The 288,358-nt window shown below is 44.7% G+C and overlaps 2 protein-coding genes across 2 annotated transcripts; one reads left to right on the top strand and one right to left on the bottom strand.

Annotated features, from left to right (window-relative positions):
* The first annotated feature begins 79,098 nt into the window (after positions 1-79,098).
* On the top strand, positions 79,099-264,340 carry SHROOM3 (shroom family member 3). Its single transcript, XM_054989841.1, has 10 exons — positions 79,099-79,208; positions 206,416-206,547; positions 230,436-230,567; positions 236,939-240,287; positions 247,039-247,115; positions 250,612-251,502; positions 253,078-253,569; positions 257,259-257,409; positions 259,977-260,249; positions 262,486-264,340. The coding sequence occupies exons 3-10, from the start codon at positions 230,509-230,511 to the stop codon at positions 262,831-262,833; spliced, it is 5,640 nt and encodes a 1,879-aa protein (XP_054845816.1). The 5' UTR covers positions 79,099-79,208; positions 206,416-206,547; positions 230,436-230,508; the 3' UTR covers positions 262,834-264,340.
* A 2,533-nt stretch (positions 264,341-266,873) lies between these two features.
* On the bottom strand, positions 266,874-274,374 carry LOC129336617 (16 kDa beta-galactoside-binding lectin-like). Its single transcript, XM_054989842.1, has 4 exons — positions 274,285-274,374; positions 270,123-270,202; positions 268,295-268,466; positions 266,874-267,077 (listed from the first exon to the last, which is right to left on the bottom strand). Exons 1-4 carry the CDS (start codon positions 274,291-274,293, stop codon positions 266,931-266,933), a joined length of 408 nt encoding a protein of 135 aa, XP_054845817.1. The 5' UTR covers positions 274,294-274,374; the 3' UTR covers positions 266,874-266,930.
* Positions 274,375-288,358: the final 13,984 nt, after the last annotated feature.

Genomic DNA, 288,358 nt, shown 5'->3' with positions numbered 1-288,358 from the left:
CTGCTTGAGTCCAGGATAGGGATGCCAGCTCCAAGTTAGGAAATTCCTGGAGATCTGGGGGGTGAAACCTGGAGAAAATGGGGTTTGGGGAGGGAAAGGACCTTGGCATGGCATAATTCCATAGAGTCCACCCCCCAAAGTAGCCATTTTCTCCAGGTGAACTGATCTCTGTGGCCTGGAGACCAGTTGTAATTCCAGGAGATCTCCAGCCACTACCTGGAGGCTGGCAACCCTAGTCCTGGAAAGTTTCTGCCAGTCAGAGTATACACAACTGACAGCATGATGCACTGGGTTGGATCCTACTTGCTTTTTCATTCAGTTTTAACCAGTTCCCTTCCTTACTACACCTGCATCCCACATGGCTTTTGTCCAGTCACATGGCCAAAGGAGACCCTCTCTTCCCCTTTTCACCAGTGGGAAAGCCAACTAGATCCAACCACCTATCTTCTTGCCTTGAAAAACCTTTTAATACAGCCAGTAGTGTATAGAGGAAGATAGCTGGTACCAGCTCAGGCTATTGCTCCATCTAAATCATTGTTGTCTAACTGTACTGAGAGAGCCAATGTGGTGTAGTGGCTAGAGTATTAGACTAGGATCTGGGCAACCCTGGTTCAATTCCCCACTCTGCCTTGGAAGCCTGCTGGGTGTCCTCAGGCCCATCACACACTCTCAGGCTAACCTATCTCACAAACTTGTGAGTAAAAAAATGGTGGAGACGAGAATGATGTAAGCCAATTTGGGTCCTCACTATGAAGAGGACCCAAATTGTTATCTGACCTGAGCCTGCTTGCGGGGAGGGCGGAATATAAATACGATAAAATAAATAAATAAATAAATAAATAAAGGCAAAGAATAAATGAAGTAAAAATAAAATAAATACTGGCAAACAATGTCTCAGGTGTCTTTCCCATCCGTGGAGCCTGAGATTCTTTGACTGGAAATATCAAGAACTGAACCCGGGGCTTTCTGTCTCTGAAGCCTATGCTCTACCCCTGAACTATGGCCTCTTCTTTTATTAATATATATTCTTAGTATAGCATTTGGTAGTTTTTTCAGCCATGGATTCAGCTATTTCTATGAATAACAGTGCAAGCGAGAACAGAGCTCTTGGGTTCCACTTAATCAAGTTTAACCTTCTCATAGATCATTGATGTTTCTCCTGCTGATAATCAGTCCAGGAGCTAGGGTTCACATATTGCTGCATCTAAGTCCTGTACTGCTTAAAAAAATAGGTTTACTTTGCTGGTTGACCATTTTATCGATCAATATTTTAGTCATTAATTAAAGTGATGGTGGTAAAACAGGTCTGTGCCTGTTTTTGAGGGCTCCAGGAGGAAAACCAGTCTTTCCTGTTTCTAGCACCAGCACTGGAAACAGGAAGAACTGGGGTCCAGCTCAGAGCTCACAAAAAGAGGCAGAAATCCAGATATGGCTGCTGAATGGCTCTGAATCATGCTGGGCCCTCAAACTGTTTTAACATTTTGTCAGGAGCATCAGCCTGCTAGCCAATGCTGCAGGCCAGCAACTCCTGACAAATTATTCAGCAGGTGTGTCTAGGTTAATTAGTTAATTTATTTATTTACTTTATTTACATCCCGCCTTTCTCCCCAATGGACACTCAAAGCAGTTTACATCATTCTCCTATCCTCCTTTTATCCTCACAGCAACCCTGTGGGGTAGGTTAGGCTGAGAGTGTATGACTGGACCAAGATCACCTAGCAAGCTTCCCTGGCAGAGCAGGGATTTGAACCTGGGGTCTCCTAGACCCAAGCTGGACATTCCAATCACTATACCAAACTGGTCCTTTATTTGTTTAGAATATGTCTGTGCTGCCTCTTCAGAGACCAGGGGCCAAACTAGACAAGATGTCGTTTCTGGGTTCAACCTGGAGGACACCCAAGTGACGTCACCACGTCAGCCGCATGAGTGCTCCCATGCTCTGCACAGGGCCGTTTGGGCCCGTTTGAGGACCAAATGAAGCGCAGAAACGCTCCCGCGGGCAGTGTGACTTCCAGAAGTGACAGCACTGCACTGGTTGAGAGCGTGCTCCTGAGATGCCTGTCTGTGGCAGGCAACCTCTGGGAGCATGTCCTCTCCCACCGACCGCTAGGCAATTGGCGAATGAGGGGGCAAATCCCCAGGAGTTTGCCCACCTCTGGCAGGCACCTGGGAAGCCTACATGGAGTGTGTCTGCACATATGCTCCTGGTACTGTTTTGGGTTGGAAATATGTCATGGGGAGGGCAGGAGCGCCTTCTTCCTCCGTACCATGGTGGTCCTGAATCGGCCCCCTGTGGTGCTCTTAAACAACTTTCCCTGACATTAGAAGATGGACGTGCATCCTCAGGGCAAACCCATCCTCTCATCTAGTTTGGTCTTTAGCTCGCAAAGTAAAATCAATCCAGTAGGCTTGATTGTCTCCTGGGTTGTAATTTGCCTAAACTCAGTTTTAATTGTTGTTGTTGTCCTTGAATCACTTGTGCAGAAAGTATCAATATTTATTTAAAAAATTAAATAAATAGTATGTTGTGAGAGCAATTAGTCGACTCTTATGAATGGGAAAAAATGCCAAATTTAATGTCAAAAGCCTTACAATTGTGCCTGCCTGTGGCGTGGGACATCATTAACTTGGACTATCTCTGCAACATAAGCAGGGTTTTGTAAACTATATAGACCGTAAGCTGTTGGCTAACCCTTGTCTTGCTTACAGTTACTCCTGGGCCATTGTCACATGGGCATCTGTTCTGTTAAATTTACAGCATATAGCGTCATCGCTGATATCGGCACAGTAACGTTTCTTTGGGTCACCTCACATTTCTTCGCGCTCCCAGCTGTCCACATCTAAGCGCTCTGTTCCGTTCTCTCTAATGGGCGCAGAAGCAGCTCCCCCCCCCACTTTTTAATTTTTTTTGGCGTTTAATTTCGCTATAACGGAATAACATTAGATAAACATGCCGGTAGCCCAACCCAGAACGACACTGATAGGTTGCCCTTTTTTCCCGCCCATGGAGTGGCCAGAACATTGGTTGACCCTTTTCCAATTTTGAAATTATATAAATAGCCCTTTTTCTAATGGCAATTCAGTCATTTTTACTTGTTTTCTTCGGCAGAAAAATTTCATTGTGTGATGTTGTTATAGCGATATAAGGACATTATTACAAAAAAAAAGGGGGAGTTGCGGGAGAAATGGATTCTGGGATTGAGGAGAGAAAAAAAGGATAGGCCTATGGTGTGGCGAGGTGGAAAACATCGATGTGAGGCATTCACACTGAGGCGCAAAATATCGCGACGATCAAGCACAAAGCAGAAGAAAGAAAATCGCATCAGTGTTGGAATAAGGTTTGCCGGGAAATTGCGCCATTTTCGCGCTAAATAGAAGCCCGTGTGACGACGGCCCTGGATAAACCTAATTGAAATCACAAAGAACTGTGGCCTGTCTGGGCTTCAGGGCACCAGAGTTTTCCTCATTAATATTCCTTTAGTAGCTCCTGATGTGAGCCCTCAAACCTGCCTTTCAGGAGTGTCTAGAAAGCATTTTTATGGGAGTCGCTGATAGGAAACTCCTCATAAGTCTTTTGGTACATAACACATAACATTAGTAGTAAGCAGTAATGGCTTGGATTGGGTATGCTGAAGCATTTTAAAGGAATTGCTGACAGAATATATATATATTGACCTTGTTTTTCCTGAAGGCATAACTTCTACAACATTAGTGGACGCTGGAGTCCTTACAAATATGGCCACCTCTCAGTTATAATGGCATCACATAGCTCTGTGGTTGCGGTGCCAAAATGGGTTGCCCTTGTTCTAATTTTTTCTCTCTCTCCCGTTCTCATTTAGCAGCAGCAGGCATGACAACCCGGGGCAGTGCGGTGGGAAAGGGCTGAAAAGAGTTAAGCTATCTTCTTAACATTTTTTCGAGGGATTAATTTCACCTGCCTTTCCTGTCTTCCTGGCAAGCTCTCTTTTCCCTTTTATAAACTCAACTGGGAAACTATTTCAAGTTTCAAGCCCAAGAGAATAAAGTTTTTAAGGGCTGGGCTTTACTCTCTTCTCCCTGCCACTTTTGACAAGTCAGAAAATTGTGAAGTTAGCAGAAAAAAAGAAGGGGGGGGAGAGAAGACGCTTTCATTCTTTAGATGCAATGAACTGAGGAAAAAACGCCCATTGTAATGGTAAACTGCTCGCAGAAGGGGAGAAAGCGCTGATAATCAATCAAAAATGAAGTGCTGGTGCTGCATGTGTGTAGTTTGCTACCTATAGTGGTTAAATCTTTTATTTTTGTCTTGTGAAATAGCCACAGATTGGAAACGTTCAGAGCCAAAAAGAAAATAATAATAATGCTTGAAGAAGTAAGGAACAGTATCTTGCTTGTGCGAGGCTTTTGCAGAGGGAGATATTCAACCCGCTGAAACACCACCCCCCAAATTGAAGATTCTGAATATAGAAATGATGTGCCGAAATGTTGTTTCAAAGAGCGATGAGCGCAGCATTCTGGACTTCAGGTCAGAAGGAAAACATGCTCTCTTGGCAATCGTAGCTGCTTCTGGTATTGCAGACTGCAAGACAATTCATTGTGGATATGGGGGGTTTTAACCTTCCGCTCTCATGTCTCCAGGCTCTTTCAGTGACTATTTTGGCTGCAGGGAGCGCTTAAGAAAATTATGAGGATGTTGGACAATATTAGCAGAGGCATCATTTCTTCTTCAGGCACTAACGTAGCCCATAAAGGAAGATACATTTATTTGGAGGCTTTGCTTCAAGGAGGAGCTCCATGGGGATTTACTTTGAAAGGCGGACTGGAACACGGGGAACGATTAATCATCTCCAAGGTAACCTTGCATATTTGAATTAAAGATGAGTTCAGCGGCAATTTTAGCTAAATCTGCTATTGAAGTATCCACCAGGTAAAGAAAAGCCTTACTTCTAGGTACAAACTTGGGAAGAATCTCTTAACTCCTGATTCATTGAATCGGTAGCTTGGCAGTTTGGGCCATTGTAAGACGAAAACTATGGGGCCCACACTTCCAGGAACTTTTCAAGCTGCAAGCCCTTTCGAAACAATTGAAACCTGTACAAGAGTATGTTTCAAAGGGGCTTGCTCAAGAGAGGACCTATTTCAGTGGCCTGTACCCCTCAAGTCTTCATTTTTATGTATTTAAAAAATACAAAATACCAGGAGGCTCTTGTGCGATTCTATAAACTAACTGGCAACCAAGATAAGCCAGCATACTTGAATTTAAAATGATTAGGGCCAACCTTCATGTGACTGGATTTCTGACTGGAATCCAGACATTATTTGAGTTTAAAAAGCCACTACAGGAGTGGGCAGGAACACAATAGGTAGGGATTGGGGTTGTGGTACTCTAGAAAGGGGGGAATAACTGTCCCCCACATTATTTCCTAAGTCATAAATCCCCTTTAATCGCCAGCGGGGGGAAAGATGGTACAGTGCCTGTCTTTTTTCCTTACCAGGTCCAAATGGGGGAGGGACTTACCAGGTTGCAGGAGGGTTCACCAGCCACGTCATCATGCTGACATAATTCCCCCTGCACCCAGAAGTGACATCAGCATGTCGCCAGGGAATGCCAGGGATGCTTTGGTATTTGGCCAAAATGCTATGGTTTAACTATAGAGTTTTGTCCAAATACCAGAGTGTCCACAGCATCTTCAGACATCACTTCCAGGTGCATGGTGAATGAGGTCAGCACATCAGGATGCTGTCACTATCCCTCTTTTTCCTGCCATTTTCCCCTGGCTGGCCTGCTAAGCAGCAGTGGGAAGTGCCCACTGGTGACAAGGAATCCTCCACCCTGACCAGGGGAATGGTAAGTTTGGGGAAGAGTTAACCTCCAAGACCCAGCATTGCAGCCAAGGTTCATATCAACCTGCCCCCATCTCCTGGCAGCTGCTTTTAGGACCAAATTACACATCTGGAGTTCAAATAATGGAACTCTAGCTTCACGGCCCTATATCAGACCAAAGAGAGGAAACTGGCTTAAATCCATAGTTTTGGTTTCAGAATACAAGAAAAACGAAGTGGACGCACTAATAACCCTATTCACAAATTACAGTAAATGCATGTACAACCCGTGTACAGCATACACTTGATTGTTCTTTGTATGTGTTGAGTAATTCTTATGTCACAGTCAACACATGTAAACTGAACATGTGATGCAAACCCCATATTGGTCCCTGGTTTCATTCCTAAAGTCAATGTTTGTTGGTTCTTTCTTACAAACAAATGTATATGTGTAGAGGTAGGATGTATGTGCTTTCATTGTAATGTGTGACCAGAGCTTGTATTAGGCTTGCTGGTCTCCCTGGCAACTGATGGGAGGGTAGACTTGCCAGACCCTCCCCCCCCCGTGCAGGTGGGAGATTCCCCACCCTTCAGCCTCTGCCCCGTGCCACCTCTCACCTGGTAAGCTGGGGGCGCTTCAGAGCATCCCCATGTCATACCACGAATGATATCATTCCTAGTACAATGCTGAAATAATGGGTCATGCTGGGGGCCAATTGAGTGAAAATCAGCCCCCAATTTAGTGTTTGGGGACGATTTTTACTCAATTGGCCCCTGGCACAACCCATTATTTCCGCGTCGCACCAGGAATGATGTCAGTGAGTGGGGCACTCTAGTGCATGTGAGTGCACATGCAACGTAAGTGCTCTACCACGTGACTCCCCCCCATAGCCCCCCATCCCTTGCTTTCACTTTGCACAGTGCCATCAGCCAAGTCCCTTGTTAAGAAAGTTAACAATCAGCCCTGCTCGATGCACAGGAAAACTCCTGTGACCAGAGCAATGACACTACTTCCGGAAGTGACATCATTGCATGCTGGTCAGGATCACCCATGCCACCCATTTTCCCTGCTTTCAGTGGTCTGTGATGGTAAGACACAGCTCTCATGGAGGGTCAGATGTAAGAGCCTTGGCTGACTCAGCCCTGGCTGTCTCAAAGTGAGTGGGTCATACTTTGGAATGCTCCCTAACGTAAACCATGCTCCCCAACGGAACAACTTCCTGAAAGTAGAAGAAAACTAGCATAGCGGAAGATAGGGCATATAAAACTTAGGCCCTGATATGCTACTTGCAGGGAGGTTTGTTCCTTTTCCATGGGGGAAACATTCAAAAATTGCATCCCAGCATCTGCAGTCTGAAGTGGTACAGTCCACTCTTGTGCAGGGCCTGTGCACCCATTGAGGCAGGTCTGGCCCCTGCCTCAAGTGCTGAGGCACCAAAGGGGGCGCCGGGGGGGGGACGCTGCAGAGATGGTGGTGGCAGCACTGGTGCCTGAGCAGGAGGGATGGGAAGCTGCTTGTGCACCGCCCCAGCCGCCTGCCATGCCTGGCCCGCAGCTGCTGCAGCCTGCCAGCCCTTTCGCCCCGCGCTGCCGCTGCCACCAACACATGCCCCCGGCTGGGCGCAGCAGCCACGGTGTTCTGCGGTGTGCAGAACAATGGAGCGGGAGGGCTGGGAGGACATATGTGTACCAATGGGGCCGGCTTGCTGCGTGATGACATCACACACAGTCTGGAGCGCAGACCTGCAGCTGCCCCCAGCCTCAGGCGCCAGAAACCCTGGCGCTGCCCATGCTCCTGTGCCCCATTCTGCAGCACCTGTAGGACTAAGCCTCAATTTTAAGACTGGTTGACCCAGTTATTTCTACCATATGTCACAATCTTAGGCACTGGTGCCAAAGCTTTACTATACAATGACATTAATTATTTATTAATACCGTCTGATACCAACTGATGGCATGGTCAACAACCACCATATCTCTTGCATAACGTAATTGCAATGTAGCCCTTGGGAGACCTTGCTGGTAGTTGTCGGGAAAATTTTGGGGTGGAGACTCACCGTAAAAACATCCCACAATATAATGGCATCATTTCCAGCCGCATAATTTGAAGTGATGTCACTACGTTGCCAGAAGCTCTAGGATTCACACAAAATTGTATGGTCAGACCATAGTGTTTCAGGTGAATGCTAGTGTCCAGTGATGTGGTGACATCACTTCTAGTTACATGGGTGGAAATGACATCATGCCATTACAAGATGCCATTCTGGCCCATGGCATTCCCCCACACACACTCACCACAGTGAAGGCGGGCAATAGGACAGGGTGGGAGTTCCCTCCTTTGCCTGCTAAATGGCAAGCCTAAGCTTTATAGTTGAATTAGAGCATCTAAGGACCTGATTGGCTCTCCAAACCTCACTCACACAACACACATGCTAAAACAAAACTAATCTCACAGTGTGCCTAGAATTTCTAGTTCTACCTGAAAATGAAATAAATTTCTGGAAAATCACTACGTAAGAGGCATCTAAGCTTTTTTTAAAAAAAAATCCACTAACTTTGCAGTTTTTTAAAAAAGTGAACTCAAGAGACTGAACTTCCAGTGATATCATGCAAACTCCTCACATATTTGACATTAAGGAAGCTGGTTGTTGTAGAAACTAAGTGCCATAGGCACATTAGTTGTTGACAGTAAGAGTAATCTCCCTCTTCTTTTTTAAAAAATGAACCACACATATAGCAGTAATTTTTTTAAATAAATAAATATTAAAATAAATATATAATTTTTTTCCTCCACCATTCTATTTTTTCACTGTTGCAAAACTCTGCTGCGAATTTTAGTCCTTAAAGCTTAGCTTATTATACATCTAAAAGATCACTCCATGATTTAATGTTTTGCTCAGCAAAACATTTTGTGTTTGACAATTTTCTACAGGAGTGAAAGCATCGTTTGCTTATCAATTAAGAAGATGGCTATCAACACAGAACCTCCTTTCCCAGAGCCAATACTTAACTAGGTTTAAATACTGATTAGTTGGTTAGTCTTACCCAGTAGTTAATATCAGAGCCAATGGATCCTTTAGCTGTTCGAATTTGCTCTTAGCCATGAGGCTGAATGGATGTTTTTGGGCTAGTCATTCTTTTTCTCTCATAGCCCACTTTCCAGATTTGTTGTGAGGATCAAATGGTGAAAGGGAGAACCATGTTCAATATCCTGAATTAGTTGTACGAAAGGCAGGATAAACATGTGATAGTTCCTTATATGCTCAATACAGAGAGTTGAGGTCTGTGCTATACATGGGCATGAACTGGGGAAAAAATGAACTGTGCGGTTCATGGTTTGTCACGTTTCACAAACCACAAACTTTCACCAACTTGCCCCAGATCACGAACCAGTTCATTTGGTTCGTGAAAACGTCACTTCTGGGTCAGCAGAAAGTCTACAGAAAGCCCATCTACCCCCGCTGCCTAGGAAACTGATTGATTGGCACCAGGCTGTCTGCAGTGACGAACCGAAAAATGAACTAAATGAAGCGGCCTACAGTTCATGGGGGTTTGTCAGAAATGGGCTCTGATGGACTGCCGGTTTGTGAACCACAAACCGGCTCGATTCATGCCAAACTTTGGTTTGTATTTCAGTTTGTGTCCATCTCTAGTTTGCACCCCTCCCTTCTCCATTTAACAGTCTGGACCAGATACTTTCAGACACTGTATTTTTGGGGAACCTGTTCCATACTGACACATGCCTAGGAACTTCCGTGGGCATGTTTGATGGTATGAACAGTTTGCTTGGAGCTTTGGCCAAGCTTGGTTTGTTTCACTGTTGCCTGCTTGAACTCAAGAGTATGATGTAGCACTAATACTGGCACCCACATTTTGCAAGGGAAGTTCATTCTTGATGGGAAAGCTTCTGCCATGATCAATCATCTTGCGGAGGAACCCCATATAAACTTCCAGAGATTCTGGATTCTCCGTCTGGCCACTTCCCCCTACAGTGCCTCCCACTGACTTTTCACAATTATCTGTACCATCACAGTACTGTTTTCCTCCCACCACCCCCAGGTGTGGGAAAAGAAGTTGTCTGGTAGGCAAAATTAGCATTTCTCAATCATTTTCTTTGAACCTTGGTATAATCAAACAGAGATCCTGTAGGAATTGGCCTTGTGGGGTCCTCTTTTTCAGTAGTTGGTGGCCTATTGCTGTGTTGTGCAGCCAGAGTTATAATCTATCTCTCCCAGTTCTCCACGCTTGTTGCAGCACCGACTTATTGCCAGGGTGATGTGCATTATGTGATTCCCTCCGAGTATTTTGTGACCCTGCAATTGTAAGCGCTGAAGTTTAATGGCCAGATTGTGCCTTAACTCTTTCTCTATCCATCTAGCGTCCTTCAGGAATTTTTAATTTAAAGCTACATCCATAATGTGGTTCAAGGTACAGGGTGTCGTTTGCTCAGTAGGATCCATTTTTCTACTGTTTCAATGGGTACAACTCAGACCATTTGGAAAAGCTTAACATACCACCGGGCTTCTGAAATGCCCTTTTTAATCTTAAATTCAACAGCCGCATAATTAACAAGAGAGCAGATTCTTGTCCTAGGAACTGAGGCCTCAATTGCATTCTTGCCTGCGCGGCAGTGACCTGGGAACTTTATCCCCTGCTGCTATGTTGCTCATTCATCTCCTCAAATTCATAAGCATCAAGCCACGCAGTGTCTGATTGGTGTTGCCCAGAAGCATGAAAAAGAAAAACATCTTAAGGTTTTCTTCCCAGCAGGATCATAGGCAGCCATAAATGTGTGATATTAGCAGTGCTGCTAAAGTTAATGTAGGAGGCAGCCTAAGGTATATTCCTAAGCACATTTGGGGTCATACCATCAGTAGTCTGTTAATCAGAATGAGGTTGAATTTAGGGCATGCCCAGAGCTGTGTGTGCGCTGTATTTTACATAAATACATAATAATCATTTACAAGCAAAGACAAACAGTATGCACACAAAAGATTAAATTTATGTATTGGGTTGGATCCAACCAGCTTTTCCATTGTTGAAAAAAGGAAAGGAATTCCCTTTGACGAGGAATTGTGGTGGAACTTCTTTGGACAAAAGCCATGTGGAATGAGCAGCAGTGGGCAACATGAGCAGGTGGGGTGGGGGATTTCCTGCCCATGCTGCGGAAAATGAGACTCCTATTCATCCTGAATCTTAAAAACTCCAATGTGTCCTAAGTCTTCCATACTGGAATTTAAAATGAAGAGGAGCACGTAAAGAATCTAAACTAGAATGAAAGAAATGCAACAGTTAGGAAAACTGTAATACAATAAGAATTGTTCCAATTTACATCTCTCCAGTCTGGGATGTTAATGTATTCTAAACTAGTTTCTTAAGCCAGAGTCTCTTCTATCAACGTTCTTCATGTCAAAAAGTTTTAAAAGATTCTCACACCTTTTTTGGCTGTACATTCAGATGAGCTCATAGTGCATTAGCGAGACATAAAGAGAATTACTCCATCAACTGTGGCCAAACAAACCCCCAAAGACATCCTAGACTTCCAAGGCCCGCAGACGGATTTGGCCAAGTGTCTTTCTTTCATAGTGTTCCAAGCACTGACATATTTTAATTAAAGGATACAGAGTGTTAGCATTTCTCCCATTAAGTCAGTTTCTTATCATCTGAAGAGGATAATTCTTTACACTAAACAGACATACTTTTCCATAAAGCAAAACTCATTTTATTATATAATAATGGAAATGGGCCAACTATGTTTTTGATTGAAGAGATGGGCCATGCATATGTAGATGTCTAATATGGTCTATTTAAAGTATTGCCAAGGATGGTTCCAAGTTTTTTGGGGGGGGGCTTGGCTGTCCCCCCGCCCACTGAGTCATGAGCCCTTGCACTGTCTGCACTACCTTTTCTTGGTAATGCTGGGAGCATTGCTGCTATACACCATCCCCACATCTTTCCCCAACAATGCTAGACAGCATGCATAGCTGGGAACATGGGTGGCAGAGCAATTGCAAATGATTATGTAGGCAATAGAGAAGGCATGTGAGTGTGTGTGTGTGGGGAATTGGCAGCAGAAATGGGGCAACTACTGTGGCTCCCGGAAGCCCTGGGCCATAGTAGCTGCCCCATTTCAGGTATGCTGGCACTAGCCCTGAGTACTGTTATCATGTGTGGTCAGGGGACCCCTACCTTCAACATGTATCAGTGTGAACACAGCCCACTTTTTAGTTCAGCCCTAAATCATATTGGGGTAGTCAAAACAGAAGGAAGAAAATCTTCCTTTATCCCCTCTTCTTTTTTGGGAGATGCTGGCCTTGTTTGTTTGTTTGCTGGAACAAAACATAAGTATTTGATGTGACGTATTAAACAACATGGAAACTACCCAGTAAGATCATATCTATATCCACAGACAGTATCTAGTAGTATAGTCTACAGTAACTGTCCCTTTACCAAACCATCTCTCTGCACCGTTTCCTAAAGCAGAGCCCTATTGCCTGAGTGAAAAAGCCCTCCTGAATAATACAGTTTTGTATTGTTTGTGGAAAGCCAGGAGAGTGAGAGACTTCTGAACATTTCAGGCAGGGCATTCCGTAAAGGGGGGGCCACTACAGAGAATGTGCACGCAGGGCTCATTTCAAAGGGGAATGCGCAGGAATGCAATTCCGGCAGTTCCCCAAAGAGGTCACATGTCTGGTGGCCCCACCCACCTGACTCTCGGCCATTTTGGGTCAGTTTCAGCCTGGATTGGGGCTGAAACAGCCCAGATCGGGCCTCTGACGGGTGGTGGATCACTCTCCCACTCAGCAGTGGCCCAATCTTGACCATTTTGGGCTCCTTTTCGGCCATTTTCAACCCCTTTTTGCCATTTTGGGCCCAATTTCGGCCCTGAATGGCGAGGATTGGGTCCAAAACAGCCAGGATAGGTGATGTCAGGGGGTGTGGTATATGCAAATCAGTTATGCTAACGACACACTTCTGGTGATGTCACGTGGCATATGCAAATGAGTTATGCTAATGAGTTCCTCCAGCTCTTTTTCTGCGAAATGTGTGCACGTATGGCAGTTGTTGATTTTGCCTGTCTCCAGGATGGCATCTGCAGAAGGCTCTATTCAGATGTGTGAAGCTGCCACAGTAGAGCACAGGGGGAGCAAAGAGGGACAGGCAGTTCCACAGATATAAGGAGGAGCCAAGGCCATGAATATCCAGTGCCAAAGAGCCAAAGCCATGAATGGCTTTGTATGTGATAGTCAAAATCTTGAATTGAATCTCCCACAAGCATGCTCAAGAAAAGCACAGTGGAGGAAATGACAGGAAGATTGAGCATGGCAAGTACACATAAGAACATAAGAAAAGCCCTGCTGGTTGAAACATAGTGCCTCCAACAGTAGCCAAATAGTTACTATGGAGGGCCAACAACAGGGTACACAGGCGGATGCCTTCCCCTAATATTGTCTCCTGACACTGGGATTTGGAAGTTTTCTACATCTGCACATGGATGTTCCCACAGCAGGGAGCACAACATGAGTACACCACAAGCAGAAAATTGTCTGGGAACAGATTCTAGCTGCAGATGTAGGGCCCGAAGCATCAGTGACAACACAAGATTCGCTCCACCCCAGGCTTGGAGAAAAGGAAGGGGAATCCAGGTGAGCTGTGCTTCCTGATTGGCTGGAAGTATAAAGGAAGGAATTCCTAGGGACAGGGAATATTTCTAAATAGGAAAAGAGAGAAGAGGCCCCTGGGTTGGCATGGGGTATGTTGGAAGCAATCTTGGTGACCTCCTTGAACTGGAATTTGTCGCAGGAAATTCCATAGTCCAAATTAGCTCAGTTTGAGAAAAGAACCTTTTAGAATAGACCGCTAATGTGGGATTTAATTCTTTGTAAGGCTTGAGGACTAAGGCAGACAGATCCTTTATTCTGAAGTACTCTTTCATTAATTACTTAGAGGTCCTGATTATTGGCCTCAAGGCTAGGTAAAGAGAGAGGCTTGTTTCTGAGACTGCCATTCTTTCCAGTGAGCATAATGAGATTATGCAGAATTATGCCCAATCTTGCTCCTTCTCTAGGAGCTCTCAGAATTTGTATTATAGATGGTCTCATGTGACTGGCAGAGAACAGCTGGTCTTGGTGCCAAGATGAAGAGAGAGAGAGAGAGAGAGAGAGAGAGAGAGAGAGAGAGAGAGACCAACAAAATGGAAGCTTGATAGAAAGAGGCTAACAGTAGGTTGTTGTGGGTTTTCCGGGCTGTATTGCCGTGGTCTTGGCATTGTAGTTCCTGGAACTACAATGCCAAGACCACGGCAATACAGCCCGGAAAACCCACAACAACCATCGTTCTCCAGCCGTAAAAGCCTTCGAAAATACAGTCTAACAGTAATTCACAGTGGTGGCAGATGAGAAGAATAATTACTAATAATAACTCCATCTTATTAATTGCCATGTGAACATATTAACACAGGATGAGCCAATGACCCTCTAGGTGACAGCTCTTCCTCAGGGAGAAGAAATTCTTTCCCTTCGAGGGATGTTTCTCAATGTAAGAGTCACTGGATCCTACCAAATATAGGCCATTAACTTGGGAACAGGGGCGGGGGGGGGGGAAGCAGAGGAGAAGGTAAGTAAGAGCTTGCTTTTATCATGGGAATGAATACATTCTGTGGCACACCCAATGATCAAATTGCTTTGCTAATGCTAACAGGTCAAAGATTGTATTTATATGGATTTTGAGACCAGGGCCGATTCCAGACGGCCCTCTGCATTCCGAAACGTTGCGCAGAAAACGCGAAATATCGCGTTTTCTCGCGCGAGTTTTGCGTGACCTCGCGCAAAACTTATGCGAGAAAACGCGATATTTCGCGTTTTACACGCGACGACGCGCGACGTTTCGGAATGCAGAGGGCCATCTGGAATCGGCCTAGATCAATCTTTTCTGAGAGTGCTGCTTAGGGTGTTGGGTCCAGTGTTGGAATTTGGAAAGTAAGCAAAAAAGCACAGTTACTGGGGAGTAAGTACATCTGATTTCAGTTAAACTTGCTTCTGAATTTTATGTATTTATATATATCATTTATATCCCACCTTTCTCTCCAATGCGGACTCGAAGCAGCTTACTTTGTTCTCTTCATTTGACCTGTCAACAACCCTGTAAGGTTAGGTTGAGAGTGTGTGACTGGCCCAAGGTCACCCAGGAAGCTTCCACAGTTGAGTGAGGATTTGAACTTGCTTGTCCCAGAGCCTAATCCAACACTTTAACCACTAAGGCCCACTGGTTCACCAATGAATAAAGGCCAGATTGCAAAGATTCCCAGAGTTCTATGAAGGGGTTCTAAAGAGGGCCTCCCCCTTTTAAAAGCAGGCATATGGGGTACCACTTTGGACTACAACATGGGGGGGGCAGTATTTCACCATTTCCATGTTTTTAATGGTTTTTAATGGTTGGGTGATGTTTGTATTTGTTATCCGCCCTGAGCCTGCGAAAGCGGGGAGGGCAAAATATAAATATAATAAATTAAAATTAAATTAAATTAATTGTGCGATGTCGCTCAAATCTCGTACAAGAAAATGCGATCTTCTGCATTTTTTGTGCGATGTTCCGGGTCATTCCGAGGGAATGTAAGCCATGTGGAAATGGCATTTGACTCCTCACTTGTGCCATTTTCCTAAACTGAAATGTCTCCAAAGAGCTGCTATTTATCCTATTGGGAAAATCATTCAGGTCAGGATCAAGGCATGTAGGATTGCTACTTGCAGCTATAGAGTTGCATGTACTAGTGTGACAACTCAGGACAGCACAACTTTACTTGCATAAAATATATATGAGCATAGGAAGGATGTAGAATCGTATCCATAACTACAGTACCAGTGCAACAACCAAAGATGAGTATTAACTCAAAAACTTGAGCAACGACATCAAGTCCTTAGCCCCAACATACCATGGATTTTATGCCTGTGCAAGATATGCCCTTTGGAGGAGCCCATGGGCATTTAGTCAGTTTATTATATGGTAGTTTTCTTTTTTGTGCAACAGCCTACATCAGAAGATTTGTGGTGTACATTTGGAATAATATGCATAGCTCAAGAAGCCGCTAGCTAAGATTCAGTGTGGTATAGTGGTTAGGGTGTCAGACTAAAACCTGGTTTGAATCCCTACTCTGGCGTGGAAATTTATCAGTGATCTTGAACCACTCATGCCATCTCAGCGCTACCTACCTCACAGGATTGTTTTGAGGATAAAATGGAGGAGAAGAGAACTATGGTTCCCCTATGGCTTTGGGTTCCCACTGAGGAGAAAGGAAGGGAATAAATAAGTACATGAAAATAAATAATAAATAATAGCAGGGTGAGAACCATAGTTGACGAAATATACTCTGATTATTGGAGCCCCCATACCTCTGAAAAGCAATACAAACATAATGGTTAGCATATATTGCTTATTAGGCATTGTCGCTGCAGAGACATAATATATCTGGAAGTAGTATTGTCGAAGGCTTTCATGGCCGAAGAACGATGGTTGTTGTGGGTTTTTCGGGCTGTATTGCCGTGGTCTTGGCATTGTAGTTCCTGACGTTTCGCCAGCAGCTGTGGCTGGCATCTGAAGATGCTAGCCACAGCTGCTGGCGAAACGTCAGGAACTACAATGCCAAGACCACGGCAATACAGCCCGAAAAACCCACAACAACCAACTATCTGGAAGTAGGGTTGCCAGCTTCAAGTTGGGAAATTCCTGGAGATCTTGGGGGTGAAACCTGGAGAAAGTGGAGTTTGGGAAGGGAAAAGACCTTAGCATGGCATAATTCCATAGAGTCCACCCCCCAAAGTAGCCGTTTTCTTCAGGGGAACTGATCTCTGTGGCCTGGAGACCAGTTGTAATTCCGGGAGATCTCCAGCCACTACCCGGAGGCTGACAACCTTATATGGAAGTAAGAACCATGTTTTAAAATGTTTCTACTGCAGCACAATTTAAAATGCAGTATAGCCAAATGGGCCGCAAAGTGTACATTTCAAAGCATTGGTTAAGAAGTGAGTTCCAAAATCCCATTAAGAAATAACAGGATTTATGTACATTCCTCTCACCTCTGAGCTTTTCCCCCTGGAAACGTGTAGCCTTGGCTGGTGCCATTGCCTAGTGAGTGCTGCGTCATTTCATTCCTACATTCCCTCCTTGGTAATGAAAGCTGGCCTGAAGTCCACTTCCGACTTCTAATAGGGAAGGTGACGTGGAAAAAAAATGTCCTTAGTTTCTATCCGGACAGGCCGCAGTCAAGCATTCTGTTAACATGCCGCATTTTGCAATGTTCGTCAGATAAAAATAGCACCCTTGCTTCAGACAGCCTACAGACAAGCTTTCTTTCTTGAGCAAGTGCAAGTTTTTGTGCTGTTATGGAGCAGTTCTGCCAGCTCCAACTTCGGTGTGGATTTCCATTCCACCGTGCTTCAAGAAATTACTTCTTTAGAAGTTCCTTTCTCAAGCGCCTGACATGGTTATCTGTTTAACTTTTTATTCAATACTTTCTTTTAAAATTCAATACCTTTGGTTTTATTAAACATATATTTTTTTAAAAAAATTGGGCAAGGGACAGCCTATTCAGCCACCCAGCATGGCCAGATGTGGGAGATGCTTTCATAATTCTCACCAGAACTACTCAGTCAACCAAGTTTGCAGATCTGGCTTCTCCTGGAAATGGGAAGCAATAGTTACTCCCAAGCTCAGTACACTTTGAAAGTTTGAACAGCTGTCTAAAGAGGCATGACTGCTGGACCACTGCAGCCTCACTGTTCAAGGTATGTACATCTATGCCTGACCTAAGCAGAAGTGAATCTCTTCCACCAAGCGCTGGAAGAATGGAGCATAGTGTTTTTCTAGAAATCCCTTGTATGTCATCAACCAGCTCTGTATTATTGACAGCTTATCTATACTACAAAGTACAAAGTAATAATAGCTTTGTATTGTCGAAGGCTTTCACGGCCCACAACAACCATCAATAATAGCTTTATTCCAGTAACTGCCTTCCTTCCTCTAAAGAATCTAGCGGGGGGGGGGGAGGTCCTAGTGCATTAAGTAGACAGAACATAATACACATTATCAGGAGAATAACAAACAGGTGAAGATTCAACCAAACCTTTGCTTAAGGAATTGTACTGACTTGTAAGAATTTAAAGCCACTTTATATATCAGAGCAACCTACATATCCCTGACTAATTTAAGCTTATCAAAGCTTGGAAGCTCATTAGGGTTGGTCTCAGGGCTAGAACTTGGATGGGAGATTAACAAGGGAGATTAGGGTTACTAATACAGAGGAAGGCACTAACAAACCACTTCTGCTCATTTCTTGCCTTGAAAACTCCATGTGGGCTTGCTGTAAATTAGTAGCAACTTGATTACACATTTATTATTATAATTAGTAGTAGGAGTAGGAGTAGTAGTAGTAGTCATATATGCCTGTCTGCATATCTGCCATTAATGTATTCTGTGTTATGTATTAGTCCTCTGAGGGCATGAGAAGTTTCTTATTGATGTTAAGGCAGTAGATTATCTTGCAAGTATTTACTTTCTCTTTCCCCGCTGCCTCCAGCAGGTGTTCTTGAAGGCCGGCTGATGTCAGCACAAAATGTATCCTTCTTGGGAACTGGGATGATTTCATTCTTTGTGCTGTCTAGCCTAAACCAAACTTCTCCTCTTCACCCCCCCCTCCAGCTCCTTTGTGCCGAAACTTCAATGGTCCCTATCCCAATGGCGGGAACCATCCCTATAACTAACACTACCAACCCCATCCACATCACTTCTGCCAATTCAGTTGTCTGAGCACCTTGAACTTGATGGATCTCTAATAAAGTTACTTCAACCAATACACCTGCATGTTTTCTGTGAACTTGGGGAATCTACCTGCCAAGGACTGACAATACTAGTAGTAGTATACATCAGCCAAAAATTGCCAGTGTGCCCTGCAGTAAACATTTATTTATTTGATTAATTTTATTCATAGTCTGCCTTTCTCATTAAGACACAAGACAGATTACAGGATATAAACAATGCAGACAGACAACATAAAACAACCAATGAACAATGCAACCGGATTAAGATTACAGAATCCTAACAACAAACTATCTAAGGCAAGGTATGCTATAAACAATACAGGAAGTAGATTACAAGTTATTGGACAATTCAGCAAAAGAAAAGGGTAATACCTACAGTAAACATTCAAGTGTGAAAGAGAAGACAGGTGTTCCTAAATAGTTAGGAGTCAAATTTTGTTAGAAGTTAAGATAGGCTCAACTTAAAATCATGGCAAATTCATAACAGGTATAAATGATGTCTTAGAAAAATGGGTTAATTTTCTTAATTTATGAAGATACTGCCAGTTATGATGACTTCTGGTTTTCATTTACAAAATGGAAGATTTATTTACATACATACTTCATGTTAATTTGACTTATGTGTGTTCCTGCTGAACTTGTCTACCTTCCCTCAGTTTCCCTTTTTACATTTTGCTGTTTGTTTTCTGTCTCACATAAGCAACTTAGCAACATTTCCATTTTTATTATAGAATTGATTACAATTTAAAATCAAAAGTTAAGGTAAGGATTGTAGTGATCATAGATATTCCATTAACCATAATGTTTCTAATTTTTCTGACCCACTATAATAATTGGTTAAATATGTTTTTCAGGTTTTCTAAAACCTGTTTAAGCACAGATAATGGTGATGGAGAGTGCCCTCAAGTCAGAATTGATTGACTTATGGCGACCGCTGGTGGGGTTTTCATGGCTAGAAACTATCAGAGGTGATTTGCTATTGACTCCTTGGCCGTCGTCACACGGGCTTTTATTTAGCGCTAAAATGGCGCTATTTCCTGGCAAACACCCACCTTATTCCAACACTGAAGCGATTTTCTCTCTTCTCCTTTGAGCTTGATAGTCGCGCTATTTTGTGCCTCAGTGTGAATGCCTCACATCGATGTATTTCGCCTCGCAACGTCCTATGCCCTCCCTTCAATCCCAGAATCCATTTCTTCCTGCGACTCCCCTTTTTTAATTTCATTATGTCCTTATAACGCCATAACGACATAACACAATGCAAACTTTCTGCTGAAGTAAAAATGACTCAATCGCCATGGCAGAGTCTTCAGCAATGGGGATCACGTCAGACAGGGAGTTTTCTGCGGGCAAAGGGCTATTTATATAATTTCAAAGTTGGAAAAACAAAAGGGTCGTAATGTTTTGCTCTAACGGAATGTTTATATGCTGTTATTCCGTTATAGCGGAATTAAACGCCAGAATAATAAAAAAAAGGGGGGGAGGAGCTGCTTCTGCGCGGTTAGAGAGAACAGAACAGAGTGCTTTGGTGTGGACAGCTGGTGGCGCGAAGAGCCGTTAGGTGACCCAAAGAAACGTTACTGTGCCGATAACAGGTAGGACGCTATATGCTGTAAATTTAACGGAAGAGATGCCCGTGTGACGACGGCCCTTCTGTGACCCTGGTCTTTGTTGGAGGTCTCCCATCCAATTACTACCAAGGCCAACCCTGCTTAGCTTCTGAGATCTGATGAGATCAGGCTCACCTGGGCTGTCCAGGTCAGGGTGACCACAGATAATAATTAAACAAAAAATTAGTATGTAACTGCCACAAACCCATGTCCAACTCAGGCTTAGGCTGACCTTCCCCTACCCTGAGGTAAAACTTCTTCTCTTTAAGCCTGTGAAGCTGTATACTGGGCTGGGAAGCCTCTGGTAGCATGGTTGATTTTAAGCTTCAACTTTCCTTCTTGTCCCACCCGTAAGGATTATTAAAAATGGTTATCCAGCCAAGTCTTAGTGGGGAACAGATCAGGAGTTTGCACTTCCCTTTAGCAGAAACTGGCAGGGTCAGATCGATGGGGGGGGGGTAGTCTGCCCCCAGCACTGTCAAAGAGGGGGTGCCAGGCGCTGCCGGGAGCACACAGGGGGCTGAGCAGAGGGCTGGGAGGCTGTCCACACCATTTGCCTGCCCCGCAGGACAGAGGGTGTGCAGCAAGCTGGCCAGCCCCTCAGCGGGGCAAGCAAATGGCTGCTACCGCCAGCTCCATGGTGCGCTGGGGCAGCCGGCTTGCCGTATGGGTGGTGCGGGCCGCCCTGCGTGATGACATGACTGAAGTGACATCATCACGCAGTGCCAAGAGCACGTGCCCGCTCTGGGCACCAGCAACCCTAGATCCGGCCCTGGAAACTGGCACACAAGGCTTGGGGAGGTTCAAAAGGTAACAGAAGGTTTATTTACAGTAGGTTAAAGTCAAAAGGTAGGTAGGCAGATGTTTGAACTTAAGTAACAGAAAAGTTTTTATATAGCAACTTCACTGGTGTGAGGCACAAAACTCTTGGTTTAACACTAGGTTGCTGGCTTCTTTCAGAGGTTGACACTGCTTCACAGATGTTACACTTTATATACTCAAGCACAAACACAGCATGACTTTCCCTCCTTTCCAGACTTAAGGGTGCTCCACTGAGACAAACCCTCGCTAGATACTGGGCAGGCGTTATGAGCTGTAACCCTGTTCCTGGCGCTGAAGGGGAAACTCCTCTCTACCCACTTCCTTGGCCCTCTATAATTCCCAGATCTCTTGAGTCTAAGCAGGAGTTAGTGCTGGTTTTCCCCACTTTAGTCCTAGGACTAAAAGTGTTTCACAAACATTATTTCCGCTCACAGAGGATTCTCTGGCTGACCCTCTCTGGTCAAAAGCCAGGCTCCAACTCCCTTCCACTCTCTTGTTTACTCTCCAACTCTAACTGACAGCTTCCCCAGCATTCCATCCCCAACTGCCATTTCAGGCTAGCCCCATGTGAGGGGGGGGGGAAGGAAACATGTCAATCATACCTCACTGACTGGAAATCTCAGCATCTGAAGCTAAGTCCGTCACATTAACATTTAAAATTGCCTTTTTTACACTCTTAGGCACCAGAGACTGTTTGTTCCAGCAAAAAAAATTCAAAGAAACAAATAGTTTTAAAACATTGTTTTAAAAAGCTGTAAGATATAATTAGGTAAAAGTAAAGGTAGTCCCCTGTGCAAGCACCAAGTCATTACTGACCCATAGGGGGACATTGCATCACGACTTTTTTTGGGCAGACTTTTGTTATGGGGTTGTTTGCCATTGCCTTCTCCAGTCATCTACACTTTACCCCCAAGAATCTGGGTACACATTTTACTGAATTATCCAATAGGAATAGATCCCAGGACTTCTCGGTAATATAGGTGTGGATTTATGATCTGTAGGTATCTATTAATTTTCTATTGAACATTTGATACTGCTCCGTTTATGAGAGTGACCAGAATGGGGAAAAAATACTAATTGGTTGAGTCTGGTCTGAAGCTTTCCCCCCCTGTAGACACTTCACCTCCTTGTGTTTATTGCTTCTGCAAATGGGCTTAACGCTATCAACATTTCTCAAACTGGGTCTCATAGAAACTGAGAAATGAACTGCTGGAATCCAGGACAAACCTTGGCGCTGTTCCAAAAACTTATCCAAGGAAAGATGTTACTCTGATTTCCAAAGAAAAAGTAGAAGGAGAAATAGACACCATTTAAGGAGGCAGGGGAGGAAATTATCTTAATCTTTCACTTGTTTCCCCCTATCCCACTTCACATTTACATAATGCACTTGCCAGTGTCTGCTGAATAGTGTCAGCTCATGAGAGATGCTGTGACTGACCTGAGTATAAGGCAACAAGCAAAAAGGTTAGAAGAATTAGTCATGTAGAGCGGACTGGTATTAATAGGTGTATTGTGGTCCCCTTGGCACACAACCAGTAATTAAGTTGTTGGCACTCATGCCTTGGTTAAATAGCTACCGCAGCTCTCCCCCAGCATGCAAATCAGTGAATACAACACTAAATGCAGGCATTGAGGTAGTTCTGATTCCAAGGCTGAGAAGGGGCTTCCCTCAAGTTTCCTTATGTGGTTCTGTATCCACAATTAGCATTTGGAGACAAATACTAGGGACATTCAGAACAAAACAGAAGGCTGCTTCTATGCCATTAGAGTAGTTCCAGCTTGGTCCAAAACAGGCATATGCCAGTGCCCATTTTGTGTTGTGTGAATTCTATAGATCCTGGTAAAGATGACAGTCAAGTGGTGAGCTTCCCTCTGGAACATTGTGGAATCCATCCAGCCACTTGCCCTTTCAAGTCCGTCTTAAAATACGTAAGCAGCCTAGAAGAGAAGCAGGCTATACATTTCAAATGATCGGTGTCTGTCCTGATTACAGAAATTTATTTACTAATTTTATTTACATTATTAATTATTAGTCTGCCTTTCTCCCTGAGACTCAAGGCGGATTACACAATGTAAGTAAGTGCAATCGATAGAATAAGACATCTGATGAGATGATAAGAAATATGAAAAAGAAAAGCACAGAGGCAGATGGGGTCCCAACTGCTAGATTGAATTTGCATGCCAAACTATTCAAGATAACTGTGAATGGTTCCTCTAGGAGGAGTTCTCTAAACTGATTGACAAAATTGCAGATGAGATTTATGTTGATAAATGTAACACATAAATAATCATTACTGGACATACACACTGTTGGGTGGACCATGGATGTTAGCTATTATTGTTGTTGTTGTTGTTGTTGTTGTTGTTGTTTATAGCCCTCCCTCCCCACAAGTGGGCTCAGGGTAGATTACAGCAATAAATAAGGATACAAAAGATAAAAACACTAAAATCACATGTCTTATGGATATAACATCCTATAATCAGGCTCAACAAGCATAAATTCCAGTATCCCAGATGGGCCCCCCATAGATGGACCGCTCCTCCATGAATTTATCTAATCAAAAGCCAATTAAACTAATAGCCATCATTACATCTGGTAGGCCATCATCTGAAACAAAAAAATTGTGGTTGCTCCTCAGAGTAAAACACTGTGAGATCTGTACAGAGAATCCACAAAAACTTTTGTCAAGATTAGGAATCGCTAAATTATTGCTTTGGTCTTGGATGAAATAAGGAGAGACTAGGGAACTGATCAAATGGAATTTAGAGAGACTTTGTCGCAACCCTAATAGCCCAGACTAGCCCAATCTTGTTAGAGTTTGGAACCTAAGCGTAGTAGTTCCTTGGATGGAAGAAGGGTTGCCAGCCTCCAGGTAGTGGCTGGAGATCTCCCGGAATTACAACTGGTCTCTAGGCCACAGAGATCAGTTCACCTGGAGAAAACGGCTACTTTGGGGGGTGGATTCTATGGAATTATACCAAGCCAAGGTCCTTTCCCTCTCCAAACCCCACTTTCTCCAGGTTTCTCCAGGTTTCACTCCCCAGATCTCCAGGAATTTCCCAACTTGGAGCTGGCAACCCTAGATGGAAGACCACCAGGGCTGTATAGATCCAGAGGAGTTAGCTGTGTTAGTCTGTTGTAGCAAAATAGAAAAGAGTCCAGTAGCACCTTTAAGACTAACCAACTTTACTGTAGCATAAATTGAAATAAATTGAAACTGAAATATAAATAAGCTTTCGAGAATCACAGTTCTCGACTTCCTGTTTGGGATCCATGGAGGTCTAACGCAGCTCCACTTGCGGAGCTGACCGGACTGCCGTTTTAACCGGCCGGCGGGGTGAAAATAGCCCGCGGCCGACTGCTCTCAGGCGGGGAGCAGGCAAAGAACGCTCAAGACCCTAGGGTGAGCTAGATCTCGGACGAGGGGGGGCTCTATACAACGAGTCTCCCCCCTATCCTTGAGGTCCCACCTTGCGACGGGTCGGCTATAATCTCTGCGGCAGTTTTGGGGCCAATTCGGCTGGCATAAGACCTACATACCCAAGCATCGATTGGGGGAAGAAGCTGAGAGGAGAACTTAAAATCGAAACAGCGATTACAACCCGAGAAAAGTGAAGAGAAGGTAAAGATCATTATCTTCTGAGACGGGACAGATTGATAAAAACAGAGAGGAAAAAAAGTAGATTTTTAAACTGCAACAGACTAGTGAAAAGGAGGGGAAGACTCGGCAGGAATCGAATTTAAAAAGAGACTAAGTTTAAAGAAGTTATTAAAGAAATGGGACTATTGTTTTGAATACCTGTGGCTTTGGAGCTGTGAGAAAAAGACACCATCGCGAGATCTGCTGTGGGAAGACGGGAGACAGGAAGTGCGTAATAACAATAGAGTGGCTGGAGAGAAGCGGCCCTTGCTGGAGGGCAGGAAGTAGGGAATCGCCATTTTTGAAAGGGGAAGGGTCGCGGCTTCAGCGGAAGAGGAAGTAGGCCATCTTGGATTACAAAATCATAGAGAAACCATAGAGAAAAGACGCCCGACATTTTGGACTCTTTAAAACTTAATTTCTATAAGAAGACCGGGACATTTAAAATAGAAAAACGTTAAATTTTACGCCACGGAGTTAAGGAAGAGAGCGGATTCGTGGGAGCGAGCTAAAGCAAGCCCCACGATGTCAAAAAAAGAGTGGCAATCGGCAATAGAAAACCTGGATAAAAACCTGGACAAAAAACTTTTAGATATGATTAAAGAACTTAAGGACACGAAATTGGAGCTGATAAAAGAGGTTAAAGAGGTTACACAGACAGTAAAATCGGAGCTGTCAGAAGTGAAAAAAGGTATGGAAACAATACGAAATGAATTACAAGGAACACAGCAGAGAGTTAAAACAGTAGAAGACGCGATGGAGAATTTAGCAGACACGCAACAAACAGAGATGAGATTGGTGAAGGGGAGAATGTCAGTTGCAGAAACTAAACATATGGAGAAGCAGCTACGTTTTCGTGGCTTGCCAGAAGTGGAAGGAAAGTCAGCGCAAGAACAGATGACTGAGGTGTTGGCTGAGTACCTGGGGAAGGAGGAGGAGGAAGTTGTGGCTATCCTAGATGTGGCATACCGTGTGAATTCGAGAATAGCAACCCAGAGGAAACTACCAAGAGATGTGATTGTGCAGTTTACAACACGAAATATGAAAGAGAGGATTGTGACAAAACAGTTTCAAGATCCATTGGAGATTGATGGCAAGACGATTATTATAATGAAGGAACTGCCCAGATCAGTGTTACTGGACCGGAAAAAATATAAAGTGCTAATTCAGATTTTGAAGGACATGAAAATCAGGTACAGATGGGAGTTACCGGAAGGAGTGTCCTTTGAGTTTGGAGGGGCCAAAAAACGCATCAGATCTGAGCGAGAGATGGAGCGATTTATTAAGGACAATGAAAAAGACTTACCAACAAGATCATGAGTATGGAGTGTAAAGTATTATCTTGGAATGTAAATGGACTAAACTCACCGAATAAGAGGAAAAATACTTTTCACTGGCTACTAAAACAAAAATGTGACATTGTTTGTTTGCAAGAGACCCATATCAGAAAGCAGGATGTAAAATATTTAAAATCTGGAAAATTGGGCAAAGAATATGTAGCGGCCTCCAACAAGAAAAAAAGAGGAGTGGTGTTGTACATAAAAGAGGAGCTACAGCCAAAATTTGTTATGAGAGATGTGGAAGCTAGATTTGTAGCAGTGGAATGTATTTGGAATTTAAAGAGAGTGTTGGTAGTCGGACTTTATGCACCTAACGGTGCAAAAGAAAGCTTCTTTGAGGATTTAAGGAAGCATTTAGACGATCTTGCATACGACCAGATAATTCTTGCTGGAGACTTCAATGGAGTGACAGACTTGGAACTAGACAAAAAGACTACAACGGCACAAAAGAAAAGAGGACTATTACCAAAGCTTTTTTTTGAGTTGATTCAACAAGAGACTCTTGAAGATGTATGGAGGAGAGAATATCCTAAAAGCAGACAGTTTACCTTTTATTCTGCAAGGCATTCTACATTATCAAGAATTGATATGATCTGGGCCTCAAAAGACTTAGCATTATGGACTAAGGAGGTAGAAATAATGCCTATGGTAGGCTCAGATCACAACCCAATTATGTGGAAATTTGGAAAAAAGAGAAAAAGGAAAGCATGGAGAATAAATGAGGACTTGTTACAGGAAAGAGAGAATATGGAAATACTGAGAAGAGAGACAAAGTTTTTTATACAATACAACGTGAATAAAGAAGTACCAACCAATAAAGTTTGGGATGCTTACAAGGCGGTTGTAAGGGGCATACTAATGGACTTAAATGGTAGAGCAAGAAAGAAGAAAGAGGAGAAAAGACAAGAGATTGAGGAGAAAATAAAAGCCAAAGAAATACAGCTAAAAAAGAGACCAGGGAAAAAGAAGGTATACCAGGAAATTAAAATACTTCAAGAACAGCTAACAGCAATGAGCAATAAAGAATTGGAGTGGAATCTCAAAAGACTGAATCAAAAAGCGTTTGAGGGTGCTAATAAACCTGGGAAATACTTGGCATGGCAATTGAAGAAGAAAAGGGAAAAGAAGATAATAAATAAAATTTGCGAAGATAACAAAACGTATTTGGAGCAGGCTACCATTAGTAGAGCCTTTTATAAATTTTATGCTAAGCTGTATAATAAAAAAGAAGTAAACAAAGAATCAATAGCGTCATATTTGGAGAAAACCAAACTTCCAGAAATCTCGGAAGCTTGGAGAAATAAGTTGAATAGTGAAGTAACTGACGAGGAAATAAGTAAGGCAATACAATCTGCAAATCTAGGAAAGGCGCCAGGGCCAGATGGACTTACGGCTAAATTCTATAAGACAATGGCTAATGAACTGGCACCATTCCTAAAAGAGGTGATGAATGGGGTTTTAAGGGATCAAAGGATTCCAGAAACTTGGAGTGAAGCGAATATATCATTGATCCCAAAAGAGGGCCAAGACCTGACTAATGTGAAAAATTATAGACCTATATCGCTACTCAACAATGACTACAAAATTTTTGCGAAGATATTGGCGGAGAGATTGAAGGGGTGGCTCTCGGAAGTCATAGAGGAGGAACAAGCAGGCTTTTTGCCAGACAGACAAATAAGAGACAACTTAAGGACAGTGATCAATGCTATTGAATATTATGACAAGCGTTGTGACAAAGAGGTTGGTTTCTTCTTTGTTGACGCTGAAAAAGCGTTTGACAATTTAAACTGGGACTTTATGTTTGCCACTATGGAAAAGCTACAATTGGGAGAAAGATTCATCAGAGCAATTAAGGAAATTTATAGAGACCAGACTGCAGCAATTGTGGTGAATGATGAATTGACCAAGAAATTGACGATAAGTAAAGGAACAAGACAAGGTTGCCCGTTATCTCCATTGTTGTTCATTTTAGTATTGGAGATTCTGATGATACAAATACGTCAAGATGATGAAATTCGTGGAATAAAAATAAAGGACTATTCATACAAGGTCAGAGCATTTGCGGATGACATAATGTTAATTGTAGAGGACCCATTGGAGAACATGCCAAGAGTGATAGATAAGATCAAGGAGTTTGGAGACTTGGCAGGTTTCTTCATTAACAAAAAGAAGTCAAAGATATTATGCAAAAATATGACTAAGCAGAAACAACAATTGTTAATGGAAACAACGGATTGTGAAGTAACAAGTAAAGTGAAATATTTGGGAGTCGAATTAACTGCAAAGAACATAGATCTATTCAAAAACAATTATGAAAAACTATGGACTCAGATAGAGAGAGACTTGATTAAATGGAATAGATTGAATTTGTCATGGTTGGGCAGGATTGCAGCAGTTAAGATGAATGTGTTACCAAGAGTAATGTTTTTGCTACAGACAATACCAATCATCAGAGACTCCAAACAATTTGAAAAATGGCAGAGGAAAATATCAGATTTTGTTTGGGCAGGCAAGAAGCCTCGAGTGAAAGTGAAAGTTTTACAAGATGCAAAGGAAAGAGGCGGAATGCAACTGCCCAATCTGAGACTTTATCATGATGCAATCTGCCTAGTTTGGTTGAAAGAATGGATGACATTAAAGAACAAGAAACTATTAGCCCTAGAGGGATATAAAAAAATATTTGGATGGCACGCATATTTATGGCATGACAAAGTAAAGGTCAACTCGATGTTCCTGCATCACTTTGTTCGGAGAAGTCTATACATAATCTGGAAGAAGTACAGAATTTATCTACAAGAAGGAACCCCTTTGTGGGTGGTTCCATATGAGGTGATAGACCCGAGAGCTGTTGATAATAAACAACAATGTTTAACGTATAAAGAAATAACTAAAACTGAAGCATCCAAACTTAGAATAAAGACACAAGAGGAACTATCACCTAACTACGATTGGTTCCAGTATAGACAGATCAGAGACTTATATAATTCGGACTCTGTAAAGGGAGGTATACGAATAGAGAATTCGGAACTAGAGCAGACCCTTCTTAAAGAAGATAAGAAAAGAATATCCAAGGTATACCAAGTACTGTTGAAGTGGTATACCGAGGATGAGATAGTTAAAACACAAATGGTGAAATGGGCTATAAACTTTAATAAAGAAATAACAATGGAGGCATGGGAATACTTGTGGAAAACTACAATGAAGACAACGACATGTATTAATATCAAAGAGAACATTTATAAAATGATCTATCGTTGGTACATGACACCAAAGAAGATTGCGCTAGGGAATTCGAATACTTCTAATAAATGCTGGAAATGTAAGAAGCATGAGGGCTCCCTCTATCATATGTGGTGGTCGTGTGAGGTAGCCAGGCAGTACTGGGGGGAAATAATAAGAGAAATGAGTGAAATTTTACAATTTCAAATTAATAAGAACCCAGAACTCCTGCTACTGAACTTGGGAATGGAGGGAATTCCAGCCCAACACAGGACGTTGATATTTTATATGACAGCAGCAGCTAGACTTTTGTATGCGCAAAAATGGAAAGTACAAGAAGTGCCAACTATTGAAGATTGGACTTACAAATTGCTGTATATGGCTGAAATGGACAAGATGACAAGAAAATTGAGAGATCTGGACTCAGGGCAGTTCAACACAGACTGGGAGAAGCTGAAACAATACCTGGAGAAGAAATGGGAGGTGGGAGGAAAACTGTGGCAGTTTGAGAACTACTGAAGTATTGAAGTAGAGGGGGGAGACTTTACCGGGGGGAGAAGAGATAAATGTGAATTAATAAGCAGTCAGATTAATAGATTGACATATATATAGATATATATAGGTTAACAAACAGAACATAGAGAAAATAATTAATTATAAGGACTAAATATAAGGAGCGATTAACTAACAATATTTTCTTTTTTTTCTGACAAGTTTTGTACCAAACTGAATGTCTGAAGATATAGATGGGTCAAATTGATTGACTACGTGAGGAGAGATATATAGAACTATTATAAAAAGATAGAATGAGTAATATATATAGAGAATAAGTCAAATTGTTTGATATAAACGAACGTATGATCTATATGGTTTATGATATATAGAAATACCTGAAATTGAAAAATTGGGATAAATTGTTTATCTAAGATGGAAACAAAGGCTTACAGTTTGGGCATATAATGTTAAAAATAGTTAAGGATGTACTGCTTAGAATAATGGAGAATATATATTTGTTTTAGATAGAGGAAGCTAATAAAAGTAAGGGAAAGGGGACAAAGGGTTGGAAAGCTGTTGGAAGTCAACAAAAAGGGGGGGGAAAGGGAGGGGGTTAGAGATGAAAAAATTGGGGAAAATTGAATGTAAATGTGGAAATAATGGATTCTAACCCAATAAAAATTTTTCAAAAAAAAAAAAAGAGAATCACAGTTCTCTTCTTCAGATGCAGGGTCCTATTATTCATAAGGCTGACTAGGCTGAAGTCTAGAGGCCCCACAGGGACTAGAGGCCTGTCTTTTCTTTTCTTTTTTTTGATGAGCCAATGTTACCTGTGCTCAATGGTTAAAGGAACTTTGCCCTCTGTGAATAGAATAGTTCAGGAAACCCTCAAAATGGATATAGGGCTATGGCCTGTGGTCTAGTACCTACCATACCAGGGTCAGGCTGTCAGCTGTAGTGGGTGAAAGATTGAAGTGTCAGAGGGGGCCCGAAATACCGGAAAGCCTAGGGGCCCGGTCATGGGTTAATACAGCCCTGAAGACCACCAAGGAAGATTGGGATTGCTATACAGAGGAAGGCAAGGGCAACCCCCCATCCCCCGCTCATCTATTGCCTTGAAATTTCTATGAGATGGAACTTCATGGCGCCACCATGAGTCGGTTATGACTTGACAGCACACTTTGTTTTTAGTGGACTATAAAATAATAGTGTTGTTTACAATTCTATATGGCCCATATCAAAGAAAGACCCAGTGTGGTATAGAGGTGAGAGCATCAGACTAGGACTAAGAAATGTGGATTCAAATCCCTGCTCAGCTGTCGTGTTCACTGGGTGATATTAGTTTGTTACCTCAGTAAGTCTCAGTAAGTCTCAGACTTACCTCCATCGCAGGGTTGCAATGTGGATAAAACAGAGAAGAGGACCATGTATTCTTCCCCGAGTTCCCTGGAATAAGGGAAAGATTTAAAGGTGCATGTCTTCATTTATGAGATTTTCCTCTATGCATCATTTTTGTAAACCACAGCTTTGATGGCTACCCCTTCAAAGAGCGCTCTGTTTCAGAAATCTCAGAGTGAAGAAGACTGCATGAAATAAAAGTGCCGTATTAATCCCCGAGTTATCAAATGAGAAGCAAATGGTTACCCAAGGAGAAAAGTGTGGGGTTTCCCCTTTTCATTCTGTCCAATTATGCTGTGAAAATGCCTTTGCCTTCCCTGTCCATCACTTGCGAGCACAGGTCAGAGGACCACGGTGACCCAGTCAGCTGGGTGACAGGAACCAAACAATGATGAATCCACTTTTTGGTTGATCTTGCTTGAAGGGTCTTGGACTGGCCTGTCAGATATTCTCAGAATAAGAAGGGTTTTTTTCTCTCTCCGTGTTGGGTGGTGCTTACACACACACACAAAGACCGATCTTCAGAAAATGTAGTCTCTCTTTTCAGATGCAACTCTTTTGTACCTGGATAGTTCCCAGAATATGTCACACGTTCGTTTGTATTTCAGGGTTTTGAAGATTGCTTTGTTTGGAAATATTAAAGTATATTGTCTGTGTAACATCTTTCATAGAACGATAACGGGAGAGTACGTACTGCTATAGTTTTGTTAATTTGATTACTGGCTTAGATCCATCTTTTCCGCTAGTGAAAAGTGGAGAAAGGGGTCTCTTTTGAAAACCAGAAAGGCTATGTTAGAGATCATGGGATTTGCATAGACAAAAACTATGTAGGATGGGAGCTGTAATAAGGAAGGGGAATTGGCTGAGATTGAGTGAAACAGCTGGCTGGATGCAACTCAATATCTGATAAAGGTCCAGATATATAACTGTGAGCCACACTGCAAAGTAGCCCTGTAGCAGAAAGAGAATCTGGGGAGGGGGGAAAGTAAGGCCTGGTCTGTACATACAGTGGAATGATGTGAGAATGAAGTGATAGAACAAACTCTACCATTTCAGATTTCAATTGAGGGAGGATAGCTCTTGAATGAGATTGAGTTCTGTATTTTAAAAAAATGTAGAAATTCTCATTAGTTTGGTCATTGGATCTTTTACTAGTTATGAAATGCAGTTCTCTGCCCAAGCAACCAAAGTGATATCTTGAAATGGTGGGGTTGCCAACACCAGGTTGGGAAAATCCTGGAGATTAGGGGGTGAAGCCAGGGGAGAGCAGCGTTTCCTTTCTTCCTTATACTCATATCATGCCATGTTCACCGAGAGTACAGTGTAAATAACAACATAAATATAAAAACACTGACAGCTTTCCACCTGTGTAAATAGTTGTACGGCAGCATGGGTTAAAGCTGTACTAACATCCTCTTCCCCTATAGCGCTTTAATTTGCCAGAGCTTGGTTTCGGCTATGCTGCAGCTCTTTCGACAAACTGGTGGCCTCATCACGTGTTCCATGTTCCTTCTTGGGTGCAGGGGGCCACTTGCTAGTCTTTTAACTTGTTCCGTCATTTTTTTCTTTTAAAATGAGGGAGCGGCCACAGATCAGTGGCCGAGCGCATGCTTTGCATGCAGAAAGCCCCAGTGTGACAGTACTCATCACAACAGACCAAAGATCTGATTTCATACAAGGCAGTTTCATGTGTGCTCATGCGTGTTCTCTCTCCATGCTACTTCCCCGTAAGTGAACATTCCTTACTTTAGACGTGAACGGGCAAATCAGATGGAATTCTGGGACTGGCGCAACAGTGTGGGGATTTCTAGAATACGGCTTCTTTCTAAGAGCACGACAATGGCTTCCAGTTAGCGTTGCTAAACGCGGAGGCAGACACAGACTGCGAGGATGTGTCACATCTAACCAACATTGACAGCTGGAAGGTTAATTCAGGACAACTGCCTCATGGGTTCATCATTTCCCCTTGTTTCCTTCTGGCTCTTGGGGCTCTTCTCTCTTTCTCATGGGAAACATCAGAATTATCCAAATGTGAAGGAAGTGGGGGGAGGGGGCAATGGAGGAGCATGGCTCCCCTCCCCCAGGATACTTGTGTGTGAGTGTGCTAATGAGGCTCATGCGTGAGGCAAGCCAGCAGTCTCAAACCATTCATTTGCACATGAGTGCACCAAAAATGCACAAGCTATTCAGCAAGTGAGTTTTTTAAAATGTCCAAATCTATTTTTCTGACTTGGTTAAATGATGGTGGCTTTTAAAATGTGAAGGAGAGGGAGGGGGTGCGAAAACAATGACATTGGGGTGGGAGGTGCTGATACAATGAGGAACTTGATTCTGCCTAGATGTATTCTTATTAGAAAGCTAGTATCTATCTCTATCTATCGATGCTCATATGGCTATCGCCTTAAGCAGAAATTAAAATGGGAAGAATCTTATTTAATGCCGTTTCTCTGGTATTGATTATTGCCCCTATATATTTTGCCACAGAAAGAGTAACGGAATAATTTGTACCCGATAGTCACCTGAGCTCTCGTATTAGGTAGTTCCATATTTTTAACCAGAGGGGTGATTAAGCTAGCCCTCAACTAAATATGGGACACTCTAATCATATGTTCAGTGGTTTCAGTTTTATCATATGGGACCTGTATGTTCTGTTAGCATATGGTACTTTCTTGTATCTACCCTCCAAAACCACCAAGGGAAGAGCTTGAATTCTTGCCAGAGTAAAAGCTCTTTTGAGCTTTGATACTGTCAAATGATAAAATTACTTTGGCAGTTGCATCGGGAGGGCAATACCTAAGTAAAGAGTTGAACATACCTTCCGCGCCCTAACATACATACTAGTAATGTCCAACTTCCTGAGACGCATTTTTATTTGCCTAATTATATCTTTGGTCTCTGCAGTCTTTATTATATGTTATTCCTAGGCATTTCATTGTCTTTCCCAATAGTTGATCCCAGGGGTCATTCGTAGAAAAAGAGCTGCAGGAACTCATTAGCATAACTCATTAGCATAACTCATTTGCACATGCCACACCCCTTGACAGCACCAGAAGTGTGTCATTAGCATAACTGATTTGCATATGCCACACCCCCTGACATCACCTATCCTGGCTGTTTTGGACCCAATCCTGGCCATTCAGGGCCGAAATTGGGCCCAAAATGGCAAAAGGGGCTGAAAATGGCTGAAAAGAGGCCCAAAATGGTCAGGATCGGGCTGCTGCTGAGTGGGAGAGTAATCCACCACCTGTCAGAGGCCCGATCCTGGCCGTTTTGGGACCAATCCTGGCTGTTTTGGGCCCAAAATGGCCAAAAATCAGGCGGGTGGGGCCACTTGACATGTGACCTCTTTGGAGAACTCCCAGAACTGCATTCCTGCACGTTCCCCCTCAAAATGAGCTCTGGTTGATCCTATTGACTATTTATCTGCCTAGATGAGTCCAAGTAGAGTGAGCCCTTCCTCAGATTTTAAAATCTTTTCTTTAAAAAGAAATGCTTTTATCCATGCCCTAGCTTCCATTGATATTTCACCTAATTCAGCTCTCAGAGTTATTCCCAAAACAAATCTGGGAGTAGTCAATAAGCGTAGGAAAAAATCATACTGAATGTAATCCATTCTCTCTGAAGCAGCCTGAATCCAGATTTCCTCACCATACAAAAATTGATTTAAAACCTTGGCATTATATATCTTTAAGGCCAAGGGGACAAATTCACCTCCCGCTGTATAAAAGTATTTTACAATTGTCCTCCCTACTCTCAAGGCAGTATTCCTTGCCAAGTCCAAATGTGTTTTCCATGCAAGGGATGCTTCAGAATGAATCGGCCTGCTAGATACCATCTGAAGATTTTCCCCCTTTTCCTTTTACTAAATATCATGACAGTGGCCATTTTCACACTGCTTACCAGCCACAGAACATCACACCGAGCTCCCAGAACGGCAGCGTCTTCCTGGTGTGATTTTGCGCGAGAACGGCAGTTCTCATGCAAAATCGTGCCAGGAAGACGCTGTTGTTCCAGGAGCTCGGCACAATGTTCCATGGCCAGTAAGCAGTGTGAAAACAGCTCTTGTGATTTTACTACATTAATAGACAAGCCTTCACAATTACAGCAATACTCAAAGTTTTTAATCAATTAGTGGAGTCCCACAAGTGATCTGGACATTATCACTGCATCATTAGCATATAAAAGGATCTGAATTTCACACTTAGCTATATATGGAAAATGGCAAGCATTTCTCAGGAGACAGGATCATTTATATATAAATTAAACAGCAAACCAGCAGGGGCACAAGGATACCCCCCTGCTTGATGCCTTTATCTAGGGTAAATGGCTCAGATAACTGTCCTGAATCTCCACTTCTAACCTGGGTAGCAGGACAGCTGTATAGTCGTATTAGGTAAAGGAGATGCTGTTCAATGCCATATTTCTTCAGCTTTCCCCATAAGTGGGGCCTGGAGATTGTGTCAAACGCTGATTTAAGATCCATGAAGGCTCTTGCCAGCATGCCTTCTCCAGAGCTTGTATATTTGTCTACCAAGTACAGAAGTATGTGGCAGTGATCAATGGCACTTGCTCCTTTCCTAAAACCAGCCTGTTCATTCTCCAGAATATTATTTCCCTCGACCCAGGATTTAAACTTTTTGAAAAGCATTGTGGCATAATCGAAGGCTTTCACGGCCGGAGAACAATGGTTGTTGTGGGTTTTCTGGGCTGTATTGCTGTGGTCTTGGCATTGTAGTTCCTGATGTTTCGCCAGCAGCTGTGGCTGGCATCTTCAGAGGTGTAGCACCAAAAGACAGAGATCTCTCAGTGTCACAGTGTGGAGAAGATGTTGGCAGGTAATTTATATCAACTCAGGAAAGTGGGTTTGGGCTGAGTCATCCTGTAGGAGTTGATATAAATTACCTGCCAACATCTTCTCCACACTGTGACACTGAAAGATCTCTGTCTTTTGGTGCTACACCTCTGAAGATGCCAGCCACAGCTGCTGGCGAAACGTCAGGAACTACAATGCCAAACCACGGCAATACAGCCCGGAAAACCCACAACAACCATTGTGGCATAACATTTTCATGTGATGAATAGCAAACTTACTGGACGATAATTCGCTGAGTCCATCGGATCGCCCTTTTTATAGATATCAGGACGATTATCACACTGCACCAGACTTCAGGTATATTTCCCATCTTATTTATGTCAGTAAAAACTGAAGCCAGAATCTTTGCCCACCAATCTGGGTCAATTTTAAATAATTCCACTGGTATTAGGTCAGGGCCAGGTGCTATTCCATTTTTTTTTTGGTGCTTAATTAAGATCCTGACCTCACTGGCCATTATCGGGGGTCATTCCTTCATGCCCAATGGCAGCTTTGGTCTACCGTCCAGTATATCTCTATTTCTATTCGCAAAGACAGAAGTAAAAAAAAGCTTCCCCAAAGCTGCAGAAATGTGGCAAGGTACTGGGAACCTCGTGTTTAATCTTTTTGTTATTAGAGTCCAGAAATTTTTTTCATTTTTTGTTTTTACGGCCCAGAATAAACATTTCCATTCACTTTTCTGGGCCTCAAACTTCTTAAATTTCAAAGTTTTTATATTCAACTTCAAAATACCTCTGTTCTGTTCAAACTTTTAAACTGTCTATAATGACTCCTAATTGATCTTTTTTAGTGCCTTACAGTCAGAATCATACCAGTTGCTTTTGTTGGGTATATCCTGCCCTATAGGCTTTGCTGTTGCCAAGGAAGGCTTAAAAAGGTCAATTAGTTCAGTAAAAAATTCTGTATTTCCCATATTCTTCTTGGGAACCTGTGTATATAGTTTTTATAAAATCTGTTTGCGCTTTAACTTTCTCTTCCATGATTTCGCACCAGCTCAATAATCTTAAGGTGTTATATGTCTGGGCTAAGTTCATTACATGAGGGGAAAGGTGACAGATACCTAGGTGTAATAATATGTGTGTGTTACATGTGTCTTTTTACTAAAAATTATGCCATTCGTTGGTCCTGGATGCAGGATTTTGTTTCAGGGATTAATTTCTCAAAAATTCTGGTGGAGAATATGGGTGGTAAAACCTATGAACCTATTATGAAGGTGCAAAGACTTGCTTGCTGCAATTTGAGGCACAGATTCTGAATCACATATAAGAGTTGCTAACCTTGTAACATGCGGTCTAGGGACAGTGGATATCAAGTGCCTTGGGAAGGTTTGTACAGACCACACAATGGTGATATCCCGCCGTTACTAATCTCCAGCATCTGGCAACCAGGGCTCATTTCGAGGGGGAACGCACAGGAATGCAGTTCCGGCAGTTCCTCCAAGAGGTCACATGTCAGGTTGCCCCGCCCACCAGACTCTCGGCCATTTTGGGCCCGTTTCAGCCTGGTTTGAGGCCAAAATGGCCCGGATCAGGCCTCTGACGGGTGGTGGATCACTCTCCCGCTCATCAGCCGCCCGATCCTGATTATTTGAGGGCTCTTTTTGGCCATTTTCAGCCCCTTTTGGCCATTTTGGGCCCAATTTCTGCTCTGAATGGCCAGGATGGGGTCCAAAACAGCCAGGATAAGTGATGTCAGGGGTGTGTGGCATATGCAAATCAGTTATGCTAACAACACACTTCCGGTGATGGCAATGGGTGTGGCTTATGCTAATGAGTTATGCTAATGAGTTCCTCCAGCTCTTTTTCTACGAAATGACCCCTACTTCCAAGTACATGTGTAAGGCCCGAGCATAGAGGAATGGTGGATAGGTTTGCCAACTGCCTGGAGAAAAAAAAAGTTGTGCCCCTTTTGATAGAGGCTTAATGGAGTGTCATTTACCTGGTGATGTCAGGGGGTAGGGCATATGCAAATCAGTTATGCTAATGAACCACTGCATGTGCTGTCAAGGGGCATGGCATATGCTAATGAGTTATGCTAATGAGTTCCTCCAGCTCTTTTTCTACGAAATGACCCCTGCTGGTAACCAATGATAGGGATATACTGTCTCTGAAACTCCACCTCCTTCTGGGGTATCAGGAACTGCCATGATTAGAGATAAGGTACTGACTAACACATAGTTGCACCCAGGATAAAATTATCTTGGGAATTTGTGATGGAAAGGTTTTTCTCACACTTGGGATGCAACCAATCCCGTTATCTGATAGCTGGGAAGGAAGTTCCCTCCCAACTGGCTAGTGAGTCTAGGTTTTGTTCTACTTCGATGCTCTTTCCCTGTGTAGCATGGCTCAGTGGCTTGAGTCATTCTACACCTTTAAGCTGTAACATCTGCCAGGATTACAAAGTGAAGGAGAGCAGCAATGTTACCATGCTGAAAGCACCTGTCATCTGCATCTTATTGAGACTGGTTTTGGCTCAGTTCCTTTGGTACGGGGGTTTTTTTTGCATTCAGTCCAGAGATATTTCAAAATGATAGAGTTGCCCATAGAGTAATTAGAACTGGTGAACTGTTTCAATGATCTCAGCGGCTACAACTCAGCTTGGGCCAGTTGGAGAGAATGATTTGCTCAGCAGGAACCTTTCGGTTCCTGTCACTCTGCATCTAGGAAAAAAGATTTTTCTGCATTGCTATCTGATTTATATATTATAGTTTATAAATGTATGGAAGGCAGTAGGAAAAGAGGAAGACCTAAAACGAGATGGCTTGACTCAATAAAAGAAGCCACACATTGTAGACAGACACATTGGCTGCTTCCACACACGTTGGATAATCCACTTTCAATACTCTTTAGTGAACATTTGAAACTGATTTTCCATGTGTGGAACAAAAAATCCACTTCAAAAGGATTGCGAAAGTGCATTGAAAGGGCATTATTCAACGTGTGTGGAAATGGCCGTTGTATCTAGCGCAAGTCATTTCTACTTCTTTCTCAAGCCAGCCTGGAAAATACCCTCATACCTGCTAGGGGACAGAATGAGGGGAAAGGACCCCTCCCTTCGTGTGTGGACAACTGTCTAGCAGCTATTTGACCCTGCTGGGTTTTCTGCAAGCGGAATGTGAGAACATAGGAAACGTCTAGTCTGAAGATGATGTGCTGATACCAGATCCTTCTTGTTTCTTGCCACAGGAAACCAGAAAAATCAGCCATGTGCCTTGATGTGGGGATTGCAAACATGAGGCTGTTGCATTAGCCAGGAGCACGGTGGGGGGAAGCTGGAGCTGACATACTAGGCAGTCCTTAGTGGATCTGGTTGGGTCAAAAGCGGGTTTGTTGCCAAGCACCGGAATGAGCCCTTTTGGATTAAGTTTACGGGAAGGAGTGATGCTGGGTACCAGGTCGGCCAAAGGAACAGCTGTCTTTGTTCCAAGCTTACCCTTGCTGTTCCCAAGTTCTGAAACATTTTTGCCCATGTTCTACAAATGGCCTTCATCTGTACGGGCACGCAGCCCACCAAGCTCTTTGGCAACCAAATAAAAGATCTGCGTCATGGTAATTAGCTAAAGAGCAGATGCTATTTTCCTGCCTCCTTTCTAACAATCCATCAGTGCCGTAAGTAATAAAGTGCGTTATTTTTGAGGCACCGGAGCCGAGGAGAAAGCTGGATGCCTTTAGTCCAGGGTTATTGTTACAAACTTCTGAGTGTTGCTGAAATCCTTCTGAATGCCATGTCTAAAATACTGTTTACTTCTGTATAAGATCTAGCCATGTTCAATGCCAGACCTAGTCTAGGAACAGTTCACAGATCATCCATACTCTCTCTCTCTCTCTCTCTCTCTCTCTCTCTCTCTCTCTCTCTCTCTCAGAGCCAAGCTACAAGTGACGCATGACACAGGTTGGACACTTGTCAGCTTCCCTCAAGTTTTGATGGGAAATGTAGGCATCCTGGTCTTGCAGCTTGACTCTCTGACTTTTCAACTGTCACTTGTCCAACATTCTGCCAAGCTGCCTACATTTCCCATCAAAACTTGAGGGAAGCTGACAAGTGTCCAACCAGTGTCAGGCGTCACTTGTAGTTTGGCTCTCATTCTCTCTCCAAGGAGTTGAAAGTGACATTAGAGCGAGGCATCTTTGCTCACGAGGTATACATTCATCCAGCTAGCATCTCTGAGGCAGAACGTCAAAGGTTCACAGGATTCATTTTTGAAGTGGCATGTATGGTACTCAGGCAGTGAGTATATTTGTTGGGATTTAGCAAGTGTTTTAAGTCATGAAGGAGTTAAACTGTTTGTGTTACCTCCTTAATTAGTAAACTTATGTTGAATGTAACCATTAGAGCTTTGAAAAAGATAGAAAAGGGGTAAGGGTTGGAAAGCTGTTGGAAGTCGATAGAGAGGGGGGAGGAAAAGGGTGGGGGATAGGGTTAATTAGATATTGAGGGAATGTATGTATGGAAATTGAAAAGTATACTCACCAATAAAATTTAAAAAAAAAGATAGAAAGAGGAGTCACTAAGCATAATGAAGTAGGATTAGGATTTTCTATTGGGCAGTTTGTTTATTGGGGGCAATTAATTGATGCTACGTACTGAAGTGTTATTACTCTTTGTTCACTTTGTCTTCTAGTCTTCTCTAAGTTACTTCTCTAGCAAGATGTAGTCAGCTTAGCAGTTTATCGGTTTCTCCAAATGTAACCCTATTTTTATCCTTTAGTAATTTTACAGAGCTTACACTGGAGTGTGTGTGAGTCTATTCTCATTACTTCCAATGCGCAATCTTTGCACAAACTCTGGTATATTTTCCTACAATATTTGAGTGAACATCTTCTCACACTGCCTTTTTTAAAAAAAAATGTTGCCAGACATCTGCAAGGTCTTTTTTAAAAATAAAAACTTTATTTTTCACTTGCTCGGCTTGACTGTGGCGTTCTATTCATCGCTACAAATACATATCATGGGGCCGCCCGTACACTATGGTGATTAATCCACCAAACAATTAAGTTCTTTTACGGCAGCATTATGTCACCATCTGAAATCTTCTCAGTGGTTTCCTGCCCATTATTGACAGGAGTAATGTTTTCTAGATCCTGAAACTTCAGTGACAAAAGCTAGAACATCATACTAGTCTGTGAGAAGCAGGTGAAAATGCCTTCCTTAGGAAGGTGGGTGTCAGTACATGAAAGGAAATATTATAAACTAGCAACAAAGCCCATTGTGGGAAAAAAATATAACAGGCTCTAGAAAGGGTAGAGCAGGTGGGCGGGCATTCCCTCCTCCTCCGCTCCTGATCCCAGCTGGGTGAAGGTGGGGAATGGGAATTGCCACCTGCTCCGCTCCTGATCCCAGCTGGATGAAGGTGGGGAATGGGAATTGCCACCTACTCCGCTCCTGATCCCAGCTGGGTGAAGGTGGGGAATGGGAATTGCCACCTACTCCGCTCCTGATCCCAGCTGGGTGAAGGGCACTCGGGCATTGCCACTTGCTCTGCTCCTGATCCCAGCTGAGTGAAAGTGGGGGATGGGCATTGCCACCTGCTCCACTCCTGATCCCAGCTGGGTGAAGGGCACTCGGGCATTGCCACTTGCTCTGCTCCTGATCCCAGCTAAGTGAAAGTGGGGGATGGGCATTTCCACCTGCTCCACGCCTGATCTCGGCCTATGCTTTCTACCGTGGCACACTCTCTGGAGGTCTGGCTGCCTCATCTGGGCTTCCCTCCTCATCAGCGCCCTCTGGTGGCACACAAGGGTATAAAGTGAATTGTCTTGAATACGCTTAGCCTTTTATATAGTAGGATGCTATCAGGAGATACAAGTTAATTGGTGTAAAATAGGGCTTCTTCTGTACTTCATATGCATGTATAGAATGTGTGTGCACATTTGTGTTGTGTATCTATATCATCAGCCCTAAAAAAAACCCCGTTAAAAACACCTGGTAAAGACAGAAAACACTTCAGAAGAGATGACAGCAACTAGTAAGTGGTTAAAAAGGAATGTGAGATCAGTTTGCTCCACTCTCTGAGAGAATCTTAGAGGTGGAGATTTTTGAAGGGCGTGGAAGGATTTCCAAATTGTTCTTCACAGGTCTCACTATGTGTGTATATGGATGTGTGTGTTTGTATCTATAGCATCAGTTTTCCCATGCTGTGATATACGAAAGCTGTGATCATACATCTCATAAAAGTAACCAGATACCCGGCAAGGCTTCACAGACGGCAGGCATCGTTGTTCCATCATTTGCATGATAGGATCTGACCTGGTTCTAACTTCGGACCACTCCCACATTCCATATATTATTGACATGAGAAAATCCACACCAAAGGAATAGATCTATGCACGTGAACAACTCTGGCTACACACACATGCACAAAAAGAAGTTTGTGAAAATTAACATGTAACCCACACTGCAAATATCAAGCCAGTCAGGCCTAAGTTGGTTGTCGTGACACTCTTTGTAGGGAAAAGCAGCTCGTGAAATTTGCCGGTTCACAAAACAGGAGCTGCAGTCTCAGCTCTGAAGTGACACTTTTCACCCGAGCAGACCTCTGGCACGGTGCTTTTTCTCCCACACTGCGAGCTGTTCTTGTCATCAGAATAAATTGTTTTGCAGGCTTTGTGTAGGGGGTCATGCAATGCGTCACAAACCTGTTTGACTGGAGAGAAGAGAGGGACAAATCAAACAATTACATATCAGTCTGAACTTGAAAAAAAAAACCTGGCATCAACCTATGTTTTGTTGCACTGATGGAAAAGAACAAGATAAAGCAGAAGTCAGTGGCACCTGAAAGACAACATTTATTCCATCATGAGCTTTCGGGTGAGTCAGAGCTCACTCTTCAGATGCTTTAAAGAGGAAATCATATTTCACATTTTTAAAGGGAAAGTTACCCAGGTGGGGTGTGGGTATGCAGAACAGAGGCAGAAGTTGATGTGAATCTTATTATACAGGGGTCATTTCGTAGAAAAAGAGCTGGAGGAACTCATTAGCATAACTCATTAGCATATGCCACACCCCTTGACATTACCAGAAGTGTGTCATTGGCATAACTGATTTGCATATGCCACACACCCTGACATCACCTATCCTGGCTGTTTTGGACCCAATCCTGGCCATTCAGGGCCAAAATTGGGCACAAAATGGCAAAAAGGGACTGAAAAGGGCCAAAAAGGGGCCCGAAAAGGTCAGGATCAGACCGCTGCCGAGCGGGAGAGTGATCCACCACCCATCAGAGGCCCGATCCGGGTCATTTCGGCTCCAATCCAGGCCAAAATGGGCCCAAAATGGCTGAGAGTTGGGTGGGTGGAGCCACCTGACACGTGACCTCTTTGGGGAACTACCGGAACTGCGTTCCTGCGCGTTCCCCCTCAAAATGAGCCCTGCCATTATAAATCTTTCAGGTGTGATTCTCTGGGTAAGGGACTGGAACAGATTGTGTCGTTACACATAATGGGTGATGAGCGAGGCCAGAGTTTGAAGGCTCTGTCTTATGAGGTACAGATAAATAAAAATATAATTAAGTAGGATAAACAATCATAAATTGAGGAACAAGCAGTCTGAACCATGGGAAAATCAACTGACATTTATTACTTGTTTATTTAAAGCATTTATTGGACGCCTTTCCTCCAAAGACTCTTGAGGTGGTTTACAATATAAACACAAATATAACCAAAAAACCCCAGCAGTTAAAGGGTTATAGTATTTTGCAACATGTCCTAATCTGGATAGGCCAAGGAGAGCCTGATCTCATCAGATCTCAGAAGCTAAGCAGGGTCGGCCTTGGTTAGTAATTGGATGGGAGACCTCCAACAAAGACCAGAGTTGCAGAGACCAGCAATGGCAAGCCACCTCTGTTGGTCTCCTGTCATGAAAAGCCCACCCGGGGTCACCATAAGTCAACTCTGACTTGAGGGCCAGGTTTCATTTCATTCATTTTACAACATGTTAAGAAGAACAAATGAAAATTTGTAAAAAGAAGGTCCTGTCAAGCCATTGGAAATGATATTCAAATGAGTAGATCCAGAGGAGTTAGCCGTGTTAGTCTGTAGTTGCAAAATAGTAAAGAGTCCAGAAGCACCTTTAAGACTAACCAATTTTATTGTAGCATAAAGCTATCGAGAACAACATCTCTCTTCGTCAGATGCATCATGAAGAGAGCTGTTGTTCTCGAAAGCTTATGCAACAATAAAGTTGGTTAGTCTTAAAGGTGCTACTGGACTCAATTAAGTAGGTACTTCTTTAAACGCTACTGCCCTCTTCGAGCAATTAAAACAAAATCCCAAGTAAACTTAAGCCCATTGCATGACCATGAAGTGTGTTTTGTTAGCTATGGGTGGGGGGCCCTCTCTTCCATACCAGGTAAATTGAGAGGGGGGAATAGCTTTTACATGGAATGCAACATTTGCCTTTACTTAACTTCTTGCTGCCAAGCAGTTATTTTGTTTTTGTTTGTTTGTTTGTTTGTTTGTTTGTTTGTTTGTTTGTTTGTTTGTTTGTATTCCGCCCTCCCTGTGAGCAGGCTCAGGGCGGATAACATATTAAAATACAAAATACAATAAAAATAATAAAATAAATAAAAGTTAATAAAATGTTAGAAAAATTTATTTAAGTATTTTTACTTCTCCCCAGAGGGAACCCAAAGCAGCTCAGACAAATACAGTTTAAACAATCAGACAGAAAAGAAACCAAAAATTATCTCCTAAGGTTCTGTATGCTCCACATCCCCGCCCTCCCTCGAGCTTGACGTAATTCTCCTGCTTTTAGATGTTTAGCAGATAGGTGTCAAAAGCACTGTCGCCAACTGCAGGTGCAGCCCAGTGCTTATCCCCTAGCAGCATGACCCTGACATTGCTTTCTCAGAAGCAAACCTTAGGGCTTTCAACTTTTAAGTCACTCCCTCTAGCTATACCTGCAGCATCATCTGCAGCAAATACAAGGTAATGTTACTTACCTCCAGGGCTTTTTTTCTGGGGAAAGAGGTGGCAGAACTCTCACCCGGGGCAACTCGCGGGAGGAGGTGGTGCGCCTTGCAATACATGTGCATGTGTGCTCCCAGGACTGCATGATGACATCACTTCCGGGAAGTGATGTCATCACGCAGGCCATGGCCACCCCAGGAGTGTTCCTGTGCTCCATGGGGGGAGGGGGTTCCGATTCAGCTCAGATAAGGCTAGATTTGGCCCAAACGGGCCCAAAATAGCCAAAACATGGGTATTTTAAAGAGTTGCCAGAATGCCATTCCGGGGCATTTCGGCTCAAAAAAAGCCCTGCTTACCTCCATGCCATGCAAAGCTTCAGCTGCCCTTTTATTCACATAAAGCATTTATTAAAGAAACAGGACATTCTTCTCCTGATCAGCTGACAATCTTCATGCTGGGGAAGGGATGGGGGCTTATATCCTTGTAAGTGTGCATAGAATTGTAACCTTAGCTTAGAAACTCTTTACTTGTGCTTATTTCATTTGGACTTCTGCAGCACCCACATGCAAGGCATCCAAATAATAAGGGGGGGGACAGCATATATACATGACGCAGCACATGCTAATGATGCATACCCAATTAAAAGTATAGCCCAGGCGACAAGACTGTTTCTTAAAAATTGTCCAGGGGAAGGAAGCTCCAAGACAACCATAGAGGTACATTTTACATGATACTGAAAGAACTTGCTTGAATGAAGTTGAAAGAGGACCCACAGCACCCACAGCAGATGCATCTCAGGGGCGGGGGGAAGAGATCCATGATTTCCCCCTTTTTGCATTAGACTAAGAAGCAACCGTCTCCTAGGACTCTGAGCATGCCTTTCTAGGTGACCAGATGCTGGCTGATTCCGCACAGGCTGGATAATGCACTTTCAATGCACTTTATCAATCGTTTGAGGTGGATTTTTTGGTCTGCACAAAAAAAAAATCCATTCCAAATGATCTCTAAAGAAGATTGGAAGTGCATTATCCAACGTGTGCGGAATTACTCCTTGATAGAATAAAGAGGTCATGACAACCTCATAACAACTCTGACACAGTGGTTGTAAATGGGGGAAGAAGTGTGTCAAGGATGTGAAAGAGACATACAGAATCAGATGTCAAAAGGGAGATATAAACAGATTCTAGTCTGCAGGGGAGGTCCTAGTCTAAAGATGCAGCACGTATTCTTTAATTTTTGCTGGGCCCCTCCTCCAAGGCACTCGGGGCATGGTTTCTCCCCCCTCCCCATTTCCTGCCTCTGCAACCTTGGTCTTCATTGGCGGTCCCCCATCCAATTACTAACCAAGGCCAACCCTGCTTAGCTTCTCAGATCTAACGAAATCAGGCTCTCCTGGGCTATCTGGGTCAGAGCTTCCATATGTTAAGCCTCTATTAAAAGGACTAGACGTTTTTCTCAAGGCCTGTTGATCTACCCTAGTTAGGAGCGTGTGTGCTGGCACCAGAGAGCATTCAACATCCTTTGCCGATCTGAGGGTCATTAAAACCAGGCACGCACTGGTTTTAACGTGCTCTCTGCAGTCACAGGTCAGTTAAAGGGAACTGTTTCTTTTTTAAAAAGAGAGCTCAAACAAGCTCGGAATGGCACCCCAAGGGGAGGAAGTGCTCCTTCAGCATTCTGATGGTGCTCTCTGATCAAGTTTCAGGTGGGTAGCCATGTTGGTCTGTGGTAGAAGAGCAAGATTTGGGTCCAGTAGCACCTTAAAGACCAACTAGATTTCCAGGGTACTGGAATCTGAATCTTCCAGGCTACTGGATCAATCTGAATTGAGTTGGTTTTTAAGGTGCTACTGGTTCTGAATCTTGCTCTGAAACCAAGTTGTGCATTAGGACAGCAGGTGGCAGCAGAGGGCAAAGCTGCAGCAGGGCGGGAAGCAACGCCAAGACAAGTTCTAATAATATCTCTGGTCCTCCTGTGATGTGAATTCTGGCAGGCTGAGGGCTACCTTCTGGCGGTTTAAGTCCACACACGTGCTTGTTATCAAGAAGCCCTTCAGATCCATCCCTGGCTTCACTCAGAGGAATTCACACCTTCCTTTGCAGAGATCAACCCCTGAACTTGTCCTGGGAATAATAGGCAAGGCTTTATTTGCAAAATAAACCTATGTGGGGATTCCTTCATCCTTTGTAAAGAAGTTCTGAGGTACCGTGGCTTAATGGTAGAGCGTCTGCTTTGAGTGCCCAAGTTCGATGCCCAGCATCCCTACTTAAGATCTCAGGTGGCAGGGCTTAAGGAAAGACTTTCCCCTGCCTGAGAACCCTGGAGATCTGCTCTCAGTTAGAAAATGTGCCACAAGTTTTATGAGGGGATTAAACAAATTCATGGAGGAAAGGCCCATCAATGGCTGGTAGCCATAATGCCTCAATGGAGCCTCCATGTTCAGTGGCAGTACTCTACTGAATATCAGTTGCTGAGGCAAGCTTGGGGGGGGCGTTCTGGGGACAGCTGGTTGGCCAGTGGGGAAAACAGGGTGATGGATCTTAGGTCTGAGCCTGCAGAATGGGCCCGTGGTTTCACTTGGTGGAAGACGTACTCGTATGTTCAGTCTGAAGGGGTGGCTCTGAAACTTGTTTAGACAACTCCATCCTAGTTCATGACAAGCTCCCCCCCCCAAAGGCCTACACAATTCAGGACAATTTTCCAAGCTTGGGGAGAGGGGTCCTCAGCAGAGAACATTCAGTGAGCCCTCTTCTTCACTGAAGAATGTGTCAGCTTGTGGCTAGATAAGGCTCTTCCTACAGGTTCCCTTTCAAAAGCAAACAAGAGTCCATTGATTGAATAAGGAAACTTTACTGCAGAAAAGGTCCATTATAGTCCACTGTCCATGGGGATAGCCTTCTCGGTGTGAGTTGGATCACTACCCCAGTTTTGGTTCCAGCGATGGTTTTTACAGTTGGAGTGACTGAAGGTGATGCACCCTTCTGCCCAATTTATGTAGGGATTGTGATCACATAGCCACTTGCTGCCTAAAATTAACGGGTATTTGCAATTCACGAGTTGGTAGAACTAGTCCATTGACTAGGGCCGGGGCGATAATATCTCTTGAGCAACCCGAGTCGATGAGGGCTTGCACTCGGATGTGCATGTTCCTCTCCGGGTTAAGTAAAGTCACTGGCATGAATAAGATGGACCCAGGTGGCCGGTTCCGTGCAGGGACGGGCTTGGGGTGGATCTGTCGTTTGGGCCCTTTTACGACAGATCCATCTCGTTTCCCGACTGGGGGCTTTCTGGATTTACCTCTGTAGAGGTAAATCCAGAAAGCCCCCAGTCGGGAAACGAGATGGATCTGTCGTAAAACACTGCCCTCGGTGGTGTTTCTAGTGTCAGCTTGCCACAAGCTGACGGACGGGAACACATGGAGTCAGTACAGTTTAAATACACATTGGACCTGACATTCTGCCCCCCTTAAAATAGATACCCCCCTGGCTTATATGGGTAACGAGTATGAAAAGCTTTGGTTAATCTAGGAGCATGAACATGTACAGAGTTCACCCATTCATCGTATCCAGAATCAAAGTCCTTCCACCTAATGAGGTAAAAAAGCTGATTCCGTTTGATCTTAGAGTCCAAAATTTGTTGCACTTCGTAGTGTATTTGATCGTCTATTAAAGTTGGAATGGGTGGAGCTTTGAGGTGCCACTTGTCGTCGGTGGGAGCTCTCTTAAGGAGACTGACATGAAATGTATCATGAACATGGCGCAAGTTCTTGGGTAAATTTATAGCAACAGTCACTTTATTAATTACTTTGCGCACAGGGAAAGGCCCAAGGAACTTTAATGCTAGTTTGCGGCTTGTCTGAGCTAATTTCAGGTTCTTGGTGGAAATATAAACATGATCTCCAGGTTGTAAATTCCATTTGGCCACACGATGGCGATCTGCGTACTTTTTGTAATCCAGTTTGGCTTTCTCGAGGTGTTTTTTAATAAGAGTCCATTGCTGCTTGGCCTCCCCCCACCAGGAAGATACATCAGGCGAATTAGAGGAACTGTGGGGGGGAGTGTCCAACGGGAAGGGATTGAAGTGAGTTCCGTATACAATTTTGAAAGGGGCCTCCCCAGTGGAAGCATGTACACTGTTGTTGTATGAAAACTCGGCTAAAGGAAGAAGGTCCACCCAATTATCTTGTTGGAAATTAATGTAGCAACGAAGGAACTGTTCTAAAATCTGATTAGTTTTTTCGGATTGTCCGTCGGTTTGTGGGTGGTGGCTTGAACTGATTCCAGTTCAGTTCAAGAGTCCATTGATTGAATAAGGAAACTTTACTGCAGAAAAGGTCCATTATAGTCCACTGTCCTGAATAGGAGACTCAGGATGGTACACAGTCATTGTTACCAATGAAGGGCAAAGCATGAGGTACAGAGTAACAGTTCCCATTTGCATCAGCCTCCCCCCACAGTTCTCAAAACAACATCTTTCAGTCTTGGGAAGCTGCTCTCCTTCAAGGCCAATGCCTGGTGGAACGGTGTTAGACAAAACAGTCTCCTCCGGTGGGAAAGCTGCCTGGGAACTGGTGCACCTGCGGGGAAAGCACTTAGACACTAGAAACATTAGAAAATGGAGTCAGTACAGTTTAAATACACATTGGACCTGACAGAATGGGGGGCACACAAATAAACACCTGTACACCCATATACCATTAACTATGAGCTGAACTACAAGAGACAAATTGCACAGGGATGTGCACATAAAAGGAATTGCAATGTTAGCCAGGAAGCCAAGCTTGATCGGAAGGCTTTGTCAATTTCCTCTCTATACAGAGCAAGCAAAGATTGCCCCTCAGAGAGTTTGTTAATTTCCTCTTTTCCTCTGGAAGGCTCTGTCAGTTTCACCTCCCCTTCTAGGAGGCAAAGAGGAAATAAACAAATCCTCTGAGGAGTTATCTTGGCTGCTTTGTAGAGAGGGGAAACTGATAGAGCCTTCCGATCTGTCTTTTAAAACTCGGCTTCCTGGCCCACATTGTGACTCCCTTCACGTGAGCGTCCTTGTGTAATTCATCTCTTGTAGTTTAGCCCTCTGCTGGTCCAGTACTGACCCAGTCTTTTCTCTCCCTTCCCCCAAATCTTGCATGGAGAGGCAGTTTTAAGTCTAGCAGAGAAAGAGAGAGAAGCAGACAGACACTGTTGTGAATTGGCTGCGGCCCTCTCTCTTTCTGGGTGTCTCATGACCTGCAAGAATGCCTCTTGGCCTGCACCTGAGCTCTTCATCCATTTTTTGTAAATAAGGCAAATATTATAAAAACTCTAGTGATCTTTGCTCCCAAGGGAACCAACCAAATGAGTGCTACCCCTGCAGCTTCTCTCAGCTCAGATAACTTGAAGTACATAACAATATATTTGTTTAGTGCATTTCTGCTCCTAGGGTCTGAGTTTCCATACACCTTCCAATAAACAGGAATACAAATTGTTACAATCATTAACAAATAATCAAATCAGCAGGAGAAGCAGCTACCTAGGGCTACAATGCCCACCGAGCAGCCACAGGCCTTTCAGGAAAAGTAAGTTTTGCACTCAAGGCATTTCTAGTCCTGGTCACATGTGCATGTATATGCCTGCAACTGTTTTTAAGAAAGACCCAACACGTATTTACATTACAGATGAAATCAAGGACCACATAAATGTAGGGCTTAAATCACACGCTCGACTGTATGTGCGTTGAATGTAACATGAGAATTATTCAATGCGTGTACAAAGAAAAATCAAGCGTACACTGTCCGTGGATTGTACATGTGTTCCCTGACACGTATGGACAAGGCTTCTCTCTGTGGGCCCTCTAAGGTTCCGTGGCCTCAGCATTTACTTGCCCCGCGGTACTGCTGTGCTTGTCGAGCCTGCTGCTCTGTTCGGCAAACACTTTTTTTTTTGGTAATAATTATGCCGCAGAGCAAATGTTAACACTTCGATAAGTGTTGTCGGCAGATTTGTATGCTCTGGAGAATGAGGTTGCTGGGGAAAAGGCGACAGAGAATAGCTGCCACCGAGTCCTGTAAATCCCTTGACTACACATCACCATGATCACAATCAGAGGCCAAACAGTATCACGTCTGCATCCCCTAGTGATAGATCCAGTCGGAATTTGCGGAATGAGCAGTGTGCCAAGCTGAGAACTCTGCAACTAAAGAGGGTCAAGCAATCTCTGGTTCCGGCATGGAAATTATCTATGAATTCACATCGTGCGTGAATAGGGGCCTTTCACAGAGTCTTTTTCTTACGCCTGAAAATGCTTGCTGCCTCTTGGAATAATAATAATAACATTTGATTTATATCAAGATGGGTAGCCACGTTAGTCTGTCCGTAACAGTAGAAAAGAGCAAGAGTCCAGTAGCACCTATAAGACTAACAAAATTTGTGGTAGGGTGTGAGCTTTCGTGAGTCACAACTCACTTCTTCAGAAGAAGGGCATCGTAGCTCTGGGTAGCTGCTTCTGCTGCTGCTTTGACTGTTTATTAATGATCATATTCCTGTCCATTGGAAGGTGTGTGGAGCCTCAGACCCTAGGAGTAGAAGTGCACTAAACAAATACATTTGTTATGTACTTCAAGTTATCTGAGCTGAGAGAAGCTGCAGGGGTAGCACTCATCTGGTTGGTTCCCTTTGGAGCAGAGAGCACCTGAGTTGTTATAATAGTTGCCTTATTCTTCAGAAGAGAGCTGTGACTCACAAAAGCTCATACTCTACCACAAATTTTGTTAGTCTTATAGGTGCTACTGGACTCTTATTTAGTTTATATACCGCCCTTCAGGACAACTTAACACCCACTCAGAGCGGTTTGCAAAGCGTGTTATTATTATCCTCACTACAATCACCCTGTGAGGTGGGTGTGAGGCTGAGAGAGTTCTGAAAGAGCTGTGACTGACTCAAGGTCACCCAGCTGGCTTCAAGTGGAGGAACGGGGAATCAAACCTGGTTCTTCAGATTAGAGTCCTTGGTTGGAAGATAACACTGCGGTGGCATGTCAAGGGAAGAGCAAACAAGAAGAAACCATCTCTAGGGTGGTCCAATTCTTCTTTAAATCAAAAGGGCCATGTGACAAGGGATTTGGATGTCCAAGTATGTACCTGGAAAATGGTTACTTTACTCCGATCCAGTGGATATGCATCACCAAGGCTTTTTTTCGGGGAGAAGAGGCGGTGGAACTCAGTGGGTGGCCCTTGGAGAAAATGGTCACATGGCCGGTGCCCCGCCACCCCGATCTCCAGACAGAGGGGAGTTGAGATTGAGCAGCGCAGAGGGCAATCTCGACTCCCCTCTGTCTGGAGGTCAGGGGGCGGGGCCACCAGCCATGTGACCATTTTCAAGAGGTTCCAGGACTCTGTTACAACGCGTTCCAGCTGAAAAAAAGCCCTGTGCATCACCAAGGCATTAACACAGCCTTAGATTTCTGCTGTATGATCTCACTGCCGGTCTGAGTGGGTTCGTGTGGTCCTGTCCAGCATGTGCGACTGCTGCCATATAAAAATACCTGCAAGGCGTTTTGTCTCCTGGCTTTATTTGACCCATTTTACAAAGCAAAAGCTCCTGTTTCAAATCATTCGGCTGCCTCATTTCTTGCCTGCGAGGCGAAAGAACCACGTGCCTCATAAAAAGCAACGAAGGATGGCGTAGGTGATGGTGAACACGGCCATTAAAGCACCACAGCCGGGCAGAAAGGGCTGGTGGGAATGACCTTTGCCCCCGGCTGGCATTTATGAGAGCGCTGCTTTCCATTCTGCATGTGCAGCGTGTATATTATCTCCTCTTTACGTGCCTTCCATCGCTTCTGGCTTTGCCAAAGCCTCAGTGTAGTCCAATCTTACATGTGTTAATGCAGTAGTTATTCATGCTGAGAAGAATGGAGCTCACTCTATTAAGCCTGCGACATCTGCGGCTTTTTTGTCCTAAATATATGTTCTTGCGCCTGCAGACTTTGGAGGCATACCATCGCTTCAGTCTCAGGGAGTAAATCCTTTTTGCACTGTAGGTCCCCGACAAGGGTGGGTCTGATCATGCCACAGCCCATTCTCTGTGTTCTCTTCTTGGACACAGAAATGTTTATTTTCTGGAACAAGGGTTGCCAGCTCCAGGTTGGGAAATTCCTGGAGATTTTTGAGGTGGAGCCTGGAGAAGGCAGGGTTCGGAGAAGGGAGGGACCTCAGCGGGGTATATTGCCGTAGAGTCCAGCCTCCAAATTTTATTTATTATTTGTTAGGCTTCTAGCCTGTCCTCCCCACAAGCGGGCTTAGAGCAGGTTACAGCAAGTAAAATGTACATTTTAAAATCACAATAAAACCACATTTTCATAAAACACACTCCCAGTCAGCAATTAATACAACCTATCCCTGCCAATAGAACACAGGGGGATGAGAGGAAAGGGAAGAAACAGTTGTTACAGTCCACACTGTGACTTGTATGGGGGCTGAGATGATTATACAGGCCCCCTGAGAAGATACCTGTTGGAAGGCTCACCAGATGAATACAGGACTGGCCTCAACCATATGCCTGGAGGAACATCTCGGTCTTACAGGAACTGAGCTCTGTGGCCTGGAGATCAGTTGTAATTCTGGGAGATCTCTAGCCACTACCTGGAGGTTGGCAACCCTACTTGGGACTGGGTTCAAATTCCCCAGTCTGCCAGTCACACATTCTCAGCCAAACCCACCTCACAGGGTTGTTATGAGGATAATACGGAGGAGAGGAGAATGAGGTAAGCTGCTTTGCAGAGAATCAGAACCCAGGTCTCTCAGATTCTAGACCAGTTCTCTAACTGAATGAAGGACCTGCCTGCAGGGCGGGACCAAATATGCATATTGTGTAAAGTTGCGTGGGAATTACTAGGTGGAATCCAAAGAGCTGTTTTAAGCATGTCAAGGGCTTGCTGATTTTCTTCTGATCACCATGACAAATCACAATTTGTTTCTGAAATGGATCAAAGACAATTTGTCATGTGGTGTAAGAAGTATGGTTGATGTGGTATTTCCCTGGCCCTGCTCCCATGCTCTTTGACAGAAGCCTGGTAACATAAGCAAGCGAAACTTTTGTTTTAATCCTGCCCTTAACAGTCCGGCATACCTCCTGAAGAGTAGGAGATTTACTCTTAGGCAGGGCTTTTTTTCTGGGAAAAGAGGTGGCGGAACTCAGTGGGTTGCCCTAGGAGAAAATGGTCACATGGCTGGTGGCCCCGCCCTCTGATTTCCAGACAGAGGGGAGTTTAGATCGCCCTCCACGCCGCTCAGCGGCGTGGAGGGCGATCTAAACTCCCCTCTGCCTGGAGATCAGGGGGCGGGGCCACCGGCCATGTGACCATTTTCAAGAGGTGCCGGAACTCCGTTCCCCCACGTTCCTGCTGAAAAAAAGCCCTGCTCTTAGGTTACCACAGGGGCCTGACTCAGGTTAAGGCAGCTTTCTGTGTTCAACGTGGTGGGAGAATCTTCACATCACTTAATTTCTTTTTTTAGCACGCTGCTGTAAGGGCAGGACCAGGAAAAAAAAATATAAGGCAACATTACATAGGTGGAGGGAAAAGAGGGAGGTAGTTGCTGAGAAACACGGGCCCAAATACTCCTTGCTTTTGCAGGTTCTTTGGATGATAAAGTGAGGTCTGACTCACGAAATCTCATTCTGAGATAAATGTTGTTAGTCTTTAAGGTGCCACTGGACCTTTATTTTATATTGCTACAAAGGTCGCACATGGCCACACCTCTGAAATTTGGATGACAGTTTATTTGGGGAAGGGGCATGAACCCCCCCCCCCCCAAGCCAAAAAAAAGTGTCAGAAACTGGTCTTGCACGGATGTCTGGCAACATTTACAAGGAACAGTCTGCGTCTCAGAAAGCCAGAGTGGTGTAATGGTCAGAGTCAGCCTAGGAGCTGGGAGACCCTGGTTTGAATCCTGACTCTGCCATGGAAGCTTGCTGAGTGACCTTGGGCCAGTCACACACCCTCACGTAACCTACCTCACAGGGTTGATGTGAGAATAGATTGGAATGATGTCAGCTGTTCGATGTTCCCCATTGGGGAGAAAGGTGGGATACAAATGCAGGGCTTTTTTTCATCTGGAACACGGTGGAACAGAGTTCCGGAACCTCTTGAAAATGGTCACATGGCTGGTGGCCCCGCCCCCTGATCTCCAGAGGGGAGTTTAGATTGCCCTCCACGCCGCAGCGGCATGGAGGGCAAATTAACTCCCCTCTGTGTGGAGATCGGGGGGCGGGGTCACCGGCCATGTGACCCTTTTCTCTGAGGGCAACCCCCTGAGTTCCACCACCTCTTTTCCCAGAAAAAAAAGCCCTGTACAAATGTAGTTAACAAACAAACAATAAATGTTCTCATCTTTGTCCTTCTAGCCCTATTGTGCTTTTGGAAGAGATTTGTGGGGATGCCTTTTTGAAATGTGGGGCGTGGTCTCTAGCAGCCCCCCATGACTAGCAGAAGCAGAACATAAGCAAATGTACTTAATTTGCATAATATATGCAGATTGTGGAATTTCGATTTTTCATGGTGCAGAATTGGGTCACACTGGAGAGGGAGCAATGCTTTGGTTATCTTGGTACAGATAAGTGGCACCTTCACATACCGCTCGTGTCAAACAAGAAATCTATTTTCCTTAGTTTGCGTTTTTGCCATTCCAGCTTTATAAAGTAAGGAGTTGAAGCAAAGAAGGCTCTCTAAACAGAAATGTGCGATGAAGCCAGAAATTCGTCTGCTCAGGCAGGTGGAAAATCAACTTAGAGGCTAAACCTTCTTTCTGCTATTGGATTATAAATTCAGAGTGTTGGATTAAGAATTCAGAGTCGCCACAAGGAGTCCGATAAATAAGCACGATCCCTTTTATGTCTTTGATGCCCTCCGCACATTTGGCAAGAGCTGACTTCTTGCCAAGTTCAGTCGGGTTGCCAGAAGTGACAATAAGCAAGGAAGAAATGAAAGAACTAAGGGAAGCTGCCATTTTGCATGTAAGAATACTGGATCCTGCAACAAGTAATTCCACAGTCTGGTTCCAGAAAAGCTAATTCTGTAATTAGCTTATGTAAAATACGGCTTTCTCTCAAAATATGCAAAAATAATTGTGTTCACGTAACTCTATGAATTTGGATTTGGCTGCAATACTTATTTTGCCGTCTTTCTCCAATGCAGAATGCATACGCTCCATTTTTCTTTAAAGGGAAAGAGGCTTAAGATGAGTTGTATCAAAGATCATACCTTTAAATTCAGTTCTTTGCAACAAATTGGATTTGCTTGCATCAGTCTTACTGGTTTCCTCCCAAGAACTGCTGGTGTATTGTGTTGACTTTGTCTTTATGGTACCATGTAATTCCACTCATCTGTTAGATTAGAAAATTATTCAAAAAAGGGCATTTTAAAAAGCAAGTTTCTAGTGCTTATGATCACAGGGGAGAAATGTGAATATGGCAGTATGCCATGCAGCTACCCCCCCTCTTACACACAGACACACACTTTTCATGCATTAGTAAAGCTATTTTCTGCCTAAAGATGAAAAAGTTTTAGAGTAGATTATACAACTTTGAGTGTGCTCTGAGCACCCACCCCCCGTGCAACAACATCACCACCTTAACTGCACCATAATCTCACACTATGTAATCCACCTTGAGTCTCAGTGAGAAAGGCTATAAACTATAGACTATAAATGACATTAACAACAACAATATGCATATATAACAGCCTCTTCCACAGCCTACTTTGGATTCCACAGCCTACTTTGGAGTTTAGGTGGAACAGAATGTATTCATTCCTAGGTTGCTAAATCTTTCCCAAGTGTAAGCACTTAGGGGGGGGCCAGCCTCCAGGTGGTGGCTGGAGATCTCCTGGAATTTCAGCTGATCTCCAGGCCGTAGAAATCAGTTCCCCTGGAGAAAATGGCAGCTTTGGAGGGTGGGCTCTATGGCATTATACTCCGCTGAGGTCCCTCCCTTCTCCAGGCTCCACCCTCAAATCTCCAGGAATTTCCCAACCTGGAGCTGGGGAAACCCTTGTGGATATCATAACATCCAGGGCTTTTTTCTGGGAAAAGAGGTGGGGGAACTCAGTGGGTTGCCCTTAGAGAAAATGGTCACATGGCTGGTGGCCCCACCCCCTGATCACCATCAGAGGGGAGTTTAGATTGCCCTCCATGCCACCGGAGGGCAATCTAAACTCCCCTCTGTCTGGAGATCTGGAGGCGGGGCCACCAGCCATGTGACCATTTTCAAGAGGTTCCGGAACTCCGTTCCACCACATTCCAGCTGAAAAAAAGCCCAGGTAACATCTCTCTATTTTTTTCCTCTTTTTGTGTTGCTGATTTTTAAAAGGTGTTTGTTTGAGATATGTTATCGTCGCCCCCTTGAACGTTTTAGATAGCAAAGTGATTAATAACTTTTAAAATCAGTCGCGATTGGGCCAAGACAAAGATGGCCAGCCATCTTGGCAAGCATGCTGTAAGCCCAGCCCAAAGCTAGCACTGTTCAGGTGCATTTGCAGATGCCTCTATGCCATGATGAGATTTCGGCTGTAGCCTATGAGCAGGTAATAGAGCTGCACTGGAGAGGCAAGCAGGTGTTCGAGCCAGCCCCGCAAGCTCTCCCGTCCTTATACAGGAATGCCATAAGATCCTGCTGGTTGTGCCATTTGAAACCCACCCCCTCCACGTTGCTGGTTGTGTGAGCCAGTGTGGCTTATTGGCTAGAGTGCAGGATTTTACCGGAGAGAGCCTAGTTCAATCCCTGTTCACCCATGAAATTTCAGTGAGCCTGTCAATCACTTTTAGCCTAACCCACCTTACAGAATGGTGGTGAGGATAAAAAAGGGGAGAGGTAACACTATACATATCACCTTGGAATAGGTTGCTGGCCAGTGGCAGAAGTATGGGGGACAGGGACATGAGGGCCACCATAAGTTGATGGTGTGATGTTACATGCAGCTGTAGAACTCCCACACTGCTGTAGGAATCCCAGAAGCTCAGTTTGGTGTAGTGGTTAAGAGTGCGGGACTCTAATCTGGAGAGCCGGGTTCAATTCCTCACTCCTCTGCTTGAAGCCAGCTGGGTGATCTTGCGTCAGTCACATCTCTCAGCGCTCTCTCACCTCCACCCACCTCACAGGGTGGTTGTTGTGGGGATAATAATGACATACTTTGTAAACCGCTCTGAGTGGGCATTAAGTTGTCCTGAAGGGCAGTATGTAAATTGAATGTTGTTGTTGTTTGTTGTTGTTGTTTTGCTGGCTAGAATCTGGGGGTGTGGGGATATAGGGAGCATCGTCGGGCAATGCAATGCTGTCACTTTCAGAGGATACCCCAATATGATGTCATGCTCTTCTAGGAGCAGCATGACTTTGCCTGAAGGCAATTCATTAATTTTTTCAGCCTCTATTGGCTTCCAGAGTACCAGTAGGCAACAAGAACTGGGAGTGCGAAATCTCCTGCCTCCCCATAGGCAAATGGCAAGGCTATCTTGGAGGAAGGGCAGGTTAACCATTTCACGGACTCGTTAACTTTATTTATATATTTACATCATTTTTAGTCCACTTTTCTTGCTGAGATTCCAGGGGTATTACAAATCTTAGACATGCAATAGGAGCAGGATAAGATATGTAATAAACACTATAATAAGACTGGATTACAAAGTTAGAAAACAATGCCTTAGAACAGCATAAGACATGACATAAGAAACTGAACTTCAGAACTGAGCAGGAATTTAAAGTTCATCTCCCACTTTCAGAAACTGATTCTACCCACTTCACCCCTTAGGTCTGAGAATGTTTTTTCCTACAGTGCCCAAACTTCTATACGCTGCACTCCGTCCTGATCTCAGTTCCTAAGTCTAAAACGGAAGGTCTCTGCCTCCTTCCATTTACCCACTTGGCCAGCTTCGGTGGCACACCCAGATCTCGACACGGCTGCAATTAAAAGTCCAGCCCTGCCCTTTTACCTCTCTTTTCCCGCAAGGCCTTCTGAGGTTGCCATTGGCCATTGAAGCTGTGTTTGGTGTTTCCTGGTGTCGCTGTTTTCCAGGCTGTCTGTTGAAACAGGTGCTCAGTTCAATAGGTGATGTTTCCCATCAGACTTTTGTTTGCCTTTACAATCATTGTGATGTTGGCTGAAGGCAGAGCTGTGTATCGCACGGTGCTGCTTGCTGGAATCGCTGTCTTTCCCAGAGGTTACCATGCCACTCCCTAAGTGCAAACATTCCCTCCAGATGCATTTTCACAAGATTGTTTTGAGTGCAGTACGTTGGGGACTCATTTCGGACTGATCTATACACATCTTCGGCTTGGATCCAGATGGTCCAGGGTGACATTCAGCACAAATGAAGGGGAAGAGGTAAACTGTCTTTGACAAAGTAGCTGCAATTTTGCAACGTATTTATATCCAGGTGGATAAAGATTGCCGTTGATGCAGGCTGAAGTCAAACAGATATGGTATCTATGTACAGCAGTCCGGTTTAACATATGGAACTTTCAAAGCTCCATTATTCACCATCCTAAAATCATCCAGTAATTAAGTACGTTGAGGTTTAGGCAAATCGTGGACAGCACTTTTGAATAAACCAGGACAAAACGAGCAATCAGTCACAGGATTGCATTGGCCAAGTTACTCAGGCTGTGGTGCAGTTTTTATCAGAGCACACTATTTTAAACTGCACAGGGGTACATTTTGATAGACCCCCCCATATAAAAAAGCCTTCTTGCACCTACAAAAGCAGTTATCCAGTTTGCTGCATATATCAGGGAGAAGGATATACATCTTCCACCTGAGGCCACTTATTTCTGAATGCAGAGGTATTTTAAAAATGTTGGGCAGAATTCAATCATGCGATTCCCCCACCCACAATATAAAGTGGTACAATCCAGGAAAAGATGCCCGTCGTGAGTCTTACGTTTGTATAGGTTAGTTCTAAAATAATCAGATGCAGGGGACAGGTTGCAGATGTTTCAAGAAGTTGTGTTCTACTTCATACTTAAAGCAAAAAGCCTCTGAGTCCTTGAGGATAATTGGCGCATTCTCTGATGTCTATGACTTTTTGATTTAGTTTCAAGGTTCAAGGTGTTTTCATAGTGCCAAATAAGGCGCATATAACACTGTTCTTACGCGAGCTGCATTGGTTGCCAGTGGAGTACCGGATAAGACCTGGTGGAACGCTCTGTGTGCTGAAATCAGGGCCCGGCTGGACCTACTATCTTTTCGCCGGGCTTACAAGACAGAGTTGTTCTGCCAGGCATATGGCTGAGGCTGGACCTCGTCTAGCCTGGAAAAAAAGGGTGTATAAATCTTAACCCTCCCTGTGAAGGCTGTCCACCATCCTGTTTTAAATGTGTTGTTTTTAATGAACATGATTTTTGATTGTATTTTTAATATGTTGTTATCTGCCCTGAGCCCGCTTGTGGGGAGGGCGGAATACACATTTTAAATAAATAAATGGTTCCCATTTTTAAAAAGGAGGCTTCGTCATCCAAAGAGAACAAGTCAGCTTGACAGATATGGTTATGTATATCACTTAATATCTTAAAACTTTCCACAGATGTCAGCCAATTGTTTCTCCAAGCAAAGCTGTGAGATGCATATGTACCCATTCATCCTCGACCTGTATGATGCCAGTGCTAGGAACGTTTAATAATTTAGAGGAACAACTCTCTTAAGCATTAGTATCATATTGTGTGACTAGTCAAGGGTAAAGGGCTACTTAAAGAGACAGGGTATCACAGCATTAGACATGGTAGAGAGGCAGTATATATGTTGAACAAATAAATATCTATTTATTTATTTATGTCATATATAGTCCACCTTTCTCACTGAGGCAGATTACATACACAAGACAAAATACACTTGAATTACATGTAATTTGAGTGTTCTGCCAGGCATATGGTTGATGCCGGGTGGTGCCCCCTAGCTGGGGGAGCACAGTACATGCCCTCCCTACTAGTGACACCTCCATCTCTCATACATCCCTGGCAAAATACTCTGGAGATGGCTAAAAAGGTGGTCGCCTAGATTGTGTGCCACTGTGTTTACACACACACACACACATATATATATATATAATCCATGTATGGATTATATCCATATATCCATATATATATAATCCACGTATTTAAGATGTTTTATGGTTTTAAACTGTATATACTATAAAATATGATTTTAAACTTGGTTGTAATCCACCCTGAGCCTGCTGATGTGGTGAGGGTGGAAAATAAATTGAATATAAATAAATAAATAAATAAATAAATAAATAAGTAATTTGAGTGTAATTCAAGTGTATTTTGTCTCATGTGGTTTGCCCCATAGTGTGAGATTAGTACAATCAATATCAAGGACATTTCCAAAAACAATGCCATAGGGTAAATAAATACAAGTTTACAAAGGGCAAATCCACACACCCTTGGCGCATCCCGGCGTTGCGCTAACTCCTTCCTTTGATTCGTGTAGAGTCAGGGGTGACATAAGGATTATGCATCCTGGCCCTGCTCATTCTGTACACCCAGTACTCAAATATAAAGAAGAGCATTTGCATGAGGGCCAATGTACATAGGCATGAACTACATAATCATTATGCCATTTCAAGTCTTTCACGCCAAAACATTGGCATTCTCTATCCTCCAGGAGACATCTATCTTGTACTCTCATAGAAGTCCCTCAAATCTGAAGCAATTTCTTCAGGAATCACCTAGACCAAAAGCTTTAAGCTGCGTAGCTAGCTTTAAAAACACAAAACCCATGATGCAGTGTGATTTAGAGTTATAATACACTTATCCATGCTTCTCTATTCATGCAGCATTAAGGCTGCTGAAGTGCAGTGTGATTTGCAAAAATGCATGCAGGCATCTCAAATGAAAGCAAATATCCAAATATACTGAAAAAAATAGAAGTATAACAGGATCTTGCGGGGAGGGGGGAGGATTACATTCCACCTGGAAGGCTTGTGCATGGTCCCTTCCTAACAGTAAGAGTAACTTAGCACTAGGATAAAGCACCTAGGGGTGTTGTGGAACCTCCTTCCTGGGCTAAACAAAGCAGTGGTATGGTCACCACTCGTGCAGCAAAGTGAAAGCAACATGAATTTGGTTTCATTTTTTAATTTCTCCAGTTTGTGATAAAAAAGGAAGTCAACGTTCTCCCTACATATTCTGTTGTTTCTTCTATCCCCTAGATTGAAGAAGGAGGGAAGGCAGCTTTATTGAATGCTAAGCTACAACCTGGCGATGAAGTGGTGAGCATCAATGAAGTGGAGCTCAGTAGTTCCCGGCGGGAAGCCATCTCCTTGGTGAAAGGCTCGTACAAGACACTGAAACTGGTTGTCCGCAGGTAAGCCAATGGCCTTTTTTTTCCTGATGCAATTATAGCTGTGCTTCCCCAAGAAGACAGCTATCACATATCGAGATGGTGGTGATCGTTCCTCCAGCTCTTTTTCTACGAAATGACCCCTGGTAGTAGGCGATATAAAATACTTCTGCCTGAAACTCTGGAGGGCAACTGTCCATCCCAGTAGACAGTACTGAGCTACACAGACCAACAGTCTGACTCAGTCTTAAGGTGGTTCACATGTTAATGGCGATTTCAGAAGCTTTCTTCTCGTACTGCAATTGCTTTTCTTCTTGGCTTGTTTGTTAGGTTGAGCAGGCAGCATGTTCTATATGGTGGGTGAGCATTCTTTCCCATGGGGTTGAGCATCACCCAACCTATCTATTCTTTCGGTCTGATCTAGGCGAAGGCAATAATGAATTGATTAGTCCTGGCAACCTCAGACTGGTAACGTGCTTTTTATGTTAATCATTCCTATAACAATGAGTGGCTGTGTTTTACGACAAAAGACTGGGCAATCAACACTCTGAGCGAAACAATTGATTGTCCTTTGATGATTTTAAGGACGGGGTTGCACGTATTGATTTTCAGTGGGCCATTTACTCGAAGCTGGAGATAAGCAATGTTTATGCAAATGACAAAATCGAGTTCTTCCTTTTTTCATTTTGCCACTTTTGGACAATAGTCCTTTTGTTGTTTGTTTCATTACGGAAGTTAAGAATGCAACTTAAAATATGTACAGTAGGAAAAAAACCAACCTATTACAGACTGCATTATTACTAAGTATTTCTATTACTATCAGGAATCAGTTTTTTGCCATCCCTGTTCTATTCCTCTTTTAACAAACCTTTGGGCTATTCAATTTTGCAGCCTGATGCTTGGAGGCTATGACTTAACATAGGGCCATAGTTGACATGACAGCATCCTTGTATCTGCCATATCAACACAATTTTAAAGTGATTTTAAAATGCTGCGAGGCCCCAGCCCTGATCAAACCCACGATATAGTGGGCTGAGATGCTCTTGTTTCCCTCCCTCCCTCTGTACCTTTTGAAAAGCTGAGACAGCTATGGAGTTGGGCCATTTCGGCACAGGCACCACTGCCCGTGTGATCAGCATTGGACCCTCACTGAATTTTTAAATCACTTTAAAATGGCAGTGGTGCCCCCATTGCAGACATAAGGGCAACATCAAGTCCAGTTTGGCCCAAAGATGCCTTGCCTCGTTGTCCCGTTTGACGCACACGTGGATGAAATCTAGTATTTAACGACACGTGCCACGCCAATGTGCACCAAATGGGATAAGGTGGCTAATGTGTGGACGCCCCCTGGCATCAGAAGCCTGTCCAGTGTGCTGACTGGTAAGGAAACTCAAGTGTGTTCCTTCCTCCTCCTCCTCCACGGAACATGTCAAGCTGGTGTATTGTCTGAATCGGGCATTAAGGCTGTGGGAGAGAATTCTCTCTCCGCATTCTTCATTCTTCAGGTTTCTCCACCTACCGCAAACAGATCTTGCTTTCCTTATGACCCCACCAGTGGAGGCGGATGCCCTTTCGTTCCTTTCCAAGTCTATTTTTAGAGCCAGCTTTTCCCACCCTCCCCCTGCGCTCCAGGACAGGAATTCTGCCTGTGGAGGTAGAGCAGTTCACCTTGCCGAGTACACTGTGCTTCCTGAAGGTCTTATCTGAGTTAGCATCAGGGCAAAAACAAACCCAAACGCCATGGAACTGCAGCATCAAGGCTAGCCAAACCAGAGTGGTTGGCTGGCTCCTTTCAGCAGGAACAATCAGCTCACATTCCATTAGCATCACCTGAGCCGCATGGCCAGCAACGGAGAAGGCTTGCCTTCCCGTTTCTAGCTGACGCTATTAAAGCCATGTTAACCCAGACTGGCCTTTTTCTTAAAGGCAGAGGTCCATTGCTATTCTGTTTTACTCACATCTACACTTAGGACACCCCCCCCCCTTTTTTTTTTTGCCAAAGAAGAAGTGATGCAATTTATAATTTATTGCATGATTTAAAAAAAACAAAACCCTAGGTCCTTGGTTTTCATGGCACTAGAATAAGATTACCTTGATGCACAATTTTAAAGTTTCCATTGCTTGAGCACTGACAGACAGCCCTGATAGATTATTGTTGTTGTTGTTGTTTAATTGGATTTCTATTCCACCCTCCCTGCAAGATCCGTTCCCTATTGTATTGTTTATGGAATGTCCTGGCTGTTGATTATATTAACCTGTACTACTACTACTACTACTACTACTACTACTACTACTACTACTAACATTTCATTTATATACTGCCCTTCAGGATGATTTAACACCCACTCAGGGCAGTTTACAAAGTATGTTATTATTATCCCCACAACGACAAACACCCTGTGAGGTGGCTGGGGCTGAGAGAGCTCTGAAAGAGCTGCAACTGACCCAAGGTCACCCAACTGGCTTCAAGTGGAGGAGTGGGGAATCAAACCCAGCTCTCCAGATTAGAGTCCTGCTGCTCTTACTGTGTAATCCACTTTGTGTCTCAGTAATAATAATAATAATAATATTCGATTTATATACCAACTTTCAGGATGACTTAACACCCACTCAGAGTGGTTTACAAAGTATGTTATTATTATCCCCACAACAAAAGGTGGTCTATAAATAGACAAACAAACAAACAAATAAAATATCCTTGTAATGTCACCTTACTGCTAAATGGTGTAAACCCCAATCCTGTGCAATGTTTAAATTTGGGGATTAAATGTTTAAAGGAATCGTATCAGCCCCTTCATATGGAAATGCTACATAGAAGATCAGCCACCAGGATCTATATAAAATTAAGGACTTCAAAGTTTTCAGATCCAGGATATGTTACAACCTCCTCTCCTATTACATTTCTACTTACATTTCTGTTCATGTAATGTAATCCCTTTATAAAGCCAGTTCACGAATGCCAAAATATTGCATCAGGCTTACTCATATCAAATGGTTTCCAGATATTTTGCTCTTATTTGTTTCCTGTAACTTGCAATAATGTTATCTGCGAGGGGGTATCAGCCTGCCGGAGGAACCGCCCAAACTAAATTGAGATTTACATTGCACTTTGTGGTACAATTGACACACAGCTCCAGTTTATAAGTTGGACATAGAATGTACCTAGGTAATTATGTGCCAGTATGTATTGGAAAACATGTTTTCCAGAAAAATGTGTAGTTCTACATTCTGTTGTATTCTTTGTATGTGGTCTCCATTGGAAACTCCTTGGGGCAGGGATCTGTTTTCTGTGTCTTTTATGACAGTTTCAGGTGGGAAGCAGCCATGTTGGCCTGCAGTAAAAGAGCAAGATGTGAGTCCAGTAGAACTTTAAAATAGCAAGATTTTCAGAGTATCAGCTGAGAGTCAAATCTCCCTGATGAAAGTATCTGATGAAGGGTGCTTCGGCTCTTGGAAATTTATCCCCTGGGAATCTTGTTGATCTTTAAGGTGCTACTGGACTCAAATCTTGCTGTTTTATTATACAGCAAGGCACAGTATAAACCAGAAAAATAATACATGGCCTCTCCAATAAAAAGTGTCTGACTGACGCACACATTTATACGGCTACATTCAAAACATTTTGGCCCTGAACTTGCCAACAATCTTTGCTTTAACAAGCTCTAAACTTTCTTGAACTTCTGCTGTTGCAGCAGATCTTTTGCAGGGATGCACAGAGATTCATTCCTCCCCTCAATGGAACTGACTGTTTAAGTTGAAGAAATAAAACAGATGTGCCTACCGCAGGCTTAAGAGTTAGCCGTTTCTGCCTAGATAAACCTCTGTGTGTAAACAGAAAGGCCTGTGACATAATCACTGGGCTGGGTGATAAATGAGCAGCAGAAGTTGGACCGATCTGTGAACGCGAACGTAGCCTGGAAATCACTAAGCGGCAATCTGCAAGGCTGCCAACTCTGTGCTGGGAAATTCCTGGAGATTTGGGGGTGGGGGTTGGAGACGGAGCTCAGCGGGGTATAATGCTATAGAGTCCACCCTCTAAAGGAGCCGTTTTCTCCAGGGGGACTGATCTCCGTAGTCTGGAAATCAGTTGTAATTCTAGGAGATTTCCAGGCACCACCAGGAGGTTCAAACAAACAACAATTCCGGGAATATGCAATTAATAACAGTTCATATTCTTCCCAACTTCAATACATCACGGACATGAATAATGACATGGACCGTGATGTATTGAAGTTGGGAAGAATATTATGAGTAGTCACATCGGTGTATCTATTTAAATGGTGACCATCCAGAATTAACTGTGCCCAGGAAGAAGTATGACCTATATGAAACGGGAATTGTATAAGATGCTCGCATAATCCCGTCGGCACATTTGGATTTTACTTCAATTTGGACTGGGGTCACCGCCCATCCAGTACTGTGACTCTCTGCTTAGTCCCCATTGTGGGTTTTCATGCTATTCCCCTTTGGACATTGTTATTATTCTGTGACCATTTGGACATAGGAAACAAAAGATCTTATTGTATTTACTATATTTATTGTACATTATCTTTGCACTTTGCACATTTGCACCTTTGCACCATAAAGGAAAATGAACTGTTATTAATTGCATATTCCCGGAATTGTTGTTTGTTTGTGTCTTTACTATCCGGGCGTTTCCCTTGTTTTGCTTACCACCAGGAGGTTGGCAACCTTTTCTCCCTGCCGTGGTTAGGCTATCAGGAATGTGCCCTGGGCTGATGGGCTCTCTCCCCTCCCTCCTTTCCTCTTTTGTGTGAATCCCCCCCCCCGGCTCCTTTCACTCCTCAGAAACCCCCATGTTGCAGCATTGCCTTGGCTCCTTCTGTCCAAAATGTTAAAAAAACAAGCTAAGAAAAAAGGGGCCGATAGAAAATGTATAAATCTGTACTGCTGAGTCAAATAAAAGAAACACCAAAAATCTGAACACTGCATCTGAACAACTGCATATAGCACCGACAATCGTGACGCTGCTGTTAATTGCCCAGACTCCAGATGGTGACCTCGTTCTGCAACTTCTTCCACGTGTTTGAGTCTGATGTTCGCGGACATTTTGTCCAAATAGAGTACTTGCAGTGTGTGAATTGCTATGGAAGGCAGCTGAGGCCTGATCCATTTCAAAATCTGGATTTGAATGTAAAACTGATGGGAGAAAGTAACTCCCAATGGCCGAGCAATGAAGACCGCCATCCCTCCTTTCTTTTCGTACGTGAATCCCTCCCCCACTCCATTTTCAGGCCGCGCTAGGATGCAATGTTATCATGGTTAATTTTAAACAAGCTTTTAAACCCTGGCCTCAAGCTCTGATTTAAAGCTAACCCTTGGTTAGTATTAATCTTGGTACATGCCTAACATTACACCATAGTTACCTCCAGGGGTCATTTCGTAGAAAAAGAGCTGGAGGAACTCATTAGTATAACTCATTAGCATAACTGATTTGTGTATGCCACGCCCCCTGACATCACCTATCCTGGCTGTTTTGGGCCCAATCCTGGCCATTCAGGGTTGAAATTGGGCTCAAAATGGCAAAAAGGGGCTGAAAATGGCCCAAAAGGGGCCCAAAAGGGTCAGGTTTGGGCTGCTGATGAGTGGGAGGATAATCTACCACCCGTCAGAGGCCCGATCCAGGCTGTTTTGGCCCCAATCCAGGCCGAAACGGGCCCAAAATGGCCGAGAGTCAGGTGGGTGGGGCCACCTGCCATGTGACCTCTTTGGGGAACTGCCAGAACTGCGTTCCACACGTTCCCCCTCAAAATGAGCCCTGGTTACCTCCAAAATTGAAAGGGAGGAGAGAATCCATGCATGAGAGTTGAGGAAAGAGGGACAAACACAGGATATATTTTTTATTTCCCTCCTAACAATATGAAACGTTGTGTCTGGCAGTGGGTATTAGCTTCAGCCTCTCTTCTGTAATCTATGGACAAGAATTGAGAGCAACAATGCATGTCTTACATTATAGAAGTCTATGCATTTCTGAAATAATCTATTTGAGGTGCTACATAAATGTTGTTTATTGTAGGGTGACAATTAATATTGTCTCTCAGTTTTTAAGAGCTTCTTTTGTTGTATAGTTTCAGCTTTCTTGACATCAATTGTTCTAGCAGATGTGATGACTTGAGCAATTTCCCCACATCCTAAAAATAGTGTCCCACTCACCGAACGTGGGCGGCTTTTCTGTGCGATTTCTGATGTCATCATTTCCAAAACGGATGGAGGCAGTTATGAAAACAGCTTCTGAAGGGCCACATTGCGGCCCTGCTGCAGTGGCTTCCTCGGGGCTGCGCTGCCACACTGGGCCTTCATGAGCCTCCAGAGGGCCTTGCCACCACATTGGGCTTTCTAGCTGCAGCGGCTTCTGGAGAGCCGCACCTCCGCGCTGGGCCTTCCCAGGCCTCTGGAGGGCTGCATCATTGTACCAGGCCTTCCTGCTGCCGCCACGGCCTCCTCAGGGCCACTAGAGGGCCGTGCCGCTGCGCCAGGCCTTCCTGGTCCTCCAGAGGCCCTGAGGAGGCTGCCATGGTGACGGGAAGGCAAGCTGTGTTGTCAATGACTCACTTCTTATCCCCATGGAGTGTAATTGCACAGGGATAAAATGTGAGTCATCGCCAATACGGCTTGCCTTTTATATAGTAGGATGGGGGTAAAATGAAAAGTGACACATTAACACACCTAAAGATATATGTAATCTGGATGAAACCTTTTTATCACTTGCTCAAATACCTGAATCTGCCTTTCTGTTGTCTTCGTCCTAATGCAGCAAGGCCTTCAGTTTCTGACATGGGAAGCAAGCATATTGGAGCGAAGAGTTAGCAAATACAAGTTTTAGGTCCTGCATACTTGTCAGAAACAAGGAAGTGAGGCATATTCACAATGGGGCTGCGTTGCCTGTTCATATGATCTTGAAAGAGGAAGAAAACATGACTCTTCTCAATGTGATCGTGTGTCATTAAGACTTCTTAAAATAACCATTGCAAGTGCTTGTTATCCACGTACTGAGACCAGAGGTTACCAGAAAATGTTTCCCCCCACACTTTGTTAGCTTATTCGCATAAAGTTCAGTTGACAGAGAAGAGCTTATTCAACAGAGGTAAAAAGTACCTGCCAACAATAAATAATTAATAAAATTTTAAAATGTTTAAGATTTAATAAAGCGGTAACCATAGCATTGTTAATATGAGAACTGGGGTGCCTGTCCTTCCCCCCGTGCCACAGTCATAAGAAGAGCTGTGCTGGATCTTAGGCCTTTTGTCCATCTAATCTAGCATGTTACACAATGGCCAACTAGTTGTCAATGGAGGGCCAGCAACAGGGCATAGGGGCCGAGGCCTTCCCCTGATGTTGCCTGCTGGCCCTGGTATTCAGAGATTTATTGCCTCTGAATGCAGAGGGTACATTTTAGTCACTATGTAGGGTTGCCAGTCTCCAGGTGGTGTCTGGTGTTCTGCAATTACAACTAATCACCAGACCATAGAGATCAGTTATCTTGTTTTGGAGGGTGGACTCTATGGCATTATACCCTGCTGAGGTTCCTCCCCAAACACTGCTCTCTCCAGGCTCCACCTCCCAAACCTCTGGGAGTTTCCCCATTTCGAGCAGGTAACCCTGTCACCATGGCAAGTAATCCCTAATAGGCCAGTCCTCCAAGAATCTATCTCAGTCCAAACTGGGGCCCTCATACTTGGATAACAAATTCCCCTGCTCGTAACATCTGACTGACAGGGAGTCTCTCTACACAAGACATCTGACATGTGAAGAACATGTGCAATGTTAGCCGGGAAGGGTAGTTTAAAAAGACAGAGCTGGCAGCAGGGCAAAGGCTTTGCTATACACTGGAGTTGTGTGAAGTGGCTGTGAAATACCAGGAGAGAAACTTCAGCCCATTATAACCTCTCCAGGTCCGACCCTGGCTCTGGAAGGCTGTTCCAGCTCATTTCCATTCCTCGCTGCCCTCTGGTTGCAACCCCACACAGTTTCAGACTGGAGAGGTGAAATTGACAGAGCCTTTGGAGAGGCAAAGATGAAATTAACAATACCTCTGAAGAGCAATCTTCTTTGGCTCTGTCTTTTTAAACTACCCTTCCAGCTAACATTGACGAACTGCATTCCCTGCATGCTCCCTACACTTGATGAACACACGCCGAGGCGTCTCGTGTAGAGATAAATTAATAACTAGGTTGCAGTTTTGGTGTTAGGCTCACAACAGTTCTGTGGTTTGGCTGTGAAAGAGTGAATGGTCTAAGGTCACCCAGCAAACTTCATGACAGAGTGGTACTTTGGACGTGGGTTATAGTTAATCACTCTCACCACTCTTCCAAAATGCTCTGTTATAAATTAAAGCCACGGTTCCAAGTTATGTCTCTTGTGTTTATTTACCAAATACTGCAGCATCTTTTGGTACCGAGCGCTGAGGAGATGGAACTAGATGGTAGGAAGCATGGTTGGGGGAGTATCCCAAATGTTATTCTTCCACCCTCACACCTGTCTTTCAGTGGTTTGTGGCTTATGACAGAAAGCTGACCCTGTGATGTCCCAGCTGGGTCATAAAGGTTGGAGAGAACAGATGACCGGACAGAACACTTGATTACTCATCACTTACACAGCTTATTTTGCTTATCTAAATGGCCCACTGGCACTATTTACTAACATTTTATAGCAATTTCTTTGAAACTGGTTAGACCAAAAGCCAAGTATTAGGAAACAGCAATAGTATAAAGCTTTAAGGTGGTAGATTTAGGGATCCTTTATCCTCAAAGGAGATCTGGTAGATTTGCCTGTGACCTCCAGGTCCTTTACCTCCATGGATTTCCTTTCCTTTAACCCACTCACCCCTTCCTCATGCTGTCTGTCCTCAGTACATTTTTCCGTTCTTCTGGCAGTTTAGTTTATTGCCTTGCAGTTCATCTGGCCTCAGTCATTAGGTTATGATTTGATAGAAGAAATGAACTTTATACTGCGCAGAGTTGACAAAGCAGCTTCAACTCTCTGCGATCTCCTTCCTGCAAAGGGATAATTTTAAAAGCTGTCTTGATAGTCTGTTTAGATTTGTCAGTGTGTAACTGTTACTGGAACGCACGCCAACAAAACTAGAAGAAAGAATCCAAACTGTTGAGGGCAAAGCCTGTAAAGTTTATCTGTGACCAGACGTAGGTCCAAGCCAAGTAATTTCATAAGTCAGGACGTGCATCCAGCTACCAGAAACCTCTGCTATCTTTCTGCTCCCTTTCCCAGCTGTATTACCATCATAAAACTGTATCATCGCTAACTGTGACTCTGAAATTTGTACTCACCTTCTTTGGCTTTCATATTTCTCCGGATACTAATGCCTGGCTATATTATGAATCGAGCACCACTTCTTTCAGAAACTCTTCTGGGGCTTGGAATTGTAAATTAGATTCTGTGCCAACATGGTCAGTAGAGGAGGCACTCGAAGGCAGCTGCTTTATAGGAGTTCTTGACCAAAGCCTTTAATGCCAAACCACTCCCTTTAGAACTCACAAAAAAAATCAGCTGCTTTATTAGACGGACAGATGTAATAGAATGCACAGAAGTTCTTTCATGTTAACTCCTTAATCTCAGTGAAGTTCATGTTGATTGCAGAGAGCTACGTGACTAGTCGTTCAGTCTTATGTAGAGTTGCACCCTTCTAGGTCCATTGAAGCCACTGGACTTAGAAAACGGTGACTAAGTTTAAGATTGCACAGCAAATTGTTGGGTTTGATTTAATCTATTTAATCTATTTAATTGTTCCTTCCCCCCCCTCTTTCACTGTATATAGCTATTGTATTGTTACTGTGCTGTTTTGTTATGTAATTTTAATAAAATTTATTTTAAAAAAGGTTGCACAGTCAGTTAGCTATTTTGTTAAGCACCTCTACTTGAGCTGCTTCTCTTGATTGCTTTGTGCCAATATTTTATGTGGATGGTGTCCTTGAGTCTCTCTACCTGAGACATCTGACACAGGAAGAACACGTGTCGGGAGATGCAACGTTAGCTGGGAAAGGGAGTTTGAAAAGACAGAGCCGGCAGCAGGGCAAAGGCTTTGCTATACACTGGAGCTGTGTGAAGGGGCTGTGAAATGCCAGAAGGGAAACTTCAGCCCATTATAACCTCTCCCGGTCCAAGCCTGGCTCTGGAAGACAGCCCCAGCCCATTTCCATTCCTCATTGCCCTCTGGTTGCCATCCCACATAGTTTCATACTGGAGAGGTGCAATTGACAGAGCCTTCGGGGAGATGAACATGAAATTAGCAAACCCTATGAGGAGCGATCTCTGCCAGCTCTGTCTTTTTAAACTACAGTTCCCAGTTAACACTGCGTCTCTCTACACTTGATGAACATGTGCCAAGGCATTTTGTGTAGAGAGACTCTTTGATACCGATTCTAAAACCCTCTCTTGTTCCCAGTTGTGTTCAGGGTTTTTTGGAGGGAGGATGAATGTCCAAGCAGCTCACCTCTGTGACTGGTATTATGGTGGGGGCAGTGCCAAAACAAACTATGTAATGTTCCCAACAGGGCACTGCAATGATGCCTATGCATCCATGCACCAACACAAACGGATACAGTTATAGCAAGAAGGGCAGGCCATAATGAAATAATAAATAAAAAACTCTAATGGAATAGGCAAGCTTTCAAGCTTTTCCTTAATTCTCACAAAGAAAGCCTATAAATAGTGAGCCAGTTCCTAGCCTTCCTTTAAATGGCTACTGTAAGCCCAAGAGGGAAGAAGAACAGGTACTCATCCTGTGCCAGGCTTTTGTCTCCCTATCAGGCCTTAAATCAACTAAAGAGAGAGCATGTTCAGTTAAGGATGCTTCTTCCCTTTCTCCCACTATTAAAGCCTAAGAGCCAAGCTACAAGTGACGCCTGACACAGGTCGGACACTTGTCAGCTTCCCTCAAGTGTTGATGGGAAATGTAGGCGTCCTGGTCTTGCAGCTGTAATGGAGAGCCAAGCTGTAAAACCAGGACTCCTACATTTCCCATCAAAATGTGAGGGAAGCTGACAAGTGTCCAACCTGTGTCAGGCGTCACTTGTAGCTTGGCTCTCAGTCCACATTGAGTCCTACAGCTGCTCTGAGCAGCTAAATCACATATCTAGGGCTTCAGTCACGGGCCCAGCATTGTGCGTAGCTTAGTTTTCATGTCCACCTGTAAAGTGTCCTGCCAAACTGTGGACACTTTTGCCCCATATTAGAAATCAAGGGAAAAGAAAATGCAAGGTTGCTATGCACTTTGAATAAATATGATGACCGTTTACAAAGTATGTACATAAACACTTGGTAATACAGTTATCTAAGCCCCGGTTCTTCCTGGCTGGGAAAGTGGCAAGGTGTAGCCTGATCTCTTCAGATCTTGGAAGCTGTGAAGGGTTAGTACTGGGATGAGGGACCACCAAGAAAGACTTTGCAGAGGAAGGCAGTGGCAAAGGCCTCTGCTCCTCATTTGCCTTTGTTGGGGTTGCCATAATTCAGTTGCGACTAGACAGCACACACATACATAGTTCCCTCTGAGGAAGCGAAAGTTGAGCTCTACCACAGTTATGCTAATAAGGACTCCCTGGACAGAACACAAAAATTCTCTCCTCCATAGAATGCTTCCATGCCAGGGAGAAAGTTAGAATTCTTCTCCCTGATATCTAGCTTTCTGAGCAAAAGGAATCTTCTTGTCTGGAAGAGCATTATCACTTGCAGACTGAAGTGCTACTAGGCTTGCTGACTTCCCACTTGTGCCCAGGGACCCCCCCCCCCAATCAGTTGGGCAGCAAGTGGAAAATGGGGGGAAATGAGGGACACAGTGGGCAGCTTTCCAATGTGCTGATCCCACTCCTCGTACTCCATAAAGTGATGTCAGCGCATCACCATAGAGTTTTGCCCAAACGCTAGAATGTCCCTGGCAACACATTGATGTCACTGCTGGGTGCTCAGAGAGTGATGTCAGCATGTTGTCAGAGACATCATTACATCACTGGTGCAGCTCCCCTCCTCTGGGTTAGTCTCCTGCTGGTTGCCAGCTTTGAGGACGGTATTGTAGGAAAGGGGTCCCAGAAGTTTCGCTAATGAGTTAGGAACCATCGATTTCACCATTGTGTTGACTTACATATTATCTGTTGCTTTAAATACGTACCCCTATATACTACCTGTGCTTCATGTTGTCTGATGTCAGTCCTAGAATTATGTTCTGTTTCAGCAATTCTTCAACCTCATATTGGATCCTTGCTAATGCTATGTCTTTGTAAACTTTTATTCATTTATCCCATGACATTGTTTATGGAAATGTTCTTGACACTGTATGGAAATACCTGCCCTTGTCCTTGCCAATGATCGTACTACTCTCAGACTGTGTAATCCGCCTTGAGTCTCAGTGAGAAAGGCGGACTATAAAGGACAAATAAATAAACAAATAAATAAAATAAACTGATGGTCTAGAGCAAAGCTTAACTTCTTGGTGAGGAAGGAGAGCTTCAAGAACAGAATCTTCCCATCCAAGAGATTTCTCCAGCTTTTTTACATTCCTCAGTCACGTTACAAAGTTTTTCTCCCTCCATTACCAGGGGCTAATGGATTATGCCTAGAAATTCATACAGCCTCTGGCATTTTTACAAAAAAAGGAAGGGGATATCAGTATAATAATTCACGAACCATTTTGGCCTAATCTCCACCTCATTCCCTGAGGCATTAATGCCATTTCATGTGAGCTTTGGCACAATTAAAGCAAGTAAATCCTATTTTTTCTTGTGAATGAAATCAATTAGCAGATGGATTTGGTTCCAGCGATTATGAATCAAATCACGGCTTGCCAAAAAGGCAAGCATTAATGTTCTGCTCAAGTTAGTATTGTGCGAGATTACAATTTTTTTCTTCTCCTCCTCCCCCTTTTAATTGTGCTGCAGGTGAAATGTACCAGTCTGGGAGCTCTAAATTGTAGATTGTGGAATCAGACCTTATCGCGTCTGGTTTGATCCATTATTTCTACCACAAAAGGCTATATTGTTATGTGTGCTCCACTTCTCACAGTGACAAGAAGCTCCAGGGAAAGAGCACGCCCAGTTGGTTCCCTTTGGAGGAGAGAGTGCCAGAGGCTTACGGTGTTATTTTCTAGTCTCTGCTTTATTTACAAATGTGCAGGCAGAGTATAGGTAGAGGCAAAGCTATAGAGGCAAAGTATAGGTAGAGGCAAAGCCAGGAGTTCTGCTAATCCTCATCAAATCCCCAGAGAGAAAGGTCTAGGACTGCCTGGATGCTTCAGCCAGTTCCCTGCAGTATCCGTCCGCTTCTCCATATCTTTTCCAGCATCGATGCTTTCTTTTCACGGACACAGACATGCATTCTTGCCCATTTGCTGCCAGCGGGGTGTGGGAGAGTTACCTTCAGTCCCTGATGGACTGATTGGCCTGAGTCGTTAAGGCTGACTGAGGGGATAACCACAATTGTTAAGAAAATTTACCATTGTTTTTGTCACATAGGATAAACCGAACTTCAGTGCTCAACATCCAAGTGTGTTACAATATAGGGCCAAGGCCGTTTCCAGATGGCTTACCTGCCTCCGGAACGTCGCGCCATCTTGCGGGGAAAACGCGAAATATCGCGTTTTCTCACGTGAGTTTTGCGCGACATTGCGCAAAACTCATGCGAGAAAACGCGATATTTCGCGTTTTCCCCGCAAGATGGTGCGACGTTCCGGAGGCAGGTAAGCCGTCTGGAAACGGCCCAAGCTACAAGTGACGAGCGACACTTGAACGGCAAGTGAACAGACTCACGTGTATTCCTCCCTGTTCACTTGTGCTCCACTTGCCCTCCACTTGATCACTACATGTGAGAGCCAAGCTACAAGTGACGCCTTACACAGGTTGGACACTTGTCAGCTTCCCTCAAGTTTTGATGGGAAATGTAGGCGTCCTGGTTTTACATCTTGGCTCTCCATTACAGCTGCAAGACCAGGATGCCTACATTTCCCATCAAAACTTGAGGGAAGCTGACAAGTGTCCAACCTGTGTCAGGTGTCACTAGTAGCTTGGCCCTGAGTCTGTTCACTTGTCGTTCAAGTGTCCTTCGTCACTTGTAGCTTGGCCCATAGATTGGAGAAGAGCTTGGGTCTGGATTGTTCGGCAGATCCTCAGACCTACATAGACTGGATGTGTAGGTTTCATCTTCTACTGATTTTTTGAGCTCCCAGATCTGGTGTCTTCCTGGGTCCATTCTTGCACTTGGATGCCAATCTATGGTCCTGGTAGCCCCATATGTCAACACCGACAGGCAGTGGTTCTCCACAAAGATCTTTTTTTTTTTAAGTTAAGGTTTTATTTAAAAAGAAAAGATAGGAATGACAATAAAAAGTGCATAGAAACTTATACAAGCACTACATTTGAATTAGATTTAAACTACAACAGAAAAATGTATTCAAAGTCTGTAACAGCTTGACTAAATTATATAATACCTCTCTTCCCCTCTCCTTAGTTGCTTATACCCAAACTATTATGTCAATGATCTTACAGGTTTATTGTTACGACCAGCATAAGCAGAACATTAAAAAGGTTTAAAAGTTCAAATGGAATGTGTCAATAATCTTGAGTGAGGCTAGTTCCAGGTTTTGGGAGGCCCTGGGCAGAGAGTGTTCAGGGACCCCCTATGCCCACTGTTTGGCTTCCCTTCTTGCTTCCCACCAACACGCTCCCCCTTGCCCATGTGTCCTTCCCTTACCCACTTCTTTTGTCTACCACCTGCAGTCCCAGCTGCATGCCCCTTCCCTGATGGTGCTGTGTGGTGTGTGCAGCTAGGAGTGCCACTTCCATGGCCACCTGGAATGTGGATGCTTTGTGCACCATTCACACACCCTTCTCCAGCAGCACTAGGCAGACCCTGCAGCTAGGAGCAGAGGCGACAAACCACTCACAAGCAGGCAGCTGAAGGGTGTGAGTGCAGGGAGCAGAGGAGATCTGTGAGTAGGGAGGCAGCAACAGCGGGACCCCACCAGAAGCCACGAACCTGGGCAATTGCCCCACCGTGCTTTGTGCTGATGCCAGCCCTGGTCTCAACGAAGCAAGGGAGGGGCTACCCCTGTTACAACATAATCGCTAAAGAGAGGCACAACTGCCCAGGGGTAAAGAGACTATATACACAATTGTTATAATGCAATATATATTTATTCCTGTGGTGCAAAAGTGTTCAAAGTGTAAACTACAAATATAGTCATATAGTCCTATGTCCTTCATACGTCAGAGATACATTCCATTACAATCTCTATTCCTTGCTTCCATCTGGGGACTGGTAACCCTAATCTAAAATCTTTTTATTGAAATTTTAAAATGAAGTGAATTTTTTAATTTTCTAAATACTACTATTGTTTTCTGTTAGTACAAGTAAAAGTAATGAGAACCTAACACAAATTAAAGGTTAAATGAGACTCCAAAATAATGACTCAGAACGGGACCACAAGTGACGCCTGACACAGGTTGGACACTTGCCAGCTTCCCTCAAGTTTTGATGGGAAATGTAGGCAGCTTGGCGGAATGTTGGACAAGTGACAGTTGAAAAGTCCATTGGACAGCAGTCGGAGAGCCAAGCTGCAAGACCAGGATGCCTACATTTCCCATCAAAACTTGAGGGAAGCTGACTAGTGTCCAACCTGTGTCAGGCGTCACTTGTGGTCCCGCTCTCAGTAGGCTGGGCCTGCTTTTTAAAAATAACTACCTAGGCCAGGCTACAGTTGCAGCTCTGGGCCGGGAAATTCCTGGAGATTTGGGGGGTGGAGCCTGGAGAGGGTGGGGTTTGGGGAGGGGAGGGACTTTAGTAGGGTATAATACCATAGAGTCCATCCTCTAAAGCAGTCCTTTCCTCCAGGGGAACTAATGTCTGTACTCTGGAAATCAGTTGGAATTGTGGGAGCTCTCCATGGCCCACTTGGAGGTTGGTAACCATAGCCCCCACCGAAGTCCACCCCTGCCTCCCCACTTTTCCATCCTGTGGAGTACAAAACTCGCTCATTCCTACAATCTATCTTACATTTTAGTAGGCTTTCTTGGGTTTTGTGTTTTGCTTGTATTCTAAGATAACTTTCATGCCCAGACAATTAAATACAGAAGATCACATGTTAAAACCTTTGTGACTGGTGCCTTCAACTACAATCACATAAAATTTCATCTTTCTAGCTGGAGTGGAAGTATCTTCATTGGTTAGAAGATACTTGATATCCTCCATTTCAAGACAGAATATACAAATACCACGATCCCAGTAATCAGGGAATACTTGTAGACAGTTTCGGGTGACTAGCCATGTTGATCTGTAGTAAAAGAGCAAGATTTAGATCCAATGGCACCTTAAAGACTAATTAGTTTTGCAGGGTATGAGCTTTCGAGAGTCAAAGCTCCCATATCTGAACTTTCTAGCTACTGGGAAAACACTCTGATCGTTTCAGAACTGCCTGTGAGTGAGTGATTTAGCCCCGAGTTATCCTTATACACAGATAACGTTATAGATTTCTTTTTAAATGTAGATTGTGGTAAATTAGTGCTGAATTTTTCACGAGGGGTGGCTTCTGCTTTGTGTGTGTGTTTGTGTTACAACTGTATTGGTCATAAACTCCTCACAGAAACTGACTCACACTTTTTTGCTCCGTCAGTTTCCCCTTACATCACTACCACTTCACCTCTTGTCAGCTAGGCGTGTTGGCAATTGGCAGGTAAGAGAACAGTAATCTGATCTGTTTCTAGCAGTCGGCTCGGCTGTTCTAGTCTCCTGTCTGGCTGCTGGCTCGGTGCAGGAGTGCCTCAAGAGACTCTACCGGCTTGTTATTGCAGCCGGTGAACTCTGGAGTTTCTTTTCTCCATGAGACAGCATGTTCAATCCAGCTTCCTCGCTTTCCCATAAAACGTACTGGCGATTACCACAACAGCTGTACACTGGCTTCTTTTTTGTTAACGACGTCGATCGAGACAAGCAGTGACAGAAACATGATTTCGCTTGGGATTTTGTGAGGTAAGCAATCTTTGGCTTCACTTGACTCCAGCAAAGATAAAAACGCAGAGATAGAAGGAGTTGGCTTGCTAAAGTGCATCGAGTTCTTGGCGGAGGTTTTGGAGAAGGGAGGAGAAGAGGGAGGTGAAAATCGCAGGCATCCAGGTGGCTAGTAACTCCACAGGGCGCACGAAGTAGGCAAACAAGTTTCCAGGTGATCCTGCTGCAAATAAGAGTGAGGCTAGTCTTTGCCGAAGCTTTGCCTGCGAGTTGAAACCCTGGCAAAGGTAAGAACGTTCTGTATCCGCGGTAAAATGGAGACATTAAGATGAAAACGTGAAAGATATAGCCTAGAGTCTGGAATGCGTTTCCTGATGTACACAAGGGGGCGAAAGTGTTAATTCTTGCAATATGTGCTGTATCAGTAGCAAATTTACCTGCGTGTACCGGCAGTTTCTGGGCCTTTCTGGCTTTTCCAATGAAGCTGGAAAATTCTCTTGGCATCCTTGTGCTTAACAGGTTGAATTTGTCCGGAGTGTTGCCAGCGGTTTATTCTGACAGGGCTTCCATCTCTTCCATAGCAACGTAACAGGGAGAAACTCAGTAGGTAAATCCTTTCCTCACTTGGAGAGGCAGGGATGGGAAATCTTCTATTAACTTTTACTTATGACAGAAGCAGGGCTTTTTTTCAGCTGGAACGCGGTGGAATGGAGTTCCGGAACCTCTTGAAAATGGTCACATGGCTGGTGGCCCCGCCCCCGATCTCCAGACAGAGGGGAGTTTAGATTTCCCTCTGCGCCATGCGGCATGGAGGGCAATCTAAACTCCCCTGTCTGGAGATCAGGGGGCGGGGCCACCAGCCATGTGACCATTTTCTCCGAGGGCAACCCACCGAGTTCCACCACCTCTTTTCCCAGAAAAAAAGCCCTGGACTGAAGTGTTTAAGTATGTGTCATGTATCAAGTGGTGGTGTACTACCGAGAGTTGAAGGAAGCTGTGCCCTTCCATATTCCCTACCTGACCATGTAGTTGGTCATCTAAACTTCTTTAGAAAAGAGCAAGAGTCCAGTAGCACCTATAAGACTAACAAAATTTGTGGTAGGCTATGAGCTTCTTCAGATGTGAGCAGTGACTCACGAAAGCTCATACCCTCATACTAATTTTGTTAATCTTATAGGTGCTACTGGACTCTTGCTCTTTTCTACTGCTACAGACCGACTAACACGGCTACCCATCTTGATCTAAACTTCTTTGACCATCAGCCCAACTCCAGTATCAGAAGTGATTTGGCTGGGGGGAGATACCTGGAGGGATGGACCGCAGGAAAGAGGAGGACAGTTCAGCTCCCCTCACCTGTGTGGCCCTTTTACTATGAAACTCCGATTACCTGCCCTTCCATTTTATGCATGAACGGGCAGGCAAATGATCCAACAAATTTGGCTACCACCTCCATGTCTTCTTTGACCCTTACATTTTCTGTTTCCAGCTGGTGCCCTTAGAAATATGTTGTGTGTTATGTTGTGTGAGTAAACAAATGTGGCCGCCTCCATCACACATCTAGGGTGACCCCTGTATTCTTCATTTCAGCTGATGGCCATAGAAGTAGTTGTCCTGTGTACTGTTTTTAATAGTAGTTGATGAAGGAAGATTATGTAAATATATTTTATTTCATTTCTGTTCTTGGCTTTCTGAAAACTGAAGCCAGCCACATAGGTAGTTGTAGGGGTCTTGTTAGGGCTTGTTTTGGTAAAACAACAGCAGAACATGTATTTGCTTAGAAGTTATACTAAAAAACCTGGAAGTTTAGTTCCCAGTTCCTAAAATTGTGAGTGAATGTTGTGGTAACTCTGTAAGGAAAGTGAAAGTATTCTGTGCTTACTTCGAGGCAGTCTTCACTTCTGTTTATTGCTTCCCAGTTTCCCGGTAGGGTTGTTAACATCTAAGTGGCCTGGAGATCTCCCAGAACTACAACTGATCTCCAGATTAAAGAGACCTTATTCCCTTGGAGAAAACGTCAGCTTCAGAAAGCAGACTCTATGGTAAACCACAGATTCTAGGTGGAATCCCTCTCCAAATTCCCCCTTTCACAGGTACCAAATCTCCAGGAATTTCCCAGGCCAGAACTGGCAGCCCTGGTTCCCGGTGATCAGAGCTTATTTCGAGGGGGAACGCACAGGAACACAGATCCGGCAGTTCCCCAAAGAGGTCACATGTCAGGTGGCCCCACCCACCTGACTCTCAGCCATTTTGGGCCCGTTTCGGCCGGGATTGGGGCCGAAATGGCCCGGATTGGGCCTCTGATGGGTGGTGGATCACTCTCCTGCTCAGCAGCGGCCCAATCCTGACAATTTTGGGCCCCTTTTCGGCCCACTTTTTGCCATTTTGGGCCCAATTTTGGCCCTGAATGGCCAGGATTGGGTCCAAAACAGCCAGGATAGGTGATGTCATGGGGTGTGGCCTATGCAAATCAGTTATGTTAATGACACACTTCCGGCGATGTCAAGGGGCATGACATAGCTAATGAGTTATGCTAATGAGTGATGCTAATGAGTTCCCCCAGCTCTTTTTCTATGAAATGACCGGCCAGTGATGATTCTTTGTCCTGAGAACTGACTAAACTTTGTTACAAATACAACCCTGATTGCAAATAACATTGCTGAACCTGGGATATGGAATGCCTATATAGTTACCCACTAGGGTTGCCAGGCGCCCATCCATGGCAAGTAAATCCCCGGAGGTTTGTCCATCTGCCTGCCAACTGCTGGCGATCGGTGGGAGGGGGCGTCTGGTGATTGATTGCCACCAGCAAGCATCCTGAGCAAACAGGCGAATGCATGCCTCTGCATTCTGCTGCAATTACATCACTTCCAGAAGTGACATCGTTGCAGGGGGGAACAGCAGTGCATGTGTTTTGGTATGGAAGGAAAATGTGGTAAGTGCTACAACTCCCACCCATACGTACCCCACCCTCCCAATGGTTGCCAGGGCAAACTGGCAACCCTTTTACTAAACTCCTGGTGGGGACTTCTCTCAGAATTACAACTGATCTCCAAACTACAGAGATAACTCCCCTGGGGAAAAAATGGCGGCTTCAGCGGAGACTCCATGATACCACATCCCTGCTGAGCTTTTCCTCCCCAACCCCCGCCTTCTCTAGGCACCACCTTCAAATTTCCAGGAAATTCCCACATCAAAGCTTTGTTAAACCCTAATTTAACAAAGGAGCCATAAGAACAATTTCTTGGGAGTAAAGCCATTGAATTGGCCTGCATGAGATTCTGTGTAGAACTATTGCCTTTTCTCATTTTATTCTGACCAGCTTGAAAGTGGCCTCAGAGAAGCAATCGGGCAAGTGTTTATTACGCTGCTTAACACGGAGGAAATAGAATAGTTTTAAGAACAATGCAGTAAATGTGACAGAATTTGAGGAAAGTATGCTTAGGTTATAGGGAAATCTGTAAAGGTGGTGGAGTTCAGTAAAGTTCATGTGTGACGGAAGTGAGGTGCTCAGATGTCTGAAAAGGCAATCTAAAAGACTATACACAATAGAAAGATGAATGTAACTGAATGTTGAGGTTTTGAAGTTAACCTGAATTGAACATGGTGGTTTGTGGAGCGCATGTCTGTAGGTATTGGGTAAGCATGATTGTGATCTCACGATTTTATCAGTTATCTACTATCTATCAGTAATATTTGTTTGTTTAAAATGTTTACATAGCTTGCCTTTTCTATTTGGCCTAAGAAAACTTATAAACACAACCATGAGGCCAAGCAATACAACTATTACATGATACAAGATTGCAGTGTAGAATGGTACATTTCCAGACATACCCCACAACCGAGGCAGTGTATTAATTGCCCACCAGAGGACGTCAGTATAGACTAGAAGACTCAGTCCTATGGTCATTGTGGAAGACCATCTGTTTTAGTGCCTTCTGGAACCCCTCCAAATACCATTTCAGCCACTCAGAGGCCTGGGGGTGCTTTGAGGGAAGGAGGAACTGAATGGAAGAACTGCCACAAGGGCTGTAATTGACACATGGACTGGTACAGGGAGAGGTCATGGCGGTCCTTCAGATATGTACGTCCAGAAGATCATGAAGGGTTTAAAGGTCAATACCTGCATCTTGAATTGAACCCAGAAGCAAATAAGTAACCAGTACAGCTACTTTAAAATTGGTCTAACCTGTTCAGAATGTCTAAGCCCCATCAGATTGTACTCCACCACATTATATGCTAGCTGAAGTTTCCACACTGTCTTCAAGGGTAGCCGCATGTAGTGCACATTGCAGTAGTCTAATCTAGAGGTCACAGGGAAGCATGGATCAGCAGAGTCTAGAAGGGAATGCAGTTGAAGAATTAAGTATCATCCTTCCTAGCAACAATAACAGCTAGTTTTTCTATTAATGAGGTCTAGTCAAATAGCAGCCCTAATATCTTCACATGATCTGCTAATGTCAGTATCTACATCTGGAATTTCAGTCCCTTCCAGAAAACTTCCTCATCCAGCATTGTTATTATAGACATTACTATTAAGCCAAATATACTGTTCATTTTGATGAGCCACATAAATGAAGATTATCGAACTTCTGTTAAATTGTTCCAGGTAGTTCTTTTTGTTGACACCAAGAGCTTTTTGTTTCGGCATTGAGGAAAGACTGCAGTCTCTAAAATTAAAGAATCGCTGCATAAAACTGTGGAATTGGTAGAAATGGATAAACTTATGGACAAAGCTTGTTGTTGTTGACATAAACTTGTTTCTCCAGCAGAACTTGGACAGAAGTACATTTTGGAGTTGCTTATTAGAATAGACATGCAGATCTCATAAGGACTGAATGGAGTATTTTCTTGCTGTAATATCTAGTATTGTATCTAACCTATTACTTGATTTGTCAGAGCTACGCTTTTATTATGATAAAAGTGCCAATATATATTTCTTTTGACAACTTAAAAATGCATGAAATGCACTGGTGAATTATCAGCTAATATCTGCAGGCCATAGTTATCATAATAACAGCAAAAATGGTTATTTGACCTCTTTTAAATAATCACATGAATTCTTTCAAATGGCATTTCAAAATTATTTAAAGCATTAATGCTTTACTGTTCATTTGTTTGTGTTGCCATTTTTATTTTATAATCACTAACAATTAAGGGACTGAAAGTTTTATGTAAGGTAACATGAATTATTACGGGCCATATAATTTTGCAATCCTGTTTCCTTCTTCAGTTTACAACCTTACTCTCTAAGGCAAATAGACTCACTCACAAACAGAAAAAACGGGCACAGAAGCTACTATAAAGCACTGTTTATATTTGAATAATGAAATGTAGAAACCAATAAGTTTGTATGAGTTAGTTTTTGTTTTAAATCAGTGGACTCAGACATGTGTGGTCACTGTCATTAATATAACTTTTTAGAATGACCGTAATGCCTGCAATTTCCTTACAAGATGGTGGAAGAGAATGAATTTGTTCACGTTCCTTACAATTCTAAGCTTGAGACGGAGAGATACATACCTTGGATACCTTTTGCTCTCCATATTAAATTTTATACTCCTTATTGCACAAGTCAAATTCTCCATCTTTTCAACTCATGAACAGGGACTCCAACCTTATTAACCACATGTGAATCCCACCTTTCATCAAAGATCAAGGATGAAATAGCTCTCTTCATGGTTTGGTGATAGTTATACTAGATTAATTACTATGAATTAATTGTTATGGATAATAATGACTGTGATCTTGGTGATAGTTATAGAGAAAATGACTGTGCTCTTCAGATGTGACAAGGGAGAAGTAGTAACTTCATGTTTGTCTTCTCCCATAGTTCTTCCATAATTAAATTTTTGAGGAGCCTTAATCTTGCTCTGAGTACACATCCAAAATAGTGACACTCTAGTTGACACTGGTTGAGTTTGTCTCTCGTATCGTACACGTCTTTTTCCCCCAGGTTGCTTTTTTGAATTAAGTAGCTGTGTACCTTGAACCATGAGTTAATGTACTGGCTAGGATTTCAGTTCCTGTAATGAAAGTATTAAACTGGATTGGGGTACAATACACTTTTATCAATATGGACACCTGTTGTTTTTTCCAGGAATTGGGTTGTTTTATGGTGCAGGCTGAGATTTTCAAGCATGCTGCACCTGATAACTTTAGACCTAGATAAAGTAACCTGGTGGGAGTTACTGGTGAAATTTGAACGCTTTTTGTAGGTAGGAAATGTTGAACTGATTTATTTATTTACTTCATTTATACACCACTTTTGTCCCCAATGGGGCTCCAAAGTGGCTTATAACGTCTCCATTTTCTCCTGACATCAACCCTCTAAGGTAGGTTAGGCCAAGAGTGTGTAATTGACCCACGATCATCCAGTGAGCTCCCATGGAAGAGTGGGGATTCAAAACCCAGTTCTCCCAGATTCTAGTACAACATTCTAGCTATTGCTCCATGCTGGCTCTTTCTTCTTTAAACAGCTACCACTTTTCAAAATTCTCAGGGGTGCCGTTCTCCTGCTCGGGGCGGGGGGCACACTCCCTAGGTTGCTCCCCCCAGGTGGTGTGGCATGCCCTTGGGCGATGTGGTGCGCTCCCACACCCACAGTGGCCTGATTCCAGCCGAAATGCACCCCGCAGTGGGCCCATTGTGGGCTGAATCATGCCCCATAGCGGGCCTTGGTGAGCGTAGGAGTGCTCTCAGGCCGCCCTTTGACCCGCGCAATGATGTCACTTCCCAGAAGTGCAAGCCAGGAGCACACGCACATGCCAAGACCCTCAGGGCAGTGAGGTAGGTGCCAGGCTCCCAGTCTTCTGCCAGGGGAGTCGAGGGACCTGGCAACCCTAGAAGCAACTTGCCAGTATGGCCAATCTTGGTGGAGTAAGCTGAGATGAATTACTTCCCTGGTCATAGAAGTCATGCCCGTCGCCTCTTCCCACCCCACCACTGGCCAAGTCCAAGTCCAGCAGCCCCTGAAGAGCTGCTCAGCTCTGACCCGGCCGATGGAGGCAAACCTACGCCTGGCATTGACAGCACTATCTCGGGCGAAACCAAACAACACCTGTAAATGATGCAGCATCACAGCTAGGGCTTGGCTTGCCCAGTGCTCCACTGGAAACTTCCCCTGATAAGTTAAAGCCCTCCAAGTTGATCCTGGGAGGCAGGGATTGTTTGCTTGTTCTATTTATGTCCTGTTTCTTTACTCTCCCCTCACCCCTCGCTTTTTGAAGATTTTGCTGATTTTGTCATCCCTTTTGTTCCACTGTTTATATTTTATTGCTAATTATTGTATGATTGTTGACTGTAGCTGCCACGAGCTCAGTCTGCTAAGAGTCAGCATGTAAATATTTAAAATAAAATAAGGCATAATAAATATTTATACTCTCCTCTATGCTGAGAACTCAGGGCCAAGCTACAAGTGACGAATGACACTTGCCTGGCAAGTGAACAGACTCACGTGTTTTCCTCCCTGTTCACTTGCGCTCCACTTCATCAAGTGGAGCGCAAGTGAATGGCAAGTGAACAGGGAGGAATACACGTGAGTCTGTTCACTTGCCAGGCAAGTGTCATTCGTCACTTGTAGCTTGGCCCTCAGAGAGCTTTCCAGCGCTTTTGTCAATCTCTTTTAGACAAGACAATATATGGGCTGGGTTCAGGCTTGGAGTGAAGTGAGAAGGGTATACTCTACCAAAGAGCCCAGGACGCACTAGGCAAGGGGAAGATTTCTGTGGGCCAGGCTGCAAACCCATTTCCATCATATCGTTCTTGTAATTTCAGAAATAAAATGGAATAGGGTGGAATTATAGGGCGTTTCCACACGCGTTGGATAATACACTTTCAGTGCTCTTTAGCAATCCTTTGGAAGTGGATTTTTTTGTTTCACACACGAAAACCTAGTTCCAAATGATCACTGGAGAGCATTGAAAGTGCATTATCCAATGTGTGTGGAAGCAGCCATAGTGGAGACAGGGAAGCCCATTGTATGCTCTCTCTAGGCCCAGAGAAATGCTGATGGAGCCTTATCTATGAGATTAGGTCCCCAAAGGCTTTCTGTTTAAGCTTGCGTAACCCTAACATTGAGCTTGGATAATGTAGTGCTTTGGTGACGAGACTGAGCTATGAACTGAAACAAGTCCTGGTTAATATATCATCTCCACAATGAACCTTAGGCAAGTTTCTCTGTCTCTCTCTCTCTCTCATCCTACCTATCTCTAATATGGGGATAATAACACTTCTTAGATGACATGTTATGCAACAGTAGGTCTGAAGTGCTTTGAGGAAGAGCTGCACAAATGCAGTGTGCCATTATAATTTTCGTAGCGTCAAAAAGATGATGGTCCCTAAGGCATCAGTGACAGGGTAAGCACCGTTTATTAAGGTTATCTTCAGCCGCAAAGTCCTGTCATTTCTTTTGCTCCCCCCACAAACTGCAGCCTTCAGGGACCTCTTAAAGGTAACTTGCTTTTATGAGAGCAGCCTAGGAGCACAGCCCCTCCAAGCAACGCCTGCCCTCCTTTCTTCAATAGAAATAGCAGCGGGGATTTGATTAAACACTACTTTTTAAAGGGGGGGAAGGGAAACTAGATAGAGGAGATGAAAGAATGAGAGAGCCACCTGGAACCTTCATTCTTCCTTTATGTCCAAGTTAAGCTCATAAATACCAAATCGCAAGTATTGTGGCTAAAAATTTCCTGCATGCCTGCACAGACCCATTTAGAAACCGGGCTTGTGCAATCCCCCCAGAGCCATCGTCTAATATTACAAAGCTATAAATATTCCAGGCTCAAAGGAAATATTCTTTATTTATTAATACAGAAGAGGAAAAAGATAAAAGAGATTTTTTTGTCACTCTGTAAGAAAACTATTTAAAGGAGTGACGTTTTACTTGCACGGTGTGTTTTCATGCCGTGCCGATCCCCCCCCCTTCCCCCATTTTCAATTATGATGTATTTCCTGAATGTGTTGGGGGATTTCCATCCAGAACCACTCGAGAAAAAAATGATCAGAGCTTTAATGTATGCCAGGCCTCTGTTTTCAATTCCAGGACTAAATAATGGAACATGTGAATAGATGGAAGTACCCCTGAGTAGGTGCAGAGTGTATTTCTCTTGTCTCTGAGTAACTAGAGAAAGGTTTAGGGGGGTTCTTAAATCAGAAATGGGTATTTCCAGACAGACTGGAGCCCTTGTATTTCTTTCTCTAGAAATTTAAGTGCTCGTGAATTGTGGGTAATTATTGACATATCATTTCCAGGGACTTCTGTCTTCACAAAGTCATATAATTGGTTCCATTCCATTGCACAGCTGAGTTGCAAGTTTGCACCATATTACAGGTTGGTTGGGCAGCAGCTACAAGCTGGCCTGCAAGTCAGTCTGAGGATCAGACTGATGGGCACATTGGGCTAGTATAGAATAACAGTGTAAGGTTCCGTGTTGGAGGTTAACCATCTCCCCGAATTTCATTTCTGTCGCTGTGACAGGTATCTATGTGTTACTTCACTTCTCCTCCTCACAGACTCGTGCTACCTGTAAGCAGCAACAATAAAAAGAGGTGCAGACTACGAGGTTTGGAGTTGCCACTTGCCCGCTGGGGGCAGACCTCTCACTGTCACTGCCTACCACTGCTCTGCTTGGTGGTGGAAAGAAAATGGTGATCAAAATGGGGGGGTCACATTTCAAACCATTAGAGTTTGGGGCAAATGCTAATGCCCACTGGTGTAATGATGCCACTTCTGGGTTGTCCTGGAAGCGGTATTGCCATGCACCAGAGATGCTAACTGCCCCGCCATAAGCCCCAGCCTCCTCAATCTCCCACCACTTGCCAGGTCTCATGTCACGCTTGGCCTTCCTAATGGGACTGGATCCCACAGAATATATCTGTGCGCATAACAGTTCTTGCACAAGTTGAAGCACGAAATTTACTCCTCGCTCTCTGCTTGCACTAAAAGAAAGTGATTGTATCCCCACTATCTTTTCCACCTGTACAAGACATCGCACATGGACTTCCTTCTGACACATTTTCAAAAGCAAAATAAATAAAAGCATGCAGGCTGTTGTACATTTTATCGCTCCATCTACATGTTTTTATTTAGACCGTTTCCACATGCCCTTATAGGGACGGCCCACTCATGGAACGCTGGAAGCTTCCCCCCCAGAATCCAGATGTCTCCGTTTGCAAAACGGTTGCGGGCTGTTTGGCTTCCATTTTTTCAGTGCTTTTTTGGGAATGCAGGCTAGGGCAGCAATCCTACAAACCTTTACATGGGTGTAAACCCTAGAGAATAAAATGTGATTCAGAAATGAGCAGGGCTTTTTTTTCAGCAAGAACGCGGTGGAATGGAGTTCTGGAACCTCTTGAAAATGGTCACATGGCTGGTGGCCCCGCCCCCTGATCTCCAGACAGAGGGGAGTTTACATTGCCCTCCGCGCCACTCAGCGGCATGGAGGGCAAACTAAACTCCCCCCTGTCTGGAGATCAGGGGGCGGGGCCACCAGCCATGTGACCATTTTCTCCGAGGGCAACCCACTGAGTTCCACCACTTCTTTTCCCAGAAAAAAAGCCCTGGAAATGAGTAAACATACATAGGTGCATAAGGGTGAGGAAAAGAGAGCCACGGGCGCTGATCTGAGCTCTTTGGGGAAGGGTGGGCTGAGGATCAATAAAAGTGCTAGGTAGGTAGGAACAATCCTATTTTGACCGGGGGGGGGGTGTTTCTCACACAACGCCCCCCCCCCACACACTCCACTGAAACATTTGTTCATAACTGCCTCCTCAACCCTGTAAGCATTTTGCTAAGTTCACAATCATAGCAACTAAAGGAGGAGTTGGGCGGGGGGGGGGGATAACAAGAAAAGGCATGTTCCTATTCTAAAAACGGGGTCCTGGTTTTTAAAATGGGAAAGGTTATGTTACAAATTAAAAGACCATTTTGGCAAAGGAAGTGGTCCCAGCGAAAGTGCTTCCTACTCCGGCCTGGGTCGGGTTTTGTGCCTGTTCAAATACGGTCGAATGGATCCAGTTCATCAGTTAACTGGCTAATAAGTAGATGAGTGCTCAACTTAAAACGATTTAATCCATTTACAGCAACAGCAACAACAGTAATAATAAATGCATTCGCTGAGCTCTCAAGTTCACGAGACGCTTTGACGGTGTCCTTTTCTGTTGAATGCCCTGTCTGCCCCCTGCCAATCCCCCCCCACCCCCACCTGATGTGTAAATCTGAAGGAGACAATGGCTTTGCCTTCTGCAACATCCCCAGATTAATCCACGAGAACGCCTTCTCTGGAGACGGGAACAACGGCCTGGCTTGGGTTTGTCTAGAGGGCAATGGAAACTGCCCTGAGCTGAAGCTGCCAAGCCCGGAGGAATTTGGAGAATGTTAATGGCATGCTTGAGTGGACAGCTTTAGAGCAGGACCCAAAGAAGAACAGCCCTCGATGCCATCTGTCTGGACAGAACGGTGGCTAGGAGTTCCATAGCAACAGCTTCTCAAGAATGATTTTTTATTAAGAATCCCCTCTCTTCCCCTCCCTGAAATACCCACACAAAATCTGGGAGAAACGAGACAGGGCAAGCTATACAATTGTCAGGAGCAAAGTAGAAAAGCATGGTTTGTATTGTCTTCCTGGATCGCAGGTGCAAGTTGCATAATCGACCCCCTGCCCCCCCCCCCAGCAAACAAAATTACTCTTTGCATTTGGAAAACCAGCTTGACAGGGAGAAGTGTGCAACTGAGCCATGTTCTTGATATGCTGTCTTTCCACATGCAGGGCACTCTTTCCTCTTGAAGAGCTCCCTATTCTGTTCTACTCAGCTATTCGGGAAGGTTTCTGCTGCCTAGATCAGGGTGCCGTTTTTGCAGATATGAAATGATTCCTAGGCCAGAATGCAGATGACGTGGGCAATGTGTGATTGTGGGTGCTTGTTTATACTCTGCAACATGCATGGGTGTTCCAGTTTTGATCAAGGCAATGGCACGGCAGGAGAGGATACCCAGCTGTTTTCATCCATGCCTTTTTCAACCTCAGTCATTCCTAAAATCGCTATTACCTGCTTAATAGTGGTGTGGTGGAAGGGATAAACCAGTGAGGTAGAGTGTGTTGCAATAGGGTTTGAGAGATGCAAGCTCAAATCTCTGTCCAGCTGTGAGGATTCTTGGTCACCCTCAGAACAGCATCATGGTGGGGCAGCCTCCAAGATGCATGGCCATCACCAACCACAAAAATGCAAAATAGTAAAGAGTCCAGTAACACCTTTAAGTCTAGCCAACTTTATTGTATCATAAGCTTTCGAGAACCACGATGATGATGCATCTGATGAAGAGAGCTGTGGTTCTCGAAAGCTTATGCTACAGATGCATCTGACGAAGAGAGCTGTGGTTCTCGAAAGCTTATGCTACAGATGCATCTGACGAAGAGAGCTGTGGTTCTCGAAAGCTTATGCTACAGATGCATCTGATGAAGAGAGCAGTGGTTCTCGAAAGCTTATGCTACAGATGCATCTGATGAAGAAAGCTGTGGTTCTCGAAAGCTTATGCTACAGATGCATCTGATGAAGAGAGCTGTGGTTCTCGAAAGCTTATGCTACAATAAAGCTGGTTAGTCTTAAAAGTGCTACTGGACTCTTTACCATTTTGCAACTACAGACTAATTCCTCTGGATCTATGACCAGAAAAATGCAGCCACCGTGAGAGATGACCCCAGAGGTCTCCACAATGCCAGGACAGTCTCCCTTCTCATACGGGAAGAGTCCTCTGGAGAGATCACAGCCCACCCTTTTCATGCTGCTTCGAGTCATACTGGTGCCAGCTGTGCTTAAAAGAGCATGAAAAGTTGTACTCCTGAGTCTAGGAATGTGTGTGTGCAATGTTTGTGCACGTGTACATGTGTGCTTGCTGTGGACACCACTAATGGGCATCATGCCCAGGGCTGCCCAGAACCTTGAGCTGACCCTAGCCTTCCTACCAGGGTTGTTGTGAGTTGAAAATGGAAGGAAGAATCTGTGTGTGTGTGGGCGGGGTGCCTCACTGCAGAAGTTTCTCTGCAAATCTTGGAGTCTCTCTACACAAGACATCTTACACAGGGATGCTCAAGTGAAAGATCTTACGCTTGTTCTCCCATTTTGGATACACGTGCATTGCTAGGGAGATTCTTGAATATAAAACCACACAGGAAGTAAGTCACTTGAGCGTCCCCGTGTAAGATGTCTTGTGCAGAGAGACTCTTGATATCTTCAGTTAAAAGGGTCAAGTAGGTGATATAAAAGACATTTGCCAGAGGCATGTTCAGTCTCTACCAGTCAAAGTGGACAAGATAGACCTTGAAAGCTGAAGGGTCTGAATCGGTATGTCTGCTTCACGTACGCAAATGTATATTTGCTACCTTGAGCTCTGTGGTAGAGGAGCAGGATAGAAACATGGCCATTTTCACACATCTTTCAAATAGCGCAAGACTCACCAAACGCTGGCGGCTTTGAAGCGCGATTTCTCACGTCACCCCGGATGCAGGCAGTTATGAGGGTGCCATGAAAACGGCATCATGACAGGGTGAGGTCAGAAATCGCACAACGAAGCCGCCAGCATTTGGTGAGTCTTGCGCTATTTTAGAGACGTGTGAAAATGGCCTGTGATTGGTTGGTTTAGGTGGGAAAACACTGGGAGTAGAAGGGGTTAAACATCTCCTTCTCCAGCACCTCTAGGCTGATCAACATCAAGACCAGTTGTGGATGCAGGAAAGGAAAACCCCAAAGCCTCAGGCGACGCAAACGTGGGTCTTTCTCTCCCATGTAACTTTTAACTGGGCCCTTAAATGTGTTTTAGATAGCTCCTTGTGAACACTTGTTTTATTGTATGTATCCCATCATTTCAAACATTGGCCATTTCCACACACGTTGAATAATGCACTTTCAATGCACTTTCGTAATCCTTTGGAAGTGGATTTTTTGTTTCACACATGGAAAATCAGTTTCAAATCTTCACTAAAGAGTATTGAAAGTGGATTATCCAACGTGTGTGGAAGCAGCCATTCTCGGATTATAAAGCAGAATAGAAATTTTAGAATATTTCAGTAACGATTTGACTAATGAAAGCTGATGGACAGAGCATCGTAGAGATAGCAATTAATAGTATTCTGTTAGCAGGGCGTAACTTTACCTCTGATATTGACAAATTAGTTTTTTTTGTTATCTGATACTGATTCATTTGTCATCAGCAGAGTATCTCTGTTTGCCTTAGCTGCAAAAAAAATTAGGGCTGAGATTGTTTCCTCAGGAAACTAACTTTCCCCCCTAGCGATCTGGTATTTATTAAGGTTCTGTTTTAATTGTATTTTATTTTTATTATTTTAATAACTGTATTTTATGCTTGTATGATAAATTTCTATTTTTACTGTTCTTAACTCTGTATTGAGATGGCCTTTGGCCATATACAAGTAAACCTACTACTAGTACTCTGTTGTTTAATCTTGATACTTGGAGCACAAAAATGGACTCCTCTGACATGCCTTTCTGCTTGAAACTTTGCAACTTTCGGGACCAATGCATGCCAAAGGTCTATTATAGGCACCCACTGAAAATGTAATTTCTGATCCCTTCACCATCCCATTCCGAAGTGACCTGGGCCGTTTCCAGACGGCCCCCTGCCTCGCGAAACGTCGCGCGTCGTCGCGCGTCGTTGCGCAGAAAACGCGAAATATCGCGTTTTCTCGCGCGAGTTTTGCGCGACGTCGCGCAAAACTCGCGCGAGAAAACGCGATATTTCGCGTTTTCTGCGCGACGACGCGCGACGACGCGCGACGTTTCGCGAGGCGGGGGGCCGTCTGGAAACGGCCCTGCTCAGCCTTATGATAATCTCCCTCTGAATTGGCCATGAATACCCAACAATAATCTCTAAACATGTTAGGAGGCCTAGTTGACTGCTTCAGATCAACTGCTTAGATTTCTGCTTGAACTGGTTGCCCTTGGGCACACAAGAATCTGCTGAGTAATCGCCTATCAATAGGGCTGGGTCAAGAAAACAGAGATAAATACATGTATTTCAATATACCTACCATTTAGCCTACTAAGAATTTCAAACAGGTCTCTTGTGTTACTCCTTAGAAAATGTGTGTTTGATAGGAGAGTGGTGGAAAGCCCTCTCCAGATAATGTTTCGCTGCAGTTGCTCCTTGTTAAGGACCACTTCAAATATGAGTTTCAAAGTCAAATGTCAACATTTTATAACTTAACCGGTGTGGAACTCTTCTGGTAGTTGCCTGTTAGAGTAGTCTTGTTGTTCACATGTTCTCTGTAGCCACCTGATGAATTCCTGGCTGGGTTTAGTTTTTAATCAGGGGGTTTCATTCTTCCTAGCTCATGCTCTTTCCTCATATTCTACATATCTTCAGGATGCACCACTAGGGTTGCCAGCTCCAACTTGGGAAATTCCTGGAGACCTGGAGGGTGAAACCTGGAGAAAGTGGGGTTTGGGGAAGAAAATAACCTTAGCATGGCATAATTCCATAGAGTCCACCCCCCAAAATAGCCATTTTCTCCAGGTGAACTGATCTTTGTGGCCTGGAGACCAATTATAATTCTGGGGGATCTCCAGCCACTACCTGGAGGGTGGCAACCCTATGCATCACTAGGATGTAGGGGTTAATGTGCTAGGTAGGACATGAGAGAACTGGGTTCAAATTCCTGCTGTACTTCTGCCGTACTTCTCTGTACTTCTCTGGGCAGTCTAGGGCCAGTTACTTTCTCTCAGCTTATCCTACTTCAAAAGGCTGTTATAAAGATAAAATAGAGGCGCTGAGAACAACGTACCCCACTCCAAGCTCCTTAGATAAAATGTGGGATAAATCTGTAAAGAGAAAGTCAAAAGGAGATTCTAAATTGACTTTGAGGACCAGTAAGGAAGGTATTCTGAATCTGTTTGAGAACACAGAGAAGGATTGTTGATTTGTCTTTCTTTAGATCCAGTGCAAGGTTGAGATTATTTCATTAAAATATTTACATATCACCTTTCCCACGAACACTGGAAGTGGTTAGAGTGGTAGACCAGGAGGACTGGGTTCTTGTAAAGACGAAGTAGAGGAGATAAGTGCTTCTTGGATCTTCGTGAAGGAAAGGTGAGATAAAAATGTGGTATAAAATACATCTGGAAATAACCTGTATCCCAGACTGGAGCGCTGAACCAGTTTTTGCATGGCCAAATCAAGCCTAGAAAATGACTAAACTGAGGCTATCCTGATTTGGTCAGATCATGAGAAGACAAGACTCACTGGATAAGAGAATCATGCTAGAAAAGTTGGAGGCAGTAGGAAAAAAGGAAGACCCATCATGAGACGGATTGACAAAATAAAGGAAGCCACAGCCTTTAGTCTGCAAGACCTGGGCCGTTTCCAGATGGCTTACCTGAAGCCGCTCCATGCTGCAAGTCGCGCGAGAAAACGCGATATTTCACGTTTTCCCCGGTATGATCCACAACATTGCGGCATGGCTTCAGGTAAGCCATCTGGAAATGGCCCTGAGCAAGGCTGTCAATGATAGGATGTTTTGGAGATCGTTAATTCATAGGGTCACCATAAGTCAGAAGCAACTTGCTAGCACATAAGGCACAGAAAAGGCTAAGAATGTTTGAGAAGTTCTTCTGGTGCTTTGGGATCAGCAGGGCATGTGTGCTCAGCCTCTCCATTGTAAATTACAACTACAACGATGTCGTCCCCTTCCAAAGAAATCTTATCCTATCTGAAGGCTATACGAAACTTCCCACCATTCAAGGAAGCTTGCCTGAAACGGAACGTTTTGTACACCTGACAAAGTGTCCGCAGCAACAATTTAAGAAGCTCACTCTGTTGGAATTCTGCACAATACTCCCTTAAAAAGAAAATCACATCAAACCCAGTTCTTCCATCGGTCTAAGATCTGGTGAGAATGGTGATTCCAGCGATGCCCTGTCCATATGCATAAATGTCAATAGTTCTTCGAGCAATGAGAAGGGAAACCAGAAAGCCACGTAATAAGATCAACCAGTGCTCATGGAAAGACACAAACGATTCTCCATTCATTCATTGACCTCCGAAATCTCTCTTGCATTTTAGGGGCTTGGAAGCCCATCCAACAACCTCCAGGCATCGGAAGAATGTTTGAAATTAGGCACCTAGAACAAAAATGTGCCTTGATCATAGGAAAGCACAGATAATTTTAGTGGAAGATGATAGTGCTATAAAGAAGATATCGGAGATACTCCCTCTAATCAACAGGTAATCATTATCACCCCATGGTTGTCAGTTTCCAGAAGGCAAATTGCTTCCCTCTCAGGTTTCTGAGAACCAGAATGATTTGCCCCACGGCCAGCTCGAAAGATAGAGAAAATCAGTCGGGGCTTTCAACCTGCAGGTATCATTTACCTGTCATGAGTAGAAAGCTAAAGAATTTCATCGTTACAGCTTGGGGGTACGGGAGATGGTGGGACGGACATTGAATCCTGCTCCTCTGGACAAAGAATTGCATTTTGGTAACTTCCTTCCTGAAAGAAAAGATCTTTTAAAGAAAGGGACAACCTGTCCAAAGACCCCCACAGTATAAAAGGGCGTCTTTCTTCCACAAGCAAAAAGAAAAAAAAAAGAAAATCAGACTTCAAACACTTTTTCTCCATTGGGTCTTGGAGGAGAGGGGGACAGGTTTGCGTCTCTCATAGATGTGAGATAGAAAAGAGTCCAGTAGCACTTTTAAGACCAACTTTACTGTGGCATAAGCTTTCGAGAATCACAATCCTCTTCGTCAGATGTATGGAGGGTAAGAAGAAACTGGTCAGATATATAGGGGAGGGGGGAGTAGATGCAAGCAGTAGCTTCTGATAATGGGATCAGTTTGCTTCTGCAGTTACTTCTGATAATGAGATAACCATTCTTAGTCTCTATTCAATCCAAGCCTGACTGAGTCAAATTTACATATGAATTCCCATTCAGCAGCTTCCCGTTGGATTCTGTTTTTGAAAGGCTTCTGTTGAACTACAGAAGTTCAACTTGATGGAATGTCCTGGTAGACTGAAGTGTTCTCCCACTAGTTTCTGGATGTTGCCATTTTTAATGTCAGATTTCTGTCCATTTATTCTTTTGCGCAGAGGTTGGCTGGTTTGTCCAATGTACAGAGCAGATGGACATTGTTGGGACATGAGGGCATATATCACGTTGGAAGATGAGCAGCTGTAAGAGCCAGAGATAGTGTAGTTGATGCCATTGGGTCCTGTAATTGTATTTCCTGGGTAGATATGAGGGCAGAGCTGGCATCTGAATTTGTTGCAGGGTCTGGTACCTGCGTTGGTGACTGCTAGCTGGTTCGTGGTTGTTAGTGAGAAGGCGTTTAAGGTTGGGAGGCTGTCTGTAGGCAAGGAGAGGTCTTCCACCCAGGGCTTGTGAAAGACCGGCATCATTTTCCAGGATGGGTTGTAGGTCACTGATGATATGTTGGATGAGTTTGAGCTGGGAACTGTAGATGACAACCAGTGGTGTTCTGTTATTAGTTCCTTTAGGTTTGTCCTGGAGCAGGCTGTTTCTGGATACTAGTCTGGCCCTGTCGATTTGTTTCCTCACTTCATTAAGTGGGTACTGTAGCCCCCCCAAATGCTTGTTGTAAATCTCTTAGGTGACTTAAGAGACTAACATGACTAACTCCTCTGGATCTAATGGATGTGTTCGCTTTTTCTTCTTCACTTACTCTTTTCCCTCCCATTTAATGAAGAAACTTGCATAAGTGAGAAAGACAGCTGCCTCCATTGTAGGAGGAAGATTGGTTTGCAGTGCTGAGACTGGCCCTAGTACCTATAGTTGCTAGACATGACTTGACAAACAGCAGGGCACCAGTGGGCAGCCATTGGCTACAGTGTGACATCACTTCTGGGCAATCCTGGAAGTGACATCACACCTCTCTAGGAATAGGCGGAAATTCTATAGTAAAACCACACGGTTGACAAGATTGAGGATCCCTGTCTTAAGTGAACAGACAATAGGTGAATAGAATAGGTCTAACTCCTCTCCTGCCCTCCACTTGGGATCTTCCTCCAGACTTTCTCTTTGGACTCAGCTTCCAGACCTACAGGCCTCAACCTTCAGACTCTCCCTGGGTATCTGGATTTTTTATTTTACCATTTGGCAACCCTCTGAGGAGCATGGGGGCATGTCCACCAGCATCTCAAGCACGCATCTGCATTAACATAGTAGGAACAACACAGAGAAAAGAAATGCTTTCAGTGCCATGTAAACTGATGCACGCAGTTAAGCATTTAATTCCCGTGGCTGCTGATGGAATGTAGGCATGCCTGACTTATTCTAGATTAATTTGTATTTGGTGTTTTGCATTGCATTGGTTCAGTACTGCAGTCGTTGTACTTTGTAGGGTTTTGCAACCATATGCACAAGTTTCAGATTGAACATGACATCTTGTAGAGGAATTCGTGGCAGTTGTGATGTACCCTAATGAGCGGCAAATTAAACTGCTATGGCTCCATTTAATTGGTTTGATAGATTTTTCATTAGAAGGAAGCTGTGTTTTGTAGTGTGTGTGTTTGGTGGGGGGGGCACGTTATTTGTATTTTTTTTCTTAATCTGAGCAGGGAGGGAGATAGCGAAAGGGCCACAATTGAATACAAATAGTTTTCACCTTTGGCCTACTGCTCCAAACGCTGAAGCCTGTCAACATTTTAACTCTCTTTTGACATGACATCACCTCATTCAAACACCTCGCCTTCACCGATAGGATAAACCTCTGTATGGACTGTACAAAGTTCACAGTGCAGAAGGGGGATCCAGGCACGGGGGCAGGGGGATTTAATGCATGTAGAAAACGAGAGCCCTGATCCGTTGTTCTGATTTTGGCTCTCTAACCACTTATAACGGGGCAGAGTGCTACCCACAATCTTCGCAATAGCAATACATGGGGTAACCGTTTTGTGTGGACAGGTTTGGTACGTGAAAATACATACCGGGTTTCTGACTGCATGTGCCAAAGCTGATAAATGTGCACGCTGCCCTATTTACCCCAAATGGCAACCGCATATTTCAAAGGACTAAGTGAAACGCAATTTCTCTTTATGCACAGTTGGATGAACAAAATCATAACATTTAAATTGTGTAGCCTTACAAGGTTGACCAGTGGCCACCACAGCAGAGTAGAGCAAAGGGAGGGGGAACCTAGCAAAACTGTGTGGTGCAGCAATATAATTTCTGACTGCGTACTCAGAAGCAGGATTGCCAAATATACCTGGCCAACTGGCACATTGCCTGATTGAAGGCATAGGCAGGGCTCATTGTGAGGGGGAACATGCAGGAATGCAGTTTCGATAGGTGCCCAAAGAGGTCACATGTCAGGTGGCCCCGCCCACCAGACTCTCGGCCATTTGGGGCCCATTTCGGCCTGGATTTGGCCCCAAATGTCCAGGATCGGGCCTCTGATGGGTAGTGGATCACTCTCCTGCTCAGCAGCGGCCCAATTCTGACCATTTTGAGCTCCTTTTTGGCCATTTACAGTCCCTTTTTGCCATTTTGGGCCCAATTTTGGCCCTGAATGGCCAGGATTGGGTCCAAAACAGCCAGGATAGATGATGTCAGGGGGTGTGGCATATGCAAATCAGTCATGCTAATGACACACTTCTGGTGATGTCAAGGGGTGTGACATATGCTAATAAGTTGTGCTAATGAGTTATGCTAATGAGTTCCTGCAGCTCTTTTTCTACGAAATGACCCCTGGGCATAGGTATATTGTACCAATATAAATTAGAGTTGCCAGCTCCAGGTTGGGAAATCCATGGAGATTGTGGGGCTGGGGCATGGAGAAGACAGGGTTTGGGGAGGGAACTCAGTAGGGTATAATGCCATAGATTTCACCCTCCTAAGCACCCGTTTTCTCCAGGGGAACTGATCTCTATGGCCTGGAGATCAGTTGTAATTCTGGGAGATCAACCAGTAGCCGGAGGCTGCCCATCCTAATCAATATGGGGCCGTGGCTCAGTGGTAACGCATCTGCTTTGCATGCAGAAAGTCCCAAGTTCAATTCCCAGCATTTCCAGTTAAAAAGGATTAGGTTGTAAATGATATGAAAGACCTTTACCAGAGACCTTGGAGAGGTGCTGCCAGACGGACCGCTGGTCTGACTGCAAGGAAGGCAGCTTCATGCCCACCCCGCGGCTTATGTATGCATCCTCCCCTGTGCACCCCCAAATCATCCTGTTTCTGTGAGCACATTTGCCCCTTGAAAAGGTTGTCTTGGCAGCAGTGCCCATTTGATGGACTTCAGTCTCTTGACTTTGGGGTTGCTTACCCCCTCCTCCTTCCTGTGCCGGGTGAACGCTGACCCTTTGAAAGGGCTTTATTGCTGTGTTATGAATTAGCCAGGGTGGAATCCAAACCATGTTGTTTTCTTAAAGGCATTCTTATCTGATAAGCTGCATTCCTGTCCATTTCTCTCTCCTGCTGTAAGGCTGACGAGGCAGGGGGAGAAACGGTCAGCAGAAGAAATAATGTCTGTGTTGTACAGCCAAGGGAGGCCTTCTGCGCCTTAAAAAAGACCCAGGCTTGGCATTTCGAGCTATCAAACTTTCAGACATGTCTTATTGAGCATTTTTTTTAAAATATATCCCTCTGGCTGAGAAGAGCATCTTCTAAGGTCATAGTCTTTGTGCTGTATTGAGGGCAAAGGTGAAGAGGTTGTCAACCTCAGGTAGGGTCTGGAGATCTGGAATTACAACTGATCTCCAGGCTCCCCAAATTCTGCTTTCCCCAGGGTCTACTTCCAAATGTCAAGGAATTTCCCAAGCCAGAGTTGGCAACTCTAAGAAAGGAACAAGATCCCTGGGAACCGCAGAGTCTATGACCTTCAGATACTTATACCAATGACTTCACCTTTCCCCTCTTTTCTCAGATGCAAATATAAAACAGGATGAGTTGATGATTTCTGTATCAATTTTCACAAAATGCAAGGTGAAGATACATCCTAAATAAGCGTACAAGCACACTGGGGAACAAAGGAAAGAGCTACATTCTGCAGGTCAAATCTTCGTTGGGTGTGCAAAGAATGGTCTTGTGATAAGCGGCAACTGTACCACTCCCCCCTTTCCTAACTGATCACTTTGTCATAATTTTTTTGTGTGCGGTATAGAAACCTTATTTAAAAAGAAAGAGTATAACAATAGAAAGTACATAAAAGAAACTTATACAGCACTACATTTGGAATTAATTTGAGGCTTATGCAAACTTATACAAACAGTACATTTGAAATTAGTTTTAAAACTTTAAAACTAATAGAAAGATACGGGGCTTTTTTCAGCTAGAACGCAGTGGAACAGAGTTCCGGCACCTCTTGAAAATGGTCACATGGCCGGTCGCCCCGCCCCCTGATCTCCAGGCAGAGGGGAGTTTAGATTGCCCTCCACGATGCTCCAGCGGGGTGGGGCCACCAGCCATGTGACCATTTTTGCCAAGGGCGATTTAAACTTTAAAAATCTCCCCCCTTGTTCCAGCTGACCCAAAGTTATGTCATTGTGTGGTCCTGAGTTCCACCACCTCTTTTCCCAGAAAAAAAGCCCTGGAAAGATACAGTCGAAATTTATAATTACAAAGCTTAATTACATAATAGCTCTCCTTCCCTCTCCTTGGTTACTTGCTTTGGTTAGTCATCGCCTTGTGTTTTACCTTCTTATCTTTGTGCTACCTTATCATTCGTCTCAGTTTTTGCCTTAGTCAAAAAAGTCCTTCCATTTCCCCCAGAATTCAGCTATTGATTTATTATGTACATAAGTAGTCAGTTTGGCCATTGATGCATATTCATAAATCTTATCTATCCACTCTGACACATCAGGGGACAGATCTACTTTCAATTTCACTTTGTCATCATTTTTGAGATGCTTTGTAGTTTGGAAGCTCTATGTACAGAAGTTGGAAAACTTGGTACAAGGTCTAGCTTGTGTACCTGGATAGTTGTGCAGGAAGAATTAAGGGCTGGGGACATAGAAAAGTGCAAGTTTCTGTTGGGAGCCTATAAGAAGGTTTTGAATTAGGGTTGCCAACCTCCAGACGGGGCCTGGAGTTCTCCTGGAATTACAACTTATCTCCAGACTACAGAGACCTGTTCCTCTGGAAGAAATAACGAGACCAGGGAATCACAAAGATATATGAGGTTAATATTAATAGTTCAAAGTGCAAACGTGCAAAATTGTGTCAAATTTGAATAAATACAGTACAAAATTACAGAGTCCAACAATAACCAATTCATACAGTACAAGATAAATATCCACAGTCCATAACATTCATTAGACAATTGTAAAGTGCAAAATGCTATCAATGAAAAGCCGCCAGTAGGTGGATGACGGTGCAAGATGTTATCTCTTGGCAGTCCATAGAATAAATATATAAATGCGTAGAAAATCGCCGACGGGAATATGCAGGCAATTTTTCAATAACCCGTTTCGTGAGTACAAACTCACTTCATCTTGGGCGTACAACAATTAGGACTGGGCACAAAGTGCAACGTATTATTCAGAAGCACCCTCTCCTACGGCTCACAAGACGGTGGTGTGGACGGACCAATGTCTAATTGAAAAAGGACGCTGTCAATTAGACATTGGTCCGTCCACACCACCGTCTTGTGAGCCGTAGGAGAGGGTGCTTCTGAATAATACGTTGCACTTTGTGCCCAGTCCTAATTGTTGTACGCCCAAGATGAAGTGAGTTTGTACTCACGAAACGGGTTATTGAAAAATTGCCTGCATATTCCCGTCGGCGATTTTCTACGCATTTATATATTTATTCTATGGACTGCCAAGAGATAACATCTTGCACCGTCATCCACCTACTGGCGGCTTTTCATTGATAGCATTTTGCACTTTACAATTATCTAATGAATGTTATGGACTGTGGATATTTATCTTGTACTGTATGAATTGGTTATTGTTGGACTCTGTAATTTTGTACTGTATTTATTCAAATTTGACACAATTTTGCACGTTTGCACTTTGAACTATTAATATTAACCTCATATATCTTTGTGATTCCCTGGTCTCGTTGTTTTCCTGTCTGTGGTTACCGGGGTTGCCCGTTGTTTTTCTCCCTCTGGAAGAAATGGCTGCTTTGGAGGGTGAACTCAACAGCCTCATTTTCCTGCTGAACTCCCTACCCTCTGTAAACACTGTCCTCCTCAAGCTCCACCCTCAAATCTCCCGGAATTTCCCATTCTGGAGTTGGCAACCCTAATTTGGAGTGAGCATCATAGGGTTGGACCCAGCCAGTATTTTCCACTCAGTCTCACCCAATTCCTCTTCATACTACAGCCTCTATCCTGTGTGTGTTTTGTACATATTCCACAAACCTCAATGTAGCCTTTTTTGGTGGTCAAAGGGAGCCCCTCCTTCCTTTCCCCTAGTAGGAAATGCTGGTTGGATCATCCAACCCACTTAGCTGAAACGGGTCTTGTAGCCCAGGTAGTGAAACCGCCTGTGCAGGAAGCCTGAAGCTACAGCTTTCCCCTCAAGTGCTTGAAAAGCTCCAGTGCAAGAGAGCTCATCCCACCCTACTGTAATTGGCTCCATTGCTCAAACGGTTCTTACTGTTAGTATTTTTCCTAATGTTCAGCTGAAATCTCCCCTCTTGTAACTTAAGCCCATGAGGTCTAGTCTTGCTCTCTGGGACCTTTACCCTCTTCTCCCTGTGACAATCCTTCGAGTATCTGTCTCCACCTTAGTCTTCTCGTCTCTAGGCTAAACATACTCCGTGACTTTAACCATTCCTCTGAGGACTTGTTTTCCAGGCCTCTGGCCATCATTGCTGCCCTCCTCTGAACTGGTCCAATTTGTTTACGTTTTAAATACGGCCGTGTCCAGAACTGAACACACATCAGACTTGACTATTGGAATGCTCTATACATTGGTCTCCCATCTAAATTAACTAGGAGGCCCCAATTGGTGCAAAATGCTGCAGCTCGACTTGCCAGGAGCAAGCAAGAGCATGAACATCACTCCCATCCTGCAATCACTCACTGGCTACCTGTTAGTTACCATGCAAAATTCAAGGTATTGGTTTTCACAGGGGTCATTTCGTTGAAAAAGAGCTGGAGGAACTCATGAGCACAACTCATTGGCATATGCCACACCCCTTGACATCACCCATCCTGGCTGTTTTGGACCCAATCCTGGCCATTCAGGGCAGAAATTGGGCCCAAAATGGCAAAAAGGGGCTGAAAATGGCCAAAAAGGGCCCCAAAATGGCCAGGATTGGGCCGCTGCTGAGCAAGAGAGTGATCCACCACCCATCAGAGGCCTGATCCGGGCCATTTCAGCCCCAATCTAGGCTGAAACGGGCCCAAAATGGCCGAGAGTCAGGTGGGCGGGGCCACCTGACGTGATCTCTTTGGGGAACTGCCAGAACTGCATTCCTGCGCGTTCCCTCTCAAAATGAGCCCTGGGTTTTCACTTTCAAAGCTCTTCATGGCCTTGGCTTGACATACCTACGGGACCACCCTATGTTCCTCCACAGCAGCTTCGCTCTTCCGAACAGGGTCACCTGCAAATGCTACCCTGCACATAATGCTATGTCTTTCTGAACTTGTATCTATTTACCCTATGGAAATGTTCCTGATATTGACTGTACTAATCTCACACTGCGTAATCCACCTTGAGTCTCAGTGAGAAAGGCGGACTATAAATGACATAAAAAATAAATAATTTACTTTATTTGTATCCTGCCTTTCTCCCCAATTGGGATTCAAAGGGGCTTACATCGTTCTCTTCTCCTCCACTTTATCCTCACGACAGCCCTGTGAGGTAGGTCTGGCTGAGCAAGGGTCACTGGCCCCAGGGTACCATGCAAGCTTTCGTGGCAGAGTTGGGATTCTAGCCCATCTCTCACAGAACCTAACGCAACATTGCATCCTTCATACCACACAGGACTTCTAACATAGCACTGGTTAGGGGTCATTTCGTAGAAAAAGAGCTGCAGGAACTCATTAGCATAACTCATTAGCATATGCCATGCCCCTTGACATCACTGGAAATGTGTCATTAGCATAACTGATTTGCATATGCCACACCCCCTGGCATCACCTATCCTGGCTGTTTTGGACCCAATCCTGGCCATTCAGGACCGAAATTGGGCTCAAAATGTCACAAAGGGGCCGAAAAGGGGCCCAAAATGGTCAGGATCGGGCCACTGCTGAACAGGAGAGTGATCCACCACCCGTTCAAAGGCCCAATTCGGGCCATTTCGGCCCCAATCCAGGACGAAACAGGCCCCAAATGGCCGAGTCAGGTGAGCAGGATCACCTGACATGACTTCTTTGGGGAACTGCCAGAACTGCATTCCTGCGCGTTCCCCCTCGAAATGAGCCCTGGCACTGGTCAACAGATTATTTTGAGCTCAAGGTCTGTGTGTGGGGGGGGGGAGGGTTTAAGGTATTACACCAGGTGTAGAAATCTGACATTCTGGTTTCATAATCCTAGGCTGATTCTGTTGTAACCTAATACATTCCTTTAAAAAGAGCCCCTGTAGAGGGTGGCTTTGAGCTCCCGTTCTCTCTGCATTGTGTTTACAATCCTGTTTGAAGTTGCAAGTAAATCACAATTGGCAAGGTCAGAGACCAGTTTTTCAGCCTAGATTGGTGGCTGGATTGTTATAAAGTAAGCCAAGGGGGTGGAATCTTGTTTATTCTTTATGCTAACAGGAGAGATTTGTGTCTTCTACTGGGCGTAGACCCAGAGAAGAGCAAAAAAAGGAGTTGACTTAGGAGGGAATGCTTTGATCTTTCCTAGATTTATGCTACTAATTTTTCTAAGACGGCAGAACGTTATTTGTAAGTGGGCTGGAAAGTGCAAAGTAGAAGTTGATTAAAGAAAGGCACTTATCTCTTTTAGGGTCCCCCCCTTTTATATGTCTGCTCATCGTTAAGGGGGCATGGCTGGCTGATTAACTGAAGATAAACATTCCACGGTTTGAACAAGATTTTATGCATTTTCCTGAGTTCATTAAATTGGATGCTTAAATAGGCCCATAGAAAAATGTGTTTGCATGTGAGAATCATTTTTGGTCCTAATAGACTTTTATGGCAAAGGGCTCTATGTATTCTTCAGTTTAATGATCACAATGTACAAGGGAGCAGCAAAATTTGACTCCAGTAGTACCTTAAGGACGTTTGAATAAGCTTTCAAGAGTCAAGCTCCCTTATGCCCTGGAAATCTTCTTGGGCTTTAAGGTGCTACTGGACTCAAATCATGTGTTCCACTGCAGACTAACAAGGCTACCCACGTGAAACTAACATACAAGTGAAGAATCGGATACTGAATTCAGGGATTCAACTTCCTGACAATTTCAGCTTTTAAAAAAAGTTAAGTTTCTAGTCCTTGTGAATGTGAAAGCAGGCTTTGCAAGTGTGAGAGCAATGCATAGAGACATGAGTCTCTGCAGTGGTGGTAGATTTGAGTAGAACTGACAAGGTCAGGGTTTCGGTGCCTTGTAGGACATTTGGCTCCTCACCTTGACTGACAGACAAAGAATAAATGAAGCAAAATAATATGTAAAAATCTGTTTGCAGGAATCCTAGAAATAGACTACAGAGCTCAAGTTTTCTGGATGCAGATTTTTTGTTATGTTGGTAGGGGGGAGAAGTCAGAAGTCCTTGGCCGAACATCCTACTTCTCATGAAGTAGTAAAGAGTCTGACGAAGAGAGCTGTGATTCTCGAAAGCTTATGCTACAGTAAAGTTGGTTAATCTTAAAGGTGCTACTGGACTCTTTACTATTTTGCTAGTATAGACTAACATGGCTAACTCCTCTGGATCTACTTCTGATGAAGGAAGTTACAGGCTCAGAGCGGAACTACACGATACGAAATTCACTTGAAGGACACGCGAAAGAACTTGGTCTGTCTGGTCTTACCGTCCCATGTATCTTGCTAACTCGTGTCTGTTCTTCTGCTCCCTGCACGTTTATGTATATCACGGCACAAGTAGTCAATACCATAGAGTCGCCAGTAAGGAGTGGTGATCCTGTTGTGAAGCGGCAGTTGGCTTCCGGCTCTGTGTCCTAAAGCCAACTGCCACTTCACAACAGGATTACCACTCCTTACTGGCGACTCTATGGTATTGACTACTTGTGCCGTGATATACGTAAACGTGCAGGGAGCAGAAGATCGGACACGAGTTAGCAAGATACATGGGACGGTAAGAATAGACAGACCGAGTTCTTTCGCGTGTCCTTCATGTGAATTTCGAATCGTGTAGTTCCGCTCTCAATCTCCAATATCCCATTGTTTTAAAAATATTGTTATAAAGCATGCAGTATAATGCTTGCCCAAGAAGCAGCCTAGGACAGTGCCTACTGGAGAATAAACATTACCTTGTGTAAGGAACGTGGATGGGTCCCATGAAATAATCCATTCACTCATTCTTGGGAATTGGGAAGAATTTGTTCCAGTTTCCTTGCAATAGTCTATGCTATAGTTATTTAAGAAATCACAGAGGAAAGCCAGAACACATCAAAGAGACAGGAAACCACGTTTTTATCCCAGAGCTCACAGTAGCCTACATTGTCCACCCCTTCTATTTTATCTTCACAACAACCCTGTAAGGAAGGTTAGGCTGAGAGATAATATGTGGCTCCATGTCTTCAAGAGACTTCCATGGCAGAAGGGGGATTTGAATCTGAATTTCTCAGATCCTATTTTCTCTTTCTTTCTTTCTTTCTTTCGTTCGTTCGTTCGTTCATTCGTTGGTTCGTACTTTCGTTCTTTCTTTCATTCTTTCATTGGACTTACAGCCCACTCTCCTCGCAAGTGGGCTCAGAGCGGGTAACGAGAAGTAATCAAAATCGTATTAAAACATATTAAAAACATAAAATTCAGCGCAAGAAGATGGCTACATAGTGGCCTGTATATCAAACCCAAGCCAATACATCCATGGGGCGGGAGATGGTATACATATGAAGAGAGTCGGCAGACCATCACGGGAAGAGGTTACATTCCCCCTCCCCTTTGCAGGAGACCACCAGAGGAGCTTTCCAGTGCCCCAGCTTCAGCCATATGCCTGGCAGGACATCTCTATCTAACAGGCCTGGTGGAAAGACAGTAAATCCTGTGGGGCCCTAGCTTCCGCAGATAGAGAGTTCCACCAAGTAAGTGTCAGGTGTCAGACCGAAAAGGCCCTGGCCCTGATCGAGGCCAAGCGAGCATCCTTGGCCCAGGGACCACCAACAGTTGTTTATCAGCTGACCTAAGTACCCTCCAGGGAACATATGGTGAGGTACATATCCTAGTCTGACACACCTAAGCTATAAACCACACCAGCTCAACTGTAACTCACGTATAACCAAAATAATTATCTCCCATGGTATTAGAAGTTCTACACTGCCTGTGGGCACAATTCAAAGTGTGGTCTATACCTTACAACAACCTGAAGGGGATGTACCAGAAGGACTTTCTCCTATCAAATCCTGCTCACTGAACAGAAGCGGGCAACAATGGGACTTTTTTGGGGGGGGGGGTATTCTACTTATGGAATGCCCTCCCCAAAGGAAGCTATTTCTTGAGCGGGTAGAATCTGGGTCAAAACGTGTTCATTTGCTCAGGCTTTTCACTGGTTTCTTTCTCACCTTTTACATGGCCCTTTTAACATGATACTATGGACTTTATGATTTAATATTTTCTGCCTGGCCTGTATATGCCCATTTGGACTGCGAGTTCATATTCTATCGCTCTGCAGGCGAGTCTTTCTGTCATCTTCCAGATAGTGGCACTGATTCGGCTTTTTTCTCACCTCCAGGGTGCCTCCAATCACAGCGCGTTTGTGATGGTCCTTCAACCCTGCGGGGGTTTTATGTGGGCCTTTGCCGTGTGTGTGTCCTGCCTTCCTTTACAGACTATTCAGTTCGCAACATTTCCCCCTCTCTCCTTTTTTTTTGCGATTGTGCTGTTGTGATGGAGCAATTTATCAAACACAGTTGATTTGTGCATGCAGCATATCATTGTGTTCCTTAATTAGTTACTGCCCCTAAAGTCCACCCATGAATCATACCTTGCGTACACATCTGGCCTTTGATTGGTTAGCTACTTTCCCACGTATAACTCGCTGTTTTCTTTGGCTGTGCTGTCCTTCCTTCCTTTTTGAATTATGAACAGTAGCAAAAGAATTCAGCATAGCTATAATCATGGCTAACTGGAGGGTTAAACGGGTGTTGGTTTGGAAGATTATTGACGTTCTTCCAAGCAGGTCTTTTTTTCTGGGAAAAAAGGTGATGGAAATCATCTCCCAGGACTGCACAATGAAGTCACTTTGGGTCAGCTGGAACAAGGGGGAGTTTTTTAAAGTTTAAATCGCTGTCAGTGAAAATGGTCACATGGCCGGTGGTCCTGCCCCCTGATCTCCAGACAGAGGGGAGTTTAGATTGCCCTCCACGCTGCTGGAGCAACACGGAGGGCAATCTAAACTCTGCTCTGTCTGAAGATCAGGGTGCGGGGCCACCGGCCATGTGACCATTTTCAAGAGGTGCCGGAACTCCATTCTACCACGTTCCAGCTGAAAAAAATCCCTGCTTCTAAGCATTGTTACAAGGTTTAGTTGCCCCGTTCTGTTCATCAATAATGAATTTTGTTTATACTTCATATATCAAAATCGAATTCATTATTACTGTGCACAGATTTCGCTCATAGAAAGTGAGTGAGTGTGCATGTGTGGGAGGGAATGGTTAATATTGAAGCAAAGTATGCTTCAGAATCGCCAAAATACCAGTATTTTATTTTTTATTTTATGTCATTCATAGTCTGCCTTTCTCACTGAGACTCAAGGTGGAATTGCATCGTGTGAGATTAATACAGTTAATATCAAGGACATTTCAATAAACCATGCCATAGGATAAATAAATGCAAGTTTACAAAGACATAACATTAGCAAAAATCCAATAGAGAGCTGAAGTTATGTTGAAACAGAGCATAAGCAATTCTAGGCCTGACATTAGACAACATAGAACTACCCAGTAGGGTCATACTTAAAGCAACAGATAAGGCAACGTAGTGGTGAAGTGTAAGGTCCCTACCTCGTTAGTGAAGCTTCTCTTTGAGATAATCTCCCCTACTATACAGCCCTCTTATCTGTGCAAAAAAGCCCTTTTGAATAGTTCAGTTTTGCATCATTTGCAAAAGGCCAGGAGAGTGGGGGCTCTCCTGACCTCCTTAGGCAGGCCATTTTATAGAGCGGGGGCCACCCCAGAGAATGCGCGTGTATGGGCAGCTGTTGATTTCGCCCATGTGCAGGATGGCACCTACAGGAGACCCTATTCAGCTGAGTGAAGCTGCCATGATGGGGACATATTTACTTCCTTTATACCCCTTCTTTCTTTGGAGGAGTCTAAGCAACTTACATGGTTCTCCTCTCCTCCGTTTTACAACCATGTGAGATAAGTTAGGCTAAAAGTGTGTGACTGGCCCAAGGTCTCCGGAGGACACTCTGATCAGGGGATAAACAGTTGTTGTTGGTCCCTGGCCCCAAGGAGGCCCGCCTAGCCTCAACTAGAGCCAGGACCTTTTTGGTCCTGGCTCCCACCTGGTGGAACACTCTGGCTGCTGAAATCAGGGCCCGGCAGGACTTACTATCCTTCCGCCAGGCCTGCAAGACAGAGTTGTTCCACCAGGCATATGGCTGAGGCTGGGCCTCCGCCAGCCTGAAAAAAGGGGTGTATAAAATCTTAACCCTCCCTGTGAAGGCTGTCCACTATCCTATTTTAAATGTGTATGGATTTTATTGTATTTTAATATGTTTTTATTGTATTTTGTATTTTAATATGTTGTTATCCACCCTGAGCCCACTCGTGGGGAGGGTGGAATAAAAATTTGAAACAAACAAACAAATAAACAAATAAATAAATAAAATAAGGTCACCCATGGCAGAGTGCGGATTCAAACTGGGCTCTCCCTGATCCTAGTCCAATGCTCTAACTACTACATCACACTGGCTCTCAACAACTCCAATGGGATTGCAGGAGGTGTCTTCTACCTTTTTTCATGATGTTTTTTCGCCAACATGAGGGCTAGGAGCTTGGTCTTTTTATCTGACAAAAATTGAGTAATTCTCAGGCAGCTCGACCAGGCGCTTCAAAAGAGAATAGCTGTGAACATCTACTTGGCTCATGATCCGAGAGTTACAGGGACATTGCAGCTGAGACATTGAGGCGGTTGCGTCTCCGATAGTGCAGCAAAAGAGCTTCTGCCCACGAGGGAGCAGGTTTTATGTCATTAGTGCCAAGAAATGCTTTTGTAGCTGCGTTCTGATTTGTGAATCATTAATTGTGAACTTTTGAATAAAGCAGTTACTATGCTCAGCAATTGCTGGCAGATATCCCTTTAGTTGGTTTCTGGGGTTTCTCTAGAGGACATGCTGGGCAGGATGAGGGGGAGTCACCGGTGATGAGAAGCACCCGGGAGCTTCTCCTCAACCAAGAGACTGATAGCAAGCCAGATTAAAAAAGGTAAGGGCAGTTCCTTGGACAAGCACCGAGTCATTACTGACCCATGTGGGGATGCATGTCACATCACAACGTTTTCTTGGCAGGCTTTTTGTTACGGGGTGGTTTGCCGTTGCCTTCCCCAGTCATCTACACTTTACCCCCAGAAAACTGGGTACTCATTTTACTGACCTCAGAAGGATGGAAGGCTGAGTCAACCTTGAGCTGGCTACCTGAACCCAGCTACTGCCAGGATTGAACTCAGGCCGTGACGAGCTTGGGCTGCAGTACTGCAGCTTAACCACTCTGTGCCACGGGGCTCTTGATAACAAGCCAATTGTCTCCCATTTTCTCCAAGAGACCTCAGATACTGGCACCAGCTTACTTTTCTCTTTAGATGGCATATTGAAAAGGAAAAACCTTTCAATAAGACTCTTACTTTATTTAAAAAAAAAGGGGGGAAATGACGGAAAAAAAGCAAATGGTGCAAGGGAAGAGTCTTTCATGTTTATATAACCCGTACGCATTTTGCAGCAGCTTCATCAAAGGGATCTATCAAGAATACAAAATATAAAGTCATAATAAATACACCATCTTAAAAAATTGCGTACATCTTAAAAAGTGTGTACATGGTAATGATACTAAAAGGAATTTGGAAGGTCAGTAAAGTTTTGTAATGTTTATTCATACACAATTTAAAGCAATAATCTTTTTTGTAATTAGGAAACGTGGAGTGTATATTGTTAGTTCAGCTACTGTGTATTTAGCATTTATGATGAATTGCACTCTGCACATGCTCTGTGAAATAGTCCTGTAATTTAATTACGTGTTTGAATATGATTTATTAATTTTTAAGACGTTGTATTTATTATGACTTTATATTTTGTATTCTTGATAGATCCCCCTGATGAAGCTGTTGCGAAACTTCTCTTGCACCATTTGCCTTTTTTTCCTCATTTTGCCTTGGTATACCCTCCTTTCTTTTCTCTGTTGAAAAGGAACTCAGCATGCAGTGCACACAGAGGTTGAAAATGGCACGCAAGCACGGTGCTCAGGTGTGGTTTAGAAGGAATGTTCCAAGCGGCAGTGAGGAATCAACTGGTTCCTTGTTTCCAACATTCTGATTGGCTGTTGTTGTTTTGTTCAGCACATGCGTGTAGGGTTGCCCGGCTCCAAGTTGGGAAATTCCTGGAGATCTGGGGGGTGAAACCTGGGCCGATTCCAGACGACTAACCTGAAGGCGCTGCATGCCGCCATGTTCCGGATCGCGACGGGGAAAACGCGAAATATCGCGCAACGTCGTGCCAAACTTGCGCAAGAAAACGCGATATTTCGCGTTTTCCCCGTCGCAATCCGGAACATGGCGGCATGCAGCGCCTTCAGGTTAGTCGTCTGGAATCGGCCCTGGAGAAAGTGGGGTTTGGGGAGGGAAAGGACCTTGGCGTGGCATAATTCCATAGAGTCCACCCCCCCCCCAAAGTGGCCATTTTCTCCGGGTGAACTGATCTCTGTGGCCTGGAGACTAGTTGTAATCCCGGGAGATCTCCAGCCACTACCTGGAGGCTGGCAACCCTACATGTGTGGTATACCATTATTTTGATATATTGCTTTTTTAAAAAAGCAACAACTGTGCGCTGCCCACCACACACCAAAAGAAAATGGTGAGGTAGGTGGAGCTACGAGAAACACAGCGGGCATTACACACCAGCAAAAGAACAAAATCAAACCGTTTCAGGGAAAAAAATATAGGAGGAAAACAGGTTTCAGAAAGAGCAGAGAAAAGCTGGGAAAGCAAGGAAAGCGCAACAAAGCTGTGAGGAAATGATGAATAACGCGGATAATGAAGGGGACTGAACCCGAAACATTAAGGCTGTCCGGAAGATGCCTCTGTTGGTTTTAGTATATTGCTGCCTTTTGTTGCCTTTACCCCATTCCAATATTGCTGGATTTTTGTATTATTGGTGGAATCACTTTTATGATTGGTTATTGTGATTGTTCTGAACTGGAGAGGTTTTGCTGTGAGAAGCTCACCTGCTGAGGTGGAATATAAAGGCTCTGAATAAATGAATGAATGAATGAATAATAGCCCTTTGTCTTGGAATGAAGTTTGCCTTGTCCATTCAAGTTCTGCCTGCAACTCTAATGTTTTGGGGTTCCTTAGTATCATTTTTTTTTGCCATGCTGTTCTGTTGTTAATCATTGGCATTTGACCTTTTTGACCCTAAAGGCGCTCTGAGGTGAAAGGTGTTCTATTCTTCATCCTTCTTTTGTTCTAGGAGAAGTTATAGCAAAATAAGGCCTGTAACTTGGCTTGCGTCCTGTTTGTTTGCTATTGAGGAGGCAATTAAGTACTGAATGGCAAAGCTAATTCCAATGGAGGCTGTCTGTGGGTGAATGGCAGCACACGTAGGATATCTAACGAAGCACGCCACTTTCAAGGGATTTTCTTCTTCTTCCAGCATTACGTCAATGTAACCCCCAGAGTCCCAAGGACCAGGTTCAATATGTTTACCAATTCAAATATAAATGCAATTTATTTAAACACAACTATGAAAACATTCCCAAAGTTATTAATACTGGATCAGTAACCAGTGACCCCAGAGTATAGTCCTACTCACAACCCCCTGGTAAAGTGTGCAGGCAGTTCTGTAGATTTGGCCAGAGGCTTTGCCTGGAACAGCGTCCCAAATATCTAGCAGGCCTTGCCACAGCAGGACTCTTCTTGGGAAGATGCGGCCTGACTCCCGGGGCTTGCTTGTTGCCCTAGGAGCAGTTCCCCTTATTCTCCTAGCAAGATGGAGTGGGGCAGCTCTGTGCCAGGGTGCTGGTCTCAGGCAGTCCATGAGTTCAGCTGCCAGCAATTCCTGCTCTTGCTTCTTCAGCTCTTCCCAGCTACTGCAGTTCTTGCAGGGAGAAGAGTTCAGCTCTTCCAGCCAGTAGTTTCAGCTCTGTGATGATCTTAGCTCCAAAGCTTGGAAACAAGTTTTGCCTTCCCAGCAGCAGCAGCAGCAGCAGCAGCTCTTCTCTCTTTAGTATTTCCAGCTAGCTTAGTCCTGTATAACACCATTCCTCTTAGTCATGGTGACCTCTTTTTTTATATACATGCCCCATGGGCCTTTGCTAAACATCCAAATTAAACAACCCTAGATACAGCTCAGTTATCTGTTAGTCTGGTCTATGTATCTGCAGTCTATTACTCAGGCCTAGGTCCTAGGCCCCAAACCCTTTTTCCAGTACAGGCTTACATCAATGTAAAAAGGGTCAGTGGTTTACTGAAAATTTATTTTCAGACTTTAATAGCCAATTATTTTGTGTGTAGAGGCTGTAATAGGGTGTGGATGACCCAGGTTTCCACTCTGCCATTAGTGGGTGAACTCGGGCCAGTCACACACCCTCACCAAGTCACAGGGCAGTTGTGAGGACAAAATGGAGGCCAGAGGAACAATGTAAGCCACATTGGGGCTCTACTGAAAAGAAAGATGGGTTATAAATTAAGAGAGCTAGTTTGGTGTAGCGGTTAAGAGAGGCAGGACTCTAATCTGGAGAACCGGGTTTGATTCCCCACTCCTCCGCTTGAAGCCAGCTGGGGGACCTTGAGTCAGAGCCTCGCTACAAGTGACATTTTACACGTGAAGGACACTTGATCATTTTTGCAAGTCTTTCTGGGAACTGAAGTCCCTCTCCCCCACCCCTTTTCCTTCTGTTCCTTCCCCTCTCTGTTAGAATGGCTGCCTGAAGAGACAGAGAAAGCCTACGGCAACAGCAGCTTTTGCAAATCGTCTTGCTGGGTGGTGGGGGATGCTCTGGAGAAAGCTGACATGTCGGTGAAGTGTCCTTCCCCTCTCTGTTAGAACTGTTAGAATGGCTGCCTGAAAAGTCAGAGAAAGCCTGCGGCAACAGCAGCTTTTGCAAATTGTTCCTCCAGTCACAAGCCTGCTCTCAACAATCTTTGGGGGCGGGCAGCTGCAACTTTCTCAGCTTTCTCCAGAGCATTCCCCACCCCCTCCTTGAGCAAGACGATTTGCAAAAGCTGCTGTCCCGTAGGCTTTCTCTGTCTCTTCAGGCAGCCATTCTAACAGAGAGGGGAAGGAACAGAAGGAAAAGGGGTGGGGGAGAGGGACTTCATTTCCCAGAAAGACTTGCGAAAATGATCAAGTGTCCTTCACATGTAAAATGTCACTTGTAGCGAGGCTTTCAATCACAGCTCTCTCAGAGCTCTCTCAGCCCCATCCACCTCACAGGGTGATTGTTGTGAGGATAATAATAACACACTTTGTAAACCACTCTGAGTGGGCATTAAGTTGTCCTGAAGGGCAGAATATAAATAACTATGCTTATGTGTCATTTTTTAAAAATCACTTTGCTGGAGCAGAATCAGATCTGTCTAGTCGAGCCTTATGGAAGTATAGCTACCAGTTGCCTCTGGAAACCTACAAGTAGAACATAAAGTGAACAGCCCACCCCTGTAGAACATTTCTGGCATTGGATACTTAAAGGGTATGCTGCCCCGAACATGAAAGTTTGATGCAGCTATGATAGCTAATGGCCACTGATAGATAAATATGTGTAATTCCTTTAAGCAGGATTCGCAGGTCCTTGGGGTCCAATAGACAAAGAAAAGGGGTGGGACCCACAACTCAACCCAAAATATACTGTAGATGCTACAAGGGTGAAGCTATAACCATTAAAACATATTCAAAATAATTATTTATTATACAGTGTACACAGTAATAATATTTAAAAATGCCCACCTGTCAACCCAGAAAAGGATGTCATTTCTGGCACGACATGGAAATGACGGTTTGAACTAGTAGTGGATACTTTAAAAATTGGTCCGAAACGTAATGTTTGGAGCTGATTTGTAGAGAATTGGCCTGCAGTGCAACTTGTTGCTTCAGCATCACACCAGAAATGATGTCATTATCTGGCGGCATTTGGAAGTGATGTCATTTCTCTGGGTCAGATGCAACCCTCTCCAGACCCCACCCCAGAAATCTCTGAGGGATTGTGGGCAGAGGCCTGGTAACCCAGTTTGGAGGATAGACTGTGCTGAACTCCCTCCCGTCCCCAAACTCCACCTTCCCCAGGCACCTCCATATTCAGGAATTTCCCAGCCCACAGTTGGCAACTTGAGGTCCACCTCCCCCCCTGCCCTGGGCCACCTTGCATGCAACTACTGATATTGGCATGAAAAAAATACATACAAAATCTGGACTATTCATGTGCTCACAATATCCGTATATTTGTGGTATGAGAATCAGTCATGTGAGAATGGCTTTACAGCAGTAGCTGAGCCATCCAAACAACGTGGAAATGAGGCAGCTACTCTAGTTGGAATAATCAGAGGAGTTCAAAATAGTTCAAGTTATGCTTTTTTATGGGAGTGCTGATTGCAAACTGCACTTCCTTTGTCTTATCTTATCTAGAAAAAAGGTATCACTTGGCTCCTTCCTGTGTCTTGTACGGTAATTGTGGACCTGTTTATGATGAAGTCAACATAATCTTTTCCAGCAGATATAGCATACTGAGATCTTGTGAATGCTCTAACTAGTGTTCCACTTTGATATAACCCGCTTCTTTCAGGCTGTTCAATTGCATGGTGGAGTTGTCATCCAGACACCCATTTATTGAGACCACTTCAGTGTAGAGATGGCCTAACAATCCAACCGTTGTTGAATTGGTCACTTGTGAGAACCATGGCCGTTTTCACACTACTAACCTCCTTCCGTAACGTTGCAAAACGTCACACAAAAAACACAGAAGATAGCGTCTTCTCGCAAGACTTTTGCGCGATGTCGCGCAAAACTCTCGCGATGTTGCACAAAACTCTCACGAGAAGACGCTGTCTTCTGCGGTTTTTGCGCGATGTTTCGCAACGTTACGGAAGCAAGTTAGTAGTGTGAAAACGGCCCATCTTTCTTTCTTTCTTTCTTTCTTTCTTTCTTTCTTTCTTTCTTTCTTTCTTTCTTTCTTTCTTTCTTTCTTTCTTTCTTTCTTTCTTTCTTTCTTTCTTTCTTTCTTTCTTTCTTTCTTTCTTTCTCTGGCTTGTGAGGCATGACCCTCTGCATTCTCTGAACTTCATGTTATCTCCTCCCATCTTTCGTCAATTCAGATTCATGTTTGTTCTTAGGGGCAGGAACGGGCTCTTAGTATATGTATGTACACAATCAAATTTTTGCCATTATAGACTTCCAGACACTGTCACAGCCTCTCTGTACAATTGTGCTAGATCTGGCACTCCTTGAAAGATAGGAGGGGGAAAGGATAAGTTCCCAGAAAGTCAAAGAGGAGTTGTTTGGACATGCAAAGGTCAATTCCTATAGATCTGAACGGAATGAAGGGTTTACCAATGCAAGAGCTCGGGATCTAAAGAAGGAGTTAGCAAAGCAGAGAACAGATTAGACCACTGAATGGGTCAACCCCCAACTGCCCCCTCCTAGGACTGCCAATTTCTAGCTGGAGCCTGGAGATATCCTGGAATTACAACTGACCTCCAAATTTCAATGATCAGTTCCCCTGGAAGACAGGGTGAAATCTATGGCTTTACACCCTGCTGAAGTGTCAGTGCAAGAGATACTCGGTTGGAGCTTATGGATCTGTTCTTCCAACCACGGCACCCTCCTCCAGAGCATGGTGGCTTCCCTAAATGCAAGATGCTCTTCTGCTACCAGGAAGGCACCCTGCTCCGGAGAAAGGTGCCGCCATTAGTGGAACAGATGCATGGAATTCAACCGATACATTTGCCAACCTCCAGGTGATCTGGAATTTCAAGGGGAACTGGAGATCAGTTTCCCTGGAGAAAATGGCAGCTTCCCCCGCTGACGTCTTTCCCCTCTCAAAATCTACCCTCCTCAAGATCCACCCCCAGATCTCCAGGTATTTCCAGCCTGGAGTTGGCAACCCTACGAGCTGTGTTTCTGTGGTTGCTGTATTGGGAAATGGGAGAAGAGGGCCATCGGCTGCAGCTTCACTCTGTGCATATCAGCTCCATCTCTAGGGAAGAATCTGACACCTATATAGTAACACCAATGTGTATTAATACATATTTATTATTTAATAACTGAGATCATCATTGTTACAGTCTTGCACTTTAGAAACAACAAAGTAGGAGGTGTACACGGTAGGAGGTGTATTGTTATTATGATTTAATTATTGGCATTGCTTTCTACAATGTGTGCTATAAACAAAGTAGGAGGTGTACAGACTGCACAACTCTTCTACCTGGAGCTTGGTCACAGGGGAAGGGTGGGATACATGCATGCTGCCTTGCACTCATGTGCCATAGATATTGTAGGTCTTGTGCGCATGCGATCCCCTTGCATTAATGCTGTCTGGATGAAAGCGCCGGGGAGCTGTTCCCATATATCTCCCTGAATGTGTACCTTGTAATGAGTGTAAAAGTAGCCCTGAGATAATGCTGATAAGCATTTCAGATTTCCTTTACCGGACAGCCATCAGTCACCTTACGGAAAATTATCAGTTAGGTGTCCTTAAAGACACAACAAGGGCTCTCATTTTTTTCCTCTGTGCAGGTCATTAACTTTTCTTTTTTACTTGTAATGTAACTGAAAGGTATGCGGGTCTGCATTTTGGATGCTTTTCCTATGTGTGTATGTGATTATCAAAGAAAACAATACATGGTTTGAGAGGGACTGAGGGATTTTAGCTGCTATAAGCTACCTAAGTATCCTGAACGATCTTATCTTTTTAATGAAAATTATTCTCCTCCAGCCCCTTTGCAGGCCTAGTAAGCAGCCTGTCTACGTTTTTATTTTCCTTCTCTGGTATTTGCTCTCAGTGATTAACTTTGAGTCTAGATTTCAACCTTCCCTCCCACTTCAGGTCCAAATTTTGTCGGACTCACAGTTAACAATGTTTCTGCATTTCTTTTAAACAAGGGAACAGAATAAAGGGTTTGTGTGTGTGTGTGTGTGTGATTAAAGCAGTATTTATGTAAAAGTTTTACCCCAAAAATGAGCAAAAGATTTTAACGTATTTTCATTTGAAGCCTTGTTAAGCAAACCCTAACACTTTTAAATCCCAGAAGGGTAGAAACAGGGCATGGCTGCAATGCTGACAAATTCTGTTTATGGGCTACCAGTTGGGTGGGGAAAAAGTTATGTGGATATCCCATTTTTTTGTGCACTCACAGAAGAATCACCTCAAAAGCCATGAGAACTGGATAGGGCAGCAAGCAATACACTCTCAGTCTCACCTGCCTCATAGGGTTGTTGTGAAGATGAAGTAGGGAAGGGAGAATAATGTATGCCTCCTTGAGTTCCTTGGAGGAAGCATGGAAATTAAAATGTAATAGATCAATAGGTAGCTCTCATGGATCCCAATCCTATGCATGTTTATGCGGAAATAAGCCCCATTTAGCTATTTCCAAGTACATGTGTAAGGCCCGAGCATGGAGGAATGGTGGATAGGTTTGCCAACTGCCTGGAGAAAAAAAAGTTGTGTCCCTTTTAACAGAGGCTTAATGGAGTGTCATTTACCAGGTGATGTTATTTACAGGGATCCCATTCCCCCAATGGTGGTGGAGGATCCTCCGCTCCTGCCTTTTGCCCCCTGCTACCACTTATCTGGCCGGCAGGGGGAAGGCAGGGAATGGGCCTCCCAGGTGTCATTGCGCCGCCCCCGAGAGTGCTCCCGTGCTTTGCAGCGAGCCAATTTGGGTCCCAAACGGGGCAAATCAGGCCTATTTGGGGCTCATATCAACCCGCTGTGAAGTGCACACACGTGATCCCCAGCCTTGTGCAATGACGTCACTTCTGGGAAGTGATGTCATCGCACCAGCACAGGGCTGTGTGCACACAAGGAGCATCTAGGGAGCACCAGGAAGGTAAGCATTGGGTCCCACCCTCCTGCTGGAAGAGTAAGGGGACACAGCAACCCTATGTTATTAACCTCCATGCCATGAAACTCTTCAGCTACCCATTTCCACACATTAAGCCTCTATTAAGAGGATGTGACTTTTTCTCCAGGCCTGTTGGCATTGCTAGGAATGGATCAGTTACCACAATTTGGACAATTTTATGATCTTTCAGAAACAAAACAGATTAATTTTTTTCTAATGAGATTGTATGTATGTGCTAGAATCACAGGACAGAGGTGACTGTCTACAAGTTTAAATCGGGTCCAGAGACAAAATGCTTGGATCTAAGACTGTGGCCTTAATTCCTGAGGTTCCCTGTTGGGGAAGCATTTTAAAAAAGAGAGAGAGATTCCACGTCAGCCTGCCTTATGTCTGGCTGCTCGTCTCCTGTGTCTCTCATTCTTTGCGCGGCCACCTGCTTGTAAGCAGCGTTTAGTTGGTTCTTAATAGCGAGTCTTTCTTTTGGGAGCATCTGTATCTGTGTGTGTTTGTACGTGTGTGCCCTTGGTCTTGTGGCTTTGACACTGGGGCCTTGTTGTCTAAAAGGAGACTGTACGATACAGCTCCTTCCCTGCTCCCAGCTTTGGTCCCACAAATTCATTCTTAGAAAGTTTCCGAGTTTCCCAGGAGATAAAACACGAGCAACATTTGCTCTGGCCTGAATAATTTCTGAAGGCATTCAGGCAGGTTTTGTTACGAAGGTTACCAAGGGACAGGAGTGGAGCATGAGAATTGTCTGGGGCTGTTGTTATTCCTGAAAACTAGCATCCAAAAAATAAAAAAAAATCCACTGCAAGGATATAACAATAAATATATCGGCTGTTTCAGATACAGGATTCACCGAAACAAATGAAGAAGGAACAGTGCAAATTATTATCAAATTATTCTGCCCAGGAATGTGGTTTTTAAGCTGCAGCTTGACAGAAAATAAAGAAAATATAACAGCAGGATAGCTATCGGGGAGCAACAAAAGTTAGACGCAAACTATATCAGCAGAGTTTTCGCCATGCTTGGAAATGCTCCCCTCGGGCTAGCTGGGGACCTAGAAGCAAAGAAATGAACACAAGAACAGTCTCTTGCGGGGGTGGAAAAAAACAGGCAACTGTTTCCAAATCCTTTTATTGTGCATCTTGTCAGCGGCATGGACCGACGGAATTAAAACATTTTTACATGCGCTGTTCAAGGTGGCTCATTTTTAAAATTATTCCTGTCCTCTCTTAAAAGCACCTGAGCTGGTGTACTTCAAAATGAATGGAGAGCCGGGTTTGATTCCCCACTCCTCCACTTGAAGCCAGCTGGGTGACCTTGGGCTAGTCACAGCTCTTCCAGAGCTCTCTCAGCCGCACCCACCTCACAGGGTGATTATTGTTGTGGGGATAATAATGGCATACTTTGTAAACTGCTCTGAGTGGGCATTAAGTTGTCCCAAAGGGCGGTATATAAGTTGAATGTTATTATATTATTATTATTATTATTATTATTATTATTATTATTATCTGTCCCCTCTTCACCGTTCCCCCTCCTCCCCCAGCAGCCTCTCCCCTATGGCCCAGATGTATTGTGCCAACTGAGCAGGTCCCCATGGCATGGTGGGAGTATCCCCTGTATCCCCTTCCCCACACTGCTTCCTCTTTCCCTCCTCATTTATATGCTGCCTTTCTCCACAGTGGGGAACAAAACAGCTTACATCATTCCCTTTGCCTCCATATTATCTTTGCAACATCCCTGAGAAGTAGTTTAGGCTGAGACTGTGTAACTGGCTCAAAGTCACTCAGTGAGCTTCCACACCACAGTGGTAATTTGAACACTCTGTTCTGAAACTTTAACCACTACACTTTGGCTTTTGTCCAAAGTGGGGCTGCTGTTGAACGGCTGCTGTTGAACAGAAAAAAGCGGCTGAGCCTGAGTGAGTCTTGCAGATTGTGTAGTATCAGAGTTGCCCAGTGGTTGCTTTTGGACATGACCCCAATGAGTCCTCTCTCAAAGACCCAAACAACCCTGGAAAAGATCCTGCCCCCTCCCCCTGTATTTTACTGGCAGAAGCCAAGCCTAGAATACTGGCTAAACTGCTATGGTTGCCTAGCAACAGCCACTGAGGACATCTGGTTAAAACTACAGGTGCTCCTTTTATCTTTTTGGATTTTTTCAAAAGATGAGGATATTTTTAGATTTCTTATTTTTTTCTGCAAACCAGGAACATTTTTCAGGTCTGTAGGAAGATCTGTCTTGTCCATTCATGGTTCAAATTTCCAGCTTTAAGTGCCCACAGATCAGGGTCGCTTGGCTACTGGTATATAAGACATCATGTGGACATTCCAAACAACTGCTCTCCAGTAAGGGAGCAAAGACAGAGCAAAATGTTCTTTCAGAAGCAACCCACAGACCAGCCAAGAAAAGCCGAAGGAGGCTAAAAGCATTAATAAATACAATACAGCTTAGTGATTGGAATGCCGGAGCAGGTTCGACAAGATTTAGGTTCAAATCCCCCAGAGCTCATGTGACGACCTTGGGCCAATCACTGCCTCTCAACCTAACCTGTGAAAAATAACTATGGGGCTTCTATTTTTTTTCTTTTACGAAAAGGTCACAGGAGGACCGATGAACCCCATCAAACTTAGCATTCGAGGCTATTATGAACTGGAGGCTCTTTCCAGCCCCAGCTATCTGAACAAGTATTTAAAAGGCAAGCAAACAGCAAAGAGGATCTACTTTTGCTCTGAGAGCTCATGAAGGGCTAATTCAATGCATCTTTTCCACAGCTCACACCCTGCTTAGTTTTATTTGTCTGAACTCGGGTCGCCATAGGTCGGAGGTGACTTGACGGCACATAACAGACACCCCCCCTCCCTCTATTCCTCCCCCAAAGGTGCTTCAGCTTTAGTTCTCCATCTGCTCTGTCACATCACCTACTACTAGGCTTGCCAGTCTCCCATTGGGGGCGACCCTCTGCCACCCTGCTGCCACTCAGCTGACTGGTGGGGGAAGAAAGGTGTGGGAATTGGAAGGGGGAGGTTAGAAGTGTGCTCCCATGTGCTCCAGAGCACCCTTTTGCGCCCGTGTCACTCTAGGAATGACGTCATTTCTGGCACAATGTGGTAGTAATGGGTTGTGCCAGGGGCCAACTAAGTGAAAATCGGCCCCCTCAATTTAGTGTTCGGGAGCAATTTTCACTCCGTCAGCCCCCATTACTTTTGCATTACGCCAGGAATACCATCATTCCTGGTGCAATGCTCCAGAGGTAAATTCCCCCCTGTGCAACTCCCCCGTGCCCCCCATCCCCTGGTGTGGCCTCCAGGGACCTGGCGACCCTACCTACTACTTGATCCTCTGCTCTGCCAGTGAGCCACATCCCCTCCCATGTGTGGGTTTGCTCTAATCACGGGCCACTCCATACATTTTTCAATTGTGTTATGATACTTATTGCTTTATTGACAATTAGTCCAATTCCTAATAATTCCTGCCACAGTGACCATGAAAAGTTCCGTTAGCTTCCCACACTGGGACCAAGGCATTTGCATGGTGTGCCTCGAGCCAGATGAGAAGGGATGCTATCAGGGGTCATTTCGTAGAAAAAGAGCTGGAGGAACTCATTAGCATAACTCATTAGCATATGCCATGGCTCTTGCCATCAGTGGAAGTGTGTCATTGGCATAACTGATTTGCATATGACACCCCCCCCCCCTGACGTCACCTATCCTGGCCGAAATTGGGCCCAAAATGGCAAAAAAGGGCTGAAAATGGCCGGAAAGGGGCCCAAAATGTTCAGGATTGAGCCGTTGCTGAGTGGGAGAGTGATCCACCACCTGTCAGAAGCCCGATCTGGGCTGTTTCAGCCCCAATCCAGGCTGAAAGGGGCCCAAAATGGCCGAGTCAGGTGGGCGGGGCCATCTGACATGTGACCTCTTTGGGGAACTGCCGGGACTGCGTTCCTGCACGTTCCCCCTGAAAATGAGCCCTGGATGCTATGATTTATGCACCTGTACTTGCCCAGGTTATTGACCAGTTCTGACCTCCCTTTTTTAAAAAGAATATGTTTTCTATTCATCATTTACTAAATAAGCTATTTGGAGCAGGGTGAAAATGGCTGTATAAGTATGTATCTCTGTATACATCCATGCAGATTGTGGGGAGTAGTGGTTAGAACGTTAGACTGGATGCAGCGAGGCCTGAGTTCAAATCTTACTGCGAAACTTATTTTGTGACTTTGAGCACATTTTTTATCTCAGTCTATCTCAGATAACATTGAGGAGAAGAGAACTATATGTATGATACCCTGAAGTATTTTGAAAGAGGGTAGAATAAGAATGTACAGGACTTTTTTTCTGGGAAAAGAGGTGGTGGAACTCAGGACCACACAATGATGTCACTTTGGGTCAGCTGGAACAAGGGGGGAGTTTTTAAAAGTTTAAATCGCCCTTGCTGAAAATGGTTCCCGGCCATGTAACCGTTTTCAAGAGGTGCCGGAACTCCGTTCCACCGCGTTCTTGCTGAAAAAAAGCCCTGAGAATGTACTAAATAAATAAATAATAAATACATGCTCCAAGTTGAAACACACATACCTGGCTGCTGTTAGATACCCCCTATGCCTCCCTGAGGCCGAATGGAGTGTGCCGAAGGACCCCTACCCTTCCATTCCCTACCTGTTTTTGCTTTCTTTGTGTTGCATACTACCCCATTATGATAGTATTATGATTTCATCATGTCCTGGGAAGTATATGTTAGGGGTATAAATTCCCCCTCCTCAGAACATTCTAGAAATCTTGGGCTTTTCTCATTAATATGGAATTAATTGAAACATTGTTTATGCAGGGGCACCTGTCACGCCCCCATTTTGAGAGAGAGGTAAAGACATGTCCCATTTTCAGATTTTTCACATAATTAGGTTTTCCTGGATGACAGGTGCCCAAATTAAAGCAGATGTAACTGGCATAGGTGGACCGGTAGGCCTGGCTCAGTATAAGTCAGCTTCCTATTTGGATCACAGGATGTGCTCATAAAATTTTACTCAAAGGAGGAACCGGTGTTGGAGAGGCTGTTGTGCAAGCCATACGGCTTATGGAGAAGAGCCGTTCCTTTTATGAATCAGCAGGAAATCTACTGGACGCAGCTTCTAAATACCAGCGTTTTATTATCACTATCATTAATCCTGGCGACCTGTTCTTTCTCTCGCTGGTTATGAAAATTCTGCTTTACGTTCTGAGCGAATAAATGACTTTCTCTTTTACTCTTGGGGAGGTTTTGTGGGATGCAGGAAAGGTGAGGCCTGGAGATCTCCTGGAATTACAGCTGATCTCCAGATGACAGAGATCGTTTCCCCTGGAGAAACGAGGGTGGATTCGAGGGTGCATTCGTTTCCCCTGGAGAAACGAGGGTGGATTCAAGGGTGCATTCGAGGGTGGATTCTATGGCATTATACCCAACGGAGGTCCCTCCAATCTTACCCTCCTTAGGATCCACCCCCAAATCTCCAAGAATTTTCCAATCCAGAGTTGGCAATCCTAAATACAGGAATGTGGGCAGATTGGGGGAATAGTGTATTTTCACACCCTGGATTTACTAAGGGGAGAACCTGGAAATTAGGAACTCCTAGTGGAACAAACTCATCTTTGAATCCTTTTGGGATGTTCCATCACCAACCATTAGATGAAGAAACACATTTTTTCTCTATGTTATGTACTGTCAAGTTGCTTGCTGCAGGTTGACTTATTGCTACTGGCCCAAATGTCCTATCATTGACAGACTTGCTCAGATCCTGCAAGAAACAGGCAAATCAAGAAAAACAACCTAGAACTTACCTCTTTCAATAGGCATGGATTTCTGTGTATCTTACAATTCTATGTCAGCTCAGAAAAACTGTAGGATACGAATGACAGAATTCAGCATTCTGGGAATCAAAGATTTCACTTTTTAAAAGTTCTTTTAAAGAAAGGCTTTAAAATTTCTAATGGCCAAGGTGTGAGGCTTTAACATCATTCCCCCTAAGTAGCAGAAGGATATAAATAAGAATAAATTATGAAAACATAGGCAACATATTATTTGAATAATATCTAAAGGTCACAGACTTTTCTCAGACCAAAATTTTTGCACAGAGCAATGAGTTTAATCTGTGCAGACCAGACTATACACTCATCATTCATCCAAGCTGACATCCACAAACCACAAAACTATTTTAGGTATGCCCTAGAATTTGCACACACTCAGAGGAATTATCTGGATCTTTCGGAACACCACACAGCTCCCCACACCGGAGTATTTCTGAAGCTTCCTTGAACCATGAGGAGAGCTGACTCAGCATCTTAGAACAGAACTGGCAAGTGTTTCTATGGGATGTACACAGACCTATTTGATTTTGTGGTATGTTGATCAGCAAGTATGCTTAGAAACTGCTTATGCTAAACTGTCCGTGAGATGACAGAGGAGTTGCTTTATGTAATTTCCAAAGTCCCATGGCGTCTCTGAATGGAAAAGTTCCCAATGTCTGCTAGACAGGGTTGCCAGCCTCCCGGTGGTGGCTGGAGTGGAGATCTCTTGGAATTACAACTGATTTCCAGGCCATAGAGATCTGTTCCCCTGGAGAAAATGGCTGCTTTGGAAGGAAGACTCTATGGGATTATCTTAAACTGAGGTCCTTTCCTTCCCCAAATCTGCCAGGATTAATCCCTCAAATCTCCAGGAATTTCCCAACCTGGAGCTGGCAACTCTACTGCTAGACATAGCAATATCTCTTTGCCTACATCTTTTTAATTATGAGTAAAGCCTGCAGATGAACCTTAAATAAAAGAACTCCATCAAAACTTCACCTGTGAGCATTTAAACATAGGTTATATGATGACTACTCCAGCAGGATTTTATTCTTTACAATATATCCTAAACAAAGTTGTGTGCATGCTTCATTTTTTTTAAAAAAAAAACCAAGTGTATTCATTTAAATGTATAAGCCCATCTAGGGTTGCCAACTCAGTGTTGGGGAAGTCCTGGAGATTTGGGGGTGGAGCGGGGGACAGTGGGGTTTGAAAGGGGGAATGTGCTTTGCAGAGATCTAATGCCATAGAGTCCACCCTCTGAAGCAGCCATTGTCTCCAAGAGTTTCCCAGTTTCTCCAGATCTGTGTAGTCTGAAAATCCCTTGTAATTCTGGGAGATCTGCAGACCCCACCCTAAAGAACCTGAATATTTACAATTCCAAAAGCAAATTGTGCCTCAAAGTTTTAGACTTCTAGATAGAGCCCCTATTTAGCTGGGTAAGTGGCATAGAAAAGTCTTAAATAAATTTTAACAAACCCTCTATACCTTTGAAACCAGGTGGTATTTGGGGTGTGACTTTCACAAATCTTCATGCTCAAGCTAGAAAGCATTTGAGGGCAGATTAACAGCCTTCTGAGTGAGAGGAGATGATGGCCAAAGATATATTAAACCCAACTGGTTTACTAATCCTTTGGGAATCCTTTGCCATGTGGCGAGACATTATTGCTTTAATAAGTAGAAGAGAGATGAAAACGAGTTCAGTGACAAGATATTTCTAGAGAATTAATGGCCCTTAACTTCAGCAGCTTGGGATCGCTTTGATCACGTCCACACATTCCAATCAATATTGAAGGTATAATGCCTTCCTAAGCTCTTACCTTAGGCATACGGCAGAGCTTAAGAGGAATTTAAAGTATGTGCGATACAGGAAAACGTCTGACAGTATAGGATTTAATAGGCCCCCAAAGTCCAAATTCTATAAACCTGTCGATGGAGCCAATATTGTCAAATATCAGAACGAGGCAGAGTAATTATTGTTGGCCATGACTAGTGAGAACAGGGCAAGAAGCAATTTTTTTAAAAATTGCAAGGTGGTAGACACTATAAAGAAAAATATTGGAATAAGCTGCCTCGGAAGGGTGTGGAATTGTCTATATTTGAAGTTTCAAAAGGAAAAACAGACAGGCATCTGGAAAAGTGAGCAAAAGTCCTGTGCCAGATTCATGTATTTTATCTATAAGGTGCATGTTGCATATTCACAACATGCTTGCAAGGTAGGCTTGGTTGAGAGAGCAAGGGTCACATTTTATGCTGCTCTTCCTTCAAGGCACATTGCTCTCCCCTTCTCTATGTTATCATCACAACAACCTTGCAAGGTAGGTTACATCAAAAGAGCAAGTCTGGCCTATGGCTGCGGAAGTATTTGAATATGGGTTTCCCCATTCCTAATCTGACATTGTAGCCCCTATACCACACAGGCTCTCAATATGAAGTTGATCCAGTTCTACAGTTCTATGATTCAATTTATTTTGAGTCACAGAGCTTTGCCAAGGGTATTTTCCCACTCCTTACACAATTGACAGTGGGTTTTCATCTCTTTTTTGCTTTCTCTTCCTTGTCAGAAAAAGGAAGAAGAAATGTCTCCTGTGTAAAGGTGAGAAAATACCCTTAATAGTGGCGGCTTGCAACATGTCAGGTGAATTTATGAGAGAAATGGATTTTCACCCACACCTTTTGATATTGTTTGTCTTTTCTGTGGACTGGTACAGCTCTCTGTATAAGGCGGGGTGGCAGGCTGAGGGCCTGTGGGCTGCCTGCAGTAGTGGTTAAGAGCAGCAGGACGCTAATCTGGAGAACCGGGTTTGATTCCCCACTCCTCCACTTGAAGCCAGCTGAGTGGCCTTGGGTCAGTCACAGCTCTTCCAGAGCTCTCTCAGCCCCACCCACCTCACAGGGTGATTGTTGTGGGGATAATAATAACATACTTTGTAAACTACTCTGAGTGGGTGTTAAGTTGTCCTGAAGAGTGGTATATAAATCGAATGTTGTTGTTGTTGTTGTTATCCAATCACTGCACTAATTTTACCAGCAATCCTACTAAATTTTAACCAACCAATGCCTTTATAATAGGGAATATAGATTGCTCATTGCTTTGGCCAAGAGGAAAAAAAATACTTTCAGGTTGTGAGAGATAGAGATAGTCCATGCTTTACATGCCTTTTGGGGATTTAGTATGTAACATTTTGTGTCATGCAGTTGTTCATATTTGTGTACAATAAGCACACAATCAATGACCGGGGGATAGAATGGGAGCCATGATATGAGTTTACAGGGCTTTTTTTTTCTGGGAAAAGAGGTGGTGGAACTCAGTGGGTTGCCCTCGGAGAAAATGGTCACATGGCTGGTGGCCCCGCCCCCTGATCTCCAGACAGGGGGGAGTTGAGATTGCCCTCCGTGCCACTCAGCGGTGCGGAGGGCAATCTAAACTCCCCTCTGTCTGGAGATTAGGGGGCGGGGCCACTAGCCACGTGACCGTTTTCAAGAGGTTCCGGAACTCCGTTCTACCGCGTTCCAGCTGAAAAAAAGCCCTGGGAGTTTATAAAATTATGCATGGTACTGAAAAAAAAACTTCATAGAGAAAATAAAATTCTACCTGTCTCAAAATACCAGATCTTGGAAGCATCCAATAAAGATGATCAGGACAGAGAAATTGCTTCTTTATGTGATCCATAATTAACTGCCATAGTACATATTGATGGCCAGGAACTTAGACCACTTTAAAGTGGATTAGACAAATTCATGGTGGATGGGTACACCAATAGCTATTATCCGGGACAGCTAAGTAGAAGGTCAATGATCAGATGCAGTATATCTCTGAAGGTCAGTTGCTAGTCTGAGAGAGGGCATGGTGGTAAAAATAAGGGGGGGTGGACTCTATGATCCATTTGTGAGCTTTCCAGGGCATTTAGTTGGTCACTATGGGAAGCAGCAGGGCTTTTTTTCAGCTGGAACGCGGTGGAACGGAGTTCCGGAACCTCTTGAAAATGGTCACATAACTGGTGGCCCCGCCCCCTGATCTCCAGGCAGAGGGGAATTTAGATTGTCCTTCAAGTGGCGCAGAGGGCAATTTCAACTTCCCTCTGTCTGGAGATCAGGGGGCGGGGCCACTGGCCATGTGACCATTTTCTCTGAGGGCAACCCACTGAGTTCCACCACCTCTTTCCCCAGAAAAAAAGCCCTGGGAAGCAGGATGCTGGAACTGATGGACCATTCATCGGTGCTATATCCCATATGTTCCATTTACTATAATGTCACTAATGATGCCAATTTGATAATTGAGCCTGGTCACTTCTGATGAGGCCACAATACTCTCCCAGTTTGTAGACCCCCCTATAGAGATAGGGTTGCCGGCTCCTCCCCTGGAAAATTCCCAGGGGTTACCAGAGGTGCACTGGTTATCCTGTATGGAGAACAGAGTGACTCCCAAGATATAGAAGTATCTTTATCCCTGATTGAAAGTGGCCTTGCCTCAAAGAACGAGGCATGGATTAAATAATAAAATCTAGCATTTATATAGTGCTTTAGAGCATTCAAAGAATTTCACATACATTTTTATATTCCTTCAGATAGCCTTGAAAAGTTGGTTGGTACAATTTCTAAAATTGTAAAGGAGCGTGAAACAAAGGGAAGCCTTTGGGTCAGTAACTAACAGTGAAATCCTAAGCAGAGTTACTTTGAAATCCTAAATAGAATTACATTGATTTCAATGGGCTTAGACTGGAGTAACTCTTCTTAGGATTTCACTGTAAATTTACAGCACTTGAGGAAATTATCTGGGGTTGCCAACTCAGCTGGAAAATTTCTGGAGATTTGGGGGTGGAGCCTGGGAAACGTTGGGTGTGGAGAGGGGACAGACCCTCAGCTGGGGTATAATGCCATAGACTCCATTTTTCAAAGCAGCAATTTTCTCCAAGGTAACCGATTTCTGATGGGCACAAACCGGAAAAAAATGAACCATGTGGTTCGTGGTTCGTCAAATTTCATGAACCACGAACTTTCAAGAACCTGCCCTGGTTCGCGAACCGGTTCATTTGGTTCGTGAAAACGTCACCTCCAGGTCAGAAAATCATCACTTCTGGGTCAGCAGAAGGTCACTTCCGGGCCAGCAGAAGTTCACTTCTGGGTCAGCAGAAGGTCTGCAGGAAGTCCATCTCCTGTTGCCTAGGAAACTGATTCATTGGCACCAGGATGTCTGCAGTGACAAACCAAAAAACGAACCAAATGAACCAGCCTAAAAGTTTGTGGTGGTTCGTCAGAAATGGGATCTGACGAACCGTGGTTCGCAAACCACGAACCGGCCTGGTTCGTGCTTAATTTTGGTTCGTATTTTGGTTCGTGCCCATCTCTAGTCTGGAGATTAGTAATTCTGGAAGTTCTACAGGCTTCGTCTGCAGGTTGGCAATCATAAATATTGCTGTGCTATCAGAGGCTTCTCTGGACAGCTAGTTTCAAAACTGAGGCCACCACTTTAAAAAATACCTTGCCACGTGTTTTGCAAGATTTTAGAGCATGCAATGAACAGACAAGGAGCAAAGACTTTGCAACAGATCTTGAGGAAAGGGAACTGCTGTGGGTGGAGACATTCCCACAGATGTATACATAGGAATGTGTAGCAGAGTCTTGTGAGAGGAAGAGAGGATTAAGGAATAAAAATTGGGAATCATACTACTAATAATAATAATATTTGATTTATCTACTGCCCTTCAGGACAACTTAATGCCACACTCAGAGCAGTTTAAAAAGTGTGTTGTTATTATCCTTACAACAATCGCCCTGTAAGGTGAGTGGGACTGAGACAGCTCCAAGAAGCTGTGACTAACCCAAAGTCACCCAGCTGGCTTTATGCAGAGGGCTGGGGAATCAAACCCGGTTCTCCAGATTAGAGTCCTGCCGCTCTTAACCACCACACCAAACTGCCCCCCTGCCGAAGTCACCACTGCCAGTTTTCTGATTAAAAGAGGTGGCCAGTATTTGCAACTGTTTATCCCACAGTGTGATTCTTTTTCATTTTTCATATGATCCCATGATGAAAAAACCTGCCTATTGGAGATTAATCCCTTTTATTGCATCATTCAACAAGACTTGATGACAAGCTGTTCTATAAAGAGAACACAACATGGAATGCAATTATATGCTTGTTTTATTGCCATGTGGACATTCCTCTGAGGCTCACCAGTTACAAAACCATTGTTTGATCAACCTGCTCGCCCCTTGTTTCGCCCAGTTTTTATACGGCAATAAATTTGAATCTCCATTGCCTTCTGTTTGATTACTCCGTGCCATGATCCTGCAGTCCCATTTATTGGAAGGCTTTATTTGCTCCTGGGAGCATGTCCTTCCCCGCACATGGTGTGGACAGCGCTTGCACACAGTTCTGCCAGATTGGTGAGATGCAAAAATTCTATTTCAGACATGACGGAGCTGCCGAGGAGCAGGAAATGCAAGGAACTTGTGCTTTCTGCTCTCTTTGTGCATTTCCATCGCTTACTAACTTGCACTGAGTTCATGTTGAGTCATACCAGTATGGAAGTGGGTTCTCTGAATGTTTGGGAGACGGTTGTTATGATTAATACAACCACCATCAGTGTCCGTGGGACGTAAAGACTAAGGGATTAAGTCTTTACTGAAAAGGTGGTGTTATGACCTTTACTTTTGGGGGGTAGATTTTTCTTTTAATCTTCCCCTTACACCCTCTGGGTAGTTAGCTGCCACCAGGAATATTGTATACCAATATGTTTTAATTAAGTTTTCCCTTTGGTAACGTTCCTAAGCGTCAGGCTTCTTCGTGTTTCTATGTGGCCCTGAGGATAGGAATGGGATATAACACTGACAGCTACTCTGGGATATAACAAAACAAAATAAATGTTTATTTTTCAAGAAGCGTATTGGTTTCATAAAAGTAGTTCTTAATGTTACTTCCTTTACTCTCATTCACACAGATCTCTTGTAAGGCTTCACACACAGTTAGCCTCTTTCTCTAGGCTCTATATTTCTCTCACAGAAAACTCCTCAGGCAGCACACAGCTAGCCTCTCTTTCCCTGACTAAGTGTCCTTTCACAAACATGCTCAGTTCAGGTTCCACACAGGTTATATTTCTGTCATAAAACACTTCAACATATTCAGGCAGCACACAGCTAGCCTGCTTTCTTCTGACTGAAACTTTTCTCCCTTCACTCTCTGAGCAGAACCACAAGTGACAAAAGGCACAGATTGGACACTTGTCAGCTTCCCTCAAGTTTTGATGGGAAATGTAGGCAGCTTGGCGGAATGTTGGACAAGTGACAGTTGAAAAGTCCACTGGACAGCAGTCGGAGGGCCAAGCTGCAAGACTAGGACGCCTACATTTCCCATCAAAACTTGAGGGAAGCTGACAAGTGTCCAACCTGTGCCTTTTGTCACTTATGGTTCTGCTCTCAGTCTCAAACTGCATTCACTCCGCCCACTCTCAGTCATCAACCAATCACATCCCTCTCTTTCACCCCCACTCTTCACTTATCTCACACCAAGCATTTAAAGATACATGCACACATTTACTTGAAATCATTACAGGTGGGTTTTCAGGATAGACAAAGTAGAGTAAAACAGCAGTATGTCAAAGTTGTCGGGAAGAGTTCCAGGTGTAAGGGATCAGCAAGGGAGAATGGGAACAGTCACTTTTTGGATAGTGGAAGGCGGGAGAGTTGAAACACTGATGCTCACAGGTAGGGACACGGTAATAATTAAGTGCCGTCAACTTGCAACTAACTCATGGGCGACCCCAGGACCACGAGGTCATCCAAGGTAAGAGACGAACAGAGGTAGTTTGCCATCGCCTTCCTCCGCATAGCAACTGCAGCTTCCTTAGTTGTCTCCCATCCATATACTAACCATAGTCAACCCTGCTTGGCTTCCAAGATTTGAATAACTTAGGCTATTCTGGGCGATTGAGATTGCTGGGATCAAGGTGGGAAATGGAGAACTCTTGTGTTGGATGCAGAAGGTGGTAAGAATTGACACAAGTATGTGATGTTACAGGGTAACATTCCTGGAATGATGCTCACAAAATTTGTATATTCAGACAGGTACATAATATCACCTGGGGACGGGAGCAGTAAAAGACAATGTTATGGGAAACTATAATTGGCCTGATTGACATTGGACTTGAAATGCTTATCTTCAAGGTTCTGCTGCGGAAGAAATAGATTAAAGCAGCAATTTGTGTGATCTCTGTTTTGGAACACCAGGTAACGTTTGATATCTGCAGTGTTTTGTAGGAAAGGATGTAGCCGTGGTTTCATGAGCAGCAGCCTCAGTGATGCCCGCCTAGCGTGCCGAAAGTAGAACAAGTTTGGCAGAGTGGCATCAACCATGTAATTAAAATCGTCCTTTGCTTCGAGACCTGTGATTCCTTTGGAGGTTCTAATTATAGCAGCTACGTAACAAATTATTTCTGGATTTGACAAGTAGAGTAGCACTTCACAGGCTGTCTCCTCATGACTTCTTTGGTGGTGGCATAGATAATCCGGCAGTATCCAAGGAAGATAACGAATTGCAAAAAGAACTGGGGAAGGGTGGCAGTAGAAAGTAGAAATTAATGGGCTTAAACTGAAGTAAGTCTGTTAAGGATTGCACTGTAAAAGAAGGTGTCCAAAGAAGGTAATGTATGTTCCACCGTGTTTGCGGGCGGGCTGGAGAGAAAAACATTTCTCAGTTGTTAGAACAAGCTTCTTCTAGAAGACCAAGAGAGCCCCTCTTGGTTGTCTTTTGGAAAGGCTGTGAAAACTTTTCTATTTCAGAATGTATTTGTGTGGCTATGATTTTTGGGAATGGGGAGACAACTGATGTCAGAGGATGTTGCTATTGTCGTTTTATCACTTGAATGTGATGTGTTAGGTTTTAGTAGATTCTTGTTAGTTACCTTGGGGATTATGAGGAACAGTGGGTAAGAAATTGTTTAAAATAAATAAAACTATTTGGATTTTAGGAGATGTGACCATTCTGTTGGCGATTTGGAAGAGACAAAACCACGTGGAACCTTGCCCCTTAAGGGCTGATATTGTGGCATGAGCTTTTTTGTGCAATGGGCAACTTTGCCTGATGCAACTTCTAGCAAAGATCATCCAAACCTAGGCAGATCGGGAGAGGGAGGGCAGGAAGGGTTACATCAGTGCTCAGTTCTTGTGGCCCCTTCTTACATGCCCAGGGTAATGTCGATTGCCACCTTGGGGTCAGGTAGCAATTTTCCCTAGGCCAGTTTGGCTAGAGATCCTGATGGTGTTTTGCCATCTTCTGGGCATAGAACAGGGGTCACTGAGGATGTGGGGAGGGGAGGTAGTTGTGAATTTCCTGCATTGTGCAGCAGGGTGGACTAGATGACCTTAGAAGTCCCTTCCAACCCTGTGAGTCCATGATTTTGCAAATGCATGCCCTTCACACAAGTCAGACCAACTTTCCAGCTCAGACTTCTCTGTACTGACTGGCAGTGGCTTTCAAGTGAGAAAGGTCTCTCCCAACAGAGATCCTTTCTTTGGGCATGCTGCTCTCGTTTGCACAAGATGAATGGTTTCTTGACTTGCACATGTTAACCGTTATGTCATAAAACCACTGTCTAGACTTCAGGTGGTCACTTTTATTAATTGGTTTATCTCTCTATATAAAGACACATGTCCTGACTAACTCATCAACACCCAACACAAACCCCTGGACCTAAAAACATGAAATTTGGGGAGAACATTCCTTTCATGATGTAAACACCCGCTAAGAAGGGATTTTAAGAAATTTGCCCCCTAAGGGGGTATAAAGTGGTAAAATGTGTTTTCCCAAAGGGATACAGCTTCCCTGTGTGGCTGGCAGGCCTTTCAAGGTCATTTGCATATGCGGGCTGATTGGGGCTCACAACATTCCATACCTCATCCCACCCACCCCCGCCCCGAGACAGTTGGAACACAGAGGTCATTTGCATTTGCGACCTGCTTGGTCCTCACTCCCCACATTCTAAACAGTATGCAGTTGCTATTGGGAGTCATTGAATGTGCCCTGAGGTCAAATGCACCTCCCAGTCTTCCCATAAAAGTTCACTAGGGTTGCCAACTCAAAACACACACACACACACAAACTAAAAAATGTTACATACCCATAAGTATTATAACTGGATTTAAAGTAGTTAAATATAATAATGAAGCACGAATATCAAGCTAGTTTTTAATATTTGTATGCCACCTTTAAACATTTTACTTCCAAGCTGATTTGCCGAGAATATTCATAACATGTTTGAACATAAGAAGAGCCCTTCTGGATCAGCAGCATACTATTTCACTTAGCAGACAACCCGTTACTCTGGAGGCCAAACAGGGCATCAAGACCACGGCGCTCCCCTGCTGCTGCCTCCCAGAACTAGGATTAAGATTGCCAGCCTCCAGGTGGTGGCTGGAGATCTCCTGGAATTACAACTGATCTCCAGGTGACAGAGATCAGTTCCCCTGGAGAAAATGGCTGCTTTGGAGGGGGTGCTTTATGGCAATATACCCTGCTGAGGTCCCTCCCCTCCCCAAACCCTGCTCTCTGTAGGCTCCACCCCCAAATCTCCAGGAATTTTCCAACCTGGAGGTGGCAACCCTAACTGGGATTCAGAATTGGTAGACAGACCCTCCCTTCAGTCAGCACAGCTAGAGGTCATCAAAGACCTCTCCTTCATGAATCCCTTTTAATTAGTCGTTGAGTAAAGCAGTCTTTCCTTATGTCTGCCCTCGGCCTATTTCCTAACATTCTAGCCTGGAAGATGGCTTCTTATCTCGACACAGCCGACCTGGCCACCTGGATCCATGCTATGGTAACATCAAAACTTGGCTATTGTAATGCTCTAAACATTGGTCTCCCATCTAAGTTAACTATTGGTGCAAAATGCTGCAGCTTAACTATTAGCAGCAGGAGCAGGAGCATCACTACCATCCTGCAGTCACTCCATTGGCTACCTATCAGTTACTGTGCTCAATTCAAGGTATTGGCTATTACATACAAAGCTCATCACAGCCTTGGCCCGACATACCTACAGAACCGGTCCCTCCCTATGTCCCTCCACGGCAGCTTCGCTCACCTGAACTGGGTCTCTTGCGGGTGCCAGCCTGCACATGGGCAAAATCAACAGCATTCCGTACACGGTTTTTCTCTGTGGTGGCTCCTACCCTGTGGAGCGGCCTGCCTGAGGAGGTCATGACTTGGAGAGCAGGCTTTCCTCAAACAATGCAAAACTGAATTATTCAAAAAGGCTTTTTTCTCAGATAGGAGGGTGGTATTGTAGGTAGGGGGATCTCAGATGTTTTGCTAATGAGTTAGGAACCATAGACTTCACGATTATGTTGCCTTACATATTATCTGTTGCTTAAAATATGTACTCCTATATACTACCTGTGCTTCATGTTGTTTAATGTCAGTCCTAGAACTTATTATGTTCTGTTTCAGCAATTTTCCAACCCCATATTGGATCCTTGCTAATGCTATGTCTTTGTAAACTTGTATTCATTTACCCTATGACATTGTTTATGGAAATGTCCTTGACACTGTATGGAAATGCCTGCCCTTGTCCTTGCTACTGATTGAACTAATCTCATACTATGTAATCCGCCTTGAGTCTCATGAGAAAGGCGGACTATGGGCCATCGTCACACGGCCATAAATTTAGCGCCAAACTAGTGCCATCTCCCGCTGAATGCTCACCTTATTCTGGCTCTCTTGCGACTTTGCCATTCTTCCCAATTCACGCTTTGTGTCTCTTTATGTTGTCTTTATCCACTTCCATGTGAATGCCCTGGATCGATTATGAACGCTTTGCAACACCAAAACGCTCACTCTCCCCGATCATCTGCCTCACCTAACACTGATTCTCCTGCCCTACACTCCCACAAGCCCCAGCGCGACCTGCAATTAAGTCTCAAAGTAATTTTTTTTCTTAATTTTTTCAGCCTTATAGTGCTATAGCGCTATTCTGCCATGGGCGGGAAACCTCTGCAACCTATCACAGTTGGATTTTGGGTTGGCCCAGCACAACATTGGTATAATAGAAAGGTGATATAGCGCAAATATGCGGAAAAAATAATTTTTAAAAAGGGGCGGGATTTTTAGGGCCCCGTTTCCGGAGGCACTTTGACAGACCGTCGAATTGCGCTTTCCCCTTTTAATGTGACTGACTGGAAGCACAAGCAGTCGTCAAAAGATGGGAGAATCCGTTCTAGTAACGATAACAGAAGAAACGATTTCTAGTGCAAAACTGACGAAATAAGGGCCCGTGTGACGATGGCCTATAAATGACATAAATAAACAAATAAAAACAAAATGCTCTTTGAATGCTAGTATTCTGGGACAGGGGGGGAAAGGTGCCCTCTGTCCACTTTCTCCATCTATCCACTTTAGGAATTAATGGATTCTTTTTCCTGTTGTCCTTATTGCTGCTCAACAGAAGAGGGTCAGAGAGGGAGAATTCCCAATAAAGAGGAATAGGATTCATTAAATAGGTTATGGATGGCAAGTTCAAGAAGATCGAGATGGGAAAATATAGAGGGTCTAAATTCACAGAGCTGGTTAAATGTCCCAGTTCCCCAGTGCTGAATACCCAGAGGTTCCTGCTCAGCTCGTAAGAACACCCAATCATCTTAGAGTTCTTCAACTGCTTTCTTGCTCTCTCTTAGTCACTTTAATTCGTTCTTGGCCTCCACTCTGCCCGAGCAGCCTAGAGCAATGCTGAGACTGCAACTATGGGGCAGCTCGGCTAGTCAGAACTGCCTCACCATCACTTTGGAAAAGGCAGCTCAACGCACCACCTGGATTCTTTCTCTTCTTTGAGCCAGAACTTCTTCCTGACCAGAATTTCACCTCCCTGGTAATAAGCAACAGCGCTGATGTTAGTACCACAAAGGATTGCCGTTTGGAGATCTGGTAAAACTCATCATGCCTTCCGATCTGCCCTGTCTTCTGACGTTTCTGGCTTGCTGGAGGTCAAAGCCGAGGTCTGTAAGTTATCTGGGAAAGGGCAGTACAAATGTCTGTGTTTGGCTTAAGAACTGCCCACTCTCCTAGCTTTCCACAAAAGATGCAAAACCAAATTATTCAACAAGGCTTTTATATTGTAGAGAGGGGGTCTCAGATTCTCTGCTAATGAGTTAGGGACCATAGACTTCATCCATAGACTTCACCACTATGTCGCCTTACGTACTCTCTGTTGCTTTAAATATGTGCTCCTATGTCAGCCCTAGAATTGCTTGTTTTGTTTTAGCATTTCTTCAACTCTGTATTAGATTCTTGCTGATGTTATGTCATTGTAAATTTGTGTTTATTTACCCTATGGCATTGTTTATGGAAATGTCCTTGGATCCTGACTGTACTAATCTCACACCGTGTAATCCGCCTTGAGTCTCAGTGAGAAAGGTGGATCATAAACGACATAAATAAAATAAATAATCAATGGGATTCCTTCCCATTGCAACTACTGAAATTATTGGAATTCTCTTTCAAGTATACAGGCATAGTATCAGATTATTAGAATGGAAATAGATACAAGACACATCCACAATCTCTCCCTCCCATCTTTGTATAATTCCTAGAGGAACGATGAGTCACTAAGGCAAGAAATTAATGAATGTGAATTAATGAAATGTTTTCTATGGAGTTGTCCTCTTGCAGTCCACTAACTCAGACTGTAACAGAAATTGATGACAGATTTGCATTCTGGCTCCACCCTGAGCCTTATTTGTTGGCCATGAGCAAGATCCTAACTATGGTTGCCAACTCCAGGTTGGGAGATTGCTGGAGATTTGGGAATTGAGTCTGGAGAGAGAAAGGTTTGGGGAGGGGTGGGACCTGAGCAGGGCATAATACCATAGAGCCCACCCTCCAAAGCAGCCATTTTCTCCAGGGGATCTTATTTCTGTGGCCTGGAGATTAGTTGTAATCCCCAGAGATTTCCAGGCCTCACCTGGAGGTTGGTAATCGTAATTCATAACACTCATCTTAAGTGTCCATTGACCCTTAACGTTCAGTGGCCGTACCAATATATGCTGGACAATGTTATTCAAAATTATTCATTTACTTATTCATTAATTAGATTATTTGTGTTTTAATGTATGTCTGCTTTTTTACCAAAATGGCACAAAAGGGCAAGCAGCTTACTATGGAAACTGAACACCAAAAACATCACACTGAAATGAAAAGCTATTAACAATTAAAACTGCAGATTTAAGGTATCATGGACGGCAAGCCATCCCAGTTATGAGTGAACTAGAGATGACTCATTAGGGAGAAGTGGAAATATAATCAATTAATATATTACAGTTAATGGGAAATCAATGCGCTGAGTTTCACGGAGAATCTGATAAGGAAGTCTGATTTTCAGACAACCACAAATTATATTGTGTGTTATATGAGAGAGAGAGAGAGAGAGAGAGAGAGAGAGAGAGAGGCACCCATTGTTACAGTACACAGATAGGTGGGCTGTATTGTAAGGAAATTATCTCAAAGAAATGCTTCTCTAATGTGTTAGGGACCATAGACTTCACCATTATGTTGCCTTACATCCTATCTGTCGCTTTAACTATGTGCTCATATGTACTACCTGTTGCTTTAAATATGTATCTACTGGGTAGTTCTATGTTGTCAAATATCAGTCTTAATATTGCTTATGTGCTGTTCCAGCATTTCTTCAACTTTGTACTGAATTTGTGCTAACGTTAGCTAAGCAGGGTCAGCCTAGGCTAGTAATTGGATGGGAGACCTCCAATGAAGACAAGGGTTGCAGAGGCAGGCAATGGCAAACCACCTGTTAGTCTCCTGCCCTGAAAACCCCGCCAGGCATCGCCATCTGTCAACTATGACTCAAGGGCAGGATTTCATTTTCCTATCTTTGTAAACTTGCATTTATTTATCCTATGGCATTGTTTATTGAAATGTCCTTGATACTGACTGTGCTGATTTCACACTATGTAATCCACCTTGAGTCTCAGTGAGAAAGGCAGACTATAAACGATAAAAATAATACATAATAAAATAACTAAGGCCCTTGTGTTGCTAAGCTGTACCTCACATTTGAAGCATTTTTAGTTGGAAAGGACACCCTGGTTTTATTCTGTTCTGTCTACTGGGGAGGGACCCTAAGTCCCATTCAATGAGGACTGCAAGTCAATGGGAATTACTCCAAAATCTTAATTGCCCATCTACAAACCTGTTAATCCAGGGTGTTGCTGATGACCTGGTTCCTAAACACAATTCTGTGGGCGCCCAAGCCAATCCAGTTGCTTCCAGACAATAAATAAGATTCAGTAGAAGTCATTCAGAATCATCAATGTCCTAACAGGACTGCTTGATAACTTGTGAGTGATTAGCAGGAGGAAAATGAGAAGGAAGATGGAGCAGAAGAAAATAGTGGGAAGACAGCGTGTTCAGTGAGGTGTTCTCTGCTGTCCAATTAGTGTTGTTTTCACTGTTCCGCCTTGGCCATGCGTAGGAATCCATGAAACCTGGTATACCATGGAGGTGGGGAGGGAAATCAGGAAGAAGTGTCAAGGAACGCTTCCCACAAAACATACATCCACCGGGCAAGAAACGGCTGACCGTGGAAGCAGGAGGAAGCACGAACCCTTCAAGAGGGCAGCATAAACTTCCTTTAATAAATAACCCATAAATCATTCTTTGGTTCAGAGGTAACCCAATCTCCTCCTGGAAGAGAGCCAGTTCTTATTGAGATGGTGTTTTCGTGGCTGGGTTAGTTCAACATGGTGAAGATTTCCATCTTTAACAATGCCGATTATGGAGCATTAGGTGAACAAACAAACAAACAATTCTTCCCACCCACCGTCATATTGGCCGGATCACTTCTCTCCCTACATGTTGATCTTCTGAGCAAGGCCTTCGACAAGTACCACCTTGAAAATGGGCAAAATCATGAACTTCTTGGAAATGTTATGCAGGGCCGATTAACTGCCTTGCCCTTCGTTTCCCCCTCCCCGCTGCTTAAATATGAAGTTTAAGGGCTTTTTCTTTTCCAGCAAGGCACTCAGCCAAAGCAGTTAAATAAAGGGCATATCAGAAAGATGAGTGATGCTTTAATTAGGTCATTGAAAGATGCTTAGCAATATCCGTCAAGAAACTTCATACATTGTTTTTAAAAGATGAGTCCTTTGTGATTGTGACTCCATCCCTTGGATCAACAAGACTCTTCTGACCATTTAAGGACTAGCTAATTAATCTTCGTAAAGTGCCACAAGATTCCTATTTATTTTTTGTTGTGACAGAATAACACACGGCTACTCCCCGGAACGCCTCTATCCTCACACCAAAGATCTCTTCTCAAGCCTCACCCCTTCTGTAACTACAGGCTCTTTACTGAGTGGTTGGGCTGTGAATCAGCACTCTAGTGGTTTGAATCTCACTCCTGCCATGAGCTCAGTAGGTGGCCTTGGGTCAGCCGCTCCGCTCAGCCCCAGCTCCCCAGCTGTATTGTGGGGATAATAATAACAACACTGACTTTGTTTACCACTCTGAGTGGGGAACTAATCATTCTAGAAGAGTGATTTTGTTCACTGATTTTGTTCACCACTCTGAATGGGGCACTAATCTATCTAGAAGAGCAGTATATAAATGCTGTTGTTGTTGTTATTGTACATTGTATTCCATTATTCTGTGGTAGTCTGCCCTGCATTGACTGAAGGCAAACAGGGTTTTTCTTCTTTTGGTTAAAGACATGCCAGAATGGTATAGTGGTTAGAGTGTCTGACAAGGATCTGGGAGAACCAGGTTCAAATCCCCACGCTGCCATGGAAGTTGGCTGGGTGTCGTTGGGCCAGTCACACTCTCTCAGCCTAATCTACCTCACAGGGTTTGTTGTGAGGATAAAACTGAAGAGAGAAGAATGATGTAAGCTGCCTTGAGTCTCCATGGGGGAGAAAGGTGGGGTATAAATCTAGTAGATAATGATGCTAGAAAAGCAGAACCCATCCTACCATATGTACTAATTACATGTTACTAAGTTGTCATATCCCCCACATATCTGCTGTGGGTTCCAGAGCCAACATTTGTTCAGAGAGTTTCGGGCTCAGAACTTAATTCCCAGGTGCACAGGGGCATGGTTTGGATTGCAACTGGGAGGAGGAGGTTAAGCTTTCCCACCTACACTGTTTTCTTATCCTGAAATGGCTCAGGGGCACTAAGTTGTGAGGATGCCTTTTTCACAACTGCGTTTACTTGCTTCTCTAGCAGCAGTGCTGGATCCAATATAACCCCTGAGCTCTTAATCCAGTCTGCAAGGGTCAGCTGAATCCCATGGAAAGCGGGAAACACAATGTCCTTCAAGGTCTCCACCTTCCCAACCAGCATAATTTCCGTCTTGTCTGGATTGAGTTTCAGTTTGTTCACTTTCAGATATTTGACAGCAGTGACTTAAGACCCTTACTGAATCACCAGGGGTTTTTGCTAGATAGATATAGAGCTGGGTATCATTCACATATTTTTGATGTTCAGTTCCATAGCTACAACTTATTTCTCCTAAAGGCTTTACTTAAAGGTTGAATAACATGGGGAATAAGATTCCATCCTGTGGAACCCCGCAAGATAACTCCCACCCTGAAGATAACTATTCTCCAACAGTAATCTTTTGAGCGACCATTAAATTGCTTCCATGCCAGGTGTTTGGTCTGGCTTGGCTATGACTGTGAAGTGAGTTGTTTCCTTCATCCACATAGCATCGTGGTGCATTTGTTCACCTTCTGGCTTTTCTACAAGCTTTCCAAAATCTGTTTCACTATGATGATTTTGGAAAGATTGCAAGAAATAATAACAACATTTGATTTATATGCCGTCATTCAGGACAACTCAATGCCCACTCAAGAGTAGTTTACAAAGTGTGTTATTATTTTTATCCTCACAACCATCAACCTGTGAGGAGGGTGAGGCTGAGAGAGCTCTGAGAAACTGTGACTGACCCAAGGCTTTAAGCGAAGGAGTGGGGAATCAAACCTGGCTCTCAAGATTAGAGTCCTGCCGCTCTTAACCACTACATCAAACTGGGTCTCAGATGGATGCCGTGTGGACAGGACATTGTTTCTGCCCCAGTTCCTCTGGATGACCATTAGCAATATGACAATTACTAATTAACATCTTTTCCCCCAAAAGCCCTCCAGCACAGGGGAAAGAGAACTACATCAATGGAAGTTGGGAAACCCACCAAGTGGAAGCTCCATTGTTACTGTTAATGCATCTGATGAGAGCCTCATCACCATGTGGAAGCGGCCTTGGAGTGCGTGACTTGGGTTAGGAACCCTGTGTGGCTTCACTGCCTCTAATTCTTACCAGGCTGGCAAGCTGAAAAGAGTGCCAACCGGTGGCTTTTGCAGTGCGCCTGATGCATAGTAAACAAGCCAATTACCCAAGGAGGGTAATGCCTGTGCTGCTCCCCACGAGAGATGCAGACCCAGGGACTGCGCGCCTGCTTCAGCTCCAAGACAAGCTAATCCGGATGCAAATTGCAACTTGATAAAAATCTGCTTTCCCCTATGTAGACTTGTTTATAAGAGGTGGAGACTGGAAAAATACCCTGAAGGGAAATACTCATTAAACAAAACAAGCAGTGGCCAGGGACCAGGCCCAAAATTCATCATGCACGTGGAGTTTATTCACATGCATTTGTGTGGTTAGTATTTATTTGTATTGCTGTCATTCATACGGCAGAGTCTATGGCAGGGCCTACCCCTCTCTGGTGCCTGTCAATTAGGGTTGCCAGGTCCAGGTTGGGAAATTCCTGGAGATTTGCGGGGTGGAGCCTGGAAAGGGCAGGGTTTGGGGAGGTGAGGGGCCTCAGTGGGGTATAATGCCATAGAACCCTCTCTCCAAAGCAGCCATTTTCTCCAAGGGAACTGATCTTTGCCATAGGGTTGCCAGCTCCAATTTGGGGAATTCCTGGAGATCTAGAGGGTGAAACCTAGAGAAAGTGGAGTTTGGGGACGGAAAGGACCTTGGCATGGCATAATTCCATAGAGTCCGCCCCCCCCCAGTAGCCATTTTCTCCAGGTCAATTGATCTCTGTGGCCTGGAGACCAATTGTAATTCCAGGAGATCTCCAGCCACTACCTGGAGGCTGGCAACTTTGCCACCTGGAGATCACTAATAATTCTGGGTGATCTCCAGCCACCACCTGGAGGCTGACAACCTTACTGTCAATCATGCAGATTTGGGGGGGGGCACGTACAGAAAGTGCAAGCCCTGCTCCTTGTGCACTTCCAAAATCCCTGCCAAGTAGGGTTACCAACCTTCAGGCGGGGCCTGGAAATCTCCCAGAATTACAACTGATTTCCAGAATTCAGCAATCAGTTCCTCTGAAGAAAATGGTGGCTTTGGAGAGCAAATTCTACAGTATAACATGGATTCTAGGTGAAATCTCCCCCTGAATTCCTCCTTCCACAAGCGCCACCTCCAGATCTCTGGGAATTTCCCAGCCTGGCGCTGGAACCCCTGCTGCCAGCTGAAATCACAATTCTGCAGCCATCACATCCTGAAGCTGCTTCACTTGCACTATATATTAATAAAGCATGTTTAATGTTCACAATATATTGTCGGGTTATTCTATTTCAAGACTGACTCAATCTGGAAATGAATGAGTTTTAACACCACGCGTTCATTCTAAAACATCTGTTTTCTTGGTTTTTCTTAAACGTCCAGATTTCAGAAGAATTCTGTGTAACTCAAAAGCTGTGAGGTTCCTCATACATGATATTTGCTTACAGTCCCTGTGAATGTTCATCTTTTTTGTTTTCTTTTCGAGAGCAACTCCACAACAATATGGTGGGGAACTATGATAAATACAACCTAGCATTTATGTGAATGTTTGGTACATTTTACATAGAGCATCTATATATGGCACTCTTGAGCTTCATAATGAACGAAAGGCTGGATATAAATCAATAAATTATCTTACTAATGTTTACAACAGCTCTGTAAAGTAGCTCATAGTGGTTAAGTGGTAGGGTTGGGAATCAGCACTCTGCTAGTTTGACTCCCACTACTGCCATGAACTCAGCAGGTGGCCTTGCGCAAGCCACTCTTCTCAGCCCCAGTTTTGAGCTGTTGTAGCATAGTAGTGAAGTGGCTGGGTTGCGAATCAACACTCTGCTAGTTCGACTCCCACTACTGCCATGAACCCTGCAGGTTACCTTGGGCAAGCCACTCCTCTCAGCCCCAGTTTTGAGCTGTTGTAGCATAGTAGTGAAGTGGCTGGGTTGCGAATCAACACTCTGCTAGTTCGACTCCCACTACTGCCATGAACCCTGCAGGTTACCTTGGGCAAGCCACTCCTCTCAGCCCCAGTTTTGAGCTGTTGTAGCATAGTAGTGAAGTGGTTGGGCTGCGAATCAACACTCTGCTGGTTCGACTCCCACTACTGCCATGAACCCTGCAGGTTACCTTGGGTAAGCCACTCCTCTCAGCTGCAGTTCCCCAGTTGTTTCGTGGGGATAATAACACTCACCTTCTTCACCACTCTGAGCAGGCACTAATCTATCTAGAAGATTGGTATATGTCAGTTGTTGTTGTTGTTATTATACCTACTTTATTTCAGCCATAGAAGACTGAGAGCTATTAAGGGAGCAAGCCTAATCAGGTCTACTTTGAAGTATGTCCCATTTTATTTATTAAGGCTTACTCCCAGGAAAGTATTTTTAGGATTGCAGCCTAAATCTATAATGTCTTATTTAGTGTGTGTGCTGTGGTTGGATTTAGGTGAGGCCCAGATTCAAATCTCCACTCTGCCATGGAAGGTCACTGAGTGATAGGGGTTGCTGGTTCACTGGTGGGGGTGGGGGAAGCCCTGCTCCCACCCTCTGCCTCCCACCACCACTCCCCTGGCCAGCAGGGGGGAAATGTGGGGGAATGGGCCTCCCGGGGCTTGCTCCTGATGTGGCGTGACGACATCACTCCCAGGAGTGACCTTATTGCAGAGGCCCCAGGAGCGCTCTTGTGCTTCACACCAGGCCAATTCGGGCCCCGAGTGGGCCAATTCTTTAAGAACTGACCCAATGCAAAGCACGGGAGCACTTCCGGGGCGTGTGCAATAACATCACTGCCAGAAGTGACGTCATCACACTGCCATTGGGAGCACGTGAAGATCTACTCGAGGTGATTGTCGGGTCCCTCCCCCCCTTACCAGGAGGGTAAGGGGACCTGGGTGACTTTGGGCCAGTCATTCATGCTTAGCCGAGCCTTCCTTACAGGGTTGTTGTGAGGATAAAATGGAGGACATGAGAATGACGCAAGCTGCTTTTGGTCCTCATTGGGGAGAAAGGTGGGGTATTAATGAAGTAAAATTTTAAAAATTAAGACTGGCCAGAGTAGGGCCAAGAAGTGCATGCCCCCCTTCTGAAAACGGATGTCCCTCATTCATGAATTTTTAAAGGAATGGGCTCCCCCTGCCTTGTATTATACTAACTTCCATTTAAAAAAATTAGAGTTCTGCTTAACAGAGGAATACCTGTGGTTTTTCTAAAAAAGTGGTTGGTGCCTTGCCCAAGTGGTGGTATTATAACACCACATCAGTGGTTCATAGGGTTGCCACCAACCAGCCAGGAGAAAAATGACCTGTCCCTTTAACAGAAGCTTAATGGGCTGTTAATTACCAGGTAATACATAGGGGATAGAGCTGCAAAACTCTTGGTTATGAGGAGCCTATTCACCTTTGAATTGCTGTCTGTAACCCTGGGGGCTTCGGTCCCTGCTGCTCCCACCCCTTCCTCTACCTGTGAGCACATGGCTAGCAATGTATCCATGCACCTAACCTTTTGATAAACAGCAACACTGCAAAAATAGCATCGCCAGTACAGAGGTGTCTACTATCTCTGGGTGATTTGCACAACAAGTAAGCTTCATTTGGAAGTAAAAGAATCTTTCTAACTGCAGAGCCGTAAAACTCCACCCTTCAGTTTGACTGCCAAGCAGTCTTTTATTTCATCATAATAAAAATTGTGTTCTATATCCTGGTATCCATAAAGACTGCACTGTTAAAAACACACACACACACACACCTTTACTCTCATCCCGTTCCCCTTTTGGTTTCCAGGGTGCCACAGTGAAACCAAGCACCATCAGTATCTCAGGTCATGTCTGCATCACCCTGCTTCCGTGGCTGTAGGAAGTGATGTGCCTGGTGGTGGAAGCCAATAGAACTAGAGTACTGGAAAGCTTTTGTTGATGATGGACGGTGGATTCACCAGTTAGCAAAGATGCAGACAGAGCCTTTGGTTTTGTTCTAGAAGGAGCTGGAAAGGACTAGCAAGTCATTGAGAGTGTGCGTGACTTTGGGCTATCAGGGATTGCTAAAACCAGGTTCTAGATATTAGCTTATGAAGTGGTTTATGAAACAAGCGCACAGCTAGCTCCTTGTCGGGTCATGGGGTTCCTTGTTCCTCTTTGTGGTCTCCACCTATAGGGAAGAAGAGAGAAGAGTTAACGAGAGATGTATTGTCGAAGGCTTTCACGGCCGGAGAACGATGGTTGTTGTGGGTTTTCTGGGCTGTATTGCTGTGGTCTTGGCATTGTAGTTCCTGACGTTTTGCCAGCAGCTGTGGCTGGCATCTTCAGAGGTGTAGCACCAAAAGACAGAGATCTCTCAGTGTCACAGTGTCACAGTTAACGAGAGACTTTGTGAACTTTCATTGAGACAAGTTACGTCTTACTATACTCTGCCCGCACCTGCGAAACAAGTATAATTATTCATGGACTGAGCTGCTAATTTCAAGTTGTACTTTATGGCCGATTAATGTTTTTTGTCCTATAAGGGATTAGCATAGGATACCAATCTTTGGACTTCTGTATATATTATATATTTTGTATATTTTGTATGTCTGGTGGTATATTACTGTATATGAGAAAATTAATTCGGTTTATTTGCACTTTGCACTTTCAATATACCAAAATATTTTCATAATAAGTCTTTTTGTAATTTCTTGTATCTTAGCCCTCGGTCAGTGGTTACCTTTTTGTGTCCTAGCTGAACTGGCCTTGGCCACTGGGATATTTCTCTTTTGGAGACTCAGGGCCCTTTCATTCTCCAGCAGCAGCCAAAAAAGGGATTGTGAGGAATTCACGCGTCCTCTCTCTATGCTCCAAGGTCTTGTGTTCGATGTGTGTTGCCCCAATGTAGGGGGCCAAATGAGCATCTTCTTGCAGGGGCTACAAGCCTCTCCCTTTCAGATGTGATTCAGAAGCACTATAGGGAGGGAAAGCCTACAGTTTCTCCAGATCTTGCTGACTGCTACATTTCGAGTCAGGACAAAACCTGTTGAGATGTCAACCTCAAGGTGGTAGCTGGACATCTCCCAGAATTATAACTGATCTCCAGACGACAGAGATCAGCTCCCCTGGAGAAAATGGTGGCCTTGGAAGGTGGAGTCTATGGTAATATACTAGGGTTGCCACCTCCAGGTTGGGAAATTCCTGGAGATCTGGAGAGTGAAGCCTGGAGAAAGTAGGGTTTCGGGAGGGAAAGGACCTCAGCATGGTAGAATACCATAGAGTCCACCCCGCAAAGCAGCCATTTTCTCCAGGTGAACTGTTCTCTGTGGCTTGGAGATCAGTTGTAATACTGGGAGATCTCTAGCCACCACCTGGAGGCTAGCATCCCTATAATATACTCAGCTGAGGTCCCTCCCCTCCCCAAACTCCACCCCAAAAATCTCCAGGAATTTCCCAGTCTGGAACTGGCAATGCTAAAATTTCCTGGTCTCTAATACAGGCCGTGATCCTTCCTTATGGGCTGACACATAATCTAAAATTCTCTGGTCTCAGCATGCAGGTTCATGGCCTTTGTGCTCTTTCCGATCAACTCATTTTGTTCTCTTCTGAGTTCAATGATTTCTCCACCAAGAGCCAGTTCCTTAACATTATGACCCCATCTAGTTTCTGACACTGCTCTGCTGCCTTTGTTGGTTTCTTTCTATTGTTACCATTAGACTCACATTGGCCTTTTATTGCAAGAAAGGGAGTCACTTTCTTTTTATTTCTCTCTCTCTCCCATATTATGTTATCATATTGTTTTGCAAATCAGCTATTCAGACTTTTATTGATATGCAGGATTGTAGCACTGTAATCAACCGTCATTAACGGCAGGAATTTCCGCAAGCTGTTTACTCACCCAAAGTCGAAGTCAGTTGGGTTCCTTTTTTCTCATTCTTGTTGTATTTGGTTTCCCAGGGAGTGGCCGTTTGTTGGTTGCAACTTCCTCGTTGATGGCTTTGGTAGTTTGATAAATACAGAGAGTTAGTGCATTAGCTCCTAGGAACAAAAGCGCCGAAGCAGATACAATATTCATCTTTACTGGAACTTCTGTTAGTATTTCTGTCAGGTTTTAGGTGGAATGGAAGTGTAACAAAGTGGAATTGTAACAAAGGACAAAACACAATTTGTTGATTTGTCCTTTTCAGAAATTGCAATAAACTGCGGTTTGCTGCAAACCCAGAAGTCTAAACCCCTCACAACAGGAAGATAGCAGAGGGAGGCAAAGGGGGAGCACATGTGCTCTGGGAGATTCAAGGTTCATTCTATAGTTTGCAGTGACATCTGAATGAAGCCGACACATAATCTTGACAGTTAGGGTTGCCAACCTCCAGGTGGTGGCTGGTGATCTCCGGGAATTACAACTTATCTCCAGCCAACAGAGATCAGTTCCCATGGAGAAAACGTCTGCTTTTAAGAAAGGAAATGGTGAGTCCAACTAAATGGTTAACTTATCATGACCTGTTGGAATTTTCTCAAAGTCAAGTTAAAATTAAATCAAGAGAGGATTTAGCAGCAGAAGGGCATGTTTGCCAATGGTTTTCTTATATGCAAATCTCAGAGAGATTTAAACTAGACAAGAGACATTATGACTTTGAGCAATCTAAAACTGAATTTGAAATTGCCCTCTGTATGAACGATGAACATGTTATTTTTAAAATGTACAAACTTTTGTTGGGGCTTGAGATGGAAGAAGAATAAGTAAAAGAATGTATGATTAAATGGGCAAACAATTGTGGATATGACATATTAATGGAGTAATGGGAAAATATATGGACAAGGGGGTTGAAAATTACATTAAGCTTTAGTATTAAGGAACATTTTTATAAGATGATTTATCATTGGTATATGACTCCTAAAAAATTGGCTAGAATGTACAAGGATGCTTCAAATCTATGCTGAAAATGTGGTAAACAAGAAGGGATATTTTATCATATGTGGTCGACATGTAAGAAAGCAAAGAGTTTCTGGGTGCAGATACAATCATCGATCCAGAAGATTTTGAAGAATAAAATTCAGTTGAAACCAGAGACATTTTTTGGTGGGAATGATGGCCTACCAGTTGGAAAGAAATTTTGGAACTTTGTTTTTATATTTGATCATGGCAGCAAGAGTACTCTATGTACAAAAATGAAAAACTCCAACATTGCCAACAATGGGGGAATGGTGGCTAAAAGTTTTGGAGTTTGCATCAATGGCAAAACTTCACTGATTAGAGAAAAGACATTCATTACATTTTTATCTGAATGGAAATAGTTTATAGACTTTTTACGTGAAATAGATAATAATGACTTGAAGACATCTGGATTTATGGATTAAGAATCGTGATGAACAATAGAAAAAAGAGGGCTTTTATGTTTAACATAGACTAAGTACGACTTTGAAAAGGATGTATATTTGTTGTAGAAAAAATCAGAACTCAATTTGTAGTTTAGTTTTTCTTTTTTTCATTTTTGTTTTGTTATTTTATGTTTATATGTATTGTTAGTGTGTGGGGGGGGGTTAGAATGTTGTGTTTCTTTATCTTTCATGTTTATTGTATATAGCTTTTATGTTACTGTTTATAGCTTAAATAAAGAAAAATTCTTCTCCCCCCCACAAAAGAAAATGTCTGCTTTGGAGGGTGGACTGTATGATATTATACTCTTCAGAAGCCCCTCCCATCCCCAAACTCCACCTTCTCCAGGCTCCGCCCCCAAAATCTTCAGGAATTTCCCGACCTGGATCTGGCAACCCTATAGACTTGTCAGCAATTGTCTCCCGTTTTTTCTTAAAGCTATTTTCTAGATCCATTAAAATTTAGTCATTCTTTGGTAACATTTGTATTGTTCTAAATAGTTATTTTGAATTTTGTCATAGGTCCCATTCAAGGTCCCATTTCTTAAGTAAATTCCAATATATTTCTTTAACTGTAACTATAGGAACTGCTGCAAATCAACCTTCCCCATTCAGGATCAGAATTTCTTTGCCTGGCCCCAGTTACTTGGTTTATATTTATTTATTTAATTTCTTAATTTATACCTTGCCTTTCACACCAATGAGCACACAACGCGGTTTTTATTCTTCTCCTCAATTTTATCCTTGCAACAACCCTGCGAAGTAGGTTAGGCTGAGAGTGTGTGACTGGCCCAAGCCTCCATTGGCAGAGTGGGGATTCGAATCGAGATCCTAGTCTGACACTCTAACCGCTGCCCAACACGAGCTGCTGTTGGGTCTGCTCTTATTCTCTGATCCAGCAGGAAAAGGGTCTGGGGGCAGAAATGACGTTGTGCAAAATGTGATATCGTATCCGCCCGAGAAGCCAGGTGTGATGTGAGCACGTTGGGTGATCTTCTGTCCTTCCCTGAAAACTCCATGAAGTTTTGGGGGACAGACAGAGCATCACCTGATGCACTTATGTCCCATCCGAGTCTTTGGGTGGATGCAACATCTCACGTCCCACAATGCCATTTCTGCTCATTGCCCTGCCTCTAAAGCTTCCAGGCATGCCAACACAGGCCTAGCATACCTACTGAAATACATTTGACATCCTCTTCCCTTCTGCTCTTGTCAAAATGTTGACTGGAAACCCCTCAAAGCAGTGATCTGTATTTTTTCATATATTCTCTGCAAAGTGTGATACACGGTAATGCTGTTGAGTAAGGAATTAAACAACCACATTCAGGGATTTGGGGGGGGCATATATTACTGTATTTCCTCATGTCCATCTTTGCTGTCTTCGTACTGTACCATCTTTGTCATGTCACAGTCAGCTGTGAATGCCGTTGCCTTCATACTTAGACTGGAGTAACTCTGCATAGGTTTTCTCTGATGGAAAGACAGCTCAGTTTCAGATACTACAGAGCTACACCTTGACCCTTCTGAGTCCATTGAAGACAGTGGGCTTATAAGGGTATAATTGCACTGAAACAAAACAGTGTAGGGGAGCAAGTGTGGATCTTTTAAGATTTGGGTAAGCAGGGGGACTTGGTACCTAATTTTCTTGGATCCAGCAAGGTATCCTCTGCTATATCTTCGGTACAGTTCTTACTGAAGCATAAACCCATGCCTGGACTGTACCACTTCAGAGTGAAGGCAGGGAGCATCACACAATTGAATATTCCTCCATTTAAAAAAATCCACACAGAAAACTAGAATGTCAAAGAGTCTCTCTACACAAGACATCTTTACATAGGATGCTCAAGTGACTTACTTTCTGTGTGGTCTTATATTCAAGTGTACTGTCTCTCTAGCGGCACATGTTTATCTACAAACTGTAAGATCTTTCACTTGAGCATCCCTACGTAAGAGTCTCTCTACACGAGACCTTTTACACCAGGATTCTGAAGTGAAGGGAGACACAATGTTAGCTGGGAAGTCAAGTTTTAAAAGACAGATGGGAAGGCTTTGTAAATTTCACCTCTCTAGAGCTGTCAAAGATCGCTCCTCAGAGGATTAATTTATTTCCTCTTTGCATCCCAGAAGGCTCTGTCAGTTTCACCTCCCCTTCTGGGAGGTGGAGATGAAATAAATAAACCCTCTGAGGAGCTATCTCTGCCCCTCTAGAGAGGTGAAATTGACAAAGTCTTCTGATCTGTCTTTTAAAACTCGGCTTCCCGGATAACTTCATGTCTCCCTTCACTTGAGCGTCCTTGTGTAAGAGATCTTGTGTAGAGAGACTCTAAGTTATCTTGTGAAGAGATTCTCAGAGTGCAAGATCTATCCTTATTGTTATTTTTTGATGTGAATTTTTCTTTAATGGACAGGAGGAGCATTCATTCATGTGATCCCCCATCTTCAGTCTGAACTGGTATACCCCAGACACAGGTTAACTGCTCATCAACACTCTGATGAGCCCTTTGAAGCATTGCAAGGTTAAAAGATTTGTGTGTGGGTTAGGAAGCTGCATAACTCATGCCGCATTCTGTGCACAACCCACTGCAGTGGAAATGGTTCGCTCTGGCCCCAAGCATTAAACATCGAGCTGTTCCCATGCGCAACGCTGCGCCAGTTATGCTGCAGTTCAACATGGTACAATTTCCCCGCTTCCCACCACCGTGGCTATTTACAACTCACTATATGAGTGTGCTTCTGTTTGGACAGCTCCCAGTTCTTTTTACAGGGCTTGCCTCTTTCTCAGCAGATGGACCTCGTTATGTTTTTGCCCAGTTAGAACAACTGGCATTTTTGTGATCAGACAGCGAGTTGCACTTCAGTTTTAACGTGTATCCTGCCCTCTCCCCGCCCCAAGCAAAAAGCAGCTTTATTGCGGTATCAGGCAAGCACGGCTATTAAAGCCAATAAAAAAAAACAGACAATCCGATGAACTTGCTGTTCTCAGATCCTGGCGATAAGGCCAGTTCCAAGTGTGTAAGAAGTCTCTTCCTTTAAAAAACCAAAAATTAAAAGCCACATTCATCTTATGCCCTCAATGCAGCGTTTTTGGCACGAGTTTTAATTTGGTGAGAAAATATCTTTCCCATCAAGAGAAGCTATTCTGCTTCATTAACTCTTATAAAAAGCCCTGCACCTCTCTGGCACCCCACTCCAGACCCCTAACCTTGAAACTTTAAAAGGGAGCATAAATTGAAGAGAAAACTTGGTCGTCGGCTGCTTGAATTAAGAGAAAATGTTGTTGTTTAAAAGGCCACAACAACCAGTTCCATACATTAAATTTATGGAAATCTCAGCCTCCCAACCACAAACACTTCTGCCCCTCTCTTATGTTGTTTTGTAGGAAAAACAGATTTTCATAACCACTGGTCTTGTTTGCAATTTTCATCCTTTTCCAAAATCCCACGTTCCCATTACAATACGATTTAAACTTCTCTGATGATGTATGTGGTTTGTTAATTAGGACATCAAAAGCTGCCGTACACAAATACAAGGCATGATCCAGCCAGTGTTAAGCACTTTGAAGTCTCATTAAGTTTAGCCAGAGAGATAAACGTGTGCATAAATCTTGCCTAGATCGTACCTATAGGAAACCACAGAGATTTAAAAACCACCTTCTTTTCCTAGATTGAAAGAGGGGAAAAAATCTGACTCTTGTATATACAGAGCAGTTTTGCTCCCGTGTGAAAGGATTTATAGAGTGGCATTAGTTATTTATCACATTTTTAATTTCACACTGGCATTACAGCAGGGCATCTGTGATCCCCCCCCTTATAATGCCACACACAGGAAGCGGTCATCAGAACAAAGCAACCTAACCATCTTTTCCTCCAAATCATATGAACTATTTAATCCAAGAGTACAGTCATAGCCCAGAGACCTAGTGCGGACTGATGAGAGCCTTGGCTGGGGTAATTATTTGTTTATTTGTAGTCCGCCTTTCTCACTGAGATACAAGGCGGATTACAACAGCGCAAGTGAAAATACAATATAACCGACAGCTAAGACATTCGCTGAACAAAGTACAACAATGAAGAGCAGTTTGGACATTCAGGGAAACAGATAGCAGAAAAATTTTAAACGCGCAATTTTGCATAGTTTGCGGAAAGCCAGGCGAGTGGGAGCTTCGCTGACCTCTGTAGGCAGGCCATTCCATAAGGTGGGGGCTACCACAGAGAAAGCACACGTGTGCCAGCTGTTGATTTTGTGCAACTGCAGGGTGGTTATCTGCAGAAGGACCTGAACAGATGAGCAAAAGCGAAGCTGCTGTGGCGGAACATGGGAGGACAGGCAGTCGCACAGATATGGGGGGCTGATGCCATGAAGGGCTTTGAACGTGATAGTCATCTCACCAAGAGGTTGGCTGGGGGTGGGAAGAGGAGAAGTCACCACCCTGGGATTGTGTCCCTCCCAGGAACCTCACTACCCCACTCGAGGCCCCCTAGACACCACTTAAAAGTCCCCAACTATGCTTAGAGAGAGGCTATTCGGGGGCAGTGTGGAACAACAGGTGTTAAATTAAGTTTGGATGCAAAGATACTCTGGGAAGCAAGAATTTGAACAATTGCGTTGAATGGCCCTTTGCTTTAAAAACCCGGACAAATAAAAGCTTGGCTCCCAAACCGGAGCCTGCTTTGACTTCTACCAGCCTTGGATTTCAATCCTTGGCATCCTACCGCCCACCCCCTTTCCCCCCTTCTTGCTTCGTGTGCCTAGGCCAATGGAAGAGTTAGACACAACCCTCCCCGAAGGAAATCACCCTTATTAAAGCAACTTCTATCTTATTCCAAAAGTAATTTCCTCTTTTCCGTCACAAGCCTGGCCATTTCTGCTGACTGCCAGGCCTTGTTTTTTGCATCAGCTGCCAAGAGCCCTTGGACGGATCGGTCCAAATTTATGGTACCCAGGCAGCTTTACCAGTGAGGAAGCCAACGGTGATATAAATAACCACAGCAAAGCAGTTCTTCTTTCACAAGGACCTGACACCATCCTTTGTAATACAGATCAAATCTCTGTGTCCTTTTTTCTCTTGCTGTTCTTGCCTTCATCACTGTGAACTGAGAATAACCCGACTCCCTCTGTACAGTGGCTGGTGATAAACGACACAGCTGAAAGGCAAAATATTCCCCCTGGATTGTCCGTTCCTGTTGCCAGGTCGGTCCATTCCAGTCGATGATTTGCACGCCTTGGCAGCAGTCCGCCAAGCGAGGATGCTTTTGCACAGCTCCCTTGATTTATTTCCGTGCAGCACATGCGGGGACAGGAGGAGAATTGCACGTCGTCCTACGTACTTTCAATTTATTTTTGTTGAATTTATACCTAACACTAGGGGAGGGGGGACATAGTTTAGTGGAGGAAGACTTGCCTTGCATACAAAAAAATCTCTGGTCCAATGCCCCAGCATCTCCAGTTGAAACAATCTTAGTTTAGATAGGCTGAGATCTCTCATCATCTGAAGCTTCGGGGAGAGGACTTGCCAATCAGAGGACTCGGCAGTAGACTAGGCGGACCAAAGTTCTAGCTCAGTGATCCCCAACGGGATGCCCACGGGCACTATGGTGCCTGCTGATATATTCTCTGGCACCCCCTTCCTTCTTCTCCAAAGTATCTTTCCCCCAAGCAAAGAGCCAGTCTCAGCTTTCCTCCATCTCACCAGAGCAGGACATGCTTCAGAAGAATCCAGGAAGAGGCACCAGCTTTGTGTCGGCAGGAAGACCCATTTTAGAAACGGCTTCCTCCATGGTAGGAGGATGCTTGGTTTGCAACTTGTTGAGATTGGCCCTAATACCCGGGCATCCACTTTGTGATTTCCCCCTCTGGCAGCCTTCTTATGGTAGTGCTCCCGTCCTCCAAATTCCAAACACGATCGCAAGGTTAGTAAGATTGAGTCTCCTGGCTTAAAGGAATAGACCCCAGTCTATCTCACCTGCCCAAACTTGGGTTCTTCCTCCAAACTTTCTCCTTGGGCTCAGCTTCCAGACCCCCAGGGATCCACCTTCAGACACCTCTTAGGTTCCTGAGCCTCATTCTTCTTGGAGGATGCTTGGCTTGGAATCTCTCCGCATTTTGTGATTGGACGGAGCTCCCATGGCAGTCATCCCATGGTGCCCCCTGCCTGTTCTCAGAATTCCAGAAGTGCCCACAGGCTCAACAAAGTCTGTTCTGCTTAGAAGAGATTTCCATATAATCCATTGTTATTGGGGGGGCGTAGCTCAGTGGGATGGACTGCATGCCTTGCATTCACAAGGTGGCAGGTTCAATTCTTGGTCATACCAGTTAAAAAGCTGTACTGTAAATATCTCTGCTTGTGAAAAGCTGTTAGCAGTCAAATCTGATAATACCAGACCGGATGGGCATCCAAGACTAAACTCTCCATATGTTTTGGCAGAGCTCTGGGTTGGTTGGTTGGTTCCTTCCCTTCCTATATACCTCAGTTTACTCTCCAACAGGTACTCATAGTAGCTAACAACATTCTCCCCTTCTCCATTTTATCCTCACAACAACCCTCTGAGGTAGGTTAGGCTGAGAGAGTGTGATTGGCCCAAGGGCACCCAGCAAGCTTCCACGGCAGAATGGGGATTCGAACTTAGGTCTTCCGGATCCTTGTTCGACACTCTAACCACTACACCACAGGTGACTCTCACTTGTCAGACCACTGCTCCATCTAGCCCCCCCCCAAATCTTCTGCATACCTTTTTCTACTAGCCTCACCTTTATTCCCTTACCAAGAATGCCCTATTCCCACTATTCATTGCTGTAGGCGCTTTTCTGCCTGCTTTATACTGTCATTCAGTGCGATAACCAATCCTTCTGAAGCAGCGTGTGGTTGTGTTTGTGAACTGACTACAGCAGTTCCTTTCTTTAAAAAAAATTAATATAAGCTTAGTTGAATGTTTAATCTTAGAATGCATTTGATAGTACTTAGTAGCTGCAACTCAGACATATTCCCCCGTGCTTAATATTTGAATGGAGAAGCAATAGTAGACTGCATTTTGTGTTGTCTAAATCTGGAGAGCATAAAGGTAGCCATAGCCTGGATTTGCTCACTTCATTTCAAGAGCCTCGTGGCGCAGAGTGGTAAGCTGCAGTACTGCAGCCCAAGCTCTGCTCATGACCTGAGTTCGATCCTGGCGGAAGCTGGGTTCAGATAACCAGCTGAAGGTTGACTCAGCCTTCCATCCTTCCGAGGTCGGTAAAATGAGTACCCAGTTTCCTGGGGGTAAGGTGTAGATGACTGGGGAAGGCAGTGGCAAACCACCCTGTAACAAAAGTCTGCCAAGAAAACGTCAGGATGTGACATCCCTCCATGGGTCAGTAATGACCTTTACCTTTACCAGCAGTCCAGAGAAGTCGCCAGGACTCTCTGCTTTCCAAAGCCTGAGAGAAAAGACGAGTCCTGGTTTAATTTCTAAGACTAAGCCATTAAGAACATGACTGTGCCCTTACTGGACTTGATTCCAAATCCTTGGGGCTACCACATAAAAGGCCTAGGAGTTGAAACCAGAGGAGTACAGCCGGAACATCTGGCGACAGTATCAATGTAAGGAGCAGGTTTCTAGTGAAGATGCGTTTAGGTCACCCATCAGCCACAACAGCAGGAGGCACCTCCAGTGAGTTATTTCCGTAATAAGGAGCTTTCCCCTCCGAGCGGCAAATAAATACTTCTTTCTAATATTTCACCCAGACAGCTTCTAATTTGACTTCAAGCAAACATACCAGAAGTCTGCTGAGATAGAGGAAAGCCCAGATCCAATTGCCTTGTCTTATGTTTTTCAAGTTACATCAAGGCGCGTTTTCAAAGGCGTGACCGAGGGAAATTTGTGGCAAAGTACTAATTACTACAAAGGAGAGGTCATTTGATTACTTCTGACGTGGCAAATGGGACCCGTGCTTTAAATCAGAGCGACTGAAACGTCTAATGGAGACTTCGTTTCTTTGTAAAAGAGGAAACAACGGAGTGTAGAAAAGTTGTCCATCCTGACCAACGCCAAAAGTCATGTGAGATATGTTTGTAAGACTAAAGATCTTACAGCCCGATTTTGGTACCGTTCTATTTATTTACAAGCTGGGCTTTTTTCTGGGAAAAGAGGCGGTGGAGCTCAATGGTGGAACTCAGGTCTGCACAATGATGTCACTTTGGGTCAGCTGGAACAAGGGGGGGAGTTTTTAAAAGTTTAAATTGCCCTAGGAGAAAATGGTCACATGGCTGGTGGCCCTGCCCCCTGATCTCCAGATAGCGGGGAGTTTAGATTGCCCTCCACGCTGCCAAGTGGCGCGGAGGGCAATCTAAACTCCCCTTTGTCTGGAGATCAGGGGGCGGGGCCACTGGCCATGTGACCATTTTTAAGAGGTGCCGGAACTCCGTTCCACCGCATTCCCGCTGGAAAAAAGCCCTGTTTGCAAGTAAGTTTTGACATTTTGAAGAGTCTGCAAGGGAGATAGTTTTGAACTAGCAAACTTTATATAGGTCTTGAGCCACTTACATGACTTGGTGATAATTAGGAAGCCCTAAGAAAGGGGAAAGTAATTAGAAGAAAGGCAGGTGTCTTCTGCACCTGTTGAATTTCTGTTTCTGGTGCTGTCAACAGACACAAGCATCCTGCCAGGGGGAAAAAACCTCTATATCTAACGTCTTTTGCATTTTCCAAATCCAGGGCTTTTTTCTGGGGAAAGAAGTGGTGGAACTCAGTGGGTTGCCTTCGGAGAAAATGGTCACATGGCTGGTGGCCCCGCCCCCTGATCTCCAGACAGAGGGGAATTTAGATTGCCCTCCACACCACTCTCTCTCAACATTCTATTCAGGACCTGTCACTCAAACAGGGCCTGTCCATCACAGTAACATCATATCTAGCCTCCTGCCTCACAGGGCCAAATCGATAGAACCTCGGTTAACTCGATTGGGTTTGGAACGTTTGGAAAAGAGTTCCTCAGAGAACACGCAGAGTGCTTTCCCCTGAGTAACTCCTGTGGGCCTCCTCTTGGTAATTGGGCAGAATTTCATGAATCAGCCCCTGTATTTTAGAAATTAGGTATTAGTGTGGACTGTACATTCGTCATGCATCTGACGAAGAGAACTGTGATTCTCGAAAGCTTATGCTACAGTAAAATTGGTTAGTCTTAAAGGTGCTACTGAACTCTTTTTGATTTAGGGAGGTTGGACATTCCTGGAGATAGGGGGAAGGAACCTAGGGAGGGTGGTTTGGGGGAAGGGAGGGGATATGTTGCCTTAAAGCCCAACCGCCAAAGCAGCCATTTTCTCCAGGGGAACTGATCTCTACAGTCTGGAGATCAGTCGGAATCCTGAGAGATCTCTAGGCTCCCCTCCCCCTGGGGGGCCTCGGCAGCCCTATGTACATGGCAACAGGGACCGTGTCTTCTCAATGAGCCGCTGCTCTTGGCCTCTTTGTCAAGAAGACCTGTTTGCAGTCATCTTCGCCACATACTCCCAGGCGGGAAGGGCCACGCTTGTTCCTAACTGGAGGTTTTGTGGCCCTTTCGTCACCACCAGAAAATGCTTAAACAAATACTCACTGGTTGAAGCCAGTTTTACAGAGTATGTGGCATTTGTTTATTGCCCAAGGACAGTTCTACCTGCTGTTTGCTTCTGCACCAGGCAGGGACTTTGTTCCGAGAGCTCTGGGTAATCAATCTGCAATCCCCTTGTTTGTGAGGAGCCACAAAGGAGAAGCCATTGGGCAGCTGCGTTTTTAGACAACAGAATTACTATTGTTATTACTGATTACATTTCTGACCGACGCTTCCTTCAAGAGGTCGGGGCGGTTCTCCCCTTTCCCCACATTATCCACCCAACGGCCCTGCTTTGACCCAGGTTTGAATGCCCACTGTACTGTGGAAACTTGCTGGGCGACCTTGGGCCAGTCACACTTTCTCAGCCTAACCTACCTCGCAGGGTTGTTGTGAGGATAAAATAGAGGAGGGAGAACAATGTAAACCACTTTGGGCCTCCACTGGGGAGAAAGGCAGGGTACCAATGAAGTAAAATAAATACATTAATAGATGTTAGTAGGGTTGAGGTAAAAGGATGCATTTTTGGATTAAAAACAAACACGCACTCTTTTCACTGATGGGGGGGGCATTCCCTCAGAGCTTGCTGTATAAGACGAGGAGGAGGCCTTTTACAGGCGGTCTTGCTCAAGTGACGAACAGCTCCCTTGGCCTGAAGCTGTACATCTGTTTTTCTGTCCTTTTAGTCCTTGCTCACCGGCTGCAAAGGCTTAAAAAAAGTTGAGGTTTCCTTGGAGGTGGGAAACTTGCATTATCAATGCAACGAAAGCTGCTACTTTGATCAGAAATGTGTATTTCAGTGCATCCAGAGGAGTTAGCTGTGTTAGTCTATAGTTGCAAAACAGTAAAGAGTCCAGTAGCACCTTTAAGACTAGCCAACTTTATCGTAGCATAAGCTTCCGATAGCCACTGCTCTGTTCGTCAGATGCATCTGCAGCATAAGCTTTCAATAGCCACAGCTCTCTTCATCAGATGCATCTGTAGAATAAGCTTTCAATAGCCACTGCTCTCTTCATCAGATGCATCTGTAGCATAAGCTTTTGCTTGCCACTGCTCTCTTCATCAGATGCATCTGTAGAATAAGCTTTCGATAGCCACAGCTCTATTCATCAGATGCATCTGTAGCATAAGCTTTCGATAGCCACAGCTCTCTTCATCAGATGCATCTGTAGAATAAGCTTTTGATAGCCACAGCTTTCTTCGTCAGATGCATCTGTAGCATAAGCTTTCGAGAACCACAGCTCTCTTCGTCAGATGCATCTGATGAAGAGAGCTGCAGTTCTCGAAAGCTTATGCTACGATAAAGTTGGTTAGTCTTAAAGGTGCTACTGGACTCTTTACTATTTCAACGCAAAAGGCAAAAGCCACAAAAATCTACCTTTGTGCTTTAAGTACCTCCCCCAAAGTTGCACCTGCAGATTACCTCTCCTGCTGTTCTTTCAGTCAGGTTGTTGACTGTGAGTAAAGAGGAGTAAGAGCATTGTGGGGCCTCCCCCACCTCCTACGGGGCCAGAATCCCAAATGATCTCATTCACCCTGTTCTCTATTTACAAGACCTTTCTTTCTAGAAACATCTTGAGGGAAGAGAGAACTCTGTTGTTCTCTGCCTTCTCTCCCGAGCGAGTTCCTGGAGCCAAGCTCTTACCGTGAAACGAGATAAGGGAAGCAAATCGATAGAGGACGGCATCAGCAAGTACAACAGCGATAAATTCAGCCCCGTCGAAACAAATGGAAGCAGCTCTCTGAGAATTCCAGCGCAGCCTGAACTGCGTGACCCCGGCCTTGTGATTAATCACAACTCTACGGGTTAAAATACTGGCGGCAGGGCTGGAAACTCACTTGGGCAGCTAATGAACACAATGGGAAACCTGTAGATTGAGTTCAGAGGGGTAGGAAGCCCTGACCTTTTCCTTGGGGACAATCCTGCATTTACTCAAGACGTCGCTTCAGCCTCCAACTTGACCTATCTAAATACAGACCAGCTGTCTGTTCAATCTCAGTAGCAGGATGTGTCCACTCTCACCTCTTCCATTGCTTTATGCAGTCCCAGAACTCACCTTGACATGTTGCTTGTAGACGTGGGATTCCTTATTCTGGAATTACATGTTCCCCTTAATAAACACAGAATAACCTGATCTGGATAGCCCAGGCAAGGTCTCAGAAGCTAAGCAGGGTCAACCCTGGTTAGCAATTGGATGGGAGACCTCCAATGAAGACGAGGGTTGCACAGGCTGGCAATGGCAAACCACCTATTAACCCCACCAGGGGTCGCCATAAGTCAGCTATGGCTTGATGGAACTCTCCACATTCAGTGCTGATAGTACAATTTCTCATCATACTTATTGAAGGTTGAATACCAATGCAGTGGGGAGGAGGAAGTGTGGGGAGGACAATCTTGCTTTGCTCTTAAATAAGGGCAACCTTATTTGTGATTAAAAGAGGTAATATATTCAGCTCAATAAGGCTGGCCCCGGTTAGTACTCGGACGGAAAACCAGCAAGGAAGTCATTGGAAAACCACTTTTGAAAGTTTCTTGAAAGCTCTACGGGGCTTGCCATAAGTAACCTGTGTCTTGATAGCACTTTCCACCACCAGCAGTGCTTAACTTCGTCTTTCATTTTCAGCTGGTCAGGCAATTGGCACCTATCTCTCGTCCCAGGACCCAGCTTCAGTAATCCATGCAACGGTCACCTCTAGACTAGACTATTGCAACTCGCTCTACACTGGTCTGCCTGTCGGCTTGAACCGGAAGTTACAACTGGTCCAGCACGTGTCCTCACGGGTACGCCATTTAGGGTGCACATCCACCCTGTGTTATGTCAGTTGCACTGGTTCCAGTTGAATTCCGGATCCAGTTCAAGGTATTGGTTCTAGTACTCAAAGCCTTTTAAGGACTGGGACCTGCATACCTGTGGGAACCCCTCTTCCTTTATGTCCGCAGGGCCTTGCGCTCTGCAGATAAGCAGCTCCTGGTGATTCCCGGCCCAAGGGACATTTGGCTGGCTTCAACTAGGGCCAGGGCCTTTTCTGTCCTGGCCTCGGCCTGGTGGAACGCTCTCCCACTGGAGATCTGGGCCCTGCAGGACCTGTTACAGTTCCGCAGGGCCTGCATGTTCCGCCGGGACTTTGATGAGGGGCCAGCTTTGTGTCCCCCTTTCTGACGGCCTTGCTCTTCTTTTGCAGCCACCCGGATTTACACCACGGTGGTGCCCGGGGCTTGTACTGATTTTATAGTAGCCTGGTTTGATCAGTAGTGCCTGAATCTTTTTATCTGGATTAAGTGGTTTTAATGTTTTCATTGTATTTATTGAAATATCGTTGGAAGCCACCCTGAGCCCACTTGCAGGAGGGGCGGGGTATAAGTCAAATAAGTAAATAAAATATTGGGTGAACTACCCACCAAGCGTTTTATGGCGCATTACGGCTAACAAATGCATTGTGGCAAGAGCTTTTGTAACCAGCAGCCGAGCGCATGGGGTTTAGTGGCTTGTATACCGGGAAACCTCTGGTTTGAGTTTAAACAAACCTCCTCCTCGTGCAATGCAGTCCCTAAGCAGAGTTAGGGCTTAGAAATGCATAACTCTGTTTGGGACCCTGTTGTCAGTGCTCACATACCGCACATCAATTTCCCAGATGAGGCAAAGAGTAGCTCCCTGGGCTCCAGAGTAGGGTTGCCAGCTCCAGGTTAGGAGATTCCTGGAGATCTGGGGATAGTACCTGGCACGGCTTTTTTCTGGGAAAAGAGGTGGTGGAACTCAGGACTGCACAATGCCGTCACTTTGGGTCAGCTGGGACAAGGGGGGAGTTTTTAAAAGTTTAAATCGCCCTTGGTGAAAATGGTCACATGGCTGGTGGCCCCGCCCCCTGATCTCCAGACAGAGGGGAGTTTAGATTGCCCTCCGTGCCGTGCGGCACGGAGGACAATCTAAACTCCCCTCTGTCTGGAGATCAGGGGGCGGGGCCACCAGCCATGTGACCATTTTCAAGAGGTGCCGGAACTCCCTTCCACTGCGTTCCTGCTGGGAAAAAAGCCCTGGTACCTGGGGAGAGTGGGATTTGGGGTAGGGAGGGACCTCAGTGGGGTATAACGCCATAGAGCCCATCTTCCAAAGCAGCCATTTTCCCCAGGGGAACTGATCTGTGTCACCTAGAGAACGGTTGTAATGCTGGGATATTTCCAGCCACCACCTGAGGGTTGGTAACCAGAGTCTGCAGTGAAACTTAAGGAGAGAGGCAGTTTGGGTTGCCAACTCCATTTTCTGCAGAGGAACTGACCTCTGTGGCCTGGAGATTAATTGAAATTCTGGAAGACTCCAACCACCACCTGGATGGGTGCACGGGTCCAGGGCCCCAGCTCACAGGCTCACTGCCCCCCACCAATGAAGCCATACTTTCTCATATGAAATCAAGGTTGCCATCCAAAGCGGGGGCTTTGGGGGGGGGTCTACAATAATCTACTGCCACTGTTGTGAGTGGAAAAAACAGGGTTGCCGCAAAATGCTTTTCCACATTGGCCCGTGGTGCACACCCACCACAATCACTGGGAACACACCCATTTTTTAACCTGCAAAGATTGTTTCCAGTGAGAAGCCGTGTTGATCTGCAGTAGAAGAGCAAGATTCGGGTCCAGGAGCACCTTAGAGACCAACCAGATTTCCAGGATATGAATTTTCCAGTGAGACCTCCCTTCGCCAGAAACCCCACACTGTGTAATCCGCCTTGAGTCTCAGTGAGAAAGGTGGACTATAAATGACATAATAATAATACCCAGGGCTTTTTTCTGGGAAAAGAGGTAGTGGAACTCAAGACCTCACAATGTCGTCACTTTGGGTCAGCTGGAACAAGGAGGGAGTTTTTTAAAGTTTAAATTGCCCTCGGCGAAAACGGTCACATGGCCGGTGGCCCGCCCCCTGATCTCCAGACAGAGGGGAGTTTAGATTGCCCTCCACGCTGTTCAGCCGCATGGAGGGCAATCTAAACTCCCCTCTGTCTTGAGATCAGGGGGCGGGGCCACTGGCCATGTGACCATTTTTAAGAGGTGCTGGAACTCCATTCCACCATGTTCCTGATGAAAAAAAAGCCCTAATACCAATGAATGCAACAGCAGAATTGGAGTCCAGAGGCACCTTTCTTCAGATATTCAGAGGAGTTAGCCATGTTAGTCTGCAGTAGCAAAATAGAAAAGAATCCAGTAGAACCTTTAAGACTAACCAACTTTACTGTAGCATAAGCTTTCGAGAACCACAGCTCTCTTCGTCAGATGCATCCTGCATCTAAGAGAACTGTGGTTCTCGAAAGCTTAGGCTACAGTAAAGTTGGTTAGTTTTAAAGGTGCTACTGGACTCTTTTCTAAGTTTCTTCAGATACCTTTAGAAGTGGAAGTATGTAGAATACTAGAAGTATATGTGGTATGTAGGGCATCTGAAGAAAGTTTGGGCTATTGAAAGCCCATACCCTGAAAATCTGGTCGGTCTTTAAAGTGCTCCTGGGCTGGACCCGAACTTTGCGTTCTCCCCCTGGCTTCTGGTTCTTCGAGGGCGCCATTGGACTGCAGCCTCCAAATCCCCACGTGGCTTCCGCAGGACGATCCCTTTGCAAAGTTGCATGGCGGAGCGGCGGAGCGGAGCAGGGGTGCGCGGCCGCCGCCGGACGATCCCTTTGCAAAGTTGCATGGGGTGGGCAGCCATTGAGATGCAAATTGCGCCTCCGGGAGCCAATCCGTGCCGCCCGGCCGAGGAGGGATTACCTGGGAGGGCCGGGCTGCGGCGGCGGTGGGCGGAGCGCGCCCGGAGGAGGAGGAGGGGACTGCGGCGGGAGCGGGCGGCGGCGCCCGGGGGCAGCTCCCGATCCCCCGCCCCGCCCCGCGCGCAGAGGCGATGCCGCTGCGCCCGGCCGGCACTGCAAGCGCTGAGCGATCGTGGCAGGGACGCGGCGCCCGGCCTGGCCGCAGGCGGGATGGCGACGGAGGCGGCGTTGAACTTGGGCTGCCGCTGACAGGAGGCTGCCCATGTGCCTGCGGGAAGGGTGAGTGCCGCGCCGGGCGCCTCCCCATCACGCGCCCCCGGAGGGGACGCGGCTCGCCAACGGGGAAGCCTGGCGACGCGTCCTGCCGTGGCGGGGCTCTGCGGCTTCCCCTTCGCCGCCTGCGCGCTCGCCCGGCCGGCCGGCCTCCCTTTTCGCCCTCGCTCTGCCTCGCCTTTGTCTCGCTTCTTTCCCCCCTTTCGTTTTGCGCGGCTGCAGGGCTGGAGTCCAGCGGCACCTGGGAGACCGGCGAGCTGGGCAGCGGACGAGCTGGGGAGCGCCAGAGCTCCTCTCCGCTGGGCTGCGCTACAGGTTCCCTTCTTTCGCCAGCCTCCCCAAGTTTCCTTTTTCTTTTCCCCATCCTTTCTGAGCCTGGATTCATTCTCTCTCTCTCTCTCCCCCCCTCCCATCTATCTATCTATCTATCTATCTATCTATCTATCTATCTATCTATCTATCTATCTATCTATCTATCTATCTATCTATCTATCTATCTATCTATCTATCTTTGTGAGAACCAGCTTTCTTCTTTCCTTCTTCTCTCTCTTTCCCTTCCCCCCTCTCTCACTCTCTCTCTTTCCCTTCTATCTGTCTATCCTCATTATCTTTCCTTGTGAGAACCACCATTCTTTTCTTCTTTCCTTCTTCTCTCTCTCTCTTCCCTCTCTTGCTCTCTTTCCCTTCTATTTATCTGTCTGTCTATCTCATTATCTTTCCTTGTGAGAACCAGCTTTCTTTCCTTTCCTCCTTCTCTCTCTCTTTCACACTCTCTTTCCCTTCTATCTGTCTATCCTCATTATCTTTCCTTGTGAGAACCACCATTCTTTCCTTCTTTCCTTCTTCTCTCTCTCTCCCTTCTGTCTGTCTATCTGTTTGTCTATCCTCATCTTTCCTCTTTCTTTCTTTCTTTCTCCCCCCCCCACTATCTTTCCTTCCTTTTCTCTCCAGAAGGAAGCGAGCCCCCCTCTTACGTAGGTTTGCAATGCCTGAGTTACAAAGGGCTGCTGCAGAGATACGGGTTTTTTTTCACAGAGAATGCCTTTCTCCGTTCCTTTTAACCCCCCCCCCTTACACACCTTTGCACTTTGAAGAAGGGAGCAGCTGCAGTTTTGATCCCCGGCATAAATATTTGCTGAGGCGCTAATTTTGCTACCGCAAGCCAGCAAGAAATGTGCACCAATCTGCTGAGTGATTCATCATACCAAAAAAGCGTCTCGGGGGCATGACTTTTTCTCCCCCTTTCATGTACAGTGATCATAAATCAAGAATAAGCCCATAAAAGTCATTGAGGATGGTGGGGGGGGGCAGGGATCAGAGAGAATCTCCTTCTTCCTATATGGCTTATCTTGGAGAATGTGCAAAACACAGTTTTTTGGAAACCAAAGCAAACTCTTTGTCTTACCAATAGAAGTATAGGTCAAGTTGACAAATTCCCTATTTCTAAAATACCTTTTAAAAATGTCTGTTTAAAGAGAGGAGGAATATGTGTGTGTATATCTCCTAGACCCTCTATTTTAGCAGTGCAAATACAACTTTGAAATTCCAGCCAAGTGTAACAATGACTGCAGGACAAAAAGGAGTTAGCAGGAATGCTTTGCATTAACTACAGGAGTGAATGGCAGGCGGTGAAAGCCTTGTGGAGAAAATGCAGGGAGTGAGGGATTTTGTCAGTAGCATTTGTTGAGATGTCTGGTGTGGTGGTGAGAACATAGACAAGCCCACCTCAGGTGGCCCAAGAAACCCTAGTTTGTGACATACCTGGATCCAGGTAGGATGGAGAGCAGGTTAACTAATACAGGCTCGATCCATATACTGTTGAATGTCATTCATAATTTATCTCCTGGATTTTCCTGGCAGCCAAATCCAGGGGAATCATTAGAGCTGCACGCTCTCTGCTGATTTGTGGCTCCTACCATAGATAGAAAGATTAGACTGACACTGTTGCCATTGGTCGAGATCCTCAGTGGGTGCAGAATGCTTGCACTCTTATCGCGTGGCATCTCTATGGAGAAAACTAAGCAAGAACTGTAATGCCGAAGAGGACATTTTTGAAAAAGAGATTAGAACTGCAGTAGACTGAGCAACCCGGGAGGGCACCTTTATCATGGAAATAGTCCATTGCAGTGACTGCTGTGGGTATTAACCTGGCTTTATCGCATTGTCTTATACCTTGTAATCCACTTTCTGCATTATTTATAGTTTACCTGCCTTAGATAAGTTGTTGTTCACATTGTTCTCTAATTCGGTAATCCTAGCCCAATTGCACTGTTCATTGGTTGTCTTATGATGTCTGATTGTACTGTATATAGCCGGTATATAGCCTGTAATTGGCCTTGAGTCTCAGCGAGATGCAGGAGGACTATAAATAGAGTAAAAAAAAATTGGATTGGAGAACCAGTGTGTAGTTTTAGGTAGGAAGTAGTGCTGGTCTACAGTAGAACAGCAAGATTTGAGTCCAGTGGAACCTTAGAGACCGACAAGATTTGCGTTGTGTAAGCTTTTGAGAGACAAAGCTCCGTTTTCCTGATCTGCATGGTTTGAGTCTAGTGGCACTTTAGAGACCGACAAGATTTGCGTTGTGTAAGCTTTTGAGAGACAAAGCTCCCTTTTTTCTGATCTGCATGTTTTGAGTGCAGTGGAACCTTAGAGACTGACAAGATTTTCAGGGTATGAACTTTCGAGAGTCAGAGCTTCCTTCTTCAGACAGTGTGGTGTAGTCTTTGGAAGACCCACTCTCGTCATGGGGCATAGAATCATAGAGTTGGAAGGGGCCATACAGACCATCTAGTCCAACCCCCTGCCCAGTGCAGGATCAGCCTAAAGCATGTTTGGGCCAGTCTCATTCAGTCTTGCCTACCTCACAGGGTTGTTGTGATAAGATGGAGGTGGGGAGAACCATACATTTCCGCTTGAGCTCCTTGGAGGAAGATGGAGAGAAATATGTACTAAATACTTGTTAGAGTGAGAAATATATTCCGCTTCCAACAATTAATGCCCCAAAGGACTGCCGTGGTGGAGATCTCTTTGTGCTGGCAACAGCAGAGAGGGAAGGTAACGTGGTGTTTCTGGGTTGCTATCTGAACACACCCAAATCTGCCTAACACCAAATCAGACTACCGGTCCATCACTGACAATACTGTCTTCTCAGACTGGCAGCAGCTTACCAGGGTCTCTGTTTAGTAGACAGGAGGAAAAAATCACTTCCCTCCAACGTGGCCATATATGAGACTTCCTGATACTGTGGACTGGGTTTGTGGCACGCTTGCGGAAAAGCATGGTTGCTGGAGGACAGGATACTGAGCTTGGCATGGCGGATGCTTTGCAGTCTCTGTTCAGCAGATCTGTTGGGCAAATCTATCAGCCTCACCTCCTTCACAAGAGACGAGAGAACCACGGAAGAAGCCACACGAGAAAGCAGCAACATTCAGCAATGAAGGTCACAAATTTTGGAATATTTCCTCCTTTGAACTTGATGGACATTTCCCTGGGAAATTTGCATAGTTAATATCTTTACATTGCGTACATTACTTGTAACTCGGGGCACTGTCACTTATATTTATAAGCAGGGCTTTTTTTCTAGGAAAAGAGGTGGTGGAACTCAAGACCGCACAGTGATGTCACTTTGGGTCAGCCGGAAGAAGGGGGAGTTTTTTAAAGTTTGAATTGCCCTTGGCAAAAATGGTCACATGGCCGGTGGCCACGCCCCCTGATCTCCAGACAGAGGGAAGTTTAGATTGTCCTCCGCACCGCCAAGCGGCGCGGAGGGCAATCTAAACTCCCCTCTGTCTGGAGATCAGGGGGCGGGGCCACCGGCCATGTGACCATTTTTAAGAGGTGCCAGAACTCCGTTCCACTGCATTCCTGCTGAAAAAAAGCCCTGTTTATAAGCATTGGTCACTTTCTTACCTATATTTATTGATATTTATTGACATACGAGCATATTGCACTTTATTATGGTACTTGATTATTGCAGAATCATTGCAAGTTTGTGATCTTTACGGCTGAATGTTTGACTAATTGTCTAGCCTCTGAGTTTTTTCATGGCAGTTATGTTATATGGTTCAATGAATGTATGAGACTGAAGACATCGTTTAATATTGTTTATTTCTTTATTCAGATACATTTTTCTCCTTGTTTAGTTAGTTGTTCATGGTGCCTGTGCTGCTTTTTCTTGTAACCACCTTCACAAGGCTGTGGTGAGGACCGTAATCTTTATCTGTGCTCCTTGAATTACAGGTGTACAGAGCCATCCAGCCACACTTAAGCACTTTTGTACCCCATTGGTTTATATAGAAAAGCTGTAATATTCCTGTTGAAATCAGTGAGCTTAAAAAGTGCTGATGTTTGTTTAAAAAAAGTTGACCTTGGTTGTTACACATCAAAGATTGTAATTAATTGGAAGGCGCCATGGGAAATGATAGCAACAAGCTTCAGTTTATAACAACAAATTGTCTAATTATCATTAACCTGTGTCCTGTATCCTATCTGTAGCCAGATTTAAAGCGGTTTGGATTCCTATTTGGATAGTTAGAGGTGGGCAGCTGTGTTGACCTGCAGTAGAACAGCCAGATTTGGGTCTGGTGGCACTTTAGAGATCATATAAAGGCTAATTTACTTATGTCTGATGATGGGAGCTCTGACTCTCAAAAGCTTACACCCTGAAAATATTGTTGGTCTTTAAGATGCCACGAGGCTCAAATGCTGCTGATATCCTACTGATTTTCTGAGAACCTCAGACATAAAACTACATAAGAATCTTTACAATCTTAAAGATTTGTTGGAACATTCTTATCAGTAGGTGTTCCCTTAGTATTTTTCTGTGCAAAGGGGTTCTCTGTTTCCCTTTTTTTTCATCCATTCACAGCATATTTTTTAGAGTTGTTGTTAGCATTTTATAGCTGGGAAACTGTGCCTGTGTGTTGCTGGCTTGGCCCAAACTATCTTGTGAATTCCTGGCTGGGTAGATAATCTGAACTCCGATCCAAATTCAGCTTTCTGGCTGTTGATGATAGGATTTTATCAAATGACAGTGATGTGGGCTGTGAGAGATTTATTCCAGGTGTGAGCCAATGTCTCATTATTGTCTGCCCAGACAGGGCCAATCCTATTCGTAGGCTTTCGTGGGCTTTGAAGAATGTAACTCTTCTCAGGATTGCACTGTAAAAGCACCAAGGAAAATGGATTTCCTGGCTCACGTTTAGTAACTCAGTTTTGGAAACAGCTGTTCACTTGGGCAGCCATGGGAAGGATCACCTCCAGGCACTTCATTTCGAAAAAAATTATTCTGCCTGTCCAGGAAACTGCCCAAGGCAGCTTATCAAATAAAAATAATAAAAACAAAACATTAAAAGATACTGGTTAAAACCCAGCATGAAAAACCCCACCCGGCATAAAAACATAGACTGTACAAACGGACCACTGACAGTTTAAAATGACTGTTTCCAGACTAAAATAGGGTTAAAAGATCAATCGGTAATTAAAAGTTTGGGGGAACAAAAACATTTGTGCCTGGCACCAGAAAGAAAGCAATGTAGGCAGCCAGGCAAGTCTCAACGGTTAGGGCATTTGTTAAGCGAGGTGCCACTACCGAAAAATCCCTTTCTCAGAGTTTCTCTGCATGAGACATCTGACATGTGAAGAACACATGCAGTGTTAGCCGGGAAGGGTAGTTTAAAAAGATAGAGCCGTCGGTAGGGCAAAGGCATTGCTATACACTGGAGCTGTGAGAAGGGATTGTGAAATGCCAGAAAAGAAACTTCAGCCCATTAGAAGCTCTCCAGGTCCAAGCCCAGCTCTGGAAGGCAGCTCCAGCCCATTTTCATTTCTCGCTGCCCTCTGGTTGCAGTCCCACACGGTTTTAGATTGGAGAGGTGAAATTAACAGAGACTTCGGAGAGGCAAAGATGAAATTAAGAAACCCTCTGAGGAACGGTCTTCGCTCTGTCTTTTTAAACTACGCTTCCTGGCTAACATTGCATCTCCCTACACTTGACAAACACGCTCCAAGGTGTCTCGTGTAGAGACACTCTCAGGTGGCCACCCACCTAACCTCTGAAGGCAGGGTCAAAGAGATCAGATCTTAACTGACTGGCTGGACAGTATGTGAGGCCCTTCAAGTACCCTAGCCCCAGAATCTTTGGCGTGCTCTCTCTTTCAGGCTGTTCAGTTACCACTAAGCTTGGGTATGAGTGAGCTGGCAGAACTTTAGGGCTGGCAACTTCTGAACAGCTGCCATTGCCTTTGTGTTAGTCCCAGGAGACGGTACCCAGACGGGTGTCAGCTCCGTTGCGTCTGTCAGTGTATTGGGCTGGCCCTGACTCAGAAACAGGCTTGGCCGTGCAGTACTGCCTTTCCCTCCTTACCCTTCAGAGATAGCGTATGGCTAGAAGATAGTGCCAAACCGAGAACAGAAGAGGCAAACTAAGCGGGTGGTTATGATGTTGAACGTAGCCATGAGGACTGGACAAGTCCCACTGTTACTGTGTCCTGCTTTGTGAACGGAGTCTGGTAGAAGAGGAGGGAAACACAACTGCGAATGAATGTACAGCTGTCCCCTTCAAAGCTGCCATTCCCCAAGTGCCTTTGGATCCACCCGTCTGCCAAGTGTAAGTCTCCTTCAGCTGTGATAGCATAAGCTGCCATTTGGTCAGGCCGTAAAACTTTGTGGGCCATTTGCGTTTTGTAATGGGGAAAGTAACTTAATTTGCGTTTGTTCCAAAAACGCTGGATAAGCAATTCAAATCTCTTACCTTTTTTTAAAATAGGAAAGTGAAAGGGATAATCTGTGGTGTTGCAAAATAGCAGAGTCCAGTAGCACTTTTAAGACTAACCAACTTTATTGTAGCATAAACTTTCGATAGCTACAGCTCTCTCCGTCAGATGCATCTGTAGCATAAGCTTTCGATAGCCACAGCTCTCTTCGTCAGGTGCATCTGTAGCATAAGCTTTCACTAGCCACAGCTCTCTTCATCAGATGCATCTGTAGCATAACCTTTCGATAGCCACAGCTTTCTCCGTCAGATGCATCTGTAGCATAAGCTTTCGCTAGCCACAGCTCTCTTCATCAAATGCATCTGTAGCATAAGCTTTCGATAGCCACAGCTATCTTCGTCAGGTGCATCTGTAGCATAAGCTTTCGAGAACCACAACTCTCTTCGTCAGATGCATGTGACGAAGAGAGCTGTGGTTCTCGAAAGCTTATGCTACAATAAAGTTGGTTAGTCTTAAAAGGTGCTACTGGACTCTGCTATTTTGCCACTATTTTCCCAGAGGCTAACTCCTCTGGATCTGTGGTGTTGTGTTCTTAGCTTTTGTTGGAGCATTTTTAATGGTCAAGTCATTTCCTTTAGACAAAATTCTGCAAATTCTAGGTAAAAATCTATTCCACCTCCCCATTTCTCAAGGTTTCGTTATGGAGCCTTCTCCATATTCTCTTCCTCCACATGTTTTCCCTCTTTCATTGTTCTTACTGTGCCCGTCCTTGCCAAAGAGTCCAGATTTTGCACAAACCCAGGATCTTGGCTAGCAGTGCAAATGAATGCAATTTAGGCAAATTAGTTTAATTTGAATAAACGTAAACACAGGTTTTGGATTTCCTCGGCATGCATTGTGTGCGCAAAGAGCATATACACAACTTGTCGCAATGTTTAAAAAAAAAACTGTGTAAGGGAAGACCCGTCCAAGATTAGGCTTTTAATTAAAATACTTTCCCGTGGATTTACATATGAAAGCATACTTAATGAGATACAGTCTTCTCAGATGTGATTGAGTACCTTTCCTTTTGTTTCCCTGACACTTCCGTTTTTTGGTTAGTTTAGATGATTTGGTTAGCTGTAAATGCGTCACAAATGGCAGTAAAGCCTGCCATAATCTATTCATGTTCTAATGTTTTGCTCAGCCTGTAGAATGTGAACGAAGGGTGCGTCCCATCTCTTGGATGGATGGGACCTTTTTTTCCAGGCACCAGTTCCTGCCAAGGGGGCCCAAAAGCTGGCCACTAGATAAGGAATGGTTGGGGAGGAGAGGCTGGGGTGTTGCTAGGGAAATTCCTGGAGATTTGGGGGCAGAGTTTGGGAAGGGGAGGGAGCTCAGCAGCAGGGACGTGATGTCGTAGAGTTCGCCCTCAGAAGCTGCCATTTCCTCCGGGGGAACTGATCTCTGTAGTCTGGAGATTTCCAGGAGAACTCCAGGCTCCATCTGGAGGTTGGTAACCCGAGGTGCAGCGTGTCTTTTTTGGATCCCAAAAAGAAGAACGAAGGTGATAAGGGGGACCAAATAGGTCCCAGAAAGTTAGTGTGATGGTACTAGAGGGAGAATGGAGGCTGGTCCTAAAACTTTCATGGAAAAGGTGACAGGAGAAAGAAAAGAGATTCACGGCGCCCAAATGGTGAGTGTTTCCCTATCGGTTTTGCTCTTGTGCATGCGTTTGTAAGTTAGCTCCCTTCTCTTCATTCATTAAGCTTGATGCAATTTGGACGTAAGGGTTTTCCAATTCTTAAACCCATAGAATTTGTTTGTGCGCCTGTTTTCTGAACCAGCTGCTAGGTGATAGATCGGGAGGGGCTGTGGCTTTGTTTTAGGGTTTCTGCTTTGCATGCAGAATGTCTCAGGTTGAATCTCTGGCATCTCCTGCTAAACCGATCAGGTAGCAGGTGATGTGGAAGATCTCTGCCCGAGACCCTGGAGATCAGCTGCCGGAGTATTTCATGTACTTTTTACTTACAGTGCAATCCTAAGCAGAGTTACTCCAGTCTAAGACCATTGATTGCACTGTTAATATATTTATTTTATCCCCAATGGGGATTCAAAATGGCTTGCATCATTCTCCACCCCCCTGTTTTATCATCATAACCACCTTGTGAGGCAGGTTGGGGTGTGTGACCAAACATCTTACACAGCAGAGTGGGGATTTGAACTCGGGTCTCCCAGAACCTAGTCTGACATTCTGACCTGGATAGACCGGTGGTCTGACTTATTGTGAGGGAGATTCATGAGTTCACAAGCCTCTTCCATAAAGTGGGTGATTATCATTTTTGTTCAACTTTATTGTAGCATAAGCTTTTGAGAACCACAGGTCTCTTTGTCAGATGCATGAGAGAGCTGTGTTTCTCAAAAGCTTATGCTACAATAAAGTTGGTTCGTCTTAAAGGTGCTGCTGGACTCTTTACTATTTTACTGCTACAGACTAACAGGGCTTGTTCCTTTCTCATGATTTTACCCGAAAGAGCATTATGTCTGCCTCTTTCCTTGCTGTCTTTTGGGCTGCTGACTGGTGAAGTCATTTAGGTGGATTAATCACGTGCCTTATCCATTATCACTAATGGACTGCATCCATTTATTTTGCATATTGTCAGAAGCCAGACTAAAGTGCCTTTTCAAGAGATTGGGAAACCATTTAATACAAACGAAACGACCACCCAGTCTTCTAAGGAAAGTCCGTCTCTGTTGCTTCTTTTCTCATGTCTTGCTGTGTTAAGACATGTGCTGGAAGGTCTGTAGGAGTAGTCAGCAGCTTTCCGTCTTGCTTGGCTTTCATTTGTCAGGAGGAGGAGGAGGAGGAGGAGGAGGAGGAAGAGGAGAGACTCCTGGCAGAAGTGGATTTGAGATACGTGGTGCTGTTTGTTTCTGCACCAGTGATGTGCTTGCTGTGGGCTGCATTGACCCATTACGGACACAAACATGGCTTGTTGCCATGTTCAAACTCCCTTCCTTCTCCTCTTGTGTGTGAAGCATGACTGAAGGCTCCCTTGATTTAGGAAGTCTCTGATTTACCATCATTTCTGGAGCAAACTGGGATTTGCTTCCTCCGTACCAAGCTGGGTCCTAAACCACCATTTAATCTTGGTTTAAAATCCAAGTTGATGGTGCCTGATCAAATACCGGTTTGTCCAGCTGTCTGCATTTTCTCATTCCAGCAAACTTGCGCTTGGGTTGGGATTTCCAAAACTAAGAAGTGTTCAGTCGGGCCCCATACACTGAGGGGCGGGGGGCTGTGTGAAGATATCTGAAGGCAGATATGGGTTTCTATTCAATTGTCCACTCAGCAGCTGAAATAAATAGTAGAGTTGATAACAGCTAATACTCTGTGCACTGTAAAAACTGGTCCATAGCCAGCGATGATGGCCAGTTCAGTTTCTTGATATTTATTTATTTGGTCAATTTATAGCCCACCCCACACTGAGACTCAAAGCAGATTACTGAATTAAAGAAGCAATGCAATTATACAATATAATACATCCAATTAAAACACCCATAGAACTGGGATTACAAATTTAGAAAACAGTGTGAACAACAAACTCTATAAGGCAAGGAATACTATAAATACTGCAGAAGTGAAATCACAAAGGTAGAAGACAAAGCAGTAAAAGCAAGATGAACCTACAATAATCCTTGCTAGACTTGCCACCACTGCCCCGCCTAGGATGGGAGAAACCCCACCCCCACCTGCCACCCTCTGGCCCCACTCACCTGGCTGGCAGGAGGGGGAAGGCACTGAGGGAGAGAAGCATGCACACACACTGATGCACTCCCCGTTGCACCAGAAAATGATGTCATTTCCCAGAACAACAGGGGACTTGTGGGTTGTACTGAAGCCCAGTTCATTAAAAACTACCTGTTTGCAGGTAAGTACTAGAGATGGGCATGAACTGAAATACGAACCAAAGTTCGTCATGAACTGGGCTGTTTTTTGGTTCGTGAACCAGTGGTTCGTTGGGGCACATTTCTGACGAACCATGATGAACTGCTATGATTTTTAGGCCAGTTCGTTTTTCGGTTCATCACTGCAGACTGCCTGGCGCCGAACAATCAGTTTCCTAGGTAGTGGGGGAGGGGCTTTCTGCAGACCTTTTGCTGCCCAGGAAGTGACGTATTCATGAACCAAACGAATCAGTTTCCGAACTGGGCAATTTCATGCCAGTTCGTGGTTCATGAAACATGACGAACTGCAACGAACCACCAATTTCCCAGTTCATGCCCGCCTCTAATAAGTACCCTGCTGTTCCTCCACCTCGAAGCCTCCAGCCCCCACTTTGGCCCTTGGGGCCCCTGGTGACCTTACTCCTTGCAGGAGAAGAGAGTCCTGTTCCATTATAAAGTCATGCTCCTGGACTGTTCTAATCCCTTTATAAAACTCTCCTCTGGAACATTTCAGTTTTGCACATTCTACAAAACAGAAGAAGTGAAGGGGCCTTCCTGACCTCTTCAGGTAGCCCATTCCAAAAGGTGGGGGGCAGCACAGAGACTCTACGTGAATGGGCAGTCGTCAATATTAGGATGTATTTCCGGTATTAACATATAAAAACTACTGAGAGCTTAGAGGAAACAGATGTGTTTTATTTGCTTGAATATGGCACGAATAAATACAGAATGACAGATCTTAGTACACAAACTTATCATCTTGTATAACATGAGTAAATCTTACTTACTTTATTTATAGTCCTCCTTTCTCACTGAGAATCAAGGCGGCAAGATCAACAGGGGTACCAGCTCCATATAGGGAGGGTATGAGGTGTGGAACCTGTGGAGGGCGGGATTTAGGGAGGGGAGGAGACTCAGCTGGGTATAATGCCATAGAGTCCACCTTCCAACTAGGGTTGCTGGGTCCCTTTACCCTCCCAGTGGGAGGAGCGGACCTAACACTCACCTTTCCCCCCCCCTCTTAATGTGTTTGCACTATTGGGCTGATTTGGGCCCCAAATGAGCCCGAGTCAGCATGTTTGGGGCCCAAATTGGCCCCATGTGAAGCACAGGAGCACTTCCAGTATGGTACGATGACATTACTCCCAGGAGTGAGGTTGTTCACTGCCTCAGGAGCGCGCCCTGAAGGCTTGTTCCCCACCTCCCCCCCGCCAGACGGGTGAGTGGTGGGGGTGGAGAGTGGGAACAGGGGATCCCCCACCCCAACCAGTGGAATGGCAACCCTACTTCCAAGGTGGCCATTTTCTCCAGTGGAACTGGTCCCTGTGGCCTGGAGATCAGTTTGTAATTCCAGGAGCTCTCCAGCCACCACCTGGAGGTTGGCACCCCTAATCACGTGTGCAAAATGTGCCTCAAAGTCATCAGCTGGGTTATAAAGGCTATGAAAAACAAAAAAGGCAGGAGTTTCCAGGGTTGTTGAACCCGTGGTCACATTGAGCCAGTTTGGTGTAGTGGTTAAGAGCGCGGGACTCTAATCTGGAGAGCTGGGTTTGATTCCCCACTCCTCCACTTGAAGCCAGCTGGGTGACCTTGGGCTAGTCACAGCTCTCTCTCGAGCTCTCTCAGCCCCACCCACCTCACAGGGTGATTATTGTTGTGGGGATAATAATGGCATACTTTGTAAACCGCTCTGAGTGGGCATTAAGTTGTCCTGAAGGGCGGTATATAAATCAAATGTTGTTGTTATTATCGGGAATTTTGAAAACGTGGTGCTATCAGAAATGTCTGCCATAGCCCAGGGGGCGGAGCCAACCTAAAATGGCTGCCATGGGAGCTGAAGCCAATCGCAAAATGTTGGGAGGTTCAAGCATCTTCCTATTGATGGAAGCAGCTGTTTCCAAGTTGGTGCTGTCGGCAGACACAAAGGTGATACCTCCTGGAATCTTCAGAAGTACGTCTTACTCAAATCAGGCAGGGGATGACCAGGATTGGCTCTTTGCTTTGGGCAAGACAGAAAGGAACACAGGACACACATTGATGAGGCACATGGTGCCCAAGGGCACCAGGTTGGGGATCACTAAAATATTTGCCTTCAAACGTTGAACAGTTGGTGGATGAGGATGCTGAAGATGGTCTTCTTCAGGGAGAACACCTGGTCTAGCGCCGTTTTTGAAGTTTGGATCATGTTTTCTGAGTTTGCTGAACTGAACTTGTATATTGGCTTCTCCATTATTCCTTCCTGTTAGATGTTTCGGACTTTAACCTCGGCTGGAGCCCATCTCCTCTTCTGGTTATCTGAATTCTGTGTGGATTGATCTTATTGAGGCTCTAGTCTTGCCAAAAATGAGAGGAGAAATCCCCAGATCCCACCTCATGTCTAACAGAGCAGACCAGGCCTGGACAAAAACCCTCTGAAGTTCCCAGAGCTTTAGCATCTAAGTGGTTAAGGGGCTTAGGATCTTATTCCTGTGGGTTTTCTTTTTTTTGCAGGCATGGAGCTAATTAATGAGTCGTGCCCTTTCCCTCCTGCCTGTCTTGCTGCTCTTCTGTTTCTCCAAGCTCTCACTGTTTATTAAGAAACTGGCCTTCCTTCTTTGCTAGAAATAAATATTGACAGTGATGGGTACTTAATAGGATTTGGCTGGAAGGTTTTATGGAGGAAGAAGTGGGGAGAGAGGAGGGGTGTTGGTGCTCCTGGCCCGGATGGTTTGAAGACAAAAAAAAAATGACTCTAAGCCAATCACATGAGTTATATTTATCTCCCCTTGTCTCCAACCACATCTGCACCAAAGTTACTAGCTCCAGAAACAACCAGTCCGCTTAGAGAAATAGATATATGTTTTTGGGTTGCAGTCTGAAAACTGAGCCTCAGCATTTTTGGCGTTGCAGGGGATCTTTGGAGCGTACCTCCTGGATTGCAAGGCTGTTTGTTAGCGTGCTTACAATTATTGCCATGCTGAATGACAACTGTTTAAAGCGATTCCCATCTCGGCAACTATTATTTTGGGAATTGGGAGGGTTGTCTTTTATTTATTTCAATGAGAACAGTTACACCCAGAGACTTTTAGCCATAGCTTCCTCCATCAGGTATTTATGACATTTTTGTTCCACCTTTCCGGCAGGGCACTCCGGATGTTCTAATGATGGCTTACCATCTTACATCCTCACAACAACCCTGCGTGGTAGATCAGGCTGAGATAGAGTGACTGGCTCAAATTAATACAACGTGTTTCATAGCATAATAGTAAAGCGTCCAGTAGCACTTTTAAAACTAACCAACTTTATTGTAGCATAAGCTTTCGAGAACCACAGCTCCCTTCATCAGATGCGTCTGACAAAGAGAGCTGTGGTTCTCGAAAGCTTATGCTACAGTAAAGTTGGTTAATCTTAAAGGTACAACTGCAGACTAATATGGCAAACTCATCTGGATCTACTTTCATAGCAGAATGAGGATTTGAACCTGGGTCTCCCTGATCTCTCACTCTCTGACCCATCCGATGCTTTCTGCCAATTTCCACTCCTTTGAGTATTTAGAGAGATCCATGCTTCCAAAATCATTGCAGTCTAAAACAAGCAATGGGAGAAACTGGGCCATGGGAATTGAGGGAATAAGGAATGAGTGCATTTACCACTTACTCGACAATCATGTTCTGATAACTGGGAATCAAAGCCACGTTTTGGGGAAGGGGAGGAGGTGTCAGCTTTGGGTGCTGTGATGCCTGTGACTTTACACCTTTATATTTTTTCTGCAATCCTCTTGCCAAGTTTTCAGCCCACTTCCTTCCTTATCATCTTGCTGGAGTGGAGTACAAGCTGGAACCAACAAGACCTGCCTGTTCTTCATCACCCCCTCCTACATCCCCCCACTTAAAATTAGCTCCTTTATGTCAGTTCCTATAGTTACAATCACCTTACCGGTAGTAGTGGGAGCATGGAGGGTCTGAAACGGTGCTTAACAAAGCAGTGTCTGGCTAGGCCATTCATTCCTGGCTAGATTCACACCAGAAGCCTAAATTGTAATCCATTCATTCATCCTTTTTTTCAGGGGGGGGGGAGGGAAATAAAGGGAAATTGGTGGTGTATTTTAGTTTTCCTTTTATCCTAGCCAAGCAAGATGGGAGGAGCTCAGGCCCCTTCTTAAGTCCAGAATGATGATCACCTCCATTTCAGTATTAGATGGGAAATACCAAACACTTCCTTTTCTGCAGTTGATTTATTTACAGTGCACTCCTTCTAAGCCAATTTACTGGAAGCGACTTAGGAGGGTGTAACTTGGGCTGCTCATGTTTTCCTCTCTTCAGTAATTCACAAGCATTTCATTTGAATAGGAGAACCGGCTAAAAATGTGAGACCAAAGGAATTGGGGTGGGATGCGCTAATCTGCTAAAGCTGCATTCAGATACCTTGGCATAAGTTGTGGTTTGATCAGCACTCGTTAGTGGGTGCAGATGGTCCATTTAATCAGGATTTGTCAATTGGCATTTCAGACTAGGGCATGTTATCCAGCTGTGATTAAATTATGTTTTGTTATAATGTCTAAATTCACCAACCTGAGCTGCTTGAGTAGCATGGACCTTTGAGGCTACCTGGCCACAGAGACGGTGGTATAACGAAGTTGTCCTTCGTACTGGGAGGACGTCTGGTAGAGTGACCAGAGCCTGTTCTACAAGCCATGGTTTAAACAAAGCACAGTCCTTCATGATGCCTGAATGCAGCCTGTAATAACAACAACAACAAACAACATTCAATTTATATACCGCCCTTCAGGACAACTTAATGCCCACTCAGAGCAGTTTACAAAGTATGTCATTATTATCCCCACAACAATAATCGCCCTGTGAGGTGGGTGGGGCTGAGAGAGCTCCTAGAAGCTGTGACTGACCCAAGGTCACCCAGCTGGCTTCAAGTGGAGGAGTGGGGAATCAAACCCAGCTCTCCAGATTAGAGTCCCGCACTCTTAACCACTGCACCAAACTGTACAAAACATGTTCCACTTCTTACATCATGCACAGCATCTAGAGCAGGAAGGCATAGAGGTATAGCTTTAGACTAGCGGTCACGGGACTAGATCCTACGTTGAACGAGGAAGTACGAGTCGGCAGTACACGCAGATTAAGCAATTGCACGGGGCATTGGAGGGATGGGGAAAGAGGAAGTTGGAACAGGCTGGTTTGCTGCATGGTCAGTAGAGTAGATTACTTCTAAAACTGGACTAGTTGCTGAAATTTGGAGGTAGAATCTGAGTGAAATATTGTGTTCCAGACTCTTCCAAACTTTAATCCAGATCTGTCGTACTTCTGCCAAATCTAAGAGTTGGACCCACCCAGGTTTTCCAACCAATCTCATCTAATTCTCTGCATTGCTCCACTTCCCGTCTCACGTGGCAATTAACCACACAGGTTCCATTAGTCTCAGCATAGCCTCTGTTGTCTTGTGACTCTTTTGTATGGAAGCAGTTTCATTTCTGTAAACAAATCAGACACGTGAAAAATGTTTATGCAACCTGAAGACTACAAACCCCATGATGAAATGTGAGTGTGACTGAAATATACACAAAAATATAGATCCTTTGAAGTAATGCAGTGACAGCATTGAAGAAAATGGCAATGCAAACAATAGTCAAACAAGCAGGTGGATTTCTGTGTAACTCCTCCACTGGAGTTGGGAAAATAGCATTCTGCACTTGAGTTTTGTTCCTGGAGTTCAGTGGATGCTCGGGGACAACGTAGCGGGAGTCTGCCGTAGGAGGGGAGATTTGAAAGAAGTCTCCACCTCCTCTTAAGAAAGCTTAAGTGCCCTTAAGTATTTGGAATGTGCTGTTGGATATCGGCATTGGTTCAGTAGCGCTGCAAGATGGGTTCGTAGTATTATCCCAATTCTATCGACGAGGAGTCTGAGAGAATAATATCTTTCTTACGGCTACCTACTGAGTTTGTGGCTGAGGTGAAGATTTGAACAGGGAATTCATAGTTCTCTGCCAACACACAGTCAAGGTTCTTTGATTTCTCTTGTATATATCTGAATCCTAGATCCACAATTCGTATATACACCAAAACCTTTGCTTCCTATATAGTTCCAGCCTCCCTCTACCACCACGCTGTGCTTTTAACACTCCCTCAGTGATTTGGTGGGGGCTGCTGAGTTGGGCTGCAAATGAAATCCATCTTCATTTAAAGGATCCGGCAGGAGGTGATGTGAAAGATCTCTGCCGAAGACCCTGGAGCTCCTAGGGTTGCCATCTCCAAGTAGGAAAATTCCTGGAGATTTGGGAGGAGGGGTGAATTATATACCTCCACATGGTATAATTCCATAGATTCCACTCTCCGAAGCAGCCATGTTCTCTAGGTGAACTGATCTCTGTGGCTTGGAGATCAGTTGTAATTCCAGGAGATCTCCAGCCATCACCTGGAGGATGGCAACCCTAACTGCCAGTCTGAGTAGCGTGTATTGACTAGGATGGGACTAGTTCCATCCACATACTAGTTCCATCCCCATACGGCAGCTTTATATGTTAATCATATAGTTGTATGTGTAAACCTACTTGCACGAAAACTTAAGGGTCTCCGTTGGATTCTGCCAGCATCTTTTGCGTTAAAAGATTTTAAAAAATCATTGAACATTAAACATTCCCATAGATGTTGATACACTGAATGATATTGAGATTGCTGTATTATATAATTTACATCACGGTTAAATTGTTTTAAAAGCAAGCCTTTCTCCCCCCCACTCATATAAAGTTGCAAATTTGGAGATCAGGACAGGTGTGGATTAATTAAAAGTGCTTCAGCAATTGAGGGGCTTCTCCTTTTGTCCCTGTTCTGTTTGCTGTACTACAAATCTCCCTGGCTTCTGGGACCAGTACTTGAAAAGAAGATTCTGTGAGAATGGCAGATAATAATAGCATTATACAGAGGCAGGCAGGACACAGGCAAGTTTGTTAGGAGCTTTTAAAATGTGTGTGGCAATTAGCTAAAGACTTTGGAAATGCTGAGGATCACTTTCGTAAACTGCTTGGGCTATGGGCCTTACATTTTTAGCGAGCTTGTGTCAACACAAAACTGTATGTTGTGAAGCCACTGCAGGAAAAAGCAGCCGCTGAAGTTAAACATGATGGCTGAGTCTTTCTTGTAGGAGTCCAGGATTTGGCCGGGAGAAATATACGAGTGGGTGGGATTAAAATTAGCATAACTGAGGTCCAATTTGCATCCCAAGGATTAGTGATGTGTGTGGGAGGAGATGCGTTAGGCCATTTAACTCCAGGCAGTTGATAAGTCTCTTTCCTCCCCTCCCCTTTTAACCCCGCATCAATAAAACACTCATCGCTTCCCCTTGTATAGCAATTAGAGATTATGCATAGGTTAAAAAAAACTGTTGAGGAACAGTTAAGGAAGGAACTGGGCTACATCAAAGTGCTCAGTGCAAACAACATTGGGGTTTGATATGTTGGTCATCTTGCTGACATGAAGGTTCAGGATTTGAAAAGAGGGAGGTTGTCTTGCAGCCACTAGAACTTCAAAAGTGCTCAGTGACGAGGCACTGAATCACGGTGTTTCTGGCTTATTTGAAAGACTTCAGCACTTGGACCTTTCCCCAATCACTTTCTAGACTAAAACTTTTCTTTAAATTATTTTAACTTGGTGTAAACTTTTGGCACCGGATTTCATTTTTATTTGTTTGGTTAAAAAGTGATGGTAACTAACAATCCCTTTCCTGATTATTTTTACTGCAGTCCTAAGAAGAGTTACTCCACTCTAAGACGATTGAAGTCAGTAAGCTTAGACTGGAGTAGCTCTGTTTAGGATTGCACTGTTAAACTCTTGGTTTGGATTCGGAATACTTGTTTAACTTTTTCCCCTATGAGTTCGTGCACTTATGTTGGCCTCCCTAGCAGGGGTTGCTCTGATTATCTTCCTTGGGAGTTTGGGACCGTATCTGTCTGAACAAGAGAACGTTTTCTGGGGTGGAATGGGCTGCCAGGGAGGTAGGGACATCACCGTCACCGGTAGGAGTTGAAGAAAGTACATAAAGCAGAGCTGTTTAAGAGAGCCTTTTGTAGAATCGGTGATTTGAATCTGGGCCCTCTGAAATCTGTGTGATGGTTGTGCTCATTTGAAAATATGAATGAATACTGTGACTTGAGTTGATCTCTAAACCTCTTTGAGTGTTTTAAGGAAAAGCGGTATGCAAGTATCTGAAATAAAATGTATCAGCAATTAGCAGTGAACGTGGCCAGTGTTTCAGATGTCCAAGATTCGGGTCCAGTAGGACCTTAAAGAGTGCTGATTTGGATAGGCCAGGAGGGCCAGATCTTGTCACATCTCAAAAGCTAAGCAGGGCCAACCTTGGTTAATAATTGGATGGGGGACCTCCAACAAAGACCAGGGTTGCAGAGGCAGGCAATAGCAAACTACCTCTGTTAGTCGCCATAAGTCAACTATGACTTGAGAGCAGGATTTCATTCATTCAGCACCTTAAAGACTAGCTAAATTTCCAAGGTATGACTCATGAGCTTTCGAGAGTCAGAGCTTCCTTCTGAATCTTGCTCTTCTACTACTGACCAACACAGCTGTCCACCTGAAACTACGTTCCAGATGTATTACCAATGTGAGAGCCAACCTCCCTGTCTCAGTGCCTTTAAAAAAATACCTCCAAATAGGTAAGATAATTGCAGGTGGGTAGCCATGTTGGTCTGCTGTAGAAGAGCAAGATTTGTGTCCAGTAGCATCTTAAAGACCAACAAGGTTTCCTGGGTATTTCTGGGGTCAGATACCTGATGAAGAGAGTTTTGATTCTCAAAGGTTTATACACCAGAAATCTTGTGGGTACTACTGGACTCGAATCTTGCTACTCTAAATGGGTAAGAGTATCTCTAAAGGCGCAGGTAGCATTGCCTTTAGGGGCACCTCTGCATTTCTCCTTTATTGATACAGTGGTCTATCTAATACATGGAAAGGCCATTGGGATAAAACTTAATTTAATAACTGATGCTGAAGAATAAATTTTACAACAACATATATATAGATGCTTCACTAAAGAGATAGGGACCATAGACTTCACGACTGTGTACTATCTGTTACTTTAAATATGATCCTACTGGGTAGTTCTAATGTCCATCTTAGAATTACTTATGCTCTTTCAGCATTTCTTCAACTCTGTATTGGATTTTTGCTGATGTTATATCTTCGTAAATTTGCATTTATATACCTTTTGGGATTTTTAATTGAAATGTCCTAGATATTAACTGTACTAGTCACACACCTTGACTCACAGAGCGGGACCACAAGTGACGCCTGACACAGGTTGGACACTAGTCAGCTTCCCTCAAGTTTTGGCGGGAAATGTAGGCATCCTGGTCTTGCAGCTTGGCTCTCCGACTGCTGTCCAATGGACTTTTCAACTGTCACTTGTCCAACATTCCGCCAAGCGGCCTACATTTCCCGCCAAAACTTGAGGGAAGCTGGCAAGTGTCCAACTAGTGTCAGGCGTCACTTGTGGTCCCGCTCACAGTGAGAAAGGTGGACTGTAAATGACATAAATAAAATACATCTCCCTCTCTTTCTCCCTGTCTACAAGACACATGGTTAGGTAGTCTGTACCCTTCCCGCAACAACAAACGGAGAAAGAAGAAATAGACAAAAGTTTGACGTAGCAAGCTCCCAGCTCCTGCATACCGATAATTCTCAGACCTTTTGTCCCCCTCTCACAGTTCTCAGTTTTGTTTTATTTTCTGTCTTCTTTCCTCAACCAAACATCTGTTTGATGAGCGACCATTTGGAGATCAGTCACACACACTGCTCCGTCTGTGCAGCGGTGTGCAAGAATTGGCCGAATAGTTATTAAGGTTAATTGTTTTGGTTTTTTTAAAAAAATGTTTTCTTTTGAGGTTTTTAACAATATAACAACAACATAACAAATATTCAGAATGATGTAAACATATACTCAGAACAGCGTAGATAGAACATTTAACATGAACAATTATGCAACCACCGAAGAGAAAAGATTGTATATATTGGGGAAGTCTTAATAGGTGGCGATAACTTTGAGATGGTCTAGGACCAGTTTTAGATACTCATTTTGATAATCCATGAAGTCCAAAAAAGGCCACTATTTCTCATAGAAATTGGATTGGAAATTCTGCTTCTCAGCGAGTGAGATGCGGTCTGTGGTTTTTTTCCCATTGTAAGGGTTAATTGTTTTTTAAACGAAGGAACATGCTCCTCTTCCATCTTTTCTTGTCTAACAATCTGTCTTTAGTTCCAGTCGTTCTCCCAAGATGTGCAGTTTATGAGGGAAGGGAGGCTGCTGCTGGGGAGAGGTAGTTGACACTGCAGAATAACCTGGGCCGTTTCCACACTACTTACCTTCATCCGGAATGCCGCAGAATGTCGCAAAAAAACCATGGAAGATAGCGTCTTCTCACTTGAGTTTTGCACAACATCGCGCAAAACTCGCACGAGAGGACGCTACCTTCCACATTTTTTTTGTGACATTCCGCAGCATTCTGGATGAAGGTAAGTAGTGTGGAAACGGCCCTGGAGTGTCTAAAACGTGGTCTTCAGAATATAAGAAGAGTCCTGCAGGGTCAGGCTAGCAGTCCATCCAGGCCAGCGTCCTATTTCACACAGTGGCCAACCAGTTGCTATGGAGGGCCATAGAGGCCAAGGCCTTCTCCTGATGTTGGGGGTTTGCTGCCTCTGCAGAAAGAGTTCCCTTTACTCAACGTGGCCAGTAGCCACTGATGGACCTTCCTTTTGTCCATCTTGAATCTATTGTCCAGCAACTTCATTGGGTGTCCCCGCCCTCAAGTTCTAGTATGTTCCTTCTGTAGTTCTCATTACTCTTTGTCCTCTCTTCTCCTTTCCTTTAATTCCTGTTTGCCTCTCAATCTGAGAAAGTGGACATAAGATATGCCATCCAATTCCTTTAAAACACACACACACACACACACACACAAGCAGTTACAAACATCTCAAATAGTATTAAATGCACCATAAATGTAGCAAAATAGAAAAGAATCCAGTAGCACCTTTAAGACTAACCAACTTTACTGTAGCATAAGCTTTTGAGAATCACAGTTCTCTTCATCAGATGCATGGAGGGTAAGAAGAAACTGGTCAGATATATAGGTGGAGAGGGACTATAAATGTGCAAATTCAGCTTATACCTTTTTGACATAAAGTCAATAAAAGGTTTCCAGGATATTAACAAAAGCCTCTCTTGATTCCTCCCGCTCCCCAAATGTCTTAGCTGAATGTACCCATTGCAGTGTTGCCATTTCTATCATATTCCAGGTCTTAAATGATGGACTTTTTAGTTGGTACTATATAATTGCCCTGCTCTGGATAGCCTAGACAAGCCTGATCTCATCAGATCTCAGAAGCTAAGCAGGGTCAGCCTTGGTTAGTAATTGGATGGGAGACCTCCAAGGAAGACCAGGGTTGCAGAGGCAGGCAATGGCAAACCGCTTCTGTTAGTCTCATGCCTTGAAAACTCCAGCAGGGGTCACCATAAGTCAGCTATGACTTAACAGCACTTTCTACCACCACCACTATATAGTCACTGTAAGAATTTTGGCTGACGTAAGAGTATTCTTGGACAAAAGTGTTACAAAATTACATATATTTATTATAGAGTGTACACATGTACATCAATTAAAAATTTTAAAAAGTCTGAGGATCAGACTGCACAACAGTTACATACAATATTAAAATATTTCATACAATGATGGATTGCCCAATGACCAATACAAGCACATTCAAATTTAAAATATCCCATAGACAGTGGATGGACTACCAAAACCAAATAGACCAAACACGTTTCAGCCCCCAAAAAGGCCTTCTTCAGTGGTCAATATAATGTTGTGTAAACACACATCCAGGAATATAATATACCAATAATAATTATAAAAATTAAGAACCAGGTGTTGCTGTCTACAACTGTGAAAGAGGGGAAGAAAAAAATAAAATTATTATATGTTCTAAATTTGTTTTAAAATTTTAAATATATTTTTAATTAAATTTTTAAACCAAAATTATAACTATTTTTACCTTTAATGATGTGTAGTTACTTAAGGTTTATACATAAAACCATGGATAAACGCTCATGGTAACTTCCCACACATTAGAATCTAAAGCATCCAAATTAGCAAACTACCTGGTGTAAAATATCTATTGTCACAGGATGTGTGAAGACTCCATCAAAAGTTGCAATCAAATGGCACATTACTCATATCCCATTAATAAATGGAGGAGCTGCGGGATGATGCTATTCCTTACAAACTAACAACGGTTACTCCAATGCACCATGTCCAGTAATAGCACCACCAATGGAAGCAGGAGGAAGAGAGAACACGGAAGAGTGGCTCAATGAACCCTTAAGGTGTTGCTTAAAATCTCAGTGTGTGTGTGTGCGTGTGCGTGCGTGCACGCGCGTGCGTGCACGCGTGCTCAGCACTGACGTATTGATGACTGGATAATTTCAGGTCTGGTCCTCACACACCTGGCAACTAAAGATGAGCCTGAAATTCTGTTTGTTTTATTTATTACGTTTCTCACTTGCCTTCCATCCTGTACGGACCGTATGGCCGTGTAGGAAAGATTCCCAGGAAGTCTCTGCTCCAGGTACTGACCACATTCTAGCCTGCTTAGCTACCGACAACAGGAGCACTGTGTCCTTCCAACCGTGGCCTGCATGGTCTAAATAAAGGTGCAGGTTGCCAGCAGAACAGTGCAAAAGAAAAGAGAAAAATCTGAAAACAGCAAGGAAATGGAGAGTCTCACAGCAGCCCCCCCAAACAAACACACACACAGCCTCAGCAATTAAGGGGACTTTAAATGGGTGAAAAGCTTGGGTTGGAAGGTCTGTGGCTGCATTTAAATGCATTGGAATTCCTATTCTCTCAGACTAAAGAGCTGAGCGAAGCCTGGCTCCTGGGGGCACAAAACATGCTTGGCACAAGCTAAAAATGTGCATGTGAGTGTCTCTCTAAGTACCCGATAATCCTCCAGCGCAGAGGGAGGATTATTAGGTCTCCCGCAAAAACAGAGAGTTCATTTTCTCAAAGATCTCTGTTGGCTGGTGCCAACTTTGTAAAGACCCCATCCCCTCCCACACGCGTCCTTCCCCAACCCATTAACAAAGGTTTCCTGCTTTGCTTGGTTCTCTTTCTGCAATCCAGTGCAGAGGCAAAGCATCTCTTCTAGCATGCAGGACTACCCCAAAGATAGCCTTGTGTGTGTTTGCAGGTGAGAGATTGTGGCCAGATCTATTCCAACAGAATCCGCGTAAAGCCACATTCAAAACTAGAAGTGTTCAGGGTCTGTTGACAAGGTGAGATGGACACACGTTGTCTTCTACCCATCTTCGTTTCCCATGAAGCAGAAAGGTATTCCATTCCCAATGTTCTGAAGGGTCAATTCTTTAGCCCTTGCTTTATAGTTATTAAAAAGACAAAATGCTACATGAAGTATTCTACCCGAACAACCCTTTCCCTCTCCTGACTCCAAAAGCCCATCTGGAATATTTTGGAATCGATAATAAAGAGCTGTATGTATTGTCCCTGTGGAATTTCTGTGCAACTATGGGATCTGGCATGGAATTTAGCATCCTAGAATCCTTTTCCCTTCCCAATGGCAAGTTTCTAGTCCTTACGTACTTATAGAAAGGTTTGGAAAACTGTGTGGGAAGCGGACGGCCGAAACCTCAGCGGTGGTATTTGTTAATTCCCTTGCAGTATCAAAATATGTACATATCAATTTTCTAAGTGTCTCTGCTAGAGGTATCAACAAGAGACCCCACACTTGTACACTCTAAAAGTCTGTGCATCATTTCTCAGGGGAGCTTACTTAATGCGCTTAGCAGTGGGGATTATGCGCTCATCTCATTTCTTACTCCGTTTTAAGCTTTTTTCTCATTTCCTTGGCATTCCCTTCCCTCGATTAATTCACATTACTTCCTCTTTCGAGACCTTTTTTCTTTCAGGTTTCCCAGATTAAATTTTCGTTGCTGGGCACGTTTCCCTTTCCAGCCTCTTTTCCTTCTTCCTTTGTATCACGTTTCTCTGCAGAGGAGGGGGGGGAGAGAATGTGATACTTGCTTAATACATTCCAGATATGGTAAAAGTCTGTTCTTGTGAGCGTTTTTTGAGACGGGCATAAGCTTCCCACAGGGACTGTATTCGCGTCAGCTTCACGTGAGGAAGACATTGATATGTGAAACTGAGCCAGCATTTGAAGATGTCGATTTTAAAAACGTCATGTCGGAGGAATTGGCTTAAAATAATGGTTGGAACCTCAGCTGGAAATGGACATGGTAAATTTAGGAAGTTTCAGGATTCCCAGCTGTTAAAAAACTTTCTCTGCTCCTCTGCCTTTAAACAGTAGTCAGACATGTAGCGATGTGGCAACTGTGGAGCTTTTCCAGAATGGGGAACAACAACTTCATGCTTGCTGAAAGCCTGCGTCCTCAGTCATAGATCGAAAGGAGTTAGCCCTGTTAGTCTGTAGTTGCAAAATAGTAACGAGTCCAGTAGCACCTTTAAGACTAACCAACTTTATTGTAGCATAAGCTTTCGAGAACCACAGCTCTCTTCGTCAGATGCTTACGCTCAGGGCTCATTTCGAGGGGGAACACACAGGAACGCTGTTCCGGCAGTTCTCCAAAGAGGTCACATGCCAGGTGGCCTCACCCACCTGACTTTCAGCCATTTGGAGCCCGTTTCGCCCTGGATTGGGGCTGAAACAGCCTGGATTGGATTGGTGCCAGGCAGGGGAACCCTCCGCTGTCCAGCACTGACCCAATCTGGGCCACTTTGGCCCCAAATCAAGCCCAAAGGGCCCAAAATGGCTACTTTTGGTCATTTAGGGCCCCTTTTTGCCATTTTGAGCCCAATTTTGGCCCTGAATGGCCAGGATTGGGTCCAAAACAGCCAGGATAGGTGATGTCAGGGGGTGTGGTGCTAATAACACACTTCTGGCGATGTCAAGGGGCATGGCATATGCTGATGAGTTATGCTAATGAGCCCCTCTAGCTCTTTTTCTACGAAATGACCCCTGCTTATGCTACAATCAAGTTGGTTATTCTTAAAGGTGCTACTGGACTCTTTACTATTTTGCATCCTCAGTGTTTGCCAGGGCAGTGTGGCCTAAGAGCAGGAACAGTTTTTGGTCTCTCTGAGACCAGAAATAAATTCCATTAACAAAGTTAATACCTAGTTTTAGTTGGGATGCCATGTTAGACTACAGTAGAACAGCAAAAGATTCGAGTCTGATGATGGAAGGTTTGACTCTCAGAAGCTTATACCCTAAAAATCTTGTTGGTCTTTAAGGTTAGTCTTTAAGGTTACCTATATTGCTGTTCCGAATGATGACCTTGTATATTTTGTATACATCTGAATTTTATGCAGAAATTTTATCACCTGTGCCCTGACTTGGATAGCCCAGGTGAGCCTGATCTCATCAGGTCTCAGAAGCTAAGCAGTGTTGGTTGTGGTTAGTAATTTGGATGGGAGACCCCCAAAGAAGACCAGGATTGCTGAGGCAGGCAATGACAAACCACCTCTGTTAGTCTCTTGCCATGAAAACCCCACCAGGGGCTGCCATAAGTCAGCTATGACTTGAGGGCACTCTCCACTACCACTTACCACCTGTACCTCTTGCATGCCATATAACTGTGTATATATCATTCTGCCAACACTTCATGGACCTGATGCAGTGGACTGTAGTCCACAAAAGCAGATGCTGCAGTCGATCTGTTTACTCTTTAAGGTGCCCCAAGACTCCTTTCTTGAGAAATATTTCCTGAAGCTAGCACAGTTCTGACCTGCCACGTAGCCAAGGTCATACGCAGTAATCCCATGGGAATTATCATGCTCTTCCCTGCTGTGTCAAGGAAGTCCCTTAAAAACTGGAGCAGAGAAAGCAGCCCGTTGCCATCTGGTGCATCGTCCCTTTAAGAGCTTGCCTTAACCTTGACGCGTGAGGATATGGAGTGTTAAGCCCAAAGAGCTGTCCTTATCTCACTTGCTTGAGCCCAGACCTAATTGGGTAGGGGTTTTAGGACAGTGCCTGACATTGTGTAACACAAACTCATGGAAGACAGGAGTAAGATAAGGAGTGGGTGGAAGGCTTAACTCTTTCACATCTTTCCAAGTACAAAATGCTTGCATTTGACTAGTACTGTTTTTTTTAAATAAAAAGTAGCTGGTTTGTCTGATGAAATGTGTAGAAAATCCTAGGCAAGACTTTGCCGGATCAGATTCTGTTGTCAGAAATGCACAAGCCCTTGAGCTACACAGAGAACTTCAGCACCTCAAACATGCATTCTCAGCTGTAATAGCTTGCTTCTTGCCCCATGTGTCTGAATGCTACGGATTTTGAAATTGTACCTTTCTCATCCGAAGTACTTTCTCAGTGGCAGCTACTGAGGGAGGGTTGTAGCCATATTTATGCACATTTATACCCTGCTTTTCTCCTCAAAGCAATTTGGAACATAATTCTGTTCTTTCTCCTCCATTTTATCCTCACATCAACCTTGTGAGGTATGGTAGGCTGAAGTGGGGTAGACAGAGCAGAGATTTGAACACAGGTCTCCCAGAACCTAGTCTAACTCTGTAACATTTACAATTCCTTTTCTTGCTTTGAGATGGCATTTTTTTAAAAAAAAAACCTGGATGTCCCAGTCATCAGCAGAATAAATTTTAAATTTATTTCCTTCATTTATATCCCACCTTTCTCCCCAATGGAGACTGAAACTAGCTTGCATCACTCTCCTCAATTTTATCCTCACAACAATTCTGTGAGGTAGGTTAAGCTGACAGACTGTGACTGTCCCAAGGATGCTTTTATGGCAGAGTGGGGATTCAAACCTGGGTCTCCCAGATCTTAGAGCTAAGCTACAAGAGACGAATTACATGAGGAGAAGCACCTGAAGGGAGTCACAGACTTGTTAGCTGGGAAGCTGAGTTTTACAAGAGATCGGAAGGCTTTGTCAATTCCCCTCCCTACAGAGCCAGGGAGATGCCGCTCAGAAGGTTTATTTCCTCTTCGCCTCTTAGAAGGGGAGGTGAAACTGGCAGAGCCTTCAGGAGGCAAGGAGGAAATGAACAAACCTTCTGAGCAGCATCTCCCTGGCTTTGTAGAGAGGGGAAATTGACAAAGCCTTCCGATCTCCTGTAAAATTCAGCCCCCCTGCTAACATTGCAACTCCCTTCACATGCTCCTCCTCGTGTAATTTGTCTCTTGTAGCTCGGCTCTGAGTCTTGACGTTTTATCCGCCATACCACACTGTACATTCTTTACCCCATTCATTCTCTCACTTGATCAAGATGGTCTTTCTTTCGATCGAGTGATAAAGCAGAACAGAGGAAGCCAGCTGGGTTGAAGTGGTGGCTTTCCTCTGAATCCCTTGCTCAAATCTAAGTTGTCCCATGTATCACCATCTGGAAGGAACTAGTGGGGAATCCTCTCCAAGCAATGATAAACCCCTTTTGGAGCTGTCTGTGCCATTCAAACCTCCCAAAACCAAGCTGTTAATTAGCCCAGAAAACAAATACTCTTTATCCAACTGCCTCCTGCTAGGTCTGGAAGGCCACCTGCTTTTTAATAGAAAACAAGCTCCTTATTTAATCTTATTAATAGAAACAAAAATTTAATTAGCTTCCTATTAGTGACCATGTAAGATAGGATACTGACGGGTGGCATATTAATCCTGGGTAGAATTTTAATTTTAATCACGTAGGGAGAAAAAGAGAATGCATCCCAGATCTGATCTTTATTTATTTACATTTATAGTCCACCTTTCTCCTTGGGACTCAAGGTGGATTACATTTACAATAAAACTACTTGGTCACTCAAAATGTGATGGCATTTGAATGCTAGTAATAATAATTGAGCTTATATACCACACTTCTGGACAGATTAGTGCGCCACTCAGAGCACTGAATACGGTCAGTGTTATTATTATCCCTACAAATACAGCTGGGGAGCTGGGGCTGAGAGGAGTGGCTTGCCCAAGGCCACCTGCAGAGTTCATGGCAGGAGTCAAACCAGCAGAATGCTGATTCAGAACCCAACCACTTAGTGACTCACTCAGAGCAGTGAACAAAATCAGTTATCATTATCCCCCGCCACTCAGAGCACTGAATATGGTCAGTGTTATTATTATACCCACAAATACAGCTGGGGCTGAGAAGAATGGCTCACCCAAGGCCACCTGCTGAGCTCAAGGCAGTAGTGGGATTTGAACCAACAGAATGTTGATTTACAGCCCAACCACTTAACCACTGCACTACAGCAACATAACAATTTTTGGATATCACAGCAAAGATTCCTAGTAAAATCAAAATATCCAGTCAATCAGCAAGCAGGTTGCAGAATATGCTACTAAAGATCAACAGAGATTCCCAGTGGAACAAAATAATTCCGTGGGGCTTAGATTGAAGAACTGTAAGAAAAAAAATATTATCCCTAACAGAGGTCACCTCCCAATCTAATTTATTACATCACAACTCTACTCCTCTACAAGAATATCTAATTGAAATACTGCTTATTTGGATATAAAATCAACAAATGAAAAGCAGCAGATGCAAATAGGAAAGCTGGCAGTTGGCTTTGCATTTAACTTCAGTTAGTTTTTTTTCTTACAGTGGCCTTTACATCCATCTCACACCATACAAACAAATTTGGTTTAAGGGCTGTTTTATTTTGTGCTATTTGAGGAATCTCTCAAACACACAATGGCAGCAGTAGGACAACATTTTATATCTTTCATTATCCCCTTCTGCTCTTGCGATAGCTCTCTCCTGCCAAATGCTGTTGGAATTAAAAGTGTTTGATGCGTGGAAGGACAGAGACTACAAATGATGATACATTGTTTAAAGGCAATGTGAAAGGAAATGGGCTTAAAAGCACGTGGGTGAGCTGGACAGAGGGGGGAAATCCTTCAAGGGAGGGCTAAAGTAATTTGCGGGGGAAAGGCCTGGTGGATGCCACTGAAATGTGAAATGAATACTCCCTAAGCAACGGTGCGGGAAATTCTGGGGTCACGAGGGGAGGATGAGAGATTTCAGATACCTGGAGGATCTCAGGAAGGCTCTGGGTAGTCGCTCGTTCATCCATTCATCTCCAGTTAAAAACTGGGAAAGGCCGCTAGATAGCTGCTACCCGACAGAATAATCTCTGCAGATGGACTAATGAACTGACGCAGTATCAGGCAGTTTTGTATCTGTGGCGATCAGTAGCGTTTGGCGCTTTTCACTTAGAAGAAGATGCTGCAATTCCCATGTCATATTCCATGTGATCAAGATTTGGGTCCAGTAGTATCTTAAAGACCAACTAGATTTCCAGGGTATGAGCTTACGAGAGTCAGAGCTCCGAGATCTGCAGCCCATTTCAGTGGTGCGTTCATGTACCAAGTTCTAATGCTCTCTTAATAAGTGGTTTAAAGGTTTTAATTATATTTTGTGTATGTTATGTTTTTAATTAGTAAAAATTACTGTGTGAGTGTGGGTAAACATGTTAGTCTTTTGCTGCAAAATGTGTTCCCAGTATACTTCCCAGTAGTAATCGAAAACCTTGCAATTATCTTTTGTTTGTTTGTCAGCCTTTGACTTTCTCTGCATATGTTGTTGTGTGCACACACAAACACATACACAAGAATACACTTTAGGCCTCTCTTGTGTTTTCTTATTTGCCCCAGACCAGTGGTACTCACTCTGTAGCTCACAGAAAGCCACATTTGCAGTTACTATCAGCCAAAAGTTCTACGTTTACTTCCATGTCTGGTGTGAAGCCTGCACTTCAGGGAAGCTCACAGCTTACCCCTTTCCACTGGCAGCAGCTCTTTGAAGGTGGAAACCACCTACTAACCACAAGCTGCAATGGACAAGGGCCTTGCCCATTTTTTGGATTCGAAACTCACTGGGGGACCTTGGCACAACCTACCATACAAGATTTTTGTGAGGATAAATTAGAACGGGTAAGGAGAACTCTGTATGATGCTGTGAAGTCCTCGGAGGAAGGGCAGGATAAAAATAAATGAACAGAACAGAAAGGTGATACATAGGTGCAGCCCAAAGAAAGGGAGCTGTATCTGTGGTTAAAACTCTGTAGAAACCAAGGACTGTCCAATACAAGCAAAAGAATGGACTGCTGAGTGGAGGTTTTTCTTTTCAATGCTGTTCTTTGCAAAAACTCCCTGCAAGCTGAACACTAGCACATCTAGCATCACCCTTTCTGCAGTGATAATTCTCTCCTTAACGTGGGTTTTTTTTTTACTTAGGGAGCATTCAGTCATATAATTTCTCACCCACAGTATGAAATAAAACATCCTACTGCCTCCTCCTTCTGCTGCATGTGTAGTCTCAGCCTCACTTGGAGCATCTTTAAGCCCTATATGGCCAGGGCGTGCGTACCTGAAGGACTGCCTACTCCCTTCTGCCTGACCGCTATGGCCATCATCCCAGGCCCTACTTCAGGTGCCTCCACCTTCTGAAATTAGGCAGGTGGCAACCCGGGTAAGGGCCTTCTTGGTGTTGGCACCAAAACTCTGGAACTGTCTCTGCAGGTTGACTTGCCTGTTGCCTTCTGTTGCTGTTTTCTGCCAGTGGGGGAAGACTTTTTTTCTTCCATCTTCCCTCAATGATCCCTCCCTTCTGCCCTGTGTTTTAATTGCTGTTTTTATGTTTGTGAATTTTAGCTTTTGTTTTGTTTTGATGATGTGTTTTTGTTTGGTTTTAATGGTTTTTAAGATGTGCTTTTATTGTAGACGTTTTTAATCCGTTAGCCACCTTGGTGCCCTGATGAGGGCAGAGTGCCAGGGTATAAATTTTGTAAATAAATTAACGTGGTTGAACTTGCAAAGGCATAGTTCTGAGTAAACATTCATTGCATAACTGTGCCTTAAAATCCCATTGATTTCGGTAGGATTCAGCATAACTTTTTCATACACTACTATACAGTTGACCTCAAGAAAATATCCACAGTATGGACTTGGTATAGCATGTGGAGAATGTGTGTGGCATGAAATTCCAAAGACACAATGGGAGCAGCCAGTATAAATAACAGCGAACAACCTTCAGTGATCCTTTTAGGGGGGTGGGAGGAGAAAACATTTCAGATGCTGTTGCTAGCAACAGGGAGGGGGGTGAGATATGTCAGTAGGCTGTGGCTCCGACTGAAATAATTCCTGAAAGTCTTTATGTATGTGTTAAAAGGATGGACAAATGTGAGTCGGTTCTTTTCAGGGATGAACATTTGCGATCGCGGCTATGAATAGGGCTGTGCGTATTTGGCTCTGTGCCATGCATGCTTGGAATCTGGTGCAAAATTTGTAATCCCGAGAAGCTCGCTTTCTGTTTATTTTTAATAAAGGCACATTTTAAGCCTTAATTGGCTCACTAAAAAATATTTATGGCATTGAGCCCAATCCATTGGAAACGCTCCTGAGCAGGCTCAGCTGGACATGGATCCAGATAATGTGGGAATAGGATTGCTAGCCTTTTAGGGGGTGGGGGCAGGTGGAAGCAAAGTATGATGCTCTAGGAATTCCTCTAAACTCTGTGGGTTTTACGATAGAGTTTTGGGGGGATTCCTAAAGCATTGCACTTTTCCATTGTTCACCTACAAATGTTCTTGCTGCTCCATTGAGCTAGAGGGGGACAGAGCAGCAGGTGGTGATGATTAGGTGTGCAGCCCGAAAAGATTTGGGTTTCTCACTTCGGGTTTACCCGAAGCTGGGGGGGAAATTCAAAAATATCATAATTATGGTATTTTACTCACTTCGGTATGCTCCGTAAATATTCAGAGCATACTGAAGTGAGGGGGAGCAACTCCCCCACCCCCACCTCCCACCCCCCAGGGCAACCCCACCACCCCCCACCCACTTGCCTGGCCGGAGAGGGGGAGGGTGATCAGCTGGGCGGTGGCAGCCATGGCAGCACGAGGCTGCGATGGCCTGGAGCCAGCCAGCTCCTCTGCCGCTGCACCATCTCCTGAGCCTGTTGTTTATCATTTTCTTTTTATCATGCCTCGCTGCCTAAAGCTTCTGAGGCAAATAGCAACACCATAAAGCATTAAAAATCAAAACAGTGATGAATGATTATCACCAAGATAAGCAGCAACCTACGATAGGAAAACCTGTGGTGAATAACAATGTTTTAACCTGGTGTCTGCATCTAAGCAGGCCAAGCATGAGATGGATGTAGTTCCATAGTCAAGGTGCCACTGAAGAAAAGGACTTGGTCTGTTTTAATTACCCACTTTTGCCATCTGGGGATGAGTTTGAAGGAAGGGTGAAGGGAGGTATCTCATAAAGGGAGCTTTGCCTGTCAAAAGCTTAGACTGAAAATCTTATTCGTTTTTAAGGTCCTGCTGGACTTGAATCTTGGAATTTGAGGAGAGGAGGGATCTCTGCAAGATATAATGGCAGAAGCAGTTATAGCCATAGCAGGGTTACCAATTTTGGGTTGGAAAATTCCTGGAGACTTGGGGCTGGAGCCTGGGGGAAGTGGGGTTGGGGAGGGATCCCATGTGCCCACTGGTGATGGCCAATCTCCAATCCACGTGCGATTTTCGACCACCTGAAGTAGGCATCCTGGGAACACACTCTCAGTAGATACGACATCACTGCAGGAAGTGACGCCATTGGCGCTGGCTGTGGGAGTGCTGCTGTGCTTCATTTGGGGCTGAAATGGGCCACAAGCAGGCCAGTTCTCCAAGAATCAGCCCCACGTGGAGCAGCCGTCATTATGACATGACAGACACAGAAGGCACGAGGTAGAGTCCAAGCCTCCATTTTGTGCAGGGGAACTGATCTCTGTCACCTGGGGATCACTTGTAATTCTGGGAGATTTCCAGGTCCCACAACCCTGGGACTTCCTTGGAGAACAGTTTATATGGGAACAAGGAGTCCTTTAAGCTAGCTCTTCATTAAAGATATGATGGCTGTTAAAAAAAAAACCCTCTCTTCATGAAGATTATGATATTTTCACGCCCTGTCCCAGGTTGTCTCTGTAGTGTCTAAAATGCAGTGGAATAATGCAGATTTTTGAAGAAGTCTCAGAGTTGCTTTTGAAAAGCCACATAGGAGCAAGCATGGTGCTGGCCCGTTTGCTGTTTTCCAGAAAATGGTACATGCCTCAGCATTGTCCAGAATCCCTAGGATGTCATATACTATTCCAGGGAGTTTTTAAAAAGCATTTACGGTACATTCCAGAGGCTCCGGTGTTGCTTTGAAGTCCTTCCTCCATCTTTTAGCTACTCCGTGCTAAGAATGCGAAGACTAATTAACCTCTTCCCTAATCACACTTAATATTGGTCTAATTGCTTGTAATCTTGGCTTGCAGAATGCATATTATTATTCTTCAGCGTTCCACCCAGTTTCTAATGGTAGGCAGAGAACAAAACATTTAAATAAGCTATGCTGCGGCAATTCTAGCGCTTCTTATCGAGAATATCAGCAGTCCTAAATCTTGCTCAAGATCTCAGTGATGATTTCTTGGCTCTGAGTTAAAGAAAGGAATTGTTGTCTGTAGCATGGATAATGGCTTTGTCTCAGTGGCATGTTTTATTCTTTCCCCACTCAAGTGCGGATTGAGCCTTGGCCTAAGTGAAGCAGTTGATTGCCAGTACCGTTCTTACAAGCCCAAGGAGAGCTGATGTGGTTGCAGAGAAATCGTATGAAGCTGTCATATACTGAGTTGGAACAGTGGCCCATTTAGCTCAGTGTTACTTCCAGGGACTGAGAGCCAAGCTACAAGTGACGCCTGACACAGGTTGGACACTTGTCAGCTTACCTCAAGTTTTGATGGGAAATGTAGGCGTCCTGGTTTTACAGCTTGGCTCTCCATTACAGCTGCAAGACCAGGATGCCTACATTTCCCATCAGAACTTGAGGGAAGCTGACAAGTGTCCAACCTGTGTCAGGCGTCACTTGTAGCTTGGCTCTGATACAACGCAAGGATCAACTGAACCCCATTGAAACTGGAGAGCACAACATCCCTCAACATCTCTGCCTTCCCAACAAGCATTCCTTCCTTGTCTGGATTCAGTTTGTTCACTTTGAACCATTTGATCGCAGCTGTCAGGCAGCTACTACTGCATCCAGGGAATTTGTCTAGAGATAGATAGAGGCGGGTGAGTTTGAAAGGAAATTGCAATATATGCAATACTTTCCAAACGAGCATAAATTTATTTTACTGCTTTAACAACATAAAATGCATAATTTATAGCAGCAAATAAAATGACCCCACTTAGCATATTCATATAAAATTTAAAATTATATCAGTGCCGTCCTAAGCAGAGTTAACCCTCTTAAGCCGATTGGCCTGAAGGGACCTAGAGAGATGTAACTTTGCTTAGGACAGCACTGCAAGTGCCGTAGTCACAAGCTGCTACACATCTTAGTTCTGCCATCTTGGAGGCAGGCAAAAATAAAAGTTGAAAACACAAATTTTGTCGTAAAGAAAAGAAAGTGTTATTTGATTAGGAGCAGTCTTGCACGTTCTTAACAAAGCTAGCAGCGTATTTGGGCTGGGAGCCTATGTATGAGTTTTGTGTACACTAGATGGTTTCTTTGGTGGAACGCGCTTCCGCTTCTGCTAAAACTTCTGTTTGTGCAAGTTCAGTGATTTTCAATGTGTTCTTGTGCCAACAGAATTTGTAGGGAAGAGAAAGCATGCTCCATAGCGGAGACTATCTAACATACACAGAACTTGTCTGTAGGATCCAAGCCTTGAATATTGAGTTAATCCCTCTGAGATCAAACTTCGTATCATTGTCATAAACATTGTGGTATATTTATTGTTGACAAAAATAGTCACATTTAAAAGATAAATACATACTTGAAAACTATATTGCATATATCTACAGAAATGATACCTATATTGGATATACCCACAGGAATTTCTTTTTCTAAGTAAAAAAAATTAAAACAAACAAACAAAAAAAGGAATGATGATTATCTAATAGAGCTGATCAGGTGGCTGGCAACCGGCAAAGGGAGTGTGATGCTGCACCATCACTTTTCTCATAGAGTTTTACCCAAATCCTAGAGTGTCATGTCAGCATCATGCCAGCGACCTGACGTCACTTCCTGGTCTTCATGGGAAGTGACATCATGCTGCCAATGTAGCACCATTTTAAAAACATTTTTCTTTCTACTGGCCTTCAGCAGGCTGGTGGGCAACAGATAGGAAGACTTGGTTTCCCTACGCCAAAAGTCGGTGCAAACTGATGTGTGTCATACTTTTAATGTATTTTTTGAATGTTGTTAGCCGCCCTGAGCCCATCTGTGGGGAGGGCAGGGTATAAATCTAAATAAATAAATAAATACTTCTCCTGGAAGAGTAACGGACATCAGCACAAATGAGCACTTCCAGAAGGCTCTTGGGTCCACAACTGAAAAGGCCCTTCTTCTTCTAGAAACAGCCCCCCCACCCCAAAAAACCCTGGGAGACTGTTATTTTAATATTTTAATAGAATCAAGGCTTCATGCAGGGGAAGCCAGCCTCTAAGATATGCCTGCTTCACATAATATTATTGCATTGAAGAAAAATTGTCTCACAATTACAATATCCTTGTAAGGTGGTCCGGGATTAATTAATCCCTTATTACACATAGTGAGAGATGTATTGATCACATTTTAAAGCCAGCCTTCCTCCTTGGAGCTAAGGAGAGTGTAGGGGATTATCCCATTTTATCCTGATGACAATCTTGTGAGGTAGGTTAGGCTGAAAGGAAGTGGATTTCTTTCAAGGCCATCTGTGCCACGTCACAGCATGGCTGTACAGCCATAGTCCAAATCCAACACTTCAGCAACTGCATTTCAGCAGCTGCAGGCTCTCCTCCTGGCTTGCCACTGTGTGAGTTCAGGGCCAAAGTTGGGTCAATCAGTAGGTACTTTCCTGCCTGCACTAAGAAGTGACGCAAATAGCACAAATAGCCAAATTGGATGGGATTTGGAGGAAGGGGCAAGCCAGTGAACAAGGGCTCAAGGGGCAAGGGTGACAGGCTAAAGCAGTCTCTTGTGCAGGAATGCCATTCAGGCCCTGGAATTCCCTGCTCTACTGGGAGGAATGCTGCAGTTGGTTACGTCTCAGCTGCAATGCAGAGGTTTAAAATTCTTGCCTGGCATGTGCAGGGGGAGGGGGCGGGTTTGACAGGGAGGAGCGTTAAGGGGAGGGTTTTGATGCCCGCAAAATAGTCTGCCCTTTCTTTCCCTCACCACAGTGGAATCTCAGCTATCTGAAATATCCCAAAGCTTTGCAGGTTGGCTTGTGGTCTGAGCCCTAATCCCAGGATGGAGAACAATTGCACCCAGACTTAGACGGTGGCACCCTTTTCTCCTCTGGGATTCACAGAGTTGAAGGGACGGAATGTTTCCCGTGCGCAGATGTATATGCCGTCTTTTACCTCTGCTGTCGCATTCTAATGATGGGAACTTGGGCTGTTCAGCATAATTTCCCTGCACTGTGGAAACACCCATTATAGTTGTTATCAGAGGGATTCCAGAATGAGGTCCAAGGAACTCTGGTGTTCCTTACAAGACCACAAATGCTAATTGGATAAGGATTCCCCAAACTACTAGACTTCAGTTTGGTATAAGGGTTTCCTATAGGTTTACTGATGCCCCTAAGCAAAGAGAGAGATGGATACGCCCAGGGCTTTTTTTCTGGGAAAAGAGGTGGTGGAACTCAGTAGGTTGCCCTTGGAGAAAATGGTCACATGGCTGGGGGGGCCGCCCCCTGATCTCCAGACAGAGGGGAGTTTAGCAGTGCTGGAGCGGCACGGAAGGCAATCTCAACTCCCCTCTGTCTGGAGATCAGGGGGCGGGGCCACCAGCCATGTGACCATTTTCAAGAGGTTCCAGAACTCTATTCCACCACGTTCCTGCTGAAAAAAAGCCCTGGATATGCTTTTCTTCGTTAATTTATTGCATTTTTATTCTGCCTATTATCTAGAAAGCTTGGGGCAAGTAGTCCTTTATTCCTTTAGCCCCTTTATCCCGTCTTGATAGCTCAAATGGACAGAAAAAGGATTATCCCAAGGCCACCTCAGCGCCAGGTCCAGAAAGGAGGGGTGTTGAACCAAGTTCTTCTCTATTTGACCATTACATTGCCGAGACAAGCGAGATAAATTAAAGAGAGAACGTGGACGTGCCCTTTACTCCTTGTTTGCTCCATGGAACACATCCAGGAGCAATGGAATTTGGGGAGCCAGACGCTGGGAGGTGACCCGGCAATAAATGCTTACTGTTGCTGAGTAAAATTCCTGTGTGTGAAGATATGCAGGGTGGGAGCTGAAATATGAAGCAGTAAATATTAGCATGTAATTATTTACACTGCTTACTTTAAATAACATCGGCCTCCTACGTTTTATACCACACATAGTTGTTCTGGATTGTTTTCTTTCTCTCTTCCTCGTTGCTGCCGTGTTGCTTAAATGCTCTGATATCTTTTCTGAGGGGTTCTCTTTTTACTGTCAAAGCTTGGCCTCTTGAGGCAGATTTTCATTTGGTGTTACTCAGTCGTATTCCATTTTCCTGAACAGAGGATAGAAGCGTAACGATGTTCAGTCAGTAAGCTAGCACGAGCCCTCGCTTCGGTGTAGATGTTGTGTTAGCCAGACATGTACATTTGTGAGAAAGTCTCCATACTGAAGATCCAAAGATACAACACTACGAGATACTTATAGTACAAACTAGGTATTGTGTGTACTGACAGAACAGATACTACAGGTACGGGGGAGCAAGTGCTGGAATATGTATCCTTCAGTGAGCAAACAACAAAGGCATGAGAGAGTTTCGTTTTCCGTTCATATTGATATTAAGTCCATGGTAAAGAAAAGGCCCTTGTCTTCTCATCAGCAGATAAACCATACAACAAGAAATGGAGAAGTTAATTTTTCGTTGTCAAAGCAACGGGCCTAATTTATGTAAGCGTGACCCTGCTTTCTTGGGTTTTTAAAAAATTGTGAGCTTGATGGACCTTCTGGTTATACAGTGAAAAGCAATGTGATAAATAAAGCAGTGAGAATGTTAGTCTTTAAAACAGCAACTCGGTTCACCACAAATGATAAAGAACTAGAAAACCAAAAGAATTTGGTGAGGTGGAAATTAACCATTAAAGTGAGCGGGGAGAATTAATCACGGCTAACTCCTCTGGATCTATTAAAAATCAGAGGTTTTTTTTTAAAAGCCTTGTTAACTTTATCCTGTTTGCTCCTAAAGATGTATAAATGTACCCTCAGCAATGTTAATGTTGGTTTATTTCTTTTCACAGAGATATCTTTGCAGCAGACGGACATACTGCCATTGCAACTTCCCGTTCCCTCAATTCAGTGTGTCTTGGGTCTGACTCGCAATATACTAAGACAGCATGGCCAAGCGGATTTAAGCTGCGACTGAAGAACAGGTGAGGAGGCAGACGTTTCTACTGGATTCCATGTTTCTTTCTTGCATGCTTTATACAAGATGTGTTTTAAAAATGCTTTTGGCTTCAGAGGAACTTCAGAGTTGCTTGTATAACATTCGGCGGGGGTGGGGAAGGTGTTCTATGAGGCTAATTTAGGAACCAAACTTGCAATACACATATAAAGCAAATATTTAAACAATCAGAACAATGGCCGTTTTCACACTACTTGCATGCCCCCGGAACGTTGTGAAACATCATGCAAAAACCGCGGAAAAACCGCAACATCGTGCAAAACTCTCACGAGAAGATGCTATATTCCGCGGGTTTTGCGCGATGTTTCACAACATTCCAGGAGCAGGCAACTAGTGTGAAAACAGCCAATATTACTACTTTTTAAAGCAAACTCATAGGTGCAACAAGAACAGAAACTTGCAGCCAATAACCAGGTAACTGGTTTTCTATGAAACCGCTCAGGGTAAGGAAGGCCCAACTTTTTGGATCCCACCAAGTCCTGGAGTCCTTTGCCACAGCCCTCCCGCCCCGATTATGAAGCAGCTGGAACCCAGGCTTCTGTCCTCATCTTGGGAATTACAGCCCTGCAGGAAGAATACAATTCCAGTAATAACACCAAACTAAACATAACACACAAACACCGCTTTGATCTAGTGAGTACTAGATCAAATCAAGCCTGAATTCTCCCTAGAAGCTAAAATAACATAACTGAGGCTATCGTACTTTGGTCACATTATGAGAAGACAAGATTCTCTGGAAAAGTCCACAATGCTAGGAAAAGTAGAAAGCAGTAGGAAAAGAGGAAGACCTAAAACGAGATGGCTGAAAATAAAAGAAGCCACGTCCTCTGGTTTGCAGGATCTGAGCAAGTCTGTTAACGATAGGACGTTTTGGAGGTCTTTCCTTCATAGGGTTGCCATAGGTCGGAGGCGGCTTGACGGCACATAACACACACATGCACCCTTTTAGTCACTATTATTCACATACAATATGTTTCTGATTACCGTATTCAAGGTGATAAGAACATATAAAATGTTATCATTCTCCCCAGCAACCAGCCTCTTCCTCAGCTGCCTGGCTCCAGATACTGACTCCGCCCTACTGGGCTAAACCAGTTAGCTTATGGGGGGGTTACACTTGCAAGTCTTGCTCTTGTGTAGTCCTCAAGACAAATACATTTCAAGAAATTTGAGTTTCCACTTAGTAAATGTTACGTATCTTTTCAGACATTAAGCAGGGTTTTCACAATTTTCCAAATAGCAACTTGCTTTACTATATCTGATAGTGCTGGTATTTTTATATGTCAGTATGCTTTCTGCGTTGGCAGAAATGTCACGTAACCAGGGTCCCCACTGTTCATGCCTCGTACAGGAGTGATAATGCTGATCTCTTAACTGCGGGACCCTTCCTTCATCCAATTGATTCAGCTGGCTGGATCTAATTCCTGGTTATTTATTTAATTGATTCAATTTATATTATGGAAGTAACTGCAATAGTGTCCTAAGTTCATTCATCCCAGTAGTTCAGAGTGTTCCCATTAGAGTTGCAAACCTCCAGCTGAGGCCTGGAGTTCTCCTGGAGTTACAACTGATCTGTTCCACGGTTCCCCTGGAGGGGAGGGAGCTTCAGAGGGAAGACTCTATGGACATCCCTGCCAGGTTCCCTCCCCTCTCCAAACATTGCCTTCTCCAGCACTGCACCCAAATCCTCAGGAATTTCCTAAGCTGGAGTTGGCAGCCCTAGTCCCCTTCCTGAATGCCTGTGTGGTAGATTATATATAAAGTTCTGTATGAAACTCTGAATGGCTTTGCCCTCTATACCGCCTCTCACACAGGACTGCCCTGCCCAGCAAAAGAGGAGGCTGCTCTGCTATGTGCCTGGCCAGCTTCCTCTTAGTATAAATTACTAGCTGTCCCATTACCTCCCATGTCTTCTGGAGGAGGAAATTATAATCAGCAAGACAGAGATGGCATCAGGGTTCCAGTTCCTGTAAGACCTGCCCCAGCCACTTTGCCTCCTCCAGTACCACACCAGAGAGGTAAAGGAGCTGGAGTTCAGTGTGATGCCCTGGGCAAAGCACATCTTTTCTGGATATCGGCAATGGTTCTGTGGAGCTGCCTCGGTGGAGCAACCGACAAGAAGGGAGACACCAAGGTCCACAATACAGCTGCTCCCAAAAGATGGCGAGCTGATGGATGCAAAAGAAGGTGTGGCCTCATTTCCACCCCTCCTTTTTGATTCTTTTCCTTTCCTCTTTTCCTCTTCTCTTTTTTCCCTTTGGGGAAAAGAATTTGGGCAGTATAATCTGTTTGATATGATAAAGCAATAGGAGGGTTGGAAAGACAAGGTTTCCTATTTGTGAGGGATTTAACCAGAAGGCCCTCAAGTAATTCCCTTACATTGCCACAGGACGCAAATCGATTTTATTTATTTTACTTTATTTATGCCTTGCTTTTCTCCCCAGTGGGAAACCATAGTTTCTTACATCATTCTCACTCTTCAGGGAGATTCATCCATCCCCTTCTCTTGCTATCTTTTACCAGTGGGTGAAGACTTTTTTTGTTTCATTTGCCATTTTCTCTGTGATCTCTCCTTCTTGCCTAATGTTTGTAATTGTTGTTTTTGTTTTGTATGTATGTTAGATTGGTTTTGTTTTAAGGGCAGTTTTGGGGGGTGGTCTCGTAAAATGTGATTTTATTGTGTGTGTTTCAATATGTTAGCCATCTTGATGGCCCTTTGAGGGCAGAAAAGCGGGATTTAACCTTTGTAAAATAAAATAAAATAATTCCTCTACTCCATTTTATCCTCACAACAACCCTGTGAGGTAGGTTAGGCTGGGAGTATGACTGACTCCAGGTCACCCAGCAAGCTTCCATGGCAGAGTGGGGATTTAAACCAGGGTTTCTTAGATCCGAAGTCAACACTTTAACCACTATGCTATGCTGGATTTGTGCACGAATAAGGATACTACGTGTACTTCCCAAGTTTTCACTCACATTTTCTTTTCGGCCATTCCACCTGTTGAAAAGGCAAACAGTTTTTTTAAACTGAGCTGTATTTTGTCTCTTCAGTATTAGGAATTGCTGCAGAGAAAAATTCTAAAGAACCTCCAGATGCTCAAGTGGTGTCCTTAAACATACATGATTGACATCCTGAAATCACAGAAATACACTGTTTTCCTCTCTTACGTAAGCATTAGAGGAGGGCACAGACCAGGAAAAACCCACATGCCAAGGATCCCCCTTGCTCCAGCTGACTTGTGGGCCCGCCAGTCAGCTGGAGCAAGTGGGGATTTAAATGTTAAAGTGCTCCCGGAGCCGCTTGCCAGCAGGGCAGGAAAGCTTTAACAGAACACAAACCAACGGACCGGCGAAAAGTCCATGGGGTCCATGGAAAACAGGTGTCCCATGACCCGCCAGTTCACAAATGCCAAACCGGCCCAGTCCATGTTAAATTTTTGTCCGTTTTCCGGTCCATGCCCCCCTCTAGCATTCATTTATCCATCTGGCTTTCTGTTGCATGTAGAGTGTGTTGTAGGGTTTTTTTGTAATGCAGTTCTGAGCAGAGTTATACCCTTCTAATCCCATGGACGTCAAACAGACTTAGAAGGTTATAACTCTGCTTTAGATAGCTCTGTTGTTCTCTTGGTCATAGAGAATAAGGAAGATGAAGGAAGAAAAATTAGACCTTTAAACAGCATATGCTGATAAACCATGAAAGCAGAAGGTAAACAAAAGGAATCGCCTGTTTTGTCTCCACACCTTCTCTTCCCTGAAGGATATCCTGTTTCTGTCTTTGTGGGTGTGTTTTCTTTCTTCTACTCCTACTCAGTTTCTTTTCCCCATGTCTAATCCTAAACAGAGTTGCACCCTTCTAAGCCCATTAACTTCACTAGATTTAGAAGGGTGTAATTGTGCATAGGACTGCACTCTCAGTGTGTTGGTAGATGCTGGCAGGTCTCAGAAGATGTAGACTTTTTCTCTCTGGTGTGCTCCTAGATCTACCTTTGTGATTATTGTTTTTTAAATCTCTCAAAGCAGTTGTATGGTTTCAGGTTTACGGAGCAAAAGAGTGGAAAATTGAGGGGGAAGGAGATAGAAAAACAAAGCTAAAGAGTTTCCCAGTATGGATGGCAGGAAAATCCATGACTTTTTGTTCCTCGTATAGAAACAAAATATTTGCTGATGCAGTGACGTTTCTTGAAAAGATGGCAAGTTTGTGAATATTGCTATTTGCTTTGAAGGAGGTGGTGGTGGGAGTAAAGCACGGACTGCCAGCGCACAGCGGAGCACAATTGAGCCAATTCGGTGTGCTATGAACAACGATTATTCAGGTCATCATTAAAGAGATGTCTGAGCTTTTGAATAAAAATCAGGAGTCGAAGCGTCAGGAGTTATGCAACCAGTGGCTCAAGCTATACTTCCTCCATGCCGTGTGGTGTCCCACTTTGGAAACGGAGAGGACTTTCAAAAGACATTTGTGATATTGCATGGGGGGGGGTGTTCAGAGCACCCCCCCTCCAGCAAGTATTTGGATCCCAGCCACGATGCACAGTTAAGCCTGTTTTGGACAATATACATATGCAGCGCATACAGGGCCGGTGCCAGAGTTTCAGGCGCCCGCAGCCAGGAGCGCGCGCGCTGTGCGTGCGCACACCTCTGACTGCGTGATGATGTCACGTCATCACACAGCGCGAGATGGATGGGGCAGTGCACGGAAGCTTCTCCGTGCTCTTTATGCCGCCCCAGCAGCTGCTCGCAGCTTCTGCGCCCAGCTGGGGTGTGTGGGGGTGGAGGAGCGCACAGCAGAGCTGGCATGGCTGGCTACAGCAGTAGCAGCAGCCAGCCAGCCCCATGCTGCTGCCACTGCCACATGCCCCAGCCGGGCACAGAAGCCCCGAGCTGCTGCTGGGGTGGTGCACAGAGGCTGTGCCCAGCTGGGGCGTGCGGCGGCAGTGGCGGCGGCAGCACGGGGCTGGCTGGCTGGCTGGCTACAGCAGTAGCTGCAGCCCAGTCATGCCAGCATCGCTGCATTTGCCTCAGCCCCCAACACCCCCTCCAGCGCCCCTCCAGTTCCCTCGCGCCCGAGGCCACCGCCTACCTGGCCTCCATGGGCGCGCCGGCCCTGAGCGCATAACAAATACTTAATTCTGCGTCAGAAGAACAGCATATCCAGTTTTGCAAATGATCATATTGAATATGTGATTTTTATGGTAGGGAAGGTATTGATATCAGCAGAAATAAAAGACCAGGTTTTGCACCTTCTTGGCCCCCTGATGATTTTGTTTATTAAGGTATTTATACTCCAGTTTTGTCCCCAATGGGGACCCAAAGCGGCTTACAACAGTGTTCTCGTCTCCTCCTCTTTATGTTCACAGCTACAACCCAGGGAGGTAGTTTAGGCTGAGAGAGTATAACCGGCCCAAGGTTTCCCAGTTCACTTCCATGGCAGGGTGGGGATTCAAACTCAGGTCTCGCAGATCCTAGTCTTCCACTCTAATTACTAGACTACAATGGCTCATCTTGCATTTTTACAGTGCTAGCTGGTAACAGGTCAGATGTGGACCGAAATATGATAAGCAGTTACTGTAGCCATGGTTCATAACACTATGTAAGTCTTAGGGGCAAACAGAAATTTGCTCCTTTCTGTGCCAGCTTTTGTTTATGCGAGGGAGAAGGCATGCACATATATTGTCAACCTTGACGATGTAAAGTTTCATCCATCTGATGACAGAAAGTCTCTTTAGCCTTAAATTTTGCTTTTGTTTTGTATGTAGGCATCAGTTCCTTACTTACAGCATTTCTAAGCTGCTTTTCTGTGTGCAAAATGATGCAAAAATATATATATTAAAACTTAACATCTTTTTTTAAAAAGCCCAACATTAAAAACGAAACAGCCTTGTTGGATACATGAAGTGGAATCGTTGTGACTGTGAATACATATATATGTGTGCATGCACACACACGCACTCACAAGAGGGGGGGAGTTACAAGGACTTGTGGGGAAAGGTAAATCCCTTCTTCCTATCCCCTTGCTTGCTTCGCTTGTCCCTCTTGCTACCTCCCCGCATGGCTGCCACTGCTTTCTCCCCTCCCTTGACTGCTCTTTTTTAATGTCTGGTTGTTTGAGGTTGCTAGGTTTGTGGGAGCTCATTTCTCACGAACCATGACAAATTTTTGCCCAGTTCATTTGGTTCATATTTTGGTTCATCACTGCAGACAGCCTGGCACCAATCAATCAGTTTCCTAGGCAATGGGGGGGATGGGCCCTCTGCAGACCTTCTGCTAACCTGGAAGTGACATTTTCATGAACCAAACAAGCTGGTTCACGAACCGGGACAAGTTTATGAAAGTTCATGGTTCATGAACTGCGATGAACCTAATGAACCACCATTTTTTCAGTCCGTGCCCTCCTCTACTCATGAGATCTCAGTTGCCATTTTTTAAAACACTGGGTAAGATGGAAGTCTTGCCAACAAGAAAGAAAATATATCTAAAGGTGCATCTGATGAAGAGAACTGTGGTTCTAGAAAGCTTATGCTACTATAAAGTTAGTTAGTCTTAAAGGTGCTACTGGACTCTTTACTAGAGGTGAGCATGGACTGGAAAACGGACCAAAATTTAACACTGACCAGGCCAGTTCAGCTTTCACGTGGGACACCAGTTTTCCACAGACCCCACAGACTTTTTGTTGTTTGGCCTGCCAGTCAGCTGGAGCAAGGGAGGTTAAAGCACTGCCGGTGCCTGCCCAGAATGACGAACCGGTCGGTTCGCGAATCGGTACTGGACTGTGAAAAGTTTGTGGTCCGTGAAACACCATGGACCCACAGCCCATGGGTTTTTCCCAGTCCATGCCCACCTCTATTCTTTACTATTTAAAAATAGTTATTTGAAAAGTAAGAGGTAGATAGCTGGGAAGACAATCCTCTGAGTTGTATGGCAAATGTTTTTATTAAACTTGAGGGGGTATGGTTCAAATGCAGTTTACAGTATGAGTGTATAGTTGCCAACCTCCAGTTGAGGCCTGGAGATTTCTCAGAATTGCAGCTGATCTCTGGACTACAGAGATCAGTTCCCCTGGAGAAAATGGCTACTTTGGAGGGTGGACTGTATGGCATTATACCCTTGTGAGGTCCCTCTCCTTCCCAAATCCTGCTCTTCCCCAGCTGTACCCCCAAATCTCCAGAAATTTCCCAACCCAGAGTTGTCAGATTTAGATGTGTGTGTGCGAGAGTCTGATGTTCCAAGAAAAAAATCTTCCACATCATGTGTTTATGTGTGTAAGAAAAAAATTGACATATCTGAAACAACTCTTGTAAATACTTGTCTGAAATCCTCCCCCTTGTCTGCAGTGTGGATGGAGATTATACAATTGCTTGGAACTGACTTTACAAACAGGAAGTAGCTTTACTACAGAAGAACATTTGAGTAGGAGTGAATTCCAGGCTCTGCCATGTCACCTACGGCAGGCACACTTCTCATTTACTTGAGTAAACACAGAAAGATTAATGGTGTAACATAGCATTATGTGAAAGTCATGGGGGAGCCGGAACAATTATTTCCAGTTGTCTGGGAACTTGAGGAGCTTATGGTCAGACTTGAGCTGTTGAAATCCAATGCGGTTCTGTTCATCTTCACATTGGCCCTGGAAGTAGATCATTAAAGTAGATTTTCAGTCCAGAGAAGGGTGAGCGAAACCAGTAAGGGATATAACCAATATGATTCATTGAATAGCCACAATGAAAGTGTCAACTCAGTGTGCTGCAGCAGTGAAAAAGGCAAACTCTGTGCTGGGAATTATTGGGAAAGGGATTGAAAATAAAACAGCCAGTATTATCATGCCCCTGTATAGATCTATGGTGTGGCCTTATTTGTGTGCAGTTCTGGGCACCGTATCTCCGAAGGACATTGCAGAACTGGAAGAAGTACAGAAAAGGGCAACCGAGATAATTTGGGGGGTTGGAACCCCTTTCTTATCTGGCACCTTTCCGTTTAGAAAAGAGGCAACTAAAGGGGGACATGATAGAAGTTTATAAAATTATACACGGGGTAGAGAGGGTGGGCAGAGTCAACTTTTTTAACCCTCTCCCGTAATACTAGAACTCGGCATTCATTGAAGCTGATGGGCAGTAGATTCAGGAAAGACAAAGGGAAATACTTGACACAATGGGTGGTTAAGATGTGGAATTTGCTGCCAGTGGTTGTAGTGATGGCCACAGGCATAGACAGCTTTAAAAGGGGATTAGATTCATGGAGGTCTATCAGTGGCTGCTAGCCATGGTGACTAAAGAGAACCTCCACTTACAGAGGCAGTAAACCTCTGAATACCAGTGCCAGGAGGCAATGTAAGGGGATGGCCATGGCCTTTATGCCCTGTTGTTGGCCCTCCAGGTTGGCCACTGAGTGAGACAGGAAGCTGGACTAGATGTGGACCACTGGTCTGATCCAGCAGGGCTCTTCTTGTGTTCTTGCGAATAATAGGTTGGGTTTGGATTTAGGAGAGGGTTGCCAGGTTCCCTTACCCTCCTGGTGTGAGGAGGGGACCTGGTACTTACCTTTTAACTTGCACATCTCTCTCTTTGCACATGCATGAAGCATGGTTGTGCACCCTGCATTTGCTTGATGATGTCACTTCCGAGAACTGATGTAATCACACGGCCATGCTCACATGCTTCAGGAAGTGACATCATCATCCCCCCCGCCCCCAGGAGTGTGCATGCTGTGCATGTTCCTGGAGGGAATGCCAGTGGCTGGTGACCTCTGGAAAGCTTGCCACCTCCTGCCAATTGCTGGCCACCAGCAGGCACCTGGGAACCTAATTTAGGAGATAATAACATAAGAGTATCTATGCTGAATGAGACCCCTGGACCATCAAGTTCAACCTCCTATTTCACTCAAGAGCTGACGAGATGTCCTCAGAAGCCCACCCCTGTCATGGCTAATAGTTATTGATGAACCAATCCTCCACTCTGAATCCCCTGTTAAAATAAACTAGTTGCCATCAGCACTCTGTCCTGCGGCTGTCAATTCCACAGGTTAACTGCACTTTAAGTGAAGAAGTATTTCAACCTGGTAGCCTTCTTCATGAGGGCCCCTCTCAGGCACATGCACAGCAGGGAATAGTGTAGACTAACTAGGTGGAGATGTCCTGAGCACAGTACAAATACCACTTTCCATATTTTATATTTCACAGATTGTGGTCATTATTGTGGTAATTGTGGTAATTATTCCTTAGGAGGGAGTACTTGTCTCTCTAGCAAGCAAACTGGTTCTGCATACTGAGCGATCATTTTTAGAAACTACACAGGCCCAAGTACTATGTTCTGCTTAAAAGAACATAAGAGCAGCCGAGCATACAAAAAAACAGCAAATCCGTTTGCTTCAGATAAAAGGGTGCATAAGCTTTTGTCAATAATACTTTAGTTCGCACTGCTTTTTTTTGCAATCTGATCCTGCATATAAACCACAGCCAGCCTTTGAACCTTGCTAGGTGTGCCCCCCTTCCCTTCCCAAATCTCTTACCCGCAGCCCTGTAAACCACTTGTATCAGAGACAGTATTGTATAGTGGTTAGAATGTCAGGCTAGGATCTGGGAAACTCAGGTTCAAGTCTCTACTCGGTCACGGAAACTTGCTGGGTGACCCCTTGGGCCAGTCACATACTCTGAGGGCCAAGCTACAGTGATGAATGACACAGGTTGAACACTTGTCAGCTTCCCCCAAGTTTTGATGGGAAATGTAGGCGTCCTGGTCTTGCAGCTTGGCTCTCTGACTGCTGTCCAATGGACTTTTCAACTGTCACTTGTCCAACATTCCGCCAAGCTGCCTACATTTCCCATCAAAACTTGAGGGAAGCTGACAAGTGTCCAACCTGTGTCATTCGTCACTTGTAGTTTGGCCCTGAGCCTAACCTACTTCCCAGGTTGGGTTGCCAGGTCCCCTTACCCTCCCGGTGGAAGAGAGGACCCAGCAGTCACCTTTTTGCTTGCACGTGCTTCCAGAGCGGTGCAATGATGTCACTTCTGGGAAATGATGTCATCATGCAGGCCCGGAAGCACACATGCTTCACAGTTGGCCAATTTGGGCCCCAAACAAACTGGTTTAGGGCCCAAATTAGCCCACTGCAAAGCACAGGAATGCTCTGGGAGGGGGCACGATGACATCACTCCTGGGAATAACATTGTGGCGCCACCCGGGGAGAGCACCCAGGAGGCCTGTTCCCCCGCCTTCTCCCCCTCCCCCGGCCAAGTGAGTGGGGGAGGAGAGAGCAGGGGATCTCCTGCCCCCATCAGGGGACCTGGGATCCCTATTCCCAGGGTTATTTTGAGTATAAAATGGATAGAGTACAATTTAAGCCACTTTTTATCATCATAAAACCTTTTATTGGCATAAAATACAGTAAAATAAAACAAAACAGGAAAAAAACCCCAAAAGGTAGGTGTCAAAAAGGTAATATGAAATCTCAACCGGTCAAAAACCGTGGTAAGATAAAAAACATAATAAAAAGGTACACAGTAAATTATAAGTATTATAAACTCCTGCCTTTAATTTACATACATGTGAAAGGAACTCACCAACAGATGCAGTAATTTCGGGGGACTTATCGGATAACAACAAAATAATTTTGTTACCAATTGTGGATTTTGCAGAAGACAGAAGAGGGCAAATCAGATGGTGACGTAAAGAGGAGTAATGGGGACAATGAAGATGGATATGTTGAATAGAATCAGGTTCATTGTATGAGCAAGAACCAACTCTTTCCTTATAAGGGGTACCCTTATATCTGCCTGTTAAGACAGCTGAGGGAAAGAGATTGAACCTGGCCAACATGAAGGCTCTACGTTGGATTACCAGATTAGAAAAATACTGGGCCATAGAGTCATATAAAAAGGGAAGGCCAAAAGTGGGGAAATTTAAGCCACTTTAGGTCTCCACTGGGGAGAAAGTTGGAATATAAATTAAGATAAATAAATAAATAAATCTGAGCACCCCTGAAAGTGGTGCCATTTTGACAGCTGCGTTTTGTTATGTTCCTTCCCACCAAACTTTGGCACATGACAGCGGTGTTGTCTTGCAAATAAAATACACAGATTTGGGAAGTGGGGGAATGTGGCTGCATCTGTATGGCCCATTTCACGGTGTTTATTATTAGTATTGCGGTTTATCTTAATTGCAAACAATGTTCTTTATCCTACCATCTGTGCATAGAACACAGTTTTCCTGTGTTCCTCCATGTTCCTAACGGTCCTTCTGACCTCTGGAAAGATTGTTCCTGGGGTTGTAGGACCTGTCCGGAGGAATAGCCGGGGGTGGTGGAGGAATAGCCAGGGGGGGGGGCGTCTATCGCTTCTCCTATCACTTCTGCAAGCACAACTCCTCAGAGAGGAGAGGAAAATTTTGTCTGTTTGTCTCTTTTGACCCTATTCCCAAGTTTGCATGGCTGTTCCTCCATTAAGGGAATAAGCTTTCAGGGCAAGATATGTGCATATGAAGCTGCCTTACACCAAGGCCGTTTCCACACTCGTTGAATAATGCACTTTCAATGCACTTTAGTTATCCTTTAGAAGTGGATTTTGTGTTCCACACACGAAAACCCAGTTCCAAATGATCACTAAAGAGCATTGAAAGTGCATTATCCAACGTGTGCGGAAGCAGCCTAAGAGTATCTCTAGATAAGATGCCTGGGCATGTGTTCGTCAAGTGTCGGGAGATGCAATGTTAGCCGGGATGCGTCGTTTTGAAAGACAGCCGGCAGAGATTGCTCCGGAGGGAATGGATTCTCTCACAGGTCTCCACTGCCTCTGGTGTCTCCCCTTCCGGAGCCTTTGCCCTGCCGAGGCTAAGTTAATTCAAAGTTTTAAGCAGCAAGGGTGGCAGGGTAAAAACTCCAGAAGGGTCTGGCACACCCGAGGTGGCAGAGGGCTGTGAGAGAATCCATCCCCTCCGGAGCGATCTCCACTGACTCTGTCTTTCAAAACTACATTTCTCGACTAACATTGCTTCTCCCAATACAGGAAGAACACATTCCAAAAGCATTGTGTAGAGAGACTCTGCATCAGACCATCGGCTTATCAAGGACAATATTGTTTACTCAGACGGGTAGCAGCTCTCTAGGGTCCTACCTGATCCTTTTTACCTAGAGATACCTGGGGCTGAACCTGCAACGCTTCTGTAAACCAAGAAGATTCCCTACCGCTGAGCTGCAGCCTCCTCCCAAAGGGGGTTGTAAGGGGTTGTAGGAAGGGAGAGGGGAAACAGGAAAACTTGTGCCTCCCCTGCAGGGATGCTGGGATAAAAGCAATTTTCTTAGGCTTTGTGTGCTGAAATCCTAGTAGGCTTCTGAGTGCACTAGTTTTTCATTCCCCTCTAGTTTTCTGGCACAGGACAAAAAACCGCGTGTGTGCATCTGCTCCACTTGGCTGCGGCGTTGGGAGAAATATGCACAGTCGGAGTAAAATATGGGAGACGCGGTCCAGGCTGTTCCTTTATATTAACCCATCACCACTGAGAAAGGCAAGGGGAACCATCACACAGCAGGACATGGGCAGCCAATCTGATCATTTCCATATCAAGCCAATTGTGTAGAAAGACAATGCTTAGCCTAACTTCTGCTCTGCCCATTTACAACTGAAAGCAACAACTTGTGCCTTAAAGCAGCTAACAATGTACTCAAAAGTTATTTGGAACTAGCTTGATACCTGTGCTTCACAACGGTATTTAACTACTTCAAGTCCAGTTATAATACTTATGGGTATGTAACTTTTTTTTTTGAGTTGGCAACCCTAGTGAACTTTGAGGGGAAGACTGAGATGTGCATTTTACCTCAGGACACATTCAATGACTCCCAATAGCAACTGCAGACTATTTAGAATGTCAGAGGTGAGGACCAATCAGGCTGCATATGCAAATGACCTCTGTGTTCCAACTATCTCTGGGGGGGAGAGGGGATGAGGTGTAGAATGTTGTGAGGCTCAATCAGCTGGCATATGCCTTGAAAAGCTGGCCCAATCAGGGAAGAGTGGGTGAGCTGGTAGTGGGCAGAGTTGGAAGCAGGCAGTAGCCTGCCAGCCTCACAGGGAAGCTGTATCCCCTTGGGAAAACACATTTTACCCTTTTTTTACCCTCCTTGGGGGGCAAATTCCTTAAAATCCCTTCTTAGTGGGTGCTTACATCATAGAAGGATTGTTCTCCTCAAATTTCATGTTTCTAGGTCCAGGGGTTTGGGCTGGCCGTTAATGAGTCAGTCAGGGCACTTGTCTTTATACATGTAGATAGTATGGCTAATGTCTATTGTATGGCTAATTTCTACCACTCCCACCCCTACTCTAAGAAGAAACTCCTGATCTGGATAGCTCTAGCTAGCCTGATCTTATCAGAGCTCTGAAGCTAAACAAAGTTGGCCCTGGTTAGTAGGATGCATTTTCTAATGCATTTCCAAGGCATTTTCTAGGGCTGGCAAAGGCAGGCAAGGGCAAATCACCTCTGGATGTCTCTTGTTTTGAAAACTCGTATGGGGTCACCCAAATTGGCTGCAGCGTGAGGGGGGAAAAATAAAAAGAAGAAGCAGCAAGTCTGACATCATTTCATCAAATGATTAATAACAACAGGAACATTTGATTATTATTATGTGTGATGGGTGGGCTGGGAGAGCTCCTAGAAGCCGTGACTGACCCAAGGTCACCCAGCTGGCTTCAAGTGGAAGAGTGGAGAATTAAACCTGGCTCTCCAGATTAGAGTCCTGCCTCTCTCTTAACCACTACACTACACAGGATCCCTTTTGTCTTTGCCTGTTTTGCCTTTGCTTGTTTTGTTTACTGGAGATGAAGAAGCTTGTTCGTTTGAAGAATGAGCCATTTGGGTGTTTTTGTGAGCAAAGAGAATTTGCTAGTGTTGATATATTCGTTGAAGGGAAATTGTTGTTAAGTACACTATTTTGCAGTAACTCCTAGGGCTAGAACCGTGGATTTAGAAGGTGTAACTGTTTAGGGTTGCACTGAATATAGGTTAATCTCTTATTCTTTGGATGGACTAAAAAAGTGCTCCTGTTTGACCCAGCAACATCTTTAAAAAAAAAAATGTGTTTTTTAAAAAATTGTGCGTATTTGTAGAAATTGTAGCTGGTAAGTGCAGTTTTAATGGAAGTATTCTCCTTTCTTTCTCGCATAAGAGAGAATGCCTCTTCTAAGTGATACACATTGTTGATCAACATCAAGTTAAAACAAAGTAGCCTTTTTTTCTTCTTAAACTGCTGTTTTATTGTTATGCAGAGTTATTCAAAAATTCAATGAGAATGCCTACAATTAATCAGTTAGGATTTCTTATCATACAAATGTTCCCCATGTTATAAAATTGCATTCGACCAAGACAGATTTAGACAATATCCAAGTTAATATTATAGTGTTTTTACAAACAACAGACTGAGCTCATGTATGCCCTGTCTCCTAATAGCATACCAGTTGCTTTTTTTCACACTTGACCATCCACAAAACATTTGTAGTTGCTGAAGTGTTGGACTCTTGTCCAATTCACTTTGGGCCATCCATTATCCGCTCCCCCCCCCCCGCCTCCCCCCAAGCTGGCTTTCACCATTTAAGCACATTAATGTGTAGGGTTTTTCTTTCCCACCAAAACACATCCCCCCCTCCTCCTTTATACAAAGAAATAGTGCCAACTCATCTTGGGCAGTGTTCAGCCAAAGTTAAACATTTTAAGTTACATTTATTTCAGTAGGGACAGGTCACCACCTTGTCCCACAGCAGGATCGAAAAACAAAAGCCATATTGTAGTACCTTTTATGAAGACCAGCCGAAATAACACTTGCACATTATTCTTGTGTTATTTTGTCTAGTCTTAATAATAAAGGGAATTGCATGGCTTTTTGTTTTGCATTTGCTTCAATAAATTGTGCTTTTAACATTCTTCCTCTGGAATCAGTAGGATTTTGGCTGGTATCTGCTCTTTCCCCCCCCCCCCTTTTCCTAATCTTTTGTGCTGTTTGCTTGCATACAAAAGCCTGCACAAAGACACATTCGGACCTTTGCAGCTGATTATCATTGCTATGTGCATAGAAGGCTGCGGTAGTAATCTACTAGCTCGTACTGAAAGTCGACTTGTGAGTTAATCAATGGATTCTTTCCTGTTGCTTTCCTTTCCTTTTATGTTTTCCCCTACTGTCCCCCCCCCCCGAAAGCAACTAGCAGATCTTCTTTCCTGCCCCCACCCCGTTTCCTTCATTTGCAAGCTGAGTGAGGCTCGATGGGCAGACAATTCCTTGCAGGTGTGCAATTGTGTATCCCTGGTCATTGAATGCCTGCTGTTTCGAGGCCTCCGATGTGGTTCAGTTACTGCAACTGAGGTTTGACCAGAATCTCTGAGCAAAGCAACAAAAAACAAAAACAAAAACAAGACAGTGTTTCTAGAAAGGGTTTCTGTTGGGTACACTAATTCACAAAGAGCTCCCAGAGATTTTTAAAAATGTAACTTTCAAGCATAGGACCCCCATTTAGATTGGGACAACATACAGATCTGAATGCGGACTCCGAGGCATGAAAAGGAACCTCTAAAAAAATCCCTGGGTGTTGCAAGCATGGAACTCTCAGAGCCTGTCTAGTTCGGCCCTCAAAGAAATAAGGAACTGAAGAAATAGCCCTGGGGCCAAATGCCAAGCCCATTTGATATTCCTTTGGCCAGAGGTTTGCTGTCAAAAGATGCTGATGAATGCCATAAGGCAGTGTTTTGATTGCCAACTCCTGAAAGGCCAGGGATGAGGTGTAGGCGGCAGTCACTGTGCAGCTGATCTGGCAACCTGGCTCTAGGCAGGTATACTCAGAAGTAAGCCTACTGAGCTAGCCTCAGTAGCTCCCCCGTTTAGAATCAAGCATTTTCTGCTGCTTTAAGCCTGGGTAGCTCTTCTTCCTGAGTGCACAGAAACAAAGCGGGCCACATTATAACTTGTACCCTCTCATCATTTTGCAGATGAAAACAAAAGACATTGAGAGATCACCCCTGTCCCCGTACCCAAGATCACTCTGCAGGCCCCTCAGCTTCTGATACCCCGCACTGGCACAGACGCCACTCTACCTGTTACAGAGCAGGGGGTTGGACTCAAGGTCCTTTTCAGCTCTAGGTCCAGCGTTGCCAGCCTCCCGGTGGGTCTGGAGGTCTCCCAGAATCACAGCTGATATCCAGACGACAGAGATCCATTCCCCAGGAGAAAATGGCTGCTTTGGAGGGTGGACTCAGTGGCATTATGCCCTGCTGGAAAAGAGGTCCCTCCCTCTCCACCAAAATCATTGCCCTCTTATGCTTTTTATCTAACAACCCCAAATTATTTTAGAGCTTTTTTATTAGCTCGTTTGAATGCACAGGCCCCTCCTGTGATGAAGGAAAAGTTAAGAAAGAGGCTGATTCCGCACACGTTAAGTAATGCACTTTCAATGCACTTTATCAATCGTTTGAGGTGGATTTTTTTTTCCGCTCATGAAAAAATCCATTCCAAATGATCTATAGAGAGGATTGGAAGTGCACTATCCAACGTGTGCGGAATCAGCCAGATTCCTTATCCAGACCGCCTTTGTGGTTGTTATCACGGGCAAATCAGTACTTTAATACATATTTTGCTGGAGTGTCCTCTTTTTATTAGCCTTAGAAATAGGTTTTTAACGCAGTATCTAGATAATTTTTAATCCTTGTCTCATCGTCATCTAGTTTTACTACTTTTATCTGACAGATCTCCAAATTTTACACTTGCTGTTGCAAGATTCTTTCCCTGGTTTAGTGTTGTGTCTAGATGAGGCTTCTCAAGAGATGGGTTTTGACTGCTCAAGACTTTTAGTCAAAGAGCTTTAATCAAAGGAAAGGAAAGGAGGTCCTTCTCCTCTCCAAGCCCTGCCCTTCGCAGGCTCCACCCCCAAATGTCCCGACCTGGAGCTGGCAACCCTATCTACAGGGCTTTTTTTCAGCAGGAACGCGGTGGAACGGAGTTCCAGAACCTCTTGAAAATGGTCACATGGCTGGTGGCCCCGCCCCCTGATCTCCAGACAGAGGGGAGTTCAGATTGCCCTCCGCACCATGGCACAGAGGGCAATCTAAACTCCCCTCTGTCTGGAGATCAGGGGGCGGGGCCACCAGCCATGTGACCATTTTCGCCAAGGGCAACCCACTGAGTTCCACCACCTGCCTATCGAGCACTATCCACCCTACCTTTTTGAAGTCAATGAATGCCTTTCTGTGGAAATGTTGGATCAGGATGTGAATGGCACATGCCTGGATGCTTCCCCGATAACCTCCCCCATCCACCCACGCCAACTCAGAAAAGCACAATGCCAACCTTTCCTGAAGGAGGAAGCTGTTGGTGGTTTTAAATCCCTGCTGTAATTCCATTACCTTTAATCCGCATTTTCTGAGCAGAGGTAGGTTATGGGCACACACGCACCTTCCCCCGCACGCTATTTGTGCTTGTCTTTTGGATCAGATGCTCAGCTTTCTTGTTTACTCAGTTCTCTGTTCCGGGGCTGAAGTGCTTTTAAAATATTACTGGCTTTACAAACTTGGCACCAGCAATTCTCTGCGCAGTCACTTGCTGGAGGCTTTTACAGACAGCATGCTTTACTTCTGTCAAACAATGTGGTTTCTCATGCAAGAAATGAGAATGTCCTCGGATTTGATTCGACCGGTACGACAAAGAAATCCTGTAAATCCCTCAGGCCCCTGTGCTCTGTGAGGTGATGTCTTGAGGGACGCTCAGACTACGAGGCTGGGAATTTGGGGTTAAATCCCGTTCTGTTGCCTCGTAACCTACCGCACGCTATTTCCCTGCTTTCTCTGCAAAAAGAAGCCACACAACAGTCCTTTTAAAGGACAATCTACGTGTGATGTTTGATTTTCTCTACTCCTCTTTACAAGTCTTCACTGCCTACTCATAAAATTCGGTCCACAGACTGAGGTGAATCTAGTTGTTTCGATGGCATTCGTAGAGGCAAAGGAAACCAGAAGAAACTGAGCTTCCTTTCTCAAAATTCGGATAGCCAAAGTTCCATTTTTTCCTGATTTAAAATGGAAGGCGCACTTCACTCATACATCCCAAGAGGCTGAATTTTAGAATATGCAAGAAAAAGAAGCGCCCGCCCTTGAAGGAGCCTGCTCAATGTATTTCTTTGTGAGTTACTGTTCTCATGAGTTCCTTTATCAAGAATTATAGAATCACAGGGTTGGAAGGGATTGATTTTTTTGACTGTGCCTGGCGCTGAGACATGGCAGAGTTACTTGTTCCATAGTGGAGGCCCATTGGAAGAAAGCAAAGCCAGCCCAATAGATGCAGCAGCCAGACTCCTCTGTTGACGGGTAATTTGGAGCTCCTGTGAGCCTTTAATGTATTTCTCTTGGCATGGTAGCAGGTCTTTCGAGGCATTTTAGTGTGCCTGAATTATTGAAATACTGTGCCCTTCAGGAATCTTAGAAAAAGCAAACAAAGAAGAACTTATTTATTTTGAAAGGGTTATGCCACCTTTCCTGCTTTTTCTCCTGTATAGCTCTTTACAGCAGCAGCCCTCAGTTTGTTTTCAGTCACACCTTTCTCCCCGGACTAGAAAATTTGAATTTTTAAAACATGTGTCTGCCGTGCTCCTTTTTTCTTTCTAGGGGGTTCGGATGGAAAGACAGACAGTGTAGACTATTGCTTGTCATGCAATAATAAGAGAAGCTACATCTGCCAGCCTTTCAGGGCGGATTGTTGTGAAATGCATAGCCAGAAATTAGCAAAGAGTCCAGTCGGACCTTTAAGACTAACCAACTTTATTGTAGCATAAGCTTTCGAAAACCACAGCTCTATTTGTCAGATCCGTGTCTGCATCTGACGAAGAGAGCTGTGGTTCTCGAAAGCTTATGCTACAATAACATTGGTTAGTCTTAAAGGTGCGCCTGGACTCTTTACTCTTTTGCGACTACAGACTAACACAGCTAACTCCTCTGGATCTATAGCCAGAAACTATATGCTTCTGATTTAATTTTCCTTCCACACGTGAAGTGGGCTTAAAGAACCAGATTCCTGTCAAGTTCCGAAATCCCACAGTATAACTCTGGCGCTGTGTTGATGTCATAGGCATGAATGAACTTAACTTTTTGCTGTGCTCACCTCATTCATTCTCCCTACCCCCACCATTGCATTCGAAGTGCCACAGAAAGCATCCTGGTTTAGGAAGCCTTGGATCAATTTCCATTTTGCTGTGATGCCTAGATTCATTGGAGTTTATTTCTCAACCTGTGGTGGAAAGTGCTGTCACATCATAGCTGACTTATGGCAGCCCCCTGGTGGGGTTTTCAATGCAAGGGACAAGCAGAGGTGGTTTGCCATTGCCTGCCTCTGCAACCCAGGTCTTCTTTGGAGATCTCCCATCCAATTACCAACCAAGGCCTACCCTGCTTAGCTTCCAAGATCTGATGAGATCGTGCTTGCCTGGGCTATCCAGTTCAGGACATTTCCCTCTCTAAAGACTTGGAATCCAAACCGAAATTAAACCAAAGGTTAGAATCCCAGTGATGCTTGGGGATAAATTCATCCCGCTGCTGCATTCGGACGTTACAGAAGAGTGGAAGTTGATACCGGGCTTTCCAATCGTGGAAGCATTCAGTTGCGATTCGCAGAGCGAAGTGCGCATAGGAACAAGCGGGATTTGGCCTATCGCAGATGAACCGCTCTTTATCTTAATGTTTGAATGAAGTTTATAGTTACTGGTCACAGAGTGCTTTGCTTTACAAAAAGAGTCCAGTAGCACCTTTAAGACTAACCAATTTTATTGTAGCATAAGCTTTCGAGAATCAAGTTCTCTTCGTCAGATGCATCTGACGAAGAGAACTTGATTCTCGAAAGCTTATGCTACAATAAAATTGGTTAGTCTTAAAGGTGCTACTGGACTCTTTTTTATTTTGCTACTACAGACTAACACGGCTAACTCCTCTGGATCTTTGCTTTACTGTTTCCCAGCTGGTGTCCATTACATTGTTTTTCTCATATGCTTCATTGCACATCCGTATATGAACACTGAGAAGTCTGTCTGCGGGAGCTTTCGTTTAATCCTACCCAGTTGTTACCTGCAGTTTGAGGCCCATACTCGTCCTATGCGTTCTTAATGGCCTGCAGCCTGTCCTGGAAAATATTTCACTCTCTCCGCCCTTGGGTAATAGGGCTTTCCCTGGTTGGCGGCAGCCCTGTAACATAAAACAGCTGCTCACCATGAGAGCTGGACCTTGGATGCTAAGTCTATCCTCACATACACTCAAGCAGCATAATTACAGGATCTGATAAGATTGCCTGTGCCCTCTCTGTACCATCTCTACCAACCACTTGCTGGATACTCCAATGTAATCTGTACCGTTGTGAGCCACAATGCCCTTTTGCTCTAATCAGTCATTCCCTACACACGTGCTGACAAATGGGCACACACCTGGCATTAGATGAGATGATTGTGTTTTTTAAGGTGTTTTTAATGATGTGTATATTTGTATTCTGTTATCCGCCCTGAGCCTGCGAAAGCGGGGAGGGCAGAATATAAATACAATAAATTAAATTAAAATTAAATTAAATACCAACACATTCAGAAACCAATAGGTGAACATTTTAATTTCACAGAGTATCCAGTTTCTGATTTAAAACTTACTGTTCTCTTATGAAGAGGAAGAGCCCCGTGGTGCAGAGTGGTAAGCAGCAGTACTGCAGCCCAAGCTCTGCTCCCAACCTGAGTTCAATCCTGGCGGAGGCCAGGTTCAAGTAGCTGGCTCAAGGTTGACTCAGCCTTCCATCCTTCCGAGGCCGGTAAAATGAGTACCCAGTTTCCTGGGGGTAAAGTGTAGATGACCGAGGAAGGCAATGGCAAACCACCCCGTAACAAAAAGTGTGCCAAGAAAATGTCGTGATGCGACATCCACGTCCCGCCCCCCATGGGTCAGTAATGACTCGGTGCTTGCACTGGGGGCTACTTTTACATTATGAAGGGACGTCAAAAGGAGAATCCAACACAAAATTAGAATTGATTAGTAAGTTCAGGGGGAGGGAAGGTGGCTTGGTATAGCCTGATCTCGTCAGATCTCGAACACTAAGCAGGGTCAGTACTTGGATGGGCGACCACCAAGGAAGACTGCAGAGGAAGGCACTGGCAAACCACCTCTGCCTCTTGCTGGCTTTGACAGCCCCGTACTGGGGTAGCCCTAAGTCGGTTGTAACTTGACGGCATATACACACACAGTAAGTTCAAGACTGTGCCCCACTCCCTTAACAAGGACTCTAGATTTCTCACTCACCGTAGGTACATAGTAACCTGAAGAGCCAAGACTAGCCCCAGCTTTGTCAGAGTTCAGAAGCTAAGCAGAGTTGACCATAGTTAGTAGTTGGATGGGAGACCACCAAAGAAGACGAAGGCTGCTGTGCGTAGGAAGGCAGTGGCAAACCACCTCTGCTCATATCATTCCTTGAAAAGCCCATGAGGGGTTGCCATGAGCCAGTTGCAACTTGATGGTGCTTATTTATTACTATAGGCACATCGCCCACCCCTTACAGAAGTTAAATAGTTCCTACCTCTGTTATTTCCTATTGTATCTGCTTAACCTTTTTTTATTCTGCATTAGATTCTATATTAACTCCTGCTTTGTTTGTCTAACAATATGTGGGACAAGGGGGGGCCCACATCCACTCTGAGTGAACTGATGAGTGTCTGGATTGGATCTAGTTTTAAACAGACCTCTTAATTGTAACATCTCTCTCCGTCCACCTTTGGGTGTCTGTTTCAGCCTGATGGATGCATACTTCAGCTCTGTCTCATGAAACCTTACACTGGAATAAATTTTTTCAATCTCCAAGGTGCTGTTGGAAAAGGTTTATTTTGCTGCTACAGATAACTCAGCTTCCCAGCCAGAATTCAAATCCATCGATCGATCGATCGATCAATCAGTCAATCAATCAATCAATCAATCAATCAATCAATCAATCAAAGGGTTTATTACGGTCACAAGACCAGCCAAGTAAAATACAGATAAAAAGAACAGCCAGAATTTTGATTTTATCTGTAGCCCCCTCTGCACCGGGGACACAACTCCTCATTAGCCCAGAAGTCGAGCTGAAAGGCACGGAATCGGCTTGTCTGGACCCTTTTGCACCTATCATGTTTGGTCAGTGTGGGGCCATTCTTTTTAGTCTGCACTGTGTCAAAATGTGTCAGGATTGATGAGTGCTGGCACTTTCGTCTCTGATGCCCTCATTCGTAACGTCACAGTGCCAGCCATTTTTGGCACATGTGATAAATTGATGCACCACTGGAAAGCTGGATCAACTTATTTCCTGGATTTCTCCCCCTCAACCCATTGGTGCATTGATCCTATGCTAGTTTTTTTTTAAAAAAAAATTAAAAATGAGTGGAAAGGAAAATGGAGAGGAAAGAGGGGAGGGGGAGCAATGGAAAGGAAGGGGAGGGAGCAGCTGCATAGACAACAGCGGCCAATCACAATGAAGTGGACTGGCGGGGTGGGAGGGTTTTTTTAAAAAGTGCTATCAGGATTTTTAAAAAAACGTCGGGGTATAAGTGCTCCCAGGAAAGCTGCAGAAAAGCTGCATAGTAGCCGGAGTGACCACTCAGGGCGGCAAAGAATGCTACAGTATGAGAACTGAACCAGTGAAACTGGCTGGAGTTTGTGTCTAGTCACCCTCAGCTTTTCCTGAAAAGCAAACACTCTTTAAGACAGAATTTAAAAAATGATAACAATGAATGCCAGTGGTATGGTCCAGTTTAGGTCGTGGTACGTCTCTCTTGCGGGTCTTGATCCACCGATTAAAACTGTATTGTCTTTAAGGCTGCCAAAGTTATAATAAGAATAAGTCTAATGGCATTCTGGGTGTTTGGGATTCAAATTGCCAAGATGTTCTCATGCATCAGCTCCAGGAAAATCGGTCACTGGTGGGACCGGGTTCAAGAGACTGTCCTGCCGAACTGTGCTTGTGAATAGAATCATAGAATCATAGAGTTGGAAGGCGCCATACTGACCATCTAGTCCAACCCCCTGCACAGTGCAGGATCAGCCTAAAGCATCCCTGACAAAGCAGACTAAAATGTATTAAGCAACAGGAAAGAAACTACGACATGTTTTTTAAAAATATATATATTATTTTAAAGAATTTTTAACAAATACAACAATAACTAGTACAATACTTACAGAAAGCCCGCAGTGAACTTTAACAGTTAGGATTAAATGCAGAATACTTTAACAATTAAGATAAAAAAGGTGCGAAGCTCATAAAAGTTTGGAGTAATGTAGAAGTAAATTTAATAACTAATATATTGCTATAACTCTAAGATTATCAGGAACGGAACTTAATACACCATCGTTATATTCCATAAATTTCCAGAAAGGGAAGCCATTTCTCAAATAACTCTGAATGAAAAGCAGGGTTTTCTGAAGAAGAGATACCATCTGTTATTTTGTTTATCATAAAATATTCCTGTATCTTATTGTACCCATGCTGAATAGGAAGTAGAGCCTTTGTTTTCCAGAATTTTGCAATGATAGCTTTAGCGGCTACCAACATAATAGAGTAATTCTTTGCGTATTGCTGGGATTTCTGAGTCTTCCCATAGATAAGGAAAATACCTTTAGAGCAAGCAAGGACCCTGTATCCTGTGATTTTCATTATCATTTCACATATCTTGTTCCAATATTGGGGAATTAAGGGGCATTCCCACCAGCAGTGAAAGTATGTTTATATTCTAGACAGCACCCACCACATTCTTGCACAATAGTAACATTAAATAATAGTCACACATGTATTGTTTCATCTGCCAACGTATCTAGGAAGGAGTCCACCTCTAACTATTTTATCCCTTTGTTTCCTTTCCAGGCGAAGCGATCCCTGGGGGCGACCACATTCTTGGCATTCAGCCAAAATCACAGAGAACCCGCCCGATCTCAGTATGATGCAAGTATCTCAGGGCATGATTGGCACTCCTTGGCACCAAGCCTACCATTCCAGGTATGCCTCACAACACCCTGGCCACAAGTTTTTTTGCCTGGGGTCGGGGGGGCTATCCTCGAATTTACCAGGGCTGAGGGGAACTCCTCGGTGGGTGATGTAGGTTCTGCCAACAGCTATCCCTGGTATCCTCTGGACTCAGGCCCCACCCAGAAAGAGCTGGGTGAGCCACGGCCCAGAAAAGTGTGCCTGGGACATTTCCTGAGCCAGCCACACCCACCACATGACACAGCAGGGAAACAGAGCCGCACTTGCTGGCAGTCCTACAGCTGAGGCCAGCAGTATCCTTGCCCTTCTTGGGCCCACAGGTGGTGGGGTGGGCAGGGCATGGGAAAAGGAGGAGGCCCACACTGGGAACCGGGCCTATTGGCCAGGTTGCACAGGGCCTCATCCCATGTCACAGAGCATGGGATGAGCCTCAGGCTATCCGCCCCCCCCCTTTAAAAGGCAGGGCCCAGGGCAGCTAAGGAGGATGGGCCAGACCTTGCTTGCAGAGAAGACGTGTAGACAAGGGAGAGAGGGGCCTGGGTGAATCGAACCCTCCCTAGCAACTGACGCACCTCCTGTGCCTTCCTTGAAAGGACACTGGAGGGTGGGGCAGCCCCCTACTGTGGCTCTAGAGAGTCAAACCCTGACATGTCCCTTTGAAAACCAATGCAAGGTGTTCTTCCCATTCCAAAGAATCGCAGTGCTTCCTTTCTCTGCCCTCAAAGGCTCTTTTTCAATTACTGAGCAAAAATCTGCTATACTCATCTACAACCTTGACGCTGCCAGATGCCGGACTTCCCATTAAGGATGTAAATGGGCGCCACGGGCATTTGCTTGCCAAGGGGTGAGCTTTGCCTAAACTTCTTCGCAGGCTGAAGGATCTTGCAGACCCTGGTTGGTTCTCAGGAAGGAGTCCACCTCTAACTATTTTATCCCTTTCTTTCCTTTCCATACTTGTCTTGTTGGCTTGTCATTGTATAAGCAGGGCTGTTTATATTCTGCACCAAGGATTCTGTAGTCCTGACGCTGTTATTAAAACATCTTCTTTTTGCTTGATGCATTCTGCTTCTGCCAGTCATTTCAGACGTGCACTCATTAGAATTAATTGTATAGAGACACACAACTCTGTCGTTCCTGCCTGTTCGCTACACTGGGTTTCCAATTTTTAGACAAATACATAGACACTCAGGAGACAGAACATAATACAGCTGGAAAGAGTTAAAAATGTTTCTTTGACTTCTTTTGTAAGAGCAGACAGATCCCAGCACAAGGCGTATAGCCCTCCCCCCTCCCCAGTGTAGCCACTGGAATTTCAAGCCCCCTGTGAAACCTAAATACTGGCACTGCTAGTAATTTATCGACATTAAAAGAGTAATTTATTGAGATCAAAAGAGCCATGGGATGGGAAAGCAGGAAGAGACTCTAGGGTTACAAAAAAAGAAAAACCTTTGCGGCAGAGAGAGACGTGTGTTCTCTTTCCCTGACACCCAGCACAAATCATCTGGCAAAAGCATTCGTTTCATCCCAGGGAGCTTTGCCACAGAGGCAACGCTGCTGGCCTGGCAGAGAGCTACAACCCCCCAGATGGTGCCGTGTCTGTCCCGTCTCTTCTGGCAAAGATGCTGTTGCTCCAGGTGTTTTTTCATGGAGGCACACCAGTGGCACCTAGTGGACATGTTGCCAGCCTCGTAAACAAAAAGGCTGATATCGGCGTATGTCAGTAACAGACAAGGTCTGGAACCTGTCAAAGGGGTCAGAGTGTCAAAGATTAAAATTATTCATCTGCTTCTCGCTTACAAAGACAACAAACGGCAAAAAAAAAGGCTGAGAAAGTGAAAAAAAAATTGACAGGAAAAGTGGCTGATTCTGCTGAAGTAGACAAAAATTGTTAGCAGCCGTCCAAAAAAAACCCACACACACACAATCCGCACAACACTTTTTATAAAAGGTATTGCATGGATTGTGGCTAACTGCTACAGCTGTTACTCCTTCCTTCTTCTCTGTATTTCTTCTTCTGCATCATCTGACAAGGATTTGTCCGTGGATAATTAGCTTGCTATCTTTCAGCCTTCACCTGGGAGCCATCTATGAAGAGATCGGAGAAGCAGGAAGGCAGGATAGCCTTGGACAAAAGACACAAAGAGCGCAAAAGACTTTAGTACAACTGCCTAGGCTTATCAGGTGCCTTCTGATGGTGGGCAGCTTCCCGGTGATTCCTGCCGCTGTAGGCAAGCTTGGGAGATGGGCCCCCGTTGGAGCAGGCATGTGGTGAAATGGGTGCACGTGCACCCGTTGCCCCAGCAGATGATGTCATTTCCAACACTGTCACTTCCGTTGTGCCACGGCCGATTCTTTAAAAAGCACCCATACCTCCCCCACTCCTGGTTGCCACTGTATGTCTACCTCACAATAATCAAACCTATAATATCCTACAATAATTAAACTAAGGAGTGTGGATCAAGTTGGGATAGGGTCCCAAGGAAATTTCTTGGTGGGCAAGTCAGGATGAGCATGGTCAACGCTGCTTGGCTTGAGAACAACCAGTGTGATGCTGCCGTGAGAGGAAAATGTCTGTATCAAGGCCAGGCCCGAGTCATGGAGCGGCCATATTTGTATCCAGGCCTGGAAAGTGTTCTGGAGTCTGGGACTAGAGCCAGCAGTTTAACTGAAGTTTTGAGGGAGGGCTTAACTTGGAGTCTTTACTCAAGTAGAACAGCCAACGGGGCAGAAGGCCAATCCAGAGGCTATATATTGCCTTCCTGTCACAGATGTTCCATATACTTTCCGTTCCATTCTTTTCTGTCCCTGAAGAGGTTTCTGAGCAGAAACAGTCCCCAGAAGCTCGCTAGAATAGTTCCCAAATTCAGACCATGAGTTTCTGCTCTGGAATGTATGATGGTTTCCTTGGAATGAGTCGTTGTGACCCCTTCATCCAACCATCAAAAAGAAAAGGCTTTACCAACCGATAATTCTTAAAGAACTGGGCAAGGGGAAAGGAGAACCAAAGATACTAAAAAAGTTTATTGGTGTCATTGAACACATTTTAAGTGTCATTCTCATACCTTCTTGAGCAGTATTGCATAAGAACAGAAGAAGAGCTCTGCTTTATCAGACTAAAGGCTTATCTTGCCCAGCTTCCTATTTTATGTCTTTCTGTGTATTTTTGTACACCCAAGAGTTGTATTAATCTAATATTCCTAAGAATGCTGGTAGACTAAAAACTGAACTTTTTTCTGAAGTAAAAAAATGTTTCCCTGAAATTGGCAGATAGAAAAAATATGATTTTTTTTTTTTAAAAAAAAGAAGAATCGCAAATTTTTCTCCCCAGTCCCTGGAATTGGCTAAGACAAAACAGTAGATGTGAATACTAGAGATGGGCACGAACCGGGAAAATGGCAGTTCGTTGCAGTTCGTGGTTCATCACGTTTCACAAACCACAAACTGACATGAAATCGCCTGCTTCACGAACTGGTTCGTTTGGTTCCTGAATACATCACTTCTGGGGCAGCAGAAAGTCTCCAGAAAGTCCATCCCCCCGTTGCCTAGGAAACTGATTGATTGGTGCCAGGCTGTCTGCAGCGACAAACCAAAAATGAACTGGCCTAAAAATTGTCATGGTTCGTCACGGTTCATCAGACGAGCTGCCAGTTCGCGAACTGAAAAACGGCCTAGTTCATGATGAACCATTGGTTCGTATTTTAGTTCATGCCCACCTCTAGCGAATACTCATGATGGCCCTCCGACGAGCCACCAGTTCGTGAACCAAAAAACGGCCCAATTCGTGATGAACTGCTGGTTCATATTTCAGTTCGTGCCCACCTCTAGTGAATACTCATGATTGTGCCCAGGGCTTTTTTTCTGGGAAAAGAGGTGGTGGAACTCAATGGGTTGCCAGCACAGGGGGCAACTCTTGGCGGGAGGTGGTGCCCCTGGTACCACATGTGCGCGGGCGAAGTGCGTGCATGCTCCCAGGGCCAATGATGTCACTTTGGGTCAGCTAGAACAAGGGGGGAGTTTTTAAAAGTTTAAATCACCCTCGGCAAAAATGGTCACATGGCTGGTGGCCCCACCCCCTGATCTCCAGACAGAGGGGAGTTTAGATTGCCCTCCGTGCCACTCCAGTGGCACGGACGGCAATCTAAAGTCCTCTCTGTCTGGAGATCAGGTGGCAGGGCCACCAGCCATGTGACCATTTTCAAGAGGTTCCAGAACTCCGTTCCACCGTGTTCCAGCTGAAAAAAAGCCCTGATTGTGCCACAGTTTGATTTCAAGAGCTTCTGGATCTACACTTCATAGGTCTTCTCCCTTCTTGGCTCTGTTATGAAACAGACACTTCTGGCATTTTGGCACAGTTCAGAATGGGTCCATTTTTGTGCCCCAACAGTGTGCCCTTCATGCTAACCCCTTTCCTCAATTTATTTGAGAGGAAGAGCAGCAGGCAGAGCTAAGCAGCCCGCTGTAACATGGTTCCTTCTGCCAGGGTTCACTGCTCCCGCTGCTGCTTGGTGGAGCAGAACTGAACAGGGAGAATTGGCATTGCACCAATGCCACAATATCAGGGCACAAACCCTGAAGTGACATCACCGCCTTGGGGTGATGCTCTAGAGTTCACTTAAAGCTCTATGGTAAAAACACGAATCATCAGGACTCCACCTCCCCTCTGCATCTCCGGGGAGTTTCCAGTACTGGGCTGGAAACTGTAGGCAGGGCTTGTTGCAACTGTAGGCCTCAGGCTTAAAGCCTAGTCACTGCCGCACACGATTGTAACAACATTAGGGTAGCCAGGTCCAGGTTGGGAAATTCCTGGAGTTTGGGGAGGTGGAGCCTAGGGAGAGTGGGTTTTGGGGAGGGAGTCCACCCTCCAAAGCAGCCGTTTTCTCCAGGGGAACTGACCTCTGTGACCTGGAGATCAGTTGTAATTCCAGGAGATATCCAGCCTTCACTTGGAGGCTGGCAACCCTAAGACATTCAGGCACACCAGGAAGTAGGTCTGCCAACCCCCTGGTTGTAAACTCCCATTGCCTGCTGTAATTCCAAGTTGCAGGGGGGATTTTAAAAAAAGGGACTGGCCTTGTGAGCATGATGACATTGCTTCCAGGGGAAATCCAGAAGTGATGGCGGTAGCTCTGATAATTGTCAGAAACCACAGAGTTTCTGACAATTCCTAGAGCTACCTCCAACACTCTGTTTTCCTCTGGAAGTGTTGTCGTTACGCTCGTGATGGTGATAAGTTCCCCCACCATAGCTTGGCTGACTCCTCTACCATGTTCCTTTCCCAAACCCTCCTACCGGTTGCCAAGCTCAGCCTATCAGGAAGCATGGTAATTTCTCTGGCTTCCTGGAATCAGTAAGAAGTGGACTTGTGAAGCAAATTATTATTATTACCATTTTACCAGTGGTGAATTCTTCTTACTGATTCCAGGAAGCCAGAGAAATTACCATGCTTCCTGATAGGCTGAGCTAAGTTAAGCAGTAGTCATTCAAACACTTAGTGAATATAGTGAACTAAACCTTGAAGAGAACTGACAACTTCTTTAGCTTTGAACCATGCTAATTTTCACCCATCTTCAGCAGCTTGTAAGTATGAGGAAAAAGAGTACCAAAGTGCCCAAGAAGCCAACCTCCTTCCATCCATACGGCAACTAGAAAGACAAATGGAAAGTTACTGCTATTTTGCCAACACCAGAGTTTCTTTTACAGATACAGCTGTCCTGTTCTTTATGTAGCAATCTTTGAGCCCCTTGAAATTATAACTTTACCCACTAAAAGGTCTTAGTGTCTTACTGAAACTGGTGAGCTTTCTGTGTTTTCTGCCTCTATCCCTCCCTCCCTCTTCCTCTGTCATGTCTGTTTAGTTTTCTCACAGCAAACAAAATGTCTCCTATCCAGTTTGTTTCCAGGAACACTGCCAGGGTATAGCCTTCACCTCCATAAAAAGAAAAGAAATGAAAAAGAGGAAAAAAGAAAAGAGGCAGAGAGGAAGCAAATTCCTTCTCCCTCCACCAGCTTCTCTTTCTCTCTCTCTCTCATGATGGTCTGGACCTTTTATTTTGCACTATTTAGATGCTTTAGATGGATCTCATGGGTGAAGTTGCTTGGACTTCCGTGCAAAGCCTCTGTTGCTTGAGCCCCCCTCCATCTATTTTTTCCTTCCCTTCACAGTGATAAATAAGAGACATGTGTTGCAATGTGAAGCAATTCTTCCTAGCAAACCAGGATGACTGCAGTCTAAGAACAGAACGAGGCCCAAATATGGATCTTCGTCTGTTCCTCTAAAAACTAAACATATCCCTTGGAGTCCCTTTATAAGCCAGTCCAGATCTGTCTCGCTCATATGTTAACACTAACGAGTTTTCCCTTCTCTCTCTGAATCCCGTCTGCAGTTCCTCCACAAGTGACCTCTCCAGCTATGACCATGGCTATCTGAGAAGAAGCCCTGACCAGTACAGCTCCAGAGGAAGCATGGAGAGTCTGGACCACACCCCTACGGGATACTCCCATCAACCCTGCCACCTCTCACCAGCCAAATCCACCAATAGTATCGACCAGCTTCCCCATCTGCACAGCAAGAGGGATTCTGCATACAGCTCTTTCTCTACTAGCTCCAGCATCCCCGAATATCCAGCACCTACATTCTGCAAGGAACGGTCATACTCCATGGAGAATGTGCATTCCCGGATCAGGCCGCAGGAAGGGGGAATGCGACAGGCTGATATTAGGTACATTAAAACTGTCTACAATGCCCAGCGAGGGGTTTCAGAGGAATACGAGGTGAAGTCTTCTTCTCTTTTGCCTAGCAGGGAGGCCCAGGCCAAAGGCTACAACACCAGCAGGTTGTATGGCTACAACAAAGGCCCACAAACCCGGAGTTCATCTGACAGCGAGAGCCAGTATGTGAAAGGGCCTCCCATGCCACCAACCCGTAGCGATAGTTATGCAGCAACAAGGCACCATGAGAGGCCCAGCTCTTGGTCTAGTGTTGATCGTGTTGATCACAGAAAGCCATGTAGGACTCATTCCAAAGGTGTTTGGTCCCACCTGGGCCCAGGGACTCCTTCTCCTCTGGGGCAGCTCCAGAAATCTCCATTCCTTGACGGACCACTCCACACAGTGATGGAGAAGAGCCCAGAGAGCAGTCCCACAATGAAGCCCAAGCAGGTGTATTCCCAAGCAACTCAACCGGGGCAGCCTTTGCTTCCAACCGGTGTTTACCCTGTACCTTCTCCTGAACCACATTTTGCCCAAGTCCCTCACCCTTCTGCAAGTAATACTGGGATGCTTTATCCAGCGCTTGCCAAAGAGCGTGGGTACGCACCAGCCCCTGCTTCTCCAGATTCCTATGAAAAGGCTGCAGCCTGCGGTCAGCATTCTAGCTTGGATGAGAACGGAAACCAAAGCATTCCTAACAAGACGGTTATCTTCTATCATCCTGAATGTGTGCCGTTGACAGCAGGGAAAAAGAAAGATGCGGGTGATCCGGATGCAAAGTTTATCTTGTACAGAACTCATCCTCAAGCCTACCCAATTTCTTCAAGACAGGATGAGTTGGGACCCTTGCATATGGCAACACCTGTTGTCCAGGAAATCACAAGAAATGCACAGCCTTTGAGCCACAACTCTCAGCCCTGGCTGTCTCATCTAAGGGATGGGGGCGACAGCAAAAGTGTCTGCCAGTCTAAGGGCTACGGGGCAGGAGAGCACCAGGAGGAGAAGAACGCTAAGCCGCAGAAAAGTGAGAGAGCTTCCACAGCACAAAACCAATGGAACTCCAGCAAGGCCAAGCAGTATAGCTTTTTTTCTTTGCAAAATATCCCAGAAAGTACTAAATTGCAAAATAACTTAAATCTAAAGGAGATGGAACAATTCCGGAGCTACTCGGATGCCAAATGGCATTTTGTGAATAGCGGCAGCCAAGCAGAGAGAGACTACCGTGGGCAGATCCCTGAGTGCTGGCAGGACAGAGAATGGCAGGCCTTGGAAAGACACCATGATGGATTTACTGGCACGGAGCATGTTCGGGAACGGATCCATAGTGCAGAGCCAAAGTATGATGAGCCTTCTTCTCCATTGCACCCAAAGACATCAGATTTCAGCTTTCGCCGGCTTAGTTCTAGCAGCACCCAAAGCTTCCAGAGCTCTCAGAATGGGAAAATGGACTCTAGAAAGGCCCACTGTTCCGTTTTGGAGAAGGTCAACAAGATAGAGCAGCGTGAACAAGGCAACCAGAGGCCTCAGAGTCTGAGTGTAAGCAATTTTAGCCAGAATTATGGGTCAAACAAGCCCAGCCTTAACAACATTGAAGACATCCGAAACAGGCGTAACTCTCAAGAGCATGGCCAGTTACTGGGTGAACACTGCAAGCCAGCCAATATTCCCATCTCTGAACCTGTCTCATATGCACAATATCCAACTGAGAAAGGGGTCATCAAACCAGAGAGGGCTAGCTGGCATTCTGCAGAGCAGCAGACAGGAGCAACAACTGCAGTAGTAGCAGTGCCAGCAAGGCAGAGTGTTTACCATGGTGGTTTCTCTGAAAACGAGCCTCAGAAACATGTGCCGCAACTGCAGCGGAGTAGAAGCACATTCCAGTTGATAGATGAGCCCGGGAGGGAAATCTTATGGAAAGGTAATGTCCAGGACTTGAATGGATTACAGTTGGATACACCCTTTAACAGGGCTTACCGGAACAGCATAAAAGATGCCCAGTCAAGGGTCTTGAGAGCTACATCCTTCAGGCGCAAGGACCTCAACATCAGCCCTCCATTTGGAAACGAGCCTAGGAGGAGTGTCCATCGTCCAGCTTCAGCCCATGTCGGGATGAGGAGCACGGCAGCATCTCCACATACCCCAAAGGAGAGACACAGCATAACTCCAACGGAGACCAAGCAGGGCTATACCAACAATGAGAGTCTTCCTGGATCGCTGCACGTACCCCGTATCGGAGGCAGAAAGCGTCTGACAGCAGAGCAGAAAAAAAGGTCCTACTCCGAGCCAGAGAAAATGAACGAAGTGGGTGTGTCTGACAGTGAGCTCTCGCCCTTCTCTCTCCAGAAGAAAGCCCCCCATTTTGTTTTTCCAGAGAACACAGTGGCTGACCGACGCAAGATCTTTGAGAGGGAGAACAAGGCTTGCTCCACCATTAATCTTTCAAAACCGGAGTTGAAGCAGCTACAGCAAAACGCCCTGGCAGATTACATTGAACGCAAAACAGGGAAACGGCCTTCCTCCGCATCCCAGGACACCAGCTCCCAAACCCCGTGCCAGCAAACAGGAGCTCCGGATGGCCAGTCTCTCTCATCTTCTTCCAGCATGAATTCTCTTCAAGATCTGAGTCTGTATCATCATAGGGAGTCTCTAGAGAGAGTTTGTAAACCCGGGCGTGGCTTTGCTACCCTACCTCCTGGGCTAATGGGCTGCTTCGATGTCACTGGATATGAGAACAAAAAGGGGCTCCCAAATAACAGCAACAGCTCCTTTCCCAACTGGCTGAAAACAGACCGGCATCAGGATCTCAGACCTAATCCAGAGCTCACAAAAGGCACTCAGACAGATCAGTTGGACATTTGCACCCAGCCGTACTGTGGCAACCAAGCTCCGGAAAAGAAGCCCGCATGCACCAAGAAGCCTGGGAAATCAGTGTCGGCAGAGGACTTGCTTGACAGATCAGATAACCAAGCAGTCGCTGTGCATGTTCGATCCAGGTCATCTCCTATAGCTGATAAGAAATGCCAGGTATGTACAAGCTTTATTTAGAAATATCCTTTTTGGTCAGTCCGTTCCTTGGTTACTTAAAAGTATTTGGTGCTGAAACATAGAAAGATGCTTGTGAATGTTCCAGTGTGAATGTGGAATTGTGCTTATAGGGAGCATCTTGCACTATTCTTAAGTGTCAGATAATGCTGTGTGCATGTGACAGGGGATCTCCGTGTGCACATGGAGCATTTCTTTTAGTAAATGAGGATTGGAAGGCATTGAATGCACACAACTTCGGATCCTGGATGGCGTAGCCCAGTGAGCATCTTCAATGTAAACCCTCCTTAATTGAGCAGCAGTTGTGCAAAAGTACATTTATGTTCTTCCATGTTCCACAACATGCGGGGGGGGGGGTGGCACGAGCAGGAACGATAGCTTGGGTCTTGAGCTGCTTTGGTGCAACATATACTGATCAAATATCACATGCATCCTTCATTATTCTCTCTCCCCACTCCAAGCAACTCAGGGAAACATAATGCAGGGTGATCCCATTTTCACAACAACCCTGTGAGGTAGGTTAGACAGAGAGAGATTAACTGATCCAGAGTCACCCAGTGAGTTTCTTGGCTCTGTGGGGATTTGATACAAGTTTACCATGTTCCAAATCCAAGGCTGTATTCACACATCACACTGGCTTTCAAAATGAGGCACAGGCTAAATTGGCTTGTCTCGGAATATTTCCATTTCAATAGTGCATCCAACTTTTAAGTGTTTTTCGTACCGCCACAGTTGATATACTTGCATAAATGACAAAGTTTTTGTGAAGCACTCTTTGGAAGCAGAGCTCCTTTTGTCTGATAGGGCTTTGGGGGATGAGACTAGAAACAACTTCTGAGAGAGACCTTTTTCTCACATCACCACCAGAAGGTACTTTTTATGGTGACGGTTTGGAAAGACATTTGTTCCAAATGTCCTGTGGTCAAGACGAGCAGCCCTTAAGAGGCCCAAACTGCAAATCATGCAATTTGAGACCCCGGTTCATTGTTTTGTTTTGTTCTTCTTCCCTTTTGCCTTCTTTAAGTGGGTGCAGTGCCCGTTCCAAAGCACTCCCAGGGTGATTGCTACAAAACTCATGTTTTTAAAGCTGGATAAAATAAACAACAGCAAATAACTGAGGTAAAATATTGAAACGTTTGCTTCATCAGAACACAGAAGTGCCCTTCTGTCTCAGGTCTCGAGGGAATGTTTCAGCTCCTCCTCTGTCCCACAGTGCCTGGGTAGCATCCCTGCTGTGGCAGTCGAAAAGAGCAACAGCCCATTAGATCCCCAATTAATCTTTCTGAACCTCTGGCAAAATCATAACGTACCTCCCTCGCAGAAAGATCTAATCAACAACTTATTAACCATAGCAAAATCATCCATAGCCTTTTTCTGGAAAAAACAAACACCACCATCGATATCCCATTGGCTAACCAAAGTTTGGGACCAACTTATTATTGACAAAATAACAGACAATATACTTACAAACTCATCCTCGTTTAACTTTTACGAAAAATGGTGGCATTTTCTAGATTTTATAGATAAAACGGAAGCACATCCCCCGAATCGTTTATATCAAAAAATTCTGGACAGCTAGCTTTAAAGGCTTTTTATGTTAATTGCATTTTGCTTAATACTTACAAGTTGTATAAAATTGTGATACTCTTATTACTATCCTGTAGTTAAGAATTTGTTCATTAACAACTTCAATGTTATTCCACAACATTATCTTTTGTATTTACTGTTTTCTACTGTTTATGGTTGTTTATTATTGTTGTAAATATAAAAATTAATTTAAAAAAAAAAAGAGCAACAGTCCAGCTACTGGATTCTTGCTCTTTTCTGCTGCTACAGAGAGACTAACACGGCCACCCATCTTGATCTATCTCTGCTGTGAACACACATGAAGTTGATCCATTTTAGGTCAGTAGCTGAAGAAGTAAGCTTTGACTCACGAAAGCTCATACCCTAACACAAATTTTGTTAGTCTTATAGATGCTACTGGACTCTTGCTCTTTTTGACATTTAGGTCAGTGTTATCTTTCCAAGGAATTAGTAGGAGAAAGGTCTTTTCCAGAGCCTGCTACCTGAAATCATCTCAGTTTTGTTGATGTCAAGTCACAGCTGATTTATGGCAATTCCATAGGGTTTTCAGGGCAAGAGATGTTCAGGGGTGGTTTGCCATGGCCTGCCTCTAGACACTGGATTTCTTTGGTGGTCCCCCATCCAGGTACTAACCAAGGCAGATCCTGCTTAGCTTCTGAGATCTGATGAGATCAGGCTAGCTTGGAGATACCAGAGACGGAATCTGGGACCCTCTGCATGCAAATTATGTGCCACAACCCCAGCTATTTTAAAATTGCCTGAAGTGGTGTGTTAATAACAACGCACTGATGGATACTTCCAGTCTTAAAGAATTGGTAGCCTGTCTAATGACTGCAGTAAAGTTTACAGAACATTTTTCCACAGAAACACAGCAACAGAGCAAGACCTCTCTATTCATAAATCATAGTTTTCAGTTTAACACTGGAAGTTCAACTGAGCATTGTTTTAATCTTTTCCTATTTCTGTAGTTGATGAGCAGCAGAGACTGTTGTGGTATCCATGAACTTTTAACAGCAAAACGTCTGTTATCAGCCAGAATCTGATCTTTATATCTTTATACGCAAAGGATCTTTATATCTTACCTGCCCCTAGTTTTGCCTGAAGGAAACTCCCGAATTCTTTTGAAATCAGTTGTGCTGTCAGCAGCCCCAGTTTGAATATTCCCAACTTCCCACCACATCCGTCCCTCTCAAGGTGGCAGCAACAATCGTGAAAGAGCAGAGAGAAGGTAGGAGCAGGCATGTAGCTTCCTAGAGTGTTGTCTTCACTTGTAGTCAATCCCTCGTGATCCGAGATGGAATTGCCCACACGGAAAACAATTCTACAAAGTCCCTTCCTGTTGCCGTGGCCAATCTGCAGCGTGGATTTGATTCTGGGCGAAAAGTCTCCTGTCCCCCAGGTATTTGCACCTCCAGACTTCCAACAAAGGTTTTGCACAGTCGTCTTTGGAGCTAATCCTTCTTTTTTCTAGGAAGAGAATAATTGCAAGGAAGTTTACTTTCAGCTTCGATATCTTTATTCCATGGAGTAGGTAGGACCAGCTTGAAAAGGTTCATAAACAGTCTCTCTCTGCAGTCAATTTCTTCAGCAGTACAGAGGCTGTGGGGGGTACCCATAGCTCAGTTAATAGGGTTGCTAGTTCCAGATTAGAAAATTCCTGGACATTTGGGGGGTGGGGCCTGGGGAGGGCGGGGTTTGGGGAGGGGTATAATGCCACAGAGTCCATCCTCTGGAGCAGCCATTTTCCCCCAGGGAATGCAAATTTGTAATTCTGGGGGATCTCCAGGCCTCACCTGGAGGTTGGCAGCCCTGTGGCTCAAACAGATTCAACCCCAGATCTCCCCATTTCCAAGTGCTGATCTCTGACAACAACATCGTAATGGCACCAATACTGCACTAGAAATATATACATGGAATCTGAGTGTGTGTGAATATGGGTGGTGTGGAAACATGGCTGCTACACTGCTCACTCTCATGCTACAGCTGTGGTAGATGAATTGAGTCTAACGTTAACTAACTGTGATTTCTACTGTTTTTACTGGCTCTCCTCTATTTCAAGGTAGCCTGACTCACAGGTATCTAGAAAACGAAACTTTTCTGAGCACGAAACTTTTCCCCAGCTCAATTTCTGCACATGCAATTGTTGTTAAAGACACAAGAGCGGTTGCCAAGTAAAATGTTGGCAACCTTATTAGATATAAACTCTGTATCAGTGACAAAATGGAAAAAAAATATAGATCTGGTTGGAGGGTATGAAAGATCCTAGGTGATACAGGCCCTAGTCAGTGAATTGCGCTCACTCAGTTGATCAGTCCGGGCTTTTAATGGGAATGGTTTCCTTCCAATACAAGCATATTTTTAAAATGAGAATAGAGGAAGGGGGAGAAGGCAGAAGAAGAGTATCAGACACAGCAAAATAGCATCATCCTTTTAAAAAAAATCAGGTCTGTAGAATCTTTATTTTTGTTTTAACTGCAGTACTGCTGGATTCTTGGCTCACCACCAGATATTTGTAAAGCCTTTGCTCGGGGTATATACTGTTCTTTGCAGCCTGACCATAAATTACATTGCTGTGTCACTGAAGGAATTTGTTTAAAGATCTGAGGAAATTGATAGCTGTGTGGAATTGCTAGCCCATCTGTCTTCAGCCGCACATTCTCCATCTTCTTCTGCATCTCCTCTTTTAGCTTGTCTTGCTGAAATGCCTTGTAGCTCTCTGGCTTATAAATCAGGATTGATGCTTAAATTGATGTCTCCCCCCCCTTTTCCTCTGCACCAAGGACACAGCAAAACAAAGTACAACTGAAAGAAATCTTTGGATCTCAGAACTGTGACAAGGGTGGTGAGATCCATAACCTCCAGATACGTGGCTTTCCCATTTGGAAATGTTTGTTGGGCTACATTTGTGTGCCTTTTCTTCAGACTTGGCTAAGAGCCAAAACACACGTTAAGAAAAACCTAGGTTCAGCACGTGTTCTCTTACCTCAAGGTTTGCCGGGATCTGTAGGAGTCCTGGAAGCTTAAAGTAGGCGTCCTGGAAGCTTAAAGATCTGTAGGGGTCCTGGAAGCTTAAAGTCCTGGAAGCTTAAAGGATCTGTAAGTGTCCTGGAAGCTTAAAGGCGTCCTGGAAGCTTAAAGCTTAAAATACAGGCGCCTGTATTTCCCTTTCCCTTTTTGCTGCTCTGTAAATGCTAAACTTTAAGCTTCCAGGACGCCTACAGATCCCAGCAAACCTTGAGGTAAGAGAACACGTGCTGAACCTAGGTTTTTCTTAACGTGTGTTTTGGCTCTTAGTCCCTGGAATTGGTTTTTCGTATCGTGGGACGAATTTAAATGTGTAGAGGATGTTCAAGAAAATCTCCTTATGTCTTGGATTAAGACATGTGGTGCCAAATGCATGCTGGGCTTTTCAGAATGAAATGATGAGCGGGTAAGACCATCAAGGGCTGTGCAAGATCAAACTGTGTTCCAGCATTCGGTTTCTAGCAGTGGCTGGCCAGAAAGAACTACAAGCTGGGCAGTGACCGTGCAATGAGTTGTGTGCTCGCAAACACCATTGAAATCCATGGGATTTTAGCACACATGATTAGATTGCATTATGATGGCCAAATTCAGTCATTCCTTGCCTTTAGTTTCAGGTGAGCAGCCAGGGCCGTTTCCACACGGCTTACCTTGTTCTGGAAAACGGTGAAATCTCGCACGAAGACGCTGTTATCGCATCTTCTAGCGAGATTTCGCTGTTTTCCCGAACAAGGTAAGACGTGTGGAAACGGCCCAGGTTGGTCTGTAGTAGAAAACTACACATCTAGCAGGACCTTAAAGATGAACTAGATTTCCATGATATGAGCATTCAAGAGTCAAGGCTCCCGAAAACCTTTGACTCTCAAAACTCATAACCTGGAAAACTAGTTGGTCTTTTAAGGTGCTACTGGACCCAAATCTTGCTTGCTCTTCTACTTGAACGAGTTTCACAGCACTGATTTTATTTATAAACTGGGGAGAGCTGTTTTTTTTTCTCTATAGGGTTCTCCTTTTCCTGGTACCCAAGACCAGAGTGTCAGAGGCAGCATGGTGGAGTAATTGTGTGTGTATTGACAGGACTTTTTCGTGGTGGTACTCTCTCGTACTCAGGACTTCCGGGGGGCTCTCCCAAGTCCTGATGGGGCAATTGGTGAAAAACAGTGTAACCCAACATAAGAGTACCTGGTACCTTTTTAAAAAAACAAAAAAGCACTGTGTGTGCTTGTGTGTAGTTGCCCATTTTTCCAAAAGGGCTTTGGAGCTTTTAATCTCTATGGGACACGCAGGTGAAGCTTTTCCTGATGTGCAGATACATTAATGGTGCATAAAGACACAGGAGTTTTGCCCCCAAACAGTCCTGAGCGATACCATTCTCTCCCCCACTTCGCCCATTCCCTGCTCAGAGGCAAGACAGGGTATGTGGAGGAAACTCTGTGGTCCTAGAACTTGCTGGCAGTTCCGCTTGGCAAGCGAGAGAGGCCCTGCCTTTCCACTCTCTGTTTGCTCAGGTTAGCTCTCTGCTAAAACAGGTTGCTGATCAGTCTGCTGTTGCATTAGATGTGCCCAGTGAATTTAGACTGCAAATCAAATACTGCCTGCGGACAGCACTATTGGACTAGGATATGGGAGCCCCAGGTTCAAATCTCCACTCTGCTATGGAAACTCACTGTGTGTCTTTGGGGCATTCGTTCTCTCTCAGCCCAAACTACCTCTCAGGGTTGTCATAGCAAGGATAAAATGGAGGAGGAAGAGAATTTATAAGCTGCTTTGGGTCCCCAATAGAGACAAAAACAGGATGGACGGAGGAAGGGAAGGAGGGAGAGAGAGGCAGTGTTGTATAGTGGCTAGAGTAGTAGACTAGGATCTGGAGAACCCAAGTTTGATTCACCACTCTGCTATGGAAGCTTGCAAGGAGACCTGGAGCCTGTCACGCCCTCTCAGCCTAACCTACTTCAAAGGGTTGTTGTGAGGGAAAAAATGGAGAAGAGGAGAATGATGTAAGCGGCTTTGGTCCCATTGGGGAGAATGGTGGAGTATGAATGAAGTAAAAAATTTTTAAAAAGTTATCATCCATAGTTAATTATCATCATTCATGCCTTGCCTTTAACCTTTCTTTCTTTTTAAGGATTTGCTGATGGGAGACAGGTCTGAGTTCAGCCATTTTGTGAAAGATCCCTTCTATGTGGTGGATGCTGGTAGCCGGTATGTACACATATATTTGTTTCAATTTGCTGAACGTTTTGAAATGTGTATGGGTAAAGAAAGTAATATTCAAGCATACTAGCTCTGTCCTGTGTAGTGTAAAAAGCTTGCATCGTCTTTAATTTTTATATACCTTATTTCATTCAACGCAACATATATAACAGCATTTCTCGACAAAAACCTCATGAAATTATGGTAGGAAGGTATAATTTTTTAGGAACTGGGTCAGGAAAAGGTATCACCTATTTTATTCTTTTTAAATTATTTTTCAGTTCCATATGGAGGATGTATATTCCTGAATACTAGGGGAACCAAATGCCTGTAAGATGATAGACTAGCAAAGGAATGTTTTGGTTACATCCCCCTCCCCCCCAACTTCTCTCTCCTCCCCTCCTCCTCCCCCCTCCTCTTCTATATTTGACCAGTTTCTGTACCATGCATCTGACGAAGAGAACTGTGATTCTCGAAAGCTTATGCTACAATAAAATTGGTTAGTCTTAAAGGTGCTACTGGACTCTTTTTGATTTTAGACCCACAACAGAGGCCATGAAACTAAACAGAAACTTTTCAAATAAATTAAGATGGACAGGTTTCCTGTAAATAGCTTTTGGAAAGGCATATTTTAGGCTGAGTCATTAGGGCTCTAGTCAGTGGAACTTTGAAGAGTTCTCTTTTTAAAATAATTTAGAACAGAAGAAAAGCCCTGCTCAATGGTTCATCTAAACAGCAGCCCATCTCACACACTTGCCAAGTTATTTTGTAGGCCCAACAACAGGAAATAGAGGCCAAGGCCTTTCCGTGGTGTTGTAACCTGATCCTGGTATTCAGGTGTACTGTCTCTGAATAGGGAGGTTCCCTTTAGTCACCATGGCTAGTAGCCACTGATAGACCTGTCTTCCATATATCTGTCTAATCTCCTTTTAAAAGTTGCCTGTGCCTGTGGCCATCGCCACGTCCTCTGGCAGCAAATTCCCCATCTTAATCACTCATTGTGTAAAGAAGCATTTCCTTTCGTCCATCTTGAATCTGCTGCCCCTCAACTTCATTGGATTCCCTCAAATTCTAGTATTTTGAGAGAGGGAGAAAAGGTTTCACCTGCCCAATCTCTACCCAGTGCATAACTTCATAAACTTCTATCATGTCCCATGTTAAAATGTTAGACTACGATTAGGAGGACACAGATTCAAATCCCCGCTTTGCCATGTCTCTCACTGGGCGATCTTGTTTGGGCTGCGTTCTCTCAGCCTAACTTGCGTCACAGGGTTGTTCTGTGAGAAAAATAGGGGAGACCCATGTGTACCACTGAGCTGCTCAGAGGGAAGGTAGGCTAAAAATGCAGTGGGTAGAGAGATCTGTCCACACACCGTAACTGAGGCAGATTGTGTGGTTGTGTACCACACCTCCTAATGTGGGTGGGCATCACCAGCATGGGTCCAAACTACGTAACCCTAAATGGGCAGATCAAAATTCACACATTACCAGTAACAGAATCGAAACTCCAGTGGAGTAGTTGACAACCGCGACATGGCATGACAAACGTCATGACACAGAGGAGTGGAAATGCCAGCTGATTTCTGAAAGGAGCTTCCGATTCATTCTAATGATACCTTTTGATGAGCCCGGAATAAATAGCTGCTTAGATGAATTCAGTGATTAAGGGATACAGACAGACTGGGCATAGCTGCTATTGCGATACCTGTTTTGGAGTCACTGTTTGATTTCTTATAAGCAGGGCTCATTTCGAGGGGGAATGCAGTTCCAGCAGTTCCCCAAAGAGGTCACATGTCAGGTGGCCCCACCCGCCTGACTTGGCCATTTGGGGCCCGTTTCAGCCTGGATTGTGGTCAAAACGGCCTGGATCGGGCCTCTGATGGGTGGTGGATCACTCTCCTCATCAGTGGCCTGATCCTGACCATTTTGGGCCCCTTTTCAGCCATTTTCAGCCCCTTTTTGCCATTTTGGGCCCAATTTCAGCCCTGAATGGCCAGGATTAGGTCCAAAACAACCAGAATAGGTGATGCCAGGGGGTGTGGCATATGCAAATCAGTTATACCAATGACACATTTCCAGTGATGGCAAGAGGCGTGGCATATGCTAATGAGTTATGCTAATGAATTCCTCCAGCTCTTTTTCTATGAAATGACCCCTGCTTATAAGAGATCTTTTTGAGGAGAAAGGGGCTTAAGTGCCTTGGGCGAATTGTACGAACGACTCCTAAGCAATCTTGCAGCGGTGCTGCATGAAAGCATCTTGCTTGCCTCCTCGTCCTTCCCAATGAACCAGTGTTACGTAAGTCTTTATTCACTGGTTCCCTTCTCCTATCCTCAAAGCATCTCCGTTGACATCTTCACAGAAATGAGAGGACAGGAGCAGGAAACGGGCAATTAAAGTAATATATGTTACTGCCAAAAGCAAACATTCCTGAGTTCTTACTGGCATCTTAAAATCTTTGGGATGGTTTTACTGCATCGGCAATTTATGTGTGTTATTGTGCTCGATTCTCTGGCAGAAAGCTTTTTGCTCTGGAATGGTTAAACAGTTTTCTAAAATGGGATAATTGAGTGGAAAAACAGGAAGACTAGTTAAATATGTAAATGAACATGTATTCAGATATGAATTTTGGAAGGATTAACCCTGCCTCTGAAGATACCAATTAGCCAATATCAAAGAAAAAGGGCAGAATAATGGAACACATGGAATGTTGATAGACATTTAGGATGCTTTGGATAAAGTCTCCTTCAATAGTCCTTTAGAAAGCTAAGCAGGTACCGTGTAAGTGGAAACATCTTTTTAGGGGCTCACAAATGGAAGAAAGAGAATGTTTCTAGTCCTAGTCCTTCCAAAATTGTTTGGAAGAAAACTATGTTGGTTAGAGTGTGAAAAGCTACCAGGTACCAGCATGGAGCTTCAAAAAGGTAAACATGGTGGGAATGGTGTATTGTCGAAGGCTTTCACGGCCGGAGAACGATGGTTGTTGTGGGTTTTCCGGGCTGTATTGCCTTGGTCTTGACATTGTAGTTCCTGACGTTTCGCCAGCAGCTGTGGCTGGCATCTTCAGAGGTGTAGCACCAAGAGATAGAGATCTCTCAGATGCCAGCCACAGCTGCTGGCGAAACGTCAGGAACTACAATGCCAAGACCACAGCAATACAGCCCGGAAAACCCACAACAACCATGGTGGGAATGCTATGTATGTTCTGTCACTTCCCTTCATCCGTATGTAACCCATTTCTCATCTATGTTTTTAGCCCATCTCCTCCCCAACCTTAGTCCTTGATAAAAATAAAAGTTCCCAAAGCAGCAAGGACATAGATATTGCAGTGGGAATGTATGCAGATGTTCTTTATCTGCTTGGAATTTTATTTTCATTGCCTGATTTGAGCTTGGAGAGTTGGAGGGTTTTTTAACGCAGACGTCTCGACTCTGTATTTATATAAAATTGACATGCCAGTTTGATTTACTGTCTCTTTCAAAACTATTTTTACACCCTGTCCTAGATCATTTGACAGTAAAGAAAGAAATCAGATGGACAAACCAGCATTTGCACGCTATTATCCTCACCCTCGGCACAGCAGTGGGAATGTCAGTAACGCATCACCACTGAGCGATGGCCTGAAAGCCCCGGATCTTCTCAGGCATCTCAGCAGAACGTCAGCCTTTGCCCCACTGCCAGTGGATGCAAATAGTCATCGTTCTGACCCTAAACAAAGCGCCATGCCCGTTCTTCCTTCCAAATCTGGTCAGCCCTCAACCAATGCTGCAAATTCCACACCAGCTCTTGCCCGAGAAGGCCAGGAAACAAGATGGCAGCCCAAATTTGACAGGGATGACAATAGTAAAGTTCAAGCCCAGGTTCTCGACAATGGCGACTGTCCCCTCAAAGATTCTGCAGAAGAAACCGCTTGGAGATGGAAGGCTGCTCTGCCCCAAAGACATCTCCCAACTAATGCCAAATGGGTCCATTTGGTCAAAGACGACAGCCTCCCAAAGAACTCTGTATCTCCTCAGGCGTCTGGGCAGAAGGTCTTCCAACGGTGGCAAAGCCTTCCCTCACAAAGCAGCTCTTCTTCTGAGCCAGAGACTCTTTCTGGCCAAGGAAGACTCTCACTCCGCATCTCGGAGTCCTACCTACAGATGACCCCTCCGCCATTCCATCGGGAAGAAGGGGACGATGACGTTTTCTTCCAAGAGACACAGCCTCATGCAGCCACCACTGAGTCCAAGCGTTCATCCCCTCTGTTGCCACCTCCACCTCTACTTCCTGTACAGAGCTCCAGTGCTATGGCAAACGCTATGGATGAATTTCCACTTTCTCCTATTGCCCTGGAAGTGAATGCAGCAGCAATGGACAAAGCTGCAAGTCTCAGAGAAAAGGAGTCTCCAGAAAGGTGAGGAAATCACTTACACCCTTCCCCCTACCCCCAATTCTTGTCCATGTATCTGTTTGTTTGGAGAGCCAGTTTGGTGTAGTGGTTAAGAGCGGCAGGACTCTAATCTGGAGAGACAGGTTTGATTCCCCACTCCTCCACTTGAAGGCAGCTGGGTGACCTTGGGTCAGTCACTTAAGAGCGGCAGGACTCTAATCTGGAGAGCCAGGTTTGATTCCCCACTCCTCCGCTTGAAGGCAGCTGGGTGACCTTGGGTCAGTCACTTAAGAGCGGCAGGACTCTAATCTGGAGAGCTGGGTTTGATTCCCCACTCCTCCACTTGAAGCCAGGTCGGTGACCTTGGGTCAGTCAGTCACAGCTTCTTGGAGCTCTCTCAGCCCCACCCACCTCACCGGGTGACTGTCATGAGGATAATGATAACATGCTTTGTAAACTGCTCTGAGTGGGCATTAAGTTGTCCTGAAGGGTGGTATATAAATTGAATGTTATTATTATGTAGATGCTTCACTTTCTTAGGATTCCAGTAACAAGAAGCATATACATAGCTTCCCTTTGTCTTTGATCTAGTTGCTCGTGAAATAAAATAAGTTTGTTTCTCAACATTCCCGTCTGCAAATGCTGAGATAAGATATTCTCTGAATTGTCAAATATTTGATCTTTTTGTCTTTAACGCTGGGTGATATTTGATTTCAATATGTGGCATTTGTTTTAGGACAGTAGTTGATAATTTGACAGATAACACTATTCAGAAGTTGACTGTAAGTAATAGTTCACGTGCGCTAGCACTTTATACTTGTTGGTTGGCATGGAATGCTGGGTAACGACAGATAATGATATTTCATCTGTGAAGTCTGTCCCAAACAAAATAATCAAGAGAGGTCAACAGATATCAAGTTTTGAAGTAGACTTCACATGCAGACTTGAATGGTGTACTTGGGGCAAATTTTGCCAAATGTTGATAGACATACAGACAAGCAACTTCGTCCCAAACTAAATCCAAAGGTAAACATTACTAGCTAAAAATAACCATTTCTGGCTGTGGTCCTAAGCTTAAAAACGCAGAGGAGTTAGCCGTGTTAGTCTGTAGTAGCAAAATCAAAAAGAATCCAGTAGCACCTTTAAGACTAACCAACTTTATTGTAGCATAAGCTTTCGAGAATCACAGTTCTCTTCGTCAGATGCAAGCTGGGATTGAATAGAGACTATGAATGGTTATCTCATTATCAGAAGTAACTGACTTCCTTAACAGAAGCAAACTGATCTCCATATCAGAAGCTACTGTTTGCATCTACTCCGCCCTCCTCTCTCCACCTATATATCTGACCAATTTCTTCTTGCCCTCCATGCATCTGACGAAGAGAACTGTGATTCTCGAAAGCTTATGCTACAATAAAGTTGGTTAGTCTTAACGGTGCTACTGGAAGCTTAAAAACGAATTACACAACTTCCAAATAAAGGTTATCAGGATCTAAATACATTGGAGAGGCTAGAAAAGTTGTTTCCTTGCCTTGAGGAAGTCACTGATATTTCACAGTACCTAGTTTACAATTATTTTCTTTCTCTGTTCATTAACAGAAACTTAAACAGATTTCCTAGAGGCCTCAGTGAGAGGGAGAAAGCTGGATCGAACATCGCCATCAGCAAGAGCGGCTGGGTTGTTCCACCTCCGTTTGGAACCTCGGGATCCAAAGCAAATGGCTTTGCCCCTTCCCCGGAAGCAGGACCGCAGCCACTGGCCACTCAAGAATCCGTTAATGGAACACCTGTCAGTCAGCCCAGAGAGCCCATTGCGGTGAGCAAGGCGTATGAAAATGAGGGGCTTAACCCCGAGAGTTACTCAGGGAAGAAGAAGACTCCAGAAGACATCAAGGAGGAGACTCTGGCAAAGGAGATAATCCACAAGGACAAGTCACTGGCTGGCGTCCTGGATCCAGACGCCAAGATGAAGACCACCATGGATTTGATGGAAGGAATATTTCCTAACGGGGCCAGGATGCTTAAGGAGAACACAAGGAGGAAGATCTTGCAGAAGAGGACAGCTGGTCATTCGGCCGCGGAGGATGATAAGTAAGCACCATTTTCCTTCAAATCCACCGGTTTGGCAGTTCTTTCCCTCCCTCCGCCAATGCTTAATTTTTTCCCCAGGAAAAATCAGTGTCCTCATTCAGTGGTTCTCATTGCATTGCCTCCCTCATTGTGGAAGAAATGAATGGCCGAGTGGGAGATCCTGTGATTATCTGAATGAAAGATCTCCCCTGAGCCCGGAAGATTATGTCTTTAAGACAATAATCCCCAAATTATGTGTGTGAAGAGAACTGCTAGCCTGCCACTAGAAATAAACCAAGGAATTAAACATTTTAAAGATTATTGGGAGCACAAAGGGAACCACTCACAGACCAGGAAGTCTGCTGTATCTCTGCTTGATTTCCTGCCCTGGCCATGCCTCTCTTCCAATCTGGCTCAACTAGGGAAGGGTAATTCTGCCACATCTCTGTATCGGGTACGATCGGATCATTCTGCCTCTCACAATCTGACAAAGTGGGCAATGCCTCAGGAAACCTGGTGCAGCCATACATTGGTTAGTCTTCAAGACTCTTTGCTAGTTTTCCTGCAGCAATCTGACTTTGCCACCCCTCTCAAATTTGGCAGAATTATTTGCTCTCAGAGGAGGCATACCTTGAACAGTGACTCACACAGAGACATAAGGGGTGAAAACCAGCGTTGTGTAGTGGTTAGAGTGTCAGCCTAGGAGCTGCGAGTCCCAGTTTCAAATCCTCCCTCTGCCGTGGAAGCTTGCTGGCGACCTTGTGCCTCTAAGCCTAACCTACCTCACAGGGTTGTTGTGAAGGTACAATGGAGGAGAGGAGAATGATGTAAGCCGCTTTCGGTTCCCATAGGGAGAAAGGCAAAATATAAATGCAGTCTATAAATAAATAAGCTAGTGGGTTCTTTTGAGGACGGCATTATTTTCTCTAAAAGTCAGCCCTTATAGGTCAAGCCTTCAGTTTAAGGATGAGTGAGTGCCTTCACTGTTAGAAAAACATATGGTCTTAATGTTTAGAGTTCAGTCTCTCAGGATCAGGAGAGATCTCGAGTCAGACAAACCGTGTGATTCCTTCACTGAGTCATTCCTTTCTCTCAGGAGAGGCAGGGCTTTTAGCAGGAACGCAGTGGAACAGAGTTCCAGCACCTCTTAAAAATGGTCACATGGCCGGTGGCCCCGCCCCCTGATCTCCAGACAGAGGGGAGTTTAGATCACCCTCTGCACCGCTGGAGTGGCGCAGAGGGTGATCTACACTCCCCTCTGTCTGGAGACCAGGGGGCGGGGCCACTGGCCATGTGACCATTTTCACCAAGGGCGATTTAAACTTTAAAAAACTCCCCCCTTGTTCCAGCTGACTGAAAGTGAGGTCATTGGGCGGTCCTCCTGAGTTCCACCACTAAGTTCCACCACCTCTTTTCCCAGAAAAAAAGCCCTGAGGAGGGGAATGGGGGAGAGCTGAGGCCTCCTCTCTGGAGATGTTCTGGGTTGGGTAGAAGGAGAGAGTAACACTCCAGTGGGCCTCTTGAAACCGCCGATTGTTGGACTTCTTTTCCTGACAGCTCTGTGTTTGCTTACCCAGTCAGAGGCCCTGTGATTGTTACGTGAGTCGTTAATCCATGCAAGTGTTATGCTTTCGTATTTCCAAAGAAGCAGGATATATAGATCCCGATGTGGCTAGAAGGATATACGTTCTGGCTTCTGGTCATGAGAAGACACGACAAGGTTAAATCGCACTGATATTGCTGAAAGTGTTCTTCATTGAAATGAACCAAGAATCCTTTGACCCTCCTCACCTTGAGGGGTTGGTGGCATCTGGTTCGTGCATTTATATGGCTCCCCGCTGAGATAAAGCCAAAGCTCGCCCGGTCAGCCCAAAGGCAAAACACTGACCGAGCCGTTGTAAGGGGCTTCAGTTTTGTTTCTAGTTTATATCTTCCCTAGCCCAACATTAGGCACTTTAATATATTTTTTTAAGGAAGCAGCTGCTCCGACTCAGTCAAAAAATATACTTTCGCAGTATATTTTTACAACATGGTGGGTCAGCGATGGCACGCTGTTCCACAGCCCAGCTTAAGCACAGCTGTGCGTACACTGTGAGATGTTATTTGTAAATTGGCAAACCGGCTCTTGGTTTTTACACTCATTTCCTTGAACTGCCGTTATGGTATTCACACTGGGTTATGAACGAGAGCATCGATAACGGTGGAGAATCTTCCCTAAAAGATAAGCTCACCCCCCCCCCATTGATCAGCTTATCTCTCCTGATCCTGAGAGACTGAACTCTAAACTCTAAGACCGTATTTCTTTTTAATAGCTAAGGCACTCACCCACCCTTAAACTGAAGGCTTGGCCCATAAAGGCAGACTTTTAGAGCCAAAACACACGTTAAGAAAAACCTAGGTTCAGCACGTGTTCTCTTACCTCAAGGTTTGCCGGGATCTGTAGGCGTCCTGGAAGCTTAAAGATCTGTAGGGGTCCTGGAAGCTTAAAGTCCTGGAAGCTTAAAGGATCTGTAAGCATCCTGGAAGCTTAAAGGCGTCCTGGAAGCTTAAAGCTTAAAATACAGGCGCCTGTATTTCCCTTTCCCTTTTTGCTGCTCTGTAAATGCTAAACTTTAAGCTTCCAGGACGCCTACAGATCCCAGCAAACCTTGAGGTAAGAGAACACGTGCTGAACCTAGGTTTTTCTTAACGTGTGTTTTGGCTCTTAGAGAAAGTAATGCCTGTCCTCAGAAGAACCTGCAGAGTGCAGACCCAAAAGAGAGTGGGGTGTGTTCTGGGTTGCATTTTCAGTTCATGCCGGGCAGCAGTGAGGCCCAGCGGGCGCAAACGGAGTACAATAACTGAGTTGAGTCTTCTGTAACGGGTGAATTATTATGGAAAGAGTTCAAGAAAGCCTGAAAACCGCTATCTTCCTGCTATACAACAGGGATGTTGGTGGAACAGAGTATCGAAGAAGTAGCGTTACCAACTCTGAGTTGGGCAATTCCTGGAGATTTGGCAGAGGAGCCGGGGTGGGGGGTAGAATTTAGGGAGGGGTGGGAGCTGATGTGATGCCATAAAGTCTGCCCTCTATGCCATTTTCTCCAGGGGAACTGATGTCTGCTCTCAGGAGTAATCCCAGGAGAACACCAGCCCCCACATGGAGGTTGGCAACTCTATGGAGGAGATGCCTGCAGGATGCATGGCTGGGAGCAATAGCATGTGCTTTCCTCTGCTGGTGAACACGATCGAGTCATAAGTAGTTGCCTTGCTGATCCATGTCGCCCAGTGTTGTCTATTCTAACTAGCAGTCACTCTCCAGGATTTCAGACAGAGAAAGGTCTGCCTGAAATCCGCTGTTCATTTATGTGTTCATTTGCTTCATTTAGACCCGTAAGTAGTAGATGTTAGTCAAGAACTTTTTCTGCCTGAGTATTTGGAGATCTGTCACCCATCAGAGTAGATCACTGAATGACAGGAAGCAATGGCCTGTCTTAGGCTGTTCAGTTGAGTAGTCGCCATGTGCCATCTGGTGGCGATCCCTAGTTGTACTGATTGGGAAAAAAAACACCTAGAGAAGAAAGATCATGCTCTGGGCTCCCCTAAGGAGAGGTGGGCAATTGTTCGAGGGAGTTAATAACTCCTCCTTTGCCCCGTTTCTTAACTCAAGGAAGAAAGTCGAGCGTCTCTTGCCATACTGCCATGCGTGTGTGTTCTCTGTTCTGGCACAGGAGAGAAGAGAAGGAAGCTGCCACCACTTTGGCTCCCTGCCCTGCTTACTTCAGCGTGTCTGCTCCCAAAGCCGAGCTGCTGAACAAAATCAAAGATTTGCCGGAAGAGACAGGCGGGGATGAGGAACAAGGGGATGTCAACGAGAAGAAGGTGAGTTCGCAGCAACCTCGCCACAGAAGGCAGCTGCGAGATCGAGCCACGAACTCTGGGCAGGGCTATACAAATGCCAGCATTTTGAAATTGCAATGCGCAAGCATGGATGCAAGGCTCAGCATCCAAAAGCAAGTCTCTAGTCCTTTGGGGGATAAAGGCAGACTGGGTGCGCAGAGCCGGCTGGCTCCTAGGAGGCAAGGAGTGAACCTGTGAAGGATTTCCAAAGGTGGTGGGAGACGGGGGAGGCAAGAATTAAATATCATCATTGCCCTTTCCCATGAGTAGCAGAAACAGAATGCAATATGCAAAAAACGAGCAAGGAACATAAAGATTTGCTTCTTTTTCTACATATAACCAAATGTGGCTCGAGTGTCCTTTGGGCAAATGCAGCTGAAGTATCAGGGCCGGTCCCTGATAAATAGGGACCGTCTGGAGACCTAGGATGCAGGTTTGTGAGCCCCGTGCTGGCTTCCTGCTGTATAATTCTGCCCTTCATTAGCAAGCAGGAAAGAGAACAGAGCGGTGGCTTTGGAGCGTACCTGATACATCTGCAAACAACCGAATGACTTAAGCCAGGTAGTGCCAGTGCTTCCCACAAGAGATGCAAAGTTCAGCTTTCGCTGGATATTGCGGTCTGATAAATCTTGATATTCGGAGTCAGGAAAGGTGGGTTAGAAAGCCCTGATATTTTGAAGAAGCAGGTGGGGAACTCTTGGAGTACATCACGATGCTTTCTTGCTCTAGTCCTCTAGACAGGGCTGGCGCGCCCATTGAGGCCAGGTAGGTGGCTACCTCAGGGCACGGGGCTCTGGAGGGGGCACCAGAGGAGGCGCTGGTGGCAGGAGCACGCCATGGAGCTGCAGCCTCCCAGCCCTTCCGCCCCTCGCTGACACCGCCACCAGCAAAAGCGTCCGGCCTGGCGCAGCAGCCGCAGGCAGGCATCTGGGATGGTGCAGGGTAACAGAGCAGGAGAGCTGGGAGGCCACCCGCGCACCGTCCCAGCCGCCCACTGCAGCAGTTGGGCTGGCTCATGTGCGCCCCATGATGACGTCACACGTGACGTCATCATACAGGCCGGTGTGCGCATGTGGGCGCATGCGTGCGGGCACCCGGCCCGCCGGCCAGCCACAGGCGCCGAAAACCCTGGCGCCACTCCTGCCTCTAGAGTTCATGCTTGAGTATCCTTTCCGCTTTGTTTTTGTGCCCTTCCACATGGCCGCACTTTCCTACAGAAGCCCCAGTGACACTGTAGCTGCTGACGTCGTGCAGCGGCAACTGGGATTTCCCCTTGCATTTTCCTTGCCCTAGTCCTAGGGCAGCCCTTCCCCCAAGATAGTACAGATTGGAGCTTTTTAAAAAATAGTAAAGAACATACCAATATACCATTATATCAATATGCCAATTGCAATTACAAAAAACCCCCACAACTTTTCGCAAGTCCCCTGGTGGCATGTGGAGATGGGGAGAAGTGGGTGAACGGCTGCTAGGGCCAGGGGAAGGGGAAATGGCTGCCATGTGAGTGAGATTGGGAAAATCCAGACTTTCCCACCACACAGCCATTTTCCCTGCCCCAAACCATGGCAGCAAACAGGTTTAGGAAAGATTGCTGAAAAGTTTAGGAAAATCCAGGTGGTTCATGGAAGCGCCACGATGCTGTGAGGAAGCAAGGGGGGAAAACCCCACTTCCTAACAGTATCAAACCCAAGGCAAATCAGCTGTGTAGAGACAGCCTTCTGCTCTGTGGTCTCTATTGCATGGGGTGATCTGTGGGTGTTGTATGATTCCTGGTTGACAGATGAACTTTTTTTCCATTTTTCACATCACTGTAATATTTCGACATGATAGAGATTCAGCCTGCTTTTGCACGCGTTAGATAATACACTTCAGCAATCGTCCGCAAGTAGATTTTTGTGTTTCACCCAGGAAAATCCAGTTGCAAACAATTGCTAACGTGCATTGAAAGTGCAATATCCAACAGCTATAGTTACAACTGATCCATTTTGAAAAAGGCGAATGGCTCACTGGTGATGGGAATGGTGAGTGCAAGAAGAAATGGGTGGGGAGATGCAAAAATCGGCACCTTCCCATCCACAGTTTCTCCAAACTCATCTTGGGTATAATGTTCCTGGAAAAAATGTACCAAAACAGGTTTGGGAACACCCACATCAGAGGCAGGGAAACCCCAGGAGGTGTGTGAATGCACAACAATGTCATGCCAAAGCCCAAATGAAAACTGCTGCCCTGCGTGAAAGAGCCCCCTGTCCACATGCTCCTTTTCTCTTTCAAAACCAATTCTCCTTGACGCTCTGTAAACCGTTATCCTCTGTGGCCAAAGGCACCCAACAGAGCTGGAGTTGCCCCACCGTGTTCCTTAGCAAACAAAATAATTGTGAATTGCAGTAGCTTCAGTCGCCAGAACTATTCACCCTTTCTTTCTGGTTACCTGATTTATAGGCATAGCATCTATTGGATGACCTCAAAAACCATCTTTCAACATATGTTTTTAACTTGCCAGCTGATGCTGTTGCGAAGACTGATTTCTTGCTCAATCTTGCCCCCTCCAGGCTGAACTCATTGAGAGCTTGTCCCGCAAGCTGGAGACTCTGAAAGAAGCCAAGGAGAGCCTGCAGGCAGACGTCAGGCTCAACAATGCTTTGGGAGAGGAAGTGGAAGCGTTGATCAGCGGCCTGTGCAAGCCCAACGAGTTTGAGAAATACAGGATGTTCATTGGAGACCTGGATAAAGTGGTCAGCCTGTTGCTTTCACTCTCAGGACGCCTGGCCAGGGTGGAGAATGTTCTCAACAGCCTCGGCGAAGATGCTGACGATCAGGAACGGGTATGTAGATGCAGAAAACTTGCATTTGGCATGGATGACGTTCCCACCTTGGCCGTTTTCACACTACTAACCTGCTTCCGTAACGTTGCGAAACGTCACGCAAAAAACACGGAAGATAGCGTCTTGTCACAAGAGTTTTGTGCAATGTCGCGCAAAACTCTCGCAATGTTGCGCAAAACTCTCGCGAGAAGACGCTACCTTCTGCATTTTTTGCGCGACGTTTCGCAGCGTTACAGAAGCAGGTTAGTAGTGTGAAAACGGCCCTTCTCTCTGGAAGAACAGTCTTTTCTTTCCTTAGTAAGGGGATTTTGCTTCTCGTCTGCCAACAAAGAGAACATAGGCACTTCTGCTGTCCGGAAGCAACGGCTTACTTCAGCCACTTACTTTCATACAGCCATATGTACTTACTTCTGTACTGCCATTTCAAAATGCGAAGATGGGGAGTGTTTCGCTTTTGCTTAATTGGTAATAAATATGGTACAGAAATCAAGTTATTTACTGCTGGCGGGGGAAACAAGGGAGTGTCCTTTTTAAGACACAATCCTAAGGCCTGATTCACACGTGTAGAAGAATAAGATTAATCTAGTAGGGGGAAGGAAGGCTGCATGGTGTAGCTTGATCTCGTCAGGCCTTCAAAGCTAAGCAGCACTGGCAATGCCAAACCCCCTCTGCTTCTCACTTGCCTTGAAAGCCCATTGCTGGGGCCACCGTAAGTCATTTGCAACTTGATGGTACATACGTACTTATGTAATGTGGTAGAATCCTAAGACAGTAGAAGGGACTGTACCACTTCAGACTGCAGGAGGAGGATCGCGGAGGCTTCATTTTGCATAAGAAACGGCAGAGGGAAAGCCTGGTTAGTCTGTTGCAGCAACATTAAACAGGCGCCCAGTGGCACTGTAAAGACTAAATAATGATGTTTATTCTACTGTAAGCTTTCATGAGTCAGAGCTCACTTCATCAGATGCAATTCAGCGCATCTATTTATTTGAAATAGATCCAGAGAAATTAGCCGTGTTAGTCTGTAGTAGCAAAATAATAAAGAGTCCAGTAGCACCTTTAAGTCTAACCAACTTTATTGTAGCATAAGCTTTCGAGAGCTGTGGTTCTCTAAAGCTTATGCTACAGCAAAGTTGGTTAGTCTTAAAGGTGCTACTGGACTCTTTATTATTTATTTAAAAGGTATTTATCCCAGTTCTGTCTCATCAGACATTCTGACAGGCAGTTTTCTGTGTTGAAATGTGAGTCAACATAATTAAGAACTCTTGCTGCAGTGACCTTGGCCACTGGTACCATAAAAATCCATTATGTGCAGGACATAAAGATGGATCCAACAACTGACAAGTAAAGGAGGAGAGATTCCCCTCTGACCACCAAAACAGGTGATGGGGGGGATCATTGGACAGTGTGAGATGAGGACTGTAGTAAGAAACGGCTGAAATTGAGGGGAAAGGCTGGTGGAATTCAATCCACCGTCCTGAATAACTGAGAGTCTCTACACGAGACATATTATACGAGGACGCTCAAGTGTAGGGAGATGCAATGTTAGCCCGGAAGCGTAATTTAAAAAGACAGAGCCGAAGACTCTGTCAATTTCACCTCTCTACACAAGGGTAGTTTAAAAAGACGGAGCCTGCAGAGATCACTCCTTAGAGGGTTTGCTAATTTCATCTTCGCCTCCCAGAAGGCTCTGTCAATTTTACCTCCCCTTTGGGAAGGCTAAGATGCTCCCAGTTTCAAACGAGCATCTCCATACAATTGAGCTTCCTTATTCTGTTCAAGAAAAGAGGTGCCTCTGCACTTACGGAGAGCTCCGGACCTGTGTCCGTTGAAGGGAACGGGGAAGCCCTCATGTGTCAGAGCTCTCATGAGCTTCTGGATTTGGGACGGGCACGTCGCTTCTGTCATGCCATTCTATAGAGCAGTTCAAATCTGACCAACAACAAAAAATTGGGTTGGATCCAGACGAAATCAGCAATTTCCACTCATTCTCCCTCCCTCATTGTTTCATTCTTCAGGCTTTCCTGTTCCCCAAGACCAGCATTTCATGGAGATAAGTGGGAGGGGGGAGGCAGGCAGGAGTATCCCATTCTGCCGCTGGGAAACTTAGCCTGGATCCAACCCCATATGTGGACGAGCCCATCTCGAAGGCAGCCAAAGTGGGAACCCAGCTCCGGAACTGCAATGCTAAATCTCTCTTTGCCCTCCTCTTTCCTCCCCTCCTACGCTGGGACAGAGCTCCCTGAACGAGAAGCGGAAGATGCTGGCAGGCCAGCACGAGGACGCGCGGGAGCTGAAGGAGAACCTCGACCGGCGAGAGCGGGTGGTCTTGGACATTCTGTGCAGTTACCTCTCCGAAGAGCAGCTTCAAGACTACCAGCATTTTGTGAAGATGAAATCTGCCCTTCTCATCGAACAGCGCGAGCTCGATGACAAGATCAAACTGGGGCAGGAGCAACTCAAGTGCCTTCTGGAGAGCTTGCCCGTGGACTTTGCCCTTCGGAGCAAAAAAGCAGTGGCCCCCCTGGCGCCCGTGGGGTCTGGCGTGAATAGCAATAGGCCGCCACCAGCATCTTCGCTCTGACCCAAACAGGTGTCTGCTGAACTCTTCTTCTTGAATTTATTTAATCAGAGACAGCTTTTAACTTTTTTTTGTTTGGAATTGATGGGAGGTTTCTTTTTTAAAAAATTAACATACAGAAAACAAAACGGCATGGAAAGCTTTGGGGTTTTCCCCCTTCTGCCTGTGATCACAGGCCCACGAGACTCTCATGAAAAGGAATGGAATCCTTGTGGCTGAGAAAGGAGGCGACGTGTTCTCCAAGCAGGTGGACTCATCGTAAACAAACATGAGCTGCTCCCGCCAGAGGAATCGGGGAGTTCCTCTGAGCACCGACGGTTGTTAAATAATGAAGGATCTACAACAATGAAGCCTTAATTAAAATATTGATGAGCGACCTGCTCTCCTGAACAATATCGGTATTTATATTTTGTAAAAGCTGCAAGGTAGAATTCTGTAAAGATTTTTTTGTACAATAACATTAATCAGTTGTTTGATTCTACTTCAATATGTATGTAGGAAACAAATCGTTTGAATTTTTTTTTTGTACTTAACAGAGAAAAATGAAAGAGGAACATCTCCCAAGCCCCACCCCCTTACGATAATCACAAAACACAGCTTGGAGTATCTGTATCAACTAGCAGGAAATGCTCCAGGCCCTGATCCAAGGTGCTTACATGCAAAATCTCTGTGTGCACAACCAGTACTTCGTCCTCCTTGGGCCATATGTGGATACAGCTTTGCATCTTCTGCCAGAAACATATGGGAAATATACTATCGTTCCCCCGCTCCCCCTCCTGGTAGATCCTGGTCATAGCGCTAAAGATTGTATTCCCATGTACACAGCCTTGCATATACGATCATAATACATCTGCTCCCCCATCTTTGCAAGGTGCTTGGTGTCCCCATGGTTAGCAGCGGGCAGCACAGACTTACGTGCATGGAGAACAAGGTCCTGCCTCTCGAGCCCTCTTTCTTTTCCTGCACGGCAGGATCCAGTGCAGTTGGGGAGCAATATTCCATACACACAATGCCCCAACTTTTGAGCACCCATATCTACTGGATGGGGTGGGGGGCATTTATCTCTTTAGTACCTGCTGAATGTACCAGTAAGTGACCTTTCTGAGAAAGCTTTGCACAGCAAAAATACCGTCTTCCAAATCTGCGACATGAAGCAACCACCCGTTCGAACAAGCACTTGCGTGAACCAAACAACTCAGGAGTCGACGCGAAGCTGAAGCAAAGAGATCTCCCCCTATCCACCTCTTGGACTCACGGACAATTTAAAAACATTTATTTTAAAAAAGGAACAGAAAGCATGGAACCGCATGCGGCCTGGGAAATATTTGAATGACTTCTCGAGATGGTTCTGTGAATGTCTTTATTTATAGATTGCTTCCCTCCCCACAAAATGTTTGTATACATTAGTCTTGGTTCTTTTTTTTTTAAAAAAACACAATTGTTCTTCGTTCTGCTAATCCTGTTGGAACTGACCTTAGCCAAAATGGAGCAAATAGAGTCAATTACCCCAGTTTCAGTGTTCCTTTGTCCTTTTTAGGTGTCTATACTTTTACTTACCACTCTCTTCTGAGATGTCGAAGGCAACACATGTAAAGCTTCCCCTCTTTATGTTCTCACAACAACCCTGTGTTGTAGGTTAGGTCGAGTGTGTCTGTATGTGTATATGACTGGCCCACTTTGGTCACCCAGTGAACTTCATGATTGAGGGGAGATTTGAACCCAAACCCCAGTCCATCACTCCACACCCCACTGGCTCTGAGATAAACAGAACCCCACTTTGACGTAGGCCTCTAGGATTTCTTTATAACTTCATACCAAGCGTAAGGTAAGTTTACTGTCTCGTACTTCCACTTGGGGTTGACTGGTCGGGGCAGGATTGAGCCAGGCTTGAACCCGTTTTTCAGCTCTTATGCGGTGCAGAGCTACATGTAGTGCCAGCAAACACACATCTCTTAAACATAAGCCTGCTGGGTAACACAACTACAGTGACGGGTTGGAGGGGCACTTTCCATTTCTCCCCAAAAATGGGTGGTCATGTTTGGTCCCCTTCAGCTTGGGTTTCTTATATTAAGGTAGGGAAAAAAGGGTAAAGAACAATAAAATTAACAGGCTTGAGGTGTGTATTTGTAGGGGCCAGTGAGAAGACAGTGAATGGGTTAAGTGCCTTCTGCCCACTTTCTCACCCATTTTCCTTTACAACCCCCCCCCCCTTACCTGAGTGAGGATTGGAAACAAGATGAGGAACCCTGACCTTCCAGCCTAAAGGGCAGTGCTGCCTAAGGTTAAACTGCTACCAAAACAAATTTTAAGAACATTTGTTTTGACTATTTTACTTTCGTAGTTCATAATAACAGTAGCAATGTCACCAACAAGACAAAATATCAGGCACTCTCCACTGGGAAAAAAATGAAAAAGAACAAAGGGATGTGTGTCTATCGGTAGGGCCAATTCACACATTGCAAAGATGTATGGAAGAGTTCCACACCTGGGAACACGGGGCACCAACGTGACATGGGCTTATGGTGTGCAGGGAAAGAGTGCATGAGCCTCCCCCCCCCCCTACACAAACATGACATTCTCTGAACCTGGAATGGCTATGAGGAACCACTATTTGCCCCATTGGGGCATGTTTATGTATACTGACAGCTATACTGACATGTTTATGTCAGTATACATGTTTATGTATACTGACATGTTTCCCCAACGGGAAAGCTAGCTTAAATATTGTAATTAGCTTGATAGAGTAGGGGTGTGAAGTGCAGAAAATCAGCATCTGTAATGCTTTCACACAGATGCGAATTGCTAGTATGCTGGAGCAGAAAACTGAATAAAATCCTGTTTAGAAGCACCTCAGGTATTCATGGTCCATCACAGCTTTTGCTTTTGTCAGTGAGACATAACTCATAGCCCAGACAGAGTTATTCTCTACAGCTGGATGCACGCCACGGCACAGCAGGGATTGGCCTGCTCTTCAGACAGCACAGCCTGGGGCCAGTGTTCACTGGCACATCCAAGCCCTCTGAATGCAAGCATTCACATCTGTTCCCTGCAACAGGTGGCCTCCCAGAAGGCACACCCCACCCCAGCAATCTTGCATGCCTTCTCTGCCTGCTGTGCCCTTGCAAGGCCGTGCCGGCATGAGACGGTGTTGGACAAAATCACCATGTGGAGACACCGCCTATCCAGCCCCACTGAGTAGCCTCAGTCTGAGAAAAGGGCAGGGGACTCTGCTGGTATTTAAAATGTTAAGACTCCACAATCCTGGCAGATAACTAAGCAAGAAGATGCGTTTAGGGTTGCTGTGCTAGTGTTTTCAGACGCAGGGGACTCGGATAGCACTTCTTCCTCTAGACATCCATGAAGAGCAGAGTCATTCTGAGTGGGCGGTATTCTAAAAAGCCTTATTCTGAGCACTTACGTGGATGTGGAACTGGTTCTATTGAAACTACGGAGTAGATTATTCTTCTGTCAAAGCAAGTAAGAGCACAATTCATCAATCCACTAGTTTCTGAGAGCCAGTTTGATGTAGTGGTTAAGAGCGTGGGACTAATCTGGAGAGCCAGGTTTGATTCCCCACTCCTCCACTTGAAGCCAGCTGGGTGACCTTGGGCTAGTCGTCATGGCTCTCTGGAGCTCTCTCAGCCCCACCCACCTCACAGGGTGTTTTGTTTTGGGGATAATAATGGCATACTTTGTAAACTGCTCTGAGTAGGTGTTAAGTCATCCTGAAGGGCGGTATATAAATCGAATGTTATTATTATTATTATAGACATGCCTGTAAGGAAAAAGTTCCAAATCTTGCTTGATGGTTTCGACCCAGCTATTAAGTCCCAGTAGCAAAATTTATTTTGGGTTTGTTTGAATTTAAGAGACATGAGGAGAATCTAAAGAAAGATTAAATAAACAAATGATAGAAAATAAAATATTTAAAAGGGGAATTCTGCTTTGCAGTTCAGTGTGGTTAGCTCACGGCCTATGGGTTAGGAGCTGTGCCACTAGAGAGAGAGAAGAGCAGAGCGTAACAGAAAGACAAGACAGGCTGCTTTGAAGAATAAACGCGAGTTTATTCAACACAGAAAACGATATTGCAGGAACACAGACTAGGGAAACTTGAGCGCTTTGATTTTGAAGTCTCCCTCCACAGAGAGGTAAGGCATGGCGTCCAGGCCCAGCCGGTTGGGGAAGGAGATCTCCTGACCGTCGGAAAGTTTCACTTTGAGCTCAGAAGTATCAAAGGAGAAGGAGATCTGCAAACACAGTAAAGGGGTTGAGACAAGCCAGGAATGCAAATTTTCCTGCCTCAGCAGCATTTGAAAGCCTGAAGTTACATTATAAAAAAAGAGTCCAGTAGCACCTTTAAGACTAACCAATTTTATTGTAGCATAAGCTTTCGAGAATCACGTTCTCTTCGTCAGATGCATGGAGGGCAGAAGGAAACTGGTCAAATATAGAGGGGGAGGGGGGAGGAGGAGAGGGGGGATGTAAACAACTCCTTTGATATGGAGATGCAGACAGCTCCTTTTGGTGTGGGGATCAGTTTGCTTGTGTAAAGGTTCAAAGGAGTTTGCCGTGTTAGTCTGTAGTAGCAAAATCAAAAAGAGTTCAGCAGCAGCCCTAGACTATCCAATTCCACTGCAGCTATTACAGACTAACACGGCTAACTCCTCTGGATCTATGAAGTTACATTTAAGCTCTTCCTATGAGCTACAAAAAAAAAAATCTAGTACCTAGCTCAAGTTTGGGGTAGAGCAAGGATGTTCTTATTTTTTACCCCTCCCCTCAAAGGGGACATGAAGTGAATGTACAGTTGCATTCATCACCAGCTTTTAGGAATGGAACTCATGCTGGAGCAATTTTACACAGTTTGCTTTTTAAATTCCTATACAACGTACTGAATAGCTAGATGCATGAGATCCAAGAAAAAAATTCGCATGTGGCAAACCTAAACGCACGAGATGGCGATGGGAGTTATTTTGATAGGCTTGTTCTTCCTATCAATTTCAACAAGACAGGAGATATTTTGCTAGGCTGGAGATTCCCAAACCACGGGTGGCTGCCTACAAAACAAAATATCTTGATATTGGAAACTCGTCTCATTGAGGCAGATGTTAATTTAACCAACTGACCTGAGTCTGGTCTAGAATGCACAGAAAGGGACGGCAGAGTTGACTATACTGCTTCCAAGATGAGGTGAGATATATCGCTTTTCACAGTGACCCTAATGTTAATACACACACCTACACTTTACATTTAAAACTCTGCACGCCAGCTTTCCCAGAATGGAACTGAGCACTAAGACGGTTCAAGCGGCTTCCATTCACTCCACTGATCGAGTCTGAATACTTAAGCCCTCATATTTATAAGCAAAGGTGGCTGCCCTTTCAAAGTTGTCATTCGGCAGTGCAGTCGTGCATGCTAGGAAAATGGAGGAAACGTTCGGCTGGATTCATCGCCGCGCACTTACCTCGGTTTTTTCACCTTGCTGGAAAGGGAAGCTGCTTTCTCGTTGTTCTTCCCCCCATTCCCCTTCTTTCTTGGAGTTGCACACAATGGTGTTCACGTCCCCATGACAGTCGAAGCGTGGATTGAAATGGAGCACCAGGTTCTCGCAGTCTTTCCCCAGGTTCACCACAAAACTGTAAAGAAGACCACAAAGAGGCACATCCTTTCAACCGCAGGGACTGCAGAGCCCCCCAGTATTACAGACAAATGCTTTTCTGTGAACTTTCTGCACTTTGTTCCAACCAGGAACTTGGTTTCAGGTAGGCAGCCATATTAGCCTGCAACGGAAGAGCAAGAGTCGAGTCCAGTAGCACCCAGGAATCTGGTTGCTTTCAGCGCGTTGGCTACAGAGTCACACAGGAAAAACGTTTGCTTTAAGCAGCACGTATACGAGTGAGGTGGCAAGGAGTCAAGTCAGACCCCAGCATGTCTTCCCCCGTTGTCGTGCTCATATAGCCCCCACAGGCCTACATCTCCCCTTTCTATATGCAATGGGCTTATTCTTGTTTGGGACACACTAATCTTTACCACCTTATAAATCAAAGTCTATTGTTTCCCTCTACAGTTTGGATTAGTGGTTAAGAGTGGCAGGACTGAGAGTTTGATTCCCCACTCCTCCCCTTGAAGCCAACTGAGTGACTTCTCTTGGGGACCAGCAGATGGCAAAAGCATTCTATACTTCTAGTGGTTAAGAGCACAGGCCTCTAATCTGGAGAGCCGGGTTTGATTCCCCACTCCTCCATGAAGCCAGCTGGGTGACTTTGGGCGAGTCACAGTTCTCTGGAGCTCTCTCAGCCCCACCCACCTCACAGGATGATTGTTGTGGGGTAATAATAACACTTTGTAAACCGCTCTGAGTGGGCATTAAGTTGTCCTGAAGGGCAGTATATAAATCGAATATTATTATTATTATTATTATTATTATTATTATTATTATTATTATTATTATTATTATTATTATTTTGTCATGTACTTCTCTTCCACACAGCTTTGCAATATCAAATCGAAACTGAAACCAATCCACTGAGGAGGGTGCAGGCTATCCTTAACATGATAGCCTAGATCTTGGAATAATTCATTTGAATTTGATCGAGTTTCTGTTAAACACAATGATGAGAACGTGCACTTTAAAAAGAATGCTGGAACTCTTAAGAAATCCAGTCTACTGATCACTACTAGACAGCTTTTAGAGCTGGCAGAGATCACTCCTCAGAGGGTTTGTTAATTTCATCTTTGTCTCCCTGAAGGCTCTGTCAATTTCATCTCTCTAGTCTAAAACTGTGGAAGCTTAGTTTAAAAAGACAGAGCCTGTGGAGATCAGTCCTTAGAGGTTCACCTCCTTGAAGGCTCTGTCAGTGTCACCTCTCCAGTCTAAAACTGTGTGGGATCGCAACCAGAAGGAGGCAAGGAATGGAAATGGACTGGGGCTGCTTTCCAGAGCCAGGCTTGGACCTGGAGAGGACCTGGAGATGGGCTGAAGTTTCCCGTCTGGCATTTCATATCCCCTTCACACAGCCTTTGCCCTGCTGCCGGCTCTGTCTTTTTAAACTACCCTTCCTGGCTACCATTGCATCTTCTGACACATGTTCTTCACATGTCAGATGTCTCCTTTAGAGACACTCTCAGAAAGGCAGAGCGAACACAGGGGCAATAATGATGAACTCCAGCTGGTGAAGAGCATTTTCAAGTTAATGAAGCAACTCTCCTGTCCACCACCTGTCATGCTTTGATATGAAGAAGTCAACCAGCCTGTTTGCTCACAGCTGATTCTTCTCCCCTTCTCAACTTACCCTTTGGCATCTGGCAAGATCTTCCCCTTCACTTCGATGCTTTCTCCGGGCTTGATTTTCAGCTGAGTTGCAACGAGTCCCTAGAGAAAGGAGGTCAGGCATGCATTCAGGAGGCATTTTGGAAAGAAAAGGAACACCTCTCCCTCTGCTACCCTTGCACCCCTCTGATATCTTAAGAGCTGATGGCCACAATTCAGTGGCTTGGAAATCAAAAATGTGGGTCTTAGAGGCCTTTTGGGAGCAGGCTTTCAAATGCTACAGACAGGGCTTTTTTTCAGCTGGAACGTGGTGGAACAGAGTTCCAGGACCTCTTGAAAATGGACACATGGTTGGCGGCCCAGCCCCTTATCTCCAGACAGAGGGGAGTTTAGATTGCCCTACGCACTGCTCAGCGGCGTGGAGAGCAATCTAAACTCCCCTCTGTCTGGAGATCAGGGGGCTGGGCTGCCAACCATGTGTCCATTTTCTCTGAGGGCCACCCACTGAGTTCCACCACCTCTTTTCCCAGAAAAAAGCCCTGGCTACAGAGCCAAACCAATTTTAGACAGATAGCCATGTGGGTCTTTTCTCTTTTTAAATTTTTTTTATTAAGAGTTTTATATTTTTAAAGAATTTTATAGAAAAGAATTAACAAAATAACACACAAAATAACAAAACAAAGACAACCAAAAATATAAGAAAATATAATAAAAACAAACAAAACTATATAAACTAAAAAGAGGCTTCTGATTTTCTCCACAACAAATATAAGTATAATTATCAAATTTTCTCTTACTCAATGCTAAAAAAAACCGCTCTTTTTTCATAACGTTGCTGTGTTGGTCTTTAGTAGAACAGGACTGGAGTCCAGTGACACTTCAGAGACTGACAAGATTTTCAGGTTATGAGCTTTTGAGAGTCAGAGCTCCCTTCTTAGACAGAATCAAACTTGCTTTTCCTCCTCCATCTATTCTTTCTTCACAGCAGAGCCAGGGCCATTGTTTTAAAGAAGTCAAGTGCTTTTACTACACAGCCAAGAAAGCCTACCACTGGTCTCTTCGCTGGTTAACAAAACTCAACAGCGATAGTTATCATAACAGCAACAACATTCAGTTTATATACCCCCCTTCACGGCAATTTATTGCCCACTCAGAGCGGTTTACAAAGTATGTTATTATCCCCACAACAATCACCTTGTGAGGTGGGCGGGGCTGAGAGAGTTCTGAGAGAGCTGTGACTGACCCAAGGTCACCCAGCGGGCTTCAAGTGGAGGAATGGGAAATCAAACCTGGCTCTCCAGATTAGAGTCCTGCCGCTCTTAAGTGACTGACCCAAGGTCACCCAGCTGGCTTCAAGTGGAGGAGTGGGAAATCAAACCTGGCTCTCCAGATTAGAGTCCTGCCGCTCTTAAGTGACTGACCCAAGGTCACCCATACGGCTTCAAGCAGAGGAGTGGGAAATCAAACCTGGCTCTCCAGATTAGAGTCCTGCCGCTCTTAAGTGACTGACCCAAGGTCACCCAGACGGCTTCAAGCAGAGGAGTGGGGAATCAAACCCGGCTCTCCAGATTAGAGTCCTGCTGCTCTTAAGTGACTGACCCAAGGTCACCCAGCTGGCTTCAAGTGGAGGAGTGGGAAATCAAACCTGACTCCAAATTAGAGTCCTGCTGCTCTTAACCATGACACCAAACTGGGTAGCTTCACTAATAGCCAGGGAATATGAGGGGTGAAGTTTTGAGCAGGGGGAGACATGCACCCCCAGAGACCTCCACAACTCCAAGCATCCTCCTTTGCAGACCCAAGTCATTACATTTAAATCCCTGCACCCTTCTCCCTTCCTAGGATACATTTCCTTACATTTATTGTTTCAAGCTAGTGCTCAAGAGCAACGGCTAATAGCATATCAGCAGGGAACACAAAAGCAAGGGCGGGGGGAAGGTACCCTTCAGCCCAGGAGTCCAAATCTTGGCCTTCTGCTGCATTCTGTGCTAGCCCTTTAAGACAGCACTTCAGTGATAAAGTCTTCGAAGATTACGTATACCACGTTTCTCTCACTTCCAGGAATACAGCCACAGAGGAATTGCAACCTCTTGCTCTAGTCACCTCTAGTCACAGGTACTGCAAGCTACAGAAGGCTGTGAAGAGCGCTGCTTATCTTGGCAGGGGGAAGGGGGCGGACTCCGTTTCCTAAAGCAGCCTGGCACACGGTACTGCAACCGGAGAAAGTTTCCCCCTCACTTATCACCGTACCTAACCGACAAAGGAAGCTTTGACTGTCAAAAGCTCATATTCTAGAAATCTTGTTGGTCTCTAAGGTGCTGCTGGACTCAAGTAATGCTTCACTAAACCAAAAAAAGTTCTCTGCCTTCTCGAAGTGCTAAACTGCTGTCGAGAGCCCTGATGAGTCACCCCGGGGTGGCTTTTCCACACTGGCTCCTCTGCAGAAGCCGCCTCGCTTCTAGTTAAGCACACCCAGTCCATAATAAGCCAGGGCTTTTTTTCAGCTGGAACGTGGTGGAACGGAGTTCCAGAACCACTTGAAAATGGTCACATGGCTGGTGGCCCCGCCCCCTGATCTCCAGACAGAGGGGAGTTCAGATTGCCCTCCGTGCAACCAGCCATGTGACCATTTTCTCCGAGGGCAACCCACTGAGTTCCACCACCTCTTTTCCCAGAAAAAAAGCCCTGGAATAAGCTGTTACCTAAACACAGCCCAAGCTCACACAGCCTTGCAGTTGGATCAGGGCTCTTTCCGGACGACCCTTCACCACCCACGAGAAGTGAGGCTCAGCCACTAGCTCTAGTGACATGAAGGCGATTATCACCATAGCAGCTAAGCTCCCAGTACACTGCTTCTTCACCTAGTCCCACTTAGGGAAAAACGCACAACTCCTAAAAAAACCCAGAACCCGGGAGGAATATTGAACGACTGCAGAGTGCAAAGAGCTGAGCCACACCTCTTCCCAAGCGACTTTACTAGCGCCACGGTTTCACATTCTCTGTCTTGCTCATCCCAGCATACCAGCCCTTTAATGGCTGGGTCTCAACAGCACCTGAACATGAGAACCTTGAACCAAGAACCTGCCAAGTTTTTATGGCTGAGCCTTGAACAGCTATAATTCTATCCCAAGAAGAATCACCTGTTGGTTTTTACCCTTTTAGAAATAAAGAGGCTCCTAGTCTTCAAAAGGGGTTGGGGAGGGGGGGTAAGAACAAGATGCCAGCCCTCCACGGACTGGTACCCACCACATTTCCTCGCAGCCTCCTATCCAGTTAAACAGCAAGAAGCTGGCCCCATTCAGCACTCCTAGAGGTAGTTTCAAATCTTTCTTCAAAAACACCCCTTCTCTGCCGAGTTCTGGACACCCTGAACTTCACTTACACTTTTATCCTTTTAAAGACCAGCTGATGGTTTCTCTGGATGACTTCAGTCATACCCCTGGAAACTCCACCGGGACAAGGAGCTGTGCACTTTTATTTAAAGCCTGTGTGTTGTAAGTCACTACACACAGGATTTTGGTATAGCGGCACATTAGAGACCAACAAGACTTTTAATGCACAAGCTTTCGTGAGTCTAAGCTCCCTTCTTCAGATACAGGACAATTCCCCTGTATCTGAAGAAGGGAGCTCTGACCCTGCAAAGCTTATACGCTTGAAAAATCTTGATCTCTGAGAGCCAAGCTACAAGTGACGAATGACACTTGCCTGGCAAGTGAACAGACTCACATGTATTCCTCCCTGTTTGCTTGTGCTCCACTTGCGCTCCTTGTGGATCAAGTGGAGAGCAAGTGAAAGGCAAGTGAACAGGGAGGAATACACGTGAGACTGTTCACTTGCCAGGCAAGTGTCATTCATCACTTGTAGCTTGGCTCTAAGATGCCACTGGATTCAAATCCTGCTGTTCTACTACACCGCTACCTGCACACCAATAGCATGGTAAAGCCATCATTAAACAGCCCCACAAAGCCCCAAAAGTGAACATACAGCAATCAAAAAAGCAGGAAAATATAGAGCATAAGTTATTCAGGTGCCCAAGCGTTAGCCATAAAACCAACTAGCTCTCCGGTACAAAAGGCAAACGATCCATTAACCAGCTTTCGGCTCGCCCGGCCACATTCCACTCACTTTAAAGCCTCAACCCCCACCGCCTCCTACTCTCCCGCAACACAGGCCCCCCAACTCACACACTCCATGCTGCAGCTTTGCCAAAAGGCAGCCAGCAAATCCAATCTCGGTTCACCTATGACTCAGCAAAGAAGGCCCCCACCAACTCGGCTGCCTTTAAATAGCTGGGGAAAGTGTGTCATATGACACAGAGGGAGTGTTGTGATTGGAGGGTCAGCCCCCCCCCCCAGCAAGACAGCCCCAGCTGGGAAGAATCAGGGTCAGAGGGCTCAAAAACTGGCCTGGTTGCAATGAATGAGCCCCAGTGATGACAAACCAAAGCAGCTGCGGCTGTTATTTTTGCAATCGATAGTGGCAGCAGGCTCTTGGCTGGTGCTCCTCGAGACACTGGCTCATTGTTTTCTTGAGCTGGGGAGTCTGGGCTCCGGCACAGGCAGGGTTGCCAGCCTCCTTGTGGTGGCTGGAGATCTCCTGGAATTACAATTGATCTCCAGGCTACAGATATCAGTTGCCCTGGAGAAAGTGGCTCTTTTGGAGGGTGTGTCCTATGGCATTATCTCCCACAGAGGTCCCTCCCCAAACCCTGTTTTTTCCAGGCTCCACTCCCCCAAATCTCAAGCTGTTTCACAACCTGGAGCTGGCATCCAGAGGCAGGCAGCAGGAAGGCTCCATAAACCAATTAAACTAACAGCCCTTGGATGGAAATCTTGTCCTTTGGCCTTGGTGGGGGGGGAGGACCAGAGATGAGATAAGATAATACGCTTTGCCTAGATGAGGTCCCAAATTCAGGCCTAGATGGCACACTCTAGTCACATGTTTCTTATCCATTGTGGAGTGTCCTTCGGAAGGAACAATTTGCTTCCCAGAAGGAGTGAAAGAGAAGGGGATATTTAACACTTTCCTTGAAACTTTTCCTTACTGCTGAATTTTACCCTTGCCATGCCAGATTCGAGATCTTTCTTAATATGCTCTCCAATCAAGCTTGAGGTATCCAGTTTTTAAAAAATCAAAAACAATTCAATAGTGAAAACAATATAATATCAATAAAAAACAACATACTCATTTAAAAGCAGTTGTTATGGGTACAATCCTAAAGCCCAATCTGGAAACGAGCTTAGATAGCAATTAGGGTTGAATTAAAACCAACAACAAATGCGTTTAAAAAAAATTGGACACCATAAAGTACAGTAATAAAATGCATTGGTTTTGAAAAAAAAATGCTGCAGAGTTTCAGGACAGTGTGAGGGGAAAATCAATTGTTTCTAAATGCAGTGAATGGAGTTTTAAAAAGTTTCTTCCTGGTGCCTAAAAGTTAATAGTTTGGATTTCACTCAGAACTCCAGTATATCAGGAAATTTGTCCCATCCTTTTTAAAGCCATCTAAATTAGTGACACAATTGAATCCTGTGGCAGTGAGTTCCACAAGTTAAGGAAGCATCATTTGAGGAAGTCTTTCCTTTAGTTTCTTCCGAATCTACTGCTTGTCAATATAATTGAGTGTCCCTGAGAGCGGGACCACAAGTGACGCCTGACACAGGTTGGACACTAGTCAGCTCCCCTCAAGTTTTGATGGGAAATGTAGGCATCCTGGTCTTGCAGCCTGGCTCTCCGACTGCTGTCCAATGGACTTTTCAACCGTCACTTGTCCAACATTCTGCCAAGCTGCCTACATTTCCCATCAAAACTTGAGGGAAGCTGGCAAGTGTCCAACCTGTGTCAGGCGTCACTTGTGGTCCCGCTCTGAGTTCTAGTAAGTTGGCGGAGGGAGAAATTTTTCTCTGTCCTCTATCTTTACTCTGCATAATTTTACATATCTCAAGCAAGTCATCTTTTCGCTAGCCCAGAAAGCCTCCACATGAGAATAATAATGACGTCCTGCCTTACAGGGCAGTTGTAAATATTACTGAGATAACGTATATGTAGGGCATTGAACTTCTGAAGCCTGCTGTACAAAAGCTGAGTATCCTCCTGGAGTACCTTGGGCCATTCCTGACCTAAGCCTTCCGTGAGCTGCGTAATTCAGGCTTGTCCCTGCTGCCTTTGTGCACAGATAAATTCAGGCAAAATCAAAGAACCCCTCCGTTTTTTCCCAGACAGAAAAAAGAATCCTGTTGCCTTTGGCAGGAGTGTTGTATTCCAGCAAGGTCCCCCCTTCCTCCCTTTACTGGAATATTTTGGCAAGATGGGAAAGTTATCGCCCCCTTGGGATTTCGACAGACAGGAGGAAGAGACAGGCGAAGCTGTTTCCATTGTTGCTCTTGTGTTTAGTTCATCCCTCTTTGATTTTGCTACCACAGACTAACAGGGCTAACTCCTCTGCCTCTTCCTGCAGCCTGGCTTGTGATTGGCAGGCACAAGTGATGAATTCTCGTCCGGGCTTTGTTTGCAAACTAGGAGCAGATGGGAAGCCAAGACAGAAGGCGGCTGAGCTGGAACTTTAGTTTAAACCTTGAATGGGGTTAAGACTTGCTGGGCTGCTTGAGGCAAGTCAGTAACTCCCAGCCTCCATTGCTCATCTTTAGAATAGAAATAGTGTTGGCTTTGGTGGCTGCAGAGAGGCAAATAATACTTTTGTAGCATTTGTGCAGCCTTTTTCATTTTTCAAAGAATTTCACATACATTGTCACAATAATCCTTAGAGCAGCCCTGCCAGGTAGGCCAGTATGATGACAACTCCCTCATTGCAGAGGAAAGACTAAGGGCCAGGGCTTTTTTTCAGCAGGAACGCGGTGGAACGGAGTTCCGGCACCTCTTTAAAATGCTCACATGGCCGGTGGCCCCGCCCCCTGATCTCCAGACAGAGGGGAGTTGAGATTGCCCTCTGCGCTGCTGGAGCAATCCTGCAATGTGGAGCGGCACGGAGGGCAATCTCAACTCCCCTCTGTCTGGAGATCAGGGGGTGGGGCCACCGGCCATGTGACCATTTTCGCCGAGGGCAATTTAAACTTTAAAAAACTCCCTCCTTGTTCCAGCTGACCCAAAGTGACGTCATTGTGAGGTCTTGAGTTCCACCACTGAGTTCCACTACCTCTTTTCCCAGAAAAAAGCCCTGGGTATTATTATTATTTATGTCATTTATAGTCCACCTTTCTCACTGAGACTCAGGGGGCGGGGCCACTGGCCATGTGACCACTTTCGCCGAGGGCGATTTAAACTTTAAAAAACTCCTCCCTTGTTCTAGCTGACCCAAAGTGATTTCATTGTGCTGTCCTGAGTTCCACTACTGAGTTTCACCACCTCTTTTCCCAGAAAAAAAGCCCTGCTAAGGGCCAAGCTACAAGTGATGAATGACAGGGAGGAATACACGTGAGTCTGTTCACTTGCCATTCAAGTGTCATTCGTCACTTGTAGCCTGACCCTATGGCTGAGAATTTGCAGCTCAGATGGGATTGGAACTGACAGCTTCGGGAATTAAAGCTCATTCATGGAGTGCAGATGGGCCCAGAGGGGTTTTCCCCTGGTCTGTTGGCAAACTGGCTTCCAAGTGTGTGCTTAGGTTCATATGCTAACAAAGTCCAGGAACCTTCTCAGAACCTGGACCAGGCAACCGATCCCTAGGTGGCAGAATCAAGAGGATCTTGTCAATTGTCCGTGATGGAGATCCAGAACTGGAGAGAAGACAATGGCTGATTCCGCGCATGTTGGATAATGCACTTCCAATCCTCTTTAGAGATCATTTGGAACTGAATTTTTCGAGTGTGAAACAAAAAATCCACTTCCAAACGATAGCTAAAGTGCATTGAAAGTGAATTATCCAACGTGTGCGGAATCAGCCACTGTATGACACTCTAAGTGAGCCAATAGTTTTAGGCTTATTGCTTATATATTGGTATTTCTTTAATAAAAGCACATTACAGTGAAGTTTCCAGGAGACGGAGAGTCTTCCTCTCCAAATTAGAATTCTAACCAATGCAGAGAACCTTTCCTTAAAAGAAAACTCATTGTCCGCTTTGACCAGTAGGTGACACTCTCTGCACAAGCACAGCAAAAATGAAGCCAGCGGTGTGTGGAGAGAATCCATGCTGCCGGATCAGGTCTTATTTATCCCTTCTTTTAAAACTATTTCATTAACTTTTTTTTGACAAGCACATTTTTCACAGGTGAAGACACTGAACTGGACAGCAGTAGAAATCTACAAGAGATACAATTTTAAAAAGAAAACAGGAGAGCGGACTGAAAAGGAAGAGAAGGAAAAATGCTTCGTGGGGTAGTTAAGTCTGCCGATTTTTTAGTTTAGTTTTCACTGCTTTGTTCATTGTTAAGATTGTTCACTGCCTGGAGAAATGTTGGGGTTTTGTCTGCGTTTCACCCACTAACAGGGCTTCCCAGAGCTCACATAAAATGGAGATATAAACAAAGCAATTGAAGCATAGAATGCATAAATCGGAGATATAAACAAAACAAAGATATAAACAAAGGGCGCTGACTGTCCAGGAGAAAAATTCCTGTCCCAATAATAATAGAGGCTTCGTGTGTGGAAATGGGCAGTTGAAGCTTTGAATGGCACAGAGGTCAATAACATTTCCTGGTATTTGCTGAAGATCCAAGGAATCTTCAATTTAAAAATTGGTCATAGATCCAGAGGAGTTAGCCGTGTTAGTCTGTAGTTGCAAAATAGTAAAGAGTCCATGATGAAGAGAGCTGTGATTCTCGAAAGCTTATGCTACAATAAAATTGGTTAGTCTTAAAGGCGCAACTGGACTCTTTATTATTTAAAAATGGGCAACTCTAATGTAAACCTGTGCCTGGGACTGAATGTGATACCTCCCACGAAGAAGGTATGAGCTTTGCTACTGAATTACGCCCTCCCACAGCCTGCATATCTACCACAACCCATACTCTTCACACGGGGTTTTTCCGCATACAATAGGTTTGAATGTGTTATTTTCCCCTCACTTCCTTGAGAACCTTTCAAAGTATCAACATAAGGTGAATAATAACTTTCCCGTGAGCTTGCCATTCCAGTAAACATTGGAGAGCCTCCCAACCAGCCTCTTGCCGAGGGGGGGCATTTGACCATCTGCCCCCCCCCCGATATGAGCTACAGCTTAAATGGAATGACCTGTTTCCTCGTCCTTCTCCCAACCCTCTGTGTATTACTAGCAGGGGTGGGTTGTAAGGTCGCTGTCTGGGGGTGGTGTTTTATGGAAATTCTGTGGTTTACTGTAAATTTAAAATGTAAATTATATTTTATTGCTATAACCCTCCCTGAGCCTGCTTACAGGGAGGGCGGGATAGAAGCCCAATACTAATACTAATACTAATACTAATACTAATACTAATACTAATACTAATACTAATACTAATACTAATACTAATACTAATACTAATACTAATACCTTTGCAGCACAAGAACAACTATTGCAAACAAATGTTATGAAAGCCAAAATTCAGAAAATCAGTGAAAATCCAAAATGACACTGTGTCCCACCTTATCTCTGAATGCAGTAAAATTGCACAGACTACAAAGCTAGACATGACAGGGTCACAAAGCTGATTCATTGGTCATTGTGTAAAAAGTATAACTTGTCAGTATCAAAGAATTCATGGGAACATCAGCTGGAAAAGGTGCTAGAAAATGACCAAGTCAAGATTTTGTGGGATTTCAGAATTCAAACTGATCGGCACCTTGAACATAATACACCAGACATAACAGTCGTGGAAAATCGAAAAGTCTGGATAATTGACACTGCAATTCTTGGGGATGCCAGAGTTGAAGAAAGAGAACAAGAAAAAAATGATTAAATATAGAGGTCTGGCAATAGAAACCACCCAACTACGGAAGAAGAATGCAACAGGAGTCCCCATTGTCATAAGTGCACTTGGAACCATCTCGAAAAACTTTGCAATACATATGGAAAAACTGCAGCTTTCTGACATAACACCTACAGAACTGCAAAAGATGGCGCTGCTTGGAACAGCGTACATATTACACCGATATCTGGAAACTTGTATCAGCTTAGCAACGCCAATCAATAATAACATGTGACCTCTGCTTATTGTTGATTGTGTTTTGGATAATTCGAATAATAGTAATAGTAATAGTAATAGATCCAGAGGAGTTAGCCGTGTTAGTCTGTAGTAGCAAAATCAAAAAGAGTCCAGTAGCACCTTTAAGACTAACCAATTTTATTATAGCATAAGCTTTCGAGAATCAAGTTCTCTTCATCAGATGCCTGATCAAAACTGGGCAGATACAGAAGAGGAGGGGGAAAGAGAGAGAAAGAGAGGAAAGAAGGGGGCATAAATCACAAGAGGACAGAATGCAATTAGCATGGAGGCTATCAAAACATTCCTTTGCTTGGAAATGTAAACATCTCCTTTTGGTGTGCAGTCAGTTTGCTGTATTAGTTTGTAGCAGTGAAGGTATCCAATTCCTATGTAGGCTTATACTACATAGGAATTGGATACCTTCACTGCTACAAACTAATACAGCAAACTGACTGCACACCAAAAGGAGATGTTTACATTTCCAAGCAAAGGAATGTTTTGATAGCCTCCATGCTAATTGCATTCTGTCCTCTTGTGATTTATGCCCCCTTCTTTCCTCTCTTTCTCTCTCTTTCCCCCTCCTCTTCTGTATCTGCCCAGTTTTGATCAGGCATCTGATGAAGAGAACTTGATTCTCGAAAGCTTATGCTATAATAAAATTGGTTAGTCTTAAAGGTGCTACTGGACTCTTTTTGATTTTAGTAATAGTAATAGTAATAGTAATAGTAATAGTAATAGTAATAGTAATAGTAATAGTAATAGTAATAGTAATAGTAATAGTAATAGTAATAGTAAGATCTCTGGCAGAAACCTGTATCAGCTTAGCAAAGCCAATCAATAATAACATGTGACCCCTGCTTATTGTTGATTGTGTTTTGGATGATAATGATAATGACAATGATAATGATAATGATAATAGGCTGCATTCTGAAGAATGCAGGGAAGGGACTTCCAGGGTCATCTAGTCCAACCCCCTGCACAATGCAGAAAATTAACAAACTAGCTCCCCCGCACACACACCCAGTGACCCCTGCTCCATGCCCAGAAGATGGCAAAATACCGTCAGGATCTCTAGCCAAAGTGGCCTGGGAAAATTTGCTTCTTGACCCCGAAGTGGCAATCAGCCTCACCCTGGGCATGTAAGAAGCATGTAAGCTCATTTAGACTACATTTGGTGGTGGAGAGCTCCGTCAAGTCACAGCTGACGTGTGGCGACCCCTGGTGGGGTTTTCAAGGCAAGAGACGAACAGAGGTGGTTTTGCCATTGCCTGCCTCTGCAACCCTCGTCTTTGTCGGAGGTCTCCCATCCAATTACTCACCAAGATCGACCCTGCTTAGCTTCTGAGACCTGACAAGATCGGGCTCTCCTGGGCTATGCAAGTCAGGGCAGACTGCATTTACACATATATGCACAGGGTTGCAGACAACCATTCAGATGACCCCCAAAATGGTAATGTGAATGATGTCTTAGATTGCAACCTGCTGTTACGCACTTTATGCCCCAGCTGCAAAGGGGATACAGGAATGAGATTATTCCAAAGCTCTGAAGCAGTGTGGAGATATTCCGCTTAATTTCCTAATTGCATGACTGGAAGGGACCCCCCTGCCCCTGTAAATTCCTCTCTATTTACTCACTGAAGAATTTCTGTTATTAATTGTGCAATCAAGTGAAGTTATGGAAGAGACAGTTCTAGTGGGACGCAGATCCCTGTTTCCTGGCAGGACCAGTGGTGGCATCTTACGAGCTGGAAGGCTGTCACTTTAAATCTTTTCACTTGCCGAGCAGCGCAGCCAGGAGGGAAGTAGCCGCTTACAGACGATGCACAGCAAAGGATGTTCTTTGGATTCTCCGATGGCCCCTTTCATGCCATAGAGGAAGTGGGTATGACTCTCCTGTGACCTGTTTTGCCCCCTTGCCCCCACCACTGGTGGCTGGGGAGGGCAATATTGCTGGTATGAGCTCTGCAGGGGTCAGATTATTACGGATCTATTACGGAGCCGTCCTGACCGGGATAGCCCAGGCTAGCTGGACGTCGTTAGATCTTGGAAGCTAATCAGGGTGGGACCTGGTTACTAATTGGATGGGAAACTACCAAGGAAGTCCGGGGCTGCTACACGGAGGCAGGCAATGGCAAACCAGCTCTGCACATCTCTTGACTTATAAACCCTCTGGGGACACCATAAGTTGTCCGTCACTTGAAGGCACTTTACATACACACACATTAAGCTGCTGACTCCGACCTCGCTCTGAGTAACTTGTCCCTTAAAGTCTGAACGGGGCATGCTACCTGGCAGCTGTGGCGTTGCTATCTAGGCTTGACAACCTCCAGAGAAAACTGAAAATTTATTAAGTAGTAAAGACTCCAGTAGCACCTTTAAGACTAACCAACTTTATTGTAGCATAAGCTTTCGAGAATCACAGCTCTCTTCGTCAGATTCTCGAAAGCTTATGCTACAATAAAGTTGGTTAGTCTTAAAGGTGACACTGGACTCTTTACTATTTTTCAACTACAGACTAACATGGAATTGTAAGATAAGAGGAACTCTGATGAAGATTGACTCAAAACGGGAATGGAGTCGGCAACCCGTCTGAACTGGATTTGTTACTATTGAAAGAAGAGCTGTGAACTGGTTTTGTTACTGCCTTAAGGTTCTCCCCCAATAGAAGAAATATGTGGAATTTCTACACTTGGTATGTTATTCTTGAGGAGGGGAACCTGCTTATTTTAAGGGATTGAAATATATCATTGTTATTTCACTACAAGTTATTTATATGGCTTATTAAATTGTTGTTAACAGTGCGGTATTTGTAACCTACAGCCACGTACTTTGTACTTTATTTATAAGCCTCCAGGGGAGGCCTGCTGTTCTCCCAGAATTATCTGATCTCTAGACTACACAGATCACTTCCTCGAGAGAAAATAGTAGCTTCAGAGGGCAGATTCTATGGTACGTCATAGAGATTAGATGAAGTCCTTCCTCAAATTCTCCCCGTCACCAGGCACTGCTCCCTCATCTCCAGGAATTTCTCCAGACAAAGATGGCAAGCCTGTCCCTGAGAGGGGCCGTAGCTCAGTAGTAGATCAAATGTTGCAGATCTCAGCATTTCCAGTTCTAAGGTTCTGGGCTAGGCTCCAAGGTTCTGGAGAATCCCTTCTGATCAGAGTAGACATTACGGGACTAGGTAGACCTGCAGGGCAGCTTTGTATGTCTGGAAACGTGGTTGCTTGAAAGCTGTGATTCTGGGCTGCCAACTTTCAAACCAGTCCCTCTAGCTGTCCCTTTAATATCCATTTGATCTACGGCCTTTAACACTTTTATTTACGTCATTTATTTTATTTATTTACGTCATTTATAGTCCGCCTTTCTCACTGAGACTCAAGGCGGATCACACAGTATGAGGTGAATACAATCAGTATTAACCTCATATTTAGCTTCCTGCCATGGAAAGCTTCAAATTAAAGGGACAAGACCCTTTTCCCCTGGCCAGTTGGCAACCTCAGCAAGTAGGATCTTTACACTGTTTCTCTTCCTGGTTCCCTGAGGACATGATTATTAACCTGTTTAAATGAATCTATTACCTAGGGCCTGCCCAGCCACTTGTCTATCCTCCACTAAGAAGGTAAAGATGAACAAAATCCTGCAATATCACAAAGGTGAGTACCTAATACTATTTTTCTGTGCTTATGCACCGTTGAGAAATACACACACCTGCCCTGAAGTCTTTCTTGCAGGCCCCCACCCCCTGGATCTGTCCCGTTTCCCTACAAAATGTTCTTTAGGGGGGAGAGAGTACAGCAGTTGGCGTATGAAGCTGCCTTATGCCAAGTCAAACCACCGGCCTTCCTATCTTAGTGTCATCTGCTCTGATTGCTAGTGCTTCTTTTTTTAGTCATCTATATCCCACTATTCTCCCTAATCAGGAACCAAAGCAGCTTCTAGGGGGAAGGCACCTTCCTTTTTTTATTTCCTGCCGTCCCAGTTCAGGGGAAGGGGCCACCTCCCCGTAGTAAGGCATCTGTTGCAGTTCTGCAGGGCCTGTAAGATGGAGCTGTTCCGCCTGTCCTTTCTCTGCTTGCTGAGCCCCGTTCCCAGCAGCCCTGAGCACTGAATCGTGGCTGGACCTGTAGCTTTTTATAGTAGTCTCTGTGCTGTCGATGACGTCCAGGGCTTTTTTTCTGGGAAAAGAGGTGGTGGAACTCAGTGGGCTGTCAGCAGAGGGGGCAACTCTTGACGGGAGGCAGTGCCCCTGGTACCACATGCGTGTGTGCAAAGTGCGCGCACACTCCCAGGACCACACAATGACGTCACTTTAGGTCAGCTGAAACAAGGGGGGAGTTTTTTAAAGTTTAAATCGCCCTTGGAGAAAATCTCAACTCCCCTCTGTCTGGAGATCAGGGGGCGGGGCCACCAGCCATGTGACCATTTTCAAGAGGTTCCAGAACACCATTCCACCGCGTTCCAGCTGAAAAAAAGCCCTGATGACGCCTAATAGACTGTTGCTTGATCTCTGTAATTTTTCACCCTGTAATTTATTGTTGTTAGCTGCTCTGAGCCCGTTTGCGGGAGGGCGGGATATAACTATAATAAAACAAATAAAATAAATAATTGCATGCAGAAGTACCCAGGTTCAATCCCCAGCAGCTCTGGTTAAAAGGATTAGGTAGTAGGTGTTATAAAACACCTCAGCCTCAGAGTCTCTCTACACAAGACATCTTACCCAGGAACACTCGAGTATAGGGAGATGCGATATTAGCCTCCCCGAAGGCTCTGATGAAATTAACAAACCCTCTGAGGAGCAATCTCAGCCAGCTCTGTGTACAGAGGTGAAATTGACAGAGAGCCTTTCACTCTGTCTTTTTAAACTACACTTCCCGGCTAGCATTCCGTCTCCCTACACTTGAGCGTTCTCGTGTAAGATGTCTCACGTAGAAAGACTCTCAGGCTAGAGCTGCTGCCAGTCTCAGTAATTAGTACTTGGACCAGCTGTCAAGTTTAGTACAAAGCAGCTTCATGTGTTCATGCTTGCCCCTCCTCCATGTTGTCATCACGCAACAACCTCCAAGGTCCAAGGTGAGTTTCCATGGCAAGAGTGAGGATTCGAACCCGGTTCCACATTCAAACTACCACACCCCACTGGCAACAACTCAGGGAATGCCCAAGATCTTCTGCATTTAAAAAAAAAACTATTCTCTGCTACTGACCTCATCCCCAGTGACTGAGAGCATAAAATAAAGTGGTGCAGGGATTCAGGGATCAGCAGTACCAACTAGGGCCTTTTAGAGACCATCTGTACAAGTTCCCCGATTGGCTTGTTTGCTTTATAATCACAGTGATACAAGAGCTGGTTGGAACAACTAGTTTGACCTGCGTTCATACACACCTGATAGGGGCTAGCTTAGCTGCCTTGTCAATTCCTCCAGCTCTTTAGGCATTGCATACATCTTTCAGCCAGACAACACATATGTCGTCCTCCTTGGCTGTTTCTCTTTCAGCTTTTCTCCAACTCACACACACACACACCCCACACACACATCTAGAAAATCAAGCAAAGCCCTGGGACAATAGAAGTCCTCATGACCAGAGTAATTGGAGCTGACAGAACTGATGGGAAATTATGAATCTCTGTTCTCTAGCAAGCCTCTCCCTTCCATGTGCCATTTTCAAAGCATGGAATTTACGGTCTTGACAGTGGCATACTCTGTGTCTCAGGCTTCTTAAGAGAAGGCAAGGACATTCAAAAGCATTTGATAACATTTATCACTTAGCTTTTATACCTGGGCTGGCCGGAATGCTTATTCCCAAGGGCATCGTTCCAGGCATGGCGATCAGGTGTTCTCTTTGAGCAGTTGCCATTTCCACAGGATTGTGGGGAATTTCATTGGCCTGACTGGCAGCCGAGGTGGATGGCATAAACTACTACGTCCGTGTGGCTGTCTTCATACAATAAACCTGAGAATGATACGGGGAGAAAGGGGCCTGCCTTCGTTTAAGATCTTTTTATGCAATCAGGATTATCAGTGTTTATTAGTCTAAACAGTGAAGTGGAACCTCCAAGTTCAGAGGCAGTATATCTCTGAATTCCAGTTGGAGAGCCTATTTGCATTGGTGTCTTGCCTATGGGCTTCTTGAAACCACCTGGCTGGCTGCTGTAGAAAGCATGATGCTAGTCAAAATTGGCTGACCCAGCAGAGGACATCCCAAAAGCCTCAAAAGTTGAGAGCCGCAAGATACAAGAGAGACCCCCCCCCGAATCTCTCCCCTATTTAGGCAGCTCTCTTTTCCTTGTTACATCTAAACCTTCAATGAGTAGCAGCAGAACAGCATGAACTGTCTGTTGAAAAGTACATATGAACACATATGAACACGCGAAGCTGCCTTCTAATGAATCCGACGGTTGGTCTTTCGAGGTCTCTACTAAAAGTGGGCACAAACCAAAATACGAACCAAAATTCATCACGAACCAGGGCGGTTCGTGGTTCACGAACCGGCGGTTTGTCAGAGCCCATTTCTGATGAACTGCCACAAACTTTAGGCCGGTTCGTTTGGTTTGTTTTTCAATTCATCACTGCAGACAGCCTGGCACTGATCAATCAGTTTCCTAGGCAACAGGGGGGTGGGCTTTCTGCAACCCCAGAAGTGACCCTCTGCTGCCCTGGAAGTGACCTTCTGCTGCCCCAGAAGTGGCATTTTTAGGTTTGCAAGTTCATGAAAGTTCATAGTTCATGAAACGCAACGAACCACGAACCACACGGTTTGGTATTTTCCCAGTTTGTGCCCACCTCTAGTGTCTACCCAAACTGGCAGCGGTTCTTCAAAAGGTCTTTCACAACTCCTAGTACTTGATCCTTCTGAGGGAGATGCCGGTTATTGAATGTGGAACCTTCTCCATGCCAAGTATCAGGACACCATAATCAAGAAGTGATGGCCATGCATGTGTGAACCAGCCTCCAATGAACTCAGATGACTGCTTTGATACCTTGATGTTCTCTCTAAGCAGGATTGGGGCAAACACTGCAGGCAGAAAATGTGTCCATTCCATTTCCCATGCGTAAGCCCTGGATTTCCAATCAAAATACACCTACCAATACAGATTTTGGCAGGTTTTACTTGCACAACAGTTTACACAGTATTGCAGGTTTAAGTAAAGGCCTTGGGTGTCTTTATGCATGTGCTTCAGTTATCCCTGCACTGCATCATGGGTTTTGTAAGCTTGAAGTTGCATGAACAGTTGTTCTCTCACACATATATCTCTCAGCTTTAAGTAGTTTAGAGGAGCTATATGATTCAAATATCACAAGGAATTTACCCCTTGAACCCACAATTTGCTTGTAAGAATGAACCTGGTTTATATGGGGGAACACATAATGCAAATACATGTAAGCAGGGCTTTTTTTCAGGGGGAATGGAGTTCTGGAACCTCTTGAAAATGGTCACATGGCTGGTGGCCCTGCCCCCTGATCTCCAGACAGAGGGGAGTTTAGATTGCCCTCCGTGCTGCTCGGCAGCAATCTAAACTCCCCTCTGTCTGGAGATCAGGGGGCGGGGTCACCAGCCATGTGACCATTTTCTCCGAGGGCAACCCACTGAGTCCCCCCACCTCTTTTCCCAGAAAAAAAGCCCTGCATGTAAGCATGACTCATGGAAACGTGGAGGAGTTTGGAACAGCTGGCAGAATTTTCAGATCATAATTGATGGAACTGCAATATTCTGTCCAAATTCCACATTTACAAAAAGAAAAGAATTGGCTGCATATATACAGTAACTTGGCCATTGCAGAGATTTGCACGAGGATCATAGCAAGTGTTGGACCAGCTCTTCCGCCTTGAGGGAAAGCACCAGTGATAAAAGAAGGCTTTGCATAGCAGTGGCTGGAAAATGGAAGTTAATGGTGGGCTTTCCGAGACCAGAATGAACTGGGGAATTGAAAGAACATGCCATTCTTGTCTCAGGTCTCTATCATGAATCACTGTGAGGGAAATCTTTCCCTGCTATCTGATCCAGCAGGAGAGTTCCAGTTTTGGAACGCAGCCTATTTTGCTGACTCATTTCTCTGCCCCACAGTTTCTCCTTCAAGCATGTGTCTGGTTTGTAACAAGCCAAGATAACTTTTCCATTAAGGAAAACCATATAGGAAAACCA

The sequence above is a fragment of the Eublepharis macularius genome, chromosome 10 (genome assembly GCF_028583425.1).
Source record: "Eublepharis macularius isolate TG4126 chromosome 10, MPM_Emac_v1.0, whole genome shotgun sequence".
Classification (NCBI taxonomy): Eukaryota; Metazoa; Chordata; class Lepidosauria; order Squamata; family Eublepharidae; genus Eublepharis; species Eublepharis macularius.
Note: the sequence above shows the minus strand (reverse complement) of the source record. Positions and strands in the feature narration are given on the sequence as shown.

Coding starts and splice junctions, on each gene's coding strand:
- SHROOM3 (XM_054989841.1), top strand. CDS start 230,509: ATGATGCAAGTATCTCAGGGCATGATTGGCACTCCTTGGCACCAAGCC. Junction 240,288..247,038: donor TAGCTGATAAGAAATGCCAG/GTATGTACAAGC, acceptor TTTCTTTTTAAG/GATTTGCTGATGGGAGACAG. Junction 260,250..262,485: donor ATGCTGACGATCAGGAACGG/GTATGTAGATGC, acceptor ACGCTGGGACAG/AGCTCCCTGAACGAGAAGCG.
- LOC129336617 (XM_054989842.1), bottom strand. Junction 268,467..270,122: donor ATCTTGCCAGATGCCAAAGG/GTAAGTTGAGAA, acceptor TCTTCTTTACAG/TTTTGTGGTGAACCTGGGGA. Junction 267,078..268,294: donor AGCAAGGTGAAAAAACCGAG/GTAAGTGCGCGG, acceptor CTGTGTTTGCAG/ATCTCCTTCTCCTTTGATAC.